This window comes from Syngnathus floridae, chromosome 10, assembly GCF_059516105.1.
Source record: "Syngnathus floridae isolate MCC-2025c chromosome 10, RoL_Sflo_1.0, whole genome shotgun sequence".
Classification (NCBI taxonomy): domain Eukaryota; kingdom Metazoa; phylum Chordata; class Actinopteri; order Syngnathiformes; family Syngnathidae; genus Syngnathus; species Syngnathus floridae.
In genome coordinates this window covers 10,294,875-10,583,232 of record NC_142422.1, presented here as the reverse complement: position 1 = coordinate 10,583,232, position 288,358 = coordinate 10,294,875, and the positions used below count along the sequence as shown (strand labels likewise).

Genomic DNA, 288,358 nt, shown 5'->3' with positions numbered 1-288,358 from the left:
CAAATATTTCACTGAGATAATTCTAATGTTTATCTTCTTCATCAATATTTGTGTCCTATTTCAAGAAGCTGATGCAAAAATGCTTCTAATGTAACCCCTGTGTGTTCTGGGTTGGTTTTCCTAAATAACTGCAGCCAAGTTTGTCTTACAGTGTCTTTATTTGACCTGAATGTACAATGTGCTGTGTTGTGATTTTTTGGCTTTAAAAATTTCTGACAATATTGTAGATATCGTGTGTTGTGAAATTGTTGGATCCTGGGCCACATTTTGTCAAAATATTGAATTGAGTTACGCATATCATCCCACCCCTACTATTGAAAGAGAGCTGCATACATGTCTTACCTTGGCCATAACAAGAACGAGAGTGGCTGGAGCTCACGCACGTACAGTGACATCACCACACAATCATCCTCTGCAGTATCCAGAGCCGGCCTAGGCAGGGCCACGAGGGGGCCTGGCCCCCTCAAATAAATGTTGTGCCCCCTCAAACTAAATCCCCCCAAATGTAGTATTATATTTTATATATTTTTATTATTTCATGCCTCTCTCCTCTACGCCACTTCTTAATGTCTCGCTTGCCCCCTCAAATATAAAATATATCAAGTATATATTCAGTTGTTTCTCATGTCATGTTTCTCACCTCCGCTTCATCTGGTTTTTCTATTAAAACAGCGGAGTCTCAGAAAAAAATTACATGACATTATCATCATTAGATCTTATTTCAATATTTATGCTACTTAATACTAAAAAATGTTGTACATGCTGATTCATCCTTCTTTCTGAAGTGATTTGTGTAGAATGAGCAGATAATCTTATCATAGTTCCCAGTTGAGCTCAGTGTGAGTCCAAGTGAGTCACAGAAGCGCACCAATTAAAATAACAATATCTTAAATATTTACTGCAAATAGTACTGAAAAGGAGTTCGGTTCTGTTCCCACTCTGTATTTGTCATCATCTGTTACAGTCATTTACTGTGTTATTTTAATCCCCCCCTCATTCATGTCATAAAGACTTTCAATAAAATGGAAAGCCCCATTCACGCTCCTTGAGTAAGAAAATCAGTAATTCAGTTGCATTTGTTTAATTGCAAATTAAATACTAAATCCCGTTAAATTAGACTTAGGCTCAACTTTATTCATCCCCTAGGATTGCTCACTCAGGAAATTCACATGAGTAACAAACAAAGAAGAGAGCAATAATACAGCGTATAACACTAGCAATAGATAAATTGTTCAGTGAGAAATAAATGACAATAACAACAATAAATAATAAATAAAATAATTGAAGGTCAATCGTTATTTCTAAATTAGTGACAGTCCTGTCCATGAAATCCACAGTGCTGTTGAAATTGCTTTGAAAATTTCAGAGCTTGAAGTGTGAATACTTACAGACGTGCATATGACTTTTGATAACGACTGGTCATAATCTTATGACGTTAAACTAGGGGTGTATCGTTTATGAAATCATTGGGAATGTTGACGATGTGTAATATTGCAATACCAATTTGTGTTTTTTAAGTTGCCAAAAATCGATAAAGTGGTCCGTGCCAGTGGTCCTCTCCTCTGTCCTTACCATGGCGCTAGCCTTCAAAAAAACAGTCCCTCCAGGATTTTGCAAAGTTGCCATCGCAACTATTAACACAAAATGAAGAAAATCCCACAAAATCACTTACGCGCAACTTTATTGGTATTCTCCCTTAGTGACTGTGAGACTGATGGATGGTGCTTGAACCACTATTTTCAGAAAAAAAAATGTCTCCATTTATATTCCTTAAAACATGGCCTTTCATAACAATCAGTTGCTTTAACATTTACAAGCAGTGCGAAGCCACAATAAATAATACAACCAAGTCAAAAATTAAACAGCATGTGGATTTTTGGCCACGTCCCAGTTGGTGATGTAATGATGACTGCTGTTTTTACCTTGAACAACTTAGGGGAGAAACCCAAAGTCTGACATTGAACTTGTCATCAGAAATCAATCTAATTTAGTGATGAATGTGATGCATAGCTGACAGTGTAGCATTGTGGCAAACATAGAGGCCAAAATCAACCAATTTGTGTCAGGCTATTTTAAATCAAATGGGTATTAAGATTTTTACTCTTAATCAATAATTTAGGATTTTTCATTATTCATTATTTAAATACATTTAAACCGACATCAAAACATATGTATTTGTATCTGTAAAGAACACTCACATTTTTATTTAATTTCATCTATAAAAAATATTTATAAAAAAAACATTCTTTCGATTTTAGTTTGAATGATTTTGTTTATTTTCAGTGACTATAATAACCTTGATGCCAAATGATCACTTGCAGGGAGGAAAATTTGTTGACAATTGAAACTGGTAGAACATTTTAAGTAAACAGAGCATCCATTTGACATCTTTAGTCATATATTGCCCATCCATCCATCCTGTACTGATTTTCAAGGAAGGTGGTGTTTAAAAAAAAAATCAAGTCATAATAAACATGGACAAAAATAATAACTGACAGTTTACAAATCAATATAGAACTTCCAACAAAAAGAAATCTGTGGGGCTTCGTGGGGACTTCAATAAACTGCATATTATTTTACTCCATACTAACCTAAAATGATCTCTCAAGAAAAAAGGCCCATTTTCCGTGAACTCCCTTTAATGAAAGCCCACCCTAGGTAATCTAAACACAGATGAATGAGCCCTCCTTTGTTAGGAGGCTCCTCACATCAGGCCTGAACAAGGCCATACATTTGGTTTGTTGGCACATGGCGCTGTTGTTGTAGAGCACTTGGGGGTTGTCTTGCAAAATCTTATTTGCTATGCCTCCTCTATGTGATGAATGTCTAAACACTTTTTGAATAGATTTCATGTTAAATTTGGAATCAGTATGTCCTCAGATGAACAGGTAACCTAATTTCAGTCTGTCTGTCTGTCTTTTTATTCGTGGTACGTAAACATTGGCGTTAACATAGAAATTAAAAATCAGCTTATGGCCTTGACCCATCTTTTACACCTTCTCTTGATGGATTCAAGACTACCTTACAATTCTTTGCTCAAGACAGGTCAATCAGGAGTCCTTAACCCTCACATGGGGTGTGTGTAAATTATAAAAGAACACACTCACATTCTCAGGGACATGTGAACACAACCATAAGTACATAAGAGAGAAGTCGGATCCCATGTTTGGTTCTGGAGAAGAGTGAAACAAAATAAACGGAGTTGGATTACTACAATTACTTTTACAGCTAAAGAGTATTTGGGGAAAATATCTTAGAATCCCATAACATAAACAGAATTTTGAGGGGGAAAAAAATTGCAATTCAATAAAAAAAAAAAAAGAACATTTTGTAAATTAATACACTTAAATGTTTGATGATCCAGCAAAACTCTCCAAAAGGAGTGCTTAAACCAGTTTGGTTCTTAAGTAACTATGTACGTGTTTCTATTGAGTGTGCCTAACAGCAATCAAACATTCATATCGATCGATCTGTCCGTCCGTCCGTCTGTCTGTAAACTAGGTAGCCAAATACGAACTAATCTGTTGGGCCTCATGCACAACTGGCCCCTCACTTCTGCAATGATGCTTGTATGAAACTAAAACCCTCAATACTAGCAGATCAGGACTGATGAAGGCTAAGATTTCAGTGTTGACCCCCTTTCTACTTTGGATTTCCCATAGGAAAAACTGAGGCATACTATGTGAAATTGTAAATTATTTCCAGCCATCAGTGTGTTTTCTATGTCATCTCAGAAGGTTTAGTTATGTGTTTCATTCAGAACTTTCGTTTTTACTTTGCCCATCACCTAGCTCGTAGAATTCATCTAACGTTGGTTTACGTGCCTTGCGACTTTACAGAGGCAAAGCCTCTGACTGACCTCCTGCAGAGCCACTCTCGGTACTGATGGGAACCATATTGTGAGAGCTATTAGTAAAGCTAGTCATTTTAACTTTCTACCACTAAGACCTATTGTATGTCATTTTACACACATACGTACGTCACTGGCAGTCAAAATCCTGAAGAAAAAAATCACAAACAAAAGTCAGTGGTGATTACCTGATTCCTCCAGGGGTGGCAGCGGTGCGCCAATAAACGTCAGAGTGTTGATGTGAATCGTAATGATTGCTGATCGCACACGTTCCCACAAGCTAGAAGTTTTTAGTGTTAATTTGCTATCCAGTGTGAAAGGGTTTATTAGTTTCTAATGAGGGGCCAGAGAGATCCTGGTCAAGATTTATTTTGATTATTGCTTACTAGGGTTCTGCAGAGCCTGGTGACTCATTATTGCTATATCACACACAAGCACAGACACACTTGCATGACTGATCACTGTCAGCTTTTAGATGGCTAATGCAGAAAGGTCGAGTAGCGATTAAGTAGAATAAAAAGGTGCTGGTTTCTTATTTCAGTATGGTCCACCACTTTATGACCACGCTCGGACATTCGCAACATGGGTCTCATTCCCCAAGAGTCCCATTTTTTTTCTTAAAGGAGAAATGTTATTACAATTGAAAACAGTTTGAAGGTGTCTTAATAACTGTGGCTGTGACACGATTTTGTCAAAATATCACATGGATCAAAGGTTATCGAAATATATTTACAGCATCTGTATTTCTTGCCGTGGTGAAATTGGCTTATTTTAGGGGTGCAGCATTGATTCTGTTGTTAGAACGTTTTCAGTTTGTTCTCATGGAAGTCTCCATCCACATATATATGTTATGAGGCTTTTTAATATATTTTCTGCATTGTCCTGTACTGATTGATGATTTTTGTTTCCTGTTTATTTTTATTACTCATTTATTTCATTCTCTGTGTGCAACTTGAGTTCAGTTTTTGTCATTTTGAGATTTTAGCTGCTTTTAGATCTCTGATTCAGGTATCACTGAGCCTTGACAGAAGTGCATGCGGTCAGGTGTGGTCAGCCAGTGAGCCAAGCAGTCAGCCATGGAGCCGTCTGTCCAGACTCAAAACATGGCCTGTTACTGTTAATCCAGTGGGTGGAGGTCAGTGGCCCAGTTTTGTAAGTGTGTGCTTCTCATGACCTTTGTCTGACTGAGCAGCAGACATCATGATGTTGTGACAGGATTCCATGTTGTCTCTGAAGATCAAGGCTCAGACTGTTAGCCTTTTATAAATAATTTCTTGAAATGAATGGGCTCTGGTCCTTGGATACTTCACACAAACGTTTGTGTACCTCCAGCCCTACGAATAGAATATATTATGCAATTACCTTTTAAACATCTTGCATAATTTGGTCTATGGATTACCTGCAATGGCTAATTTGTATGAGACAGGACTCCCCAATGATTTTGATAGGGCTCGAAAAGGAATGAATCAGCGAAAAGCAGACGTGACTTCCTATTTTGGGAGGCTATCATTTTGTTGGATGACTTCAATACTCAAATACAGTGAGGGTGTGATTGGGAGGAACACCCTCACCATGATCAGAACCTGAGTGGTGTTCTGTGACTGGACTTCTGTGCTCGTCACACATCGTCCATAATGTTGAAACATAAGGGTGCACTTGGCACCAGGAAGCCCCCGAGGGTTCAGAGTTCAATAATTGACGGAGTAGTATCATCAGATTTGCAGCTGCATGTTTTGGACACTCTGATGAAAAGAAGGGCGGAGCTGTCAACTGATCAAAATGCTAGGTGTCTTGTCTCAAATGGAGGGGGAAGATGCTGGGTCGACCCGGCAGACCCAAACGTATTGTGAGGGTTTGTCGTCTGGCAGAAAGAACTTTACCTCCCACCTCCCGGAGAATTCTGCAGAAGCGGGAAATTGATTCTGAGTGGACCATGTTCCGTGAATCAGTTGTTGAGGTGGCCGTAGGATGGTTGGTTGGTGCCTGTTGTGGCAGCAACCCTTGGACGCCATCAAGCTGAAGAAATAGTCCTATTGGGCCCTTTTGGCCTGTGGGACTATTTGAAAAAAAAAACATGTCACTGACTCCAGTACGTACTACAGTATGTTAAATTATTATGGAATTGCCCAAGATGTCTCTGAAAACACTTTTGTTTTCCTTCCATAATGTCTTTGTGAATGCATTATTACACTTCTTAAGGCCAGCTGAGAAAGTAAATAACTTGAAGCAATTTACTTGAAACGGTTATCATTTGTTATAGCAACAGCATGCACCACACCTGACACTTCACAGGCATATGTGGATTGCTGGAAGCTGATCCACATGTGTTTAGAGGCAGAGTGACTTTAAAAGTTTAGGATGCAGGTATCCTTGTAGGGCTTTGTTTTGCCTGAAGTGTTCTCACGATGAGTCAACTGAAGTGAAACATCAGTGTGGCATCTGTGAGAGCTCCAGGAGCCTAACCGAAAGCTCTTTGATGCGAAGGAACTGCACACACGTTCGCAGACATGATTTTATGTTTAGACCTTAACTCAATCTAATCCAAAGACTATATCAACGGTCCTCCTCAATGTATAGTTTATTGCCCCGTTCATTACTTTAGGGGCCATAAGAAATGAATTTTATAACCAGTCCAAACACATAAAATCCATCGAGTTACTTGGAAGTGTAATAAAATATATGATGCACACATCGTCAACAAAACAATATAATTTGGTTCAAAGGATTGCTGGTGTTAATGTGGTTTATGTATGGAGTTTGCCAAGAACAAATACAAGCGGTGTGTTCTGTTTTTGAGGGTCATGTTTTAAGGTAGTGGTTCTCAAATGGGGGTACGTGTTCCTGTGAAGCAGTTAAATAAAATTATAAATTATCTTATTTATTTATTTAGATTATAAAATAAACTTGTACTAACACTATTAATAATAATAATGATGATAATAATAATAATGCCAACACAATCATGACATTGTGTTTTTATTGGCCACTATGCTTTCTTTTCCGGTTCCAGTGAGTGCAGCAGCTGGAAGCAACAGAATTTCACAATAAAAGTAATAATACAAGGCAATTAATGTGTGACACAATAATTAATGGCATCAATAAATTAGTGAATTAATGCAAAATTAATACGTTAACTTGCACTTGTGTTGCCATCCAGTGAATCGGCTATTAAAGAGAGGCTCAACAAGTGGTTGTAGTAAAAGATCTAAGTTTTCCATGAGCTCACTGGCTGTTCTATATTATAACCTACACCCATTATATATACGACAGAGTGCACATGTATTAAACACTCACACTTAATGTATTAGTGTAATTCTTTTAGTTTCTTGCGCTCATCAGGGTAATTTACGGTACGGCGTAAAACTTCCCGTGATGAAGGCTGAGAGGCTCACATTGTAACTTATGGAGACGAAATACTGTAAGTCAATATTCCTTAAATTACAATCCATTACTTAAAGCCCAATGCAAACACACGTTTTGACAGTCTACATTTAACACAGCCTCAGGTGAGTGTTTTTGTCCCCTATCATGTTTTATAGATCTGACCAGTGAGCAGATCTAGTGAGTGTAATGTTTGTATATCTTAAACTGACATCATCTCTATTGGCCTAGTGCAGGGTGTGTGTGTTTTTTACCGTGTCCTCAGGAGGCCCAAATGTCTGCATGCATTAGCAAACTTGTACATACAACTCTATGTTTATCTGAGCATGACGGTGCGTGTGTGCGTGTGCGTGTGCGTGCATGTGTTTGAGTGTGTTTATTTGAACCTGGACAGTCTCAGACTCAGGGGTCTCAGAGAATGGGGTACAGAGGGGGAAATCATGGGAAAACAAGGGCGGTGGACTCACGCTGTTTTCCTACCCACTCTTATCTTATCTTGTTATCTTATCTTGTTATCTTATCTTATTATCGATCGTTCTATCGATCGTTCTATCGATCGATCGTTCTATCTATCTATGAATGTTTATATTTAATCGTTTTATCGGAATTCCTAGAATCATATACAGTACAATTATATATACAGTACAATTATATACATATATATATATGTATAATTATTGTTATTATACATATTATTCCCATTATTATACATAACCTAATCTACAAGTAGTAATGCTGTTGCACAAATCAGCATCTGACATTACTTATTACTGAACCAAGAAATCAAAAGAAATTGTTTTTTCAGTATTTACCCTGCGTGTTCATGAACACCATATGACTATGAAGAGGTTTTGCTGATTTTTGTCTTTTTTGCACTATTACCCACACAGCCAAGGAGTGTTTTTTTTTTTTTTAACATGGATTTGGAAGCAACAAGACTGTGACTTTTTAGTCAACAAACTGGAAACAGGCATGACTTTAAATAACCTCATAAAACAGGCTTGGGGAGTAATGGGATACATTTACCGAAATTACATACTCAGAATGCAAAAAAAAAAAAGTTTGTATTTCATTACAGTTACAGAAAAACAATATGTAATAAGATTACAGATACATTTATTGAAAACGGGGATAATTTTGCAGGATTACATTTTCCACGCGGACAGAGTTACACCGTCATTTATTTGAGCCCTCAGCGAGGCAGAGGAACTGGCCACGAGGAAAGGAGGAGAGGTCACCCCTATTCACTGCTTGGAACGTACTTGGTAAAGGGTTTAGTCAACCCAGAATGTCATAACTTCTAGTTAAATCTTAAATTGACACATTTACTCGATGATACGCATGCCTTTCCTTTATGATTTTGTGTTTCATATCGATTGTCTTTGGGGAGACCCATTGCTAACGCGGCGAGACACATTACACAAAAATATGATAGACTAGCATTGAAATCAGATATCAAGAAGATCAGTTTGTTCAATGATTGTTCCAGAGACTGTAAAATGGTCAAAAATAAAAGTGACATTTTTATTACACATGACAAATATTTTGGTACAGATTTTAGCCAGGATTATTAAATATGACAGAGATGATCTGCTTTCACAGGCCACATAAAATGATCTGGCGGGCCAGATCAGGCCCCGGCCTTGGCTTTGACACCCGTGCAGTAATCTGTCAGCCGAATGATCACTAACCTGTGGTGTGTCCGGAAAATCCCTCTGACGCTCGTGCACTACTCTGAGTGTGTGTGTTGGGAAAGCGCGAGAGAGATAAAGATCATTCTTCCATTCATTTTCAACCACATTCAGCACCGGCTTAGTAGCTACTCAGTCCTCAGTTGCAGCATTTGAGTGTGCGCAGTAGCAGTTAATTTTTATTGCACTCTGAATTTCCGAATTGAAAATTTGAGCACTGGATTTCGGAACAGCCGGGGTCAACCAGGCATGCCCCGAGAGTGCAGTAATCTCATTTATTGCGGGAGATGCGTTCCAGAACCACCCGCAATAAATGAAGATTCGCAAAATAGAAACGGTATTTGTATTTATACCATTGTATTGAAATTTCTAACGTGTAGTGTTTCTAATTGGCCTCTAGGGGACATAGGTGTCAATTGGGGAGTGGTTTTACCTGCCAAGCATTGCAAAGTGTCAACCTTCAGAATCTCCTGTTGCATTGTAGTCCAGTACACAATATTGAAACATTTTAAATCCTCCCCAATACTTTTACACTACATACTAAACCTTTCTCATTCCCTTAATAACCATTCCCACACTGTTCTGTGCATGTATTGGACCTTTACAGTGAATAAAAGAACAAACATGGAAGAGAAAATAATTGAGTAGCAATGTACTACTGGGATTTTAAAAGTATCCATATCTCCAAACAAACGCACATTTGCATGACTTTCGGAAGTCTGCGCGTACATCTCCATCGCTTCAGATGATCAAAGTCCGCTAACTTCTAGTCATGTAAACTAATGCACAACGTAGCGGCGTTTACAATGAAAAGGCGACGGAGCCCACCGCTAGTCTAGCGCATGGGATTGTGGGATATGTTACTATTTTTAGCATATAAGACTAAAATGGTGTCCAGGATGTAACCCGCCTCTTGCCCAAAGTCAGCAGAGATAGGCTCTATCACACTCTTGACTCTGGTGAGGGTATATGCTCCAGAAGATGGATGGTATGGACGTAAATATCAACTGTCTCACCAGCCATGTGTTGCGACGTCCAAGAGCAGTGTGAAAAGTGTGAGAAACAAACAAATGAAAAAAATATTGCTGATCTCCAGTGTAACCACAAACATTATTGATGTTGCAATGCCACCTGTTTCCTCAGAGTCTATTAGATGACCATAAAATTCATGACTGCCTTGGCTTATTTCGGATATGATGTAAAACATTTAATGAGTGTAGCAACATCTTCTCTATGTTTATTTTTTTGTATGATTTGGTCTCTATGCTGCTTTTTTTGTCACAGCACTATGCTATTGTGTGTTTGTGTAGAGGAGCTTCAGGGGGTTTACAAAGAAAAGGGTGGGGTTGGGGATGTTGTTGATCATGGTCATGGCATTTGATTCAAAATTTTCTTCTCATTGTGTCGCTTGCTTATCGCAGTTTGTGTGTGTGTGTGTGTGTGTGTGTGTGTGTGTGTAAGCCTCGATAAATCAAGTAGTGAGTAGATGGAGGAAATTGCAAAAAAGTAAGTTGAGAATAACAAGGAAAAAACAGAAGAATCGTGAAGAGAAGGTTGAATGGCATTGAGACAAACTGGTTTCTGAGTTACTGGGTTTGTTTCCAAGGACAGATGATTTTTATGACTTGACATGAATCTGGGCTTTCATATAGAGTAGACAGATATACATGCTCAAACTCAGGCCAAAGCAATAAACCAAGCAACTTTAATCATGCAAATCCATAATCACAGGTCACAAATGCATCTCAAGAGTCTTGACTGAGAATTCATTGTGGGAAGTTAGATTTTTCAGATATCTAGTTTGTATCGGACCTTGACCTGGCATTGCAAAAAAACATCAGAGAAGTATCCAATCTAGGACCGTATTTAAAGAATCAGATCTAGGTTGCTTATGGGCAAACAATAATAGAATTGAGCTGCAGTGTGAATGTAGCCTAAGTCTTCTGGCTGCCCTGGGAATGCCTTGGGATTCCTTTGGAAGAGCTGTATGAAGTGCCTGGGGAGAGGGAAGTTTGAGTTTCCCTTCTGAAGCTGCTGCCTTCACGACCTGACCCCGGATAAAGGGTGGATGGATGAATGTTCATTCCCTTACCATAAGCGGTCTTCATAATAAACCAAGCATGTTTCTGACAATATGGTTCATTTTGTGTTTTTTCTATAAAAAGATTCCTCCAAAATGCCATCCTCCTTTACATGATCACCAACAAGCAGTTGTGTTACGTAAGGTCAACACTGTCGAGAAAAAAGGACTCAAGCAAAATTACTGGGAAACGTTTTCTGTGAATGGGCCACTCTCAAGGACTGTGATTTGAATTTCTGAAAGGAATTATGAAACTACGCAAATTTTGTCATGCTTATCATATTGACAGGATGTTGATGTTTATGAATCTAATTACCTCCTAAAGGTTCCTCATCCCTTACACAAAGCACAACATATGTTTCTACTACATTGATTTTCCAGTTTTAAGTCAAAGGTTGGATTGAAACTAAAGCAAATGAAGTTCTGAGGTAAACTGCCCTATCGAATAAGGGTTGCCTGTAGCTTACTGTCAGCTCAGCTTGTCATTCAAGTAGTACAGTAGAATTATCCACTGCCCTATGAGGTAAGGTGAGGAATAACTATATAGATTGACAGTCAACCAGACCACACAGCAATGTTATACTGTATGTACTCCCGTATTTTCCGGACTATAAGGCGCACCGGACTATAAGGTGCACCTTCAATGAATGGCCCATTTTAAAACGTTGTCCTTATATAAGGCGCACCATGAATGCATCATGTCAGATTCTTAATCCAAATCAAATCATTCTCCATTTTATCTTTCTTATTTCAACTTCAGACGCAACAAATTACTTTATAATCACAAAATAATGATCCATAGTCTTTTTGATTCATGATTCATAGTCTTCAGCGGGCCACTTATGATTGATTTCGTGACACAATGCTTCGGGCCAGTTTAAATTTAGGAATTTGGTCCATATACAAGGCGCACCGGACTATAAGGCGCACTGTCGGCTTTTGAAACATTTTTAGGTTTTTAGGTGCGCCTTATAGTCCAGAAAATACAGTAGGTGTTGGGTGCTGGAAAGTTGCAAAAGCTTTCTGCAGAGATCTGACAGCTCGAAAAGGTTGATCAATTGTAATGAGTCAGTCACACATATTTTGACCTATGCCATTTATAAACGACATATAAGAAGACGTGGTGGTCCTGAGATTTCATTGTACTATGCCGATTTAAGACGTCCTGTGCCAGATGTAACAAAGCGGTCCCAGAACATGACAAGCGCATCCGCCTTATTTCACAGTAAGTACCGTGGGAAACTTTACATGGTTTATAATGGACAGCCCAATGAACAAGGCCGACCGCATTCATTCGTATGTGTCTTTTATTAAGAGTTGCTCGTAGCACTGATGCATTGATTTCAAAACAATGAGAAAATCCAAGCCAGTTACATTTGCCTGCAGCTAAGATTCTGTGACCTACAAACAGTGAGAACCATTATATACTTCACAAGACTACACTCCTACTAACCTCTATTGTTTTCTTTTTAACTTACATGAACAAATGGATAATATTCTGCATTTATGCCATTATACTTTTCTGTGTATTCCATACACACTAATCTTCCCCAAATCCATTCCACTGGAATCATTACTTGTAGAAAATTGAGGATTTATTGAATGAGACAGTCCAGTATATGACTCCAGACGAATCGGCCTAGCCATAGCACTTCATTACCTTACTTTATTTTGGTGGTTGGCAAATATTTATGGCCATCGGCAATAATGCACCAAAAATATTTGCCAACTGCAAAAACTCAAGACGATTTGGGAATGGGTTTTTGGGGTGCCAGTCTGAGCTCTCATTCTAATATATAAAAGTCATACCTGAATGTCAGTCACAGGACCAGTCAAACCCACAAGAGAGCAACTTACAGTCTGAAAAATACGGTACTCAAATGACGCATTATTACTGTGCACACATCCTCCCTTCTATCACTCCAAATCAGATTGCTCAACTGTTTGGGAAAGCTTTGAATCCCCCCACAGACTCAAAGAAAGACACACTGTGATAGATGGTCCCAGATCCCCCTCATATCTGCTACGTGGGTGGGTCGCACTGACTCATGCGGCGTAACCGTCACCCCGAGTTGTTGACGACGGCTGATGTGTGTGTTTCCCATCACGTGATAGGTGAGTGAATGTTGAAGGTTACACTCTGTCATGGGTAGGTTCAAACTTTACCATTTTAAAAATAAAATAAGGGAAAATTGAGCCACTATCTAAAAGGTGTAATACTGCTTCTAATGACCCACAAGGTTTTGAACATTTTCATTCAATGACACAATTCCTCCAACAACAAAGCCATTATCATACAGTGGGACATATCATCACTGTGGGATGGAAACCATGCATATCCAAATTTGGTCCATTAAATACAAATCAGTACTACTGGTCAGTCTACACCTGGATCTTTACACAAATTATTGACTAATTTAAATTGCAGCCGTAGGGGGATAATAAAGCGTAAACATTTGCCAAAATTTCTCGTGATGCGAACCCAGTCTGTTAATTCCATACCGGAGATGGAAACAGATGGTTAGCTATGGTGAACCCTGAGGGGAAAAGCCCAAAGAAAAAGTAGATTGACTAGTTTAAATTGTTAAAAAATAGCTCCCTGGCTTTTATGATGCAATGTTAATAGATCAACAAATGCCATTTTTTTTGGTCTCTTGAGAAAAGTGATGGTTTCAAAGATACTATGGCAGTGATATGGTAGGATATCTGATTTTTTGGGTTTCTTGAACAGTGATGGATTCAAAGATACGTACGATGGTAGTGATATGGTAGTGTATCTGATTACAGACAAGACTGTTATGACAGTGGGGTTGCTTGTCAGAGTACTAATTAATTTAATGTGTAATTGAATAAAGCGTCTTTATGACTGTCACTAAAGACTGACATCAGTTGAAAACACAGAAATCAATCAATTCATTTGTTTTCTGCACTGCTTACTCCGTTCAGGGTAGCCCACTTCATTTTGGGCAGAAGGCTGAATACACAAACAGACAATCACAGGGCAGATATTGAATTAGGCAAACTTTCACTTTCATATTCACATTGCCCACATTTGTTCCAATTGTGGCATTCCATTTCCCTTACTTAGACACCAGATGCAATAGTCCGCTCACATCCTCGAGGCTAGTGTCATAATCCACCTGGTCACCAGATGCGTCTAGCATTCAACTCTCAATTATTATTTTCTCATCCACCTGTTTCTTTGTTCTTATCCTCCGAAAATAAAAGTTTTGTTTTTAATCTGCAGTATTATCCAACTTGAAGAATAAACTTTGAGTCACAAAATCCACAGGCTGTACTTGCCTGTTGGTGTTGGGGAGAAAGGACATGAAGCATGTCAGTTGTATATCGGTCAGCTGTGGTCGTTGAGATAAGGGTCGATAGCCTTTCTGTGTCATCCGGTGGAACACAAGTGCTTACAATAGGCTACCATGTGGGAAGACAGGCCATGTGGGAAGACAAGCCAAGGGCAGCCGAAAAACACCTATAAACTATGTCATACTTTGTAATTGTTGCGGAATGTTGATGTTATGTCTGGGAGTGTCACTAAATGTCCCTAATTAACTACATATGATTGAAGTTTGTCCAAGGAGGTGAGATAAGAACTGATAAGAACATTAGAGATTGTTTTTTATTCTTGTTTTACTGATACCATATCTGAAACATGATGCCCTCTTGTCACCTTTCAGGCAAAAACAGGAAAACTTATTTGAGTGTGTGTAGTTATAAGGTTGGGGAATGACCAGGAAACCATCCTAGCTCCAGACACGGTGACCCTGCACCACGTTGGTGATTAGCTCAAGCGGAAACTCCGGAGATGCTGGAGTATCTTCACAAATCCACTTATGTATTCGTTCCCATCTCATGACCTCACTTTCAAATGGAAATACTTCTCCTTTATCTTTGTGATCCATCTTTAATTCTAAAGAAGAGGTAACAATTAAGAATGGGTGTATCAGGGGAGAGTGTATTTTACAACAAAGTATGTTTGTGTGAGATCATCGAGCATTTCCCGTATGACTCACCGATCACATTTTACCGGTTTGATCTCAAATAGTTTTTAATGAACATTTGAGTTGCTTCAATGCCAATACAGTAAAAACTCAGTGGACTGATAAGGTTCCTCAGTAGAGTCATGAATTAGGCTGGGAATCAGATTCACGCACACACAGACAGACACGCACAAACACACCGCCCATCTTCTTGTTCCCACTGCTTCACTGAACAGCTGGGCTCAATTTCACACTTCAAAAACAATTGGAAACAGCACATTGACAATTAGCCAACAGTTTGTGTATGTGTGCTTCCAATAGAGGGAGATTTCGCTAAGTTCCTGGTTTGTGGTACAGGACATGAATACATATCCTAAGATGCCCAAGAGACGATTTGGGGAATTAACTTTAAAGAGGTGGCCTTTTAATCATGTGTGTGTCACAGCCTAAGGGTGAGGAAGGTCTGTTGCCACCCACCAAGCTATGTGAATGAAGTCACAACCAAACTGGATTTCTGATGTATCCTTGAGAAGACGTATTTGGAGCACACACCTGGAACCTCAGTGTGACTGGCATCGTTGCTTTAGTAGGAATAGACAAACGTTTGTCTTTCTTCATGTTAATATGAAGTTTAAATCCCATCACGAGTCTAGTTTTCCGTCACAAGAATATTAGATCGACCTCAGATGGATTTTTTCTGGAATCACTGGATAAGCGATATGCAAATATTTTTTTATACATGTTCACATCCATAACATCATTATTCAAAGCCTCTTCACATCAATCCTTCCCATGATTTGCATGGTGACACTTATTATTTCTTACACTGTCAACATCGCTTTTGTTCCACATCACTGTCACCCTCACTTTTACCTTAATCGCCCTTTCAAAGTTAAAGCCTTGCTGCAATCAGCTGTGTGGCTCTGAGGGGAAATCCCCTTAAAATTGCAGGAACTTCTCCAAAAGTAATCTCTCATTGGTCACAGGCACCCCCTCCCTTCCTTTCTTCTTTCTTTCTGTTCTTGCTCCAGCCTGTAGCGGCCTGGAGCCTGGAGGTTTTCACACTAGTAATTCTTATTTGGGCCATCCTAAACTGTTTGGTTCCAATTTAATGCGTGTAAATTAGCTCATGCACACTCACACTTTTCGTACTTGCTTAAGACGGGTACGTACAACTTGAAAATTGTATAATTTAAGCATGATTTCGGTATTTTCGGTCAAAATTGATTGAGGTCAATCTATCAGGCGTCTTATAAGATTTTCCCAACGATTGTTCCGTGGTCTGGAGTGTGTTGAAAGATATTTTTTTTCCCCTCCCCATTTTGTTCAGAATTTGGTTGGGTTAATAGCTGTAAAAGTTCAGTATTATTATCAAAAATCTTTGTGATCAATCCTTACAAGTCATTCATCATGATGAACATGATAAGGAGAAGAATTTGACATTGCAATGTAGTAACCAGATGAGAAATAAGTTAGCAGAGCTTATTGTTTTTCTTCTGTTGAATTTTGTATTTGCCCTGTGCTGCCTCTCACTGGTTTTGACACTAGGATACAAATCTGGTATAAGGAAGGGAACTGCTGATTGTCAATGGAGATAAAGTATATTGATAAGGGCCGTTTCTCGTAATCTCCGGCAATGTCATCATTTGTGGCCCAAGTACGGATCCAACCGAAAGTACGAATAAACCAAGAACGCACGGAATACCTGGCTGTTGTTCTTGTCAGCAAACTTAAAGGTTGCATTGGTTGGTTACCTTTGAAGGCAAATATCCCAAGATACATTTGGTCTCGGAAATATGTTTCAGGGGGCGGGGAAGTTAAAAATACACAGCTGTTCCAATATACAAAGAGACTCAACTTCTCCAGAAGATAGTTCTTGTGTACTTTCTTAGGGAGGCAATACTTGTGTTCTCAAGCCCGTCTTCAATGTTCTTCATATTGATAGACAGCCATACTGTATGTGTGCTGTGTTGGTCATCTTGAGTATACGAAAAAGTGCTGAGATCCTGAACAGGATAAGCATGCTATAAAATGAACGACTGGATAGAATACCTGTGCCAATGTGGACATTTATAAGACGGTATTTACACATTTTAGCATATCAGCCACATCACCATATTAAGGCACATGATTTGTTATGCAGTTTTTCATTCAACGCTCTTCCTGACACATCTCCCATTTATTGGTGTTTGTGACCAGCAGTGCCTGCAGCACTGGCTTGGAATCAAACCACCACTGTTTGCATGAAAGGCAGCAGCATGTAGTTCTACAATACCAGTGCTCTGATGGCACGATGTAGACTTGTGTGAACAAAAAGAGGAGCAAGCTTGCTCACAAACAGATGTGGAAGCCGATTTACTAAGCCCGCATATCCAGGATTGCGTCTTTCCACTTCTGTAAACATATTGCACCAGCAATTCAATTTTTTATTGACTGGATGAGCTATGCACTGACATGGAGCCAGTCACCTTTGCCAAAACTTCTCTCAACTCTAGGTTTTCTATTGTCTGTGACAATTGTCCAGTGCTATCCTCCCTCAAAGTGGTTTTCTTGTTGTGCTGTCCCAAGTTGTGCAGTAAAAGGACAAGTTAATTGAAGTAAACCACGGCCTCTATTAGGTTGCTTGCTTCACTAAAATTTTCAGTGGAACAAAGGATGGATGGATGGTTGATGGATGGAATTATTTTCTGTAACTCAGTAATTGTCTTCTACTAACACTTCCAATTTTATTATTTCAAACTTCTTTCGAAAACATGCACAGTGTTGAGAGATTATGTTGTCTCAATGGCCACACCAAGAACAGACGAGACACCATTTGAGTTTCATTTGTTTCTTTATTTATCGCAGCTTCCAGTTGTCTGGTCCTTCTACGAAGAACGTGAACGTGTCTGTGTTTGGAGATCTCATAAAGCTTAACAGATTCAGCTGCCAGCCTGATGGAGAAGTGACTGCTTCCTATCTCACGCTGCACACAATGAGGTGTGCTTGTGTACAAATGTGTGCGCGTGCGTGTGTGTGTGTGCACGTTAGTGGACGTGTTGTGGTTATCAGGTGCAGTAGGTGCAAGGAACAGATGCTACGTCTTTTGCTGATACAGTACATGAATGCCAAAATTGGCCATTGTGTGTCTACATACGTGTTTGTGTGTTTGTGTGTAAGTGTGAGAAAGTGTAATGCTTCTAAAAGTTTGAACTTTCATGGCACTTTTATTACTTTAGTGATTGAATTATTTACAATCCCTCGTAAGTTTTCAATTTCATGGTTTCAAAAGATCCTTGGACAACAGCAGCACATCCTACTGATGGCGTTATGAGAAAGATAAATAAATAAATTGCAGTCCAGTGTTAAAGAAATCTCACTATTTTTTCCTTTTTATTTCAACCATATATAATGAAACAAAAAAAATCAAACTACAAGAAAAAAATAATAGAACAATAAAAATAAACATACAAAAATATAATAAAACTAATCATCAAATGAAAGTTGTTGGCGCAATAGTAAGACAGTAGTCAGTTCCATCATTGGAAGTGTTTCAGACATACTACATGTTTGAAAAGGTTCACATTAAAGCAAAATGTGTGCTACTAATTCTCAAACCAAATCAGTTAATCATGCCTGAAAAATATCCATAACTAAAATGACTGTTTATGTAACCAGAAATTATATACAAAATAATGCAACAATATTTTTTCCTAATTATTCTTATTATTTTCTTTAGTGGCTATTATTTCCAGATTTAAACTCCAAAAGTCATCAGACTGAATAATCAGGAAACAGAGTCGACTGGCTGCCTTGTCTACTGCTGGGCCAACTGAAAGGGTCCGCAGGCCTTAATACGCTTATTACCAGGTTCAAACTGGTGTAATACCAGGGTCATCTGGGAAGCAAACCCAACTAGGGGGGCTTCTAAGCGCTCTAGAAAATACAGAGGCTTTGCACAGGTCAGGTCACAAAGTGTTGACGACTTCTAAACAACTTACACAAACATGTGGAACACCACCTGTGCAAAGGTTCACCTTTGACCTAGCCTGTGTGTGGCGTAAAAGTGAGAGAGTGGGTTTTGATGCTCCAAAACTGAGGTCATCTCATTAGAGGTTCAATCATCTAAATATATAGTTTTGTTTAAGATTAATCTCAACAAGGCAAATCACCATCTACAAGTTTCCTTTTTCAATATTAGAGAAACAGCCTCTGTACAGATAATTTTCCTTCATGTGATAAATATAAGGGAAAAAAAAATTGGAAACAAGGGAAAGAAACTTAGGGCTGATAAACCGCTGAAAAAAAATATCCCCATTTTTCACAACCTAAAGTTGGCAAGTATGACAAAGGCTTAGTGAAACAACACCTCACCTCTGTTAAATAATACCACACCAATGTGTGGACCAATGTGAAATGCATGCTAGTATTGGACACATCTGTTAGTTCTCACGGATGTCTTAATCCTTCATTGCAAATCAACTGTAAGAATGAAAATGTCATTTTGTGGGCCACAAACAACAATCACATCTCTAGTCCAGATTCTGTGTTTGTAATAATGAATTCAGGCCATACAAAAGTCATTGAATCCTAATGGCAGATTAGCTCATAGTAGAGTGAAATTTGATATTTGTACGAGAAGTTTCGACACAAATCTCAATCATCAGTGCTCTGCATTGTAATTTACATGGTGCAAAGTTCAAAAGCTCAGTGAGGACCATTCCCACCTCTCCAAAAGGTTCTGTACTGAAAGCGGAAGTCAACCCTATGGTATTTTTTAAACGGTATGTGTAAGCAACAGTATAAACCTGGTATTATGCTTAACATTAGATTTTTGGAATAAGGTAAAATAGTATAAATTAGCTTCGTGACATTTCCTCAGTTTTAGCACCCTACATCTGAAGGGAGTACAATTTGTGGTCATGTATATTTTGCAACAAAGTGGCCCTCTGTGGTTAGGATGACTGTATTTTGGTTCAATGAGAATTCAGAGTTTATAACTCAGGGTGGACACATATTCAAGGAAGTCTTGAGTAGTTGCCCAGCCATACTGAGTACTGTCATACTTCCAGGAATAATACGGCCCATAGTGATTTGAATCACATATTGTCAAACTAAAAAAAAAAACTTCTGCCAAAATGTCTTTTTGCATCTAAGAACTAAACAGCAGGCGGTATACCGAACATTGTTATCTCAGTGACTCTTCAGTACTTTAAGGACACATCTTTAGGGCTCTGTGTGACCACCACATTTTATTTCTTTCTGTGTTTCCTAAGGCCAGAAAGTTGAAACAATTTTAGCTTTGAGCCATGTCTATGATCTATTTTTTTCTACAAAATAAAACAATTGATTGAAAATCCCCCAAGACTGATGATTCCGCAATTTGTGTCAGGAGTTATATGAAGGATGAGACTCAAAAGCACTGGGTTGGTTAAAATGTGTGTTTTTTAAATTTGATTTCCAAATATCTGCATAAAGTCTGAAATATATGTTACCTTTAAAAAAAAAAAAACAGACTTAGATAAAAAAGATGCCCACAAATCGATAAATTATTGCTTCAATTATGTGCAGATCATAAATTCATAGTTACATCTCACAAAGCTTGTAAATGTGTTTCTGATGTACCTATCATCAGAATCAATTTTACTGTCATTATCAGTCATTATCAGTAAAATGTACATTCACATCTAGGATTTTGTTTTTTGACACCATTGATGATGGCAGTGTCGTCTGCAAACTTGATCAGTTTTACAAGCTTATGGCTAGAAGAGTAGTTGGAGTATAGAGATAATGAGGCACATCTTTAAATTGTGCCATTTAAATTACGTATTGTAAACCCTGCCTCAACTAATATCCAACACAAACTCTCAGAGCAGACACTCTTCTGCTGGCAACAATTTCTGATTATTATATTTAAGGGGAAAAACACCGTAGAAAGTATTGTCAAGAAACTGGAGAACCATCTATGTATTGCTTCTGCTCAGTATTTTAAGGTATGTAGGTTCAACCACTGATCCTCATAATCTTCATACTTGTGTGTTTATATTATTAAAATGAAAACCAGAGAGCCATAGTAGTGTTATTTACCATTAAAGGCATTAACTCCCATGTGTTTCTCACCCCTTTACTTACTATCATCGTGTAATCCAACCATAGAGGTTTTGTGATCAGAGAAAACTCCACTGGTCTTATAGATGTCTTCCACTAAGCACCCCTTATCCTGAGAGTACCCCCAAGCCCTTTTACAACACTATTCCTTCTCAATGTGAAATGTTGACACAGACTTTATGTAACTGCATATGTTTTCTATTTCCCCTGCCCTCCACTGCTCCGACCCTCCTGTTGCCATCTTCTTTTCCAGTTCCCATTGCATCTGCCTTAATCATGGTCATGCTCTGAATAGCAAAAAGCAAATTTATATTCATGCAATACGCTGTGACACTTTAATAACATGTTATGTTGCACATATGTGCAATATAATAGTCAATATACTATAACACTCAACATGCACAACTACTCAAAGATGAATATAATCTTGTGCAATTCTAGATGGATATTTTATTGTATTGTATTGTATTGTATTGTATTGTATTGTATTGTATTGTATTGTATTGTATTGTATTGTATTGTATTGTATTGTATTGTATTGTATTGTATTCTATTCTATTCTATTCTATTCTATTCTATTCTATATGTTTTTTTGTTAAGTGAAATAAATGGGGTGTGGGAAGGGTGTGGCAGCCTTCTTCTAACCACAACTGTGTTTGGGTAAAAAGCACAGCCAATATAATGAAATTTACTCAGACATGTTGGTAAATGTCCTGACAGACCAGGGCCCACACCCTGCAACACATCTGCCAATTGTCTCTTCCCTGACCAATGAATATTTTATTTTTCTTTTTTTTTTTGCAAATAAAGTAGGACAAATACCCGGTCTTTTTTTCCCCAACCAATCCAACCTTTGAGCTATTGGCGAAGAACAGACGTTTGACCTCAGTGTGGATGAACATAACTGATAAAAAATAACAAGTTTAATAACTAATATCAGACAGCCTGGATAATGTGGATACGGGAAAAGAGTCACGTTAAAATAAACCAAACAATCTTAAGGCCAGCAGGTCATATTCATCATGAACAGGAGGAAAATTATGAATCCTGCTGGATCAAACAAACAAAACAAACAAAAAAAACTCAATGCCTTAGCCACTGCAGAGCTATCATTCCCATGCATTGTGTGAGTGAGTGAGTGAGTGAGTGAGTGAGTGAGTGAGTGAGTGAGTGAGTGAGTGAGTGAGAGCGAGAGCGAGAGCGAGAGCGAGAGCGAGAGAGAGAGAGAGAGAGAGAGAGAGAGAGAGAGAGAGAGAGAGAGAGAGAGAGAGAGACCGTGAGAGCGAGAGGAAATGAAATTAAATGTACTTCCATGGATTGTAATAGAGTATTAAATGAAAAGCCATCATTACAACTCAAAATTCCTCATCAAATCTCTGTTACACTTTATTTATTGTCCTTTTTTCTGGAATCCCTGCTTTTTGACACAAACCTGTTTTTTTTTCTACCGCCTCTAGTGCTTTTTGCATATCACTTTTTACTTTTCATTCGAGGTGACTTTGGGTGAGAGGAAAGGTACACCCTGAATTGCAGCCAAGTGTGGAAGCAATGCACTGAGTAAATAGTTACCCTTCATGCAGACTAAATATGAATCAGAAGAGTGTAATCTAACTCTTATTTTGCCACATACAATTTGCATTCTTGTCTGTATGGATAAAATAAAATACACAATATGCAAAAAAAGAGTCAACGCTACTTGACTCTGTGTGGAAAAAGCAGTTGTCTCCTTTGTTAACTCATGAATTAAAATTTGCTAATCTCATTTTTGCAAAACTGAGTTCATTTTCAATGACCACAACAAAGCTTAAATTTTGCTAGCTTGTGGGTTGTACACAACCAAGATAAGAGTCACACATAGACTAATATCAGAGCTCATTTTTTAAAATAAAATATTTTTCAGCCTCGGATAATAAATAAACCCAATGTATTTTATTTTTTTCTTCTTTCATCTGTGCCACCCGCCGTGGCCAAGTCGAAAGTGGCCTGCTGCCTCGTGATTGGGGACCACTGAGCTAAAGAACTGCAGGCCCACCTTCATGACTCAACAATAAGAAAGAGATTTGGTCAAAATTATATTTATGTTAAAGTTCCAAAGCCAAAATTACTGCTGACCAATGAGAACATAAAAACTAATTTAAAGCACACGGGAGATTTGAAAATTTTCGGTCGGCTTAGAAAGACTGAGAAAGCCCACGGGATGAGAGAAAAATCATGGGTATAACTGTCGACGTTGAATGTACCATGTGTGGTAAGCAGCCACACAGCAAGAGCAACACATGAACGGATTTAATTCATGAATTTTCCCACGTCGGATGGGAAATCTCGCAAAACCTCCCAAGATTAAACGAGACTTCAGTAAACAAATATGGCAAAGAAGCGAGTTTCTTTTTTTTAGCAGGCAAAAATTGGTTGAAGGAATGGAGACAGTGCAAGCACAGACTTTCTGTTGCGCCATGACTGTTTTGATTTTGGATTCCCCACCGCGTTTCCATGCCGCCTCGTCAGCTCACTTTCTGATTGACTGCATGTCACGATCAAAGGACTGCGTGCCTGTTCGTCCTCGGGGTACACCACAAAAAGTCTGAAGTTGGATCAAAAAAGCCCAACTTGTTGAATATCACCGATTTGAGGCCACTCTGCCTTAGGCAATGCAAGTCACAAATAAAGTAATAATTTGAAGAAACTGTGGGAATGATCTTGTATTATATTTTCCCAAAACAAATTTGTATTGAGCCATGGAAATATAGTCCCTCTCCTCTCTTCATGTTTTTTTTTTTTTTATTACTTCTGTTGGACATTAATACAGAGGAAATACTATATATCATTCTGCACACTGGAGCTTAGACTTGGATCTCTGCTTTCACGTTCAACTACTGGATGGGAGAAATTTCTCAGACCTCAATGAACATTTTGGTATAAGATGTGGTCCCACAGTCCCAAGCGCATAATTGAATGACAGTCTATGCAACTTTTCAGTTAATGTTGCCCATTTCTATGAGGACTATGCATTTTCACAGGACTTTATTGTCAAACTGACTGTGGACAGATCTGAAACAAAGCACGATGGATTTGAGCAACAAATGATTGCAGCCGTTTTGGATGGCGAGATTTATGCCTGTTAATCATCACAATGAAACAGTTCCATATTAGTGTTATGTTTGGACTGTCCAGTTTCAGGTTGAATGGGGAAAAATCTGAATATAAACAAGGCCATACGCATCTTTAAGTGCCAATAAACGTCCGCACCAGTCTGGACCGTATCTTCAAGCCTGTTCTTAGAAATATTCTCTCTGCCGTTGTACCGACTAAAATGCCCTACTGAAATCTCATTTCCTGTCCTTTTTCAATTGTTGATCCTTGTGAATAAAATATGAACACTGTCAAATTATAGGCACAGATCGTATACAGTGGAATCCAATCATCAATTTTCAGTACAGCTTGTTCTCATTAGGATCGCAAGTTTCTGGAGCCTATCCCAGTTGACCTCGGATAAGCAGGAAGTCTCAGTACAGAACAAACCGAGTATCAGTTACCTCTAAGGTCGTACAATTTGGAAATTTGGGGGGAAAATATGGGAGTTACACCGAACATTTTCGAATAGCATCATGCAAAACCTCAAATTGTTTACTTTAGTTCAGTTAACAGATCTGGGATTTTTTTTCCATTTGGCTTTTTATCTGTTTCAACAGCAACAACTTAGGCTCGACTCTCTTGTTTTGTTCCTTGTACATTTTACGCATAAATCTGTTTACACTTCGCCATTGAAGTTACGAGTCCATTATTCAGAATGAAGACAGAACAGCGAAAGATACTTCCAGAATTCCAGAACACCTCAGGGATAATCTTGCCCCTTGCCCAGTGTCATAGTATTGTAATGGGTTTATATTGTGTATTTTTGACATGGTTTATCAGATCATAAGTGATGTAAAGAGTCTATTAGCTGCAACCAGTTGGAGTGTTTCATCTAAAAAAAAATCAGATGGGATAGTCTGTCTTCTGAAAATTGCAGTGAACGAACAAGTGCTTTCCAACAAATTACCATTCAGATTTTGAATTAGGCTGTGGAAACATAGAGGTGGTGGTTATTATTATAACATAAATGGTTAGGGTAAGGATAAGCAAGGTATGCAGCACCTTGCCTGTAATGTCAAATCACAATATGACATTTGTGTCAAAGCTTGAGGCTTGGTCTATTTCTATATGCCCCCTTCCCCACCAAAAAAACTGGTCCATTGAACAGGTAACCAAAACTATCATTTTGTGTTTCTTGGCTGCTCTCGCTTTCTGTCACACATGTCTTGCACACACATTTTATAAATATTTTCAACATAGTTTCACAAAGAACCTTAGTGGACAGTTACGAAAAAGGAAGATTTTTTTTCCCCTTTTCGCATTTGTATCTGACTAATAATTCTGCCTTTTTCTTTTGTTAAATTTTTTAATGTTGAACGGTAACTAGTACATTGCTCAGTTACAATTCGGATAATCTTAGTGTTCAGTAGTCTGGCTGGTTGGCACGGTACAGACAAATTGAACTTTGACACTTTTGGTGATGTCACTGGAACCTGTGGGTAATGGACTGGCCTTTCGGGATATGTTGCTGGGATATAGAATGACTATATGGATGGGATATACAATACGTACATGTATAGTAAAGCATGAGGTCTTGTTATTAACTGTTGCCATGGTGGCACACCAGATGCAGAAAATGAACATTTGCCAAGTGCACACTGCTACAGAAAGACAGATCATTATTCATTGCTGCTACATTGCAATAATTACTCAAAATTTCTAAACAGTTAAAAATGATGCTGGGAAAGCATGTTAAAAAAATAATGCAGAAAAAGTGGGGCAACTAAGGGAAACAAGAAAGCAGTCCACAGTCAGAAGTAAGTCAGGAAGGAGCCTGAGGAGGGGTCATGGGATTACATTGTCTCATGGGCGCCTGGGCACAGTTTGTGTTTCATATCCAAATGAGAAGTTGTGCTCACACTTGACAGACTCCAGTAAGATTACTGTTAAAAGTGTAGCTCGTTTGATAAAGGAAAAAAAAATAGTTTTAAAAAAAATGTCAACATTGTACACCGACTAAATCTCGATTTTACGCAGACTTTGGGTTCCAGAATTTGCGAATCGCGTTAACCCTGAAAGCACATGAAAACAGCTTGGCTTGTCTTGAACATGGGGAGATTAATAAACAGGAACTAGATGTGACAGGGACACAGTGGACCAACAAGGACTGAAAGAAAACAGGATGCTGAAAACAAACAAACTGGCTAGACAATGAGGAGCACCTGGACAAGACCCAAAGGGTTTGGGTGCTGATTTGGTAACACATAGGACCAGGATTACATATGTTATTAATCAAAAGGAAATCAAAGACGGATCATGACAGAACAGATTATAATCATGCTAGGTGGTCTCCATTTGCCCATGTGATGCACATCATCCACAAGGGGAGAGCTTGTGCCGATGTCATGCACAGCCTCCAGTGTGACTATTTCTGTTTCCACAATGTCAATAAAATACTCAGACACCCTGATTATGATACAATGGAGAATGCCACGAGGATTGGCCGTGAGAATGGACAACTTGCATCCCACAACGGCGCAAACGCCCCCATTATGCCCCATTCTACCTTTGGTCTAACTACTTTAATCTAGCAGCAAAATAGCTGACTTGCATTCTGCATAACAATAGGGCCCTGAGATTGTACTTCCAGAAAGAGGTCCTATGCACTGAAATTTTCTTTCGGGAAAAAATGCAACATGCCCTGCTAGTGTTTAATCTCAGCCTGACCTCTCCGACCTACTTTCTCTTGTTCGCCTGACCTACATCTGCCAGTAACCTGAAGATCAATTTCAGCCACCAAGGGGTCATCATTACCTCCCCACACCATCTTCTCGCCGCATGGCATGTCCCAGAATTGTTTAAGGACGCAATTTGACGTAAAAAGGTAAACCTGCTTCATTTTGATTGTTTGCTATAATTTTATACATTATGTGAGTGTGTGTGTAACGTGTGTGCGCGTATTGGTGCCTAGCCAATACACACAGAGGTCTGGGAGAAAGATAAACATTAGGATGTTCCTCACAGATTTAGTGAAAATGCAAAAAGATGGAGCCAAAGAAACTTCTGCAATTGGGACTTACACAGTGACAGCATTTAATGTTGCCCAGAATCTGATTTACATGGGAATGTCTGTTCAAGTATACCACAAAACGGGATGTTTAGTAACTTAACTTTGGACTAACTCTTTGGTTACATAATTCCATTAACCAGCCAATATGAAACCACATAAATTCTGACAGTAGCTACTATAGACATAATGTCTCCACATGATCATGTCTTCAAATTGAAGTTGATCTTTCTTCAGATTTTATGGTGTGAAACAGTGAAACACTAGGATTCTCACGAGGGTTTGAAATATTAAGTGTACTTTTCAGAAAGAATTGCATTTTTTGCATCATAGTGAACTCAGCATAGCAGTGATTTTAGATCTGTATTAAATGCCAACTGAAATTGATTGAGTAGATGTAATCTAAAGTGAATCTGTTTTATTTCCGTGACCGCACGCATTCAACCCATCACTGTTATGAACCACCTAACACTGCAACTGACACACAATAAAGCACGAGGCAAATTATGTGGTAATACGGTACTGGTTCACTTGAACCGCAATCCCCACGGTGGCAAGTAATAATCCCAACTGCTTGGATGGTGGGAGTTATGTATTTGATGGACACAGATACTAAAAACTAGAATTACTAAAGACAAATTGGTTATCTATACAGTATATGGAGAAGAACATGGAAAATCTTGCTATTTGAATAATCACAAAGTGGACTTACAAGGTGATTTTAAAGGAAGTTATTATAGGTTATTGCGCATGTTCAATAGGTATTTTGAATGGTTATTGCGTATTTGTAGTGGATAAGTTACGCCTCACCACAGTTCTGAGTTGCAGGATTCGATTAGAAGTAGCAGATGATGTAAAGTTGGCCCAGGAAATCACATGATCTGTGAAGTGGGCAATTGGAGACCGCCTTCCACCACAGATAATAATAATTATGTGTTCATTGCATTGATTTCAACAATGACTACAACGATGCAAGTTTTTGGCATATGTATGAATAAAATATACTGACAGAACCCATCTGCCTTTTCCCTGATCAAATTCACAAAAATTAAGTTGGACTCTCTCTGCCAAAACTGTAGCCAAAAATGTGGTTTCAGCAGGCATAATGTTAAGATGACTTTCTGCCACCTGTCAGATATGCCAGGCACATGTCAAAAGAGCCACCATCTGTATCCCGGATTGCCAAACATGTCACCAAACTCCCAAACAAGCTCAATAAGGCTTTTATGCTGGACTGCAGCTGCGCCGTCTATGAAAATTGAGCCCCTAAAGTTTTATAAATCTGAACCCTTGACACTTTCATAGGAACATAACTGTCACTTTCTGAATTGCCAATTTTTTGCAATACTGTATTATTCATTTCCATTCATTGTCTTCGGTTTGAGTCATGTTGTGAGTGAGTGTTGTGACAAGAAACGTGCTGTGGCAACTCCTTGACAGAAGCTGTGGGGAAGCTTTGCAACATTACACAACACGCAGGGGAAATCTGGTAAACTCAACATCGACTTGGTCGGGACAACTAATCTTAGGTCGAGGCACGGTACTGTATGTCAGATTTCTTTGCGTATGTGGATCAACAATTCATAGTGAAGTAATACTGTACTCTAAAGCAGTGGTCCCCAACCACAACTTTGAAAAGTGACTGGATTCTTCGTTACTTTTGTCTGACTGGCACTTGATACATGTCAAGTTGTTTCAGTCGTACGACTCTAAGATTAAATCCTCAAGATAGAAAAATGAGCAGACGTTTTTGAAAAGGCCGACCGAGGATTCAAAACAAGAGCCTATGCAAAAGATGCAAAAGAAAGATGCATTTTATAGACAATACCAGAAGTCCAATTTGCGGTGAGCGGCTCTCCAATGAGTCAAATTCGCCTTCAAGATTAATTCATCAACAAATATAAGAGCCTTAAGAGTGTCATGTCATGGCTTGGTATTCAATATTTGTGAGAAAAACATGAATTCGCTTCAATTGTGGTAATATTGCGTTGCTACACGAACACCCCTGCCGCCCCATTTTTTATCTGCTGCGAGGGGGATAAAGGATTAGGACCACACCACTATTAAGTTTTCCTTTGACAGATGACCTGGCAGAGTGGTTTTACGAGCAGCGCTCCACTTTCTATCGTCAAGTTGTCTGTATGTTTTCAAAGTATTTATTAAAAAACAGAGTTTGTCGTTACCGCTGAGGCTACCACAAGTGATGATGCAAGTTTAAATTGGAAACAGGAGGGATTTTATTCATCCAAGAATCAGTTTCTATACAGCTTTTTATGTGACAAATTGTTGGCAAGCTAAATCCTAATTTGAGCCTTCGCAGAGCATAAAAGCGTAAAGGAGCGAGGTAATGAATTAAGGATTACGGAAAGACCACACAGCAAATTTCCATTAAACTGATGGATGGCACATGTGCCAAGCAAGAGAGCTGTGTAAAGAGGCTACTGCAAAGATTAAATTGAATTTCGAGTCACAATATGCACAGTATTAGAATGGAGAGAATTCATTTATGTTCTGTAAGGTTGCACTCCATTGATTGCTCATGTATTAAGTTAACCTTTACCCAAGTTGTTTTGATGAGAAACATTGGCATCATATATTTGTTAGCGCGCTTAATATTTCTCTCCGATAAATTGTATTAACCTATATGCAAGTAAATCAGCAAGCACACACACACATGTATGCACAGTCACTCACACCATTTTGAATTTGGCCTATGCTGTCACCGTCTCCAGTGTGTTCATGGAAAATACGAAGACGGAATCCCAATTTGCACAGCTGTGCTTTCATGTGTGTTCTGTGTTTGACGTCACATTGTATGCTTGGGAGTGTAATACTTCTATGCAGTATGGCAAACAGGCTCCTCCAAACCATTAGGTTGGAGAAAAGACTGTAGTTCATGCTTGTGATGAGCCAATTTCCATGAATCATTGGCTTTTTAGGGTCAAATACAATTATGCAATAATGGACAGTGATTCTTTCTTTATCTTTTCATTAGAGGTATGTCATAATGAGAGACAGACTATAATTTATTGCACTTAAGTAAATTTTGGGATAAATTATATTGTAGGGTCAAAATGTTTTAATGCAGCATACTTTTTAGTTTTTTTATGGTATTTACTCAAGTCGTTATTTGAAGGACTAGATTTTACATTTTTATTGAGTTGTTGTGATTTTGTGAGTTGTTGTGATTTAAAATTGTGATTTTAATATATAATTCAGTCTTAAAAATGGTACATTGTACAGATAGATATTTCTCAACATGCCAAGCACCAAAAGTAATGAAATAATAATCTGTATAATAATCTTTTTATTAATTTCAATTAAGACATGTATTAAAACATTTAACAAACAAACAAATAAATGCATTCACAGTTGGGGATCCCCTTTCTTGTTGATGATAGCTTCAAATGTAATTGACAGCAGCATCACGAAAACGTGAAAAGGGTACGAAAAATGGATTGGTACAATGTGTGTGTATGTATGTGTGTATATGTGTGTGTGTGTGTGTGTAATTCTTAAGAACTCAAGCTGATTACATTGATGACTATCCAAAGTGGTTGAGCTGTCCAGAATACAAGAGAGTGCTTGCCTTCAGGCGGTCCACTCAATCAACAGCATGAATTGATCAAATTGCAACTTACACAGCTTTGGTTTGATTTGTTTGACAGAGAATCTCTTTGCCAGCTGCAATCCCACCCTTACTGAGTGTAGAAGTATGCAGCCAAATTACTGTGTGAGATCTCGATCACATTTGCAACCGATCTTTACTATTGTGATGAGTGTCAAATGTGAACACGTGAAGCCTTGAGAACCTGTCGGTTCATTTCAGAAATGTCTGTGGTACTTTTAGTAGTTTTTTTTCCTTGTTATTTAGTACTCTGGCTGAGTCTCCTTCACTGTGGCGAAACAATTTCCAATATAATTTAATATCTTACAAACAATTCAAAATATTGCATTTTAACTTAAAGTATAACTTTCCTGAAAAAATCCACACACCTGTGAATGTTTGTATGGAATCTAAAGAATAATGAAGCACAGTCAAATAGAATTATGTACCCTAAAACTATGGAAATATCAAACACAGCACTCACTTAAAGGATGTGTAAATGTGGCCAAAAATATCTGATTGTGTTCATTTTGCCATGCAGGCCACATAATGAGCTTCAGTTCCCATGACTGCTGTGAGTCATGCCTGGGACAGGAGCGCACTTGCTTGTCCCACCTGTGGAGCTAGCACGAGAAGCTGGCAACAGCTGTGGATGTTGAGCAGGCCTTACGCAGTGGCTGGACGATGGCCAGTGATACATCTTCCAGTGACCACATGTTTGGCTACAGTGGGAAGAGTGAGGTGTTTGTCGTAATTTTACTGTGCCTGTTGAACAATTTGCCAGCACCAACTTGAGTAGCTAGAAGCAAGAAAACTACACCAATACATCTCATTATCAAAATACCGTATTTTCCGCACTATAAGGTGCACCTAAAAACCTCAAATTTTCTCAAAACCCTACAGTGCACCTTATAATCAGGTGCGCCTTATATATGGACCAATATTGAGCCACTACAGCAGGCCTGTCCAAAGTCCGGCCAAATGTAGTATATATCTTATATATGGACAAAGTTTTAAAATAGGCCATTCATTGAAGGTGCACCATATAATCTGGTGCGCCTTATATATGGACAAAGTTTTAAAGTGGGCCATTCATTGAAGGTGCGCCTTATAATCCGGTGCGCCTTATAGTGCGGAAAATACGGTACATACAGTGGAAACTAAGGTTTGAATGCCCAGAGGGGAAAAAATAGTTCTGATGTCAAACAAGACTTCTCCAATTGTCACTTCAACATGGTAAAATTGTCAGGATAAGCTTTACAAGTGTTTTCAGATTTCAGTGTTTTAGGCTACGTTTATATGGTGACGATCTGAACAGAAGATGCAAGTGCCGTCTTATTCCCATTATTCCGCCTTCAGAGAAGTGTTTATCAGAGAAAACCTGTACAGTTACGCAAGAGTGTATGGAATTCTATTGTATATGTATGCCAGGCAGCCAAGTAGTGCTGGGATTTTACTTCATCATGACTGTGCGCATTTGTAAAATCTCCCTTTGTCACTGAGCTGTGCAAACCCTAAATAATGGCGACTAGCGAACACTTTTCAAAAGTTTGCAAAAAATGTTAGAAGGACTCCCGAATGTTGTCAGACATGTTTGTTTCCTTTGTTGAACTGGCACCTTTGAGATGTAAACGCGAGTTTGGGGCCGTGTATATAATGGCAGAGCGTATTCAGGTTTTCCACTCTGGAGGGTGGTTTAAAAAATTTGCGTCACCGTTTAAGAAGCCATCCCATGTGCCCTGATGATCTACTGAAGAACCATTGTTGATTGAGGCTTTCATTACAACGATGATTCGCCGTGTATTTCACTATCAGCGTGTATTTAAATGTCGTTCTCCCGTCATTTATAAACCCGCGAAATAGTGAACAGGTGAAGCGCAAAGTGGCGAGGGATCGCTGTACATTCAATAAACGTCCCAAGCTACAGTATGTGGTTTTTATCAGAGACTAATAATTTTTGCTGATTTGTTCGTCTCCCAAAAGTAAATAAATGTTATGATTCTGTTTTTGCTGTTTGTTGATTCCAAAGACTAAATCATGTATATTATACGTAAAAGTAATGAAGACGTCAATGTTCCATAATATGCCTCCTTTAGTAACCCTTGTTATTTCGGAAAGTTTGTGTTTCTTTCTTCTGGCTAAGACACGAACATACACACGCATGCACACACACACTGCCATATAATGTTGACTAGCTGTCTTTTTTTAATGAGATCTCTCACTTGTACATGAATGCGGAGAATTTATCACTACAGTACATGTCAGAGTGGGCTACTTCTAACTTAAATATCCTTAAATGATGGATTGTGGCTGTGCTCCACCACCAAAATTATTTCAATGAAGCTGTTATAGTCTCATTTGGAGTTTGTCTTCACATGCAAATTATCAGTAATGACATTGATTTGAAGCATATGTTGGCTTTAACTTGTATCCATTGCACACGAGTTACAGGATTTTTTTTTTTCACTTTTAAAATAAACATTGGTTCCTTTTGCTGCAGAGCTGAGAGATGTATTCTATGAGGGGGGGATGTTTTTAAATAATATAAAAACGAAGTGATCAATGCAATATTTTAGACTGTACAAAAAGAAACACAAGGGCTTGGCAAAGCCACATAAGATGCAGGAAAGCTAACAGAGCAAACTACACGCAGGTGAAAGTCATAAGCAGACAGCTTAGAGGCATACAAGAGACTATTGTTGCACAACAAAACTGGAAAGAATCAGGGATATTACCACTGCTGTAAGTGTTGCTTGTGCATGGGTGCCTAGCAGAGCTTTAACTTTGCATTTACAGCTTGATGGTTGTTTTTGTTCATCTGTATCTGGGCAGATGTCCCACTCCCACACACAAAGTTTTGTCAGAATGATGGATATTAGCTGATGTCAATGCATGAAGAGGTGCTTGTGACAGCAGAGTTTCATTGCTGACTCAGATTCTGATGTCAATAGGTGTGTTTTGTTGTGGATTGTTGCTCAGGACCAAAATGACTTGATGTTGTAAATCAACACTTTTTGTTTTACTTCCTAAAAAGGGTGTTTATGTCGATGGTAAAACATAGAGCCAGCTGGATATAAACCACATCATTCATCACACTTTCAAATTAAGGGTGGGGTCGGTATCAAACCCAGTATTAGTAGAGAAATGAAACTTGAGATGCAATCCTTTTGAAAAGAAAAGAAAAAAAAAGATTTGGATTCCACTACTCCTATTAGTAAATGATGGCAAATGTAGTCTGCTTAGAATATGATGTATCATACATTTTGGTGAATCAATAATAAACATTAACTAAAAAATAACTGACAAATACATACAGACATATACTAGTATGTGCCTGTTTCATTTAATACGATACAATACGATACAACTTTATTTTGGGAGCTTAAGATCAGGGGATGCTTTGAGAATAATTGTCAATTTTGGCTATGTGAAGCCCTTTGAGACTGTTTGTGATTTAGGGCTATACAAATAAACTTGACTTGACTTGACTTGACTTGATTTACATAGTGCATTTCACATTGAGCAATGGGACAACCGCAAAGACAGTGAAAAGAGTAAATTGAAACACAATTAAGTCCACAGAGCACCAACTACACACACACATGCTTGCACAATTGAACCATGTTGCGCAATATATATAAACCTGCCTTGCCTTGTCTATGAGAGCTGGACTGTCTATTAAAGTTAGGCTTATTATTGTTTATTAATATTATTTATTCATATTTATATCAAGTTAAAAAAAAGGAAAAAAATCATACATGTAAACAATGCATTTCAGTTATGTTTTGATGTTATTTGAACCCCCCCCAAAAATTGCGAGAAAGTCATGTGCAGGTGCAAAGTAGCAACTTGATAGAAGATCTAGTATATTCTGCATATTTGACTATTTCTTTCTCAAAGTTATCGTGTTGGTTTATCTGCTAAAATAGGACCAAATAATTTACTTTAATGTCCACCCTTGGTGGAAGTCTGCACTCTACATCATGCTTTGGTTTATAATACTGGACTGCAATATTTATGTGGGTTGTAAGTAAGTCCTTCAAATTTGGTGGAGGACTGTTTATATGTTATTTGTATCCTCCAGCTGTCTATGACAAAATTTAACGGTCTTTCACTTTTTTTTTCTGAATTCTCTTCCCTATAACCTAGTATTGTGTTATATTGACCATACAAGACAGCAACATATAAATACTATGTCTAAGTGAGACATTGTGGTTGTGCTCCTTTACCTAAATCACTTAAATGAAGCTGCTAAAGTACAGTACAGGAAATTTTAATTTCCACATTTATATTCATGACACTAATTTGAGGATCATTTCTGCAAATTACTCAGTATATATACCCAAGATGCAAAGATTTATATTGTGAACTGAAATTATCCATCCATTATCTGAACCGTTTCTCACAAGGATCGCAGACACGCAGGAGCCTATCCCAGCTGACTTAGCAGCCAGAGGACACCCTGAATTGGTTGCCAGCCAACTGCAGGACACACAGACATTTAGAGTGGTCAATTGGCCTACTATGCATGTTTTTGGAATGTGCGGGGAAATGAGCAACAAAACCCATGTAGGCACAGGATGAACATGCAAACTTCACACAGGTAGGCTGGAGTCGGAATCAAACCCCGCACTTCTGAACTGTGAGGTGATGTGCTAACCAGTGTTTACCGTGCCGGCGTGAACTGAATTAATTTATTTCTAAAATTACTGTCTACTGGAAGATGCATTTTTATTGTGTTTTTATTTATTTATGTTCAGGGCGGTGGAGTCTATCCAAGCTGTATTTAGGCAAAAAGGAGACAGCATTCTGGACGGGTCGCAGGGCCCATTTTGAGATAGATGGGTGAGTCACACAGTGAGTGGGAATTGAATCTACGTTGCCTATACGAGCGAATGCAACACGAGTGACATATTGATAATAATGACAATAATTAGATATTCCGCCAAAACTGGTATTCACGGAAACTTTATTTACCCGACTGTAAATGGACTACTCTTATATCACGCTTTGTCTAGACCACTACTGTCAAACCTAAGGCCCGGGGCCAGATCTGGCCTGCCTCATCATTTTACGTGGCCCTTGAAAGGAAATGATGTCTGTCAACTTCCAGGTTTCTCACTAAAATCTGTACTTAAATGTTTGTCGTGTGTGATAAATAACTGATATTTTGAACATTTTTTTACCATATATTGAACAATAATTGAACAAATTGCTATCTGATTTCAAAACTAGTAATTGATCATTTTTTGTGGAATATGTGATGATATGATAAGACGATTAAACATTTATTTGGTTTCACTGTCATAACATATTGTCTAGGTTTGTTTAGATCCACTTTGGTGAAACTGGCCTTTCCACTCTGCAACTCAGCCAGGACATGCCTTACCTCCCCTTGTGTCCTGTTCAGCTGTATCTTATTTCATGATTTGTGTGTGGTTTGTTATTTTTCTCCCATCTGTGTCATGTAAACATACCATATGTTGTGTGTCCTTGTGTGCCACTTTCCTTGTCAGCTATTGCATTATGCCGCCGTCCGTCATCCTCAAATCAAAACAAAAAAAATCCATACATATTAGTATGTTTATCCATTGTATATACTGTATTTTAGTGGCTTGGATTTTACATCCCAGTAGAGTTAGGGCATGTAACAACATTGATGTGAAAGTACCGGTATTACGGAAAAACTTGATGAACTCATGAAATTCCAGCAGTATATTTTGTCCTACCCACCATCAACCTGTGTGGGGGTTTAATTTGTCACAGAAGCTGGGAAAGACCAGTTTGGGTATAAAGTGTAAGGGCATTGACATTTCCCTCTTTTCTCCTACAGGATCATCTGTGACAAGTAATGGAAAACAATGATAGGAGTCATAATAAAATTCATGAACTGGTCAAAATTGCAATGCACGCGTGTTGGACACTGTGAGGTATTGTGTGAATATGCAGTCATGTGTCTCATTTTAAGCTTTGTCGTGAGGTTTGTGGAATACGTTGAGGTCTTGCAGTTATAGGGCAGCTCGTTATTCTTGCAGAGACAGTTGAATTATTTCCATACACAATTTCGCACTTATTGTTCGTATGTCACTTTAATTTAAAGCTGCCGTTCTTTGCGCAATCCATGTAGACTGCCTTCACAGTCTATTTATGTGTGTGGTCCAACTTGAGGCCTGCATAGGCACCCTCACTGCAAGAAGTTCTTGTACTAGCCTCAGATTTTGCAGCGTGGCGGTGAGTTGATGGGTCGTTTTTCCACACTTTTGTTGCAGATCTGATAAACCACATAATTAGGATATGTAAAGCCAAGAACAAAATGTTCATAAGTCAGGCATTTTGGGTTCTGTGTTGCTAAATTATATGTCTTGATATTTATTATTTGAAACTTCTGAAATGTCAGCAGTCATTATCAATTAAAGTTCAGATGCTAAAAAAATAATAATCCAGCATCCACAATTATTATTTATTTGCTGGTTTTACTAGTGGATCAGGATGGCAGTGATGGTGAACCAACATGGTAGACCAGCATGGGAATGCTGCTGGACCAGCATCAGATTTCGGTGAAAGTTGCATAGGTCTCAAAGAAATCACGATCTGTGGAGCTGAATGACTTCGGTCCAGTCGCGCTGACTTCACACGTGATGAAGTCTCTGGAGCGATTGCTGCTTCAACACCTCAGGCCTCAGGTTCAACATGCTCTCGATCCTCTCCAATTTGCATATCAGGAGAAGGTGAGGGCATCGATCATGGACTACCTGATGGGCAGACCTCAGTATGTGCCCATAGGAGGCTGTAGGTCATGCTCAGTGAGGAACAGTGCTCTGTGACTTCCAGTACAACTCTGAGTTCTGCAATGTGCAGATGTTTGCGGACCAGACTGCGATTGTTGGCTGTATTGGGGAGATCGCAGTACAACGCAGTATTTTTTTTGGTCAGATTCAGACGAATCTGACTCGTTCTTGAAATTTTCCAGCGTCAATACTGACAGAAGGTAAATAAATGAATAAATATATCCAAGGCCTTGATGTCAAATAAGAAAGCAGGTGGGGCTGATGTACTCCGCTCTGGATCAAATCTCTAGAATATAATATTTTTGCGAACTGAGTCATTATGTCATCAATGGAACAGTCTCCCCTCTGGCTCCATCTATCTGTTCTTAATGTCATCCGTCATCTTCCAACAACCAGGAAGTACTTTTCCATCCAACAAATTGATGAGAATTGATGCCATTCTATTTTCCATATTGTCTGACCCAGACGATCTGACCTGGAAAACTGCTTTACTCTTCTGAGTATACAAGTGGATTTGAAAGGCTTCATTGTTTGCCAATTGACTCCATGTGTTGGGCTCTTGCTGCTAGGGTTTGTCTGTAGTGTTTTATATATACAATTATATATATACATAAATACATATATATATATATTTTATAATTATGAATTATTTTATTTTTATTTGTATTTATTGCACTGAGAGGGTGAGAGCAGTGTGCTATTGCGCATGTGCACAGCTTAGAGGGAACAATGCTCAGGAGAAAATCAAAACCTGGCCTGCACTGCAGGGACAAGTCAAACGGCACCGTTTGAGGAAGAGCTACAAATCGAGGTAGCAACACTGAAGCAGATGCGTCTTATCACATTTGGGGCTCCATACAAAGATAAAGATACAGTCACAAAAAGTAGTCTTTGCACAATACCGCTCTGGGGCCAAAGGGCCTTAAGAAAACAGTCACACCCATCTTTAGTGATGAGAACAAGAATCCCTGTGACAGACTGAGCCCACCCTATAAGGGCCAAAGTATTGACACAACCCAGTCAGTACTTTCGTCAATCAAGAGAGTATTTTTTTCCCCGTACCTGCATCAGTTTGCCCCAGTACACAAAGCAAGGTCTATATATGGAATTATTGGATGAATCTGACATGAAAAAACATGAAAGACTTGGCTTTAGTAACATCTGTGAATTGTGAGCCAGGCCTTTTCTTCCAATATCAGTGACCACTGACTTTACAAGTACTCTTCTGAATGAATTAATGAACGGATGAATGAACGAACGAACGAATGAATGAATGAATGACAAATTCCCACAGACACGTCCTAGAGATAGATATAATCTTGGAAAGTGAGGAGCAGTGACTCCCTAATTTGTTCCATTTTCACATTCTGTAGGTGTGGTCTGGTACACCAAAACATTTGTTCTTGATATTATCTCGTATTAATATAATATTCTGTGTTCCAGCTGTCAAAGGTAGTCTGAGTGAACTCAAATGACATAATACAAAATCACACAAACTAACAATTTTTCCAGATTTACGAACCTTGTCTGAGAATAATGGATTCTGTCTAGACAAGGCAGTGAAATAGCAACTACAGAGGCTGTTCTGTTTTATTGGCTTTGCAGCCATTTGTTCTGGTTATTTTGGCCTGAGTGTGTCTCATGGGAGGATGGATACACCTGTTCAGAGAGTGTTAATGTGCATGTGGTTAGAGAAGTGATTTTAGCACTTTGTACTTTGTCTTTCATGTGTTTTTGAGCTCACTTTATATTGTAAACAGCGAATAAGTGCCTGGGTCAGATAGCTGAGGTTTTCAGCAAGGTTTTTATTTCAGTCTCTTTGCATCAGGCTTAAGTCTTGTTCATTAGAAGTACCGTATTTTCCGCAGTATAAGGCGCACCTAAAAACCCCCAATTTTCTCAAAAGCTGACAGTGCGCCTTATAATAAGGTGCGCCTTATATATGGACCAATATTGAGCCACTGCAGTAGGCGTGTCCAAAGTCCGGCCCGCGGGCCAAATGTATATATCTTATATATGGACAAAGTTTGAAAATGAGCCATTCATTGAAGGTGCGCCTTATAATCCGGTGCGCCTTATATATGGACAAAGTTTTAAAATGGGCCATTCATTGAAGGTGCGCCTTATAATCCGGTGCGCCTTATAGTGTGGAAAATCCGGTACATAATGCCTTTACTTGTAGTTGGTGCTTTGAAGGTATCTTGCAAACTGTTTTTTTAGCTTAATTTGATCACAATGATAGGGATTTCTAGCAACACACCAAATTTGTAGTTTAAGAATAACTTGCTATCCGGGGTGCTTTGAGGGCCTTAACAGGTGGTAAAGCTCAAGTGAAAAACCATTTGCTGTCTGCTGCAGTGTGTGTCTCATAGGAGTCAGGCATTCAACTTTTAAATGTAGTATGTTAACATAGCATACATTGTGGCTGTACATGATTGACATGTTTGCATTTTCAAATCCAGATACTACGAGGCACAATTTTCTCATACTTCAGCATGGAGGGTGGCTGTTTTCTCTCTTACAACTTTCTCTTCCAAAGCTCACATTTCCAATTAGCGCTTTTTAAGATATACGTAATGGATGACAGACCAACTGTGTTTGATTAATTTTCTGTATCGCTTACCTCCACAAAATACATTCAGCTAACAATACAACAATTGTATGACGAAGTCGTATCAAAATATGAAAGAAAAGCAATTTACACACATGCTGTTATTGTAGTTGGAGTTTGCATCACTATCATAATACGCAGCGCTTAAATTTGAAAAGTAGTTTTGTTTTTGCTCATCCGTGAATACAAAAATGTTGACCGAAAAGAAATGTTGCAATTCAGATTTTCATGCCAGAGGCTTTAATTTGTTTCTTTGAGTGCTGACATGTTATAAGCAGAACACTACAGTGAACTCATGGCAACAGAGAAACCTTGACAAAGCAAAAAAATCCCCTTGACTACTGTGATGAATTCACAAATTGCAGCCTCTTACAGCAGCGGCTCGGCTCCATCGTTATAATCTTTTTCTTGTGTACGAAAAAGGGAAGATTATTCAATTGCGAAATAATAAGACATTTATAATCAGTTTTCCATTGCAGAGGCATGTTAACACATTCAGTATTTTGAATAAGGGGCTTTCAAGGTCACACACATTTTTATATTTGATGAGTAAATAACAAAGGGCACTTTTATGAAAACCATTCCAAACCCACTGGATCTCATGATCAATCCAAACTGCTTTGGAAACGTGTAGTATTTTTGTATCATAGGAGATTTTATTTTATAGTGTACTGTACTGAAGACAACTGGATTACGTTTTTGAAGGTGCCACCCGTTCAGCACATACCACGTTAAGGATACAATGATTATGTTCACATCCCAACTTCCCACACTGTGACAGTGTGAATGGTAAAAAAGTGACTTTGCCGAACCAAGACCTGTGTGACAGAACGCTCAGGTCAGGCAAATAAACTAAAACAAAAAAACAAAAAACAAAGAAATGCTGTTTTTGATTATTTTGGCTAACAAAAACTGTGATATCACTGTGGCAATAAAAAGGATTTATGTATTATTTTTGTCAGCAATGTCAAAACGAGACTAAAATATAGTGTGGCTTGCAGTCATAATAGGTGCAAAATACTGCTGAGGTGATGACAATTATACTCCATTATCTCTAAGAATCATGAGTTTCAAACCAGGGTCATTTGTTCCAGTCAGACAGTTCTGTGGGAAACAAAAGTGGGTGGCGAATGATGAAATGAGAAACTGAAACTGAGCAACAAAATTTTCTCATTGAAATTGTATTACTAACAATTTCAAGTTTATGCTCAAAATGATGTCATCAAAAGAAAAAAAAAAGAGGTCAGAGTTTAAAATCTCAGCTCCGGCCTTCTTGTGTGGAGTTGAAATGCTCTCCCTTTGCTTTAAGGGCTTTCTTCCGGTTCCTTCGACTTACTCCAACCTTCCAAACATACGCGTGCAAGATGAGTTGTGAATTTGAGTTTGAGAGCAATTCGTTGATGCCCAGTCCAGGTGGTATGTCGCCTCTTGCCCAGTGTTTGCTTAGATACTTTAGGCTGCAGCCCACCCATAACAATAGAAAGTAGAAGTGCTATAGAAAATGGATGAAGAACCTGCTAAAGCTAACAATATAAACTTTTTAAAACGTATGTCTTAAGTTGCTAGCATGGCATTGGCGTTTTCAATACTTGTTGGTTTGTTGTAAATGTGATTGAGAGACATCATTAGCAGGACTGCAGATTTTGGAAGTGTGTGTGAGTGTGTGTGTGTGCAGGGGGGGGTAAGATTGTAGATCTAATCTTTACTTTACATGACTCAGGATTGACAGAGTTCATAATAAAATTACTTTAATACTTCCAAAATGTCAACGGTGTTCTGCATTTTCACTTCACAGAGTACATACATTCAAACTATAAAAATATTCTGAACAATTACAAATAGAAAGATGACTCTTAGGAACATGACGCTTAGGAACACAGCAATGGCAATTTGAATTTAATGGCATATGTATTGTGTCATCTATTGAGCAATATGCATGGGGAATACCATTACTACATGGCTAAACACCTTTTTTTTCCTTGACATGAGTCTGTGTCTAAAGCAACACACTGGTGTGTTTCTTGGCACCATCAATGTGAATACAACTCTCTTCCTCAACTCTGGCATTTGTCCCAGAAACATATGTAGCATATGGCCGCCATAATACTGGAGCTAAGGAGCAGAGTTTACCAAAGAGAGATGGATGAAAGGGAACTTACTAAATATGAAAACATTCTAAAATATCCTGTGATCACAACAACACTTGACAGAACTGAAGATTACAGTAAAAGTGAAACTGTGTGATCCTTTTTGGCCTGTGCACATATTCAAAGTGCTGTGGATGTACATGCTCCAAATGAATGTTGAAACTGACAGTTATTGTTCCACTGAGGATAGCTAACACCACTATGTGTGAATACCTCACGTGAAATGACGCAAAGCCACAAGCTCAATGACAACATTTTAAACACACCTCTGAAGAGTGCAAAACACGTCACTTGGAAAAACCTCATTTTCTTATTTTTTCTAGAAGGTCTTATTTTGAGTTTAGAATGGTTGTAACAAATCCAGGATAAATAATGCTTGTCATTGAGCTCCGCTTGATGGATTTAAAGTCAAGTGGTGAGTCAAGATACATCTGTCATGTTTGTTAACTTCAGTGGATTAAATTTGTTCAAATAACAACTACTGTAAAACCACGGAAACCTCAAAAGTCAAACAGTTTGTTCAAGATGCTGGCTAACTTCCAATTAATTTGAATTTCTGATGCATTTCCCCCCAAAGGAAACGGTGTAGTTGTATGTAAGTAGGTAGGTATGTAAGTGTCAATTTCAATTCAATTATTTCCAAAGTTAGATGTTGTATAGTTGTTGTCACACACTTATCTTAAAACATTGTGTGCAGGTGTTGCTCATACCTTGTTGGAGATGGAGGAAGAATGTCCAACATGGAGGCAAGCATGACAGAGGTAGGGAGGCAATAGCAGGCAGGCAAGGAGAGGCAATGACAGCCAAGCAAGGAGAGAGAGGGGGGTGGCAGCCAATCCAAATTGTAAGCTTGAAACAGTAAAAAACGATATCACTACTATCTTCTTGGCTAACTGAGACTGACTGAGGCAGACTGCCATGTGGGAGGAGCCATCTTTACCTGATGAGGTGCCTGTTCAGGTGACTGACCAGGTGACCAAAGGCTGTGTCAAAATAAAAGTCCTTGGCCCAAGGCCAGCAAATTTTAACCAAAGTTCAAAATAAAAGTGCAGACAATCCTAACCAAAATTAAAGTGTAAGGAAACCAAATTGGCTCCAACATATCTGGCACTTATAAGCGACCATGTGTGGCTATAACAAAACGGCCAATTTTCAATACACAAATAATGTTTGATTTCTAAATTGTAGTTCTATGTTTTCTTCAATTATACTATAAATGTATGCAAGTATTAGTGTATGAATGTAGTACTTATGGAAACACATGCCTTGAGGAAGCACCTACCCATGCACCTCACCCGGTGCATGGGTAGGTAGATTAGTAGGTGGATGGGTGGTTAAGTAGGTAGGTAGGTAGGTAGGTAGGTAGGTAGGTAGGTAGGTAGGTAGGTAGGTAGGTAGGTAGGTAGGTAGGTAATATTTATTCAACAACACCACCTTTGTTTATGAACTCATCTAGATCAGAGAATCAAAACATCTCCCACCATCATCTCTTGATTTTCCTCCCTCTTCTTCGTGGGGGACAACTTCTTGAAATTTTGTTTCAACAAATGACCATGATGGATGTGCTTGACACCTCCTTTGAGGTTAAGTTGGAGAAAAGAGAGTTGCTCAATCATAAACATTTTCCAAACCTGACCAAGTAAGCTGATCCCATGATTTGAAGCATTTCTTATTGGGAAATGGCATTCATAAAACCACATGGTCCCTCTTGTCTATTCCTAGAAGCTTTGGATAACTGCAAAATTCTAGAGAATCCTTCAATACCAGGGCTTTTGGGAATTAATCGAGATAACATTCTACATGTGCATGGCAATTATTCCAGTCTGCAGATAAATGTTGCTGCAAACACTGTTCCATCTGTCTCATGAGAATTTTCTTCAGGCAACTGATACTATAAAACAATAGTTCGTACTGAACTGTACAAATTCTAATGCGTAACACCTTTTCTTTGTAAATATGGTATCACAGAGATTTCTTCATGTGAACTTATTTACCACTGTGAAATCTCAAAGGCCGGAAGATTTCTTCACAAAACAATAACATTTGAATATAATTAGGGTTGTGAAATCTATTCATTTGGAGGACTATGGTTTGTGATATTATTTTCCATGGAAATGGATATGAAAGTAAACTTAAAAGAAAGACAAGCCTGATGGCATAATGTTTTCATAATGTTTCAACAATGGTGTATTTATCACAGTTAATATCCTTAATACTATCCATGCATATACATATGGGTCAAACCATGACCAATGAACACATCTGGTAAACACACATTACACTAAGTGTCTGTATGTATCAAGTCGTTTAAAGCCAATTAATAATGTCATGCCTCAGCTAACATGATTGACAAACTGGTGTGTTGCTTGCAAAATTACGATGCATGTCTAAAAAATGTTGCTTCTCTTGAGACAAATCAAATATGACAGCATGAATCACACATGATTGATGATCACTGATGAATTCAAGCAGCTTAGTGACCACAGCTGTAAATGTGGTTGTAATGCATAAACTGGGATTGGTTGTTTGTCTCTATATGTACCCTGTGGCTGGCTGGCGACAAGTTCAGGGTGTAGTCTAGCTTTCACCCAATGTTAGCTGGGATAGACTCCAGCAAACCCCAGTACCCTGAACAGGATAAAAAATGTGGAAGATGGATGGATGGATGCATAAACTCATGATAAACAAAGAACTTTACTCAATAAATCATATTTTTCTATTTGTGAAATTTAGTCCATACAGTGGACAGCTATTTCTGCAGCTAAATTGAGAGATTCAAATGATCAGCTCATCTGAAGATGGTGATCATTTGGATAGGTGTCGTTCAGTATTGAACAAATATAAAAGAGACAAACAGTGTTTGAATTGTATCTCGGACCTTCTTATGTGAATTTTATCCTTGTGCTTGTGTGGGCTTTCTCTCACTTTTTCTCAGACAAAGATGTGCTTCTTAGCTAAACTGAAGACTAAATTGACCATCGATGTGGCTGTAACCTGTGAGCCAAATGATGACAAGTGGTGTACAAAATAGATGGATGGATGATATTTTGGTGTCAAAGTTATCGTCATAAAAATGTCTGGGGAATAATTTACAGCATCGCCATCACAACTGTTGTATCTATCATGAGGATTTGGGATGGGGGTACATATGACAAGAAAAAATATGATCCAAGCGTACTATGAACCCTTTCAATCATTGTAAACAATGTGGCGTCATGACTTAGCTGGAGGCAAAAAGATCCTATGTGGTCGGTTGACAATCCAGTTTATCATATTTCAAGTGTGGTCGCAAAACAACAGTTCTTTGCGCAAACTAAAGTTGTTACAGCTCCAGTTACATCCTATGGCTTGTCAAGGCTGAATTACCTTATGACCGCTAAACGAACAAGATTAGCAGAACAGCTTCTTAACAGCCAGTCATAAATAAAATTAATCTGAACTCATGTCTTAAATTAATCAGACATGAGTTCAGATTAATCTTATTTATCATTACTGGTTATCCCTCAATTACATAAACCCAATTAACTGGAGTAAATGTAGAAGAAGTAGCTAAGCTTTGAGAGATGCCTCATGGGCCTTAAAATCTGTTAACGCGATGAGAAAGCGTCTTGGAAAACGTCTACCTCAAGATCAAGCAGACCTATGATTACAAGTGATAATGGACAAGATTAATAATGTGATATGAAGTAATCATGACTCAAGGAGCTTGATTTCAGAATAATTTGTCACTCTAGAAACTTTCCTCTGTGGTTTGATTTGACATCAGATAAGAAAAAGACAAGATGGGTAGAAATGGAATAAAATTACTCTCTAATTTTGTCTGTCACTAAGAGAGATCCCACAATAAATCAAATACAATTGGTGAATTTACTTACCCTGTAGCTCCTTGTCTCCATCGTTATTACATTGAGAAACGTCAGGGCCAAACCAAACCTAACAATCCAAACCTCAAACCCTTCTTCACTGTTGAGGTTCTGGCCAGCAATTGAGCCAGTAACTACCCACATTTAGACAAGTATTGTTCCAGGACAGTTCTCAAGCCTCACTACTTTGCACTACTACTGCACGACACTCCTGGATTGATTTACAATCTCTCATCTTTAGATGCTTTTCAAGCCCAAACCTACTCAGACCTAAAGTACCTCAACCTCAGGTCTGATGACATTCTTGGACTCAAAATTTATTTTCTTTGTGTGGGTGTTTACACATAACCCTGCTTGGAGATGAATATCATGGGATTGTAAATTGGACTTTCACTTTTTCAGCGCTGCTTTTAACGCCTCACTCACACGGTGTGGTTTCTCCGCAGAACACCGGCGCACTGCAACTCACATCGGCGGCGATCAAAACTTTAAGCTCAGTATTTCTGTGTGTTAGCCCACTGTGTGACATGATGCTTGCTACTCCCAGAGCAGTTTTCCGGGTGTTTAGCATTATAGTATTAAATGTCATTGAGTCATGGACACTTCAAGTAAAGGCATGATGGACAGCCAACTGCTTGCTGAACTTAGAGCGCTAGAGCAGAAGGAGCAGCAACAACAGTCACAAACCATCACACGCACAGTCCAGAGGGCTACACAAAAATTGACAAACAGGACAAATTTGAGCGCCCCCCTAAAAATAATCTTGAGTGATTCGAGTGCGTTTTAAATGCAATGTTACGCCATTTGGGCTCATAGAGCACCTGTCTGTTAAATTGCCCCACATTCTGGAAGAGTTAAATAAAACAAAATATCATATGCAAGTTAGAGGAAACACGCAATTCAGCGCTCACTGTTTGAGGTCTTAGTAGAAATTGTCTAGTAGCTCCAACTCTTGATGAAAACAGGATTTAAACATTTTCATGTGAGTAGACTTAGGTCACAATGTTTTTATTGGTATGGTTTCTTTCGACTTCAAAATAAAGTCTGGCCCGGGCAGAATCGCCCACTGAATTTTTATAGCGGTCGTCCACACTGGGGTCACAGGTGAGCTGGAGTCTATCTCAATTGACTTTAGGTAAGAGGGTGATTACGTAGTATGTAGGTAGGTAGGTAGGTAGGTAGGTACTTTATCGATCCCATGGGGAATTTCAGTGTCCAGCAGTATCCATACCCAAAAGCGGGCACATAAAAGAGGACAACAGATATGCAGTAGATTCTTACAAAAGTGTCTTGCACCAGTAATAAATAAATAAATGAATAAATAAATAAATAAATAATTGAACATCAATCATCAGAAACATGTCACCCTAACGTTAATCCAAGACCATGTCGGTAATCGTACTCCTGAACCCTGCAGTGAGTAAAAAAGTCTCACAGCATGGGGGAGCCTTTCTGTGGTCAATTGAGATTATTTATTTAAGGTAACGTTCACGTTATTTTAATAAGGGTGGAAGCCCGCACAAGTAGCATGCAAATTGAGCAGATCTGAGATTTGCACCCAAACATCAGAGCTGTGAGGTACACGTGCTGACCACCACGCCTCTGCCGCCATCTGTTCCTTGGAGTCGCTCCATTATTCTTCACTTCATCCATCCTGGGCTCCTCTAACACTTGTCTTTCTCAGAACTGGCATATGAGAGAATTTGCGCATTAAGGAGGTTACACCCATGTTTTCTCTGGCTTCTATTCCAACTGGACATGGTGAACAGGTTTTTAACCATTTTTCCATTGAATGATTTTGATGAGGGCAATGTGGAATTTAAATATTCACAGCATCCAAAATGTAAACACATGGAGATGAACTGACAGATGAGATGTCACATTAAACATGCCAATTGTTTCCTCTGATTCGCCTCTTTGTTTATACATATTACATTGCACTTTTACAATCTTTATCAAACAATTAATATTGCATGCAATTAGTTGGATTAACAAAATGTAATTATGCTAATCTGGGCCTCCTGCATGCGTTTTTGACGCATATGATAAGACTCTATGATAAAACGTTTCACAGGTTCTGTTATTTCACAGTAGAGGCAAATTTTTACTTTTTTGTTTACAATACTCTTCAGACATTTTGGTCATCTTACACCACTTAAGTTGTAATTTTCAATCATATCACTTAGCGAGTCATATGAAAGGAACTAAGTGCCTCTTGAACCCTACATGCGCTGATTTAAAAATTCCGGTAAGCAAGAAAATATTAATGTTTTCTTTATTCAAGCACGACAGTAACTTGGCTCTGACTGAGCACAGCTGTTGCCTTGTATGTGCACAAGTGTGTGTGTGTGTTTGCAAAAATCCACACTAATGCATAAACTTATTGAAATAGTTTATAGATTTTCACAAGTATTTGAGTGCGAACCATTACGTACAATGGGACGCACATTATGCGTAATCCTCTGTGTGATGGTATTTAAAAAAAAAGAACGAAAAAAATCACTCTATAAAAACTTCATGTTTGCAAGCTCCACTACTGGGTAGGACTTTCCACCCAAATATTGTTTCCTAGAAGACTTACAGGCTGATATGATGAGTGGCTGTTGGGGCTGAGAGCAGGGAATTTTCCCTAGCAAACTAATTAGAGCCAGCGATGATGTCATAAGGCAACCTTGGGTCACTATTGTCAGAGCGATTGATAGGGTATAAACCAAGAGCCATACAGACATAAAGTTGACAAACTATGTATTTTCCAGTCAAATCGTACACTGTATGCGCAGGAGGCTCCTCCCATCCACGCGACTGACGACACAACATCACACAGACAAATACTCGGATTATGACAATTAGCCAAGAGCAGGGCTTGTTATATTTTGGTACAATGCTTGCTGTTATTACAGAGTTTAAACTTTAATAGAATGATTGCATGTCTTGAATTGTTGCATTATGCTTTTCAGGATTTTGCCTGAACTATTTTTCCTTACATTACAAGCACACACACACACACGCACGCACGCACTCACATACATATACACACACACGCACGCATGCACGCACACACACAAACACACACACACACATTTGTAAATCAGACTCGCACAAAGTGAGTGTGTTTCAAAACAATACAGTCTTTCTTTTTGCTAAAGGAAGTATAGAGACCACATGGGCCAGATGTTGTCTAGTGTGTGCAATGTTACACACATGCACAAACAAACACACATGCATGCACGCACGCACACAAACACACACATACGCATGCACACTCACACACACACACACGCACACACACACACACACACACACACACAAACCCCCCACACACACTTTTCCCCCTCAATGTGTTCTTCATTTGATCAATCAAAAAGACACATCACAGGCCCACTATCACCATTTAACAAGAAACACAGATGAATAAACCCTGTCCTTGGAAAATCATAGAGCACATAAAAACATATGTATTCAAATTAAGACACTTCCGTTCACATATGCGTATATTTATTGTTCATGCAGGCTCCTGAGAAGTATGAAAACTTCAACATACACAAAGACTGAAATGATCAATATCACTTGTCACCTTATACTATATACCAGGAAATTTTAATCAGAGCTGATTTTTTGTTTTTAAGTTTGACCTATGCAAGTTCGCATGATACGGATTTCACCATGTGATAAAATTTACAAAATAAAATTCCACCTGTTGCTTAACCCAACGCTTAATTTGTAAATATTACTAATATTACTGTAACATATTGCCGTATATTAGCGATTTTAGATGATGATTATTATTATCATGAAACCCTAATGTACTAGTGAAAAAAACAATGGCAGATTCAGAATCAGAGCAATAAAAACTAGAGAAGTTTACAAAATATCATGAGTCGTAAAATCAAGCTCTCACAATGCAGATATAAAAACAATACACAATACCTGTTTAAATGCCAGTTTGTAAAAATTAGAAAAAGTTGACAGAAATGAAACAATTTCAAAACATTTTCCACTGTTGATGTGACATACAAACTGTAAAACTAAAGTCATTTTTGATTGAAAATGATTCCCATTTTTTCAAGAGAGGAAGTAAAAAAAAGTAAAAATAAAGAACTCAAATGAAGTAGCTGCACTAACGTACACGCCCATTCAAACTCATGTTAAACACACATCTGCCTCCGGTTAAAGTGCTCTGATCAGGACCAAATAAATTTCAGTTGTTCTGGTATCCTATTCCAAACATTGTTTTGTAGTCGAGCAGAAGCTTTAAGGTTTTGTGCTAACATTGGTTGCTACTTTGGATTGTTCATAATTCTTTCCTTTTTAAGGTCCAGTTTCATGTGAAGAAAAACAATCCTAAAACATGACACTGTGATCATGCTTGACTGTTATCATTGTTTTGGTGTTGAGCAATCTTCAGTTTCATCGGAAGAAATACAATCCCAAAACATAACTCTGCCACCATGCTTCAAGGTTATTATTATTATTTTGGTGATGATCAATGTTGTGTTCATGTCAAAGCTAACTTACTTTACTGTCAAAATGTTCAACCTTGGTTTCATAACGGATCATAACAATGTCTTCCAAACATGTGAGTGTGTTAGACTTTCGGAATGCAAATGCTGTTTCGGTATTAGTCATTTTAGCACAACTTGTTCTGGTTCGAGACTATCATCGATTTACGAATGCTCAAAACACCAACCCAGGAAAACAGGCGCCATTAACGACGAAGAGAGCCCGCTAATGAGCTCTAAATGTTATTATGAATTATGAAACCTGAGCCATTGGCTTCACTCTCACGCCTTCACACATGGCAGAAAATGAAAACAGTTTGACCTACAGAAAACATCTCAGCTTCAGGATGCCGCTGATGGCCATTGGTGTGGCAGATATTTTGTACGACACCGCAATAACAGAATTTTTGATTTGTCTCTATCCTACAATGTAGAGTGGCCTTGGCCTTTTAAAATTGCAAAATAAAAAAGTGAATGCGTGGCTTTGTAAAGCTCTTTGGCAGCTGCATCATTTTTATTAAATTTGTTGGATAATGGACGGATCAATGGACAGGTGACCGAAGCTCTTTTCAATGTAGAGGATGGAAGGACAAATGGACAATTACATTATGAATGATGACTGACAATGGATGGTTGCCCAGGACAACGATTGAGGACAAAGGATGGACTAGCAATATTTGTTAAATGGCCAACCATCATTGAGCTTGCCTTTCATTCTGGTGAATTCCTGCTTGACTTTGTTTCCTTGATCCTGGCTGAGTAGGGTCAACTTCTGAGGGGCACGTTCCTGCTCAGCTCATCAGCAATCAACCGAGTTTTAGACCTCTCCTGATGTGCCAGCAGTTGCCAGATGATTCCCACAAGAGTGGTAAATCGACCGTCCTGAGTGTTTTGGAGGGTTGTATCATCTTCACCTTTTATTCTTTATACCTGCCCTACTTGAATGATGTATTAAGAAATACATTCACCGTATAGAATTAATCTCGCATCAGTTTTAAAGTAATTTACATTTGCAGAACTGTTACTGGCTGCAACTCATCGTTGGTCATTAACACTTGCTCGGATCCCTTGCATGATTGTTTGTCGCACTTCCTGGCATCTGTAATATGTCACCTAATCCGCTGCTCGGTTTTCTGTTTATGGGATGATGTAACATGCTAGTCCATGTGACATGGTAAAATTCAATTCCTTTAAATGGCACATCACATATGTTGCAACAAATTAACATTATCGAATAAGATGATGTTGCCAGAGATTCATCAGCAAAATTTCACATCAAGTACTGAATAGAATTATTCTAATGGGGAAATTAAGCAAATTAGAGCTGAAATGGGCCAGAGGAAACTCTGTGGTGGTCCAGTCTTTCTAAGCAAAATAAAGAGAGGCTGAAGAGTTTATTTTCACTCGGGCTGAATGGGGGAAGGGGGGGTCTGGAGTGAAGGGGAGACAGGAGGGGGTTGTAAGAGAGAGAAAACCAAGGGGGAAAGTAGTTTATTTTATTGTGGCAAAATGGGTTTGCTTTAACTCTGCGGTGTTTGGAGTTAGAGTTAGCCCCCGTGTGCACCATGCTCAAAGTCAGGAGAAATAGACACAAGATAAAGGAAAGTTGACATAGTGACATGAGGCTGCAATACAAGAAGGTAAATATGAAATTTGAAGAAAACTGGAGAAAAAAACAATGCTAAACTTGTGTTGGTCCTCATTGCAAAGGTTTTAGGGAACAAAATGAGAACGCAAATAAATCCCAAATAAAATCTCCTAGTGAGGCTCTCTGGGTTGAAACACACCCACTGTTTCCCGAGTGTGAATGAGTACAGCTTAAGGAGTCAAGAGTGTGAATGAGTACATCCAAAGGAGACTCCGCCGATGACGCATTTACATCTTTGTGACGTTGCTCCCCTAATTAATCCCTGCATCTGTCAAATAGCAACAAGGCTTCTTTGTGTGTTACTACAAATCACAGATCAAAGGTCTCAGATTTTTTTTATATATGTACAAATGGACTTAATTATGGAGTTGTTGCCATAGTTGTGACAAAACACACATACACATGCGTGTCCTACAGTACAGTCACATAGCCATGAAAGCTGCGGTAATTCAAACAATTTAAATATTAAGCACTCGTCATTCATAGTTTTGAAAAACATATTCCAGAAACAATGTCAAAATAATTCTTAGAATCTGAAGTTAACATGGATGCTCGTGGGAAAACACCTTCCATGAGGAGGACAAAATCAGCATCAAACTAACATCTTAAAGGATTTACTTCTTACTGACGGACCCATGAAAACATGCTAACGTGAAAATGGGTCTCAATTAGGATGAAGCACAGACAAATGTTGGTTGTTCCTAATGATCTCTCATCAACAGAGTGCAATGGTGGGTGGCTGTTGTTGCTGGAGCCTTCAGATTACCGTTCACTATTGGCACCTTAATCTGAACAGTTGAGCCTCATACCCTTTGACCTTTGGATGAAATATGCCCACAACACAACATGGCTTTGTGCTTTATCTCACCAGACCTGCGAGGAGAAGACGAAAGCAGTAAAACAGATTGACAAGCTGCAACCGAGCAGGCCTGTGAAGGTCTTCACATGAAAGCTGAAAAATCGGCGTTTGAAGTACCGTTTGTATGTGTGAATCAGTCCTGGGCAGATATACATTAGCAAGCCCATGAATGCCGTCTTATCACTAACATAACAGCCTTGGCATCCTGAAAGACGGCACTTTAGAATGACAGCACTGAGACAAACAGTTCCCTTTATAGTGTACAGAAGGAATCAGGCTTTACAAATAATGGATGTCGGTGAGATGCAGAGCAGATACTGGGTTTCTCTATTGGTGTGCTCCCGTCATCATGGTGAAAATCAGGAAGGTCCCCTGGTTGGTATGTGTCACATGTTGGAATCATAGTATGTCCTTTAATATATTTAAAATTTTGCTTTGTCAAAATGAACCCTACCTGGCAAGAAAATCTGTTGATTTGGTTGATTTTACAGTACTAAACTGGTGTAATGGACCTTTTGCATTTGCTCAGGGTGCACACCAGTCCAGTCAGCTGCAGTAGGCTCCAACTCACCCAGGACCCGACAGAGCAAGCACTATAGAAAATGAATAAATGGTTAGGTGCTGATTTAGATTAGAATTATTCAGCCATGTCTGGCATCTGTGCTGTTTAAGTGTTAAGTTCTTGTAAATGTTTCAAACAATACACCAAAGAGACAAACACCTGGAGGGTTCAGATCCTAATTCATACGAGGCTTTCCAGGTAGTTCTGTGACAGGCACCCTGAATATGTGAACTTGAAATCCCAGAGAATACATGCCACACTACACATCATCAGCCTTTAAGTGCAATTAGCTTTAGTAACTGATTATGGGGAGTCAAAGGGGAGGCAGTTATCGGGTTAATGCTTTAGTGTCTTACACAACGAATTCTGGTTGTCCAACCAACAAATCAACTAAAGACTAAAAGATGTATTGATGATGGCTGTCTTGTATGTCAGACATAAAAGAAGTCAGAGAATGTAGAGCAAGGGTGAGATGAATGGTCATAAAATTGTTCGCAATTTCTTTATTTTTTAAATCGGGCTACAATGTATTGGGACAATGTGCAAGGTTGACGCCAACCTATCATGGACAAATACCTTCAAATCTTTAAAACAGGATTATGCATAATATTGAAGATGAGAAGATTAGCTTTTTTATTACGGCCATTTCAGACCCATAATTAAGCATTAATATAAGATCATTAAAAAGTGACATGTTGGCCTATCGTGTTAGACTAACAAATTCTAATTTGATAAAGGAACGCTTACATAAATTAACAAGAGTGTGTTATAGAATGGTTCAGAGCAGATTATACAAGCTTTTGTTCTCAGGTTCATTTACAGTTCATGACCAGGTTTAGGATTGATAATGGTGTTTAACATGCTCCATATGACAAGTGAGGTAACTTTTGGTGTGAACATAGGTAAAGGTTTTGCCTGAAAAGGATGATTTTCCCCCATCAAAAACAAAAACAATAATATTGCATTGTCATTTTTAAATATTTTTGTATTTATTTATTTATTTTTTACATTGTACACTAATACAGTTGAATATGAGGCAATGTAGCATAATAAACTATAGATTTATTGGGTACAAACAAGATGGATGAATGGTATCAATATGATGTCAAACTACCACACAAATCATTGCTTCATTTATTTCTCATTTAATATGCTCCACCACTTCACCATCATGACCTCCCAGTTTAAAGCAACTGGGAACTCTGTGTGAGTAGAACCATTAACAGGCCACTCTGATAACAGAGACTCTTTGAAGCCAAGAACAGGAAGGCAAGGGTTGTAAAGAACCACGAACAGACTTCCTGTCTTTGGTGCATGCTCGTGTATGTGTTTTACTGTCATTGGCCCCTCTCAAAGCACTAGTTCAGGTCAGGAGTGTGCCAAGTGTGCACCTCAAAACTGCAAAACGTGCCCAGAGCTCAGGTGACCCAGAATTAGAGTGTAGCGTAACCATATGTTGCACATGTAAAATGGAAAGCTGGGACATAGAAACAAGTGTTCCCTAAGTAGGGGTAGAGGATCGATCCAAAGATTGATGATATCGATACCCAACTAGAGGTGGCGTATCGATCCAAATATCGACCGTATTGATATTAACTCAGCGTCAATATCAGATCGATACTAGGGTGAGAATATCGATACTGAACTTTCAGTTTCATCTTGTTTTTTTATGCACAGAGTGGCTTCTTATCAAAAATTTTGATAAAGTAGTTAAATTACTTTTTTCCCAGAATGATGGCCTAGAAGTGTTTTTTATGTAATTATTATAGTTGCTGTGTTAGCATAGGTTAGTGACAGTCTTCAGAATGTATTGACTTAAGCACACAATTTTAGGCACAGAGATCTGCTCGACAGTGATCTTTATTCACATGACATTTAAGGTTTAATTTTTGTATTAACAATTAGTAATCATGACAACTCACAATTATTTGTCTCCATCATTAACCAGGTAAATATGCTGCCAGTTGGCAAGCATATGGTACATGTTCTTGTTATTGGGGGCTTGGGGGGTGAATGCATGTGGCCCAGAAGTTGACATGACCTCAAATAACACTCAGTTGCCCAGACATCAGCCTGATGTGTTGGGGAAAGGAGGCGGGAAGCAGGGAGAAAGTTATCCTTTAAAGCTGGTTCAGTTCTGCACAGTGGACTGGTGTTAGTTGTCGCCCTGGCAACAATACCACAACAAGAAGGGTGGGGTGTATTTGTTTCTGTCTTTTAACACAGCTTACACACACTGACAATCTGCACTGAAGCATACATTCCTACAAGAGCTCCACTAATGGGAGTTAACGCTCTCAAATCAAATCAATACAAATATAATCATCATTCCTCTGCATTCATTGCATTTTTGAAAGTGGACGATGAGGATTGAGGGGTGCCGTGCAACTTGTGGAAATTCTGAAGCAGCTCCCAGAGGAACACAGAACATGGATGTGAAAGGTGTTTTCTTCTCTGGGCCAAGGGTTAAATCTATCCATTCCTGCCAAAGCTCCACCTCAGCTGGTTCTCTGTGGAAGAATGCATTCAATGATCATCATTGGTATATAGGAACTTTTTATTTGAAAACATCCTACATATTTTGGACAAGAATTAAGTTTTGAGCGATCCAAATACTTATTACCAATGCATGAAGAACGGAGACACCGCTGGGGCCCACATCTGAAGTAACCTTCTCATATTTTTTCTCTCCAACTTGCTCAAAACATTTCTTCTACTCTGGCTGATCAGTTGTAAGGTGTAATATCAATCCGAGATGGAAGACATCGCTTACTCGTGCCTCGAACCAGAAGAAGAATTTCTCCATCAGAGGAGAGAGAGCATCGTGGCATAAAGGTTCTGGTTCAGCCTTCTCCAAGTCGTGTCATTCCAAACATGTCCCCAAGCCTGTTTGTACACTGTCTTCTTTTTCACCTTGTCCTGTTCATTCTTTTTCTTGCTACTTCACCTACTTCACCTTCACCTTCCCCACATCTCTTGTGCTCTCCAACATCCAGGTGCCTTGGCAGTTGCAGGCTCCTTAGCAGAACCACGCACCGATGATGCACGTCTTGCGACTGCCCTCCGACCTTTCTCTGGCAGTGCACAATGTTGATACATGGCAAAATCCCGCTAGTCACGTGACACGTTTTTTTTCTCCCCCTACAAGAACCCTTGACAGTTCGTTTGAAGTGCACAAGGAGTGACAACATTTGTGTCTCCCAAAAGACATGGATATAATCAAAACTTGGACAAGCAGGCTATGCAGACGGCGCACCTACAACAAGCGGAATATTTTGTTAGAGGTAAGTGCCGTGAGTCAACCTTTTTGTATCAGGAACAGAAACTGACTTTTTGTGCCATTTATGAATGATTCATTCTGTCGCTATGAACAGACGTATTGAGAGGCTGAAGAAAACAATAAATCATCGCTCAGATAAACACGGTTGTCTTCATAAGATATTATTAAGGAGTAAAATGACAAATGTGTTTGACAAACACCTTGCTTGTCATTTGAAATATCTCATTATAATTCCATCCTGTTAACATTTTGGCATATTGGCTGGACTGTAACATTTCCATTTCCTCTTGTTGAAGATTAGAAAATAAAAAATGATTAACTTAGAAAGTTCCCACAGAGGCATACTGTAATCATTGATCTAAAGTTCCAATGTATTTAGGAGTATAAAACATGTTACCAATTTAACCTCAACCAGGAAAAAGAAATGGAATCTAATGAAAGTCTCATCCATGGTGTCTCAAATTGTTTTATATATGTGCGCTGTTTATAACATAATCCCACAAGCTACATGACATGGCATCATTTTTGGAGTCTGTAGATTGAATTGTTGAGGTTTACTAAACTTAAAAAGCATGCCTGAAAATGGAACAGATTTGTAATTCAACATCTGAGACATGCTGATGAATACCATCCAAGCATTGATGCATGAGAGTGTTTTACATGGCTTCACCTACATAAAATTTCTGATCAGAAGAGCCCATCAACGTCTCATATGCACACTAAGTATCTAATACAATTATGTTATATAATTTAAAAACAATCATTTACACAATTAAAAAACAAAAACTGGTTATTTTCAAGTGTCTGTAGGCCGATGGTGAACCTTACTGTGGTAGATGGAATTTGTGACCTTGACAAATAATCCCAAGACCCCTGGGAGTGGTCTTGGCTCATTACCACTTCGCAACCGGGTTTTCAGTTGCCGATGTTAAAAAAAAAAAAATGGAATAGATTACACACAATGAAAATATCGTAATGCATTCCTATATATAGCTTTTTTCCATATTTGGAAATGCTATTGGAGGTATATCATGGAAAGGTGACCTTTTAATTGCTTTTTTTTTTCTCTGGAGTGCCTGCCCACCCATGAAGTGTGAAATTAGACAAGTTGTTGACATGGTGGGGGTAGGGGCATATTTTTGTTTGGCTGTGTGTCCAGCTGTGCCAAATACCTATGTCTGCAGACTAATTGACAAGTTTAATTTGGCATTTTGCTGATAAAGTGCAAAATATTGGTGTAATTAAAATGTAATGCATTTTAGCTCTCTCTCCCTCTCTCTCTCTCTCTCTCTCTCTCTCTCTCTCTCTCTCTCTCTCTCTCTCTCTCTCTCTCTCTCTCTCTCTCTCTCTCTCTCTCTATCTATCTATCTATCTATCTATCTATCTATCTATCTATCTATCTATCTATCTATCTATCTATCTATCTATCTATCTATCTATCTATCTATCTATTTTTTTAACTGCCTCCTAAAACAGGAGCTTGTTATGACAGGAGGAACAAACAAAATGCAGAATGAAAAACATCAATAAATAAGACTAAATAGCACTAAACAGACTATATATAAAATTCTTAAACTGGAATGGATTCAAGGGTCAGACGATTAGTTTAAGGCTAGTTAAAAGGAGACAACTGGTTGGATGACACGTCTGTTGCAAATGCATCAATTTCACGGTGCTTTCAAATCATCTGACGAGAATGTGAAGAGCATCACTGCAATTTGTTTCGTGTTAAATTCTGGAACACCAAAAGTGAGTCATTGTTAGTGATTGTTTTAAAAGGGACCAACTTCAAACATGAAATTGTCAGAAATGTTGCACACTCCGGGACACGCTCGCAATAAAGGCACAAAAAATGTTGTGAAGGCGGCCCTTTGATAACACTTCAACACCCCTACACATCTGTTGCCTTTTATCCCACGACAATTGGAGGTACAAATTGTGCATTGTGGCCTGATAAAGACAGCTGAAAGTGACACAGGTGAACCCCAAGTGTATCTTTTCACACTATAGGGTTAAGAAAATGACCACTGGCACTCATGTTATTTTGAACTAATCATATCCACATGACACAGACTGCATTCATGCTTAAAAGCACGGGGTCACATGAGGTGAGCATGTTTGCAAACGTTTTTAAGTTTGTTTTTTTCACAAAGCTCATACTATAAAATATAAAAAGGAGTTTTGCGGTACATAATAGCACGTGTATGTCCAAATGCCACAATATGTCATTATATCCCCACAGTGTCAATTTCGGAAAAAAATACAATAATAAAATTGTAGAATGTATGTTAGGGAATAATGGGCACACTTGCTCTGCATCATGATTAGTGAGGATTTTTTGTTTGTTTCGATACTTTGAATTTTGTTCACTTTGCATTTCCTAGATTGAATATAATGATTGTTTATTTTCCTCATATTTGTATTGGCTTTGCCTTTTGGTTCAGGAATTCTGGACACCCTGTTGTAACAATTCTGTTTTGGAAAAATAAAATATGGAAAAGCGAAGTTTCGCAAATCCGTTCTGTGCGTGCAAGACCTGCGTGAACTGAACGTAGCGCATATTTGCTCTATGGACGTTTTTGTGAACGCGCTCATTTTGGGTCCGTTGAATGGTTTTGAACAGTCATTTACTTTCGTTCAAGGATGCCAGGTTTTCTCTTTTTAGACTTCAAAATAAAACCATGGGGACAAGCGGTACATACTATGATGGATGGATGGAACCTTGCCACCTCATGCAGTCAACTGTTTTAATGAAATTGGGGTTCTCATCTATTGGACTAGACTTTCTTTTCTTTTCTTTTTTTTACTTGGATTGATGATGGATGGAGGAACGTACCAGTGACAGAAGCCCTTTCAAATGACGAGGATGGATGGATGGATGGATGGATGGATGGATGGATGGATGGATGGATGGATGGATGGATGGATGGATGGATGGATGGATGGATGGATGGATGGATGGATGGATGGATGGATGGATGGATGGATGGATGGATGGATGGATGGATGGACGGACAAAATTACACTTTGACTTTAAGTGGGATTGATATTGATAATAATATTTTATGACACTTGTTTTTTCCCACAATACTTGAAAGCATCGTTGTCTTAAGACACCAAAACATAAGGCCATAAATGATCCCTCACCATGTGGACAAATAACCCATATCCTGGGGGGTGCAGTACTGGGAGAACGGCAGGTCGGAGACTAGAAACAAACCCAGGAGATCAAAACCTTGAAGCAGACATGCTGTGATGCAGTGCATTTTGACAGCAAAACCCTAACAACCCTAACAATAATTAATGAATTAACATTAATAATATTATTAAATGTGAAGTAATCTCATCATTATGATCAAGTTTGTCTTTTTAAATGCAGTTTTTGCCACCACCTTTGCATTGTGTTGTGTCAAATTCATTCATTTAAATCAATTTATTTTTTCTATCCCAATTCGTTATCAAATGTGTTTGACAAATATGGCAATTATATCCTCAGTGACCGACTTCCAGCTACAGTAAGTTGTATTATAACTGAGTCCTCCCATCAGATAAACGTCTTTCAGCACTGCCTGCTGATCGAACCTTGTAAGTGCACCAAAAGAACCCAATTGCAGCTGCACAACTCCAGCTGCAATTCTCACACAGATGACTGCACTATTTTCTCCTACTTCCAGCTGGTGGTCCATGCAATATTTCTGATCATTCAACAAAGTCAGACTAAAACTCAATAATCACGTTTTGGCACAACCAGAATATGTATATGTATCATTGAGGTAATTTAAAAAATAGATAAATAAAAAACTAGCCACTGCCCTGCTCTGATGGCGCTCCTCTTTCTCTAGTAATGAGCTCGAATGAGTGGGTCGCCCCACGCCCCCACCACCCCCACTTTCTTTCCTCTCCTCCTGCTCGTCACCCCCTCCAATTCCCCCCAAACTCCCCCTACTATTAAAACAACACGCCAACCTGGTGCAGCCCGGTAAAGGGGCTTTGGGACAGCTGAAACAGCACCAATGATCTCTGCTCTGCGAGGCTTGGATGCTGGGACAGACTATCCTCACACAAATGCCCCCAAAGACTGACGAATCCAACTTCGAGCCCTAGAATGATTGCTAGAAGATTTTTTTTCTCACTATTTTGAAAATGAGTGACGCTGTCAAAGCTGATGGCTGCTTTTAAAAAATATTTTTAAACCATGCATGAACACGTTGATGGAGAAAAAAAATACGGATCATTTTTGTGTATACTTTTTTACATTAATGCCGAAGTTGACTGACATGATTATTTATACAAAACATGTTGCCATGATATTGACGGACAAAAGGAAATTGGTCATTTTTGCTTGAGCATCTAAGTCAGAGGAAACGCCACTACTTTTGCCTTTTTTTCCCCCTTTCGTTTTTTTTAAATCAACATATTGAGAGGATTCATGAGAGTCACGCAAGTGTCCTGTAAAACTTTATCGAGACTTTTTCTTTTACTGGAGCAGCGGAGTTGACCGTATCTCTCCAACGAGGACCAGCGAGCTGACGACGGCTGCCTCAAAGTAGGTGGCATCATCATGACAACCAATCATTATTAATTTGTTATTTAAATATTATATTTAACCCCATACATGTAAATTATAAGTTTGGGTGGTGTGTCACGTGTTTAAAGGCGCATTTATACTTACTGAAATCAATTACTACTTTTTTCTCCAATTATGTCTTCAAATCTACAAAGCGCGATTATTATTTGGCATTTAAATTGCTTGATGCGATGCTGTCTGTGGACTGCATTAACATGGAAATGTAAACGACTCTTTTCATTCATGTAAAACCACACATGGCTAAACTAGTAATTAAAACCAGAGCCCATGCAGGATTTGGTCGCAGACGTCAGTGGCATGTACGTCATTCATTTCGTAGTGTGCACCAATGGGAAGGCTTCGTTTGGGTCCAGTGTACGTCATTGACGGGGCGCGTAATTCGACCCGTTGAGATGATCATTTCATTGAAATCGCAACGCGTTTTATAAATCATTTAACAATGCAGACATAGTTTGTTCCTCTTAAGAGAATTACTGTAAATCTGTATGTGTGTGTGTGTGTGTGTGTGTGTGTGTGTGTGTGTGTGTGTGTGTGTGTGTGTGTGTGTGTGTGTGTGTATATATATATATATATATATATATATATATATATATATATATATATATATATATATATGCCAATTGCAGGGCACACATAAAAAAACATTCACACTCACATTCACACCGAATGACAATTGTGACAGAAATGACAAAAAAGTTAACCTACCATACACGTTTTTTGCTATCATAGTAATTAAGACCCAATTTAAATCTGCTCATCATCTCTTAAAATGCCACACTTTATTGACATACATATCTTGTCTAATTATCCCCAGCACACTTTATGTTCACATCAGTAGCAAGCAAACCCAACTGAATGCATATTGTCCCTATATTGTCAGCCCTAAAGGAGTCTGCAGATAGTGGTACAGTAAGAACTTTCTCATGTAAATTTGTAGTAATGTTCTACAGATGTGTGTTTGCAAGCTGTACAAGAAAGGCGGTGCCACAAAGTGTTAGAAGTCTTGTTCACAGGCAAACACTCAGATCATCTGCGTTCCAGGATGTGCAGCCTGTGCAGGGTCCTTCATTGCATAGGCCTCAAGGCTCCCAAATTACTACTCAAGTTGGAAGGGAGTGCCTTGGATCCCTATCAAACATACATCACCATCCACCTCATCGATTTTGCGTCAAAGCAGATTTTTAATTTTTTTTTAAGATAAAGTAGCAGAAAGTCAGTGCTTCAGTCAGACAGTAATAGTGAACATTCTATGTGAGCAAAATTGTATCTGAGCTATCCACGACCTCATTATGAGTCACACAGGGAGTACTGACGACACCACTGAGGTCCAACAGTGTACTAAATGACCCAAACCTAGCCAAATACATTTGTGCATTGTAACCTTGTTCCTGTTAATCACCCATAAACTAAACATTTTAAGCTTTAAATGCTGCTATTTATAGTTTCTCTCGTAACTGATTGTGACTGTTATCTCTTGGCCTACGTGATAATACGGGACAGTATAAATAGAATTTTCAACTAAGTCGTCCACAAACAGTTGCTTTACAAGGAGATCCTGATAGCAGTATATAGGACAACTGTCAGTGAAGCCAACCCTTGGAAAAAAAATATATATATAAATTAACCCCTCTTTGGCCTCATCTTTATGCCTATGATTTTATTTTTTAATACTTGTCTTGTCATAACAAGAATAACAAGTCTGATAGCAACACTCCATCATGATTAAGCAACAGATGAAGCAGCAGTGGCTAAAAACTTGTTAATCTATTTCTTTAAACCTGAAGGAGTGAAAAACAATTCTTAGATAGGGAAACACTTGTCCTGTAATGATTTATTTTATTAGAGCACACTGCAACCAACCGCTTTATTAACGCACATTTCTGTCAGTCTAATAAATCCCAGCTCTATTGTTATGCTGCTAAAGTGCCTATTTACACTATGCAAGTTGCAGTATGAAAATGGCATTCATTCTCAGTTAATCTGCCTGCCAAAGCACATAATCGTCGACCACAGTGCACTTACTCTCGTGCTCCAACTGAAAATAAATTGAGTCAACGCTACCAGTCTTTCTTTCTAACCCCACCCTCTCCTAGGGTCTCCTATCCCTCGCTCGCTAACAAACTCCAAGACACTTTCTCACTTTTTTTTAACACTATGTAGCTCACCATTTTTATCCATCTGTCAAACACAATTAAAGTTACCATAATGTTGACTAAGAATGTGTAGCAAACTGTTTAAGAGTACCATTTAGTGATAACATTGAGAATGAATCAGTGCAATTATATATTCTAAACTCTTTTGATGCCATTTGATGTCCTTGGTTGAGAAGGGGCAAAATCAAGACAAAAATAGCCCAATTGTCTTTATAAGTGCGCCTGGCTGAAAACAGTACAGTGAAATATAACAGAAGTGGACACTTTACCAAATTTTGTTGGTTAGACTTTCGTCCACAACTTGGGCCCTTTTTCGTCCTTGTCTGTCCGTCTTTATTCATAAAATAATTGTCCATCCATCCATTTGTCCTCGTCATCCTAAAAGGGTTCTGTCACTGGTCTGTTCCTCCGTTCATTTTCAGTCTGTATAAAAAAAAAAAGTCATACAGATGAGAACCCCATCTGTCGGCTGCCAAAGAGCTTTAGATAGCCTCACATACACTTATTTTTGTTTGCAAACTGAAAACACCACCAAAAAGTTTTAGATGGCTTACTTTACCTTGGATTCCACTCTGCATTGCAGCCAATCCAAATCGTTTATTGTTCGTCCACCAAATGGACGTCTGATCATCCCGGACTGTCCTGTCCCTGGGTTGAAATGCTTAAAGACCATCCTCAAGTAGTCATGCATATTGATTTAACCAAAGGTCACAAATATGTGTATTCTGTACTGTACTTTATTTATTCAATAACAATAATTGTTAAGAATTCTCCATGTTATTTATATTATTCAGCTGTGCTTTGATTTGAGGTAGGGTGCAGTTTGGGGACACTTTGGACTTTCCAATGCACCGGGTAAGACAGAGCTGGATATGAGTACGATCGTTTGCAGAAAGTTTTGTTCTTGGCAGAGGTGCGACTCCTGAGTGTTGCAAGAACAATCATGTAAATGTATAATTTCTGCGTCATCGTTTATTCCAATCCCCCAAAAGACATATTTCCAGCAATATGCAAAAGCCTCATTTACCGTAGAGTGCAACAGAAAAAAGTAGAGAAACGACAGTCGATAAGGTTGATTCCCTCATTGCTCTTCTACATCGTTTTCTGCTCAGCATGATGTTAGACTCTCCAACATCCTCCATCTACTACCAGGAGGCCCATTTCTGCATTTAATGCCTTTAAAATACTTCCTCCAGCACAGTGTGTATGCACATATGCACACATAAGTAAGCCTACACCTCCGCGCGCACACACATGCACACACACACACGCACACGCACACACGCTCACACAAGCACAGAGCAAATTCTGGCAAAATGCACCATTGAATATCAGCCATAACCGTTAGAGGTATCTTTTTTTTTTCTCAGAGATATCTTTTGAGTTGGATGTGCATACATGGGGGACTTTTTTACATTACAGTAAAGTCTTGACATGAAGCAGGGAGTTATGCATCGGAAAAAAAACACTTGGTAATCGATCTAAACAAATCATACTGAGCGCTAATGACACACAATGTGGACTCACTCCATTTTTATACAGTATAAAGATCCGAAAGGCCGTGAATCCTCTGCCAACAGGGATTTCACCATGTCTTCCTGTGTGCACATATATATGGTATTCCACATTAACATGCTTGACACTTTACTCTTACATAACATTTGTTGGAGTTATTACAGTATGTGTTGTTCAAGTAATGCTACATCACTCCATACCGGAACTTTCCAATGTGATTCTAGATGTTTCTTTTCAAACTTCGCACTCAAATACAATCCGATATGCTCCACTCTATGAGTTTTTAAACCTGACTGTATGAATGAATCACACATTTTTATGTTTGTCAGTTTAGTATGGTTTATAAGAGTGGTCTTTGCGTCTAATGTTCTGAATATTAATACCGCTGCTATCCGGAATTTTACCTGTGCCGTCTTAAAAAGAGAGCAACCTTGATCCATGGGTCATTAACTGTAGACCAATCTTAAATTTACTATTCCTTGGAAAAATTCAAGAAAAACTTGTATATCAACAATTAAGCGAGCATCTGGTAAAAGATAAATCAATTGACTTGTATCAGTCTCATTTTAGAATCCACCACAGTAGAGAAACCCTGCTTATCCGGGTTGTCATGGATCTTAAAATGAATTCAGACAATGGAAAAGTTTGAAGACATATACAACGTAGTCCTCAGGAGGACTGGTCTAAACTGGTTTTCTTCCTATCTCAATAATAGATCATTTTCATCTTACCTTCATGACCACAAATCACAGTTTCCCCCCCTATCTCATCAATAGATCATTTTCAATTTGCCTTAGTGACCACAAATCAGACCATGTAATCTTCCCGTGTGGTGTTCCTCAGAGATCCATTCTTGGCCCTCTCCTGTTCAATTTACACATCCCCACTTGGTTCTGTTATGCAACGGCCAGTCTCTCTGTCTTACACTGGATGACACGGTATTGTCCAAATTAATAAGGTCAAAACTGAAAATGTTGTTTATAGCCTCAAAGGCTCTGAAGGATTGGGTTGCATTGCTGTTGATTTCTTGTGCTGTTAAAACCAGTAAGCACATCAGAAACAGGTGTCATTTTTTAAGGGAATCTTTACTTTTAAAAGAATATCTCCTGTATTTCCAAGACTGTGTTTTATATTTCAAGGCACATTTCTGAAATTGGATCACTTTGATCTGCAGCCCTGTATTCGACTTATTCACCTACGTTTTGGAGCTTTTTAGTTATCTCAGAGATCGGAGAATTCACCTCAGAGTTCAGACACAGAGAAAACTATCGTTGGACTTGAGGTCATATATTATCCCAACAGATTCACAACCTCCTGAGTTCAGATCAGCAGCAATGGAGATACCGGATGGTGGATCATAATTTCCTCAAAGTTATCTGGAAGTTGTTCTTTCTAATCCAAACCTCTCTACCACGAAAAAGTGATGGCTCGGGGTGCGGTACTTGAACTTTTAAACTGCAATTTAACGTTCAATTCATGGACGCGCTTAATCACTCGGTCAGCCATCTTGCGGGAGATGTCACATGTTTGTTTATGGCCCAGTCGATAAGTAACATTCTAATAAATTTCAGGGCTGGCATGGTGGCCATCTACTTAGCACGTACAGTTCTCAGGTCAGGGAAATCATATCGGGCCTTCCAGTGTGGGGTTTGCATTTCTTTCTACATTCCAATAAAATACATAGGCCTATTAGGTTAATTACAGTCACTAAATGTTCCATAGGTGCGAATGTGAGAATCAATGTTTACGTTGTTTGTTTGTATCAAAGTATCCTACGATTGGCCAGCGACTAATCAAGGGTGAACCTCGCTTTACAAACTCGCATCCTAGCAAGAATAAGCAGTATAGAAACTTGATGCGTACATTTGATGAGACCTTTCTGATCATGTAGCAAAGCTGTGTCAATAAATTCTCTTTGTAAAAGCCATGAAATTCAGCAAAGGAATGTTATCCCAACCCTTATTGGCATTTGTTTAAGTCGAAAAGCAGGAAAACACAATAAATAGAATGTTATATCAAAACACTGAAGCGATATGTTTTAAGGCTTTAAAAAGTTCAAAGTAACTCGCATGAGCATACCATCATGCTTATGCTAAATGAAATGGATAAAAGTCTCATTTTCTGTCTCGTTGGAATTCACTGCTTGATGTTTTCGCCCGCTTAGCAGGTATTCAAAGCCTCACTATGTCCCCAGTGACCAATATGCAAACGTCAAGGCTGCTGCTTGTCCAAACACACCCATCTGTCATTATGTTGCTTGGCTGGGAAATCTCAGGAGAATAGACATTGTTATCATTTTAAATATCCAGCACAGTCTTCTCTAGCCCACTTTATTCACTTATTCATGTTTTTCATTCATCTCAAACTCAAACCCATACAAAATTTGCTCTACTATGACCTTGTGTGAAATGGAGCCAAAGGGAGTTTACTCAATAAGTGACATCAGAATAACATGGCTAATACATCCATTACATTTTCAAGTGCCAAATTTAAAAAATAAACATGAAGTTGTGATGATTTCATCGACAAGTGTTAATGACCACTTCAATTTGCACGTTCTTATCCTGTATCATGGAGAGCCACATTGTGACGTTCTCTTCATGTACTGACGCACACTTACTTTATGTCACAGCAAAATGACCCAGGTTTAGAGAAACTGCAACGACTTTTTGTCCGGAACTGTAACGACTTTCTGTCTGCTGTTAGCGTTAACTTTCTCACTGGCCAACTGGTGATCTGACCTTTGGTCTACTGGATTGGACTAAAAAGGACTTTTGGCATGCTACAAAGGACAAAAGCCCCCTTACAAGTTGCAAGTTTGAAGAGCGTCATCCTCGCCATAATAGTGAATTCACACATATCCTAAAAGTTTGACACTTTGCAGTTTGCCACCCTATTTACAGCAATAGCACGGCAGCAAATTGTGAATGTCTCTGGTAACAAAATGGAATTGAACACCTTATTTTCTAAAGAAAATCATCAACAGACATTTCATGTACCATATGGAGTGCTAATGGTAAATAAACAAGAAAGACTGAAGGCAACAAAATGTGTTGACCATGGATGTTTGCATGCTGTCCATGGATTTGTGGTGGCTTTAATCAGGATCTCCTGGAGTTCAAAAACAAACTGAGGAGGGGAACTGGAACACCAAGGTGTGAATGTGTCTTTGTCAGGGTGAGAGTTCATGGTGGCATAAGAAGAATACATTTGTTTCCTGATTGATTCTAGTCATTGTGGCTTTTGTCCTATTATGATGTGTATTTAAAAAAAAAAAACTATTTTGATGAATGTTGTATTGCTCTATGCGAGCGGCTTGTTTCATTGAAAGTTGATCCAAAAGAAAAGGGCAAAGCGATTTATTCTGTTCCAATTGTCTAATAAAACATTGTGCACGAACAATAGAAGCGAACACACAAATGTTGAAGGGGGTTCAGGTTGATTTGTGTATATTTACATAAACATAGAATTTGCTCAGTTCTAATGAGCTTTTGTGTGCATTTGTCTTAAGCATGCATGAATAGAGTGTGTGTATAAAAAAGGTCTTGTATAAGAGAGTCTGACATTAATAGCCTCGACACTTGCCAGAGAAGGCCTGTTACATTGCTTGGGGCCTTTTCATCTAATAATGAAATGAACAAGGCATTATTTTAGGGCCAAAAGCTTTTTGGACTTGGTTGCTGGTTATCTGCATTCTCACTCCTTTTTTAGTGTCCAACAGCACACTTAAAAGGTTAGGGGCTTGTTGTATTTTCTTTCCCTGTCAATCAGCATTGGCTTTAGCTCTTTTGTCTCCATCATTTTATCCCTCCCTTTATCTTTCTTCGGTAGTGTGTGAAGAACTCCAAATGCCCCTACTGCACATCTTTGGGTGGTCTACTTTGGTAATTGTACTGGTCAGCGGAATAACTTTGTTGTTGGTCCAGTTAACTATATATTTTTGTGAGATGCTGCCATCATAAATATTGTGATATTGTCCATTATGATTATATGTTCTGGAAGACAAAAAAAAAAGGATGGTTAACAAATTCCAGTCTCTTAGAAAGTACTATAATTTTTTAGAGTGACTGTCAAAGGTCACAAACAGTAAATACAAGGGTCAGACTTATCCGGTCACATCTCTTCTCCCACATGTAAGTCAGATTATAGATCTTGCTTTGTACGTACACTAGGGCAAAGTCATGCTCGACCAAAAAAAAGCCTTCTTAAAAACAAACTTGATGATTAAGACAATGTAGCCCAATATGATTGATTCATTAGGACATATATGTTACAAATATTGCCCATACAATTCACATATTTTCTTTACAAACCAAATAAAACGTAAAAGTATAAACATGCAGACAATATAGCCACATTTTAGCATTCAAGTTCATTATGGAAGGATAATGCAAAATAGATGATGATAATGATAAAAATAATAATAATAATAATGATTGTCATCATCAGAGGGAGCTCATGCAAGTCAATCCGAACGTCTGGAACTCTGCCCGGGCGTGGTGCCTGGGCGTGGTGCCAGGGCTGCCTTCGGCACTTTAGGTACCAGGGCTGGCCTAGGGAGCTCTAGGGGCGGCTTTCAAAAGAGTCTCGCCGACCTCCTGGAGCTCTGCCCGGGCGTCGTTCAATGGCTGCCCTCTCAGTCACCCAATATCACCACACAGTATAACACACATTTATCATATCTCAAAAATCGGTTCAAATGTTATGAATCGGTAGGCGTTTACCCACTTTTGTGAAATAGATTCCATGCAAGTACCATGCAATAGCTTTATACACTACACAGTAGATATAATAGTTTCTTTGCAAGTATTAGAAGAGACTGAGCACATATGCAGCAGCAGAAAACCCTAAAGCGCTTGTCCTTTTCTTCCCACGGAGATATAAACAGATGACATCACAGGGTGGTCCGCACTGCGCTGAGCCACGCTGAGTGGGTCTCCGCTGATCTGCCAAACAGATGGAAGTAGCAACATAATGACTGCTGGAAAGAAGGTTGCGAGCGGAGCAATTTCATACAAGTCCGACATTTATAGTTGAGACCAATGAAAAGAGATTTGTCTTTACTAGTACCCACATAAAACGCAATTACTTTGAACGGCAAACTCCCCTAAATCAGATATTTATGTATTGGATATTTGGCTTGTCACTGATGAAAAGTGGAGAAAAAAAAACTTAAATAAGACTTGGAACCTAAACGTTTCACATTTGTTGTCAAAAGTAGGTCAGGAGGTCCTGTCATGTGTACACAATAGTGGAGTTGGAACAATTGCTGACATTCAACTGTCTATATTGTTTGGTTAATACATCCATCATATTAACTTGTTTCCGCATTTTAAAAACATGCATCTTGGGTTAATTCAAAAGTCTAAATTGTCCATAAGATAAAATGTGAATAGGAATGTCTGTGTTCCTAATACGTCACAATTTTTAGTCTCCTGATAAAAACTGAAAGTCAGTAGGAAGTTTTAAGAGTTTTGTTTAGTATATGGTGGTATTTTAATGTTTTATATTACCATATTTACCGCACTGTAAGGCGCACTTAAAAAACGTAAAATTTACTCAAAAAAACACAGTGCGCCTTATAATGCAGAGCGCCTTATATATGGATCTAAATTAATTAATTGATTAATTTGTTGATCCATACTGGTTGTACACAGCGCTCTGCCAAAATGTTTCAGTACGTTTTAGTACGACTAGTAAATTACAAGGTCGCGTCGCTTTCAGCATTACGGCAACCATGTTCAGGGGCATCACCGCGTCACCGAAGTCAATCACAGTTAACCCCCCCCCTAACCGCAGCACATAGACACCAAAGCTAAGAAGCTATGAGCAATCAATTAGCAGCCTGTTACAAAAGCAAAACAATTTCATCATTTAATATTCATCGTATATCATGCTAACCTGTTTTGGTCTGTCTTCGATATTTTGGGCATTGGCATATTTTAGAGGAGCGCTTTAATGTCATTTCCAGCTACGAGTTTGGAACAGCTGATCACGAGTCTCAGTATCCCAACCATAAGCGTCTATGTCCCCAGTGCCCTCAAACTGGCCGTTGAAGTTTTCACAGACCTCCCATGTACTAACTAAGAGGAAATGCATGTCTGCAAATCCTGTATGCTAAACGCCAATTTTAAGGAATTTCTTGTATATTTTACCCAGAAAATTTTGTATTTAGTATTTTTTTAATTGTATTGTTATTATTTCAATCATTGTTTTGATATATTAAAATGTCTGCACCCCATTAAACATATATAAATCTGAGTATTTCCACCACTATCATTAATTACTTTCCATTTCCTCCCCCAACCCAGATGAGTGGTCAACGAGTCCTCACCCATCTGCGGATATTTGGGACCACAATGTTTGGTGTTTCACTCCTGGTGGGCATCTCCACAGCATACATCATGGGCTACCAGTTCTTCACCACTGCCCACAATCATCTGTCTTTTGGACTGTACGGGGCCATCTTGGTTATCCATCTCCTTATCCAGAGCATCTTTGCACTCTTAGAACACCGAAATATGAAGCGGTCCTTAGAGACGCCAATTAAACTGAATAAATCCTTAGCCCTATGCATTGCAGCATATCAAGAAGATCCAAACTACCTGAGGAAATGCCTGGTGTCAGTAAAGAGGCTTACGTACCCTGGAATCAAAGTCATCTTGGTGGTCGATGGGAACTCAGAGGATGACTTGTATATGATGGAAATTTTCAAAGAAATCATGGGATGGGACAAAGTTGCCACATATGTATGGAGGAGTAACTTTCACAGCAGGGGGCCAGAGGAGACAGATGAGAGCTACGCTGACAGCCTTCAGCAAGTCTCTAGACTGGTCTTAAACAACAAGTGTGTGTGTGTCATGCAGAAATGGGGAGGCAAGAGAGAAGTCATGTACACAGCCTTTAAAGCGCTTGGAAGGAGCGTTGACTATGTACAGGTGAGAATGTAAGTTGTGTGAAGTATGGCTGTACGACTGGTGTCTCGGGAGTCGTATAAAGGTCAATAGTCCAAAATAACAGGAATCCCTGAAAAAGCATTTGATAAACTGAGTAATGCATTGTAATGAAGCCAGCAATCCGAAGACTCACTAAGGAACTACATGTATAAGATATGTGAACCCTAACCACAGTTCAGGTTGTAAAATAACAATTTAAAGAAGGAAATTGGCACATCTAAATACAAATAATAATAAATTATTGTTGTTGTTATCATTATTATTATTATTAGTAGTAGTATTGTTATTATTATTTTATTACTATTATCATTTACAACTTTTTGGAGAAACGAGTTATTGACACTAATCAATTACTCATTTTTGACCCGCAAACTTCACAGAAGCCACATCTTGAGTGAAGTGAAAAAAAAGGAGAGCAAAATATTTTATGCATTTTCAGCCATTTGTTGAGTGGTAAAATAAAGTCAAACACATTGTAACAGATAACATGTTTGTATAGCAAATAGTCTTTGCTCACCCAGGTTTAATAGATTGCAGCTTGAATAAATGATGAGCATTTGTGAAATCCCAGTCCTCATATGGATGTGGTTTTCTGCCTCTCATATTTTTTCAATCCGCCACACAGATTCGAAACACAAATACACAATGAAAGCACTCACTGGGATCGACAGTAAGCTACAATTCACTTCTCGGCGCTAACAAAATGATTACACACTACACAACATTACAGCTATTGTCGTTCTGACTCAGCATGTTTTAACAGACAATAAACAGCATTTACTCCCTTCTCTGGTTCACGGTTAATTCTCTGTCTTGGCAGGAGTTTTAGCGAATGTTGGACTTTTGGGCCATCATAGAACCAAAGAAAAAGAATGTACAAAAATTGTTCATCTGCGTTTTGCACGGATAATATATTATCATGTTTTTTGGTGTGTGTCTTTTTAACCCAGGTGTGTGACTCTGACACAATGCTGGATCCAGCATCGTCGGTGGAGATGGTAAAGGTTCTTGAAGAAGACCCTATGGTGGGTGGTGTTGGAGGTGATGTGCAGGTAAGGCAATCAAACTACAGTTTTCCTTTCTACCAATTATATTTTGACGATATTTTCAAACCTCTTGTTTCCTCTTGTGTTGCTCATACATCTCTGCCTAGATTCTAAACAAATACGAGTCGTGGATCTCTTTCCTGAGTAGCGTCCGGTACTGGATGGCTTTCAACATTGAGCGGGCTTGCCAGTCTTACTTTGGCTGTGTACAATGTATCAGCGGACCATTAGGAATGTATCGAAACTCACTCCTGCACGAGTTCGTTGAGGACTGGTACAATCAGACCTTCATGGGATCCCACTGCAGTTTTGGGGATGACCGGCACCTTACAAACAGAGTTCTAAGTCTTGGGTATGCAACCAAGTACACTGCACGGTCCAAGTGCCTAACAGAGACACCGATCACATACTTGCGGTGGCTCAATCAACAGACTAGGTGGAGTAAGTCCTATTTCCGGGAATGGCTCTACAATTCCATGTGGTTCCACAAACATCATCTTTGGATGACCTATGAGGCTGTGATTACTGGGTTCTTCCCATTTTTTCTCATTGCCACCGCCATCCAACTCTTCTACCAAGGAAGACTTTGGAATATTTTATTGTTTCTTCTTATTGTCCAGGCAGTGGCACTGATCAAATCGACATTTGCCAGCTGCCTCAGAGGCAACATTGTGATGGTGTTTATGTCCTTTTATTCTGTACTGTACATGTCAAGCCTGTTGCCAGCCAAAATGTTTGCAATAGCAACAATCAACAAATCTGGATGGGGCACCTCTGGGAGGAAAACAATCGTGGTGAACTTCATTGGTCTCATTCCAATATCAGTTTGGTTCACCATCCTCTTCATTGGGTTCATATACACTACAATCCTGCAGACTAAAAAACCCTTTCCTGAATCAGAAATCCTCATTCTGATCATTGGGGCGGTCGTCTATGCCAGTTATTGGGTAATACTGCTGACTTTGTATGCAGTGCTCATTAACAAGTGTGGTAAAAGGAAGAAGGAAACACACTACGATATGGTGCTGGACGTTTAACTTTGCCTTTAGTATGTACCACTCAATGCCTTAATGATGCTCTTCTTAGGGGACATTCTGATAAGATGAGCATCTCTGGAGTTTGTGTTGAGTTAAACTGCAATGGGCTGAACCAACATTTTCAAACTTGAATGACAACAATACAAAAATGACTGCCGCCATGCATTCGGGCGCACCATACGATTCATAATTATTGGACAACACTATAATTAATCGTGCCTATTTATATGTTCATGTGAATAACAACTTGTTTGCAATCAGTGCACAAGATGACCCAGTATGACAAGAGGAAGCATTTTCAGTAAGCGTGTATGGCTTTGTATGGATAGCTACCTCTTACACTTGTCATATCTCATCCAAAGAAACTGTCAATACTGCTCATTAAGGTTTTTCTTAACCATTAGGAACTCCAGAGGATAACTATGCAAGACTTTGTTTAACTCAGGGGTGTCAAACTGATTTTTTTCGCGGGCCGCATTGTAGTCACAGCTTCTTTCGAAGGGCCATTATGACTGTCAACCCAAATAAATGTATGAGCACCTCATATTAGACGTATACAGTAAAAGCTACAAAACAAACGAACAAGTAACTCGTTTTCAAATCAGATGAGTAAAAACTGGTCAAATATTAAAAAAAAAAAATGATATTAAAAGTGAAGACAATTTGCAATTCTAGTAATGACACAAACTTGATGCACAATTTGTCTTCGCGGGCCACATAAAATGATGTAGCGGGCCGTATCTGGCCCCCGGGCCTAGAGTTTGACACCTGTGGTTTACCTTAACTGAAAAAGTGAAATAACAAAGTACCAATCAGCATCTACCAGGTTGCTTTCTACAATTAGCATTGAACTTATGTTTGGCAATGTAAACAGAACTTATTGCTATCATTTGTGTGCAGCTATTGCCAAACAAAATAATTCGAAGGTGTGTGTGGAAATGTTTTGGTCATCCATTTCTACATTGTTGTTTCAGAGGCTCTATATTGCTGTACCTTGATGGTATTTTTTAATATGAAAGAATGCAAAAACAACTATGAAATGGAATGCTGCTTTCTTTCTTTTCTTGATTTCAAGTCATATGGGGACAATCCTGTAAGAAATTCAGAAAAAACTCTAATACTGTTGTTCATCAAAAATCTCTTAAAACAACGTGTGTATGCTAGTTATCATTTGTTTGTTAAATGAACCCCCAAAAATATCCTCTACAAATGACTCATGTAGAAGTAGAATGGGAATTGATAAGAATTTAGTGGTTTCATTGTTGATACTGCTCAACAATCTGATTCCGTATCCATTCACTTATCAATTCTCATTTGGTGAGGGAATGAAATAATACAAATAATCTATATCCTTAGTTACCCCATGCCTGCCGAATCCCCTCCCGTCCAACATACTCTGGCGCTGATCTTAATTATTGGCGAAGGGTGCCCATTTTAGCGGACTTGAGCATCTGTCCTCGAAAATGTCTGTGCGCGTGCCTGCTGATAACATTATTTACATACGGACAATAGAGGTGGAATCAATTAAACAAAACCAAAAACAACAAGTTTAACCATTTTGGTTCTGCACGAGTTATTCACTTAGGGTTAACCTCGGAGGCTGTTCCCCCCCCACCCCCCCCTGCTGTGTGGATTACAAGCGTCCAATGCAATATCTCTGGTTAATAATAATAATAATAATAATAATAATAATAATAACAATAATAATAATAGAAGAGAATACTATGATATATTACAACAATCTTTCTATTCCTACTTACAAGTATTGTTGAGAAACCCATATGACTTGAATTCAGTATTTTTCTGTAAGTTTACAAGGTGAAGAATCTCAAACTGATCATTGATTGGTAGGTATAATTTCTACCAAATCAAGTGAAAATGTGACCAGAAGAGAGACTGTGTATCATTGCTGCTGTGACAATTTTATCTTTTTCCAGAAACAATGAATTGTGTTTTAAGATGATTTTATATTGACAGTGGGTTAAACACTATATTGTTGCTTTAGACCAGGGGTGTCAAATTCATTTTTGCCGCGGGCTGCATCGTTATTATGACGGTCAACCCCAATAAATGTATGAATGTTTCATTTACAGTATAGGCTACACATCAGACTGATAAATAACTATTTTTGAAATCAGAGACTCGTAAAAACTGTTCAAATAATAAAAAAAAAGAATTGTAATAAGAGTTGCCAGCAACATCTCTATTTTTTAGACAATTTGCAATTTTTGTATTGACACATAAAATCGATGCACAATTTGTCTTCGGGTGACAAATATAAAGAGGGCCAAATTTAATCCGTGGGCCAGAGTTTGACACCCCTGCTTTAGACCTTTAAATTTCATGAAAATCACCCAGAAAACAACATTTTCTAATCTAATGATGTTGTGAATCATGCCTTCATGCCCTTGTTCCCTTCCTTTCATCATGTGACCTTTCGTTAAACGTGTCCACTTCAGGATGGTATTAAATCTTTTATTAGTAATAGAGGGGTGAGTGTGTGTTGGTTGTGGGATTCAGTGGGCAGTCATGTGGGATCAAACAAATGACAACCAAAGTACCTAACGAGAATAACCGATCAAATTAAAGTGAATAAGGGCACTTGCATGAAGGGAAACATAATTCTGGAATGAAATGTTTGCTGTAGTAAAGCCAGATGAAGTTTGAGTTGAACTCTTATGCACTTTTACAGTATGTCTCTCCCATCGTCCTTTGTAATGGCATAATCGAGATGAAATACCTCAGTGGTTTTCCATGCAGGATGCCATTCATAGATTAATGCATTTAAAAGGGCTTATGTAATTTATGATCTGTTTGTTAAATATAAAAGTGGCCTTTTTTACATGGAATTTAAAGATAGATTACTCTGCCTTGTTGGTCTTTTGCTGTACCTGTTGACTTATTCTTTTGCCCTGTATTTCTGTGCATTTTGTATTTAGTGTATATATAAAGCATATACTACCAGTCAAAGGTTTTGACACATTTTCTAATGAGAAACTGTCCTAGTCCTTTTGACCAGTAGTGTATATGCATTTTTTTTATTACATTTTATGCTTTTCATTCATGTTTTGTAAAAGAATATCTATTTTGTGCTTTCAACTGTTCCGGCATTGACTTGTTTATCTGACCAAACAATGTGAAAATATGAGCTGGGGATTTTGTCTGCAATAACAGCAATACAAATGCAATTTGGAGGGGTAAGTTATTGATTTCATGAGAGATGATGAACCTGTGATTGAGTATAAAGTCTTCATATTTATATTACAGCATCATGTTCCATGTTAAATGTGCTTAGTAGTAAGGTTGAAAAGGTACAACACAAAATGAGAGAATAATTTTAGATTGTATATTTTATATTGAATTTTTACACTTATTTCAAAACTATTAAAGGGTTAGACAGTGAAGGTTTGAATGCCTCCACTAGACAAAACACAACACTGATCAACAGCAAATGATAATCAGAGATGGCTTTATTTGTCCTAAACATATTTTGACGCTGATTTAAAAAGTTATATTTTTTTTTAGCATATCAGATTCTTTAGGGATAACCTAACCCATCTATTCAACCATTATCTGAACTGCTTTTCTTCATGAGGGTTGCGGGGTGAACCTAACCCTTAAATCGTAAATATTGTCAAATATATAATAATAATAATAATAATTATTATTATTATAGTTATTATTATTATTATTAAAACCGAATGTGCTAGAGAAAAATGATTTAGAATCAAAGCAAAAAAAAATCTAGAATAGTTTCCTTTCATCTCTGATTAAAAAAAATGTTGACCAGTGCAATTAGACGAATTTGTTTGCATCAGTGACAAATTTGGTGAATGCTCTGTTAAGCCAGTGCAGACAGAAACATAAGTCAACAAAGTAAAAAAAAAAAGCATTTGCACGTTAATTTCAGTACAAAAATTATGTTGTAAGGTGAATGATTCTTTACTGAACAAAAAAGAAATACACATTATTTTTACAATTATAAGGTTTGGTGTTATTCCAACTAAACACAAGTTCATTTTCATGCCTGGCTAGTCATGGGCAGGTGTTATTACTAAGCACTTTTGTGTTGTGCCAAATAAAGCATTACGATTCAATGTGCTGCTGTTTTGGTTATTTATTATTGATTCCTTACTTAGCCTTTTGGTGTAACAAATTCATCAAAGTAATTCAACTTTAGCTGAACACTGCAGTTTTTGTAAAACAGACTCAATTATAGTGCCATGGAAACGGATGGAGCAGGGAGATCAAATGCAGCTTGGACCAGGGTTTATTGAAGGGAACGCTAAAGGCAAACTGACATGAATTAACAAAAGGACATGATGACAGCAAGACAGTACAACAACAATGACCCGACCGGGAGTGAGGGGCAGTCAGGACTTAAATACACGACAGGTAACAAGAGGCAGGTGAGAATGATCACACGCATCATGGGCACACAGGAGGGGAGGGGCGAGCACACACACAGAAACCATGACAACAAACACATAGTAAAACGGCTGGGGACGAGACGTGGCATATAGTGTGTTTGGAATTTGTGCAGGGTAAGAAAAAAATCACAAGATTATCAAAATATTCTAGACTGAAATGTCCTGCCCGGTGTCTAAAAGTTTGGGAAATATTTCATCGGCATACCGATTCACATAGGAATGATTAACAAGAAAAAAAAATCAAAGGGGATGTATTCATTTATGAAGAAATTTATAGTTAAAATATACTTAAAGAGATATACTAGAAATACAATTTAGAAAGATTTACTGTACAATAACTCTATATAATGGATGGAATCGTCATTTGGGTATGTATTTATTGTTTTTTATTTTATATACATCCTTTCTGGCTTGGAGACGTATCCTATTCTGCAGTCAGAGAAGACCAATAGCTTATAACCAGGCTCTTTTTTTTTCTCAGTAACGACTGGACCTGTGATAGCGACTTGCCCTTTTGACTCCCCTAATTGACATGTCAGGGTAGAGTATTCTAAACACTGAGATGCATTCCATACACCCTCCCTAAGTGCTTTCTCACAATGGGTCAATGCTACTTCCATTTAAGTAATGTAAGTTGAACACTACCCAACCCCCTCCACCCAAAATGTCTCCAGTCAAAGTAACTTTCTCTTTTTAGGTTTCCTCTTGCCTGACCCCCCCCCACCCACCCCCACCAACAACATAATTATGCTCAGTCACCAAAGCTAATTGTTTTAAAAACTCCCATGTGTTTTCCTTTTTCCTCCAAAAGCCACAAGTGATAGTGAAGCTTTTATTTAAGTATGTGATGCACTAACTGTGCCATTTAAGTACCGTATTTTCTGCACTATAAGGCGCATCGGATCATAAGGCGCACCTTCAATGAATGGCCCATTTTAAAACTTTGTCCATATACGTATAAGGCGCACCGGATTATAAGGCGCAAAGAATAAGTAACTCAACGTTGCTCAAACGTTAATATCACACAACACACAAAATAAACACGTAAAGCTTACTTTAATAAGTTAGTCCTCATCCACGAATCCATATTGGTCCATTAATAAGGCGCACAATTTGAGGTTTTTAGGTGCGCCTTATAGTGCAAAAAATATGGTACCTATGTTTTCACGTTGTATAAAAGTAAGAAAAGAACAGTGAGCCAAATTTTAAAAAAGTGACATTTGTCTCCTGAAGGTGCCTTTTGCACTAGCAGTTTGCTCTGTCTGCCATTCACAAAGGATATTGTGCTATTGACATACCAATGCAAACACACCCACAAAGTTTGACAGCTGAATTCAGTTTTCCCAATCCCCCCCCCGGTTGCAATAAGTATAAATGTCTCCTCATTGGCAGACTATAAAATTGCTCTCGCTTTCAGGATGACAGCATTGATGACAAGCTGCAGCCAGTCAAGCTTTTTTTGAACGTGTCTGTCTTTTTCCTGGATCCTTGGTTGATTCCTTCTGTATTTCTCAACGGCATGCTCACGGCTCTCTATGTGACGTCAGTCCCACACCCTCAGTCTGCTTCTGACAGAGGTTGGCAGCGCTTCAATAACCACCTCTTTTCTGAATAGTGAGGACGTTAGAGAGCTGGTTTTAACCTCACTTTCTTGCTCCCACTTTTAAGTTGGCTATTGATGTATTAGATTGGGTTCTTAGATTCAGCATGTGGCTCCATCTTCAGAGCCTTAGGGTCAATCTTGGATACTCCTTGGATAATCATCTCAAAGGTTATTTTTGCTCAGTATATTTCATTGGTCATATTTGACAAGATTTTGGATAAATCTATTCATGACTTGTATTTGTAAAAAATTCATGAATAAACTGCATGGTTCCAAGTTTGGGGAAAAACATAACAGTTTATAATCCGCAAAATACGGCATTTGCTTAATTTTACCATATGAGAAAGAGAAGAGCAGGGAAAACATTCCATTCCAGAAAATTGTCCGTGTTGGAGGCATGTCTAGCCCAGAAACATGCACACTGTAAGTGTATGTTGAGGAGCTGTTGTTTCAAAATAAATTGTTCTACCCCATAGATTAGGTTTAGAATATTTCATATTTTACTCTTTCAATCTGGTTCACCTCAAAGAGTTGACCGCTATTTCGGCCAATCGATGCCCATTGAGAGCTCTAGTGAAAGACTCAAGGCTGACAAGTTATTCTCAGCCTGTTCCCGCAAAAAACGTTATCTTGGACCCTTATCTCCTGGATATTGATGCAGCCGGACGCTGGAGCCTCCCAATACCCATTATACCCTCAGTTTTCCTGTTCTTCACGTCACTGGTAAGGACTCAGCGAGATCGTCTGCATGGCAACTAGACGATGTGCTTTGTTGTGCTGACGGGTAATCGAGGGCACAGACTTATACACGCACACACATGTTCACACAACACAATACACAACCCTATTATCAATGCCTTTTTGTCGGTTTCCCGAAAACGCCTCTCTGTATAGTCCAGGTGTGTTGCGGAGATGTGATGTGCCTTGAAAGGCAGAAATTGGCATTTACCAAATTTTGCCAGTTCATCCATCCATCCATCCATCCATCCATCCATCCATCCATCCATCCATCCATCCATCCATCCATCCATCCATCCATCCATCCATCCATCCATCCATCCATCCATCCATCCATCCATCCATCCATCCATCCATCCATCCATCCATCCATCCATCCATCCATCCAGTCGCCACCCAGTGTGTCTGGGCTGTTATGTCTACCACCGCCCAATGACCATTTGAGGGCTGTCATCTCTATAAAATTCTTCGTCCCAAACCCTTCTTTCTTGTTGATTTTTTCCCCCAGAAATAATTAATATTGTTTTTACAAGGAAGCATTCAAAATCCAACAAACATCACTGTCCCCAGCCATTCTCTTGTTAATGCAGTTAATGATGGAAAACAATGAGGGTCAAATTGTGGGTTTTAATGCCAATATCCCAGTGGTAAAAAGAAATGAATCAAATAAGACTGGCAAAAACAACAGAGGAAGGAGGAAGCCTTGACACAATATGAATGTTTTCTTCTATCGTCGAAATCATTTTTTTTTTCAGTATCTAATCTTTAATGAGATCCAGCCTAAAAAACAATGCACTCATTTATTTTAAATAATGTTTCTGTGTCAGTTTTAAATGCTTGTCAAAAATCAAATGAAAACCAAACAAAACATTCTAGGAAACCAGGAACATGGCGTTGAGGTGTCTCTGCATGACAGGACTACTAACATCCATCTGCTTGAAATCTGGCAGATGCAATTTATTCCACAATCAGAACAAAGATTTTAGTCATGACATGTACAGACCACCCCAGAATACAGTGGAGTTATTTTCCTGAAAATTGGAATCAATTAATCCCTCTCGCGGGGTTGATTTTTTTTGCTCTCTCTTTCTCTCTCTCTCTCTCTCTCTGCAAAAGCAAACACTCCCTTTTCATGATTCTGCCCGTTGGTATTTCCCCTTATAAATTAGGAGCTTTTTCATCTTCAAAATTTATTCGGGCATTTAGCAGAACAATAGATGTTGGACAGCCAATTATAATCCAAATCAGAGTTTCAAGGATCATTTATATATAAAAAAAAAAAAATCATTGAAAGTAAACACTTATACCAAACACAGAAGTTAGAGGTATCAAGCATTTGGGCAACCGACTTCCGCATTCTTCTCAAGAAAATTTCAGTCATAAAGAAAAGGTTCGGCTAACAATGTCATTCCTAAAAAGTTGCTTTGAAAACAACACTACTGCAGTAACAAGTTCCAAAATCTCAGACTTGAGTGCAAACTGTATAAGATCAACCATTTTTTCAGGGTACCCCAAGTTAGTCCTGCAAGGCAACCTCACACAACCTCTACTCATTTCCTTCATATGTTCATTCAATTGCAGACTACACACACACAACACGCACGTACGTACGTGCAGGCACGCACACACACAAACTGCACTGAAGACAGGCAGTGGGCTGGTTGATTTAGTGTTGCCAGGGGAACAAGGGATTCAGGGATTCTGTGCTCCAGATGTTTCACAAACAAGAAGGGGACTTCCTGGTTCCTTCAGGACTGGAAGTGCACACCAGGCTTTTACTAGAATATGTTACTGAGGTTCTCAGAGGCTTGTGACTTGACAGCTGTAACTCCATCAGTATGTGCGTGACATCAGAAGAGACCTTTTTCAGACCCTTCCCTCCCAGAAGGCCCAGACATTTTATTAAAACACACCCACAGAGGACTCACACATGCCCTCACTTCCACACAATGTGACATCCCTCCCAAATTCACGAGTTTAAAGCATTCACTCAGCACTATTATAAGTTTTAAATACAGTAGCCATGGCAAATGCAATGGAACTAAATGGAGGCACGTGTAAGTGTGATTTACTTTGGGGCACATTCTCCCGGCTCAAAAAATGCGTGCTGCTGCAGATCCTTTTTTTTTTTGGGTCGTGCAGACTCTCCTATGGACTTAAGCACCTTGTATGTATTGTGTCCCATCTACATTACAGTGACAGTTGATCTAACCCTAACTATATTAAAGAAACAATAAGGCCATGATTGTAAATTTTTCACTAATAAGCTCATTGTATGTATTTACTATTTTATCCATTAATTTTGTATAAATGAATAACACCTTCAGAAATGTCCACTTCTAATGTGGAATATGGCCACGTGCAAACGGGATTAATACATGGGCAAATATATGACACCATTACATACTGACAGTAATTCAGAGTCAAGATCACAGTGACACAGCACAAACCAAACCACAGTTTAGTCTCTGCGTAGTCATTTGAAGTTTTATGTAGTCTGAGTTGACCCATATAAACGCTCTAATCCAGTTAGAATGAAATGAACTTCCGAGTGGTGCTTTTTCTTCTTTACACGCAAGATACACCTTGATTGTTGTTTCCACAAGCAGAGAGCTACAGTATGTGATGCTCCTCTGGCCGCCTTTAAAACAGCACTATTCAATAATTAGGATAAACAGTTATTGTGCAATTACTGTTCTGTTCCATGACACTTATACGTATTAGGTTTTATTTGGTCTAATTAAAGTACTCTTTGTCAGTCTTCCGCTCCGGTGCTTACTTACACTGTGCTGTAGTTACTGATATTCTTTGTATTCTTCTCTACAATCTCATCTTTGTCTCCTTCTTGTCAGGCACATAATAGATCCTGCTCCTCAATCCATTTTTGAAGGAGAGACTTTAAGAAAATTCAGAAAAAAAAGAAAAAATACTCATTCCAATGGTGCAATCGGTTTCTGAAGGATATAATTTTAGAAAATTCAGAAATAAAGAAAAAAAAAGAACAATTTTACTCATTCCAATTGTGCAATCAATTTCTGAAGGAGAGAATTTTAGAAAATTCTGAAATAAAAAAAAAAATACAATTTTACTCAATCAATTTCTGAAGGAGAACATTTTAGAAAATTCAGAAATGAAAAAAAAAAGAACAATTTTACTCATTCCAATGCTGCAATTCCATCACTAGCATGTGTCAATGACAGATTATAGAACATTGGCTGTTTAATTGCTTGTAAAGAAATAGCCAACCCACTCATCATGTGTGAAATTTAACAGCCAAGTAAATCTTTTATCCGGCCTTTTCTGAAAATGTGACCATAGTATCCTGTTTAGGTAGGAAGAGGCTCAGTCATAAACAATATTGATGAATTACATACCAAGATCTAAAGAATGAATACACTCTATATAATGCACAGTACCGTATACTCTTGACTCATTATTCTTTCAACAAGTTGACATTTAATGCAGCTCTTTGCCTACAGCCAACTCCCCACATATCAACTCGTGTCGGTCAATGGTCAGATCTAAACATACTCTCTGAGGACCCATTTCCTGCAAATCATGTGTGTGAACGTGCATATACATGTATGTGACGGAAGCAAGCAGGTTTGTGTTTGACGTGAGTGCTGTAATGCTTTAAAAAAAAAAAGCAAAAAGCATGACATCATATTCACTTAAAGACATTTGTACATGATCGACCCCCGACCCCCACTCCTCCACAATTCAATAACATTCATCACAAAAAAGTGTCCTTTGAGGCCATACTCAAGCACGTACATTGTTGGAAAGTCCAAAGTGCCGTTCAAGTTCTCCAAATGATAATGTGCTATTTCATGAATATGAATTTACTCTAGTCAAAATGGAACAGGGTATGTTTTTTTTTTTGTTTTTTGCATCTGTACCTGCATTCAATGTACCATAAATTTCGGGCTATAAGCTGCACCGGACTATAACCCGCACCAGCTAAAATTGTTTTGTTTTTTTTTGTTTTATACTTATATAAGCCGCACCAGACTATAAGCCGCACGTGCACACGTTATTTACAAAAAAAGACAGTACACAGAAAGCCTTTTTAAAATTTTAATCACATTAACATTTTGTTGTAAACATGGAAGTAAGAGCACTAGCTGGGCTAAACTTTTAATAGCATTAACATTTCGTTGTAAACACGGAAGTAACAGCACTAGCTGGGCTAAAGTTTTAATAACATTAACATTTTGTTGTAAACACGGAAGTAACAGCACTAACTAGGCGGGTAACATACCAGTCAACAAAGTCACTGAGAGCCGTCTTTGTCTTCCTCCTGTCCACTGAAACCAGCAAAATCTTCCTCCTCAGTGTCCGATTGAAATATGCATGTAAAGTCGCCGCATGATCGCGTAAGGTTTTTAATGTTTAATTTCCATTTGTAAGAGAATTTACACAAAGATGATTGTCAGGAAAGAGATGATTATTTAGGGCCACGTAACTTTTATTAACATAACAGCACAATAGCCTTTTTATGAGTGCATAAGTGTATTCGTCATGAGAAAAATCACGGAAAAAAAACTATATAAACCGCACCGGACTATAAACCGCAGGGTTCCAAATTTGAGAAAAAAGTAGCGTCTTATAGTCCGAAATTTACGGTAATGTGCTTAAAACATAGGTTTAAGATTAATTGTGAGATCAAGTTTAGAACAACAAAACTGTGGTGTGTAGAACAATAAAATCAACTCAGGAGTGAAAAGAGTCAAAAGATTAGGTCAAACTTGTGAGGCGAGCATGAAGAAAAGCAAGCGGCAGATGTAAACCACTCTCCATTTGTTTCACTTGTCTATTTGGGTGGGCTTGAAGAGTCCGTGAGATTAAACTCATTGCTGTTTGACTAATGTTATACACAGCCACTTTCATAAACCACAACCTCGAGGATGTTTACATGACTGTCAGCATCATTTGATGGCTCTACAACAACATTTTCGCTCTCCATTTAGCTTGGCTTACTATCGGCTAAAGACGTGACTGCTACATATAACTTTCTGTGATCTTACTCATATTGAGCAGCAGCACCACTCATTAGATTTATCATTCAAGGTTGAAATCGTTTTCAATAAGTTTTAATTACAATACAAAAATGAATTGGGTGTACAAGAAAAATATGAAGTTATTTTTGATTTACTGTAATCCACACCGTACATTACAAGCTCAAATGTATACACAAACCCAAACTAATAAATCAGAAATGGGCAAAGTTCAGCATGGGGGCCAAATCCAGCCTGCCCATAGTGTCTGACTGGACCTCACAATGTTGATGAAATCAAAGTGGAACAATATTGATTTTGCTTTTATTGTAGTATGGGCACACACATGGTAGATCCTAGTTCATGAGCTATGACTAATGTCTAGAGTGTTGCTGATTTAGCAACATTTTTACAATGTTGAGCGGCTTTTCTGACCCCCTTGCAACTATTTCCCCAAAAAATACACTAGCAAAAATGACAACAGTGGAACGACAAATGGAGTGGACCTGCTATGTAATTCTTTAATCTTCACCATGTGTCTCAAAGCGCTTTACAAAATCTCACATTCACCTATTTACACACATATTGATACCTGCAATAACAAACTGACCATTAAACCTTTGTCCAGAAGATATTTGGGTTCTCTACATTTTCAGCTAAAACTTTTTTGTCGAGATTGAAAGTGTTCATGTCGGAACAGGGAAAGTGATGACACATTTCTTGAACTTGAACTTGTGCTTGTGCACAATAGTTTGAACCAAAGATCTTGTCTTGATTAGAAATGGCGTCAAAAGACTTTACCAGCTCGTAAGAAATATTTCGTTATCTTTGTCAGATGAATTACTTAGACTTTCCCATTGTTCTTGGTATGAGTCAACTCGATAAGTATAGGCAGACTATTTTCTATGCTTTGCAAAGACAAACTACCAGGCGTAGTCAATCAAGACCCCTCTAAAGAAGTTAAGAGGGCTTGGCTTTGTCATCTTTAAAAATATTCGACAACTTTAATCAGCACTTATGTCAATAATAGTGTGAATATATTTACATACTATAAGGCACAGGTGTCAAACTCAAGGCCCGGAGGCTAGATACGGCCCACCACATCATTTTATGTGGCCTGCGAAGACAAATTGTGCATCAAATTCGTGTGTCATTACCAGAATTGCAAATTGTCTTCACTTTTAATAATATCTGTTATTTTAAATATTTGACCAGTCTTTACTCGTCCGATTTGAAAACGAGTTATTTGTCAGTTTGTTTTGAAGCTTTTACTGTATATAATATGAGTTGCTCATACATTTATTTGGGTTGACAGTCATAATGGCCCTCCGAAAGAAGCTATGACTACAATGCGGCCTGCGAAAAAAATGCGTTTGACACCCCTGCTATAAGGAGTGCATATAGTTTTAACTCTAAATCTTGAAGATATATAAACTTGTGAGTGCACTCATTTTATAAATATGTAGTGTAATCATTCCACCTTCGGAAAAAAAGATCACTTATTAAAAGTTCCATGTTAATCTGACAATCATGCCTATGACAAGTATATGTATTTGAACTTCTGACTACCGGGAGTTATCAGTGAAAATGTTATCTGTTCTTTTTTCCCCAGTGTTGACTTTCACGTAGACATGCAATTGATTTGTTTGTCCGCATTATATGATCACTATTTACGTTGTGTTTTGAAGTTGCTGGTGAAGCAATGTCAATACAAGAAACAGAAGAGGGAATAATTAAGTTTGTGGTGCTCCACCCACTGCTCTAAAAAATTTTCAGTAGAAATATTCAAAGAGGATTTTGTTTTGCTAATTCACCCTCATACTCTCTATTGTACTAGTAAACTCCCCAGGTGATACCTCAGGCTCTCCGTAATGTGGTCTGAGGTAATGCTTCTAGGAATGGATAAAATGGGGGGGATGAGAGTGACGAAGGATTGAGAGGGGTGGCGGGCGGGGTTGAGACAGAGAGTGACCCTTTTATAGGAGTATCCCACAGCTGTGTAGTGTGCTGTTGTGTTTGATTCCAGAAAAGTAAGGCGCTTCTCCCTTGTGTCCATCAACACATTGCTTCAACTCGGATACTCCCAACCAGCACAGACCTCAAAGAAATACTTTCAAATGTAGTCCAAACTCTTGTACATTATTCCCTCCCTTTCCAGAGGAAGTAGTCACCTCTTCTTCATCTTCTTACCTTGACATCTAGGTCAATTTCAGTTGCTTTTTTAGAAGTGGCTGAAAGTGAGCCTCACAAATTCATAGTATATTTTTCATTATTCGCTCTTTTTTCTACATTCATTCACTGATTGTAATTTCACTCATACATCTATTTCCCGAATCGCTTTTCCTCACAAAGGTTGCGGGTGTATCCTTGCTGACTTCAGGCAAATGACGGGGTGCACCCTGAACTGGTTGCTCGCCAATCGCAGGGCACACATAGATGAACAGTCATCCGCACTCACGTTCACACCTACGGGGAATTTGGAGAGGTTAATCAACCGACCATGCATGTTTTCGGATGTGGGAGGAAACCAGAGTACCTGGAAGAAACCCACGCAGGCATGGGGAGAAAAAGGCGGAATTGAACTGTCAACCTCTGCACTTTGAGGTGGACGTGTTCACCGTGTCACTTGATTGTAAGGTCAACATAATAAAAAATTCATGTCATTCATTATATCTCATTCCAAAAATTAATAGATTTCCCCTAATTCCACATTTTTTCAACCAAAAGTTCTCAAATTGTTCCCAATGGTTGTTAAACAAACTAAATTCACATTGCTACCATTAAAAATTAAAAACTTTCAACTTTGAAGAATTTTCAAAAGACAGTTACCATTTGCCAAAACCTCAAGTTTCACAATAAAAATAACCACAAAATTGTCCCTATTAATTCCCATTGAAACAGCCAACAAAACAGATTAAATTTCAACAAAGCAGATTATCATGGTTTGGATTTGAAAATCTTAATGTTCAGCTAATTCAATTGGCATGTCAAAAATTCTTCTTAACCAAAACAAAATCACCCTTATCCCCACTAAATTCATGCAAAAAAAGTCCCCATCATTCTCAATGACACATCCAACAAAGCAGATTCATGCCGTTCCCATTTCAAATTATAAATGTTCAGCTCATTCAATGAGCACCCTTAAATCTCTGACACTAGAGTCACCCCTACATTTGAAAATGAAAAAATGAAAATACAATGAAAAAATCAATTTGGTCTGATTATTGATTAGGATAAGGAGACTGTTGCTTTTTTCTGAATTGCTTTTTGCGTAATGAATGCGACAGTTAATGGAATACCCCAATCCATGTTCAGCTGTTTGTGATATTGCAAGCTGCCGAATAAATGTGTAGATACTGCTCTCTAGTGGAGAGAAAAGTCAACTAACGCTGTATTACGTTAAAATTCTCTCTCTCTCTCTCTCTCTCTCTCTCTCTCTCTCTCTCTCTCTCTCTCTCTCTCTCTCTCTCTCTCTCTCTCTCTCTCTCTCGCTCACGCACGCACGCACACAACTTGAAAATTGCACATTTCAAATTGTTTTTTTTCCTTTATATTGTTGGCTCGACCACAAACAGCACATAGATGCTTAATGTGTTGAAATCAATGGAGTTATGAATTTACATTGCGCCCTGTGACTTTAAATCGGCTTAACGATTGTAACACTTTGCGACTACAGTTTCTCCCATGACATTGAATGCATCACCGGTTTATACAGCCGAAGTCGGGGGGAAAAGGCATCCGCAAGTTCCGCCTTTATGTGACGTATCGCTCATGCTACGGTACGCCATTTGTGTCTAGCAACAAAAAGCGCGGACGACGGCGATATTGGGATAATCAAAGGTGAGTTTGTGCTATTGAACGCGTTTTTGCACTAGTGTTAGTCTTATCCTACATTGCGAAGTTCTGAGCCCACCGGATTTATGTGCTAACTTTTATGTTGTTGCAATTATTGCACAGTTTTAGGTGGCCGACGTTAGCCTACTTTTTGGGCCTCTGTGCCGCCGTCGTTTTCCGAGTTTCGACGCTTGTAACATATCTTGGACTGTGCCGTGATTGGCCTGCACGGGTAACGACGAAATTCAATTGGTCAGTTTTTCCATACTGAAGAAGAGCACGTAGCTAGCTCACAATGCTCCACGCCTGCCACATTGCATTGACAAAACAGTGCATTTCAAACCAACAACAAACACAAACAACACATTAATTACACCACAGAATTTGCAAGCGATGTTTGTTGTGATGTACTATCATGTCATGCGATATTTTTAGTAGCGATCGTAGTTAGGTCAACTCCACGGTACTTTTTAGCTAATGCTCTTGACAACAAGCTTAGCACAACTAATGTCTTAGTATAACTTGAACCAAAAAGAAAAACAACAATGTCTTGCGATGTGCTTCAATGGCTTTATCTTATTAAGTGTGTGGGCAAGCTTCACCTTCCTGTCTTAGTTTGCGTCTGTTCCAAAGGGCTCCTTTTGCACGTTTTACAAAAAGGCAACAAAGATATTAAGGTTTCGCTGAGTGTAAAAACCACGATACGAGGAGCTGATCTGGGTCTGTAATTATGCTGCAAAAAATTAAATTGCCTCGCTTTGCATCTGCAAGTAAGCTGCAAAATGCATTTGTCATTCAAATATTTTGTACATCTTGACAGACAGCCCGTTTATTCCATGCAAGGTGAATTGAGTACGTTTTGTATATGAAACAAAACATCGCTGAGCTCCATAGGGAATGTATTTTTTTTAAGTAGCTGCGTAAGTCAATGATTTTTAGACTCAGACTGTCTCATTGAGAAGCCTTATTAATATTTTGATTGGCCTCAAAGTGCCAGTTGTTTATGATGACCCCGTTCAGTACTTTGTAACTTGAAGATTTGTTTGAAAAAAAAAAAAGATTGTTGTCTAGTACGGAAGAATAAAAAGTTTACTCGATAAAGGAACGCACCCACAGTACTTTTAAAACAATGCGCTGGTTCAAACGCTAGATGGCGACTTTTGCACGTTTGTCGTTTTTGCTACTGACCAATTTGACTCCGACGTACTTGGTTTACAATATGTAATTCAATATGTATGTCTTTGATTTTGTATTAGACTAATAGAGGATGCCAAGTTGAAGTTATATGATGTCTCATTTTGTGCAGGTGATTCATCCATCATCAACATATCTCAAGTTTTGTCAGTTTTATGTAAATGGAGTAAGACATAGATGAAAACCACATACTGACCATTGAACAAAATGCCAAAAAGGGGTTGCCAAGATGTGAAAAGATGTGATGAACAACCCAACTCACCCAAAAAGATTATGAAGCCTGAAAAAGAAAATGAAGGACCCACTCAATGTCTGCAGACATCCAATGAGAATGAAGACATGAGTACTCGTTGCTCTGTTTGTGACTTCTCAGCAAAATGCCCTAGATCACTGAAGATTCACTATTCAAAGAAACATAAAAAAAGCACAGATAAAGCTGCAAAACCTGCTGAGGACAAGCAAACTAATTCCGATGATAGCCCAGGTGACGTTCATAAAGAGACGGACATGGAGACTGAAAGTTCTGCTGGGTCAAATCCAGGGCCAGGACCTGATGGTGTGAGATCTGTTCCCTCCCATGAAGATTCCAATAAAGTTACAAGACCAGACACGCAGGCAAAACAAGACCAATCTTTATCCAATCAAGAGAGAAGAGTGAGCAAAAGAACACCGAAACCCAAGATTATCTATTCATGCAACTATTGTGGACTTGAATTTCGGGACAAATCTCCTCTTGATGTTCATGTCAACCGTTACCACAGCAAAGACAGCCCGCGCACGCGTGAGTATTTCTTCTAAGCATATCTGTCATTGATAAAACATTGCTTCCCAAACAAGTACAGTGTAACTTTAATTAATTAATGAAACAGTTTATGAACAACCCAATTTACTAATAATTCAGTTTTGGACCAATTTTTTAAAGAAAAATTACCTTCGGTCACACCGTTTTTTTAATGTATAGCGGAAAACCGATAACAGAAAATATTGTGCTACGATCAACATTATTAATATACCTCAAGAATTGCATTGCCTGAAGTAGCTGTCTTTGTCTTTCAGTTGATGCTGAAGAGTACATGGAGGAAGAAGACAATGCTGAGGACACTGCAAGTCCTTTCAAGATAACCCCTGAACAAGTGGACCCAAAAGATACAGGAAACAGATTTAAAATGAAGTGTGCCAACTGCGATTTAAGGGTTTCCACACTTTCCTTTTTGGAGAGTCATGCTCGCACGAAGCATCCAGGCCTGGATTGGTACCGCTGTAAATTATGTAACTTCTTTTCTGCTACATCTGAATGGATGGACAGACACCTCATCTCAGATATTCACAAGCAACATCAGAGCACGCAGGATAGTGATTCTCATTCCTCCACTGATTGCGTTGAAAGGGTATCCAAAGGAGATTGGGGTACAGATGACATCGATGGTGTAGCTCAGGGAATTCAAGAGGAACTGGAGGCTGCTAAAGTGGTGGTGGATGAGGAAGACTTGGAATTTGAGCCTCCAAAACCTAAAAGAGGGAGACCAAAACAAGTGTCTTCGACCAAATGCGGTTATTGTGGTTTGGTCGTGTCTAATGCTACCAACCTCAGTGTCCATGTCCGCCGCAAACACAGCAAAGAGTATGTTTACAGGTGTACTCTATGCTGCTATAGCTGTGTGACCAAAGGAGACATTGATCGCCATTGTATCACTAAAAAACACAGGAAACGTGTGCAGCAGAGTGAAAATAGCAGCCTTGCTAAAATTCATGTAGACCCTTCACCACAGGAACTCGCAGATACACAGTCCCCGGAATCAAATGACGCTTCGGTGAGCAGAGACGTGCAACAGGAATCACAAGGCTCGAAAAAACACAGTGAAGAAGAGTTGTACACGTGTCCAGTAGAAGGAGAAGATGACTCTGTCGCTTGCAGTCACTGCAATTTTATAGCCCGCTCAGTCTCCTCCCTCAATCTTCACGTGAAACGAAAGCACACGAGAGACTTTGAGTATGTGTGTTTGGCATGCAGATACTATGCTGTAACAAGTGAGGAAATGTCTCGCCATGCCAGTACAGAGAGACATAAGCAGCGAAGCAAGACATTCCTGGAACTACAAGAGCGTGGTGGCCAAAAATCATTGCCGACACCTGAAGAACAGAACGAGATTATTGATCGTAGCAATGCGACGGTTCATCCTCAATCTGAACCTTTAATGCTCCCAGATAATCCAAAACTAAATTCAGAAGAAAGCCCAAAAGAAACCAAACAGGCATCTTCCGTACTTGTCGATCACGCTGACGGTGTGGTCGAGTTAGCTGGCAAAGCAAAGGAAAAGGAACCAGAGAGCATGGAATCGGCATGTGGTGATGATTGTTCAGGAGGGAAAACAGCACAGTCTGAAGATATGGTCCAAGCAGAAATTGAAGTTGAAGTGGAAAAATCTCCACCGCAAGAAATTCAAGAAAAAGATGACAAATGCATCGAAGGTACCAACCTCGAAACAAGCAGTGCTTCACTTCCAAGGATGTCCGCCTCCCGACCTTTTGATACCTGCATTATGTCCATAAAGGCCCTCGATGAACAGGGGCAGCCATTGCTGGAGGGCGTTGCTCTCGAAGGCGCGGACGCTGTTAAAGGCTTGACAGGAGAAGCACCAGTGCCCTCTGGGCTCTTGCCCCATTATGTCAAAAAGCTTCAGCACAAGCAAGCGATCGTTGAAGCCAAAGTGAGAAGCACCCGGATTCGCTGCGACGACTGCGGCTTTTTAGCGGATGGTCTCAGCGGCCTCAATGTGCATATCTCCATGAAGCACCCAACTAAGGATAAACATTTTCACTGCATGGTGTGTGGCAAGTCATTCTACACTGAGAGCAACCTGCATCAGCACCTGGCCAGCGCTTCCCACATCCGAAATGAGCAAAACAGCCTGGATGAAGGTCTCGACGGCAGAGCGTGCTTCAAGTGTGTCAAATGCACAGATCGCTTTGAAACGGAACAAGAGCTGTTCATTCACATCAAGGAGAAACATGATGAGTTGCTGAGACAAGTCAATAAGTACGTGATCGAGGACACGGAACAGATCAATCGTGAGCGGGAGGAGCACCAAGGGAACAAGTGCAAGTACTGTGGCAAGGTGTGCAAGAGCAGCAATTCCATGGCCTTCCTGGCGCACATTCGCACACATACTGGTAGGTAGAATGTTTTTATACCCTCCCTCCCTTGCTTTTACATGCACATTGATTATGGAAAGTCAACACGTTTATGTAAAACCCTTTTTTACCGCATTAAATAAGTTATGGCACGTACACTTCAAGTGAAAAAACATCTCAAGGAAACCTAAAACGACAAAGCCACTCTATTGATGTTTATTTATGTGGTCTTGGACACTAGGCACTCACATACGTACAGGAATGACCTTGACATGGGGATAAAATGGGCAAAGGTGACAGGCTTAGACATCTGGGATGCCTGTCAAAATATTTGCTATAGTAGTCACGATAAACAAAACAGAATGTGGTATTATGTGATATTTTGTCAAATGTATTCCTCAGCATTTAAAGGTCATTTCAATTTGTGTTATGTTATGCTGTATTTCCTGTGCATTTTGTCTTGGTCGTCACGGCAAGATGAGGTGTATGCTAGATATTCTGTTGCATTCAATCACAGTCTATCCGGCGTATGAGGGTTTATTAATTTGTCTGTCTTCATTCGCTACAAGACTTTTTTTCGTCTTCTTAACTGAAATCGCACATTAACATCTAACATGAAATGCTAATGCTATCTAAGTGGCATAATACATTTCTTTCAGCATACGATCATTTTCTGTTTATTTTCGATAATGTTGGCGACTGGCGGTATTCTTCTTCCACAATCATCTCTTTTCAGTTGAATCTACATACGACATGTTTGCTCAACCATTAACAACAGCAGGCCATTTTCATCACTTAGTCAGTAATTTGTAAAAATAACACCCTTACACGTGGACCAATAGGACATAGTTTTGTGAGAAAATATTAAATTAACCAAATTGTGACAGAGGAGGTGACCAACATGTCTTTGGTGCACATAGTTTTTTTTCAAAACAGGCCCTCATCAAAATGTACAATCAAAAATTCTCCTATACTCTAAAACTGACAAGTTGTTTCATGTAAGTAAAATCTTGACAATTATACAGATGGGATGAGCTTTCAGTGACAGGGCACAGCGGACCAGATTGGACCATAAAATGAACTGAAAGTGCCATGTCAAGGTAGTGTAGATTGGGCCATAAAAATGCTGGTGTGTAGTATAGACTGGGCGAAACTAATCCTAACCAAACCTAAATCTTTAATTATCACCCAATGAATCGAGATTTAGAAACAGATGAACAGTAATAATCCATTCTGATGGGATGTGATCTTTATATCAGTAGTTTAATTGATTTTATTTTTCTGCTCTCGCATACTGTAAGTCTATTTTGAATGTGTTACAACGCAATATAATTTGAATGAACCCTAGGTGTAACTAACTTCCTTTTGCCAGACAGCTCTATGGTAAAGCTAATGTCTACTATAGCCAGGTAAAAGCTGTTCAAGTACAGCTAGGTGATGGCAAAGACTGATTAGGCTTCAGATCAACGAGAGAAACACTAATGGACCGCAGATTGGGATTCCCTGAGCAACGCTTGCATGGTCAGAGACATGTGCGACTCATAATTGATGTGTCCATTACCAAGACTCAGTTGTAATTATAGTCAATAAGTCTCTGTAAATGTGTTAAAGCTCAGGCTAAAAGCATTGGAGGTCCAAAGAGAGGTGGGCTAATAATTTAAAATAATCAATGCAGACGTATTCAAAGCCTTTAATTTCCCTTGTGTCTGAACGTCCACAGTTGTGTGTATGTGTGTAAGTGGTAGAATGCTGAGTGAATGTGTGTGTGTATGTCAGCCTTCATAGGTAGTTGATTATCCCCAATCCATTAAGATTTATCCTGTCATTTATAATGCAAAGCAGAGCATCGCTCAGGGCTTTGACTGGGAAATGTTCGACAGGTTAAGAACATAGGGTGTTCCATTACATTTCCCTGACCATGTGTATTAATTGCTTTTAAAATCAACTTAATGCACGAATGAGATGTGAGGGAACCATCAATAAATGCCCCTTTCTGCCTTGAATGTTTCATTCCCACCCTCCTCTGCTCAAGCATTAATGAGCCTTCGAATCAGCAATCCATTTTCTCCGATTGTAGATGGTGTAGATTGTCATGCAGTCCGACAAATTGCAACAGTAATAAAAGATATTTCTTTGTGTTTATTCTGCCAAATCTGATCTGCAACTGCCAATATTTGATTCCTCATTGGAGCTTAAATACCAATTGTGAGCACAATTGCACAGTTATTTTGTTCTTAATGGTAGTTGGAGTGTCTATACATCATGTATGCAAAGCGTGTTTGGAGGCTTGCTTCGTTTAGGGGTGGGGCCGAAAATAATCACATCCGAACCTTCCCTGCTTGTTGTACCACGTGGATGGTTGCGAGAAAGAAAGATCGTCAGGCAAGGTTTGACAGCATGGAAGGGGCTCCATTCAAAATCTGCATGTGTGTGTTTGTGTATATGTTTTTTTGGATGGAGTTACAGCCAGCTCATGGTTTGGACAAAAATATCATACTTTGGAAAGTGCTAAAATAGTGTTTACCGTATTTTCTGGACTATAAGGCGCACCTAAAAACCTAAAATTTTCTCAAAACCCGACAGTGCGCCTCTTAGTCCGGTGCGCCTTATATATGGACCAAATTCCTAAATTTAAACTGGCCCGAAGCATTGTGTCATAAAATCAATCATAAGTGGCCCGCTGAAGACTATGAATCATGAATCAAAAAGACTATGGATCATTATTTTGTGATTAGAAAGTAATTTGTTGCGTCTGAAGTTGAAATAAAAAAGATAAAATGGAGAATGATTTGATTTGGATTAAAAATCTGACATGATGCATTAATGGTGCGCCTTATAGTCCAGTGCGCCTTATATAAGGACACCGTTTTAAAATGGGCCATTCATTGAAGGTGCGCCTTATAGTCCGGTGCGCCTTATAGTCCGGAAAATACGGTAATTTAGAGATAGTTTGGCTTTTTTTCTTCTTCACTGGCCCTAATCCTCTTCCGTAAAATACAGATGTCAAATTGTTTGTGTAAAAAAGATTGAGTATTCTTTTTGATTTAAGCCCTTCATGATTATGGAAAGCACAAATTTCTCTTCTTTTTGGCATCATTTGCAATTTGGTAGTATTGTTTATGCTCTGTCATTATTGTGAATTAATTCCTTTTTTTTATGGCATTCAGTCATTTTTGGAATTTGTTTATGGGACTGTGAAACAGCTCAATGGGGGTCTGCCACTTTTGAAGCTGGGATCATGTCCAGATCCTTTTAATTACGACCTAGTTTTTATCCCTTTGATTAATTACTGAAGGTAGTGGGAGGTTGCACAAAGATTTGTCAATTTGTCCCTTAAAGAAACGTGTGCACATTTCCATTTTTTTTTCAACGGAAGTACCTCTAGAATTTGCATCTTTAGCTAAATTGGTCACTTTTTCATCTGAATCATTTGCCTGACTTAAGACTGAACCTCAAAGTAGTTGGTCCACTTGCCCAAAGTTCCCAATGTTCACCAGAAAGTCACCAGCCATTCAACAGACATTGGCCTGTATTTTTCTTGTCGCAAGGAAATTTAGAACATGTTTATGTTAGACTTGACAGTCTTGTGGCAGAGAGACGTTATCTTCTATTAGTTTCTCAAAATTTCTCATCATTTGTCAGAAAACCAGGCTGACGTGCTTATGGATCCTCCATTACGCATTCACATTCATACTCCAAAAATGAAGCACCATAGGCGAGACTTGAGTTTTATGTCAATTAGACTGAATAATTACAGATAAAATAGAAAAACCCTACAACTCAAATGTTTGTGGGTTTTAATAATACTGTGCATGAACTCTTTCTTTTTTATTTTTCACAGGATCGAAGCCCTTTCTTTGTAAAATCTGCCATTTTGCGACGGCTCAATTGGGAGATGCCAGAAACCATGTGAAAAGGCACCTTGGCATGAGGGAGTACAGATGCGACATCTGTGGGTGAGTTTTAAGATTTGTAACTTTTCTATTTTACAGTCTACCGGGCTTGCACTATGTTGTTGTCAAATGATATGAGTTTAGAAACGGAATGTGACAAACTGTGGTCAACTCGGTCATAATTTGAACATTTCTAATTGGAAGCAAAGCTGTGTGCGATTTTTCCAATTTTAATCACAAGGTTTTTGTGTCAGACATTCCACACGCTGTTGCAGCTAGTTGGATGCAAAAGTGATTAGATAATCTGCTGAATTTTATCAACGTGTGTAGATGTTTTAAATGCTAAAAACGAACATTTGCAGAGGACTAGAAAACCTTTCTAAGTCTATACTTTGCTTGGAATTTTTGATTATCGTTGCATGCTCACAACACAGATTATGGACTATATACTATCCAATTATTTTTAAACTATCTACTCATACTAAAAATGAATTTCCAGCCCCACGGCCTTGCACTAACTTGATTTTGGAGGGATTAGTGAGAGCATATGCTTACAGTTTTGAAATTTCTATCTTCTATTTAATGCCCACAGTTTAAGTTATCGTTACTTCAACTACACTTTTTTGTGCATCCAAAATTAAAATGTGTGTATTTCACCCAAGTGCTTGGTAAAGAAGGTAAGTGTTTTTAGATTGTTGTAATTAGCATGCAGTTAGAAATTTTAGAAATGTTTTTATTATGTTATTTATTATATATATTTAAAGATATTAACTTTTCTTTCTGTGTCTTTTTCTGTCACTGACTCCACTTAGTTCATTTGCAGGCCAAAGCCGCTGAGTGAATGTTTATTTGCTTCAACGATGTTTGCAAATATATTACAGCAGGCGCAAGCAAGCTTTGGTCTAAACATTGCTTTTCCTTTAATGAGTAGAAATGCTCATGTTTCACAAGCTCTCCAGTGAAAACCCCCTCTTCTCCCAAGTGCTGCAAATGTGACACTTTACATACACACAAATACATATGGAACAGTTCTCCAATATGTCTTTAAATGGCACTACTAAATTCGGTCCCTGGTTTCACAAATCATACGCACAGAGGAGCCAAGTGCTGCCAGAGCTGGCCATTGGTGACAAATCGGCCCTGTGTGCGCTTTCATTACTGACTGATTACCGGGCCGTCCCTCATCTTGAATAAATAGGAGCAAACACAAAGAAACCCCCCAGAAACACCCTCATTAAGGACAGAACCACACACAGCCTCAACTTTTGCTGTTTGATTTTTTCCTTAATTCTAGTTTAAAATACATCACTAGTCCATGGCCACATAGTGGAGGGTTCTACACGAGGCCTTTTTTGGTGGTGGCCTTTTTGAGAACATTGGCCGTCACGCGCCCCAAAACATTTGCTGCTGGCGAGGTGGGGGGTGCGGACGACAGTCGTCATGGTGGTGAGATGGCTGACGAGCGGTTTGACCAGCCCTGATACACACCGGCTGTTCGAGAAAATTCAGTCAATTTCACAAAATTCCCGATTGCCACCATGCCCCTGCTTATAGAACCTTACGATCAAAGAAATGTGGCCATTGCAGCAAAATTATCAATGATGTTTGAACAATTTAGGTTGATAAAACTTTAATATTTAGTATTAAGAAAATTGAATATTTTTTTTCCATCGTATTTATATTTTATACTAGTACTGGCCTGGTCATGTAGTGGGCCAAGTTTACTAATATCTATAATGTATTGTAAATTCGTATGAGTTGAACAAAAAATACGTTTTTCAATTCTGCATTGTACAATGTTATTTTCAGAGAATATCTAGTTCAACCCAAAATGTTGTGTCATCGCTGATAAAGTCATTTTTTTCAGTTACTGTCATTGCTAAAAATTACAGGAGGAAGGAACTTTGTGGAATAATTTCTATTCACTGGTCAATGGATATGTTATGAATTCAATTTACCAAGACCATGTTGCGGGCTGGGTGAAGGCTCACACACTGTCCTGTGGGGGTATTTCCAAACAGAGAAAAAATCCTCTTGACTGGTGTCCTTGTAACTGGGACAGCCAAGTTCACCTTTGCACGACATGTCCAAACAGAGAAACGTGTGCATATTCTGGGCCCCTCACAGCAGCAGCTGTGTTTGAATTGTGACATATGCGTTGCAAATTTTAGTGAACCTCTGCGCGTATGGTATGAAAATTCCTTTTCTCCTTCCATTTTGATAGACAAACTCGGTTAAATTGGGACTTTAACTTTAAGCCTGTCATTTCCCTACGACTGGATCTCCTTCACAAATCTGCACATTCAAAAATAGAAGCATTTTGAAATCAGTTAAAGTGACAAACTACAGCTGAACCATTTTATGCAGACTTTGGGGTCCACAATTTGATGATTTCCTTAACCACGAAAATGGGTTTTTGAGAAAGTCTTTGACGTTTAATAAAATCAGAGCCGTGCATACAAGTGTATCGGGAAATTGCAGTAGGGAAATATGTACAAGATACACCTGTTTGTATTTGGGGAATACATTGTTCTGAGTGGAAATCAATACAATATAATTATCAAAATTATTATATGACCAATCGGGGTAGCCATCATCTAGGGACGTCCTATCCTATGAGCATAACTAGATCAAACAGCCCTTACAGATTGCCATCTCATTAAACACCTTTCAATTAGTCACGAAAATGAATTCACTAGCACTAAGGTCCAAACGCTTGTCATTTAGCTTCGTACGGTCTTTATATCATCAATTTAAGATGCGACAAAAAAAATACAGCGTTAGACAGAAAATCACGTAGAATCAAAGTACGTAAAATCGAGGTTCAGCTATAATTTCATCCAGCACACTCATCTCTCTGTGAAAGTGGCTCTGTCTTATTCCAAAACACGTGATTAGCTATTAGACACACTCCAAACATCATTACGGAGTAGAAAATCAGTGAGAATGTACAAATCCTATCATGTCATTGTGCAGTTTTTTTTCTTTGCTTTACCAAACCCTTCTCATCACCTTGCCATCAATTTTCTTGTTTCTGCTTTGTTAAATCTTAAAACCACAAGATTATCTATGACCTAAATCTCTGTGGTTGGGTCTGCTGGACCTTACCTGTCTATTGTTTTTAAGGTCTTGTCATGAGTGGGGGAAGTTGTTGATGGTTGAAGATCACATTGTCGTGGCATTTAATTAACAAATGCAAATGCGAGGCCACGACATATATAAAACTCTTGACCATGCTGCCAGAGAAGGCTGCTCTGTGTCTAACGCATCACCCTAAACACTTGCCTTGCCATCTTGCTCACTTCCTTCACTCGCTTGCTTGTCAGTGATCTTACTTATCTGCATATGGGTGTCTTCATTTCACAACAAAGAGATCTGTTTTAAATTTGCCTATAAAGAACTCCTAAGGTGCAACAACAGCAGAAAACACAAATTGGCCGTTAGCATGCGCGATAAGATTTCTCATATTTAATTGGTTTAAAAAAATTCCACCAGTACGTGAGGTGGTAAGTTCTTGTGTATTCCTCCCAGCATGTTTTGTCCACAGTGGGGCTTGGTCATTTAATGAGCCTCCTCTTCCTCTACTCCATCATCTACCAGAAAGGCCCTGCATTCAGCATTTTCACCCCCCTGCTCTCTGGTCCAGACGGACATGCAGTGTTGTTGTAGGTGTTAAATTATGCATAAACAATCTAAATGCTTTGAGGCATTGGTTTAATATCAGCCCCCTCAGCCTTGGCCTTACTAGTATTAACACTATCAAAGGCGTGGATTGTTCTCTTGTGGACTGCTTTTTTATTATTATGAGTCATAAACTGTGTGTCACTTCAGGAATTTAAGTAAAACTTTCAAAACTGTTGCTTGGAACTCAAAAGTTTGCAGAGTTTGCAACCGTCTTTTTTTCTCTCCCTGCAGCCGAGGCATCCTCCCTCCGTGCTTACAGTTCTCTTGACTAAATGTGTTGGAGAGAAAATATATAAATAGTCATGATTTCATGTCGGGTGTGTGATTTGACTGTTAACAGGACGGGGCTGGCTCATGTCAGGGTTTTTATGTCCTCCTGTCTTGTGAGATTGTCTGGTCTGTTCCCAGAATAGCCCATCAGTTCCACCCTGTATGGCTCATCCGTAGTAATGTGCGTTAATGCCCGGGCCTGTATGAGTACTGTGAGGCCTGGCAGTGACAGTAGAGGAGCATCTCAGCTTGCTACTTATCCAGAGAAAGCGTCACTTGATGCGGACCCTCTATTGTCTATTCACACCCCTCTCCTTCTCCTTTGACGTGATTCTCTGTAATCCTCAAACAGATTTTAGTTAGAACTCCCTGAGAACTATTTTTATGATCCCCCCCCCCTCCTTATTCCCTCCCAGTTGAACATTAATAATTGTCGCAGATGAAGAGAAGGATCCCTTTGAGGATGATTATAATGTCACCCCAATGATCTCCCGCCGCTTCGTAATAATTGTACATCATCGCTTCATAACGTGTCAGAGGGACACAGTGGTGGCATGCAATTTAAACTGCCGAATATAATACACAGAATTACTGCCTGTCAGGCCAATGGACAACACACACAATGTTTTGAGTAATAGTTAATCATTGCGTACTTTAACGATTTCACGAAGAGCACACGTTACCCCTCGTCATGCATAGCAAGGGTATTACCGTATTTTCCGGACTATAAGTCGCTCTGGAGTATAAGTCGCACCAGCCCTAAATACCAGAGTATAAATTGCATTTTTTTGGGGAAATTTATTTGATCAAATCCAACACCAAGAACAGACATGTCATTTTGAAAGGCAATTTAAAATTAGAATAAAATAGGCAACAATGGGCTGAACGGTATGGTATGCTAACGTTACATAAACACATAAACAAGGAACTAAAAGCGTGCCTGAGGTAACATATTAAGAATTATTCAAATAACTCTAGCATATATAACATGCTAATAAGTTTATCGAACCATCCATCTCACTCCAAATCATTAAATCAAACAAAATCTTCATCCTCAGTGTCACTTATAAACAACTCCGCTAACCTCGGAGGTAGGAGATGCGGCGCTTCCTCTACCTCTTCTACGGCGCTTACGTAAGCCTCATCATCAGTTGCATTTCCATTTAATCCACAGGCCTCGACACGGCTCTTGCGGTTTAGTGTAAAAATGACGTGAAATGATACAATGTGTTAATAATTTCCTGAGTATAAGTCGCACCCCCAGCCAAACTGCGACTTTTAGTCCGGAAAATACGGTAAATACTACACCTAATAAGCTTAGCGATTGCAAATGTTTTGAAACAATATATTCACCTGCTAGACTTTTTGGGATCTGTGGGTGTCAAGCAAGAACCATTTCTTGGATAGAGGAAAAGAATCTGCAACACTTTTTTAATACATTTGGTGAATGACTTTGTGAAACCTTTAGTGTTTTCATTTGCATACTTTTTTCCTACTAGTTTATATCAACCTTAACGGTGCTGTACTGCCTTCACGCAATTAATAGAGCTTGACTTACTGCTATTATTATATTTACCCGAAATATATTAATTTACTAAAGGTACTGATTATCTGTTCAGTTCTTTCATTTCCATTTAAAATGCTAAAAGAGCCATTAGGTCATATCACCTTCTCAAATATTAGGCCTCATCATTCACATCAGGAAAAGCTTTGAATTGAATGTTTGCCTGGGAACACAGTCCTTTTCAGTTTCTACTCTCCCCTTCACCAAAAAAACCCACACATTATGCTTTAATGCATTTAACTGAATTTAGTCCACCATTATTGGAGATGAAATGAATAACACTAAAGGTCATTTAGAAAATAATGCCGCATGGCTGGTCTGGAAAGGTTAAGTATGTGAATGAGCAGTTGTGATGATAACAAGGGCTGTGTTTGGCTCGGAGAGCTTGGTGTGCTGGTTTGACTCGATACTCTGTGATCACTCTTTATGACCGAGACAGCTTTAGAGCCCGTTACCCCCCATAACACGATAACGTGTGGCATAATGGATTAGATGTGTTTAGTAGCCTTGGGCTGATGTTTGTAAAATTAATGTTTTTTTTTTGTTTTTTTTTGGCAAAAGAGCAAAAGAAACTCATACATGTGTACATTCAGAAAAAAGGAAAAGGAGAGAAGAAATAAAACCTTTCAGAGAGAATTGCACACATCAGTATGTCAGTGTATTCTTGAATTTTTAACTGGATCATGAAATAATTATTTGCATAGGGATATATAATAGGCTTAACTTTCAGTGGTTAATACAACTATAAGATAAAGGCGATTCAAGTTCTGTGGCTGTAATATACAAATATTTGTTTTAACTCGCGCACCAAGGGTACCTTAAGGGAGATCAACGCTTCCTGCTTGGTCATTCTGTTTTTTATTTTTTATTTTTTCATTTTAAAGAAGTTTTCCAAGTGGACCCAATTCGGCATTTACCGAGTGCCAGAGACAAAGAGAGAAATATTCTTCTGTACCAGTCCTATTTTAATAACAATCCCACAAAGTGCACACATAATCGTGACCTGGGGACCTGATAATCATCACGTATCAGTTTAATAGTAATATAAAATAGAGCCAATATGGAAGAGACAAACAAACCAAAAACACTCAGCACATGCAAAAAATATGCTTTTATCACATCAAGCAGAATATATATATATATATTTTTTAGTAACAATCCATTGTTGTTTCACTGTATATATTCTGGCAGGAAAAGAAATAAGAATGTAATGAGGGATTAACAACAGCAATTAAACCATAACGCGAAAGTCAAATGAAACAAACGTATACAGTATAATCAAAATATTAGTCCTCTCATTATCCGAAGCGTGAGAGTCATCCATCGCGCACTTATTAAAAGCACGGTAGAGGGGAAGAAAAGAACGCTGGTGAATTCCAGCAAAGTGCCGGGTAATCTGCCCATGGATAGAGCTGAAAAGGCTGTAAATCATGTTTAAGTGTTGAGCCCGTGTCATTGGAGGTTCATAGTCATTTATTTTCTCTGTTGACGCCCATAGAGGCAGGGAATATTTCGCAGTCAGGAGTAATTTAACTTAATTAATGGGATACATATTTGATGGGAGAATAAAATATCCTGGCTCAGCAAAGTGACGAAAGGAAAAGATTTAGTCTGAGTTAAAGGTGGAGGGGAGAGTAATTTGTGCATTCAGTTGCCAGCTGCTTGAGAGACACGAAGAGGATAAAGATGGCAACTAAGAAGGAAGAAATAGTGATGGGGACAATGAGAGATGGATGGTTGACACAGAGTTGAGTTGATGGGCAAAGGGGAATGGGCTGCTTCACTATCGAGAGGCCATCAGACTGACAACCTGTGATTTAATTGATATCCAGACGGAAGCTCTCCCTCAGCGAACGGACACATTACTCTGGTTTGTAAACCTGAGGCTGTCTGCTGCCAGGGCCTCTTTAATATTCATGGGGGTTGGGGTCTTTAAAAGGTTTTCCAATAGCAATCTTGTCCCTCTCCCACCATCTGTTTTCTGACATGTCTTTACTATGAACAGAAACTTTTCATCACCTAAACTAACACAGTAGTCAAACGACATGCCCGTTCTCTCAGGCAAACTCACGGCCTGCCCAAAAGAAGTCGCATAACACTTCATCTCCCTTGGCCCTTTTTGATTGACTTGCTGGAGGTGTAGTATATTTATTTTCATGGAGAGTCCCTCACCAAGATATTAGCTGCTTTGTCAAAGGGATGCAACAAGTGATGGGTGAAATGGATGGCCCTGTCAACGTCATGACGTCACACGGTCGAAAGGGGATTATTTTGGCAAATACGAGACTAGACACAAAAATGGGTACACCGGATATTGACCAAACCTTGAACAATTAAATTGTCCCAGACCATCCTTCCTTCAGGCTTAATATCCCAAGGTCTCCGATTCCCATATTCATGAATCCGTATTGACCATTGTCTCAACAAAACAGATAATAAGCCATGATAAATGGGTGACATTAGTGATAAAATGAGATCAACCTAAACATGCTCGTGTATTAACACACCTAGACGATGCAGCTCACTCCTTCTGTTCATTTAATTGATTAATTGCTGACATGGATGGATGAGAGGTTGTGGGTCTTGTATCAGTGGCCGACTGCTAGTCAACCATGAACAGGAGCAGCCACAGTGGGCCCTCAAGGGCAATATTCTTAGTCCCCAACGTTATGGTGATTTCTTCTCCAACTGTGACATCAGGAAAAATATTCGGCCATGAAAGCGCTCATATCACCGGGCTGACATAAAGCCCTGCGTCCCATCGTCTCTTCGGGTACCTGAGTTGCATCGCCTTTAGTTCCCAGTTGCTCAGCACACCCGTCGGACTCTAAAATCACCCATCCTTCTTTGTGTACGTTGCTACAGCCCCTCTGGTAGCCTCTGTGCCACCCGGCTTTAAATATGAGCAAATAATGGTGCGGTGAGTGATAGTGCTTGTGTCCTTGACTAGAATCCTCTGTGTGCTCTAAGCAACATCTCACTGTCTTTGAGTATCGTGGGAGGCATAAAACCTGTTGAAAACTCTCAAGGCTTGTAGGGATGCATCCATGGATGGATAGAGTATTACAAGTGTGGTCCAAGTGTGGAGTGACTGTAGATAATGTTGACAGAAATACGTTGCTGCATTTAATAAAATGCAACTTTTTTTTTTTTTTTTTTAATGTGTGCATTTCTTATATACGGGTGTTAAGATGCATATCACATTTTTATTTCTTTGTTTGCTTGCATCCACTATGCTTCTTATAGGTGAGCCAATATATCACAATTGCCACCAAATTAGGCCAAAACCCCTGACAGGGTCACTTGGGAAGAATTAGATGAGGAGATAAAAGAATGGAGAGTGGAGAAATGAGGCTGTTGGGGCATGCTTGCAACTAGGGATGGAAATGTTTCTAAAGGGGTGGTATTAGAGTTTGAGATTTTCATAATCATTACATCTCTTTGAGAAGTAGTTGTGTTTTTGGGTGTGCACGTCGGAGAAATAGGAATACATCCATACAGTAAATAAATAGATGACATCAGCCACATTTTATAGTGCTGTACCGAACATGGTAGAAAGGAGCTCAGTAGATTGATCATTTTTCACCTACAACCCACTCTTGGAATATTTCAGTTTTTATCAGACTGATCATTATTGCGCTGCATGAGGAGAATGCGTCGCGGTAGCTGCAAAGTGTGCCAACACACCAGATTACATATTTCTGTGATCAACGGTGTCATTAATAATTATAAGAGCATTTTACGGTGTCTTGCATGCATTCAAAAGATCCTTTTTTATAATTTTGAAATTTTCAAAATGTGCAGAGTGAAGCTGGATTTGTATTTATTGAAAATAAATGTTGGTTTGCACACTTCACTTTTATTTAGCAATTTTTTATTATGAACAATAGCATGATAATCTTTGTCTCGACTTGCATTTATAATTTGGACCTTGCCTGCAGGAAAAATTAGCGGACACATGGGCAGAATTGTCAACCAGACTATCTGTGTGATCCTTTCACATTACACCATGTTAACCCCACAAACCTCGGCTTCCTAAATAAGGCAGTGTAGGTCTGCAACCCTGCATCCAACCGTAAAAACACTGACACATCAATTATCCCTGCAGGGGTTGGGGTGGGGTGGGGTTGGGGGCATTGTGTATGTGATGAGGAGGAGCACGCTGTGTGAAGCGGAAGCATTTATTCATTTATTCTGTTAGTTCAGCAAAACAAACATAGGTCAGGGTTGTGCTGAAACACTGATAGCCGGATGTCTATTACAGTTAAATTTCAAATTAGGCGGTTCACTTTCATCACTTTTATGGTTGTTTCAAAGGCTGCCTGGCCTTTCAAGCCCCCCAGCAAAATGTGATTACTGAAACGTTTACAGGCTACATAAGCTTCAAAAACACCCAAAACAAATTCCTTCCATGAAATTCACTTTTGAGGCAAACACCCATGCTGATGACTTAATTGAACGTTAGATGGCGCCATTCAACTAGCTAAAAACCTGCAAGGATTCCAGTTGCAATACTGTGTGTGACTATTGTCTGCTGGGATGTGGACACCATGTTTGAGTGATATGCAGTTAAGCCATTGAAGACTACGATTTATTAATTGCTTTGCATACATTTTGCATGTATTGCACAAAACGTGTCCGCTGCATCTGATTGTGGTAGGGGAGTGAACACAGCAAGCACTAATTACACAGTGGGTCGCTTTTCCTGCTGCAGCGTTTTGTGTGTGTGTGTGTACGTGTGTGTGTGTGTGTGTGCGTCTGTTTCTGTGTGTGTGTATGTGTGTGTAAAAAATATAAAGCATTACTTCTAATCAATTGTTTTATTCACGCATAATCATGTGTAAGTGACAACCATGTAATTTCCAAGAACTTTAACATTGTCTGGTGTAAATTTACAAATAATAATTCTCTCACAGTGCTCATGCTGAACTTTGAGATTCTTTTCGATGTTAGACGAACTTTGATGTCAACAATATCTGGTTTTTCGTATATTTAAAATAGAATGTAAAAGATTATTTTCGAAAACAAAATGCCCAATTTCAGGTCAGTTTTCTTCTTAATAACATAACATTAATGCAAACAAGATATCAAACCAAACTAACATATTTTTTTTAAATGAGATAAAATATATTAAAAAAAATAATTATAAAGAAAGTTCCCAAGCTGTAAATCTTCCTTTTCTGTTCATTTAGAATGAATGTAAACAGTAATCCTGAAAATCATTACTTCACAACAAATTCATGTGGTATTTTTTTTGCCATGAAAATAACCAAGTTCACTTTCAAAGAAGTACGCCGGCAACTAAATGTAGCTACTACATGCCGAGGCACTAAAAAGTCTCTTGTGAACGTGAGCCGCTTACTTGAGGTACCTTCTGGCGAGTTTGCTCAAGTGTGGAAAGGTGAGATGCTGCAGTAATATCTCTTGCGCTAGGAAGTTTTCTCATAAGCTGTGACGCTCTCAAAACTGTCTTTAATCTTAAAGGTTGACTGTAAATTTGCTGCTATTTTACAACTTGCTTCACGTTAGTAGTTTTGGGAGTCTTGTTACTTAGCTTATTGTGGATGTGTTGTATCTATTTTTCATCATAATTCAAACAGCAACCAGTAAACGATGAGAACTTCCTGGAGCCGGCGGTAGATTCATATTTCAGATGTGCTATTCTTTTTAGGTACAAGTTGTTCATTGTGTTCATCCTTGTTGATTTGCTCCTCTCCCGTGTCTGCCATTGCTTTTTTCTTCTGTCTGCGGCCGGTGGGCTGCTCACTGGGTGCTCAATGAGCCCACTCTAGCCGATGGGAGAGCACTATCTAGTGGGTTAGGTGACGATCCCTATTTTATGTCCCATCTGATTGGTCAGAATTAGGTAATCGCCAGCTCATAAAACAAAGCATGCAATCCATGCGAAAGTATTAATTTATCGTACGTCTTTCGTATGAGCATATTCCACGTGCCATTATCGAGATGGCGATATTTTTTTTATATATCGTACAGCCCTAATTTAAAGGGATTGCCCTATTTTTGTTACACTTCCATATTGGTGTGCTGAAACGTGCCGTTGGTTGGTCCGAAAGGTTAGTTGGCACTTGACCTGGATAGGGATGATTCTATAAACGGACGGAAAATCACTTCCCCACGTCTTCAGTCCGTCCTTTTATTTTTTTCTTGTCCCCCATCCTTCGTATGCAAAATGGGCGTCTGTTTGTGACAGACGGATGGACCATTATGTCACTGTGACAGAAGGCCCACCTCTGGAGCAGACTATATGGAATAAAAATGATGCATGCAATTGACGGAGTTACGTACCTTACCTAGAGAAGTTTTCAAACATGAATGTTAATAACATTGTTTTTCAAAATTTAACATTTCAAATCAAAACGCCTTATTTACCATACATTTGAGTTTTACGTAGTAACAGACATTTTTAGTATGTATGGAAAGAACACACTGTTGGGATTCTTATTAAATATATTTTGTGAGCTGTATGCATTGTAGTTTACGACACATTTTGGGTGGAAAGACTCGAGGCGTATGAGTTTACGTTTTTTTTTTTTAAGATAACGCGACACCATTTGGTGCTCGTGCTTTTCAAGGTGGAAATGTCATCCGAAATAGTGACTTTTTAAATAGATTTTAAAAAGAGATTTTTTTCAGATTAGCTTCAGAGCATTTTTACCATTGAAAATGCAGTGTGTAAAAAAAAAAAGTAACTTTTTCTGAAAATAAACAAAACTCTTTACTGGCTTTCACAGAGCGTGACAGGTGGGATTTTGTGAAAACACATCTCACATACATACAGTCTGTCTGTCTGTCTGGTTGGACAAAACAATTTTCAGATCCAATAAAATGAAACCATCTGTGATTAATTGAATTGGGACCTTGAAGGAAGATGGAAGGTGTGACAATGATAATAATAATGATAATAATAATAATAATCCCTATAAGTAGAAAACTACGCGATCAGATTTGTTGTAAACGAGCAGAATTGGAGGCTGGCAGGGCAGATGAAATCTTCCTAAAGGCAGTCCTGCTTTAACTAGGACAAGCCTCTCAATAACGGTGCACCTCAGGGGCCGATCAGCAGGTCTCAGGAGAGGCTCCCCACTCTGTCGTCTCACCGGGCCTGTCACGAAGGGGGCTGATGTTGGCTTGGTTGGCTTGCAGGGTGTGGGGCGGCTACAATGATGATGATGGCGGTGGTGTGGGCTGACATGCCGAGAGGGCAATTACAGCAAGGACAAAGACTCTGCAGTGATAAGTCCCCACAGCACCCTAATGAAGAGAGCAGGTTAGCCTCTTAAGAGAACCAGTGATGAGCATGGCCTCAGTGTGCAATTTTTCTGTATTTGCGTGTGTTTTTACTGTTTAACATACCCAAAGAGGATACGTTACCAGAGGTCATATAGCTACAATTCTTACGAACTCCTTGAACGATGCTTTCTCCTGCTGGTGCTTTCCCCTCCATGGAGCAAAATGCAAACAACCATCAACTCCAAATGATCATCTTAAGGGTGTGCCTCTGAGGAAAAAAGAGCCAATGACAAATTTGAACATACCCTGGAGTGTAAATGCTGCACAATAACAGATCATTTCATTTTTAACACATCACTTCTTGACTTTTTTTTTTAAGTACTATCAAACTTGCAAAAAAATAAGAAAATTTCATGTCAAATAAATTGATGCGTTTTCATGCAAGGTACCAATAAATATATATACTGGATAGAAGAAAAAAAAAAATCATATTGTGCTTTAAGGAATTGAATACAAATGCAAAAATTATTTTTCCTTGTGTAGTCATTCATGGGGCAGGGGGTGAAAAGAGGCGGGTTTTGCGCTAACGCCGGTTTGTGACTAATACTACTATGTTCACACACCCATCTGTGATCTGATAAGAGAGCCTCTTGAGCGCTGCTTATTCAAATCATCAGTTTATGTTCATAGCGAATCAGAGCAGGTAACAGGAATTGAGAGAAGAGTTTCACCACTTCAGCCATTTATTGTAGCCTGATTGATTGGCGTTTATCAATTTTTTAGAAATTTGATGGATGCATATTCATGCATATAATGATAAAAATAATAATCAGAATGGATTTTTGATAGTGGAAGGTGGCCTGCCAAAAGTCTCCTTGTAGGTGGGATTTGTAAAATGCCTTCCTCAGTGCAGTGACTGAACCAGTTGGATTTCATATTTCAAGAGCAAATTCAAATATTTTGTTTGTGTCGTCCTGTTTTTAAAGCCCCTCCAAATTATTTTGATAATTCACACTTGAATGATTTTTTTTTTAAATAACAACCTTCTTTGAAACTTTTAATCACTACACTGTAATTTTTAGTCGTAAAATATTTTTTATCAATATCATTGTGTGTAGCTAATTAAACTAGGTATTTGTCAACACATTTAATATTCTGTGTGTGCATGCAGTATGTGCCGTATATATGTGCATATCTGTTAAACTTGCAATTTGACACACTTTAATCCAGGTTTTGCTGCGCTGGGATGTGCTGTATTATATGCTGGTGTAAATGCATGAAGTGTAGCTATATATTTTTAAAATTATGCACAGGCAGCTCTTGTCGTGATCATCTATTGGTAAGTCAGTTGCTATTTTAACATTGATATATCTGACATACGGAATGATTAGCACCATCATTTCTGATGCAGTATGCTGTGTGTTCATATTGCATCTCAGTATGTAGTCTACCAAGTGAACAAGATAATAAAATGTCTCCTTTCTTCTTTGCAACGAAACACCACTAATCAAATCTATTACTCACAGTGATGTATGGGTGAGCAATTCTAAAAAGTTCCACATCATGCCGAGGTGTCAATGTGAATATGGGCAAGGATGACTCCGGACATATTTGATGGCTGCTTGCTTGTGCTGATAGGCCAAACGGTGCTGGGAACCCGCCACTTTTAATCATGTGGGTAGTGACTGCTTTCATAAGAGCATGCGGCGACTCTGACAACTCTAATAAGAAGAGGTGACAGAGAAACTTTCTGTGTTAGCGGCAAAAGAGAGGGGGGAGGTTTCTTTTCTTTTTTTTTTATGCACGTGTTGCTTTTTTGTTTTATTTTTGGTTTCACATAAGAGACAAAATTCACTATGTGGGACTGGATTTGAGGTGAAAGAATGTCACTATTAATAAATGGTTCGAGGACAAGGTCACACAAGTGGCCGTGCAGCAGAGTGCTGCAAGTCTGTTTGTAGTGCAAGAGATGGGTAAACACTCTTACAGTAAGATGTCTCTCTGTAGATAAGGCCATGGAGTTGAAAGTTGCATGACAAATTATAATAATTTATTGTTCCATAGCTATTGTCAGCTGTGTGGAAAAGGAGGCTAAAAAGAATGATGCTTTGAGGATATAATTAAAGATATCGTTCAAAGAACAACTTTTTGCATATTTGAATTATTACCGTCGTTAAAAACCACACAAAATATGGAAATACCATTGCCGGAAGCTCATAAATCAATGATCAGCAAGGCCTTAAAGCCCAATAAATATGGGGAGTTAAATACTTTAAAATGCAAATCACATCTGGAAATTTGCATGTATAAATTTAAAGGAAGGGTGCTTCCTTAAGACCCTCAGCGGTAGTATAGGTTAGAGCTAAGATGACGGATGGGAGAAGGCGGCCAGAAAAGAAGCCAGAATCGGGTTTCTTTTCCGTTTGACCATGTTGTCATTTGTCAAGTTATTGGATTGCTTTTCTTGATAACAGCTGAAGAGGGCTGAGAGATGTGGCTGCATCTCTTTTGTAGATCCAGAAAGTGCCTTAAGTGATCTGAATAATTAGGAGTTAATTATTCTTCATCCATCTAAATCAGAATTGGACAGATATGGGAATGGAATATATAATTTTAGCCCGGCATACCGTCTTGTACTAATGTGGTAAACTAAAGTGACTGTGAATAATACCTCCTGACCTTGCAGTAATTATGCTTTGCCTGGCAATTTGCTTGCTGTTACTAATTGAGGCTCTTGATTCACTGAAATTAGTATTAAAAATACATATGTTTTACGGCTTGGATTTTTTTTCCTGAAATTTCTTTAATCTATTATTAATCATTATTATTTTTAACAGTAATTATCAGACAGAATGTGCCTTGCTGGGATAATTTTATCTACAGTTGTATTCTGAACTCCACTTACAGGTAGTTAAGTTCAAAGTTCTTACAAAATTGTCTACAAACATTTTTAATGACGCGTAGAGTTGATTGTTGAGTATAAATTACAACTGGAACCCTCAGACTGCTAGGGGTGTGAGTAGAAGGGTTGCTCGTCACTTCAAGTATTTTAGAATACATGTACATGGATGGGGTCATGTGCGTGTGTTTGTCTTATTGCATACGCATGTGATGCCCCCACCCCAAAAAAATAAGTGCTTACTCATTTCATGGATATTTGATCTTTCTATCACCTCATGTTATTTCCCACTCTCAGACATTTGAAAATACTGTGGCGGCATCAATGGATCAATGGGACACAATGTCTCTTTATGCATGAACACTCAGGTTAGAGTGTTAGGTTAAAAAGCTGCCTAGCGCCTTCTTGGGGATAAAAAGACAAGCGAGAAAAAAAAAAAATCAATTATCCCTGTGGATTCAGAGGGCAGCCCATCGTGAATGCTTCCCTATACCAATAGAGTGCGCGCGCGTGTGTGTGTTGTCTGGAATAGTTGCATGTGTGAATGTGCTTGCTGTGGCGCCTGCAGGTATTGACCATGCACTACTGAGGATGACACACACATTTCTGTACAGCTTGTAATATGCCATTTTATTTTCCTAAGTCCAACCATTGTTCCAGTGGCAAATCCTAGTCATGTTTTAATCTCGATAGGGATCGATGGCACTGAATTCAGACACTTAGCCCTGCTAAAACGGGTAGACTCATTTGTCTTTCCCCATTAGGGTTCTTTGTGTTGTTTAAGAAGACACTTAAAAGAATCCCCTGAATTAAGATAATGTGACTATGTGGGATCGAGCAGACTCAGCTGAAAGGACAAGTTGCTGGAGCTCTTTTATTGGCTCTCTGGTTAAGGGGCCATACATGTTGTGACGGAGTCCGACTCCTTTTATTTTATTTCTGTCATGACGATTAGTGTGCCGGTTGAACACTTGTTCTTCTCGCACAACATCACATTCCACCCCGCCGCCCACTGCTGTGTGTGTGTCTGAGACGGAGAGGCCGTAGACAGCATGCCAGTTCGGAGTGAAATGGTCCAAAGTGAGATCTCCCTGCTGCTCCTCGTGTTCAAGCCCACGTGAATGCCTCAAAACAAATCCTTGGTGACGCACTCTGTGGATGCCATGAAATTATATTCAATTTACAACTAATGGCACAGGACTAGCTCTGCTCGGATGTTCCTCCGGGCAAGAAAATACGTCACTGGACGATGATGCACTGAATATTTATGATTTATTTTCGATGTTGTACTGCACTGCTTGATGAAAAATACAGTTTGGTGGAATTTCGATCGTGAATGTCCATTCTAATATTCAAAATACGCACTTTTTAATTTTTTTCCCCCACAAATTTAGCTGTAATATTTTCTCAATCTGTAACTTAACTATTAAATAATGTACTAACAGATCAAGATGCACAATAAGTCCTCTGCAAGCGATGCTGTTAAATATTCCATATCATTACATCTAAGATGAAATTTGTCATGCGGAGTCAGAAAAATAAAATAGGGCAGTCAAATAAACTTAAACTCTTGCACTTAATTCTTTGTTTTATTTAGCACTCCCCCCCACCCCCCCCCCCACCCACACACACACACACACACACTCCTTCAGTGCCAAAAGGCCATATCTGTTTCTTCTTTTCCCCCCTCTTACTACTCCTTGTGAATCTACAAAAGGCCATCCGTCCGCATAAGTTGATCTGCCGCGAGTGCTGCTGGTGGTAATTAGGCATTATAACACTTTGACTGGGTGTCTCACACGACAGAATGTCTCCTGATGTGACAGAGGGATGGAGGACTTTGCAGTTTCTTCTGCTCTGTTGCTCATCGTTCCTCTTTCAGGGCATCAGCCTAATCAGCCCATCTCACGCGCATGCACACTGACAAATGCACGCACACGTATTCTAACACACTTGAAGTGACCACCAACCCTTCTACTCACACCCCAGCAGTCTAAAGTGAAAAGGAATCTTGGAGAAAGAGATATCAATGGCCTGTGGGTGCGACCGGGGGGGCCTTGAGGCCGCTTAAAAAATGTTTGTATATGTAGGGGTTGGCGCTTCTTGTTAGTCAATAGTCTGCTGCATCACTATCACATCACTGCCTCACTAGCAGACAATGTAGATCAATATGGGATGAAGGCACATATATTTTACTAATTGAAAGGGCCCGTTGTGGTTCAAATCAGGTAACTGCAGATGCTGCAGGAATTCTGGTGCTCCCTTTTCATAAAACCATTTGCGAAACCAGGGTGTTGTTTTTCCTTGGTAGGTAATAAAGAGACCAAGAGCCACAATTAATTTCAGAATCGCTATAAAAACATAGTGATCACCAAAATGTCTTCGTCAGATCAGTAATTTTTGGTGTGTATAGGTCGAATAATCCCTTATTTTCTTTTGAATTTTTATTAATCAATTCACTTTATTCCCATATATGGGAATCCCTATAACAAAAGGTTTGAGTGAATTATGAAGAAAGCAGGACTGGGGGCAGGAAGAAATGTGCTGTGGCAGTAAATATAGAGTTTGTGTGGCGTGCCTTGCACATCGCCTGGCTACAGAAGGGAGAGACATGCTGCTTTCATTTCCCTAAGCCATATTCACGTCCACCGAAGACTTTTGTTTTTACACAGGTAGGCAGTTTGGGGACTATCTCACAGAGGAAGAAGGCATAAAAAAATAAGACAAGGGAAAAATCAAAGGATGTACCCCCCTTTTAATAATGTAACAAATATTCAAATCTCTAAAAATAAAATCTATTCATCCTTCCTGCTAATCTGAGCAGTAATATATTCAAACCCAAGGCCATATTAGTATGCCAGCCCAGGGCTCAATGGTTAGAACATAGACCAAGCTGGCTCAAAAACTTAAGAGGATAGACATACAAATAAAACCAACTGATCAGGCTGCAACTTGTAGACATCGTCTGAATGTATAAATTCTTTTTAGCTGCCAGTGGATTATGCATTTAGCATGTGCATTTATATATTTGTCAAAACAATTTCTTTTTTTTCCTGAAAATTATGCTGTTGCTAATTATTGGCATTAGAGTGTCTGTCGTTTTGTAAAAAATAACAGTTTGGGAGGTAAAATAATTGAAGCACAAAGCAATGCTTTGCTCCGTTCATGAATTTCTGAGTAATTGCCACTGAAGTATGTCTTGTGTTTGTGTCCACATAAATCAATGCCATTTTATGAAAAGCAATTGAGTGCTGATAGTTTGTATCAAGGAATCAAATCGGCAGTTCATTATGGATGCGGAGATAACACATTTTGTAATATAATGATGCCAGTGGCTCATATTGTTCATTATACATGCGGGTGTCACAATATACTTGAAATTTGTGTGCATCTGTTTACATCATTTTACAACATCAGCAACTTAATGCATAACCAACTCGGAAGTAAAATGTACCACTATTTGCCAACAGTGACAAATAATATGTATTCGAAATAACAATTTCATCCATTGGCTTGTGTGTTTGTAAATGTTAGGCAATGAAATTCCTTTTGTGTGCAATGAAAGCAAACGGGCACTTTGTCACTATACTTGAATAGACCTTCCAGTTGTACGACTGATTCCCATTGCCTAAAATGTACGATAGCATTACTTTCATTTTAGGAACACCTTCCCATTGAAATGTAATTTGTAATTTCTTGTTCATAGGCATTGATAATCTCTCATAAAAAGACCGGCATCTTGATCTGTAACCATGCTGGTTTTGAGCATGCTCGCTGACTTCACAGTTGTGAGCTGGTTGAAGGTTTGGGGGTGTTGGAGTGGAGTCAATGCTTGTCACACACATCCTGATTTTCTTCCTTGACAACCCCTGCAGTTACACAATCAACATTATTATTGCTTGGAATCAGTAAAACAATGACAGTTACGCTTGATTCATGGTGCATGGCAAGGTTTAATTAATCTGAAAATGCATATTGCCCCGTGTCTTAATTATTAGCTAATTAATCACTGGGTACTTGTTCAGTCATTCAGTCATGGCATATTTCTATGTATGTCTGTCACTGGAATTTCCTCCTTGGGTCGTTTTTATGTCAGGTCATTTTTTTTCTTGAGTGGCTGTTGATATGAGGAACATGTACTATAAGGTTTTTATAAGACTTGCAGATTTGATGAGAGTACACTTAGTCGTGTGCGGTTTGCAGGGACAGCGGGTCATAGGGGGATTTAAAAAACGGCAGCTTCATGACTCGTCGTTGTCAGGGAAAAACAAAGCAAAAGACGGTTGTTGACGAATGTTGCAATGGTTAAATCTATGTATAAATGTTTCTATCTCGCCGGCACACCACAGAGTTGGCTAGAATAGAGGTTCCTTTGTCTTTTAAAAGTGACATTTCCCACGCAAAGACAATTTTAAAGAATGAGGTTATTTTTCCTCCAGATGCTGGTAGCTTGGAATAAATGCAAACCGATAGCTCATGTCCACCGGAAATATGTCATGAGTCCATAAATCCCCTAAAAATAAGTAAATGAAATAAAAAGTTAGAATGCCAAGAGTATTTTCTTTCCATACATACTAAATGTGTCAAACGTATGGAACTAAGGGGTTTTACGTTTAGGTATGAAATCAAATTTCTAAAATCCAGAAAAGTGGCAATCCAGGCATAATGGAGGGGAGTCTCGATTATCTGAAAAGTACCTAGTTTGTGGCTGACGCCTGATTTCTTGGGCCCGATTTGTTTTGGTATTTTTCTGACTTTTTTGGAAAAAAAAATATCAATAAGCAGTACTGTTAGAGTAGAAGTGTCGTTCAAATCTTTACAATACCCTTCCCTATTGAAGAGCATTTTTGATAATTGTGAAAGATGATACTCTGGTCACAAATATTGATTGAATGTCTTGGACCTCTGTGGTTTTCTGTCACAGATAGAAATGGTAATGTACATGCCAGATGTTAAACAGAAGGTTCTCATTGGAAGATCAAGAATTTTGTCTCAAGCAATCTTCCCCTGACATCTTATTTTAGCAAATGATACAAGATGAAAGCAATTGATTGCAACAAAAGAGTAGTAGGTTTCGCTGAAACCAGTCACCTGACACCTGTCTTGCCATCTTACCACCTTTAAACTTTTTTTCTTCTGCCTTTCCTCAATCCAGCCCCCTTGTGTCTGTGCTTGGTATTGGTAAGCGTTTCAAACTATTAGAGCTGCTGTGAAAAAGGCCTGTTTGAGTGCAGAGCTGTCAGTCTGCAATGAGGCAATTGGGGGTGGGGGCTGTCATGGCTGTCACTCAATGGGAGGATGAGAAGTGTTTGGTCCTAATGGATTCCTCCAGGCGGACGGCTTACACGGCAGCTAGAAGTAAAATCGATGTGTTGTCATGAGCAAGTGAGGCTTCATCAAACGGCCAGGTGGACGAGAGGCAAAGGAGGGAGCTCTGGCTGAGTAGTTATGTCTATATCTCACCGTGTGTGTGTGTCTGTGTGTGTGTGTGTGTGTGTGTCTGTGTGTGTGTGTGGGTGGGTGAGTGAGAGTTAAAAAAGACAGACAGATGCCTGGTCCAGCTTTACACGCCCAGTGGGGCTTCTGCTATGATTGTGAGCATAAAAGGGGCTCTGACCTCCGTCATCTCTCTTGCTCTTACATTCGTTGCGTCCGTCACAGATACACATGTCGATAACTGTGTATTTATAAAAAGGCTTCATGTCCTTCCACATTAATCTGTTGGAAAGAACATCACAGACTTTTCTTCAAACTGCAATAGTTTGTCACAACTCAAAACAATGTCCACAGTGATGGTGAGGGAAGCAGATAAAAATATCCTGCAACCCTGAGGAATATTACTTAAAATTCTACACAGTGGTATGATTTTACCTTAAAAATAATAGTAGATATGATTACAAAAATTTAGTATCGCTATCTAAGGTTTGACTGGAATTTTTTTTTAGGTAAATTTAAAAATATTTAATGTGTGAAATTTGTGTATCCCAATGTAGATTTTTCCTTGTAATTACAAAAATTATATATATATATATATATATATATATATATATATATATATATATATATATATATATATATATATATATATATATATATATAATATAATATATATATATATCCTATTATCTTTTTTTCCCCAATTGAATGTCTTAGTGCTTCAAGTAAAATTGCGGAATACCTTCCCTTTAACCAGTTTTAGCAAGACAAGTTTTGACATTTACTGTAAAAGGATCATTTGATCTAACTCTGGCACTATTGTACAAGCTAACAGCAGGTATAATATTTTAAAGCGATATCTGACGGTGACACGATGCCAACATGCGAGAAGGCCAACTTCAAACTTTAGTTTAGAGACTATACTAGGCATCAACACGCTTTTATTTTGAAATTATTCTCGGCAGTGACGATAAGTACTTTCCTCAAAACAACATATGAATAGCAAAACATCATGGTTTCCCTGGAAAAGCCATTTCCTTTCTCAATAATGAATATTTGTGTCACTGAACATTTCAGTGCCATCAGAACGACAAGCTTTATGTCATTTTTGGGAAATGACACTCAAATTATGAAACCATGATGTCATTATAACTACAATATACTCTGAAGGGATATTTAAAGTGCTTACAATTCACTTTGGCTGTTTGCAGTGTAATTTGTTGACAAATTGTGATACAGAAAGGAAAAGACCATCCTCAAAGAAATAAACTCCTAAATAGATGCAGATAAGTCAACATAGGACATGAGAAGTGGTGCAGCATATACATACAGTAGAAAGCACTACTTTTGTCTAAATGAAGTTCCCCAATTGGCTTCAACATGGCAACAAGATGCTAAAACGTGACCATTGACCTCACACCCTAGACCACGTTCTCAGGACCACCCAGATATGTACAAAATTGTCTTATATTGGAGGTATATCGATATAACTTTAGAAAGAAATGGCACATTCGCAGCATTGACAAGTTCATTCAAATGTATATATGCAAATATTGTATTCCTAAATCCGCTATCGCAATTATGCGGGGGTTCGTTGTATTCTCCAAACATACGTTCGTTCTATATCGTATGAAATATTACCCAACACAAGTTTCCGTCCAACCTTCAGTTCAAAAGTTGAGTTTACTCAATGAAAGCATTGCTGATGATTAAGTTGGTCTTTTAACCTTGTGCTGTTCATAATATCCCCATTTTCTTTATTAGCTGAAACTTTTCAAGTCTGTGGAGGTTGTTTAAATTGACATTTCAAAAGGTGAAACTTCTGAGATCATGCCACAGAAACAGACTAGAGCTGTTATTCTCTGTTAATGTTTGGATCTTCAGTAATTATGCCAGAATCACTTTTTCCTCTGCTCTGATTTCACTGTCATCTGCTTCTACATTTTGTTGCCGGTTAAACATGTTCCTGCTCAAGTGTTAAGGCATATTGTTTCATGAACTTATTTATTTCCATAGTTTTTTTTTTTTGCTTTGTCATCACAAACAGAGTTGAAACATTAGTGATGCACTATGGGTGTATGTTAAAAGTATTTTGTGGCGCCTCAGGTCTTCATTCTCTCTCATCTATTCCATCGCTCGTATTTATTTTGTCGGTAATGTGGGTCACCTTTGTATGGCAGTCATCAGCAAGGCACAGTCAAGTAACTGTTTCTGAAGTCTACCTTTGCCATGATTTATGGGCTGGTGTGATCCACAGCTCTCAGAAGGACCACCATTGTCCTGCTACAGTTCTCAACTTTCGACGTAGGGGCGCTTTGTCTGCGTTGAGGCAAACCAGACCCCATCTTTAAAAAGAATCAAATTATTTCATCATGTTTGAAATGAAAAGGCTGTAATTACTCCTAATTAGACTGACGGTTTTCTTTTCTTCTTTTTCTGCTCAACTCCATCTCATGCCTCCTCCTCTTTTCTCACTTAAAAGAGGTGAAATCTTTTTTTCAGAGGTTTCAAGATCGGTCCAAATCAGAGCTGTTAGTGTGTAGAGTAGGGAACAATTTTCTGTTCAGTTTGAAATTGATTAATATAGGCTTTTGACATCTCATCTGGCTTTGATATTCCACTGGAAGGGAGGTCTAAATTGCATAAAGACACTGTAATGTTTGCTTTAATGTCATACCTTAATGGAGCTGACACACAATGTCATGGATGTTTCACAAACTTGAAGAAAATAAGACGCAATATACACCGTTTGTGGGGAGGAGGCTTACATGTGTTTGTGTGTCTGAGTTCCCACATGTTGAAACCTGAGTAGACCAGCTACCTCACTGGACCAGTTAGAAAGAGTCTGTGTAAAGCTGTGTAACATTTTTTTTCTTCAACTAGCCCGCTGCTTGTTGGAAAGAATAAGCAAAATGGTTTTCAATCATAGATTATTTTCTTACATTCAAATACTTGCTAAACACGTAAAGGTTAAAAAGAAAAAAAAAAAATCTCTATCCAATGTGCTTGTGTGTGTGTGTGTGTGTGTGTGTGTGTGTGCGCGTGCATATATGTACGTACATATATACATATGGAAAAAAAGATAAATAAATGTATATATATAAAATAGATGTCCGTGCAGCTTCTTGGAGCGCAGTGGTTTTTAGGGGATGAGGGGGAGCATTGAGACAAGCAAATATTTTCTCTGGCTTGCAAGAGCACAGTGAAAACACACTCCTGATGCTGATGTGTATTAGAAGTGAACTAGGTAAATATTAAGACTGCCTTACAGTGGTGGCGTGTTGGCATCAAGATGTTGATAAAGGGACACGATGAAAGCGGTACATTTGATGAATTGCTGTGAAATAAAACTGAACATTCTCAAGTTAACATCGTGTGTGTTTATGGTTAACATGATCGATTTGAATAATTTATTTGCAGACTACCCTTTCAACTTATGGTCAACCCAACACTATTAACAGGAAAAAAAGGGAGCGTGTTTAGGTGTGAAGTAGTGAAATACTATAAGGTCCAGGAATTTATGATAAATGCCTGAATTAAAAGTGAAACCACTTAATACCGAATATTTTGATCAACAAATCTCTTAATATCAATCAAAATAGATCTTACACCATAAATAGCCTGGAATTGCTTCTATAGTTCTCATTTATCATTCGTGGCCATATCAGTGAATGGCTTTCAAGTCGATTTGTCATATCAAGGGGTGTGGGAGTGTGTGTGTGTGTGTGTGTGTGTGGGGGGGGGGGGGTACGTATTTACCTGAACATGAATAATATTATTCCTAAATACTGATTGCAGAAGACCTACATAGTGCTTTATCTAAGTACATCATAAATTGCTCAAAATGTTTTAGTAAGCCAATTATTCATTTATTTGAAAAAAAATAAATACCATGGATTTTTTTTCTGTAGAATGTTTGAAAGTTATAAGAACAAATAAAAATTACATTTGCCAAAGCTGATGTAAATTTAGGGAGGGAACATTTTAAAATAAAATATCTGAAGGTTGAATTTTAAATTATACAGTTCCACAATAGATGAAAGTCATCAGATATATCTTCTAAAGCAGTCCAACCCTCATAGATTCAATTTCCAGAAGCAGCAAATCACATTTGCAAAACTAACCATCAATGTGGCTGGATGCTTATTAGCTTAAAATATTTATCCAGCCATTAACAGGAATTTGGCTAAGGATAGTGGACAATTTACACACAGGTATTAGTTTCTCCCCTCTCTCACACACACACGCACGCACGCACGCACACGCACACACTCACGCTAACCACTAGCCCACCCAGTGCTCCAAAACAAGTCGTGCATTAACTTTTTCAGGTTGGCACGGATGCTCAAGGGCACAACATGAACAATTACCTCCACCCACATTTCCTGCGTAAGTCAACTACTGGTGTGAGCGACAGAAGGCGCAACCCCCCAAAAAAATCTAAATGCTGCAAGAGTACAAAGGAATGTCACATAGGCCTTTTCCAAATCAACTTTTTCCTTCTTTTTCTGTACTGCTCCTCACGTCTATGCAAGGTGTAGATTTTATTGCTAGTGACTACATTGGATTTGTTGTTTTCCCATCTACTTTCCCCTAATGTTTTCTTTCTTCTTTTTCATGCTTTTTATGAAACTGAGTAAACGGCTTTGGTTCATTATCATAAAAAACAAACTTCAATGGGCATATTTTTCCATAAAAAATTGTCTCATACTTAATAGGCAACAGTTTGTGGCCTGCAATTGACCTCAAAACTTGTACCACTGTAGCTCGAAAGTCATTCATTGCACATTTACTGTACATATTGGTCAATGAAGTACAAAATACATATATGTATATATTTTTGTTGGCTCCAAAATGAAGTTTTCAAAACTGTTTGGGGTGCACTGTTGTGTGGCCTGTTCTGAAGAGGATGCTTGAAGCGGTGTGTCACTTCAGGTGTGTCAGGATAGCCATTGGCTACCCGATGCTGACCGGAGCCGTCCTAGCCAATCAGCTTTTGTCTTGCTGACCTTTTTGCTGGCGCTCTGACCCTGATGAGAGGTGAAGTGTGTGGCTGGTAGCAGTCAGCTCTGGCACAGCGGGGTGAAGAGGAGGAGAAAGAAAAAGGACTGGGCTGGAGGGCTTAGAGATTTTATTGGACAGTCTTTTCTACTCATGTCCTTCGCCCGACTGTTGTTTCTCGTGCAAATAATTTCTGGCTTGTCCTTGAGTAGTACAGTACAGGTACCGGAATGTACTACATGCAATTCTTCCACTTTTGTTATTTGCTGTGCCTTTATATATGTAATATTTTTGTAATTTATTTGTTCATTGTGTCTAATGAGGAATGTCCCCATTTCCTACGAGCCTCTCCGGTTGTCTCAGAAGTGCTTAGCAACAATCTGTCCCCCCGAACGAGAAAACAAAAATCAGCGGATGCTTCAAAATACTTTCAAATGTAGTAATGAATATTTTAGACATAAAGGGCCACTCTCCCAGCCTCCATTTGCCTGGCTCAGTCCTCCAAACAGCCCTTTTAAAGTCAAGTGATGGGGGTTAAGTTAATTATGCACATTAGGGCCAGCCATCCACCCTTGCTTGCTGAGTTGTTGTGTAAGTGTGTGTTTGTGTGTGTAGTGGTGGCTTGGGAAGGCAAAACACTGCTCTTAATTAAACACAGATGCATGCAAAGCAGACACCATCAGACATACTTTTAACAGCAGCTGCATACATGAAAGATGTTTGATTTGTAGCTTCATAAACAACCACACGCACATATATATTGCTTTGCACAAAAATTAGTTCATACTTTTTTTCCAATTCTGTTACTTTTCAATTCTTGTTCATTATTCCTCTTGCTTCAACTTCAATTTCTTAAACGTCTTAATTGACGGGGATTGATCTCCCCTATCATACCTTTTGAGTGATTACTATTTACAGAAATTTTACTTTTTTGGGCAGTGTTTTTTTTTGGTCGTGGTTTTGTTGCATGATGAAGCATTGGTTTGGATGCATTTTTCTTTAAAATGGTTTTGTAGGCTTCGGAATTAATTCTATTTTGACAATCATAATACATAAATAATAAGACGTACAAATAAATAATTAAATTTGCATAGTACTGCAAATGTGCTATACAATAAATAATACAGTGCTGCGTCGCGACATTGCGGCTTACCGTTCGTGGCCTCGCTGTTTTGCGGAAAAAGTAAAACATATAATTGCTAGTTCTAAAAATGTCACTGAGTTGAAGAAAAATAACTCAGTTTGCAGTCTTCAAAAAAGGAGGATGGCAACCACAGCAGACCGAGGCTACTGATGCTTAACTATGAATTAAAGATAAATAAATATATAATAGCCACAACATATCTTCATCTGGGTGATTCATATATTATTTCAAAACCGTACCTCCATTGGTCACATATTTCAGTGCAGAATAATAGAAAATGTAAAGATATGGCCAGTGAAATATGATTCAGTTTGGGGAGGTAAGAATGAGAAAAGATTAGTTTGAGATTAGAATAAGAAAGATGAAGGAGGAAGAAAAGTGTGTGGGTGGGGGGTCACCGTATGCTTTCAGTGTGTGGTGTGCGAGTCAGTTTGTGTGCGCGATCGAGAAGAATAATGATAGGACACAATTGTACCCCCCCCCCCCCCCCCCAAGTCAGGAGGGGTTGGACATTAATTGAAGATACTCACACCTTTCTATATCTGTTCGCCGTTTCACAAAAGTGATTCCTTTTTGTCAGGGAATTCACACATTTCCATTTTTTAGCAAACCCAATGTGTGATATTAGCATTGTTGTTTTTGCATTGCTACATACGTGTTTGCGTCTCATTGGGCACATGTTTAGCCTCTTGCTATTGTTGATGTGTTGATGTTGTATTTCTTGATTTTCCTGCAATAATTAATTGATCGAAAGATGTCCAGTAGAATCTCTCAGTGGCCCTGGCTGTTTTACTATACACATTCACTTCAAATGAGGTTTTTGCAGCACTGAGAGTCATTAAGTGGTGAGGGAGGCCCAACTCAGTATTAGCATTTCCAGCTTGAGTGACAGAAGGAGACCAAGGTTTGTAGAAACTTCTAGATCTGAGTTAGCACCAGACTACAGTTGTGGCTAACACCTGTAAAGACAAGTAATCCAGTGGATTTCTCGCCAGGCCTAAACAAAAAGAACATGTACGGCTATTATTGTTAATCAATGTGTAGACTTTGTGACGTAATTGTTATTTGCAGAGCATGACAAGCAACACTATAGGGAAAACATACTATGTGTACCAATGATGAAACACAGAAGCTTAGTTAGAGTAGAGCCACTGCACCTCTCCAGTGAGGTGTTCCAGGTCTTTGCCACTGGGAGGAAACCCAAGGGATGACTCAAAACATGCTGACTAAGTCCCCTGGTTGGCCTGGCAAAGCCTTGTAATCCTCCCCGAGGAGCTGGATGAAGAGGCTGAGAAGAAGGAAGTTCAGGCTTCCTTGATAAATCTTTTGTACACGCAACCTGCTCCCAAGATGAATAACCTCACTTTCACAAAATCATTTTCTTAACTTTGTCCAAAGTCGATGGGAAAAAGCTGCAATCACTGGATGGGATGATTTAGTTGTCATCATTGTTATCAAAAGTGATTGTAAGAAATTTAGAATGCTGATTTTGCGTTACATTCCATTCATAGCACAATCATCTGTCATCTATTGTGTATTATCCGATGAAACTACGATACGTAGATGGACTTTCTTAAGATTTAAAACTAACTGTACTTTGCAAACTTGCGCCGCAATTTTCACACTCGCAGCATTTTCACAACTTGAGAGTTTCAGACACCGTGGGGCGATTCAAAATATAATTTGTCGTTGCATAATGTGGCAACGTCCCATAGAACAGCGTGTTGTGTTCCGAAGGGCAGAATGAGCTCGGACCATATTTCCGAAAGCACCCGAGAGTGTGGCCACAGGTCTATTGCCATCTTCTGGTGAAATATAAAATAGCTATTTGTACATGTATATTTTGTACTCTGATCAATTTGCTGACAGGCCACACATTGTTAATTTACTGGCAGACGCTACGGGACGCTACATGCCTGATTTAGAGGAAAAATCTATTTCCAAGTTTAAGACAGCCGCCGGGCGCCATCCTGACAAAAAGTATTTTCAGCACACGTTTTGTTGTCTCATAACAATATTGAACTACGTTTTCAATTTCATATATGATGATAGGATGAAATAGTGAGATAGTGGTTTCACAATCGGTATGCAAAGCTTGCTGCCAGCGCTCATTCATTTTGAATGGAGCGCTCACTCTCATTCATTTGGTTCAGTGGCTAGTCATCCTCACTCTGTAGCGTCCGAATCCCATCCCGATGCCGCCATTCCCTAGGCGGAGGCCACGATCAGTCAGGCCGAGGGAACGGCGACCCTCTGCTGTAGACATGTCATTCAAGTAAATGAAACCCAGCAACCAAGATTTTGACCATTAATCAACAAAAATGCATTTATGAGTACATACAAAGTCATAATTTTTCTTCAGCATTGTTGTCAACCACTTCAAATACATTAAGTGTGTTTCAAATGACCTGCTTTGTTATTCCCACAGTCTTTGCAGATGTTGAACAATTGTTTATCTTGTTAACGCGTGTCGGAAGATGCTCGAAAGAAAAAAGCTTCAGTCTAAAAGGAGACACTGTCATCATAATGAAGTCTGCTGGTTTCTTTGTTTGATATTCTATTGTGTGTACAATTGAACCATTTCTAGTTTTCATATTTTAAGGAGAATCTTTGAACATGGTTGATTGCTTTTTTTATTGCATGGAATAGCAAGGAAAAACAGCAACACACCTTGTTGCTCTTTGACTGGGTGACTGGCTGGGTAGCAGACTGGCTTGTCTCTTGTGAAATATGATTTATATTGAGAGCATGTTGTTGCAAACCCAAACCTCCATATTCTTCTTACCCCCCCTATTGTTTGTGACAGTTGCTTGTACGGGCGCTGAAATGAAGAGCGCCAAAGTAGGCATTCCACTTTACATATCAGTGACTGAGCTCAGGGTCAGGAGCACATCTGGTTGACTGGGAGTTGTACGTTTGTGTGTGTGTGTCGGTGTGTGTGTGTTGTAGATACCATTGCTCTTGCACATACACATCCGCTTGCTCACTTGTTGCTGTGCTGCATGTGCATGTAAAGCACACATACATTATACCTAACACACTCCTACACGTGTAGACAAAACCTTATGCTCCTGGCAAGATGTTTTGACAATCAGCTGAAGAAGGGAAGGCAAACAAAATGGTTTAATTTACATGAAGCTCGCCAGTGTTACATACAAGCTCTGCTGGAGACTGCTGGAACTTAACGAAAAGTTATGGTCTTATTTTGGGTGTATAGAAAGCACTAGAATAGAAAGTTTGATCAGTCCGAGTTAAAATACGACACTGGTGTTTTAACAATTTACTTAGTTTAACGAACACCACTTCTTGCCATGTCTGAAAAACACCCATTTAATCATTTCAGGGCTTCCCTGCTGAAGCATGTGGCCCCCACAGCCTGACTACGGATACGCGGTAGATAACAGATGGATCGATATGTAAATGTGTATTTGTACAGTTTAGGTGTAGATAAAGATAGATATATTGGCAATATAGATTTACACATTTTACAGATTTAGCAAGCTGTTTTGCCACAGTTAATAATCATTAAGAATTGGAGATGAATAATTGGAGAATTTTTATATCGGTATGTTTTAGTCCTGCAAAAGAATTTTTTGTCTAAGTTCGCGTGTGGGTTTGCAAATATTTCATGTGTATCTTTGTAGATGATAGCACATTCTCACTGTTTTGTGTGTGCGTGCGTGTGTGACGACTGGCTCCAGTGATCTGCACGCTATGTAACGAGATAGCATCTTCCCACAACAAATCAATAACATAATATTTCTAGAATCCCAGTGCCTGTCTCAGATTCAACCAAACAAGATGAGTGCGTGCATACGTGCCGTGTCACGATAAGAGTTACAACCAGTTTGATACCTTGTGGTTGTATTTAACTTGGCCTATTACGGAATCTTTTTCACATAATCACAATTAGTGGATCTTAAGTTTTTGTATGTCCTATAAGAGGTGTCAGAAATGTTTCATGACTGGTCTCAGAAAAGGTATGCCCAACATTACACTGCATTTTCTCCTTCAGAAAAAAAATATTTTGTAGTTTAATAATCAAAATGGGTCCACTTAATGACACTCTTGAACTAGGGAAAGGTGTGGGAGGCATGCAGAACCTGTTTGAGTTGGCTCCTCCAACATGGTGATGCTCTTTTAAACCAGGAACTGTCAGATGCTCACGGGATTCATTGTAGGTGCGTTGTCATTGTGAAGCTGGTGCACTGTGAAGCTAGTCTTGCCACAACTCTTCTCATGCACTGTATGAAGCCCGCATCATAAGAGCTCTTTGTTGATATAATGGTAGGTCGTCTTGCCTTGTGACAAGAACTTGGAAGTGGGTAAATCCCCTTACATCGAAGCATGCAATTAACAGTGTGTGTGTGTGTGTGTGTACGCACAAACTGAGCTTTCCCATATCGGCCCCATAGTTATCTTGCATTCCTAATCTGAATGATAGACATCAATTTTCTCAAATTTCACAAACTTTTTAAGTTTTCTTAAACAGAGAAGTCTGGAAATTAGAGTCTGGGAAGAAGTAGTGAATTTAGAAATATCAAAAGTGTAGGAACCCTGGAATTCCATCTGAGATTTGCTTCCAGAGCCTCTTGACTGTGGCGCAGATTTGCTAACAACCTGGCTGCCTTTTTATCATGAAGAAAAAAGACAAACATTACAGATTTGGATTTGATGACTGATATGTAAGATACATCTCTCGGTCTGTCTTTCTCTCTGTCTTTCTCTCTGTCTGTCTCGCTGTCTTTCTCTACGTCTCTGTCTTTGTTTCTGTCTCACTGTCTCTGTCTGTCTCTCTCTCTCTGTCTGTCTCTCACTCTGTCTTTGTCTCTGTCTCACTGTCTCTGTCTGTCTCTCTCTCTCTGTCTGTCTCTCACTCTCTCTCTGTCTCTCTTTCTCTCTCTCTCTCTCTCTGTCTTCCTGCCCCCCTCTCTCTCCCTGTCTCCCTCTTGCCTCTGCCCTTCTCTCTTTCATTTTCAGCCAACTCCGTCGTCTGCCTTGACTGCCACAGCAGAGTATCATTGCTTGTGTGCTTCCCTCTTAAGCTCCTTTCATAGTGCACTGAAGCTATGTTGCGATTTCTCAGAGAGTTTTGATGCCTGAATGTCTCCTGTCCGAGTTCATCTCGTCTGCGCGGCAGCGGTAGCTGTATGTGAACTGAACTGCACTTTCTTGCTGCAGGTCAGCCTTCACGGCCGATTAGTGTCGAAGCGCCACTTTGGTCACAAGTTGTCGAGAGCGCTTATCGTGAAGATCAACAGCGATCAGTCTCACAACTGCACTCTCTCACAGTCTTTTATGTCTCCGCCCTCTTTTCCTCTCCTTTCTGTCTTCTTCACTTTCCCCCACGGGCAATCTCCCCAGTCCTGTTTTTTTTCCTGTTCACAACATATTTCCATCTGTATTTTACCATTGTCAGCTTTCTTGTCTTCTACTTCCTCCCCACAATCTACTTTCTTGTTTGATCCAAATGTTTTAAAAATGTGTTCTTTGCCCACCCAATACCTACTTAAAGGTATAAAGTCAACACTCCTTCAGTTACATTTTACATTTTGATTCATCTCCTATTTTGTCTTAAGTGACAAGACAATAGATTTTCACTTATCATTCACTGCTCAGATACAGTTTTCAGCAAGTCGGTAGCTTTACAGTTTTAGAAAAATACTAAACACAAGAAGGTGACATTCACAACTCTAGTTTGTGCATATACGGTTAAAGACAATCGTTTCTCAAACTTCTCTCATCTTTTCAAGAAGAAAGCCAATATTATCAGTTTTTCTAAGTCACAACTGATGTACTTTCCGTTTTAGACATTGTTTGGAAACCTTGCTCTTTTTGTCCATTTATGGGAGACATCAATGTGCTGTAGTCCTCCCCCCATCCTCTTGCTCCAGCCCCGTGTGTCTGTGCGCCGTCAGGCCTTGTCTTTGGCTAGAGTGGAGACGAGTCATGTTTGGCCTGTCAGTATGGCTGGTAGTGTCACTATCTGGAGCTGCTGGTTCCTCTGACAGCGCTAGAGGGGCTACTGGTCCTAGCAGAGTGCAGCCGTCACCCTGTGACACGCTCAGTGTCACCGATCCCCTCCGTCTAGTGACATGGCATCCCCTCCTCCATGTTCTCGTGTCCCATTCCTACCCCCACCCAGCCAGTGGCCTTTTCACTTCTACTCTGGAGTCAGTCATTCAGTCAGTCACTAATGTCTGCAGGAGCTCACATACAGTATATTTACTTTTGAAGGCTGAGACATGTTTTTTTTTCTTCCACAAACTATTCACACTTACCTTGTTAGTTCTGATATTGGCTAGATAGAAAAGCGAATAGATTGATAGATGAGTTGATAGATCCTCTGCATGCAGCAGGGCTGTGTGAGCAATTTAATCTGGCCTTGGCAAGTGTGCAGCAGTGACAAATGGATGCTCACTATGAAGCCCCCTCATCCAAGAGACAGTATTAGTTTTTGCTTTAATTACCAGCAGCAGTAATGTTTCCTATCCATAACTGTCGGCCTGCTAGAATGCAGCCTGGCAGAGGGGTGAGGGCCTTGTCTCTTCTCTCAGTGGGTCTCCTGTCTCATCTAGCGCCCCCCACCCCATCTATCGTCTCTTCCTGTCTCTGTCTTATGCCTTTCTCCCTCCATATACCCCAAACACACATACATGCACACACAAACATTACCCCCACTCCCTCTGCGTCTGCCGCATCTTTCATTTTAATATTTCAATATTTATGCCTCATCCGAGGAAGTTCAAAGTCATAGTAAGGAAGGATAACTTCGGCCCGCCACAGGACCCCGCCTGGTGGACGTTATGACGCCCCCCCTCCCATTGGTCACTAGTGACAGAATGGAAAAGAAGAGGTGAAGGCTTTTTTATATTTAGCACAAACATACCATTTAGGAGCTTGTATGATATTTCACGTCATATAATTTGGTTGTTATTTGATTTGGATTTAATTAGCAGTTACCATTTCAGATGCAGTCATGGTGACTGAAAACGCATCTTTTCAATTTTAAGATAAACATACCTGTTTTAAAATGAAACTTGCCTTTACTACAATGTTGTGTTTGTGCATGTACGTAGCCTTTGTATTGTCCAATTTTATCATCCAATGGTGATGTTCCCCATGACTGAGCTCATGTCACCATGTTGCTACATTCTGTGACTGTAACTGACCACTTCCACACTTTGAATAAATAAAGTATCTGGAAAAGCCTGTCCTTTGCTATAAAGATCTCTGACAGCTACCGTCTTTTAATAGATTAGTATAATTACAGAGTCTGTGAGTTTAGATCACGTCACATACTCAGCCTGTGCTCTAACAGCCATTACAGCCTCTATTTTCCACTCTCTTCCTCTTAATGTAAAGTTGTAAAATTGTGATGTGGGGAAAAAAAGAAAAGCCAATAGGAAAAGGTCGTTCTGATTTGCATGCAAGCCTTCATTATAATATGCGAATATGCTAAGGACCGTAGACAGCGCTTTGCATGTGCAGGTGATGAATGGTGGGGGCATTGTAGAACAGGTCGAGATGGAGACTTTGTCACCCTCATCTGCATAACATACTTTATTTGCTTACACTATTTATTCATTTAGTGGTTGGTCTGAGTGATTTGTGTGCCTGTAGATGGTGACTGAGGAGGACTCATCTCAACCCTGCCATTGTGCACAAAATGATCGGACACATTTGTAGGTTTAATAAAATGCAAATAAATTAAAGAAACAAAAAAGTATATATTTTTTTAATTTTCAAAAAGTATATACATATATGCCATTTTGTTTAGTTTCATTTCATTTTCGTTTCGTTTTTGAATAATGTTATTTTGGTTTTACCGCTGCCATATTTTCTGGAGTTCTGGCGGTGCGAGGTCGGCCAGTTGATTTTCGTTTCAATGCTGATCAACTGGCTCTGAAGTTAGTAACCCATAACAAGATCGTGTTTTGAGCGTGGTACGGGATCATGTCTACCAAGTCTGAAGCGCTAACGGAACGCTCATTGTGTTGCATTTACAGTTCTTGATAAATGTTCTTGATAAATGTTTTCTCAATGAAAGTGTGATGCTCACGTCCAATTCATGTTAGCAACTGAAACGAAACAAAATAACATTATTCGAAAACTAAACGAAAATGAAATGAAACAAAACGCATTTTATTAAACCTACAAATGTGTCCGATCATTTTGCCGGACCCTGTATGTTTAGGATGTGACTTTTCAAAATAATCAGGAAAAATAAAAAGGGCTTAAAGAGAAGTGTTAAAACTTGCACAAGTATCTGAGTATCTGAGTAGCAGTGGGAGGGAGGTCTGCACTCTTATGACTAAACCCTTACACAGTGTGCGTTTGGGGGTGGGGATCAGGCAGACAGTTTCCTGTTAAAACCCCTCTTCACTCTTCTCTGTTACTGGGGTGGCAGATGGTAGGTGTCAAGACAACAGCAGCGATAGCTAAACAAAGACATCTTTTGTGACTTTGTGAGTGAGCGTGCTCTTTTCAAAGAGATGTATGTTCAATTTGAGTGGGAGGCAACAACAGTTATAATAACACTTTACAGTGCATTGTGTATTCCTAAACTGTATTGCTCAATATCCTCAAAGTACATTGTTTTTTAACGCCTAAGCCCTCACTAAACAAGAAACCCAAGAAGCTTACGCTAGGATTTAAAGACCGTGCACACCCGTGACCCTTCTGAGGATGGATGGATGGATGGATGGATGGATGGATGGATGGATGGATGGATGGATGGATGGATGGATGGATGGATGGATGGATGGATGGATGGATGGATGGATGGATGTCAATCGTGTGACAAATTTTTCACAATTGGAAGGATTCCTCGCACATAGACTGCTCTCTGTTTTTCATGATTTCGGTGCACATCTAACTTGTTCAAATTTAGTCCTTAGAGACAAAACAGAAATCTGAAACAGAGTGTAGACATTCATTGTTGAATAATCAATGTAAAATGGCTCACCTGCATAACAGATATAAAAATGTAGTTGTCTACGGCCATTACAGTTTTTCTTTTAGAACAACAGGCATCCAAGCAACTTGTACCATCAATAAGCCTAAGCCTCTATATTCAAGGAATTTCATTTTAGTTATATTTTGATATATTTCCCTTTCTTTTCTCTCATCCATCATTTTAGCCTTCTTTTTTCACTCTCTTTTTCATACATTTAATTTGATCTCAGAGGATAGGCAGATAGTGTACAGTAAACAGACTGAATAAATCATGGGTCTCTTTCCCCCCCCCTCTATTTTAAGTGGGGGTGTCTTAAGGCTAGTGTTGGTTTTTATCCTCAGGAGGAATAAGAAGGGGGGGGGGGCTTGCTGGTATAAAAGGACCCAAGTGTAGTTTAATCTGCCCAGTGGGGGGCAATGAAAGGTTGGAGGTGGAGTTTGGGGTGATAGTGACCTCACCAGGCACTGATATGTAAGAAATTCTTTTGGGTGACTAATTCATTTGAATATCTTAGTCTTTTGGTAAAAGATTATCTAAAGATTATCATTGTAATCATTCATAAACCTCCTCCATCCTCCTCCATACCGTTAGTCCCCATGGGGGTCGCAAGCGTGCTGGAGCCTATCCCAGCAGTCATCACACAGAGACAAAACAACCATCCTCACTGGCATTCACACCTACGGGCAATTTGGAGCGCTCAGTCAACCTACCATGCATGTTTTTGTACGGTGTGAGGAAACCGGAGTTCCCGGAGAAATCCCACGCAGGCACGGGGAGAACATGCAAACTCCACACAGGGAGGGCTGAAGGTGGAATCAAACCTGCATCGTCTGAACTGTGAGGTGGATGTGTTAACCAGTGCGCCAGCATGCCACCCCTCATTTATAAACCTCTGAAACAAAAGTACAAATTTATGACATATAACACAGCCAGCCATGTGCGATCATGAATCATCATCTGTTTCAGATATTTTAACTTTTAAAAACCCCAAAAAGTAAACATGCTGTGCAGTAAGGATGAAGAAGAATGTCACATCTTCAACATGCGATCCAAAAAATAAGACAATTTAAGTGTGGTCTAATAAATTAATTAGTTATCTTACTTTCTGATTAAATGTTAATTTTTTTGGGGGGGGTCTGAAAAAGATTGCATGGTTAAATATTTTTTTTGCAACTGATCTAGTGCAGGTGTTTCGCCGTTTCCACTGCACAACATGTTGTTTCAGAATTTATACACCTGGAAAGACTGCTATAAACACAAGGAAACGTGAATTACAAATTACTTCACATCATAGAAATTGTGCTGCAAGCTTTTTAAAATACCAATGCTGCCAGAGCGGCGCTTTGTAATTTATCCCTTCACGGCTGTTAGCCGTGCTGCCCAACTGTGATTTATTTGGTATAAGAGGAGTTTTGTTTAGAGAGATAATGAGCAGGACTTCTCTTTTAATGATTTAACATGGCACAGTGGAGAGGAGAGGGAGAAAAGCGCATGTATTTTTCATACCTTTAACTGCTCTGCAGAGAGTTTAGAAAGGAAGGAAAACTGGAGATACATTAGCAATAGTGGCTAACCCCCTTTAACAACCAGCTTCTTAAAATCATTTCCCTAAAAAAAAAAAAAGAAAAAATGTGGATTTTCACATACCAACAACACAAGGAATTGTAAGGGTACAATTACCATCCTACTGTGGCAAAATAAAAAACAACGAGTTGTATTTAGAGAGATGCTCGTGTGAATTCTGGCTATTGCCATGATGCCCCTTTTACCTGAGCTATGAATGTGCTAATCTCAACGCATCCCTAATAATAAACATAATACATTAACATTAAAATATGTCTCTACCTTGTTCATTATACAGCTCCCCTTTCATCTGAGACAAAGGACAGCAATATTCAGCATATTTCAAGATTAGAATACCAAATGAAAACTGTTAATTAGGAAATATAATGAAGTTGAGTAGCCTAATATTCACTATTACTACGACTCTTTGAGCTTTAGGCTTCGCAACCCTCAAACTGCCATCGGCGCATCATCATTTCTTTAATAATAAATAATTAATCAATCGCTATTCTCGTGAAAAATACAATGCGCTGTTGGGAGGGAACATGGTTTTTATTCGATTTCACTGTTATATATTTTTTGCCCCCCCATAGCTTGGAAATATCTTGTTTCATCTCACATTAGGGTCTGCACTGCACACATACAGGTGGAACTTGCTCTGCCTCTAAATGATCCTTTAATGGAACAGTGTGCACTGGAGCTGTCAACTCGATGGGGCGCTGCCACCGCCAATGAGAACTTTGCCTCAATCAATCCGTCAAGCCCCATCACCTGCCTCAGCAGATCATCCAAACACCCCTTTGGTGAAGCAAAGTGAGCTTTTAATGTACCTCATCTTAGAGTAGTAGGACACATACACACGTGTGCATGCACACGGCTACACACTCAAAAATGGAGCGTCAGAAATGGTGTCTGTTTCATTCAGATACTTGACATTGATCAGTCATCAAGGAAACACTCCCTTTTATTTTTTATGAAGATCACGTTAGAGTAGATCAAGTGCTTCCTTCCCAACAGCGCTGGGGGGGAAAAAAAACAAAATCAATTTGACTGTTTTATTTATTTATTTCCTCCCCCTATATCTGTTACATGATTGGGATGTCTCTGTTAGCGGAGCTCTTAAGGGCCGAGTGATATTGATGCAAAGTCACCTCTTGCTTCTGTTAAGCTAAATGACATTGCTCTTCTTGTCAATTTGCATTTGATGCAACTTGTCCATCAATTTCATCCTGGTGTTTTATGAGATTATTCAAGTTTTATTCTCATTGAACAGGATTAGGGATGTTTGGTGGAACTGTACTACACTCATGACATTATACTATTTATTCCATTACAGGATTATTTTTTTTCGTCATGTGACTTTTCTTTCTTTCTTTTTAATCGTCTTTTTATCACTTCAACTGTATTTGAAAATATGATACTGCACTTTCTTCTCATTCTGTGCTACTAGAACCCAGCTATCAAACATTTGAAAGTCGAAACTTGGTAGAATCCGTACTTTCTCAGTCCTGGTTCTTGAGTTCTACTTCCATGAGACACTGACTGTCTATCAACAAATGTCTTATCTTTCGTCTTCTTGTTCCTGTCTGTTTATATGTTTGTCTGACATCTCAGTGCTGCAGGCTTGCTGTCAGCCAAGTGTCACTTTCTGTTCTTCTGTCAAATCACTTGCCTGTCAAAGCTACTCAGATGAGACATGTCTTCGTACTGTAGCTTCGATGTTTCTACTTTTAGATGATGGATTGTAAAAGAAAGGAGCAATCATTTGCTTTCATTTATTCGGGAAATGGGCATTTGAGCAATAAATAATAATTCAAAAATAATAATTTCGTAAATAATAATTCATTTACAAGTACAACTATTTAGATGTTCATACTTCAAGTCAGAACAGGTTGGCAGCTCCATATGTCAAGTGCATTGATATAACTTGTGGTTTGATCATAATCTTTGACAAACTCATTAGCTTAACTAACACAAATGGAAATCCACAGCATGTTCCTCTGTTTGATATGTTTTATGAAGAGCCCTCGTAACCCTGGCCATATTGGGTTACTGGCATGTTTGAGGTACTTGCACAGAAGACAATAAATTAAATTTTGCCAAGGTTCACACCCTGAAAAACACTGCAACCATGTCCGACAAAATAAAGAGCTTTCAATAACTTCATCCTAAATATGTTTACATGAAACATCCAAAGTTTGAAAACAATCAGATAAAATCTCGAGGCGGAGTTTGTCAAAATATGACCTCAATAAATGTGCAGAAATGGGCCAAAATTGTACTTTGAAGTACTCATAACTCACTTCCTGAACAGCATTTGCTATTTTTGTAATTGTAAAATTGTAAAATGGATTCTTAGCATTAAAAAAAAGAGTTCTATAAATGTAGTTTTTTTCCAAAATGCCCTCATGGCTAAATAAGTCGGTGATGTGCGTTGAAGCACCTCTATCCATTTTTTTCTATATCCTCGTTAATTACTGTATTTTTTATTTTTTTTTGACTTGATAACATTTTTAAAAGATTTATTGTCTAGATGAGATCTGCCAGATAGAATGCTTCCAGGCTCATTTAATGAAGACCATATTTTTCTTTCGTAAAGACCCCTGCTCTTCATAAACAACTAGTAACCGGGCAGCTGAAGACGGTAAGGTGAGCTTACATGAACGCATGCAGAATTGATGATAAAGTATGTCAGCGATAAAAAAAAAAAAAAAAAGACAATATATCAACATAAATGGGAGTAACAGTTTAATGTGAATGCAAAGTCTTATGGGGCAGTAAAACAGCAATGCAGATCAAGATAGTTTGCCATGTCAGAAAAAGATGGACGTCAAGGTATTTTTGAAGTGAGGGAGGAGTGCACTGAGGATGCTGATAGCAGTCTGAGTCAGTGAGGGATGGAGGGCGATCCAGCTGTGACATTAACGCAGCAGGTGGAGGCCATCATTAGGGCAGGCACAGGGGGCCGTGGCGTAGTAGACCATTTCACAATTTGTCCGTGGGTTTCGTGCATCTCCTCAAAATTCGCTGCAGAACTCTTTTTGGCCCCGTATTTCATTTCTCCCATCGTGACGCGTCTGTAGTTTTAAGCCAAGGTTCGACATCTTCACTGGAAAGGGAATGAGTCGTTGCTCCAACTGGCAGCTCTCGCATACATTACCAGTGTCTTTAAACCAAAGGATTTAATAAAATTTGTCTTGCATACCAAAACAAGGTCACAGGCCTAATGTACATGTAAGTATATCAACTGGTATTTATTATGGGCAGAATAGCTTGGGAATTATCAAGGAAGTTTTTTTTATCTTTATTTTTGCTCCTCTTGGGGAGACATTGGGTCTGAGGCAACTGATAAGCATTTTCAGTTTTTCATTCCAAGTGTTTAGATCTGAATCTGAGGTACAACTTAGCAGAAGAAGTACCTAAAGTTTCAATGCATCTGGTTTTCATTTGAGTAAAAATTTTTAAACGTGTGTTGTATTTTGCTGCCCTGGTCTGTTTTACATTGATTAACAAAAGACAATCTACTATGAGCTTCAGCTTTTCCCCGTGAAGGCTGCATGAGTATTATCTTGAGGTGTAACCAACTCAAAACTAGGTGTCAGTGGGCGGAAAAAAAAGTAATTGGAAGGATGAGAGCAGGTGGAAGTCTATCAGAGCAACCATTTGGAATAGCCTGAAGAGGAAAGAAGACACTGATTTATTAATTAAAGTCTAACATGTAGACCACTGAGTTTTGGAACTTAAAAAAAATCCCTGAAGTCAAGTCATATGTCCACCAATGAAAGGAAGTTACTATTATCTGACCGATTTCTGAACTTCTGCTCCAAGTCATCAAACGAGTTGGTGTATTATTCTTCTGTGTCTGATCGAGCACTATTGCGGCATGCCTTGTGCAGAGAGTTTACGCCAATTGGGGGCGAGACAATATGTCTAAGCCAAGTGTTCCTTGGGGCCTTTTCTTAGATCTTACATGGCTTCCAGACCTGTAGATGGGCCTATCGAGGAACACCATTAGTCAAATGAAGTTGTTTGTATCAAATATTGACACGTTATCTCTTCATCGTTAGCCGGTGGGAGGGAAAAGAGAGAGAAAGATTGTAAGTGTGGGTAATTGAGCCGTGTCTCCCAAGCTTATCGGTAAAGCTCCGGCACGTCACGGACCTAACGAGCTGTGGCGCGGCGATTAGTCTGAAGGGAAAGTCGAACGTGAAACACCACGGCCTCTGTCTTCCTTTTTCTTTTCTTTTTTCCGTATCTGCAATGGATATTATGAGCCTCCCTGGAGGGCATAGGCACAGCCTTATTAGCTCATTTCACGGGGAGGGGGGGAGAATTGATACGAATGAAAGGCGTTTTAAAGTATCCCTTTGTTACAATAACCATCAAGGCTGATGGTTCAGGTTGATGATGCACCCCAAGGCATCGGCACAACAAGCTGAGGCCTTGACCTGGATGCCAGAGAAACCTGACATATATAAAGCAGGGGGACTGATTGACGAAGAAATGAAAAACCTATTTCCCTTTAAACACGTGTATTATGGGATCAATGATATAACTTGCAGTGATGTTTGTAATTGTGTGTAATTGGATGCTTAGGATAAAATTGTTTGTATATTGATTAGTTTATTTATTATTCATTATTATTATTGTGATTATTGTTAATTATTAACCATTTCAGTTTTCAAACAGCATCTGACTGTGTGTAGTTTGAGTGAGGAGCATCCTCAGGCCATTACCCGTCTTACGCACAGTATTCTGAGATCAATCTAGTAGAAAAAATGCCAGTTTGATTTGTACCCCTCGCTATCAAGGACTGCTAATTAAAATCATATTTTGCGTATAACTTGTCTTTCATGCACATATGTAAATTGCCCCTGTTGCCTTTCAGCGCTCTGTAATTAGGTTTATGAAGGACAGCTGTAATACATAATTAACAGAGATGTTTGCAAATATCTTTTTTTCTCCACTTCTAAACACGACGACTTAAACAAGCACATTACATGCAAACACAAACAACATTAAGCTTTCTCAAGGCCTTGCTTTTCTCTCAATTTTTATTGATGCATCAACAGCACCTGCTCTCAAAAACATTAATTATGCTTAATTATGCTTATGTTTGTGTCGTTATTTTAAGTGGCTATAAAATCATCTACAGACACCTGCTCCTGTTCCATTTTTTTGTTAAATGAAAAAAGGAGACAAAGATATATCAATTTTAAACTTTTTCCCCTCATCTAATAATGCTTTCTGGAGAACTCAGTTGAAATATATATATATATATATATATATATATATATATATATATATATATATATATATATATATATATATATATATATATACGTATATATATATATACGTATATATAAGGGGGGAGTAAACATAAAAAACTGACAACTGTCCATTTTTATTACTGTATTTTCCGCACAATAAGGCGCACTGGATTATAAAGCGCACCTTCAATGAATGGCCCATTTTAAAACTTTGTCCATATATAAGGCGCACCGGCTTATAAGGCGCATAGAATAAATAACTCAACGTTACTCAAACGTTAATGCAATCACAATATAGTAACACTCAAAATAGTAACAACAATAACAGTATATCATTAACTCAACGTTGCTCAAACGTTAATATCACACAACACACAAAAATAAACACGTCAAGCTTACTTTAATAAGTTAGCCCTCATCCACGCATCCATATTAGTCCATATATAAAGCGCACCGGATTATAAGGCACACTGTCAGCTTTTGAGAAAATTGGAGGTTTTCAGGTGCGCCTTATAGTGTGGAAAATACGGTATCTGTTACAATCTGTTCTTCCTAATTCTTTTTCTGTGTTTTGTATTGAACATTTCATCAATTGTATTTTCTATTCATATTGACCATGTGTCTATTACATTACATATTGATATGTTGCTGTTGCTCAGCCCTGAATGAAAACATTATTATCATCATTTCTTTATATATTTTTACTATGTGAAGGTTGTCACACACAAGCACAAATTATCTAGGTGAAAGGTGTTTTCCATTTACCCGCTTCACAGCAGGGATCTGTGATCTCCCTGGCCGACGTTACATCATCCTTCTTGCAGTTCCTTTAAAACATACTTGGTACCTTTTGATCTTCTGCATGGACTTCAGCCTCTCCTACTCTGAGTGTATTACGAGACGAGTCACTTTCATTGGCAGGAAAGCAAGTCGGCTGTCTTCACGCCCACAATGGTACAAGCGCCAGTTCCTAACTGTGCACGTCTGTGAGAATACCAAAAGAAAGAAAATTCCACCAATGTGCACTCTAAAGTTAGACCGTGTTTTGCTTGAGACTTATTAGGATCCTTGGGATTCTTAAATTTCCCTGTAGGGAGTATGCAAGACTAAGTCAGAGTCACTCTCCCAGATTGACTTTGAGGCAACATTCTAAGTAGATTGAGTGAGAAAAAGATTGAGAAAATGTAGCGTCATTATCGTGAAGGAACACAGTGGAACATTTTGAATATTTATAGTGGTGTTAGCATTTGCCTCAAGGGCATCGAGGATGGTCCATGTTGGCGGGGACATAGCTTTGTGTGTGTTGGTGTGTGTAATACTCGTTAGTCTTCTCAATCTGACATAGTGACATAAATGGTGAAATAACTATGCTTTTTTTCTTTGATAGACGCGTTCCCAGTGGCAAAACACACTAATTTGCTGTGGGGGAAAAAATTAGAATGATGAACATCAAGTTAGAAAAGTGGGAAGTGAAAAGAATTGTACAGAAGGGGACCTGAGTTTTCGCAGCGACAGTCGTGACCACATGACTTGGTTTCTTTTAGCGCTCCATCCTCCATTGTTAGATGTGGCTATTGTCTATTTGTTCCACAATAATTGGAAATGATGAGTGCTAAATGAAAAGGCCATAGGATGAATCATTGTGGGAGCAGCTTGAATGTTTGAGTATTTAAGTCTTGACATCTATTCATTATATTTCCATGTGCTGTTTTAGAGACACAATAAATCCAGGAAAGTAAGAACAAGCTGCTTGTTTTTGGAAATTCCAGCACTCCATGATTATTTTCCTTTTCATCCCGTTTTTTTTTTTTTTACTTTTTGCTCTTTGGTTGTACTCCACGTACACAAGTATTTGGGTATGTTTTATTTGTGCACAGTTCTTTAACATTTCAATGCACAAGATGTGATACCATTTGTTAAAAAAGAAACTTTGTTTGGAAAAAAAGACTGATCATTATAATTTCACTTATGCGCTCAGGTATAAAATAATCCATTGAGATTGCTATGTGGTTGACTCCTGCTCTCTTTGTTTGTTAATACAGATGGGCTTTTGTGATGAAGAAACACCTCAGCACCCACCTACTTGGCAAACATGGAATTGGCCAACGTAAAGAGAGGTAAAGTCCGCAACTTCTTATATTTCCACAGTGATTTGATTGAATATTTTGCATTGTATCGTGAAATTTGTTTTGGGAGCCTTAAAAACATGCAGTTGCCCAATTACAAACAGCATTATTTTAAGGTTGATTTAGGGGGGCGTATTATACTCGAGATTTTACAGAAGTTTGCATTTTCTCATAGTCTTGCCCTGTTTTCACTCTTTTGTGCACAGCATATGTAGAGAATAAGCATGGGTGCCTTTCGTGTGCAGGTGAACAACAATCATGAGGGCTCTTTAAACCTATCAGGCACAAGTTGTCACCATTTTTCCAACAATCCTGCAGATGTTTTATCTCTCCTCATTAATTAACTATCACATTTTCAACAGCTTAATTAGAAGAAAATCACTGGGGAGGGCTTATTGAGTGGAACAAATTTGGTAAATGTAAGAGAATAAATGTATGAAGGAGGATGACAATTACAAATGAAAAATTGGGATGTATGACAAAAAAGAAAGACAGAAAGAAAGTGTAGGTGTGTGTGTTTTGTGGGGGGAAGCAAATGGCGGATATCCTTTATGCTGGTTGGCAGTGGAGAGATGGAATGGGACAGTGTTAGAGAGGTAGTTTCATCACTACCTCTGGTGACCTGATATTTTTAGAATGCTGGGGAGAGCTGTTACTTAAAGAATAAGTCGTACAGCAGGAAGACACCAGGTTTGCCATCGGGTGACTTTACAGTCAGTTTGTTGAAGTAGCATATTATTATGAATGTGAATAAAAATGATGAGTAGTTTTCAGCATTATCAGCAAACAGAATAATATAATAGTAAAAAAGTGTAGTGTGCACAGACAGAGAAGTAGTAAAGTAAATACAGGATAATTCAGGAAGAAAACCTGTCTGATGCTGCAAAAGGGTAGTAGATTGATTTTCCAAGAAGGCAATGACCCTAAACATTAAACCGAAGCTACTACGGAATGGTTTGAGCAAAAGAGTTTTAGAATGGGCCAGTCCAGCCCAGACCTTAATCTCATTAAGGATCTGTGGTAAGACTAGAAAATCGTAGCGCACCTCCATCCAATTTTGAATGTTCCAAAAATTTCCCAATTATATGGTGCTTTGTATTGATCTGTCATTTTACATCTCAGTAGAAACCCTTTGAGGTTCTAAGGTGGGAAAATGTGAATAAGTCCAAGTGTTATGAATACGGTTTCAACACACTATTTACCGGAGCCATTTGAAGAATCCAATAAAATGATTTAGTATACTTTGAGTAGTGTACAGTCCTGACAAAGAAAAGAACAGGAGGGAATCAAATGGGAGGTCGAGTGTAATGGCCGACCAAGACAGACCTGAACATGACAAATTCAAAACTTGTTAACAGATTGGTATTACTTAACCTCTTGACACATTTAGCTTTTTTTTAATAAAAAATATAGCCAAAGGGGTCCTCTGTTACGTTAATTTAGGTCGGGCATGTTGTTGGCCCAAGGGGTTTGTTTGCCCAAGGGGTCCGTTTGCTCCACACACATTTCACTTACTCAAACCTGCAAGAACCCTGGTATTATTTTTTACAAATTATTGACTAGTCTAAAGTGTTAAAAATGCCCCAATCTTTTTCTCGATGCAATGATGACTTTTGAATGAACTTTTAATATTTTGCTCTACAAAAAAGTGATGATTTTGGAGATATGAGAATTCCGCCCAACACCACCGATTTGAACATATATTTTCTGTAGCGGAGCATCTATGCCCCAAATGTAATGGGAAGGGGAGGGTCTATCGTGAGCAGAGAGCAAATTAATCAAATAATGAATGTATGTAAACACTGCGGGTGGCTGCCTGCGACAAATTAATAAGTACTCCGGATTTTTTTTTTTTTTCTCTGTCTTCTTCCCACTTCGGCCGCACCGGCAGTGTGATGCCTCGTCCGCACCCAATACTAGGGCACAGCTCATTAACTGGGGCATGTGCCCAGTAAAAAAAAAAGTCTGGCGATGCTTTTGTTTAGCGTCCAAGATCATTTAAATATTAGTCATATGTTTGAACTGTTCGGAAGTGACACAACTGGGTCTTCATTTCTGTCATACCACCACTCCTCACTGCAGGCACTGAGCCGAGATAAGGGCTTTTTGTCCTTTTGCATGTATTAACTGTATGTGCACTCTTCTCATGGGAAACATTCCAAGTGTTTGTGTTTTGATGACTTGTGACAGGATGTATCTTGATTTCATTTCAAAGAGAGAATTACTGTACAGTTTTACTGTTGAAATTGCTTAGAACAATGAAGTAGGTGACTACTTCATTTAGCATCTTTTTCATATTGGCAGTGATGCAATTCATATTTAGGATATGTAGTCAATTACCGTATTTTCTGGACTATAAGGCACACCTAAAACCCTAAAATGTTCTCAAAAGCCGACAGTGCGCCTTATAGTCGGGTGCGCCTTATATATGGACCAAATTTCTAAATTCAAACTGGCCCGAAGCATTGTGTCATGAAATCAATCATAAGTGGCCCGCTGAAAACTATGAATCATGAATCAAAAAGACTATGTATCATTATTTTGTGATTATAAAGTAATTTGTTGCGTCTGAATTTGAAATAAAAAAGAGAAAATGGATAATGATTTGATTTGGATTAAAAATCTGACATGGCACATTAATGGTGTGCCTTATAGTCCGGTGCGCCATATATAAGGACAATGTTTTAAAATGGGCCATTCATTGAAGGTGCGCCTTATAGTCCGGTGCGCCTTATAGTCTGGAAAATACGGTGAATTGAAAAACCTAATGATTTACTGGTAGGGGCATTAAATGGCACACCTGCATGCGTGCATCTAACCGGATGCACATTTGTGTGAAAGCAAAGGCACGTGTAAGTGAGTCCTCGTTTGAAAAAAGTGAGGGGAGTGGCTCATGGGAGAATGACTGACAGCAGCAACCTTGACTCAATTGCTTGTAATTAGTCTTTCAAAACAGGGTGCCTAAAGACAACTGGCCTGTCTCGCATACTTGTTTTCACAGGTAATTGTTAAAACGCCAGTAATTTTCATGCTTGTTATAATAAACCGCTTAAACTAATACACTCATCATTTTTAAAACAGGGGCTGCTGACAGCCCAAAAGAAAGAAATATTTATTTAACTTTTTTTCCTGGGCAATAATGATTCCACAGTTTTAGAGATGTGTAATTGCTACAGCCTGCAAAGTTTGGTTAGCATTTGACGCTGCTGTAGTTTACAGTTATCTTAACAGCTAGTCATGGTGGGAAAATAATGATTACACAACTTGGTTATAGCGAAAAGAAAATGGCTTAATACAAAATCAGGGGTTCATATAACAATTTTGGACTGGTTCTCAAATTATCAACAGAGGGTGTTGCTTGGTGCTTCTTTTGTTTCTTTTCCACCCACTGACCTCCCTAGATGATTTTTTTTTTTTAAGACTCAGTATTGGACCAAGTGATCAGCTGATTTGGCAAAGTTCTAGTAGTAGTGTCGTGGTCCCCAAATCTCTTTTTACACCACGGACTATTTTTACGTCTACGTTAAGAAGAAGTTATATATATGGGAGTGAGTGTGGGGTGGAATCCGACCAAGATTTTTTTTCCATATCAGTTAAAATCTAGTTTGTAATTTTTGCACGACTGTGTCAATGTATGCAGACTACTGTTCATGTTGTCAGACATTTTTAAATTTGGTTGTCTATTAGTCAAGAATTTTAGTCTTTATTTTGGTCCAAGAAAGCATCATTTTATTCACCTAGTTCTAGTCTAGTTTTAGTAAAGAGGAAACGTATAAAAGCATAGTTGACTGACCAGTATAACATATCTCATTTAAATAATTTTCTGCATTTTCATCTTGTCTTCATCAATCAACAAAAATGCATACTGATTTCATCCCAATTATTGTTTAGGAATTTTTTTTTTTTTTTGTCTCATTTAGTCTAATGTTTGTCCGGTGAAAGGTATGTGATGGCAAAAACATTTTCATCCAGTTTTCACCAAGAAAATTAACAGTAATGCAACCCATCCTACTTAGTGGGGTCAAGTGGTTGTGCCAGGCCACAATTTGGCTTTGAGCTTGCAGCCACATCCCAGCATGCTTCACAGTACAGCCTATGCTGTGTTCCAGACGATGCTGGCCAGATGGGGACACTGGGCAGGAGAATCTTGCCTGGTGTCAGTATGATGATAGCATAGACTAAATAGAGCAGGCCCCACACCAAAAAGTATACATACCCAGAAGTGTATGCAACATTTCTATTTGTGCTGGCTAAGGAAGGGTCTTCGCTGTGTGGTAGGGAGATAAGAGTTGATAAAACAGACTCTAATTTATTATAATAAAGCCTTTCGCTTAATTATTGATAATGAATCTGCTCTTTCATCTTCCTCTTTCTTCCTTCCCTTATCTGCTTGTGTCAGCACTTTGTCTCTCTGTCTTGATGTTGGGTGGTAAGGCGTAGTTACTAGCCACCCAAGGGCAGCAGTCAGTAACATCCCATGCTGCTGGGACCATAAGCAAGTGATTAGTACCACGAAACACTGGCAAGGCAGCAAAAAAATGTTAACTTCAAAGTAACTCACTACGGGATATTAAGCATCGTTAAAGTCTGTTCTTGTTTGTCTCAGCTTCGGCATCCAACGCTTATGAAAAGAGAACAGTGTACAGTGAGGGTCATAACAAAACACCATTGCTAACAGCACTATTTTCTTTTGCTGTATGTCTTAGTTTGTGTGTTGGAAATCATGAAGATCAGTTTCCAGAGGTTTCCGCAGCCGCCCCACTGTGGCACTGGCCACGTCTCAGCGACCCCTACCAGACCTTTAGCGTTGTGGGTTGCACGGACAGCGGCTCACTGTTTACCCTACTCAATATTTCATGAAGAATGAGCACTCGCAGAATGAAGGATTGCGCTAATATTGCTGTTAAAATTAAGCGATAATTACAATTTGTTAGTTTAAAAGCCATCGCAGTCTATAAAAGTTTGATTACTAGAAAATTAGATGCATTAAGTTTTTATGGCTTGGCTTGTGCCATCACTTGGGAGCGATTTTTATGCACTTGTCATGGGCATATAGTGCAGAATTGTGCAAGATATGTGTGTTTTTGTGGGTACAGTGCGTGAGGGAAGTATACTGCTGACACTCTGTAAAACATAAATTCCCACCCCTGTGGTTAAGATCATCATTAGTTAAATAAAACACAGTGCTATCAGTGTTTTAGAACAGCAACAGTGAGAAAAGTACAAAAAATAGCCTGTGTAATTTGAAGTAAAGCCGTCAGAGAATACTGTCATCATTTAGCCAATGTTGTCACATGCATTGATTTAAATCAAAATATAATCCAGCACCTTGTTACAGGGTGCAGCAGGGCCCTACTGGATCTTATTACGAACAATAATATAAGTTAGTATTGGACAGCTTGTGCCAGAATTGGAAGCCACTTGTCATGTCAAAGTGACATGACCTTGACTCGTGAAATAACCCTACAACAGTAGTTTATCTTCTCACAACAGTGTCTACCTCATCTTCATGGCAGCGGTAAGAACCATCCGTCGGTCCCTTTAACTTTTGAAGCTGTTCTTGCCTAAATAATTATGGCACCCCTTCCTATAATCCAAGTAACATTACTCAACCAGACAGGAAAAAAAATGCACATAGTTCACCGTATCCCGTGGCACAAACCCACGGAGTTCGACTGCACGATGACACAATTGTGAGGTTCACCGGTGATGGTGGTCAGACATTACGCACAGTGGGACTGTGCCAAAACTGGCCTGTTGCCAGCCTGTTTTTCTTCTCGATTGAAACATTAGACTGTCATGGTAGAAATGGATGTTGCCAGGCATCACTAATGAACCAATTAATCAATGAATTAGCCGGGCAGCGATTAAATTAATGCGAACTGGACAGGCAAGTGGCATTCGTGGATATATCCTGGGGAAGGTGATTAACACAAGCATAACAGGCAGCGATTAACAAGCCACTATTAGGTTTGAAGGCTCCTGTCTAGCTATCTACATTATGTATCTAGCCATCATGTTCTATGTAGATTTTGTAGTAGGCTATATAATGGAAAATAACATATAATAATGTCGGATAACAATTCAACAGTATACATATGTATACATATTTATTTTAATCTGCATATATTACATCTTTCTTTGTATTTAAAAATAATCAAATATTTGCCACCCTTTGCTAAATGACATTGCGTTTAATAATTTTTGGCCCTAATTTACTGTATACATATTGTCATATTATCGGATAAAAAGACTACATGAATCGAGGCTGTAGAATGTCCTCGCTAAAGATGAAATGATTATAGTGGTCTAAATTATCCCAGATAGCAGGATAATCAAAATATTGCCAAAATAAATGTAAGCTATAAAACAGAACAGTGTGGAAAATACGGTAGTAACAATTACAGCGGCATTATGTTGTACATCGGTGGATGAATGTGTGTGTGAATGGGTGAACTTGAGACATTGTAAAGCGCTTTGGGCACCATGTGGTGTAGATAAAGCGCTATATAAGTGCAGTCCATTTACCGTTTACATGATTTTAAGCAGATTTTTGCTATTGTCCGCTCCCTATCCCCTGTGAATAGTGGAGGTTTATTGTATTCTTTCAATTGTTTATTATTACTTGCTTTTTGGTATACGTATCACACCAGTGACACCATGGCACTACCTCTTCTTCTTCTGTTCCCCTGCCTTGTAAATAACAGTACCACCCAGTGTCAAAACACATACAGAAGTTTGACTCTGGACAGATTTTTTTTTAATGCTGCCCCGTAACTAACAGGTTGCAGTCCGGACATGGCTTGCAGCTATGCTTTGTATATGCCAGATCTTGATGCTATACGTTTCTTGGTAGTCCCCTCACCACGCTTGAATCAAGGCATAATGACGAGAGTGGGGTGAGGGTTTTTTTGAGGCTCCCCTGATTATGTGACATCCTCCGGAAGAAGGCTGTAGTAGTTTCCTCCATTACTTATAGGGGGTGGCGAGGCCTTTTCACTATTGAGATTGTCACTCTCAATTTGGACGAACAGTAAGCATGCACCAGGCCTCCTGGATATTCCACCCCACCTGCTTTCACCCTACTTCTCCTCACCTTCCACTGATACACACGCACCCAGACTCCCCTCCCCTAAAGCAGATTGCTGTGGTGACAGTTTGATTAGATCATCAATCGTTGCTGTTAACAGCGGTTTTCCTGAGCACCTGGACGCCAGGTCACAGCTGGCTCTGAGCTGCCGCTGTCCTTCTGAACTGCAGACACGTTTGTGCGGATATGTTAACATAACATATAGGCGCTGTGCATTTGATAGTATATTAAGCAACATGCAAATGTGTATGCATGTGTGTGTTTCATACACCCACGTACAGGTCAAAAAATAGTTCATTGATAAGCTTCAGTATGCCTCTGTGTATCTATTTCTATGTACTGTGCAATACGTTGTGAATAATTTTGTCCTAGGAATATTTTTTTGTGTTTATTTTACCTTCGTCTTGATCTTTGTCTTTTGAATGATTTTTGGCTTGACATTTTTCATGATGTCACTGAACAATCATAAACTTGCCTTCCACTAGATGCTCACTCGGCAGTGTTGATTTCCGAACGCGCCCATAGAATGGACTACAATATGCCCCTCGTGGCTGAAGCCGATGGGCCTCCATCTTAGGTCGCCATTGTTATTATATTCTCCCTGAAAACACTGTTCTAGGTTCACATTACAGGCTAGACTCCCTGAATGGAGTAATGAGAGCCTCTCAAAGCACCAGAGAGAGAGAGAGAGTGAGGTAGAAAGAGAATAAATGAAAGCATCGACATTCAGACAAATTGTTTGGGAAGTCAATTTTAATATATTGGCAGCTCTGGTAGAATGACATTATTCATTCATTCCAGGCAAATCTCTATAACAGACTTGGGCAAACTACAGCCCGTGGGCCTCATCCGGCCCACGGGGCCGTTTAATCCGGCCCGCCAAACCTGTATAAATTGTATTATTGAACTTTTTTTTGGGTCATTTTCCCTGCAATTAATATGTTTCCCCAATAGATGGGGAAGTGCCCGCCCGGAAGCTTACTCCCGGAAGCCGTGTCAGAAAGCTCGGTGAACACTCACAAGTGCGTGTACGTACTAAGTCAGAGCTGGGCAAAATACGGCCCGCGGGCCACATCCGGCCATTTGTGCGTCGCTGTCCGGCCCGCATGAGGCCAATTGTAAATTATATTTGATTACAACTTAATCTAAAAAAATAAAATAAATCAGTGTCGTGCGTGCAATACAACTGTTTTGCTTTTATTTTGAAAGGCGTCACAATTCCATGTAGCGTACGTGTATGTGAGCTGTGCGTGAAGGTGAACAGTGCGAAGTAATGCTGCCCTAGAAATGTGTGCTGACCCTCAGAAAAGAAAAGTTGACAAGGAGTGCCGTGTTTTCAACAAGACATGGACTGCCAAGTATTTCTTTACAGAAATGAAAGGTAAAGCCGTGTGCCTGATTTGTGGTACACTGCTGTGTTTAAAGAATATAATTTGAATCGTCACGACACGACCAAGCATGAGAAAAAAATACATCTGTCTTATAAACAGCGCGCAACAGAGGCTGATGCATTGCTAGCAAAACTGCAAGCCCAACAAGGACTTTTTATCAAACTTCACACCCAGAGATGAAGTTTTGTCATTTGAGGCAAAGTTAAAGAAGTTAAGAATAAATTGTACTGATTAATGATTGTTTTTTATATGACCTATACACCACAATTTCACATAGCTTAATATAAATATAAATAGAATAATTGTATTCTTTTAATTACCAGTACCAGCTATTTAAAATAAATCATTTAGTGCATTTTACAATGGAAGAAAATTGAGCAAGTTTAAGTTATCGTAAGTGTAGCCCGCTGTAAAAATTAATTGCCCACCCCTGCTCTATACAATAGATTTGTTTATATTGAACTGTATGCATGTAATAGTGGGACGCTGACTATAATGCAAATCCACCAAAATAAATTTACTTCTCCAACATGCTGTAAACACAACGCTAAATGTAGATACCATTGAGGTCTCACATTACCTCAATTCCTCCAATGAACTCAACAATATGCCAAATCACAAAGATGATGATGTCTCTTCTGTCCAGCAACCTCTGCAGCTGCTATTCTACTATCTCCCAACACAATGACCAAGATTAATGAAACCTCTGCCATTTTTAATTAGCACGGCCACAGTCATCAATTATGTCTGCCCTACCCCAAATACAAATATTATTATATTTGTGGGAAAATATCTTGATTTATTTCATTGTGGTCTCAAATAGAGAGAGATGAATAGCCTCCCATTATTGTTGTTTGCAAGGAAGAGAAAAGGAGTGGAAAATGATTAGTGTAGTGGTATTGAGAAGTTCTTTAGGAAGAACTTGTGTCACTCTTTGCAGGACATGACAAGGGGTCTGGACGATTAAAAATAGAGGGAAAGGCCATTCTTCGTCATAGTGTTACTACTCACGACTTTAAATCAACCAAAAATAAAGCCAAAATAAAATTACACAGGAAAATTCAGAACCAGCCCAACATTTAGAAGTCTATATGAAACATAGTGCACACTGCACATGTTCATTATTGTCATTCATTTAGAAAGTCGAAACATGAAATTAAAAGTAGCTCTGCAGACACTTGGAAACTGGGGAAAAAAACCTTCCATTGCAATAAGCTTTGCACAAAATGTTGCACAAAATCTTTTGCTGTGGATTTGACGTAATTTTCTTGATCAAATAATCCAGACAATTAAGAAAGCCATTCAACACACAACCTGATGCACTTTTTCCAGGAAGACAATTTGTATGTACTTATTTAGCAGCATTTTGTCAGAGTTGCTGTACAATCTTCTTTTTTTTTTTTTTTTTTTTTAATGGCTGACATTGCCGTCCAGCAGTTTACAGTCCAAGTTGGCAGGAAGGTTTGGGTTTCTGGCTCCATGTTCGACTTCACATCCTTCAATATAGCTAATGCACTAAGGAAAGGCACTTAATCCATATGAATGGGTGTTGAAACAAGCATAAACAAGCATTAGTGCATTAATTAATGTGTTTGTGCATGTTTGTGCATGTGTAATAGAAAGGAAACCACTACTGGATCCTTTTCTGTCACACACCAAGATAAATAGATTATGAAAAGGTAAAAAATAAATCCAACAAAACAATTCATAAATAATTGAGCTTAGAACAGTGTAGTTTGTTTAGCTTTTATGTGTCCTTTTTTTTAAGATGTGCATATCTGACTGAGATGGATTATAATCGCTTCATAACTTGAAGATGTGCATGTTTCAGTTATTCATCATTTAACTCCTGCTCAGACACACTCTGTCAAACACACATGCACACACACAGTTGCTCACGCACGCACGCACACACAGTTGCTCACGCACGCACGCACGCATGCAAACACACACACACACACACACACACACAAATATTTATACCCTAACTGCCACAGCTACTATATGCCCATTGACTCCAGAGAGAAGTGGAAGAAACATCTTGAATATTTTATGAAACCAGGGGACCCCACCTCTGTCTTCCCCACCCAACAATCTGACACTGCCGCAATGTCCAGTATACACACACACACACACACACACACACATGCACGTGCACGCACACACACACGGACACACAGAAATAATGTTTTAAATGCAATCATTGTCAAACCCAAACAATGTCATTTATCAAGGGAGCATTTGGGACCGTATAATAAGTTTCACATTATTAATACAATTTTTCATCCTCTGTCATGCCTATCTGATTTATGGCACGCATGTGATCTAAGGTGATCATTGAATTACAATTCCAGTAATAATAGAGAATGGACCTGCTCTTTCACTTGTACCTACTGAAGCACACACAGACCCACACTTAACACACACAAACACACACTTAATTCTGGATAAACGGCCTATTGTTGCAATGTATCGGTGTTACATATGAGATAGCACTACAGCCATCTTGTAGCAGTCAGGCCAAAGAGCTAATTTGCTGTTACTGCTATCTGCGAGCTAAATGATTTACCCAATTTCCGAAAAGGAAGAAAAGAGGAGAAAAGAAAAAACAAATATGAATGTAACTCGCCCCCATGTAATTGGATTAGGGCCAGTGCTCATTCATCTAAAATCATTTCGGAGAGTAAATATGAGTAGCCTGTTTGACGCTCGGCTTTGAGCATTGTCGTTGTAGACCTAATGATTTATTGCTTCATGTTGTTTGACATCTTTTCTGCACTTTCTATGACGTGACAGCCATCCCAGTCATTGACAGTGTCTAATCAAACTCCCCTTTGTGATTATGATCCGGACCTATGAAGTGTTATCCCACAGGAAGATGATCCTAATAGGCCCACAAATATAATCCAATAAACAAATTGAAAGTGAATTTTTTGACGATGATTAGATAATAAAGACAGACTCCTTCTCATAACATTTCAATCCTGTTAAAATAGGTATTTGCCCTATTAGGAGTTTTGTGTTTGCCTTATCATATTAGCCTGTTTATGAGGGCCCGCTCAATCAACATATCGTCCTGTTCTATTTTGAGCAAATTTAGGGACGAGATAACCGCTAAAGCAGCTCCCCTCGTCCTCACAGGTTTCCAAAACGCCTGCTTGCTTCATGAGTTCCGCAATTTACAGCATGCTTTCTCTGTATTTTGAAAAGATAATTAGGTTTATACCCAATTTTCACACTTTCACAGCCCCACCCCTCCCCATCTCTTTGTATACCTGAAAGCGCTGATTTGCAGCATGGAAACATAAATATTTCTGTTGCACCGCAGCACTGGCAGGTGACCCAAATGAAATTCTCTGAGTGTAATTTGATTTACGACGTGCTAATGCAGCTTGATATTAGAGAGAAAAAGCTCTGATATGGCTGCCTTGTGCTGTATTTAAGGCCTATCAGGAGTCTGATAAAGAGCATCCTGTCCTTAGCTGCAGGGCTGAGTTATTGTTGCAGATACTCATATTGATAGTAATTCTTCCTGACGCAATTTAGTGCTCGCAATATATAAATATGGAGATAATGGTTAAGTTAGGTGGCTACACAGATTGCAAAGCCTTAAATTAAAGAATTATAATGAAGCTTTGAACGACCCATTCGCACCCCTTTTAAGCGGTCCGTGAAAGATGGGTGAAGATGAATATTTGAGCGTGAGCCAAAGTGTATCATGCAAATCAATATGTTTGCTATGTTTGAAGAGAATACCCCGTGGTATATTTTTGGACAGTAGCTTGTGGTGAAACATCACGGCAAACTTGGTTGAGCACACGATAGAAAAGCAACACCTGGGGTATGTTTTGTTATTCTTTTAGGTTCATAATTGTGTGTGTGTGTGTGCGCGCGCAATGTGTTAAGATTTAGGACTGCATGTTTCCAAGTGTGTTTGGGACTCTTGAACTATGGCTAATAATAAAAATAGGCAATAACAGGGCCACCACAGAGGGACATGGCCTTTGTACCTCACTGCCCATCCCCTCACTCCCCTCTGCCGTCATGCCACCTCATTTTCCTCTCTCCGTCCTTAAGTTATGGGCTGAATAACAGCACAACAATATTAAGATAACATTTCCTGATTGTTTGTCAGACGGGAGGCTCCTTCACCCCGCTTTCGTCACGTCTGCCGTGTTCATTAAATTGACAATTTGTATTTGCCCTACAGCAGGATAAACAGGAGCTTATCTGATGGGCTCGGCCTTTTATTATTTATTTCATTATCTTTTCTTTCCACTCCTCCTCCTCCTCTTGGGATAGAAGGTAAACATAAATCAGCCACACCATCTCTGTTGTGTGCCGTTGTTTATATTGCAGTCATCTGCAGCGGTCCTCTATAGGAGGTTCATCCACAATTGTGTGGAGACACACGCAGCCCCTTCACTGTGGTTTTATGTATTTATTTGTTTTTCCTGTGATGAGTATGCAGGCTGTATACTTTAAAACGGCCCTCTGTTAGGGTAATTCTTGGCCTTTCCCAGGAGAGAGAATTGTCTTTCCCTAGTTTATGCTGAAGCCAGCAATAGAGAGCTTTCTTTATTTATTTGAATGTTTGACTCACACCAAGCAGAAAACTTATTTTAATAACTACAAATCTCATAGAATTATCCTGATCACCCTGAGCAGTGTTTGATAGCTTAGTCCAGATTGGCTTCGCCCGTGACAAATAACAAAGCCAGCATCCGTGTTGAAGAAAGATAAATGTAATTTGTTCTGCTTTTTTTTTTTTTTTACCCTATACCACAATCAAATTGGGTTTCCATTGATCCCTGTTTAAAGAGGATCATCTCTTTAGACACATATTTAGGTCCGAAATCAGTCAGCTAGCATATAAGTCTTACTCACTCTTTCTCCCAATATCTAGAAAGAGCTCGTGGCCAATGATTTAATCCTCATTCAGCTAATTTAGTCTGGATCTAAAGCTTGTCGAAGTGCAGAGTGATGAAGTCTGAAAACAGGATGAGAGGGAAAATACTGGGGAAGGGAAAATGGTAGGAAGAAGTGAGGGAAGCTGAGAGATAAAGATGGATGGAGAAAAAGAGAGATGATGCAGTAGGGGGCTGAAGATGATGATCCATCCTGACCCTAGTGAATGCTGTCATGTTCCTCCCTCTAGGTAATCTCTCTCACTCACTCGCTATTTTGCATGTGAAAATGCTCTCCTGACAGTTGCATATCAGATAAATTTTCTCCCCCCTTTCCCGTTGCCCAATAAACAACAGTCTTCACTTTGAAGTTGTCTGTTTGTGTCAGTTTGGCTTCAGGCGAGAGTCGGCCCCTCTCTTTTTCTGTCTTTGTGTTGCCATGAGAGAGCGTTGGAGATTAGTTCCGCACACCAACTGGCCAACAACCTTGACAAATAAATATTGTTGAGCGGTCCATCAAAAATGTCTTTCTTTGAAAGAAAAACATTTGCCCGTCATTGATTGGTGTGACGTTCACCAGGAATAGAGATTTCTGGTGAATATCTTTTTATTCAGTCTTATTTTTTCCCCTGTTACAATTAACCTAAAGAATCAAAATAATTGCCAGCAATTGTGTCACTTAAATGCTCACGTTTACACCTTACCACTTGGAGGCAGCAGTGAGTCTATGGTAAGAAACCAGGTCTCGTTTTTTTTTTTTTTAATCTATATAATACAACTACTGATAACGATACAAATTTGCACCTCCAGTATATCACAATTAAGGCCAGTGTGCCCTGTGATGTTTTGCCAGTATTTTATTCCTGAACTCATGACAAGATCACACCACGGTATATGGTAATGAGTGACGGTATACTCGTGGAAGCCGCCAGCTTTCAGAAAGTACAGGCAACAAGCCCACCTGGGTCTTTGAATAAATCTCCACCGCATGCCAGTCATATCATCTCATTGCTTGACCTGGGGATACAGCGGTGGAAGAAAAGGAGAGTTATAAAGACTCGAAAGGGAACGAGTTCCAAGTCACAAAAACATATTTATCGTGTGATCTTCTAGTCAGGATTCAGGTCGAATACCTGAAAGTGATGCTGATTTGTTTGGTCTGTGCATTGTTAATATACGTATATCACTTTAAAAAAAAAAAAAAAAACATACAGGTGCCATGGGCACAAATTTGATTCTCAATCCTTTCCACTTACTTTGCATTTTTGTGAATATGGTGACCTCAAGCCAATCAATGTTATTCAGTAATAAAATGTATTTTTTTCAAGTCATGCATTAGGCAAATATATCAAAATAACAGCATGAGTTTAAAATAAGTAAAAATAATGGTATAATGCTTTAAAATTTTAAATAATAAATTATTACAAACTAAAGCGTGAGCTACGTTGTTTACATTACATTGCACAAGGAACGACGATATGTTGTAATTGTGTATTAGTGTTTGTCTTCATTCTACGAAACACAATATATTTGTATAATGTAAATTATTTACTGAAGTGAGATCTCACTCGCTTCAAACCAGGAAAGGTATTTTTAGCGTGAGCGAGTAACATAATTACGCCTGAGTGCGTGCTCTGTTGTGTTTGTGTGCCATGAAAAATCACCAACTCTCAACATGGTTACCGTTTGATTATGAATCAGTACTCAGTAGTCCAGTCAATACCAAAATAAAACACAGACTTCAGCATCCATACCTATTATTATGACCCTTTAAATGTTTGATGTTCAGAAACAACCTAAAAAACTACCATGCAAACTAAACAAAAATACATAAAAAGAGTCCAAAGGGTTTAAATGTCCTTTGCTTGCGAATGCATTTAAACAATTTCAGACCTTAAATTGTTCTTTGTTCTTTGCAATGTGCAATTCCACATTAACAGCAAGGAAATGATCCTTCAATGAATTTTGCAAGGTGCCATGCTATTTAGAGGCGATATGCATATGGATTTGTGAGACAGTAAATCGTGACGGAATCTGACATGCGGGGGACAAGATCAAAGATCCCATAAAAAACAGACCCAAGCTCTTCTCTCATCCTTACAAACCACCGACTGATAGTCAGTGCTGGTAGCGCACGCACCTTCCTCCATGTTCTCTGCTTTGCATTGGTTCTCCTTTTTCTCCATCGCGGCATTGTCAAGGCCTGCCTGACTTTGTGATTAGGCCGCATAATAAACAATGGTCTGTTTAGCTCATAAAGCAGGACTGTTGCTCATATTGCTTACAATAAAAGATAGCATTTCTTCACTCACCTTATTTATCTCTCCCATGGTGGCACGAGCAATGAGTTGTTCTATAAATACCGCAGGGAATGAAGAAAAACAGATGCAAATGTACATCTATTGGTCAAATTATGTTTGTCCTAAGTCATGTGATGAAAGAAATAAGGCTGTTTAATAAAGCATTGGCGGTTACTGGCGGCATTTTACAGCTTCTCCTTCCTTTCTCGTAAGCGTGCTTGAAACATCTATTGCATATCTGATCCAAAGTCAAATTCATTGAACTTATAGATTGTTATTGTAGCCATGAGAAGCCATTTTGCTCTTAATACGCCCCCCCCCACCTTTAATTCCTGGCTTTTTGGTTTTACGTCTCTCTACTATTATCCGTTGCCCCCCCCCCCCCCCCCCCCCCTTCTTCCAGGAAGGAAGATGTATGAGTATGAATTATTGATTCAGACACATGCTACATGCTGCGTGGAGTCATTATTTGTTCAGGTGAGTGTCATGCGGCTCGCTATGAAACAGATACCACGGGGATTAAACGACACAATCAGGACTTAAAGACAGCCACCCTCCCTAAAATAACACGGGCCTCACTGCAAGACAAATGTTCCCCAAAACCTGACATCATTTGTTTATGACTTGCACATTAGTCATTCTGCGTCTAAATTATAGAGTGGGGTAAAGATTAATTCCAGCCCAAGTTTTTCTATTGTGTTTACTTTCTGTTCGTTTCTTGAAGTCCAATAGCACAGCAGATGAATATAGGTGCAGACATCCCACACGAGACAAAAAAGACCACAGTGTGTCAAATAATGTAGGCGTCAGCATGAGGAACAGACACATGTCGAGTTAGTAAAAACAAGATGCGTTTTCACACTCCTGACACCTACTATCCTGATGCATTACAAACATGGAATAAAAAACAACAGCCTTTGTAAAGAACATAAGAGCCAATTTTAATTGCCACTAAAAAAGATATTTTATTTTACAATTGTTTTTTTTTTTTCCAAGTAAGTACAAGTTACACTGTCGTAAAATTGCACTGCATTGTATAGGAGAGGTGTTTCTAATGTGTACTGTACATGTTTTATACTGTATGATCATATTATATTGTATGATCATATTTTATTGTTATACAGTATCTATTATAATACAGTCAATTTGTAGTTTGATAATTAAACATTTTATAATGTGGATTCCATTTGCAAATGTATTGACTCATGCATATCAATTGTGAAGCATTCCCAAATCATTTTGGCAAAGCAAGCAACGGTGGACAGTATTCACACGTTCACGTTTATGAGATTAATACTGTCTATTTAATGCAAAGGACTGTGTTCATGATAAAAACACAGATGAGCAAGTGTTTGAAAGGAGTTTTTAGGAGGTGGAGAAGCTATGATCCAGGGGGCTCAAGAGATGGTGGCTAAAATGTTGATAACTGTTCATTTAACCCTGGCTAAGTGGTCAGGGATGCTGGACAGGTGAACTTTATTCTCCCCGCAGGCCTCCAATATCCCCACCCACCCCATGTGTGTGCGCATGTGTGTGTGTGTGCACGCGTGTGTTTGTGTGTGTGCGTGTGTGTGTGTGGTCTGTAACAGAATTTCTGTAGTCCTCTGGGCCCTGGTGCAAAGCAGAGAATAAATGGTAGAGGTGGCAGGCCAGGACAGAAAAATCAATGCCTGCTTATACAGACATGACATACCAGTAGCCAACTACACTCCTGTGTTTGCCCCTGTGTGTGTGTGTGTGTGTGTATATGTGTGTGTGTGCGTGTGTGTGCGTGCCATCCAGTGTAGACATACAGCTTACAATCAAATGCTCCCGTGCACTGTGACTAGGACTGCAACTACCCAGCAACCTCCATTTTCTTTCTCGTGGCATAAACTTACCAGTATTTTATGTTCGTGCTAGGATCTCGATAAATAACAGTTTCCCCCCTGCTGACTTCCTGTCCCTGCCTCCCTTCTTTCTTCCTTACCTCCTATATTCTACAGGAAGTTCGAGTGCAAGTTGTGTGAGCGCTCCTTCAGTGAAAAATGGGCACTAAACAACCACCTGAAACTGCACAGTGGGGAGAAACCTTATAAGTGTTCCTGGCCGTCCTGCCACTACGCCTTCCTCAACCTGTCAGCAATGAAAGACCATTACCGTACACACACTGGTAAGAAATCGAGTGACTTCTACTTTAAATCCAGTAATTATTTACAATGACGTGCACGCATAAATAAACACCACAGTTAGTTTATGAAACACCATTCTTATGTTTGAAAAAAAAAGATGGACAATAGGTGGAGAAACTAAAAAGCTGAAATGTGTGTGTAAACTGTGAAAATGTCATCTCACATAAAAAAAACTTCACAGATTTGTTTCGAAAATCACACATTTTTGCCTGACTATTGGCCATCTGTATTCATTTTCAACACCCAGAGATAGTTGAGCAGTCATTGAAACTAGAAACGCTTAAACTTCCAGATTCAATCACTGCCATCAAATTTATATAAAATACTGTAACCAACAATTTTGATTCAAACGGATAAGAAAAGACAATGTTTTTATTTTTTACTTTAATTTAGATATTTGGACCAGGTTCCGCCGGTTAGTATGGTGTTCCTTATCCTTATTTTTTCACCAACCACAAATAAATTTAATATAATCAGAACATCCATCCATTTTCTATACCGCTTGTCCCCACAGGGGTTGCGCGCGTGCTGGAGCTTATCCCAGCAGTTAACGGGCGGGGGACACCCTGAACAGGTTGCCAGCCAATCACAGGGCACACAGAAACGAACAACCCTTGATGGGTGGACATTCACTCTCGAGACCCAAATATTTATATACAATTAATTAAAAAGTCAATTTTCCACTGTTAACCCCCCCCCCCTCTAAATAATACCTCAACGGTAGTCCAGGTCAACCCAAATGTGTCTTTGTTGCAGCCAAGCAGTTTCCCCTCAGCTTTAATAATGTCCCATACGTGGCCGTTTAAGTCAGTGACAGACGCAGCAGCAGCCAGCGGCCTGACAGCCTGACTGAATGCTTGCAGGAGAGCTTTCCATCCGTCATGGGTGCCTGCTGTGTGAGAGCGAGATTTGCTGGATGTTATTTTAAATGTGTTTCAACAGTGATATAATGTCAAGGCACCTCTGACACAATTAGACATTTCATTTTTATTTGTATCAAGCACTCATCATTGCCCATCAGGTTGCTGACATCGCTGTCACCCAGTTGTCACCAGAAGAGCCGTGTGCAGTTGTCGTTGTGCGTGTATGTTTTTGTCTTGGATAGAAAAGAAACACCAATTTGAAACGACTGAATTAAGTGAGATGGAAAAGGCAAAGTTTTGAAAAGAGAATGAATGAGAATGAATAATGCACTCACAGGACAGTGACTGTGCTGTGCGGTTATGAGCCCAAAGTTATTGTAATATTGTCATTCACTAAGAACGGCCCCGTACTCAAAAATTGCTTTATATCACAATATTTCAGTAATTTCAGACAAATAGAAAAACAAGCATTTTAAAATAACCTTGTGCAGTTGTTGAAGCTCTGATCAGAACCACAACCTTCAGGCAAACAAGAATCTACAAAAATAAATGAATATAAAGAATAAACCGGCATTATTCTACAATTTGAATCACATTACATTACTGTAATAATCACATTGTAAGGTAACTTTTCTTAACAAACTTAAACTTCTTGCTATGCCTAAGATGTGACCTTTTCTATTGAATTGTTTTATTTAATTAAGTAATGGCATCTAATAATACAAGTAATAATAAATAAACATCAACATGTTTCAATATTAACAATTAATAACATCCCCGTGGGATTTTTATATATAATTGCTATAGTAACAATATTTAAAGTTATTCACCAAATCTGATATTTTTTCAACTTTTTGGGGGATGCCATTCACAAATTACTTCCGGTGAGAAATCATAATAATGCTAACAATATTTGATTTTAATAAATCAGATTTATACAGTATTGTTTTGTTTCCCAGGTCATTTTGCATTGATTATTTAAACATTAAAAAGCACTGATTGTTGAGATTTGAGTTTTATTCATGGAAAAAAAGCCACAGTTAACCAATATAAAAACCACAGAACTATCTATGTGTCGAAAAACAATCTATTGTGAAGCAATCAATTGGCGCCCTTACACATAGCCTTTACAACCTTTGGGAATGTCCTGAAGAAGAAAGAACCCAGTGGTGTGTACGAAGTTGCAGATGTTGATTGACAGACCAAAAACAAACATCAGGCCACTTCAGTCTCCAGACACAAAGTCTGTAGAGCATGCATTTTTTTCCCATGCTAAAGAGACTGGAGTAAAAGTAGATGTGGTGAAATCCTGGAACAGCATCACTGAAGAATTTGAATGTTTCTTACTGTCAGTAGGTTACAGGCTTGGTACAGTTGTTGCAAGCAAAAAGTTTACAATTAAATCTTAACTCCTGTTCACCTAAATTTATGGTATTTTATATCTCTGTGTTCGTATATTTTTGCTCACCAGATGTGATTACCTGGAAATATAGAATAAATGTTGATATCTTGTCTTTTAAGAACAACCAAATGACTTTTGGGGTAATCATTCATTTTGAATGGCAAATATATATATATATATATTTGGGGGGGGGTGATATCCAGTGCAATCCATATTAACTGTGATTCCTAAACGGTGGTCCCCTTGTTGTTATTGTTTAAAGAGAAAAACGTTAGCACCTCCAGCTCTCCTTTACTGCCCTGAACTGCATGCGTTGTTCCTTTCTGATTTGTGTGCTTTTGTTATTAATCACTTTTCCTCACACGGCAGTCGTCTGAGCGATTGGGAGGGGGGGTGTGGGGGGTGCAGCGAGGGGAGTTCTGTGGTCTTCAGCCGCCAGGGTCATTTGTAACCGCTGATGAATGAACGACACAAATAAATAAATAAGTGTGCTGCATCTTACCCACCCAGCTTTTTTTTTCCCCCCCATGCTCTTGGGCATTGCAAGGAAAGGGGGGCTGCGGTGAGGGGGAGCGATGCGTTGGGGGCTGAACACAGCGACAGGGCTACAATTGATTTCCTCATTGCCTCAGTTTGTCGCTTAATCTGGCGATATGCTGATAAATCTTCGTACTTTGTCAATTAATTTCTCTGAAAAATGAGAGCCAAAATGGCGAGCACATCAATACAGCAGCGGATTCCGTGTCAAAAATTAAGCGGTAAAATTAATTGCCCTCCCGTCCTCTCCTGTTAAAACATAACTAATGAGGGTGGCAATTATAGCATGCAGACTCCTTCAGGCTTGAAACATACACACATATCATGGAATATATATGAACACACACACTGTAGTCAGGGTTGTACTGTTTAGATTTAAAGATACTTATTTGATTGTTTTGCATTAAAGAACTTTAAGAATATAATAAGATGACTACTACTCTTAGAGGTTAGTGGTAATACTGCAAATATGTTACATGTGAAAATATTCAGGTAAATCCTAGTGTTGTTAGTTGTAGATTAGATACAGTAGGTGATCTATCAGTACTTACTCGGAACTGCACAATTTAAATTTTTCTTTTACGTGTCGAATCGATGCCCTCTAGTTGTTGATGATGTTGTGAATACTTTTTCAGTACTGTAAATGAAACAATCACAGGAAGAGGTCAAATAAACATCCTCTTGCTCAGTATGCTTTCTATTGGAACGACCAGATAATGTTTGCACAAACTTGGCCTTTTCTCTTTCCGGGCCCATCACAGCAGCAGGTTCTGCATGGTGGGCATTTGCGGTGTTTGCAAATAATGGGGGACATCTTTGTGTGGGATGAAGTAATTTCCGCCTTCCACTTTTATAGTTATTTCCCCTTCACTGGTTCATTGGGATGGATGTATTTCATTCAGTGTACTCATCTGTTGCTGCAAGTCTTTACAAAACTGTGTGATTAGTGACTGGTTGACGTCAGGCCCTACATGTCATTGTGGGTTAGTAAAGTCACTACAATCCTTAGTTTTGACAACTATGTATCACTCTTCCGCTGCACCACCTTGCCTTTTTGGTCAGCCAAGAGTGTTCCACCACATATCAGCAGATGAAAAGCACGCAAGTAATTTATTGCCAATGTTTTCTCCTCAAGAATGCTCAAGAATAATTGTGGCGACCGCAGCTCGGCATAAGGATCGATGGTTATGGATTTTTTCTGTGGTGAGGTCTTGGAGCGCTGGGTGTAATGAGAGATGGAGAGAGGGAAAGGGCGAGAGTGACCAGCATCGTATTTTCTCATATAAAGTCAAGGTCTAAGCAGATAGGGTTTACAGGCTCGAGACAACGGACCTCGTTTATGCTGGGTATCTGTTCAAAACACTATTGTGATCATTGTCACATTGCAGACCACAAAATAGGTGCACTTTTAATTATCATCTTGACTGGAGTATTTGAAGTATATATACATATATATAACTACATGCTGAATGTGTAATAAATTGAATAAAGGTTAAAAACAAATCTTAAAATTTAAATTCATAAAATCTCATATTATTTATCTTGTCAGTTTTACCCTGTGGGCCGCTATTATTAGATTTTTAACGTGTTGGAAAACAGATTTCTTTTTTGAAGGGAGACTAATATGTTTTCATTGAAAAAAGTGAATCTATTCATGTAGCTTGACAAATGTTGCTTTTTAAGACTGTTTTCTCTTATTTAAATGGTGCTGCATTAAAGCTATTTTCACAGTTGAGCGGTTTTAAACAGATAGGTTCGAGGAAACTTGATGCAAGTTTGTCTCTCTGGGCTCTCACTGAAAGTTGCTATCTGCGTTTGAGAAAAGCGTGTGGCGTACCACAGAGGCCCAACTGCGAGAGTAACCTACTTCCTTGATCAGAAAATGCAGTTCAATATTTGAATTCATATGAATATTTAATGGCTTGGCTTGCTAAAATACTATGTGCAAGTGTGCGTGAGTTCAGTTTTTACTGAACTGTATTTGAATCATCATGCATGGAAAAATACACCACAATACATGAAGTACGATGTGTGTTGGACATAGTACATATTATTTGGCTAGACATCTGTGTCAACTCTGTAAAAGGCCTCCATTATTATCAAAAAAAGTGTTGTTGTGTGTGTATGTGTAGGTGCAGGTGTGTGTATGTGTCTGACTGTGCGTGAAGTTCTGCACAAATGGGAGGGAGAAAGAGAGAGGAAGCTCATCATGCTGTTAATGACAAGGCCAGATGCAGAGAAGGGAGGAGGAGTGTGAAAAAGCTCTCCACGCTCCCCATCTGGAAGGCATCGCCCCCAAATGAAGTTGTAGAAAACCATCCCATTGATAATAAAGCTAATTTTTATGGCTCTGACAAGTATGTAATTATGTTCAGCGGTGCTTTTCAGATTTTATCACAGTCAATAAACCACACTGGCAATTTCCCGTCCCCCATTTGACATATTTACATGGATCCATCTGATTGGAGGAATTAGTCAGCTCCGAGAGCTCTGATGGATATACACTACTGATCTGTGACTTTTGCATGGCTCATCTGTGAGCCAACTCAACCTGTTTCTCATATATTTACTCTACTTGTTCTATTCTCTTTTTATAATACTTTAAATCACCCTTCTAACACATTTCCCTTTTGGTCTTAACATTGGCTTTTTTAAAATTATTTTCTTTAGTGGTACCATACCCGTGACTTTTTTTCGACCTAGTTTTTAAATAAGAAATAAGTTTGATACTGTCGACTTAAAATTGTTGCAGTTTTTTTTTTTTTTTTTTTAACCCAGTGTCAAAATAACAATGGTCAAAAAGCACAATAACACAAGCTGGTGACATTCACATTCAACTTTGTTTTGTATGCTAATTATATAATGTTCCTGCATATAGAATTATGTGTGTACTTCCTGTTTTGCTAAATAGACAATAATCTGAATAAATGAGTTTTTTTTCCCATCTTGTACAGGTGAAAAGACTTACCTATGTGACCTGTGCGGTTTTGCTGGAGGCACACGACACGCTCTCACCAAACACAGACGCCAGCACACAGGTAGGAAATACACACCGGCAGCAATGTGTGAACTCAATAATCTCGGACTGAGAGTGACACTTTAAGATAAAAAAAGTAGTATTTTCACCCTGTACATAATTTTACCAACTATCATACAAACAAGACTCCCATCGGTGTGACACGCCGCTGTCAGTGATAGGCATGTGTACCAGCATGGCTGAGATTTTTAATTTTAGTTATCATTCCACCATGTCAGTCTGTTGCTTAGGGAAATTGCATGTTTTTAGATGGGCTGTCAATAATAGTGTTTTTTTTTTGGGGGGGGAATGAGGAAATGAAACAACATAACTGCTGTCAAGAAAGGGCCAAAGGATCAATAATCACATTATGAGTTCAAATAATTTTTTTTCTAATTTAGTTTGTGTGCAACTCAGTTTGTTTTCCACTTCCTTGGATGTGTTAATTCAATCAATTGTTTTTTTTCTTTCTGCTGTCTGTTTTATTGTCAAATCTCTATTTAAATCTCTACCCCATAGGAGAGAGACCCTTCAAATGTAAACTTTGCAGCTTCGCTTCTACCACGCAGTCCCACCTGTCAAGACACAGTCGGGTTCACACTGGGGAGAAACCCTACCGTTGCCCCTGGTGCGAATACAGGTTGGTATCAGCTCATTGACCTCCCCACACTTGGTGGTGCTGATGGCCAATGATGATCAGCGCGGGTGTATGGTACTTGGGGGAATACGTAATTTGCCAAGCAGGTGGCACAGTTTCTGCGCGTGCATGCATGTGTGTTGGTATAAAATCTGGATGTAGGAGGTGAAGCGGAGACTGCTCTAATCTCCAACACTGCTCCATCTCATTATCAACAATCTCAGTAAAATCGCCCACTCAGACACAATGTTGCCGACATTGGCAGGTCCATGTCATTATAACCCCATCATACCACATCATTAATTAAACGAGAAATTGTGAGTGAAATAAAAAATTGTTTTACTTGTTCCGAAAAAATGTAAATGATGTAATTGGAAACACTCCTATTACTCCGTGCTCTCAGTATTTTTATTACTTGAAACCCATTAAGACCATTGTCAAAGCTCGAATATTAAATTTTTTAATCAAATTTTATCGAGCACTTTGTTTAGAGCATACATACAAGATGTTCGTAGGTGAGAGGAGCAAAATTATACTGCAGGTGAACAAACATGGCTGCCGATTAATTCTATCGATGGCACTATTTTTCAGCATTTTCTGCAAATTGCGAAACATGCTATTTGATAGTAATTTACCTATTAGTTTTGTTTATATTCTTAAAGTCAAAGTTGCAAATTGAATTGTCGTATTGTTAGTAGCCTCTGACTCCTGCCAGCAACTAATGATATGTATCGGTGCTACATACATTTTATTATATATACCTTTCATGAAAATCCTGCCTCAGTTTGAAAAATGGCGGCTTTGAGGATGACACGCCTCTTGACAGCGGCAGAAATGTATGCAACCTTGTAAAGTGAAAGCAGGTATGTGGAGGCTGGTAATGATTATTAGTGGGATTTTCTTGGCAGTAAAAGGTCCAAAAAACACCACTGATCTAAATAAGCCCCTCATGCACCTCTTAACAAACTCAAACACATTTGACTGTCCTCTACACAAGTGCCTCTCAATTACACTTTTCCAATTACCATACGCTTGCTGCAAGGAGAAATATGGAAATTATTAAAATAAAGGAGGGCAGAAGAGCAGGAGAGACAGAATTAGACAGAAAGGGTGATGAACGCGCTCAGCATCAGTATGGCTGATTCCCATGGTGAGTGCATTGATGGGGGAGGAAGTTGAAACAGTGTTGGGCTAATTAATACAGTGTATAGTAGGAGGGCTGGTGTGGGCTTTCACTAACTGTGGCACCTGCTGACTTCTAAATGCTCGCTGTGTTGTTTTAATATGACAATTACACCATTACCATATCTGAGGGATAGTATACCCCCTAGGAATCCACCTACGCTCCCTGCAGAAGTTTTTAAGTGTCACCTTAAATCCACATTTTACTCTCACTTTTGCAAAATAAGTCACTCTTTGTAATATATGCATATTTCGCTACAGTTTCTGTCTTAATCAACATCTGATACAGTATTCATATGTCTGTTAGTTTCACAGTTTAATATAATTATATGGCCACCGCAGATGTATGAGGAGTCTAATGTTTATACATACAGTATTCATACGCTATGTGTAGAATTTAATAACTGATCCCTTGGATTCATGAATGAATAATTGTGAGGACTGTCAGTATTTGGTGACTCTACACTGATCAGTTAGTTATGATGAATCGGTTATGAAGGCAACTGGTTAGGAGTCACTACTTCAATGACACACTCGGTACATAATACAGACAGTGACTTACGAGGGCATAGAACGTGACAAACTAATTTTACTACACAAAATGTTTCTGTTGTCATTCATTCATTCATTCATTCATGCATTTATTTATTTATTTATTTATATGGGTTGTTTATTTTGTGACCAATAGCAGTTGGTTGACCTTGACTAAATAAATGACACAAATGATGACAAAGGAAATGACGGCTATTGCTATGCTCACATGTGAAGTGTTTGTGGTCTTACCTGAAAACCTGACATGATAGTTTTACTGTATATGTGCAATGCATTCATCAGGAATCCAATGCCAAATAGAATATATCTAAATGTAGCTTTTATGAACAGTTTATATTCGGGCTAACACGGCATTACACACTGGCCTTCATCCTTGTGACCTGCTCTCAAGGTTGATCAATGGCTAGTGTTCATGGATTTTATACAGCGTGAGCAGAACATATAGGTTATTTTTTTGGGGAGCTCCAGTGGACTGTGGCCCGTGATGGAGATCGGTGTCTCTGCAAAAGTGAAAACAAATTTTCTCTTCAGCTTGTGTGAGCTATGGCACAGTAAGGCTTTATTGGCCTGGCCAAGGTGATAAGGGAGAGTAATTGTGCACTGTACTGTCCAGAATGTCAGGTCCAAACCGAGCATGGATATCCCATCCATCATCGCATGATGGTGTGTGTTTGTGTCTGCGGAGAAAAAAAAGGTTTCTACCTATACATTCTTGCTTAAATGATGTCTTACTACAAGCATGTGCAGTTCATGCAGAATCACATCTACCGTGGATTAAAGAAAAACTCTCCATACCACTGTTAAAATGCCACTTTTTATATAGAAAATGAGACCATGCTCACCTATCACCTATATACAGGACTGTCTCAGAAAATTAGAATATTGTGATCAAGTTTTTTATTTTCTGTAATGCAATTAAAAAAAGCAAAAATGTCATACATTCTGGTTTCATTACAAATCAACTGAAATATTGCAAGCCTTTTATTAATGTAATTTTTGTTTTTTAATTGCATTAAAGAAAATAAAGAACTTTATCGCAATATTTTAATTTTCTGAGACAGTCCTGTAATTCAATTGAGCAAAAAAAAAATTCTAAAAGGGAAAAGAACAAACAAATGAGATAATGTGGTGGCGCACACACTCTTATGTTACTGAACTGTCTCGCACTGTGTGGGGTTTAATCTCTCATTTTTAGAAGTGGTCTACTGTTGGACACTACGGTTGCTTTATCCACACACACTAACCTTTTTTGTATTATTTAAGCTACAGTGGCCAGGGAAATCTTCCTTGACAAGCTCACCATCGTGTTTGTGGTCAGATTGAGAAAATAGAGTATCTGCAACACCTCCAAACATTGTTTAAAGAGGCCTTTAGGCGACTTCCATTGTTCAGTGTGTGTGGTGGGCCTTAAATATTATTTTTTTTATTTGCCTTCACCAACTTCTACTCTTGCCAGATCCAACTGTGCTGAAAACATTCGAAAGCACATCCTCCATACGGGAAAACATGAGGGGGTGAAGATGTACAACTGTCCAAAATGTGACTATGGCACCAACTCTCCGACAGAGTTCCGCAATCACCTAAAGGAAAGCCACCCCGATATTGAGAATCCAGACCTTGCTTACCTCCATGCAGGTATGTCATATTTATGTTATTGCCTATCAAAACACAACACATTTAATACACAAATACATATTTTATGTCAGCTTCATACACCAATCTATGTTACACACTGACTGTCCTCCACCATTATTTTTTTTAACTTTCAAGGAATAGATAATCAATGTTTTTAATGGGTTTTGTATAAATCCAACTAAAGACATCTAAGGTAATTAAGGTCAACCAAACCAAGCTCTTTGACAATTGTAGAGGTCAGGTCTTCTCATCTCACTGAATGTTCTTTTTGTCTGGAGATCAAGTCTTGCTATTCACAGTCACAAAGACACTGCTCTCAAAGATTGCTGGTCTAGTCTTTGCTGTCAGTCACTCAGACCACAGAGACAGATGAAATCATGATCTTCCTCGGTTGGGTTCTTTGGATCCCATTGGTCTTCATTTGTCCTTGGAGGGCCACCAAATCCAATTGACAGAGTGCTTGTCCTTCATAGGAACAGAGGAGGTAGCCTTTATCCTGTTATCCTTCTGACCTCTTCAAACTGTAGCACTACAATGCATTTTTTGCGGCATTGTTCTTCATTTCTTATTGAAACTTAACAGGGGCGATATTGCCCTTGTGTTGTTTCTGATTTTTTATTCCCAAACAGTTATGAAGTTATAATAATTTTTCAGATGCAAGGACGTGTTCTTTCTTAAAACTCTAGTTGAACCTAAATCGTATCCTCTCACCTTGCACCCAGTGCTTCCTGAAAACCTTTCACCCCATAATTTCCCTCACCTCTGTTTCACTGCTTACACGGATGACTTTGCTGCAAAGACTCTTTTGCTTTTTATTAGATTTTTGTTCCCTTTCATTTTTAATTGTCATTTATAAGAAAACACAATACTTATTCCAAAATCCTGTTGAGGAAATTTCAAGGTCATATTTATGGGCATCATGCTATGACCACAATTCATTCTAACCATATAAAGCATTGTAAACATATAGTTCATGGTCAGGGTTGCAGATTGAAGGTCGACTCCTGTATGGAATATGTATCCTGTGAAGGAACAATAGTATTCTCCTCTTTTATTCAATTTTCACATGACAAATACAAAATATTACACAGTAAACAAGCAAACATGGTTTCACTTGTGTTGACAATAAATTATGACGATCATCTTAAGTGATGTGATGATCTTGCCTCTGTCAAATGGCATGGTAATATATCATTGCATAAGTGGAAAAAAAAAAATTCCCACATCAATGCATTCAAGCTATAGGTGGTTGGTAGGAGGTTGGACTCACTGAAATTGCGCTTGTGATCTTTCCGGCTTTTTAAAAAAAAGGTGAGATGGTGACCCCCCCCCCCCCAAAAAAAAAAAAAAAAACTGTTTCATCTAACTAGGCAGAACAAGACCAAAAGAAAGAGACAGAAGAAAAAAGATTAAGAAGGTGGATGTTGAATTAACCTGCATGTGATTGCTCTCTGTCAGAGTGGCACCAGGGCCAGCAGCGAGAGGCAAATCATCTGTGATGGCCCTTCATGCTTTTTCCCCTTTGAAAGACACAGATCAAACGCACCCTACTCACGATTCCTTGCAGCCCCATCGCATCGGATTGATTGACACCCAAATATCTTGGCTGCTGCTCTGTCTTCCCAAATAATTCTCTTCACCCACGTCTCTCTCCATCTTGCCCTTCTTTATTCAGTGTTGCAACTTGAATTAAAACCATTCTCAGGGATGAAAGCAGAGGGATTTTCCAAGTGAAAGAAAGAAGGGAATTAGACTCTGCAAGTAATGCTTGGGAATGATGATTGGAATTTGAGAAGAAAATGAGGAAAAGGGAGGGTTTGGTGTAATCAAATGGTAATGGCAATTGTCTTTCTTTTGCGATCTGCAGTCAGATATGCCAGACAAATTCAGTACGCTCTGCACAGGACAGTATGTCAGGATGAGCTGCAGTTTTGCTACACACTTGGGTCGAGTTAATTAAAACAAAACATGGCTTTTATGCAGTTGCTGGCTTCCCCCAAATTGTCAATTTATTTTCTGTATCTCAGTAATATGTTTATTTCCTGTCTTTTAAATACGGGAAACCACAGCAAATCACGGCTCACATTGTGAATGTCACATGATGAAATTTAGAAAACAGGTGAGCCATGAGTTGCGTGTTACATCACTACTCAGAGTGCATTATGACAAACTACAATGGCGCGACATGTGCAAATAAAGTTTCTACAAAACATTAAATTGGAAATTATTTTTGAAACTCGTGTCTTACAATTATGGTACTAACAACCAAACAAAACTCATAGAGCAAACATGTCATTAAAGTCGGGGTTCCTTTTAAATCAACTCTCAATCAAGATGGTTGAAATCCAAACAAAGAAAACAATACAATAGGTGGTTAAAACTGCTTGACACTTCCTGACACAAAAATAAATAAATACAATGGACACTTTGCTGTTGATGTTTTGAGTGATATATTGGGATAATTATATGCCACTGAGCAGTCTATGAAGACTGACAGAGGGATAGAGACAGAGACAGCTTTCATGAGCCTTTACATAAAAAAAATACTGAATTGCATGAGCTATATATCATTAATCTTCTAGAAAATATTTAGTGACATAATGGCATATAAATAATTAAAATGATACACATCTATTTACTCACGTCACATATTTGATTTTTTTTTTTTTTTTTTTTACAAGAAGCCTGGAAATCATGGTCTGGGAGAAATAAGGAATTTCAAAATGAAAATGTGTAGATATTGTGTGGAATTATTTACCAATATTTTCTGGATGACGAGAAAGGCAAAAAGGTAGTGAGTCACACAACATTGAGAAAGGCATCGTGCACGTTCATGCATTGCAAAAGCCGTCATTTATCCAATGACTGATCCACTTAAATGGTGATAGCAGCTGCTGTGATAAACTACACACAATCTGTACTATATCTCATCCAAATGCTTTACATACATACTGCACTTTATTCCCATCAAGTCACAGTATATCACTTTTAGCTAACTACTACTTGAGATGGTCGACATTCATAGTAAGACAAATAAACATACAAACATCTTGACTGCATCTATATGAAACGTTTGGTTGATTACTGTAACATCATGTTATCTATAGATGTCATATGCCTACATCCACCTAATGGCTGAAACAAAATATTAACTGTTGTCAAAACTTAGACTTGGCGTCATTTCTTCGACCACTGACAGCAACACTTGTTTGTGTGCAGGAATACTTTGAGCAATACTAGTGTGTGCGGTTTAATATCTGTGTATTATACATAAGCTGAAACAGTCAAACACACACGAGGTCCTTTCCTGTGAGTGATGTATGGAAGGAATACTCGAGTGCAGCACTGTTCCTCCATGGGATAGTGACTAAAACCAGGCAGGCAGGCCGTCGTCCTATAAATCCTAATCCATTATTCAATCCACCTTCTCCCTCAATTCAGACACACACTACTTACCCAGATACATCTGAGCTGTCCAAGGTGAGAGATATACAGACGGGGGGAGTGCTGACTAAATGAAAGAATTGGACTAGAACTTTTGGAGAGCATATTGAGACAAGACTGCAGCTTTTTAGTTTCAGCCAAATCTTGACCTTTACTGAGCCAACACAACCCTTTGTCTCGATGTCTTCCCTCATCTACACCCTCTTTGGCTCAAGTGTTCTTTTTATGAACTCTGACGTGACCTTTGCCCTCGGTTACTGTACCAAGCACCCTTTGTCTTCTTCATTTGCCTCTCGTCGTCTGTTTGGTGACTCCAGACACAGCAGAAGCATCGCTAATTACCAGCAGGCTCAACTTTTCCAACTAAACAACCAATTATCAGCGCTTTAGCTAAAGCCGAGTCCCATGTTTTCTGATACAGTGGCCTATTAAGGACCCTTATTTCTCCCCCAGCATAATTGAATCCCCTGGCTGCTAATCAGTGGGCTATTTTAAGGCAATGTGCAGTTGGTAATCAGAGGTCCTGCCTATTAGACTATCAGATCCCAATTAAGTGCCCTCTTATTTCCAACATAACAAGTCGCTACTGCCACTGGTGTTATTGTAGTTCTCTTTTTTAGCGGCCAGTTTCTGTTTAGAGTGCAAAAATAAAAGGGCAAAGGTTAATTTCAGTGTTAAGAGCTTTTTGGGTTTTTCTTTTGTTCTTTTTTTTCCCCACACACATAATGAGGAACTACTGAAACGAGGGGTGGTGTAGATACAAAGCTCTCAATCGTTGCGTTGACGTGGCTCACTGCTTTGTTTATTCCTGTTTTCTACACAAAATAGTCTTTTACAGTACAAGCTGTATCAAAGGAGTTTAGTCCATTTCTTTCGAGATTAAATTTTATGGTCTGCTTCCATTTGCAGAGTAAGTTTAATGTCAACATAAATCTGTGCTGTGCCTGAAACACTGATTTCATGATGAAACTGATGGATGTAATTCAAGTGCCTCTGTAACATCGGGGAGTGCTCAACCTAATCTATTGCAAATGTTTTTTCAACCACTTTTATTTAGGTTTAATGAGTGCACATATCACAAACCTCTCATTAGCAAATAGATAGGCACTGAAGCTGCTAAACTACAAATGCAAACATCTATCTCCTGCTGCCTCATGGGCCTCTCTGGCAAAATTGGATGCGTCTTATTGCAGATTTTAGATTTGAGAAGAAAAAAAGTTTGGAATTAAACACTTTCCGCAACAGGACCTGTTTTGTCTTTTAGGATGTACTGAACATATCCCTGCTTTTGTCTTGGTCGCATCTTGGTGACTGCTAAAGTTGAGTGGGGCCAGTGTGAAAGAGGCCCACAGAGAGTAGCTTTTGAATTTATATGAGAATTCAGAATGGGTACGTGTGTGTGTACATGCGCACGTGCATGCGTGTCCGTGTGTTACAAAAAGAAAGTGTGCACGTCTTAAAGTCTGTGTGTTTAGTGTCGGTGTCGACTCCCCACAGCCTAATTAAAGGGCAAGAGAAGCCACTCACAGAGAGTTTAAATCTAAAAGGGTAAATTAGCACTCAAAAGGGGTGTGGCAAATTCAAATTCCACGCAGGCCATGAAATCTCTTTTGGCACCTTTGGTAAAAAGGCAAAAAAAGGAACAAGGAGGATGAAAAAAGGGGAAATGTCTTAATGAGATCTCAAGGAATATTGTCTTTTTTTTTTTATATATATGAGATGAATGGGCTCTTACAAAATGACACCTCACAGTTTCACAGCAATATTTAGTCAGTCAATATTGGTGCGTCACTGGCAATCCCGGGTGTGGGCCGTAAGTCGCTCATTCATTCATTCATTCATTCATTCATTCATTCATTCATTCATTCATTCATTCATTCATTCATTCATTTATTTAAAGTGTTCGTCGTATTCGCTCTTTATTTTTCTGTATCCTGACTTCTTCCTAAAATTAGTTTCCTAAAGTGTTTGATCCAATAGACTGACTAAGCTGTTGAGTCCTCTTTTATTAATTACCATTTGGAAGTAGGCCACAATTTTCACAAGGTAGCATATGGCTCTGCATATGAGCTTTGTATTTTTTGGTTTTATGGGGCTTTTTGTAGCTCTTTTTTTTCTGAAAAGAAGTTAGCAATCAAAGAAGTACAATCACAAAAAGCAGAGTCACGTTCTAATCAGAAAAAAAATGTTAGGTACTTCTGTTCCAACATTACATTTCAGTGTCATGATGGTTGGAAGATGAAGGCTTCTGTTGTTCCGTTGTGCCTATCCAGTATAAAGTATTTTTTTTATGAACATTTTTTATGAAATGTTACCTTTTATTTGGATCTTCTAAGAAAGTTGCCCCTCAATTGTGTTTTGATAAGTACTGGTTATAATAAATTAGCAGTTTGCTTTACAGTATATTCTTTTGATCGCTTCCCCCCCAAGTAAGATAGATAAGAAAATACAGCAAAGCCTCAAAATTAAAATTCTTCTCATGTTTTCACCCAACCAACATAACTTAAATGCCACACAAAAATGTGTTCTTTAAAGGCTCGCCATCATGTGTGGTGTTAACGTGAGGCAACGGCAAAGTGATTCACTTATTTTTACAAACGTGTCGCCAGTTTCATCATTTCCCGTTTATGTGCTGGTCAGTGGCTTTCAACGTCCATCCATAATGTCTGTTGTCTAACTGTTGTATTGTTGCCTTTTTGGTGTTTTATCTCCTCCATTTGACTGCTCTCAAGCGTGATGTTGGAGTATGCGAACATCTCCGTACGTTTCCCTAGAGTGAAACGGTTAATAGAGATTCTCGGTATGCAATACACAACCTGTACGGATACAAAAACAGACACCGAATTTCATTTACGACCTCATAGATCTTTGCCCAAGGACTAAGTGTGTATGTTTGTGCATATTGGAGATTTCATGTGAACATGGAGTCTCATATGTCACTCTACTACATTCATTCCTGGAAAATAGATCTTAGTTCTGTCAAATCTCAACCTGCGGGCATAAGAGACCTTAACGGATTTCTCTCGCAGTGAAGCACACAAACAAAACCTTTCCCTTACTCACACACATACAAGCGAGTCTCAAACTCACCCTTCTGGACTCACAGTGAAGAATACAGATTCAGGTCCCCCTGTAGATAGTGATCAGCCTGGCTGTGGCTTCAGAAATGTTATCTTCACCCGGCTGCTGAATTGATAATACTCACCCGTATGCATTTTATTACAGAGGCCCAGTTTGTAAAAAGGTAATCATTTACTGTTGCTACTATCTACCCTAAGCCATACATCTTCTGTCCTCACAGGACAAAGTTATGCCGCTGCTTCTCACTTTTTTAAAACTGTGTTTTACTTTTCATTGCTTTTATAAAATAACAGCTACTTTAAAGGTTTTCACCTTCCGCTTTATGGTAAATGGTATGGGTTGTCACTTGTTTTGCGCTTTTCTATTCTTTGTACTCAAAGCCCTTCACGTTGCTTCTTCATTCACATACTGATGACAAACCAATAAGAGCAACTGAACAATTCGGTGTCTAGCTCAAAGACACTTTGACATCGTCGCAACGGTTGGGAATCAAACCTCATTCCCTGGGTTGGGAGTTGACCACTCTACTTTTGAGCCACCCCAGCTTTATATCTATAGAAAGCATCAATAATGTATTTTTCTGGGGCATTTATACATGGCCACAGTATTTGTGTGTAGAGATGGGACGTAAGGGCTAAAAATGACAGTGAGTGAAGGGCTAATCCGTTTGGGTGTATTCAATACCAGGCCCCCCAATTTCAATTATCATATTTATTCATTCTGTCCTGCTTAATGCTGTCTCTCTTCCTCACACTTGCTCTCTCACAGATCCTTCTTCTGTACATTAATATATTTTTCCCTCCATTGCTCTCTTCTCTGGTGACATGTAAGCCTGCCAGTCAAATTGATTGACAGCACTCAAGTGGCCCACGGTAAAGTGTCTCGTTTTTTCTTTTCATTTTTTCTTCTTGGTCAGACACTGTAATGGGGTCTTATCAGGAAACCCAATTTATTGTTTGGTTTGTTTGTTTTTTTTCTTCGCGCCAAAGCGAGTTGCCACTCAAAGTGATTGACAGCTCTCAGCCTTGCAGACTGTAGAGCTGGGATTTCCTTTAAGTTGTCATGTTTATTTTTGCTTTTTTAAGATCGCACATGTGCTTGTGTATTAGCTGCTGTTTTGTTTTGGTCTGACCTTGGCAGTGATTTCAGCTGACAGATGGCAATCTGTAGTCTGCTCAGCACGTTGCAGGTTGCATTTAGCTTAGTGAACATCTTTGTTTAGGCATGGGTTTTATCCAAAGAATCAGTATTGAAATCAATTAAATTTGGCCTGAACTCACAAAGGGGGGGGGGGGGGGGGGGGATATTTCTATATTATAGTTGTTTTGTATGCAACATATTTCTTTTGTTGTAGATGTGTGAAACTAAATTTATATTTTCATTTTTATCTGGGTGCGTCTTTCCTTCCTTCATGAGTTAAACGTCAATGTGTGCGTTTTTATTTGATATGCATTTCAAAGCACATCTCTGTGTGTCATCTTGTGTGTGTGTGTTTTTTGTAAATGTCCTTTCCTGTGTATGCATGTAATGCTTGTTTATGTCTATCAGCTCCCATGTGTAAGCGATTGTGTGTGTATGACCTCCGAATACCGAGGCTTATCGTGGCAGTGTTCCACATTATTGATAGCGAGCAAAGATATCGACAGGCCAAGCACAAGGCAGCTTCCAGCAACGCCGGCAAATGGGATGGGGCTTTGATATGACATATTGTGCGTCTCAGCACAAGCCATAAATAATTCTGACACGTTTTTGTATGCATGGGAAAGTCCTTGATTCAGCCTCCCATAAAAATAAACTTCTATTATGGAAGGTATTTGTCAAGTGGGTGCGTGATGGATGGCGCGGCGTTTACCCTGTGGCAGGACGATGGGTTATGGATGCCCGCCGCCCCTTGCTGGGGGAGGAGTTGTACCTAGCAACACTGACACCAGAGTAATTACTTACCTCCTCACCACCGCAACACTGAGAGGAGGGAGTGGAAGTGGGCTGAGGGCATAGTGGTCTGTGTCTAGGTGTATCTATTGGGCCGGATAGCAGTTCTATACAAACACCCCAACCACCCTCTGGAACCACACACCCACCCCTACCCATCCACAATTTCCTGCAACACCCAATGCACAAACCCAAGGCTACATGGGACGTTTTAGTATAAATCAATTGCGATGGGTAGACATAGACATATGTTTTGATTTTGTATCATTTTTGTATCTATGTCATCAGACATGACATAATTAATATTCCCTCTGACTCTCCAGCCATGGTTTAGCTCCAGTGAGTTGTCCTCGAGAAAGCGATTGAACCCCACCACTCACATTTATAACTGTACTTTTTAGCAATGATGAATAACGTAGATTCAAGAGAGGTAGTTGGTGGGTACATGCTGCTTCCTTTCATGCTGAAAGTGCGGGTTCCATGCCCGATCAGAATCAGTCATTACATGTAGTCCTGAAAGTGCATCAATGACCGAAATACAGAAAATCACTATGGTCCTCTGGCTCACCACAGTCTTTCTTACACCGACCTGACGCCTTGAAAAACGCATCGTCCCTCAAGACCTGTACCATATTCTTATGTTTCCCTGCCGAAAAATGGGTTTGAAAGCCTTCCAGATCACCCTCGCTACGTGCACTCACGCATGTGCGTGTGAATGTACCCCACAAGTTTTGCTGCTTATCTTTTGTAGTGATTGTCCATCTGTACTTTCAAGCTGAGCGTGTAATCACTGGACTAATGTCAGATGTCTTTACATCCGTTGTAAAACTGATGTCCCGCGCTTTGTGCCGTAACAAAATTGTACTGTTCTGGTAAAACACATTTCTGCAAAGTAGTGTTGGCTTGGAATAAAGTAAAAGTTAAAAAAATCACACTCGTGACGGTGATGAGTGATGGCCGTGCCACATCATGTAACAGAGGCTTTGCGCTAGCTTTTAAACGTGACGGCCTCTTGTTGTCAGTCCAGATTTGTTGATATTGGTCTGATATTTTTATTTTTTTTTCACCAAAACCAGTCTGATACATTTGCACAGATATCAGTATCTATCATTCACTCCTACTTATCATTCACTCCTACTATTTTACATTCAGGAATGTTTGCAATGCCCCAAGAAAGATAAGTAGAAGAAAAAAACAAGTACTAAATATATAAAACATTATTCATTACCAAATGAGTTGAACTTACGTACCAGTTCAGGGTGAAGTCTGCCTCTCGCACATAGTGAGCTGGGATGGGCTCCTGCACCCACGGCGACCCTGAACAGAATAAGTGGTGTTGAGAATGGATGGATGAGTACTGTCTCATATTTTTTATATTTTATATTTATTAATTCTAGAATTTTAGTCTATATTTTCTTTCTGCACCAAAAATACTCTAAAAGAATCACACGGTTTCAGTAGTTTAGGAATGGCTGGTGCACGATTCTTAAGTGAACTGGAATACTAATTTTGTGTTTTTGATACCAATGTGTAGTGTCCACAGGATAAAAGAAGTTCATTTACCATTGAAGTTTCTTGAATCGTGCCATTTTTTTTTTATTAATTAAATGTTACCAATTTAGCAAAAACAGTTAGGTGCCACCTCCACTTTTGTGCAACCCATTTAGTTTTCGTCAAAATGAAAGCTGTGATGATTGACTGGAACTATCACTTTGTGAGATTATACATGTTAAAGAACTAAATCCTAACAAAGGTCTCTGTTTTAATTTGTTTGCATGCATTTGCAATTTTATGCCCATTGCATATACTTATGAATATGTACAGACATTTGTGTTGGCTAATTAGGGCATATGTGCATGTTTGTATGTCAGTCTGTCAGCAAAACAGCCAGATTGAGGGGCCTTGAATGCCGACTGAGGATAAGGAAGGGTAGGCGTTGGGTAAGGAGCGTGTTCTCCACTTACTGCTACACACCTCCCCTGCGTGGGTGTGCACGAGGTAGCCTGGGTCATGGTGGGGCAAAGCGGCAGCCTGTCAGTGGGAGTGACACCTGTTCACCACTGCTCACCACTTCATCTTTACAGCTGCTCTCGTCCCACTGCCTCAGCCTTTTTCTCACTTCCTTGTTCGCTGCCCTCCTTCGTCCCCTCCTCCCACTAATGCAACACAGAGGCGAGGCTCGTCAGGTGAGGTAGCGGTTAATAAAACAGGTCCGGATGTTCTTTTATGCGAGAAAGGAGTCGGATTCTTGTCAAGACACTGACAACTAACATCAACATGTTGCCTCAGTGTCTACGTTGACAAGGAAAAAAAATCTTGAGTAAAGTAATGACAGGGTTTAGACATAGGATAGGTTTTCAAGACAATCAGATCATTAGGGACACAGCAACATTCAAGAGTGGAGACTCTGTCACTCACTGGATCCACTTTTGACCTAAATTTATTGCATCTCAGCACAAAAATGCAGATTGAGGCAGAAGGTCTTGATAAATGCTTTCTTAGTATGGATTGGGTCTTGGTTAACCTTGTAACCCTCTCTCATGATCTAGAAAGGTGGACTTAAACTGCTGTCGGCTGCTACAGATGGGGGTCAGACAGAGGAACGGTTCTCAGTCAATAAGCTTAGAAGACCATCAGGGACTATCGATTGGAGTGGACAGTGAAGCTAGCGCTGCACTAATTGTTTCTTTACTAGGCTGTGGCAAAGACAACAGACATGGGCTGGAAGTCATGAATCTTACATCTGTTTTGTTGTGAAAGCATCAGGAGTTAATAGCCTTTGATTACCAGATTCTCCCGCGTGCATTCGTGCGTGTTTATGTGTGTGTGTGTGTGTACTTAAGAATATGAAACAATGTGATACATTCACTGAACAAATGTTTGTACTGTCATTTAGTTATCTCCTGAGTGGTTGGAGGAAGCTTTAGCTCCATAGTCCGCTAAGTTTTGTCTTAAATTTCTGATGCTGCTTCAGCCGTAAAACTCACACAAGCACTGTTGTGTCTCAGGTATGAAAATGACTCCGTTTTAGGAGAAATTGGCCATTTGGAAAAAAACCTCCATAAATTGTAGGGCTCCACCGAGAAATTAATTCAGGCAGTTTTGAGTGTATTTTGGTAGAGATAATCCCTTTACCCTCATGCTGATCATCTGGTTACAATATGTCAAAATAACTACAAGTTGAACCAGTACTGACTGAACATTAAGTGCCTTGTATGGAACTCTTAGTATTTCTTCCCATCAGGGTCCTATTTGACGAGTTACAGTATTCTTCATGGTTCAGTATGCTGTTTCATGTCCCTTTTTTCTCAATGATACAAATCGGCACTGTGATCACCTGCACAGGTGCTTCCTTCCCTGTCAGGATTTTTTTATTTTTTCATTTGTTTGTTTTTTTTGTTTTCCTTTGTTTGTGTCTGTCAGGATTTTTTTTTTCCATTTGTTTGATTTTTGTTTTTCTTTTTTGTGTCTGAAAGGAGGGGGTTCATAGGTCGAGGTCTTTCTGAAGTCATATCTATTCTGACCCCACTGCAGCAGGCATGTGCGCGTGTGTGCGTATGTGTGTGTGTGTGTGTGTGTGTGTGTGTGTGTGTGTGTGTGTGTGTGTGTGTGTGTGTGTGTGTGTGTGTGTGTGTGCGCCCCCGCGTGTTTACACATGCTGTGTACGTGCATGTGTTTTGTTTATTGCGCACAGCAGCAGAGTTTGTTTGTGACCGACTGTCAGAGCAGCCAGCCAGTTGTGATGAAAGACATTTGGACCTTCCCATCCATTTCACATTTGCTCCAATCAATTATTCAACAGGACACCCAATTAAAAATGAGGGAGAGCGGTCAGGGCCTTGCCCCCCAAAGGCCGCCACTCGACAACTCTTTCTGTGAATAATTGGTGCAATTAATTTAGCATTGAGCAATAGAGTACTTCTCACTCTCCTCTGTCTTTGTAATTCTATGTCCGAATTTAATGCAAAACCTCTCAACCCCAGCATTCATTACAGACACATAGCAAAAACAGTGTTGTAGTGATGTCACTAGAACATGATCATGAACTATCCTTGAACATGCAGGTGAGGGTGAAGGTTTTTATGCAAATAGTCTTTTCTTGACCGCATGGTAGGATTTTTTTGGAAAATATGCACTATTTATATGTATTAAGAAAAACGGTCGCATTAGTATTTATTATTTTTAGCAGAATATACAATTGCTTTAAACTCCAAAGGGATTCTAAATATTGGCAGAGTATGTCTTTCTTTTGAAAATAGTAATGCGCGTTGTTGGTGGTGTGTCTCACTTTAGGGTTTGAAAACCTCGTTTACACAGAACTCAGCAAAGCAAGAAAACCTGACTCTGCACAATCACACAGTAAACCTGCATCCTGCAATCAGCTTCTTTCATGATGTCCGTGTAAAGTAGTTGTTGTAAAGCGACCGTTGAGGTCAACGTGAGAGCTCAAAAATAGGCTTTACTTACACTTAAATTCTACCTGTATTATACCATCATCTGGAGGTCCACATAGCCTCTTAAATGAAATAAAATAAAAAATAAAAAAAGTAACGCACAACACAGCTGTGCCATCTGAGACTTGGACATTTCGTCAGGAAGAGAAATTTGTCCAGGTCACCCCAACAGTACACATTGCCATACAACAACATTATTTCTTGCTCCTTTTTCCTTTATTGGCAATTCTGGTTAATGTGCCACTGCCCTCACAACCTTCTATCAGCTTATGGCACCAATACCATGAAAAAACACACCCATAATTAGAACATTCTCCAGCAGTGGCAATAAATGGCACAAGAGCTTCAATTTATTCAATCAGACAAACAGAAGAAAAATGACGGACTGAACGCCCCCCCCCCCCCCTTCCCTCCCCCAACGTCTTCCCTTTACCAGCCTCTCCCGTCACCCTATCTTTATTGATCATTCTCTTCCTCCTTTTATACCCCTTCTTGCCTTCCCACCTTCCTCCGCAAACCACCTCCACCAACGTCTTTTGATTGCCAGATTGACAGATGAGTAATTCCACTGTCAGTGCTGACTGACACATGGTAATGGGAAGACGTTTCAGAGCAGCAGTACAACACAAAATAATTTCCAATTTACTGCTCATCAAAAGCACTCATACAAAAAAGAGAGAGAAAGCGAGGGAGCTTAGAGAAAGAGAGGAAAGGGGGGTGAGGCGGAGGTGAGGAGGGAAACACAAAAGTGGATTTATGGCTTCAATTACTGATATTTCACATTTAGTTTAAAGCGACATGTTTTTGTAATGTGACAGGCTTCAGTGGATTTGAAAACCTCTTCAGACCTCTCCGCTCTTCCTCGAGCCCCCCACACTCGCTGTAGAGATAATGAAAAGGGGAATCAAGAAGGTGGATGATGGGTGGAGGAGGGGGTTGGGGGGAGAGAGAGTGATAGCTGTGGCTCCTGAGCTTCTTTGAAAAGGCCAACTGTGAGAAAGATGAGGCCTTCACGTTTATTTGTAGAAGGACTTGCAACTCACCACATTTACTGGGCGGGCTCAACCTCTGCTCCATCCGGCTTGGGTGAAATTTATTTAAAATCGTCACCTTCAGACTACCAAAGGATGATTTTCTGTGCTGTTTACAAGAAAGAGATCATCTCCAATGTGAACGCGACTTCATTTGCCCCTAAAAGTGATGCCTTGACTGTAAAACCAGTTTTCATCAATACTTATGTAAACAGGTAAGAGTCACCTCCCACAACACCACGCAGGCGGCCCATACATTGTGTACCCAAGCATCTTCCTTAAGTGTGTTTTCTGTACTTGTTCTCACCTCACAGCCTGTCGGCCCCCCACGCAACCATTTTGGATGTCAAAGTAGAGAGTGATACAGCATGTTGGCAAAAAAGCCTCTTTGTTTGGGTAGCCTTCTGGAGTGAGAGAAAAAATACCACCTACTTGCCACAGCAACATGAGAAGACAGATAAAGTATACTAAACAGTACATGGAAATGGAATCTACTGCACTTATGTTACCCATTAGACCACTGCAGGCAACAGTCAGAAATATGCATTAAGAAAGTAAAAAAAAAAAAAAACTCCCTGTTTTAGAATCAGAATCAAAATTCACTTTATTACCACTGTCAGTGAAGGAGTTCACAAAACTAGGATTTTTTGCAGTACAATTGTGCAACATGAAAAATGACAAATAATACAAATATCTTCAAAAGTTACCTTCACTTTGATCTAGCTGAAAGGCGGAATGAGGACATTTGCGTTGCACATGTCCTAACGCTCTACACTCACATGCACCCGCATACGGAAACGACACTGAATGCGATTGAATCACATCGCCAGAAACACTGGGAACATATTTGGTGTGAATGCATTACTGTGGACTGAAAAGAGTGCTTGATGATCAGTTACAAGACCGCCGACTGTGCCTGTCAGTCTGTCCATCTGCCTGCTCATTCACGTGTGCATGCTTGTTTGGTTCCTCATCTCAACTGCACTTTATTTTGGAGTCAGCCAGTCCTACCTCAAGTGTCTTCAATTGGTCTTAAAAGCTGGTGCTCGCCTCCTAACCGGAGCTCGTATGAGGGAGCTCATAACTCCCCTTTGCCTCCTTTCACTAGTTCCCTGTACATTTTAGAGTTCATTTTAAGATTCTTTCATTTGTACTCAAGTCTTAAATTGTCTTGCCCCCCTGAGCTCGTCCACCCCTAAGCATGTGCCCAGTGCCTCAGTTCAGCGGACCAGATGCTACTAGAGGTAGCGAGGTTCTTCTGTTGCAGGTCCATCTCTTTGGAATAACTTCCCAGTAAATGCTAAGCAGGCCCACTCTCAGTTCAGTTTTAAAACTCGCCTTAAAACACATTCTTAGTCTGTTTTTTAACTCAGCATGAGACTTGCCATTGTTTTGTCACGGGTATCCAAATCCGGTCCTAGCGTGCCACTACATTTTTGTATGTTTTAGATGTTGCCCTCCTCCACCACTCCTGATTCAAATTATCAACTCATCAGCAAGCGCTATAGAAGCCTGATAGAGATCAGGATAATTTAAATTAGGTCTGTTGGATGAGGGAAATATTTAAAACAGTCAGGATAGTGGCCCTTGAGGGTTAGATGTGGACATCAGTTTTTCTTTTATTCATTCATTGTTTTCTTGTCTTTGTTTGTATGTCTGATTTTTACTCACTGTACAGCGATGGTTGTTTTTACAGTGCTCTATATAAAGTTGAGCTGAATTGAGTATTGAGGACGTGACTAATGATTATAAAACAGCACCATTTAAGTCATGATTACCAGCGCCAAAACATTATGGGAAAATAATCTGACGACAAACTCGCCACTACTCAGTCACCTTCGATGTCATTCATTTGAGCGTTGTATTACTGGGGAAACATGTATTTGTCATCGGTTCGTAACTAGAAAAACAAGAAAAGTGTTGTAAGGTTTTATGTATGCATGTGTGATCCCATGTGGGTTTTCTAGTTCTGGACCGTGACACTTTATCCGTCCTCTATTAAAATCCCTGAATCCAAACTTGTGGTATTCAATCATTTTGATTAAAAGCCACGGTCTCTAAGAGAAGTGTTGAGAGTGGAGCTGCACGGTGGCCCACCACGTTTGAGAATTCATATATTTTCATAAACTTTTAACAATGTCAATGAGACACGTCTTCAATCTTTGGCTGTGCAACGGCAGGGCATTCAATCTTTCTTTAGCTTTTCGACAGAAAATTTGAATACGAGTGCAGTGTTATTAATGTGACAGTTCATATGGAGAGTTTCATGGGGGATTTGTGCAGCTTTTTTTTATTAGTTTTGGAGACACGTGGCAGAGAGAAACGGAATGAAAAGAAACATGCTCTGTTAGGTCAAACACATCTAGAAGGCCCTTCTGCATTTCTAGCGGTGACTTTTAACATATTAATTTTGCATGCCCAATTAACAACACTAACTAACCGGCAACATTTATTTCTCCTGCTTTAGTATACGAGAGCAAATGCATTCGTTCATTTATCATTCTGTATTTCCTTTCCTCTATCACTCTCTCCCTCTCTCTCAGTATCAGTCATCAATTGTCGCTCATTCATTTTTACTTGAATCTTTTTAATAGGTTGGGATTTACTAAACCCCTTCTTAGATGGGCAGGATAACTTGAATCACATTTGTATTGATAGGTTAAATTTAGCTTGATCCGGTATCGTTGGGCTGATTGTCCTTGATGCTGTAAAGAGCAAACCCTGGCTAATATGAACTGGTTTGTCAATGCCAAATCAATGTGTATCTTACATGAATGCTTACCGGCTACATAATCCATAACAGTTGGTAGAGTAGCACTATATTGAGTGTCTGATGCCTTTGACGCATCTTTGGTGTCACGGGTGGTGCCGTACAGGCGCCTTAGACTGGGGCGGGTTGCCATTCCTACAGTAGAGCTTTCATTACCATTCTCCAGTTACATGCCATAATAACGTAGAGTATTTTATTACCATTAACTTCACTACTACAGCTATCCGTCTATCAATATGCAAACGATGTCTTACAGAATGTTTATGCAATATTGGAATTTCCACCATGTGTTGTTTTTTATTAGACACTATGAACAAAGATTTTCAGACAAAGAACTTAATCAGTCAGCTACTTTACGATGTGATAATTAGAGTAAAGTCTAAATTCAATCCACTTGTTTTTGCAGGCCAATTATTTTACAGCAAACTGCATAAATATCAAAATTAAAGCATGTCACAGACTCATTTTGACCTGTTATGCGTGAAACAATCAATTGGATAATTTCACACAATTTTATTTGCATTAAAGTGTATTAAATTTTTCTTTGATTACTGTTTATTAACCAATTGTACTTGTGTTGATATTATTCAGTGATTAATAATTAGTATACAGAATTTGGTGCCCATTGTTTTCCCTAGTAAAATCAGAGAATTTTTATTTTGGAGGGCCTTACATTAAAAGATTTGGACAAACTTTTTTTTTTAAATGGCTCTGAAAGATTACTTGCTCATTAAAATACAAAGTGTTTAATGTGATCGTGGATTTGTTGTCAATTAATCGAGTATTTTTGACACTTCAGGCAAATGATTACCACACGGTGGCCATAGATATGGATTTGGGTTTGAATGGTTCTGTTGCTATGTGCCATGCAATTAACGGGTAAAATATCCACGCTAACATCAGTTTTTTGCCTGCAGTGAGCTGGGCTAGGTGCACGCTTTCCTGTGACCATTAACAGGATACGCAGTAGCGTGAATTGATGTTGGGAAGGCCCTTGCACATTGCGCAAAGCAAGATCTATAAAGTACTGGTTGAGTTTCTTCCTGGCATCAAGCACTACTAACTAAAGAACAGGCTCTTTTGTCCTTTATCGGGGACCTCTGACCTTACCAGTGTTCTCCTGAATGATTTGCGCAAAAGACACCCTGTAAAACCTTGAAGGAAAACCTATATGTAAAAGGTAGACAAGCTCTACATTTTCTCCCATTTTCCATATCTGTAGGGATAGCAAGGTTTCCCAATAGTTTGCCCGTGTTTATTCATTCAGAGATGGTTGACTTTGGGACCCTCCCATGTTCTGACTCGAGTTTATTCCACCCTCTGCTGTGTATCACAGCCTTGTTGTCAAGAGGATGGATGGAGTCTGTCCCACCCAGTGAAAACATGGCCAGGCATCCAATGGTCACCCGCTGGATAACAGATAGATACACACACCCAGCATACCCTTTGGAGGATTTAAAAAGGGGGCTTTGAGTCTGTCTTTGTCCGCTTTGTGAGCGTGCATGCGTGTGTGTGTTTTGCAAGTACAATTGTATGGGCCATTGTAGCCATGGCACTGTTATGGTACCTGCTGGCAGCCCAGTAATGATGCAGACTGATGATGTTAATAAGATGAGCCCCCCTCCCCTTGGCTACAGGACAGACACCAATGCCTTGTCCTCATACACAGATATCCATGCACAAATATGCATTCATACAAATAGCGACATTTTGTCGTCACACAATTTGCTGACAGTATTGCACTTAAGGCTTTTCATTTGTTCAAAAAGAGAAGGCAGTGGAAATGAGAAACGACACCCTGTTCTTTACCAAGATACAGAAATAATAATAGAAGTACAAATGCAATTGTGGATGCAGTAAAAATCTGCTGGAAGGGGGAATTACCACATGTGGTATCGCAAGGTCTTCATGCATGTCACGGTATTCTTCCTCTTTTTATTTAACAGATAAAAATCAGTAATTGGTGGTTGATGTATGAGTTTGGCTACAGGTGCACACATGTACTTACCCATATATTGCTTTACGCGGCTATTCTGTTTGAGCTCCGTGGCTTCACAGGAATCTTGTTTGTTAGCAGCCTCGCTGCTTCATCTGGCCTTTCCGTCACAATGTTCCTTTTATTCAGGCACGGCAGTTTATCACCTTATTTCTCCTTCAATGTTGTTGCTAAAATGAAACGGTATGAAAATGTGACAAAAATTAACAAGCTTTTCGCTATCATCACAATATTACCAAAATGTAGACATGCACCGAATGAAACTGTAGACATATTTTGCAGAAATTATAAAAGTCACCCAAAGAATATACTTAAAAGTACAAGCTATAATTACAATTAAATGACAGTGATTTGATGAACTAAAAAAAAATATTTTTGGGGTGAAGATCACAGAGACAACTCAAAGATACAACCATGTTTCATGGCATCTTAACATGTGTCGGACATATTCACCTCGGCCTGTATGCTGTGCTCTACTTCTAATCTGACAATTCACATCTTCTTCCTTCTCTTTTTCTTTGCTTTTGTGGTTTGCACCGAATGAGAGAAGTTGAAAATCAACTTTTACTTTCAGAGACACAACACGGTAGTCAACGTAATTATAATTTGAAACTGTAAAACCAATCATTTGGAATATTATCACTATAAGTAAGCTATAAAACAGTTAACCCTTGTTGCTTTTGACAAGCACAGTTCTGTCAGCGCAGCGCGCATGCAGTTTTCCTTCCTCTCTGTGCGTCTCTCTCAAGATGTAAACATTTGCAGAAAAGCTGACAGAGAGCTTGTTTTAACAACCTCAAGGTCAGCAAGTCAAAGCCTGCAGTCGTCACGCCAACCGTGTCAGTGGCCTCTGTGTATGAGTTTGTATATTCACTTTGCGTGTGTGTGTCTGTGTGTGTGTGCGCGTGCTACACCATGGTGGATTTATACCTCACTGTGCACCTTCAATAATTCAATAACAGTGGCTGTGTCTCCTCCCCAGCTCTCAGTGTCATTAGAGAGGAGGGCTAAATGCCACCAGGCGTGGTTCATCTCTCTCAGTGAACAATGTCAAATGCACACAAAAAACACATAACAATACCAAGGCATTAATTCTATGCTGTAATTTTGCTGTCGTTTTATAGTTTATTTTATGTTTCAGACATTGCATGAATCACTCTTCAATAATCCCTTCTTCAAAATCCTGGTAATTAGACCGTTTCTTTCAACCGTGATGAAAATCAAAATTTGTCATTTTACCTTACATCTTTGGTGGCTTGTTGTTGCCTCCTACCTGTGGTGCAAAACTGTTTAAGCTGCCTGCTTACTCTGCTTGGCGGTATTCTGGACATCCATGATTCTGGTCCTCTAGTCTCTCCTATTGATCCAGCTTTCTATGTATTGCTATGTGCTTCACCCTCTCTCTGACCCATTCTCTACTTCCTCATAGTCTTGTGTACGAATATGACCTACACAATGGCCTGCTTCTGAATGTGTGCATATGTGTACGTGAGTATGCTCACTGTTGACCTGAGTGATGAGCAGTGACCCTCCGGCTGGCGCCTGGCGTCCTCCTCACCGCTATTGATTAGATCTGAGGTTTCATACAGTAGCCGCCTCACGTGACACTGTCATTTACTGTCTCTCCACTGTCTCTGACCTGTCTTGCATGCATATACGTTCATCACGACACTTAAGGAGTATGCATGTTCGTGATGAGCTTCATCTCATTTGCACTAATGAATGAATCAAGGGTTAAAGGGCTGGATAACACTCTGCATGTTTAATCATACCAAAAGAAGAGTTTAATTTCAAGACGATTGATTCAAATTATAACTGTAACATTTAGCCTATTACAACAGAGTGAAGTGCGAGAGATGGATGCGAGAAAACCAGGATACAGCTGTCAGGGTGCATGTTTTTACACATCTTGCAATCGGATCGCATTTGACGGAGTATAATTTGTGACTCCTTCATTTCTCTGCATGCCAAGTTATTTCCCGGCCTCACAGCCTTTGGTAAATAGCCTCTAGAAAACAGGTTCTTTATGAGGATACGTGTTTGTCCGTGCCTCTCGGTCAGTATTTACCACAGTAATGGTCATGCTAAGTGTAGTTGCAGGCTATTATACATCATTAGGGTGAGTACGGCTTAAAAGAAATGAATTATTTCACATGCTTCATTCCTCACTGGCCATAGCTGTTACACACACACACACACGCACATACTCTCACAAATTCACTGAAAGAGCCAGCCACTTATCAAGTCAGTCAGTCACAAATCACCATGTCAGTCAGGTAGTTTATTGGATCTAAAGTCTCCTGATCACTGCTAGTCAGCCCCAGCTGCCACTCTTCTGCCATAGCAGAAATTAAATGGCTACTAATGGCTGAATATAAATTATTGTGTTTTAGCCTTTTATGATACATGTTAACATCAGACATTTAGAAGGTGGTCATTGTTTTGAAGAATAGCAATACGAAAAAACTCTGGATCGTACAAATTATCGTCCCAGCTGTCAGTAACATATATTTGATGTTATGAAGACTTTGAATGGCCCTTGGGTGGGAATATGATTGCGATTGGTTGTTTAGCTTTATGGCTGACTGATGATTATTCATTCTTTTTAACCCCAGTGTTCTGAGATATACTCCCATATTTTCATTCTGAAAAGAATTTAGCACTTTAGCTAATTAATATACTAATATATCTTTCATCTGAAAAAAAATAAAAGCACAAATAACATAACTGCAGCAAAATGTTTTTGCGGTGTGGTTGCCCTTACTCTTTTTTTGAAACCTTCCACTGACCACTTTAAAATTTACCGTAATACTAAATTAAATCTTTTCTCTCAACATGTCTTCTACCATTTCACGCTTAACCCAACCATAATTCCAGTTGACTTTTTGACCATCAGGCTACTGAACTCATTTGAAACCCGTTGTTTTGCAGTTACGACAGTAGAAGTTAAGTCAATGGCTTTCAGTTATTGGAGATACAACATTTTGGGGAGGATATGACACCAAGACCTCATTGTAATAGTTTTGCTCATTGCTTTGAAAAGTGTAACAAGTATCCCCTACAGTGTTTGACGATGACTATAATAACCTGATCAAGAAGCACATAGGGTGCGACGTCTGACCTGCTTCCACAAGATTATAGTCATACTTTTTTTGCCATTGTCAGAAAAACAATTCTCTGTTATTGCTCTTCTCTGGTGTCCTCATCTCTGTGTTTTTCTTTTCTTCTTTTGTGCTGTCTGCCAAAAGAAAGGACTACCAGCTGGGTTTTAAAGACAGGGATGGGCTAGGTGGCACAATAACATGTAGATGATAGATGGAGGCCTAGTAAAAGACTAATTGTTCTCATTTTGGAACAAATACAAATCAATGCTTTGTCAATGGGTGGCAGAAGTGCACTTGAAGTGTACTATAGTTTCTGAATTGGAGTAGATTTTGTTGGAATTACAAGCAGTGGCAAAGTCACTCAGGGGGGCTGATCACGGTTGAAATATATTACCACTAATGCACAGTTAGATTCAGATTGATATGATAAATGAAAATGAGCACAAACGCAAGGTGAAAGTGCAAACAACTAATTTATCCAAATGAAACAATAAATGTTCATTACTAGCTAAATTTATTGATGACAAATATGTTATTAATAGATGTACAAATGCAGTATATACTATGCATAATATATTTCCGTTACATTTTTGTCCTCGGTTTGGAAGGTATGAAACCCAGAAGCAACACATAAATAACCGCACTGACTTAGACTTTTCCTCACTGGATCCCGAATTTTAAACAGTGACCCTCAAGTCGATATGGTCAGCGAAAGCATAGTTTGGTTTGGTTTTGGCAAAAGAGAAGACAAATATATTTACTTAACTGAATGTTGTGTGAATCATGTTCTGCTTCTGTGTGGGCGAAGAGATTTTGTTTGGGTGGTATGTATGTGTCAACTGACCCAGTGTTCACTCTTGATATATTATGTGAGGAAGAGCATAGCAATCACAACCACAAACCTCTGAGTTTATGTCTACATAACAATCTTGATCTTGTGTAAATCTAAAAGTTTACTGAGACATTTGACCTGAGAATTGACTTTCCCAAAGTCACTATCCTATAGACATTTGCCTCGCTTATACTGTCAAACAATGTTTGACTCATTCATTAATTTTCTACTGCTTGCTCACATTATTGTGAGCTGTTGCCTAGCCCATCTGACTGCACGTGAGACGGATTCCAGTTGCTGATCACCAGTTGCTAATCACACCTTGGAGCAATGCAGTCTTCAATGAAACTGACATGCATGTTTTGGGCATGTGGTAGAACAAGCTGAACTTCTGACTGTGAGGCAGACGTGCGAGCATTGGGCCATTTAATCCTAAAGATATTTTTTTATTTAAAATGAACTTTACCATGTTGACATGGCACTCATCTGCTCAAACCTTCCTTGTCAGGTTGTTTGCTTTGTTTTAACCATAGCGATGCCACAATGTATGATAGAAATTCAACAATGAAGCCAATTGGCAGTGCCACAGAGGGCAGACCGACAGTGAGAAGACAAGCTGGGAAGGAGGCGGAGAGCAGAGGAGGCAGTGTGAAACATGGAGAGAAAGTGAGCTGGATACGACGGTGTTAGAGGGAAAGATGTGGTTTATATAACTCCGGCATTTTCATTGGCATGCGTCAGGGTTGAGGCATCAATCACTCCATCTGTGTAAAATCACGAGCTGACTCCAATATTGCTAAATATTTATACTGTCACATACACACAGGCGTGCAGATGAAAAGATCCATTCATTAGGCCCTTTTCAAGCCTGTCAGTCTGGAGATGGAGATTAGAGGAACAACCTCCCACCGCGCCTGCCTCTGCTCTCGCAAGCTCATTGGGCCTATAATGCCATCAGAACGATAAATATTTTGAGTATCCCTCTGTTAAGTGAATAAATACACAATAAATATGGCATGGTGGGTCGAAGAACAGATATAGCTTGACAATGATTGTGAAGCACCTCACTTGTAACAATAATTGAACTGATACTTTAATCGCAAATCCAATATTTAATTGCAAACGGCACCTAGTGTGTGACCCACCCACTGGCATTACCAACTGCTGTTCTAGATCTACCTGTTCAATGCTAAAAACAAGTGGTTTCTTTCTTCTTCAGGACATTAGAAATGGTTGTATTGGCTAAAGCCAATACTTTTGCAATGGCGCGGATTGATTTTCTGTCTTCATTCAGCTTTACAATTGCTTGTTTTTCACCCACAGAAAGCTTTCTGGTTTTCATTTATTTTTGTTGACAAAAGCCAAATTTGAACCTGAGCATAGACATTCAGCACTATTTATTGTTAGAATAATGAATATCAATAAGACACGCATGGGCAACAAAAAAACCTATCAGTAACATATTCCAAAGCTTTTGCTCACTTGAAAAGTGGCTGGGACCAAACAAAAGCAGCAAAATAAATGCTAAAATGTTGATTTCTTTTCTCATATTTGTGTTTTGCTCTCAAGCTCGAATGTTGTTAGTGTACCGCAAAATTAAAGGAAAAATCGTCATTGTTGTTGGTGCGGACTGGATATACGGTAGATCTGAGTTACTGAATGGGTCTTGTTCCAAACTGTTTACTTTGATGACAGTCCGTAAAAAATAACTTATCAAATGAAATAATTATGTTAAAGTGTTTTCCCCAGCAAGTAGCAAAAAAAGACGTGCCTAATTCCGTAATACAATCCAATGCGTTTTGTTGGATGCAAATAAGACTCCAAGGGTTAGTGGTGTCCTTTTGAGGAAAATAATACACATTTGCCCATTCATCCAGAAACATTCTGTTTTTGAATTTAATCTTACTTGTTGTCTTGCCCCTGATTTCCACAGTTCTCTTCATATATGTACAGAAACAACAAATTTGATTGGCTTGAATAAAATATGTTGATGCATAGGTTAACCAAAACAATTCAATCTTCTTTGCTCTGGAAGAGACTCTACAACATTCCTTAGCTGCTGCCCAAAAGCTCTTATTGGTGGTCGCTATCGTTGGCACCACGAGCAAGTGCTGAAAGCAATTGCTGAGATCTTCGCCTCAGCCCCCAACATCAGCAAACGGTGCTCCAAAGAAAGCAGTCCTTGTCATCAAAGATAGAGATAAACCATGTCACCATCTAAAAAAAAAGGCCTTCCTCCACATGGCATCTGACTAGCAGTTGCATGATGATATGGGAAAGCAGCTGTAGATTTCTCCACAACTCTGTCCGGATGTGATCATTACGTGTGAAGCTATAAAACACCTGATCAAACTGGAACTTATGGTGTCCTGGGAAGATTGTATTGAGATAGCCAATAAGAGGAAACGTACCAAGTACCAGGAATTAATGGAGGAGTGCAGAAAAGGAGCCCATAGAAATCGGCTGCAGGGGTTTTTCGGGACCCCAGCTGTGCAAAGTCCTAAATCGCTTGTGCATTATAGGGACGGCAAAAAAGACGGCCATCATAGCTGCTATCAAAGCAATGGGAGGTAAGTTGAGACTTGATCAAGCCCGGCTGGGTCGCCTGGGTGAGCGTGTATGATGTTGAGAGGATGCATCGCAGTGCATCCATTAAATGTGTCTTGAATAGAAAACCTGCATGCCAATTTAAGATGTACGGACAGCTGCTCTGAGAAACCAAGCTTGTGTTTAGTCTGCGGTGGTGGTAGTGCTTCCTCACTTGGTGATGTCACAAAGTGAGGACCCAGTCATTATCTTGGCAGTGCTGATGCTTGGAAAAGAGTAGGAAATGTTCCAAGATGAGTAAACTGAAGAAAACATTTGAACATGTCCAAAAGCTCAGAGCGGGCCGTAAATATTCTTCCACATTCGTAGTCCTTTAGTGAGCTTTAGCGAGTGTAATGATATTTTTTCTACATTGGTGTATTTTGAATGATGGGCATTCTGACAAACTAAATTGACATCGGCAATTGCAGATGTGAGCCCTAGTAAAAACGCATCAAGTGTGACCGTAGCATTTGTCTTTGGTTTTGAAACTTTCTATCACCAGCTGTGCTAACTTTGGTTAGCCATTCTAGGCATCTAGACATTAGATTGGAGCATTTGTTCTGCATTCTATGTTATTTCTACTGTAGTTATTCGTTGTTTATTCTCTCTTACAAATCAATCCCCTTTTTTGGGGGGGGAAATTCAGTTGCGTTCTGAAGTCGTTACGTTACGATTATTCATTTAATTTGCCTTGATGGACTGCTGATCACAGTGAAGTCCAGGCTTTTGCCACAAAGAGACTTCTCACGCTGTAATTACAAGAATGAGGGACATTTCATTTTGATTAGCAAAAAAAGCTTTTATTCACAAACTCCCATCCATAATTAATCATTAAATCATAGGAGAGTGAGTGAGACTGATAGATAGGGAGGCCAAGTGAAAGGAAGATGGGGGATGGATGGTGGGGGGGGTGAATGCAATAGCAATAGACAGAAAAGGAAAAGCCACATAATTATCTGCACAAGTTCAACATCCCTAGTAAATCCACTGAGCCGTCTGACATGGCTAATTAAAGGAGCAATCAAAGGTCCACCTCTCGAGATTTTGAAAGGGAAAAAATGAAGAGAGGATACGTGCTGAAGAAATAGAAAGAATGCTTATTAGGGAGAAGCGAGAAAGTGATCGTTGTTATCATTTCTTATGTCAAATGTCATATTCTTTCCGAGATGAGGTTTTTATATTCAATCTGTTTTGGTTTTTTTTTTCTCAATGCTTGTATCTGGCCCTATCACACTGATCATTTCTGACCTTCATCTGTAAAGAGCGAATCGCAACGATTTACAGCATCAAGGAAATAACCAGCATGTCAACCAATGGTATTACATTACTCATATCTGATTGGCTAAAAAGATGGCTTGTCTGATGGGTTTCAAGGCCAATATCAATGGCCAATATCAGCTGATATAACCAGCAGTCAGCAGTTGTCCTCTCACTGAATTAGATTTGAGGTTTCTCTTCATCAAGTGCCCAAAAAATCAAACACATTTTTTTCCCGCCACTCTGAGACAAAGTTTGCCTTTCGTCATCATATTTTGAGTGTCATATATTACATTTTACCAAGCCTCTCCAGCACGCCCGCAACCCTCGTGAGGATAAGCATTTCGGAGAATGAATGAATATACATTTTTTAAATGATGTGCTCTTCTGAAAGTCAACATACTTCATGGTGTTGTTACATCATTTCATGTTGAATGCGAGAACATGTCTTCCTCCGTACCACCTACCTTAGTTCAAGGTTACGGGTGTATCTTCATTTACCTTACCAAGCTCTCTTGCTGTTCCATGTTACATTCACATTTGACGCAATCAAAATAACCTAGGCCAGAAATTTTAGATTTGAAAGATTTAGAAGCTTTAGTGCTCATATAGGTTGTCCAGGTAATTTGCCAGATACAGTATATAGGGAAGACTTTGTAGGGTGGTTATGTACTACTCACCAGATCTACTCTATACCACATTACACTCCTCCCAGGTTGTTGTATTTATTTGTAGTTGTTTCCTTTCTTCTAGACCGCTGACTTGACCCCGAGGGGGATAGAGTTCAAGTTATTGTGGACTAGATTATACTGGGTCATCCACTGTCAGCAGAAAAAAAGCTGAGAGCAGGACACTGACCCCCCCTGGCCCACGCTTATTTCGTGTTTGTGTTTTTCCAACCCCCTCTGAGTTGTGTGCACCTCAATCGGCAAACTGCAATATTTATTGTTATTACCTTTTCTTTTCTTTTCACTTTCATAGTTTAGAGTAAACTTGAAATACCAGTAACGTGGATTTCCATCACCAGTTAATGTGATGTTACCTTAGCTATGTTCTGTAAACTTAACTTGGTTGTTTGTCTATATGTGCCCCGTGATTGACTGGCAATAGGTTCAGGGTGAACCCCACTTTTTACCCAAAGTTAGCTGAGAATTCACCCGTGACCCTGAGCAATATAAGTAGTAAGAAATGTGACATAAAAGAATGGACTTTTAAACGTATACCATTTTCTCGACATTAGCTTTTGATTGCTCTTGTTAATTAGCGAGAAGCTGACAAAACGTCATCCCCTGTCTTTCAATTCACCATTTGAGCAAATACCTGAATGTATATATATTTGAATAATACAACATCAATAACAATCAAATCAATATTAGGAGATTGAAGCCATAAGGGACTTTTAAACACACTCGTGTCATTGAATCAAAGTGAAAGCAGAAGGCCCTCTGTCAGCCTGTGCCCTCCTTGTCTTCTGTTTGTTCGTCCTTTGGGGTTGAGTGAGTCGCCATCTCGCTGCCCTGTCCACTTGGTGTCAATCTGGCTTCTGTATAATTGCTTGTTTTTTGGTCGACCGGACTGTCCTCAGTGGTTGATTCATGGCGTTTGTAAAGGGGACAGTAGCGGTTATCCCTACCAGACAAAGTACAGCCTTCACTAGCTGGACCTCAGCTGACCCTCTACATTTTACACCGCCCCACACACACACCAATACATAAAAAAAAGAAAACACATGCAGGTCTTGTGGGTGTGGAGAGGTAAATCTGTTAAGGTCACCAAATACACTGCTTGACCAAAGAATCATAATAAAGACATGCATGACTGAGGAGTTGTTCTGTTCATGCAGTCAGCACACGCAAAAATTGTATACATTAATAAGAGCTCTATCAAATATACTTCCTTTACAAAAAATAATGCAGAATTTTCACTTCTAAAAGGGTATAGATACTAGATAGGTGGATAGTCGATGGATAGATGTCACAATACTATTGTTCTTTGGTGACCTAGATGCACCAACAACTGACAGTTAATCAGCTTAACAGTTTCACCTTCAAAATAACCTGCACCAGTGACACGCATTTACACCCCTTCTCTCTAACCCTCCCACCTATCCACCCAAATAACAGCCATATGTGTGTAAGGTTCAAAGGTCTCCATCTTGCTCTTTTTAACCACGCTGCCTTTATATCTATAATTGAAGGTAATCGCTTGATAAACTGATTGAGTTCTGTGTCACTCCACTCTGGCCTTTCATGGTGCTGCTGCTATTGACCTTGTAACAGATTTTGATCATGTTTTGTTGTCCTCTTGTGTGTTATAGTTTGATACAGTATGCTTGTGTTTATTACGAAAATTGACTATTTAGCTTTATTTATTCATTTATTTATTTTTCTGCGTGTTTTGGACGTGCTCAAGACCAGGGTGGATTAACCTCAACTTTGCTCTGAGTGTGTGTGTGTATGTGTGTGTGTGTGCGTGTGTGTGTGTCACAGCAAGTGTAATTGGTTGTGTTTGCATGCACTGGTGTCTTAGTGTTAAGGTTAATTTCTGTAACTGCTGGTAAGTGCTGTCTGACCACTCCCTTGGTAGCCTCTCTGAGCTTAAGTAATGCCACTTAGAGGCCTCGGGCCCTCGCTTCTGGCCAACCCATTGATCCAGTGATCAATAGTTGCATCTGGAGCATACACCGAACAAGGATGCTAACACACCAACTGCTGTTAGACTCGGCACTCTGCGTAACGCACGCATGGAAAAAAAAACAACATACATTACCACTTGAAGGGTACCAGAAGCAAGCAATTAATGTTCCCCGTAGGTACCGTGTTTTCGTCAACAATGACGATGACAAAATGATTTTGTTGACGCCCGTTTTTGTCGATGACAACTAAACAGTGACAGACCAAATATGGCTCATTGATGACAAAATTATGATGAGTTTTTAAGCTCGATTTAAAAGTATTTATTTTTTATTGGTATGTTTTGAATCTAATCCCCCATTCATAGTCACTCTGATACCACTGGTCAACAAATATTTTAGTGCCAAGAGAATTTTTACAGTTTTGATAATGCTGAATCCAAAAATGACAGTTTTATCTCAATTGGATCTATCTAAATTTTGAGATTTTTTTTTGTTTAAAAAATGGCTAAAATTAGCATATTTTGGCATTTGTTTTCCCTTTAATCCATAACTTTGAAGCCAAAGTATGTTTCTTTTCACGCAATACAGTACCCTTTCATTTTTTATCCAATATCATGAAAGACAGCAAGCATTATCCCAGAGAGCCTTTTCATGCAAATTGTGTGAAAATCATGTAAAAATTCTGAAAATCTGTCAGAAGAAGCATTAGAGAATAAACAAGAAGCATTTCTGATGTCCCCAAATGAATTATAAATCAATTAGTTGACAAATATCAAAATTATAAAAAATAGAGCACATTCAAATAAATGGATGCCATCTCTAGACTTAGGAGCCCAGAATTACTTAAAATCCATTAAACTATATCTCTGCCACTCGAAAAAAAAAAAAAAAACGATTAACCAGTAAAACAAAGAATGCCAACAAATCAGAGAACTATGTTGTACATAAGTACAGAGGAAGAGAAAACAACTTTTTAAGAGTGATTTTGGAAGTGGGGCAGACTGAGAAAAAATAAATTGGCTCCCAAAAACAACACTGCACATCGGTTGTAAAAAAAAAAAAAAGTATCGCCATTGAGCCAAAAATCTTAACAATGTTATAACGATTCTAATTATTGATCCCAGTGCCCCAGTAACACTTACCCTAGATATTTTTGTTATCAAACCTCTAAATGACATCACAATCTCAGCTTCTGCTTTTCTTCTTGTTTATTTCACTCCTCTCAGCAATCCTCCATCTTATTTCACATCTCAGTAAATGAAGTAGCCTTCTTGACTTTCTCTCTCATCCCTTCTAGTACTTCCTTTTAAAGAAATGAGTCACGTAGAACACTCAGAACACATATTAAACAGGCATCAACCTCTCGCCAGGGCCAAATCACGCTGCTCAAATGTTGTTCTTCCACCGGGAGTGCAGGACAGCACAAGAGATGGGATGTGCAACATTAACTTGATTCACGGCTGCGACGACTGAGTGACACTCCATAAACCTCAGCAGGCCGCCACTGGGACCTGCCAACAGCACCCCATGGCTAATGTGACACACACTAGCAACGCATAGCCTCACCACCCCCATGGCACAACATAAGTACGCCCACAACCACATACAGGGACATCTTGTACTAATAGAAACGGGAATGGACTAATATCCATCTGTCTGAACATTTTGCAGTTTGTGGATAGTAATGTGAGATTGATAGTCATAAACAAATGAAATACTGGAGAGAGAAAAAAAAATGAGCATGGCTATATATTGAAAGGTCTCTGTTGGGTATGGCGATCGTTCTGGGGTATCCTCATCAAACAATCCATTTGCAGATAGCGCATTGACATTGGCAAGTCAGACTCTTACATGGCATTCTGTACAGTCCATGAAAGTATATAGGTACAGATGCCGAAAATGCAAAAATAAACAAATATGCATTTAAACGCACATAACATGACAAAAGAAAATTAAATACGTTTCTGTTCAAGCTCACCTAAAATAAGACAATTACGTTTTCGGGAGCAGTCGTGCTGGAAAAGAGAAGAGCATAGAGTTCAAAATGCCTTCAACTCAGATGAAGAATTAAGAGTCACAGCGATGGATGAAAAAAATTGAGGGAAATAGGAGAGAGAAATTGTTTCCAGTTTTGGGGTTGTATTGGGTTTTATCTTAAATTGATCCTATCACACACCCCTTGCCAAAAAACAATGGAAAGCACTTCCACATCAGGTGGTGCTGGTAGCTTGCAATGACTACAAGCATGTACTCCTATTTTACAGGCAGTGCTTTGTTGTTGTCAATGGTAACACTTGTTCCTCTTTGTTTTTCTGTTTGGAATCATACACTTATTACTGCCAAACAGCTTCTTAGGCTCTTTCTGGTATCGGTAACCTCCTTCAGATACATACCACCGTCTATAATCTGAGACAGAGTTTTATGTAAAAGGGCAAACAAATCATTGAAAATGTCAACCAAATCGTCCACTCTTCAGCATGTAAGTAGGTCTCTTGATCAGATTTATAAATAGTATGACACGGTATATAACGCTCTCCAGACATTTGCCAAGAGTCTTAATATTTTTTCTTGTCGCAAGGAATATATTCAAAATTCCTTTGCCAGAAGAAAAGTTCTGGCAACTGTTTGGAGAGCTTTTGCAACCCTGGACAAAACCTGACAAAAACGCAACATTTACGAGCTTTACAAATGTTCGACTCACTCGGGATACAAGCTATCCAACTGAAACGCTCAACAGACTACTTTTCTTGTTGTTCAAAATGTCTTTACAACAAGAACGGACCACTGCTAATCTCTTTGCCAACACACAAACGTTCACCCACGTTTTTGTTAGTCAATAGACTTCATGTTCCTGTCATCAAGGTGTCTCTATTATTCAGAGGAAAAAAAATGCCTCCAATAATGCGACGTAACAAAAATTTAGATAAGAAACATGAAATTAAATTACCAACTGCTAATCTATTACACTCAGTTATATAGTCAGTATTGTGTCTTCATTGAACAAACAAACATGCGAAACATGCAAACACAAAGATGATTATGTGTTCATTGAAGTCAGATTGTCTTTCCGTTCTAGAAGATTATTCCAATTAGTTATTGTTTTGTCATGATGCAGCATTTTAGTCATTGCATTCCAAAGCAAAGGCGCATTTGCAGAAACAAATCTGACTTTGTGATCACATTGTCACCTTTGGTGCTGGACATGAAATGTCTGGGAGAGATAAGTTATATCAGTGATGGATGATTTTTTCCCTCCATACACTCTGAGATCTTTGTGATGTCATCTGAGCATTAAATCCTGGACCTCTAAAATGTCAACGTCACCTAAGCCATACATAAAAATACATGAAAACTATATCTTTTTCCTTTAAAAAAAAAAGTCTTCCAAGCTTTTTTCTTTCATTTTTCCTCAGAGTCTGTAATAACAACAGGTAAAATGTGCATTTCAAATAAGTAAATTAGAAGTTTTACCACCATTCACACTTCAGTACGATTAGTCCTACTAGTTACCGTTTTTTCATGGAAAACATTAGTCTTTGTGTCATAGCCAGACGTTGCTCATTGTTCAAACAATGGCATTTTAGCACTATTCCTATCACCTTGGTTACACCATGGCAACCTGTGATCCAAGAGGGCACCACGTGGCTCAATTAGTACCAGATGTCTCTTTCTGCATTTTTCTGGCAGCCTTCTATCTCTCCATTCTGTGTCATATCAAGCAAAAAGTCACACAAATATGTAAAAGTGACATGTCACTATTTGAAACTGCCCCTCCCCTCTGGACTGTATGCTGATCATTCATTTCTACTTGCTCCCTTTGTTTGTTTTGTTTTGTTTTAGACATGCAATGAAGTTCCGCCACGCTAATATCCCCCTCTGCTATCGATTGAAATTGAGGTCAAACTGCCTTCAGGCTCGCATTGTGGCCATCACTGTTAAGCAGTTTGTTAGTTTGATTTGGTCATGTGACATATGCAATGAGAGCCGTAGGGCAGTTTCACGTCAATTTTAGTCGGCCTCAGAGGGCTAGCCCCCTGAGATGGATTGAAAAATCTGCTTAATTCTTCTTCCACAAACACATATAGAGTAGTGGGAGAACATGCAACATATACTTGCTTGTTTGACTTATTTTGATCGGGGAACGAAGTAAATGTCACAAGGCAACGTGGTGCTAATGTGTGCCTCCCTTTTTGTCCTCAGGTATCGTGTCCAAAGCTTTTGAGTGCCGTCTTAAAGGCCAGGGAGCATCTTTTGTGGAGACAGAGATTGTGGAGACTTCTGTAGAGAGGAAGCTCAGTGATGAAGGAGCTGTCCAGCAGGTCATCATCATCCAAGGCTACGGCGATGGAGATGTGGGCGTCGAGCAAACCCTGGAGGAGTCTGCTGCCGCCACCCTGCAGACTCTGGCTATGGCAGGCCAGGTGACAGAGGTGCTCCACATTACAGAAGATGGAGAAGTGATCGCTTCAGGCAGTGAGGTGACGTCCTCAGGGGCCCAGCTTGCCAGAGGGAGCGCCCAATATGTGGTGCTGTCAGCAGGGGAGGCTGTGAATGAGCTGCAGGACGCAGCTCAAAAAGCAGACGAAGCCTGTGCAGCTGCAGGAAAAGGTCACGTCCTGTCCGAGTCGTCCACTGCTCTGGATGCCCTGCTCAGCGTTGTGAGCGAGATGGGCCAACAGGAGAAAATGCAGGAAGAGGCGTCAGCCGTTCACGAGGCCGTGTCCTCGGAGACGGCCGAGCCGGCGCAAGGTGAAGCGCAGCCTGTGATCAAGCAGGAGGAGGAGGTGCACATCATTAACCAGACGGGCCAGGAAGAGATGCAGAATCTGCTGCAGCTAGCAGCCTCGAGGATGATAAAAGAAGGTCTCACCCAGGTCATTGTCAACGATGAGGGCACCCACTACATCGTTACGGAGCTGGACAACTGCACCCTACAGGTGGAGGGAGGTGTGTATGAAGAGGCTGCAGCAGGCGAAACCGAAGAGCAGCAGGCCGAGGGCCGTCACAATGACGCCCCGTAATTGGAGAAGCATTATTTTGTCTTGGCCAGCAAATAAAATTTAGTTTTTCATCACCACGACTCAACCTATCATTGAGTAAACAACAAAGGAAAGAGGATTTTTTGTATACCGTAATTTTCGGACTATAAGTCGCGTTTTTTTTTTTTTTCATGGTTTGGGTGGAGGGGCGACTTATAATGAGGAGCGACTTATGTGAATTTTTTCAAAAATTAAAAAAAAAAAAAAATGAAACCGCGATAAACAAACCGCGATGTAGCAAGGGATTACTGTAATTTGAATTTCAAGTGACGTCAGCAGCGCGTCGCAGCGCGGCGCAGCGCGGCGCAGCGCGGCGTGGCGCGGTGGTTGTTTACAAAAAGGACAAAGATTGATCACGGGATGACGAAGGGCCCCACGCACTACCGGCATCATTAGCGGCTTTGTTTCTAAGTGACACGGAGGACGAAGAGTTTGAAGGATTTAAGGATTTGGAGTGACACAGAAGGTTTGAAAAACTATTATGGCTTTTACGCACGCCCGGTCCTACTCTACGGAGCTCTCTTTCACCTCCGTGGATAGAAGTCAGGGGCCGGCGCTCGGCCGGGTGGCTGTCCGGGGACGATGGATGGGGCTCGGTCATGGCTTTTACGCACGCCCGGTCCTATCCTATGGATCTCTCTTCCACCTCCGTGGCTGGAAGTCCACGCTGCCACATGCCTGGAAGTTTGTTTTGTTAAATAAAGAGCCGTTTACCAAACTCACATCTTTCCTTGTACTTTGTTAACGCTACAGTATAGTTATATCCTAGATCTGTTGAATAACGACGAGGCTGACGTCAGGGCGCACGCACGGCGTTGTTGACAAAGGACGAGGAATCTGATCGATGGACTTAATGATTTAGAGTGACACAGATGGTTTGATAATATTATTGCTTGTATAATAGTTATTTGATATCTAATTTATATATCGTTATATGGGCCTGTGGAATGGTTTGAAGTGCAAGCGCCGTCAGCGGCGCGCACCCATTGTTGACAAAGGACGATCGATGGATTTAATGAATTGGAGTGACACAAATGGTTTTATAAACGTGTTATTTATGTAATAGTTTTTTTTAATAACTTTGAATGTTACGTCAGGCCCGTTCTCAGCTCTTCATTTGTGTTTATGTCACGTTAGCATACCTATCGTTTAGCCTGTTGTTGCTGGTTCATGTCTGTTCTTGGTGTTGGATTTTGTCGAGTAAATTTCCCCCCAAAATGCGACTTATACTCCGGAGCGACTTATATAGGTTTTTTTTTCACGTTATTGTGCATTTTATGGCTAATGTGACCTATATTCCGGAGCGACTTATAGTCCGAAAGTTACGGTAATTGGGTGAATTTAAATTTTTCGCCGCCACCCATACAAAGCTTAATGTCATGCCACATTTCTGAAAATTGCTTTTGCATTTATTATCACATATTGTATTTGGTCATCAGCGGGGTGTCCATATGTAATCTGCTTGTTAGTGTTGCAGTGCATTGTTGTTTCCCTCCATTATCCTTTTGTATAACATAACTTCAAGCCTTTGTCTTTTTTTTCTTCTCCTTTTTATACTTATCAGCATACAATTAGCGACGAACCACTGTTTTGCATAGTTAAAACCTTATTGTCGGTTTATGCATTGCTGAGGCTCTATGTTGGCTACATTATGCAGACGGTTGGAAGGCCGCTGCTTATTTGTGATCTCTCTGTGTTCTAAATTCATTTTAATTTTTAACAATAAACATTCGAGCCACTTTGAACAAGTGCATCCATAGGATTTCATTGTTGCCCTGACACTTTATTGTAGCGTGCGCTGTGATTGTCATGTCATTTCAGCATCAATACGGCAATTACGTTCACAGCACTGCGCCGTCCAGTGAGAAACCTCCATGCACATACATGCATTTACTGATAGCTCCCATCATGCTTTGTGATCACTAACACAGTCATTATCATCACCATTATCATTATCACCACAATGATCACCCTAATCGCCATCCTCTCTTCCTTTCCCCCCATCAGGCCTATTCCCTTCATTGCGTGTAATACACTCATCGTTTCCCCCCTCGATGCAGTATTTGGCACTGGAGGGAGAATCAATATTCATTTAGGCCGCTACACAGGCCTGTAGTTTCTGATGGAGTGAGTGGGAGAGCAGTATGACGGCTGTGAGCACAATGGCTGACCGCTAAAAGTAGAGGGAGAAAGCACTCAAACACTACGAGGGCATCAAAAGATCATCCCTTTAACACCAACACACACACACACTGAGCGAATGAGGAGGTGGGCAGAGAGAAAGTGGTGGACGAGTGGGCAGGAGAAATGAGAGGATTTCAGATGGATGTTGAGAGAGGTGAAGCCACAGAGAAGTGGAAGAGCAGTAAAGCCCACAAACACACACGCGGAGCCTGCAATTTCACAAAACACCTGTCTGCTTTTTCAACCTGTCTCCTGTTCTCACGCTCATACAGCATTTCATAAAGTCATACTTTATATTATTTTTTTCCCCTCGCCCTCCTCTTTCAGCAAAGACCCTGCGCATTTAACAGAGGTCATGCACATCCAATGTTTTAACAGCCACTGAGTGGAGGAATCACATTTGAATGCTCAACATTTACACAATGTTGGATTGGTATAAAGCACTCAAGTTTGTGACTTTTAGTCCGCAAAGGTTGACCATATACATAAGATCTGAATTGAAAAGGATTGCAAGTTCAAAACAGATAAGTCAGTTCAATTTTATTTTTAAAGTATTTTAGCAACTCGCTGAGGTTCAGATGACAAAAAAATCAGTTGAGAAATATGATTATTGATAATATTCCTGAGAAAGTGTACGAGCATTATTATTATGTAAAGGGGAATATTATCAGTACATACCGTACTTTACGGAGCACTTCTTCCCATGTTTGGAGTTTGAACCCTGCAGCCTTTAATGCGATGTGGTTAATGTATGAATTTTTATTGACAAGCATCATCTTGCCAGTAAATTTAGCATTTCTGTGTGGCAATCAAAGCAGAACTTAGTAAAACAGGTTTTATGCCCTCCGCTGCAAACTTTGCTGATGATCTTGCTCTAAATATGGACGCCTGTCTGTTCATCTACACAGTTATTATTCTCCACGTCTGACTGAGTGATTGTGTGCTGTATTGTATGCATATCCACCTTCTCTCCCTGTCTATATCTCCGTAATCAGTGCAGGATGTCTCGTTATTAACTGCAGCAGACCACTTGTGTGACATGGAGGAGGGAGAAATTAGCAGCTGTCACCCAGTGATGAGTTAATTTCCTGACAGGCTTTCGGCTGCAAATGACCAGACGGCTGATGGAAACCTGCCGCTGAAGTTTAATTGGAGAGCAGGAAAGGGCAGCGGGGGACAAGGGGGGTCGGGGAATGAGAGACGAGCGTGACAAAGTACAGACGATGCTGCAAATGATGCACGGTAAAAGTATTTTGTTCAAGGATGACTAATCAGGAAGCGACTCTTTTGTTGGAACGTACTTTGCTGTTCTCTGCAAATGTAAGCCACAAAAACACTGTTGTGAAAGATGTTGAAGTGTAAAAGCTTTTTTTTCTCAATGAGTTCCACATCCAGAAGATCCAGTCATGCAATTCCCACAATGCCCGAGAACATTTTTGTTTCCTTACCCTGCTTCTGTACGATGGGCATTACAACCAATTGTTTGATCTACCTGGTCTCATCCATAATCTTATCTTTAATACTCTTATTTTTAAAACCTTGGGTTGGGTAGTACTATGGTAATTATGGAGTATTTTTTCTCAACTTTTTTGGGGGAAGTTTTATTCAGCTTATCTTGAGCAAGATACAAGAGCTTTGCTGTTCAGTTGAAGTTTTCTGTTCTGTTTTTTACATAGGATGAACAATACAGCAATCCCTCGTTTATTGCAGGAGGTGCGGTCGAGATCTACCCGCAATGAACGAAGACTCGCAAAATCGAAACAATATTTCTATTTATACACCGATGTCATGAAACGTCCATCAAAGTGTTTCTTGTTGGCCGCTAGGGGACATGGGTGTATTGCAAGTCAATTGGGGAGTGGTTTTATTGCCTAGCTTTGCAAAGTGTGCACCTTCAGAATTACCACGCTACACTAACCCAGGGGACATCATGCACAGCGAAACCAAAATGAGTCACGCATGAATCTCCTGTTGCATTGTGGTCCAGTACACAATATTAAAGCCTTTTAAATCCTCCCCAATAATTTTACACTGAATAAACCTTTCCCATTCCCTTAATTACCATTCCCACACTGTATTGTACCTTTACAGTAAATAAAAGAACAATCGCGTGATATTGTTACGTGTACCGACTCCTTCTGCACCAATTGGTGCACTTGAACTCAGTTAGGTCCACAGTGACGCACATTGCTCAGAGGCACGCCCCGCCCAATCAGGGCTCATTGCCATTGTCCCAACTCCTATCCGCATGTATTTGAATGCCGCTCTCCCGTCATTTATAAACTCGCATAAGTAGCACATTCGTGAAAGGTGAAGCACGAAGTGGTGAGGGATCACTGTATTGTTGTTGTTTTTTTTAATACTTTACTTTGAGACTCATCTTTTAAGCATTTGCCTTGCTTTCTTACAGTGTATATAAGTCAAAATGACACAATTTTGGGAAAATAAGTTATTTTAGTTCAACATGTCAATGGGGCCCCGAGTAGCAACAAGAGAAAAGTAAATTGCTGTGGTTGCATTTTTATCCTGATTTTAATCCCCTGACTTGTAACCTCCCTCCCACATTTTGACTGGAATCAATTATATTGTTTTTTCCCATAACCCATATAAATCATCATTTCTGTCAGTGTGATATAAAATGACCACTTATGTGTGGAAAAAACTAGAATTGTCCTTCTGAAATTAAATCTAATTTGAACTGGTATACAAGCACAAGCAAAACCAAAGAGCTAATTTTCGACTTCAAGAGAAGCAGGACCACCTCTAAGCCAGTTTCACAAAGTCATCAAAGTGATACATTGACAATTCATGGTTAAGGTCTAATTCAGCCTCCCAATTTGGAGCCGGGCAGCAGAGGGACATAGTGGTTAGCACATCTGCCTAATAGTCAAGACATTGTGGGTTTGAATTCTTCCTGTGTTTCATCTGCATCATTTCTCCATTTTTGTTATTTTTGAATACATTTTCAAAGTAGACTTTATTTCTATTTAGAATACGTATCTGTATCCAGATGATTTTATTTTGTGCAACCACTATTGAAATAAAGTGAGTCAATAAAACACCTTTTTTTTTCCCAATGTACTTGGGCTTTTTCCCATGGGGCACGGAGGACTGACATACAAACATTTACTGTTGCTCCTCTTGACGCGTGTGTTTGAAGAAAGCTTTTTGTTTTAAATAAATAAATAAAAAAAACTTTTATCTTGAGGAATAATACTTTTTTTGAGACTTGTTTGTATTTATTACTTACAGACGCAAGAACAGTAACCATACCAAAATAAACTACAGAAAAAAACAATAACCACAGTATAAAGTTTCAATTTCAAACAAATATGTAATGGGAAGAAAGGAAAGGTATGAATAATGAAAACATGATTATGGTTTCAGGCCAATGTCCCTCTCATATTTAAATTGAGAGGGGGAGCCTCACCTAGCACTGGTCCAAAGACCTCTCCCAACCTCCCCTGGATTCACCCGCCTCTCCTCATCACCACAGGTCCCGTGTCACATACCTCACCTGCTCAATTCATTATTTGTAAAATAGATATACATAACTGTTGAAATGGGAATTCTTTATTTCACTGAAATATGTAGATTTAAGTGTGTATGTGATACATGAAAAACATTTTGTTGTTTTGTTTGTCTTTTGACTTTTTTCTTCCCTGAACTAGTATGACCTTGAACAAGAACAAGCAACCAGTCAAGGCCGCACATTGGGGTGTAAACAGGCCTCGGAGCAAGGTTAGTAACGTTCATGAAAATTAACCAACTAAGTAAAACTAAAACATTTTCGTTGACAAAAATAAAATAATAACAAAAATGCTTAAAGCAACAACAACGTAAACTAACTTACATATTACCTTTATAAAATGAATTGGAATCATCAGAAAAATGTCCCTTGTTTTTATCTTTTTCAATTAACATCACACATGAGTTTTTGGGATTCATTTTAAATGTGAGAATTATAGTTTTATTTACTCTATTACACAAAACTAAATGACTTTTTTATTCTGCAATCATAATACAGTCAATATATTTAAAAATGATAATACTTAACTAATAAAAGCAAAACTAAAATGAAGCATTTTGGAGGAGGGCAAATGAAAACAAATTAAAACTAACAAACCCATTCTAAAAACTAATCAAAAGAAACTCAAAATGAAATTAAAACAGTAACTATAATGAAATATCCAAAACAATTATGAACCACCAGCAACCGTCATGAAGATGGACTATGACTGAAGATAGGTTCGGAATATGACTGAATAATATTGAGCCGGACCGAAGCCTGACTGATTGAACATGAGCACAACAGCTTTCTCAGTTTTTGCCTAATTACATTATTGAACTAATAAAACTGTATGATGTACATGGCAGCCCCAAAAAAGCAGGCCCAGTGCACAATTTGGGCGAAATTTCCTGAAGGAAAGGTGATGTCAAAGACAAATGTCATCTGGGAAACCTGCAGGCCCAACAAAGTAGCCACCAAACCTCAAGACTATCTTAAGTGCACAGCGTAGGCTGCAATCTCGGCCAGAGGCATCATCGCATCAATGTTCCTTGAAGAATTGAGCGCAATAGCGACAGTCACCACAGAAAGATAGACTGCCGCGCCTCAAGAAATTCTGAATGGTGGTCATCTCAAGCGCATGCTTTAAAATGAAGAAGGAAAAGCCAATGACTATTTTTTTTAATACGATGTTCTCAGCACAAAGTATTTATAACTACAGTCGCTACCAAATAAAATAAATAAATAATCCCTATCAAAAGTTGGGGCCCATTTTTTTTTAGTGGAGGGGAAAGGGTCAATTACGAGTTTATGAGGAGATTAAAGTGAGCTAATAGAATTTGTAAACTGTTACGAAAAGACAACAAAGAGTGTTCCGGAACTTTCCATCACACGATCCACGAACATATCCACCTTGCCTGACACCGTTCTCCTTTCTCAGCTTCTATTCTTTTTTTAGGCATCCTGCTGTTTCAGCTTCCGTTCCCTGTTGGTGCAAAGTTAGCTCTCTGCAGGTAGGAGCAGGTAGCCTGAAGCATTGTATAGAAATCAATGTTGACAAATCTTATGCAAGCAAATGCACTTGGTGTTACCTACCACTGGTGCATTGTATATAAAAGTTAGTTTATTACTGACTGTCATATTGTTGTGCCGGTATTTTAATCCCTGTCAATTATGGGCCTCAATAATTATCCTTCTCATTCTCCCATTTTCAGTGCCACTGGGTGGAATACTATAAATCCAATCTGGCCATGGTGGAAATGTTCCATGTCATGACAATGAGGCACTCTAAAGTGGCCATGCCAGTGAACTATCCAAACAAGCGGGATATTGACCCACCGAGACCGGACACCTATCGTTTGACAGGATTTCCACGAGTGAGTACGACATAGTCCTTTTCACTGGTTCGCAATTGTTAGCACGTCCGCCTCACAGTTCAGAGGGTGCAGGTTCGATGATGTGGAGTTTGCATGTTTTCCACATGGATGGATGGAACTTTCAATTGGCCGCCAACCAGTTCAAGGTGCACCTTTCTGCCCATGACCATCTTGAGGATAAAGTCCTTCAGATAATTGATGGATGGCTTTTCAAAAACCTAGAATATATTCAGAAACAAATCTATAATTTCACTTTACAGGAACTAGAAATTTACTCTGAGTTGTCCGTCAAGCTGTGTTTATGTCTGTATGCCCTGCAACTGTCCACCCGTGCAGTGTTCCACATCGTTTTAAAAAGGTGTAAAGGTAGAATGTAGCAAGAGAGATTGAATATACAAGTGTACAAAATGTCTTCTGTTTTCTCAATATAGTTTAAAGAATGTCCTTTTCATAGCTTGGTTGTAGGAATATGCATATTCCCAGTCAAACAAGTGCAGTGAAAACATCTGTATAGCTTATTTCTGTTTCGAGAGTGCAGTACAATGATGGGTGACATACACACATACTCACACACACACACACACACACACACACACACGTACACACATACTCACACACACACACATACACACGAAACACTAAGTTGCTCTCCCTCCTGCAGGCAACTCTCATCACTCTCCCGGGGACAAGTGAGAGGGACGGCAGTGAGAATGGTGTGGTGGTGTGGGGTTCTCTTTCGCTCTGTTTCTCGGAGTATGATAAATATAGCAATTGTGTTTAGTCGCCATCAATAGAAAACACATCAGCCTGGGGATCATTTCCTTAATGTCTCCGCTATTAGTTTTTGGCTTCCCTTTGGCAGTATTAGCATGCCAGCTATGATATGCTCTACTTGCGTGCGTGCATATGTGTGTGTTTGTGTGCATGTGTGTGTGTGTGCATGAGTGTGTGTGTCCAAGTGTGCATGTGTGCATGTCCTGGAGGCTTCAGGTACAACTCTATTAAACTCCATTTGCTTGTTTATTTGCTGTCCGATACGGCACATGCCAGCACATGATTTCAAAATGATGTGTACAAACTAATGCCAGATACAAGAAAAAATGCTTTTTGTATTTGAGGGCTTGAGAGCAGTTGAAGCCAAGGTTCACTTCTAGTTCTCTGCTTCCCTGGGAGTTATTATGGGAAAGGACTAAGAGGGGGTGATGTTGTATGGGCCCTGCATGGCTCTTCTGGCTCTCTTATTTCTTCTATGTGGTTCTGCATTTGTTTCTTTGATCATGTTAATCCCTGTCTAGAGCCCCCTCCCCCATCGTTGGTCTGCATAGCATACACACAAATTGACAGCCCACTCTACCAACCGCCACTACCCACCACCTTCTAAACTGGCAAACATCCTCTGCTCCTTCATAGGGAAGCTTTCTTTTACACCCCAAAAAGAATTTAAAGCCACAGAGGAAGTAACTTGTGTCCCATTCAAAGTCGGCAGTATTAAATTAAATACAAAGTCTGATTGGAAATGGGCCTGATTAGCTCACATTCCTAAAACAGTTACGTAAGTTTCAGTTAAAGCGCTGTGGAAAGAGAAGATGGTTCGCCAAATTCACTAATACACTAAACGAGAGGTGAAAATGAAAATTCACGCATTTTCTACTCCAAACGCAGTCCATGTTCTGTCGCCAAATTGCCAGGTGCGCCGGAACACCCAGCGAGGCACAACACGGTCTCAAACATGGTAAACTGGACAGAAATGAAGCTGCGCCTGTTTTTACAACGAGCGCAAGGGCACCAGTCTATGAAAATAGGGCCCTGAGTGTTGAATGAAGGGAATGTAAATGATAAAGAAATGAATGAATAATTCATCTCTTGCTAATGACTCCTCTTCGTTGTCAAACACTGGCACAATGGCACCTCATCCCAAACTTAATTCTTTCTGAGACTGTTTGCAAATTGATATGTTCACAAACCAAAACAATTGTTCCTATTAATTATCTGCTTAACCAGATCAAAAACATTCTCCTAATTCTTATCTTTAGCTATTATTTCCTTCTTTTTTTTAATTTTGGGCAGTTTGATGTTCTTCAAATCTTTTCTCTGACAGACTAAAAAAAAAAATTGTTATTCTTTGTTGTAAGTTGATCGGCGTTTTTGTTTGCTTTTATGTTAGTAAAAGTAAAACAGTATGTAGGGGTTTACTATACAAATAATACTATTTATGGAGCATTGGTCATGTGCGATTTCTTCTTCCTAGGGACAACTGCCCCAAAACAAAATCAGTACAAAATCAGATACAGTGCAAGGTCTGTACTTCAAAACATATAGATTCTATCTATCGGCAACTACAAGTCCAGCACTGACACATCTAAAAATATATTGTGTTTTGGCATAACAAATTTTGCTTTGGTTCCTGACCCTAAGTTTGGAAAAGGCTACTTGAAACTAATTTGAAACAGAGTGCTCTGAAAGCAATCATAGTGTACTTCGAAATCGAAATAGTCATTGTTTGATGTTCTAAAGATGTCAGCTAACGTCACGTCCTAGTTGACTTGCCTGAGTTCCATGCAGCCAGGTCCCACTCAGAGAAAGTATGAATGGTGATCTGTCTCTATACATCTTGTGATTGAGTAGTAACTTTTTTTCCCCTCAAAGTTAGCTGAGATAGGCTCAAGTTCCCTTAAGAAGAATAAACAACAGAGCAAATAGATTGATGGAATTTCAAGTTTAAATCTAACTCCTGCCATTAGAGAAGCTCATGTTTTATCACACAGTGGCAATACTGCATATAGACTGAGAGAAGGTGGCACTTTACCTTATGCCAACACTCCGCCCCTCTTGTTTCAATAGCAGATCTTCACTGTCAGCCTGCGATAACACCTTCTACACGGCTGCTGCAGCCATCTGCTTTATGTCAGCACTGCCGCATAGGGCTTGATTCTGTTGCTGTTTTCATCTTGGAAAAATAAACAGTGTGACGGATGAAGTCAAATGAAATGTTTTAATTTGGGTTGTTGATTTGTTTTTTTTAATTCACACCTTGGAATAATGTTTAATGACGTGGATAGTTTACGTGGCAAAAATGGGTCATGCAGTGCAGTCATCCAGTCAAGTACAGTGCAAAGTTGTAAATGCAGTTCATAGTTTGGTGTATGAATTTTGGTTACCTACACTCATCAGTCTGTCACATCAAAAAAAAAAATATTATCATTATAATAATGATATTAAACATTGCCATTATTATTATTATTAGTTTTGTTGTTAAAAATCTAGGGTGTTTTGGATTTGTAGTTTGCAATGCTGCCTCACTGTCAAGTGGTCCTCCGACCCTTCCTGTGTGGAGTTTGCATGTTCTCCCCATTCCTCCATGGGTTTTCTCTAGGCACCCCGGTTTCCTCCCACATCCCAAAAACATGCATAGTAGGCTGAGTGAGCAACCCAAATTGCCCATAGGTGTGAGCGAGTGCGAATGGTTGTTTGTTTCTGCGATTGGCTGGCAACGGGTTCAGGGTGTCCCCCGTCGACTGCCCGATGACTGCTGGGATAGGTTCCAGCACACCCATGGCCCCTGTGGGGACAAGCGGTACAGAAGATGGATGGATGGATGGATGGATGGATGGATGGATGGATGGATGGATGGATGGATGGATGGATGGATGGATGGATGGATGGATGGATGGATGGATGGATGCTGTTGTATTGGGTTGTGCCTATGTTGTGCTGAAAGTTACCTCACCATGTCTTAATTCTCGCATGGATTGCCTTGCACTACAGCGATTGTTTACAATTTGTTGCGCAGCAGTAATGTACAGATGGGAATTTGATGTTCAAGTTTGTGTGGGTCTTTGACATTGAGTCAGTACAATGTGTGATGTTTAGTATAGTTAACATTGTTGTGCTGCTGTTTAGACGTGTAAATTGTTTAGCTCGCACTGTTTCCCATCTACGCTTCAATTGTATAGCTCTAGTTACTAAAATTGACACTTACTATTTGGCAGCAGGCCTTTATTATTTTGGTTTATTTTCGACAGTGTTTGTTGGTGTGAACACCTGGGGGCAGTATTGGGAGAAAAAAGGTAGAATAAATAATTAGGTTCTGTTTGTTTATGTGGAATAAAAAACAGAAATGTAATTTCTCACAGTCTGTAAGAATAACCAAATGTAGCAACGTAAAGTGTAAACAGCTTACATGATTGCTTAGAGTGTTGTGGGTGCTTGCCTGTGCCTCTGCCACTTGCTACTCTTAGCTAAACAAATACGTAGGAGGAAATGTAACTGATATAACTGGTGTAGGTAGATAAGACTATTATTTGGATTTAATTTAATTCACCAAATACTGAACAGTGTAAGGAAACACCTTTGTGTGGCCAGAATTTGATGCATCAGAAGAGACGCTGAAATACTGGGCTTTCTCAAGCTCTGGTGACAAACGTTGACTAAATGGTGCCAACGCGTTTTCAACTAAAGCCTTGGTTTTTGTGCAACCACATGACATATTTTTTGCAATCTCACTGTCACTGAATATTTTTGCAGTCATCTTGTTTCCACAGTGGAGAGATACTAACTGTGACCATGATGCACACTGTGTTAAGTGCTTGTTAGTTCAGCCACCGTCACTTTGTTCTGTGATGATTTGGTTACCATAAAGGACATTTTGTTTTTTATCGCTGGATCCTTTCCTTTCTGCCCCTCCTCATCCTACACTCTCCGTTTCCACCTCACCATTCCGAATGAGCCGCCAGTGACTGAGTAGTTACGTAAGACATTCGAGATTTGGTCACCTTTCTTAGAAGTGAATGTATTTCGTACACATATGTTTTCTCCTGCTACGTCCCACATTCCAAAAACCTATTAGGTTAACTAAAGTCAGTTGTCCATTGGTGTGAATGTGAATATAATGTTTCTTTGTCTATATGTGCCTGCAATTCCTTGGTGACCAATCCAAGTTGAACCACTCCTCTCTCCCAAAAAGTCAGTTCCACCTCAGCCGTAACCCTAATAAGGGCAAGTGGTATAGATGGATTGATTCAAACCCTAGTTAAAAGCTGGGGTTTGTTATTAGTTTTCTGTCGACCTTTTATTGACCAATTCGGCTATTTCAGGGTCATGGGTAAGGGGAAGATACCTTGTACAATATGCACTGGTTGCCAGTCAATCTCATGACATGTTAGGCATGCATAATGAATAGTTTTGACATCAATAATCCAAATATCAAAAATCAGAGTAATTTTCTGTTAAATAAATGAATTATTTCAACAATTAAAAGAACATTCAATCCTAAACCAGTTACTTAATTATATTGGATATGATAACATACAGTACAGTCTGTAGATTATATTTTACTGTTGGATTCCAGTGCTTGTCACAAGATTGATGTCATCAATTTTATATTCATTTATGTTGTGCAAACTTGACCGAGTGGCAAGAATAGGAGCATTACAAATACCCTTAGTGAAGATGAATCAACATCTCTTGGTTTCCATTCATACCACTACAATGCAATTGTCCGCCCTCATCTCAGTGTCAAATGTGTATAAATGAGTACAAAGACAAAATGTGACTTTTTTTTCCTTTTCTGTTACTCTCCCTTCTAATTTAAAGTGAGGAAGTGACACCACCACTCTCAGCATGATCTCATTTGCTGTATTGAGTTTTTTTTTCCTCTTCAGTGCTATTGAATGTGATGCTACGCCTGTCCTTTGGAAAAGTGCAGTTCCAAATTTATGGTGCTGCCAATGGAAGGTGTCAGTGTCATTGAGCTGGATGCATATTATTGGCCAATTCCCTCATCCCTAGTGATCTGCTTGACATTTCAGTCCCCTAAAATTCCCTACATGGGACTCACTCGGCCTATTGAGTGTAATGTTCTCAGAGAATAAGACTACGTCATTGTGAGGATTTATTCCCAAATTGATTTTAAACGTATCTGAGTTTATGATAATTTCCCGGCTTCTGTTCTAATAGAATGCTTTAAAGCAGGTCATAATTGTGGTGAGCTTCCTTCCCATCCAAGCTGACTTTTAACCAGCTTGCTCGGTGAACTTAAGTTGAGCCTCACATTTGTGAAGCGTAGCCCAAGGAGTCCCCTTGTGGCCCCCGCCTTGCGTAACAAGCATTGGGCGGGGAGCCCTGTGGCAAGTTCTCTCCAGGGACTGTGGCTGCGATCTGACCATCCCCGGGGTCCTGTTAATTTCTTCTTCTCTCACAAAGCCTCAGCGCTCCACCTCTGTTCACTTCCTAATTTTCCCCACACTGCTCTCATCCACTACTTCATTCAGCCACTGTTCCCTTCTCTTCCTGCTCTTTATGTAAGGTATGCTGTCGACAGGGACCTCAGCAGTCTCATTAGAAGCTGGTAGAGGGTGTGAGTATTTGACGGTGACATACAGTAGATGTGCAGATCAGTGTCATGGTTGGTGAAACAGTCCATTAACCAAACTAGGCTCTATTCCACCCCCATTCTTCCAACCACTATACACAAAAATATTCTTTATGATCCCATAAGCACTTACTTGTACATTCAACGCCAAAATAGGAAGTAATGTGTCTATAAATAGCAAAGCGGAAGGTGAATTGGACATTCACGCAGGACTTCACCATTCATCACAGACCCGCAACTTACATTTACATTTTTATTTTGCATAACCAATCAAATCAAACAGATGTGTTGCTATAGATGAAAATGTATGGCATCCCTAGGTCAAATGAAAGTTGAGTTGATGTTCTAACGATGCTCAAAAGTTGCACAGTTTCTGACCTCTTAAAGATCTATCCAAAGGACGTTGCTCTCAACTGACAGTTTTCAGCGACAAGCAGTTGAGGACTGAGACAGTAATGACGACGAGACAAAAGGGCTTGAGTGGGAATCAACCCGATGGCCGCACAATTACAGGAACATCCAGCCACTGAACCATCAAGATGGACACGTGGGCCAAAACGGGGCTAAACACGACTGCCCCCAAGTGCCTCCGACAAAACATCGAGGCGCCTTCAAGATAAGATCATCTTCTACTGAGTAGCTCCTCCATGCCCTTTGCCACATTGCTTTCCACACTTGCCCTGTGGTTGATCTAACAAGGGACTGAAACATCAAGAGGGGTGGGGCTGCTTTTAGGGGATCTTGGTAGGTTAAATTTGGGAAGCCGATGAATAGAAGCGAAGTGGCCATATCAAGCGAGGCGACTATGCCGAAATGATAAGCGCAAATGTGCTGTCAGTGTGGGCCTCGAATGAGCCTTATTGTTCATATTTAGATGGAGCAACAATAGTGAGGTGTCAAGTAACTGTAGTTCATAATGTGCTGATGCTGACCACATGTCAGTGTGATCCATGAGTGCTGGGCCTCCTGCATTCTTAAGCATTCCCTTGCAGGAATGTCATGAGGGACAGCATCTGTCGCACGATAGATGCACTAGAATAGACATCAGGTTAGAGGAGTCATTGTAAAAATAAACAAGGGAATGAGAATAAGGATAAGACACATGTAAAAAGATCAAAATATCCACAAAAGGTACCGTATACAACAAAACAAAGTTGACGCTGAAAATGATGTTGATGTTGACATGTATTTGTTAAGAAACGACAAGATTGAGTACGCCAGAACCATTGGAAGATCTCAATACATCATTTTTAACTTTTGAGATTTGATAGCAGGCTGCAATGTCAACTCTTGTTCACCCACTGCAGGGGTGTCAACCTTATTTTTGTCACGGGCCGCATCATAGTCATAGTTTGCCTCAAAGGACCATTAAAATTGTCAACCCAAATAAATGTATGACCGTCTCATATTGTATATATAGTATAGGCTACACAACAAACTGATGAATAACTAGTTTTCAAAACAGAGACTAATAAAAACTGTTCAAATATTTAAAAATGAAATACATATAATAATTGCAAAAAAATAAAGGTCACTGTTTTGCCTATCACGGTTTCTTTTTGGAAAGTAACCCCAGCGAAAAATGAGAGTTCACTGTATCGAAACTATCTTCCCCCTTCTGCGTAGCGTCCTGTACTTATTTATTGTGTTATTTCTTTATTTATTATTCATTCATCACTCTTATTTATTCATTGATTGTGCCTTCTTGTTTTATTATACTTGTGTTGTGTACTTGTATGTACGTACATTGTGAACTGTCTTGTCACCGTGGGATAGTTGGAACGTAATTTCGATCTCTTTGTGTGTCTTGGCATGTGAAGAAATTGACAATAAAGCAGACTTTGACTTTGAAAAGAAAAAAAAAAAAGAAATATTTAAAAATAAGAATTATTTTAAAAAATGAACGGTAATAAGAATTGCTATCAATATCTCTATTTTTTAAAAGTGAAAACAATTTGAAATTTTGGAATTGAATTGGAATTTGATGCACAATTTGTCTTTGCGGGCCACCTAAAATGATGTGGCGGGCCGTATCTGGCCCCTGGGCCTTGTCTTTGACACCTGTGATTTACTGGAATGGAATAGGAACAAACTGAACATGTTAAAGGCACTTTATCTTACACATTATGTATTCTTTTATTAAAGTGAAGTGATTGTGAGAGCTCCAATTAGATGATGCAGAGAACAAGATTGTGGTCAGCTGTGAACACCAACAATAGCGACCTAATTGTGAGATGCCAGGTCTATCTTGCTGCTATCAAGCCATCCATCCTTTAAAAAAAAAAAAAAAATAGTAATAATACGAATAAAAAAATATGCATCTTGATGGAAATATAACCGCTTCATCCTAGCCTCAACACAGTGGTGACAGATGACAACTAATGGTGGATCTTTGATGGAGAATTTGAACAGATCTTATCAAGCTTTCAGTGTGTGTGTTTGTGATTTGTGACAGCACTTTGAAGTGTCGCAAAGAGGCTCACTGGCGCTCACAGATGCACACACGCACATCATGCTTGCTAGCGTTCTCAAACGTGTCACAATGAAAATGCCCCCCCAGGCATTCTTCATTTACTGTCACAGCCATTAGACATGGAAGGGGAGAAAAATAAGAGATTGTATCAGTAACGCATGAGCTCCAGTAATTAGCCTCCTGATGCAAGTATGTGTACATGCAGATGTGTGTGTGTGTGTGTGTGGGGAGGGGGGGTGTTTACACAACAAACACATTCTAGGCTATCCCAATATAGGCATGTGATCTCATCACCTAAGCGGTGTAAACCGGAATCATAATTTCCTGGGATGAGTAGCAGGTTCTTTAACACACTTTTAATTGTCTTTCTATGATTTGAAACCACAAGATAAAGCTTGCATTCGTTTAAATGAGCCGACAGGAGCCGTAATACCTTATTGGAGTCATACCGTGCTGATTCCACTAAACGCCTCCGATATTCATCCCCCTCTCACCATAGTCCGCAAGCCACAGCCTGAGCATCTCAACATATTTTATAGATGTAAAATATCAAGAAGTGTGTTTAACTTTAATGTCATTTTGGCCGTCGTACTTCACTTTTGTAGTCTTTTATCATGAGAGCGAAGGACAAACTCACATTTAAATAACAACCACGTGCATTTTTTTATTTGTGTTCATTCATGAATTTGAAAAAATCCGATTTGCAACATTCACTAACATCTCAAACCTGCATACACTTACATTAGGTAAGAATTATCATGATAAATGTGCTTTGCAAAAAAAATAAAAGTATGCCGTTTCAAATGTTCGCTCACTTTTAAATTAAAACATCTCTGAGGGAAGCGAATGGCTTCTTCAACAGTAGATTGAAAGGGCTGCAGTAAATTAGTGAATGGGGACAGTTTTATATTTGGATTAACAAGAAACATTTTGAGTACCACTGAGGTGTACCATGTGAAATTGTGTTCCATTCTCTTATTACATAATAACCATAATTAAATTAAAAAAAAACATTCCTCTTGCAGTTAACTCGGTTTTTTTTTCAAATGTTCTCCTCTGTTATATGTCATAGGCTCCTTGCTACTAGAGGATGGAAAAAAAACAGCATTACAATTATATACCTATTTAAAAAAAATAAACAGTCCCTTAACTAAGTCCATAAAGTATGGCAGGTTGCCATGATCTTGCTGGATCCCCTTACCCAAAATACTCATAGTTCCTCTGCATGTTCCTCCTTTGTCTGTGTTGGCCCATGTCTGAGTGCTGCTCAGCATCAAGTGTTGTGAGCTGACGCTAACGCAAACACACTGCGGTCACAATGAGCGACAGCAGTGAGGCTTTTTGGTCTCTGCTAAATGCTGCTGACATGGCACAGAGCTTAGCCAGTCCTCTACTCTGTTCCCACAGAGGAGAACCACCCTCAGTCATCAGTGGGCAGCTCCCTTATGACAGACTGACACACTCAGAAGAGGAATTTCAAGTGAAACTGATTTTGTTTACATTTTAACAAAGAATTTTGAGAATTGCCATTTAAATTAAAATAATCAAGGAATCACAAAGACTATTTATTTTAAGTCCCGCTGCGTTTACTATCCACCCGCCTATTTTCATACGATGTCACTGTAGCAAAACTCCATCGAAAAAGTATACACATCTGTGAATCCTTGGTTAAAATTAGTTAATGCTCAATCCACACGCAGTCGATGTGCATGGAAGCCAATTGAGTTGCTTCCTAATATGGCAGAGTGAGAATAATTTCTAGGTTGAAGCATCAAGGAACGAGAAACTAGAAAATGTTGCAATTAAGAGACATGAGAGCCGCCTCCCAGTTTTCAAAGTGACTCATTAATATGAAGCCTGGTAGAGGCAATGGTCTGCAACTTATAGTCAGAAGAGTCAGAAGACCCCTGGCCTCACACTCAACTTGTGTTAACCTTAAATACGACGAAAAAAATCTGCTGTTAGTCAGCTCTGCCTAGTAAGCCAGTTGATCCTGATTTAAAACTGTTTTTTGTGGCTAAATTTGGACTCATTCCTTGTTGGTGTAATATTGCTGGACAATTTCTGAGGTTGAAAACTTCTATTTTATATTTCAACTCTTTGACTATTTCATACTCTGATTTGTGAGAACTGTCTCGTTTTCGGCAATTTTCATGAGGCCATTTTTGTGTAATTATCTCGCGCAGGTTTGTTTTGCACTCCTCTCCAATAAAATAGCTCTTGCTTGTTAAAAATATGTTACCCTCATGTATTTCATGTGCCTTAGGTTTTTACTGTCATCTTGTTTTAAACATGATAATTTTCATGCAGTATTTTAGTAAGCTCTCACGCATGGCCGAATAACTTAGTATCTTAGTAAGCTTGCAGGAACATTTATAATATCAACATAATTTGAGCTATTTGGGGGTATACAGACAACTTGATTTTTTTACATTGTGGAAGAAAATTATAGACACCAATTTGTGTCGCCAAAAGTTGAATGGGGGGAGAGGCAAGTGAGCTGTCCACTGGGATAAGTCAGCAGACCATTGCCAGTGATGGTGTGGCCTCACCAGTTACTCAACACTTTGGAAGTGTTGGAACTACTTTTTATCTTTAGTAACAATACTCTTACTTGAGTCAAATTTTTGGCTAGACCACCCACTTCTGATGATGTTTAATTTTGGGTGAACGTAAATCCCAGCTGTCTTTGGGAGGTAGGCGGGTTACACTCTGAACCCGTCGTGAGCCAACCGCAGGGCAATGTAACAAACTAAATTATTCTATTAAAATAAAAATTAAATGTCTCTAACTTCCATCTGCAATACGTCCACCGTACCCCTGGTTGAAAAACACTGATGTATAATAATACTACATTTTTCTAGAATTAAAATGTGGAATTTCAAATGTACGTAATGCTCGCTTTGTAAGTTTGAGCAACTGCAATCAAACGCACCAGAATTTGAGAACATATTCTAAAATAGAAGTGAATGAAAACTTTGTCCAGGGTAATAGATGAGGATTGTGCACTGTATTATCCACTGTTGGATTATGACCAGTGAAAATGACTCTTCCCAGATGATCAGCAGTCATGTAAGACTGTGCTTCTTTATGACACCTGTGCTGACTCCTTTCCAGCGAACGGTGTATGTACATACTTTATCTCTGGCATTTTTAATACTGACATATCTCAGTTTGTAGAGGAGCCTTACCCCTTTTGAGAGGCGTGGTGAGGGCTTCAGGCATCAGTGCATAGACGGGTGAGTGTTGCTGAGAAGGGGGCCCTGGAGAGCTCCTAGTGGAAAAGCAGTGAGGTGAGCGGCGACAGCGCAACTTTAGTATGGCGACTTTGCATCCACTGTAGTGTACAAGGCAGTGTGGGACGAGGCTAACTGCCTCAGGTTCGACTTTAGGGCTCTGACTGCAGGCCAACATTTGCATCAGACCACATTTCTTTTCCAGCACTCAGGTCTCCAGTTGCCACCACAACTGGCCTGCATTTGAGGAGCTGGCAATATTTGCTTGAGAGCATAAATCCCACCGTGCTAATATAGCTTTTTTTATACTTCTGTAGTGTAGGGCACAAACAGACGTCGCAGCTTGCTGACACTCCTGAGAAGGAACATTACCGAGACAAGTAGGTGAGCACATAAATACTGGGGGGACACTTTCATTACTCCCCGTAATGTTGCACAGTTCTCCCTTTTCATGATTTTAAATCCACCATATTTTAGGAAGTAAAAAGACAGCTGGAGAAGTTTATGGAAAGTATTCATATTTGTATTTACATTCGAATAAGTACTTTAACGCTTTGTCGTCCATCATTTTTACAGCTATTCTAATCGGTTCATCTATTCCCAGTCCATCCATTTTCTTTGATTATTATTTTTGTTATTGAGGAAAACATCCTCAGGAATTCATTTTTTAAGTGTGATTCCGTATTTCATCAAAAGATTGGCGATATATTTTTAAGACAGCAAAGTCTCTTTCAATGTATTTACATAAAGTGTTGCATATTCACTCGCAGGTGAGTTTTTGCAGAACTATATTATGATGAAGAAGTTTAAATGAGTTCAAAGTTTCAATGAGGAACTTTTTTTTTTGCCTTGCATAACTTTCTTAGCAATTTAACTAGAGTGTGGTGGCATCAGTGTGGTAGAGAGTCATTGCAAAGAACATGTTTTATGACTTAATTGAGTAGAGTTCCAGCCGGCCCTGTAAATGAGGAGTGACAGTAGGCGTTATCGCAGTGAAACCTGGCTAATTATGTTTGTCGCTTGGCGTAGGTGACGCTCTAACTATGCTTCTGAACAACAGTTTGGTGGGTTGAAATTGTTTTATTTCCACTACAGGAGCCCAGTTTGTGAGCAGTCTTATTTTACTGACTGCTATCAACTTCGACTTCCGTATCCAAGCTCGCTCCAACTGGTTTGCATGGCGCAATTAACGTGCGTAATAACAAGGCAATCGAAAACAAAAACAAGCATGTTTGAAGCACTCATCCTGGTGAGAGGTGTAATCATTCTCAAGGCAATTAGAAAGGTTTGTTGTTCTCTACAGCCATGTTAGGTACCTGTGGGATGCTGATTGACTCAACAATCTAATTAGGTTTTGTGATGTCGGCTCCACAACATGTTGCAATTGGTGTCGAGGTGTGCATGGTGCACAGGGCAACAAGGTCACAGTCACGAGTGGCTGCTCTTGACAGTCTCACGTCTTGTTGTTCTTCAGACATCGAACATTCGCCTGGACAAAACAAGAAGTGGTCAACATAGCCTTATGTTCGAAGCTGTCATGGTAATTATCTGGTTGAATTGAACGGAATGGCAGAGCATGTTGCTGGCACGTCTGTCTCACCGTCAGAGGTTTATTTTTACATAACATACTTCACTGTTGATTCTATAATGGTCAAACTTATTAATGTACATCAAAATAAAAAATTCAACAACCTCCTGCATTAGTCGCAGCTCTACTTCACACAAGCTGGGACTTTGAAAGCGTGAACATACCATGCTGCGACTCCAAATGTTTCAAATTTGATGTCTTTTTTTTTTCGATACAATTTGTCGACAGTGTGGAGTGTTGAAACAGCTTTAATATTTTCGTCATCAGTTGACACAAAACCAACATAGGGACTGTATTTCCAGCTTAAAAATGTGAAGGTCTCTACTTCCTTCATTGGTATGTACATGTGAGGCGCCAACGTGCAGAAAACGTGACTTGGCGCATATGTGACATGACTTCCACAGACAATAGGGCGTAGATAATCTCATCTCATAATGCTTCACAGTTGAAGATGGAAATTGTTTGCCTTTATTACTTGTATGTTCCACAATATAAAATTGCTGTGATTGTTGGTCAGTAAGAGGGTGTGTTTTACCTCCTTTAGTTCTTATTATTTGTTGACTAAATTGTGCAAGTCCGTGCATGATTCTAGTCATGGCTGAAGTTGTGCTGAATCTCATTCCTCCCTCTTACCCCTAAACTTTTGTCTGTCCTCTTCCCCAAAGTCTTCTTTGAAGAGGCAAAAACAATGGGTTAATGTGACAGACAGACAGACAGACAGTTTTGCAATAAAACTGAGCAAAAGACCCCCACCTCCACTGCAGTGGCAGTTGTGCACTGGCGATGATGAAGCAAAGCAATCTTTGCAAGATTATCAACTCAATGATCACTTGAAAATGGGAAAAATCCTCTATAGTGATCTTCCATGCACTCGATGACTAAGAATAACGAGCTGACCCTGAGCAGTGTATGATGGAGCGTCACTGATGTTTCAGAGGAAGGGGCAGACGATGACTGTGTCACACGTTAACTCTGAAAATGGGTGAAGAAAGAAGAACAGAGGATCAACACAGTCTCCGTAGACTAATTATTCCTGTGACAAAGTGGAAAGTGTGCCACCAGTGTCCCACCCAGTCACACATGTGGCGCTCATCTGAGAAAGTCAGCGAAAGCTACATTTTCTTCTGTGTAACTAAGGTGAAAAGAGAGGAGAAGCCCTGATTAAAGTGGTGCACAGTGAGGAGAATCCACTGTGTTGTCCACCTTTGGGACCCTCCTTAAGTGGCTTTAAATAAGATAATAAGGGCGATGTACAGAGAAAAAGAGGACTATGTCTTCTGGCATTAGTGCGACAGCTTTGTCAGTGGCGATATCTTTTTTTTGGGGGGGTGAGGGGGGTAGGACATGGTGGGGTAGTCTGCCAGTAATGAGACAGGGCTGCCTTCCCTTGCCGGCCTAATTAATCCTATATTTTTATAGCGTAAAATCAGTGCAGCCTTCCACCGGCCAGAGAAGAGAGATGTCAAAGGAGTTGCTATCTGTTACCCCATCTCTTGCTTGCTTCTGACCGCCTCTTTCCTTCTCTCCTCCTTCTTTCTTTCTGCAATTTATTACACTGGTACCAGGAGTGAAGTGAAACCTCCCAGTACAGAGCTATCTGTCATCTCTACATTATCAGGAAAACACACTGCCTTCCATATTGTGCTACAAGGGGTTCCAGCAAATTACTGTTTTTTATGGGACATGATAAAGGAAATGCTGCCTTATGTTCAAATGTTTTACTGTCTAAGAACAAGAGGGAAGGACTGAGTGGTGTAGATTGCTATGTGTGTTTTGTGTTCTGATCCGTGTGTGTGTCCGTGCGCATGTGAATGCGTGTGGTTTTGTATATTGTCTATACTGTTGGAGCTGACAGATAGTGTGATGATTGGTTAGAGTCACATAAAAATGTGTTTCTAAGGGGTTAAAATGCAATAAACAAGTAATACACTGCCACATGATATAATAACTCTGAGGAAGATGGGAAGACAAAGAGCGAGCACCCTTAATTACCACCCTGCGGGTAAATCTAACTTCAGTTTGTTGTGTTTGTTTGTTGTTACATTCAGATATGCACATGTATGGGACACTGATGTTTATACCAGAATGTGTGTGTATGTATGTATGTGTGTGTGTATGTGTGCGTGCGTGTGTGTGTTCGATTGTATACATTGCTTTCATATCATATCATATCATATCATCATAGACATTGCTTTAATATCATATTATTATCTTATGTTGGATATAAATCAATTAGAGATCCAGCAAAATCAAAGGTGAACAACATATTTTAGTTCTTTTCAAATATGCTCATAAACATAGTTCTGTATAAGTAAAATTCCTTCAAACAGAGGTGATATATCAAATAAGTCAGATGTCCATGAGCTGTTCCCCACCGGTGACGCCGTGTGACATGAATTGTTTTTATGTCGACGCCAGCTCGGAGAAGGCGAATGCATGGAGGGCTGCAGTGCTCCGCTGCTCAGTGGCATTGTGAAGCTTTGCTGCAGAAGCATCCCTGAGATGATAAAGAGAGGAAAGTGAACAGTCACATCCTGTCACGTCTCATGATCTGCAGGCTGAAATTCGAGGCCTTCAGGGCCTTGAGGGCGACACGCCACAACGTACAGAGGATGAAAGAGGCAGAGATGTGGATGGGTTGGATGCAATGGTATGGAGGTGGAGTCAAAGGAGAGATGGAAGGTTCAAAGATAAATAAGAACATGTTATATCAACTGATCATGTCTCTCCCCATCACTACAAAAAAAACCCTCCATTTCTTGTTTTCTATCTCTCCCTCTCAATTGCTGTCGCTATGAGACAGATATCCCACCTCAAAGTGACAGGCCCTCAAACGACTTGGCGAGGAAACCAAGCATTAATTAAGTCATTGCCGGACTGTAATTTCCTTGAGAAGTGAAAAAAAAATGCACGAGAAAAGGTTACTGAGACCTTTTCTGTGTCAAAATTACCATTTGTCATGAATATTAATGCACCTAATGAAGACAACCTTTGCTTCATCAAGAATGTTCTGGAGCAGGGTGCCACACTGATAGACTCTCCCTGGCTGTTTTTCTCCTTCAGTCAGAAGGAGAAAGTGGCACACGCACATACACACAGATACACACAGACACACACGCGCTGTGGTTTACACATATGTCACACATATACATCGTTTTCCTGATGTGCTGTACCGTAGCCTTCAAATGTAAGGCGTTGCATTTGATCAGATAAAAACCACGGAAGATGCTGTTTTAATCCAACTGCAAACCTGAAACACATACTATTTGAAAAAAAATTATAAGTGATAACCAATAACAAAAATATACATTTTATTCAATATGAACTGTTCATTAATTTTAGCTGCAATAGTATATTCTAATATTATAATATATTCTTTTTTTTTAAGTCATCACATGTAACTGAGCTGTAACTGCTTCATAAATCTGTGGGGAAAAGGCTATCCTTGTAGAAGTTTAAAATGAAGTTCATTTGCTCTATTAGTATGTGTTTTTATGTAAAAATATAAACTCAAGTTTCTGACATCTGATGTCTTTGATTCTTGATCTTTTATTACTCTTGACTATCATGATTGACGACGTTATAAATCCAGCACCACGTATTTGTCTCGGTGACCATCCACCATCATGTGCTCTAATGCATTTTCATTTCCAGTGAGCTCTCGACATTTTACCATTTGAGCAAGTCAAGTCATTTTCAATTATTTAGCGCCAATTCACAACATGATCTCGAGGCACTTAACATAGGGAACAGATTGAGAAGCCCACTCCTCAGCATTAAAGAAAAACCAACTAGACACACTATAAGAAAGTACTTCAGTGGCAAAGGAAAGAAAAATAATAGCTCTAACGAAGAATCCTTGAACAGAACAGAGACTCGGTGCGGGGCAGCCGTCTGCTTGACTGGTTGGGTTGAGAAGGATGGGAACAAATGGTTCAGTGAAAGAAAGAGACATAAGGGTGGATGGGATCAAACCTCCTGTAACAATAATTACAAGGTTTAAAAAAATCACCCTACCGTTGGTGGGATTACAAAATATTCATTGCTAACTGATGGTGTTGCTGCTGTTGCGTGCTCCTCTGAAAGTTACTAGACTAGAGCATACGAATATCTGTCACTGTCATGTTATTAAAAGCAATTTAAGGTTTTGGCAACAGGTCTATTGCTGACTATTTCAACCAACTACTAAAAATATTAACTAGTAACATTGTTGTCTGTGGCACTCACTACTAATTTTGTATTGTGTGTGCACTGGATCAGTACTCACTAAAGAATATCAGAATATTATTTATTATCAATCTTCATGAACTTTGTTCGGAATCATGGGCTGTAAAACAAAAGCCACTCACAACAAGTACTAGTATGAATTGTGTCCCAGGAGATGATCCTTTTTTGTTCAAACTGGGAGTTTCTCATGCAATTTCTCAAATGTTTATGAGGAAACGTGTGAGCTTATAATATAGCAAAACATGTTACAATTAATGCTTAACTCAAACTAATCATTTGATATTCGGAACTGTGTAAGTTTTGGAGTTTGTATGAAGATGGAAAAGATGCAGTCATCAATTCCTTTTAGAACTTGAAGGTACATGATAACACTCTAATTTACCAGCCAAGCTCTGAGAAAGTGTGAGTTTTATCAACACACGACAAATACCAAACTTCCTTATGCCTTCTGTTATGTGTGATATTTCTTTAAACGCAGAGGTGAGAAATTTGCCGGTCTGTCATTCGCCCTTCATTGGTGACCTGGGCACCCGTCCATAATCATCCGTATTTCTTCATAATATATATTTTCCCTCTGAGTCCATTTAATATAATAATGTTTGCATGTGAATCCAATCTTTCTGTCTAAAGTATGAGAAAAGAATCCAGCTTAGTGCAAAGAATCTCCCTAATGGAATTCATAAAGTACAATAAATATTATTGAAGTATTCCAAGCAGATTTGAGCTGCACTTTGGAGCACTTGGCAACATTAGTAAAGAGGACTTAGCGTAAAATGAACATCATGAAATATATATATCTAATTAAACATGTATTAGTTGCTGCAAATTATTAGGATTTATTCCAGGCCAAGACAAAACTTTCAAATACCTGATCATACATTCTTTAATTTGGGTACTGGCATACTATAGGCTACATGAACTCCTATCTGCAGACCAGAGATGGTATGCAGATGAAGATCATGACAGCAATCTCATAGAAATGCCACTAACAGTGATTGGATGGCCGATCGATAAACCCACATATCAAGAAGTCTCCTGTTTGAGAAGAGTGTTTGTGTTTTACTCAGCTGTTTCATGTTAGCGTCAGAAAAAACAAATTTTTTAATATCCAATTTTTTATAAATTGGGAATATTCTCGCTTCTAATTACAATATATCCACAACTGTAATAGACACAATTTTAATTCAAATGTCTTTATTTTTGGACCCTTTGTGTTCCTTTTGTTGCTTTTAGATGAGTCTAAAGCATTTAGGTTCTCTGGCCTCCCTCAAGTGAAGAAAATTTGATTTTCCAAGTAAATGTTGCACCAAGAACTCTCTTTGCTTGAGTGTGAGCATCTCAAGACAGATAGGCAAATGAAATGCTCAATCAAACATCAAAAAACACTGACTGACTTTTTATTTCATCCATTCGTAGTTGGTGCAAGATTAAAAAATAATTGGTCATATTGAGGTGCAAAAAGATAAGAAATCCTTTGTTATGAATCTGCATACGGGTTACGGCCATACATTAACATGAATAATACATCCATAACTCATTCATAGCCACGGGTGGTAGGGATTAGATAACATAAATAAGCTTCAAAGCTCACTGTATGCCATTTTGTTGCACCTCACCATGGCGGCTTTGCTTTAATCACAAACTTAGCCTTAGTTGGTGCGACCCTTTTGTTGTGATTGCTGGTCTCGCCATTAGTGCTGGGTGGCACCGTTTGTACACACACCGTCATTTACCCAATTAACACGGAACTCACACTGGGAGTCAACAGAGAACAAAGCTTAGGGAAGCAGGCTTGCTTCTTCCTAATGCCTGCCATCAGAATGACTCAGAACAAAAGTAAAGACATTAGCATTGGCCTTTGGCAGCCTTTTCTTAAGACCTCCATGATGAATTGACATCAGTCAAATAGAAGCAGCTGCTTTGTCTTTGTCGTCTGTTAGAGTGACTGATATTTCTGTTAAGAATTCCCACGTATTATTATTTTTTCTTTTACAGAAACAGACAGGTTTTGCTGTGGTCTCTGATGTCAGGACCTAAGCAGTTTCTGAAAAAAGAAAGATCTTTACATTGACTGGTGTTTACATGAAATAAGCAGTTTTGCAAAAATGACATGTTGGAAGGATATAATTGCAACAGCAACACTGACTTCTCCTTGTAAACTTGATTGCTGTGCCTGAAATGTGGCATATCTCTCACTGCTTCCATTTCATGTGCTTTTATTGTATTTCAGGATAGACAGCTGACAAAATATTTCCACACGGCCGTGCTGAGACAAGTGTTATGGCACGGTATGTTAAGGCCACTCAAGTGTTGTGATGTTATGAATAATAACATTTCAAGACCAACAGCTATCAGAATAGCTGAACTAGTTTTTTGTACTCTCATAACAGCATAGACTATGATGACTGTCACCTTGTTGCCCAGACATTTTTTTGCTCCACAGTGTTCGAGTCCATATATTTGCCAGCAAGGGTGAGTCATAAGTCCACTGTAAATTGGCAGATCGGACGTCAATATGCCAAAATGCCGATGAGTCAACTTTAAGTTTTAGATTTTGAAGCTGAGTATTCAAATCAAATTATTTTTTTTAAATATATTCCTATAAATTTGCTATGATTGACACGTCAGGTTATAGTCTTTGTTTTTACCAAATCTGGCTGGGATAGGCAACAGCTCCCCACAACCCTGAACAGTATGAAAGGTAAAGAAAACAAGATGGTTGCCTATAAAAATTAGTCTGGTTTAGTAAAAATGTACAAATATTTCACAAATACTGTCTCTTTATATTATTCGAACAGTTATTTGTGATTTGTTGGCACTGATGTATTCCATGATAGAGGACATTTCATCAATTTAAATGCCGTTTCACTTTACACTGCCACCCCTCTACACAAACTAGTTTTGACAAACAAAACACCAGGGTCAGTAATGAGGTAAAGTGATACATTTTGTGTATTACATCATCTACATAGAAATGAGCATATGCTATTTACTGTATGTTACAACACACACACACTCACACACACACTTTAATTACATTTGGTTGTATGTTGCATCAGCAGCCAATTATCACCTGAGGAGAGTCAGTTAGCCTCAGTTGGCCAGAAGCCTTCCACTTTTTATTCTTTGCACACATCCCCCAAAACGCATCGACTTCAAGCAAATTGGATGAGGGACAGGGAAACATATTACCACCTAAACACAGTGACAACAAATAGACAATGACAGTAATAATCGAAGTAATTTAGTGGGAAGAATGAAGGATGCACCCTGGCCAGAGAGTTGTAGAACATCCAGAGGTGAAAAGCGTGGTGAGAGTAAAATGCTTGAGCGATGATGAGTTCATCTTCATTTGTCCGTCAAAATGACAAATAATCTTGTATTAGTCTGTGACGCTTGTAGTGTTTTCAATTACTACTACGTGACGAGGAAAAAAATACAACAACCATTATGTCCTCATTCTGCAGTAATAATTTGTGTTGGTCTGTTTGAAGCGCCTCCCCTGTGCGTTGTGTTAGGGGGCGAGGGGGTGACTTCCTTCCTTTCAGGGCACAGGTGTTAGCAATTAACTGCTCCTTGGGTGAGGCTAAATATGTCATGAAGCAAGTTTATACAGGAATTAAAACATGTCTTAGCATAATTTATTATAAATCTGCAGGTTTCTTGGTTTTAGTAATGCAATATTGTTTTCTCATGCACACTTAATTGTGTTACTTTATGCTCAAACTAATCAGAAATCGTATGTTCTACCGATATTTTGCTGTCAACGTGTTTGGGTGAGGGCCAATAGTGGGGAAATAGAGGGAAATAGTGAAACTCCGGGTATAATTGCCCATGCAAATGCATGGTGGAGGTGGTTTAGGTGAGCGTTAAAAAAAAAAAAAGAAAAGCTAAAGAACTTAAAACTAAATAAAAAAAAATAATCTTCACAAAACACTGACAAACATTTACAGTAAAACATATATATAAAAAAATTAATCCGTGAGTATACGACTATGCGAACAGTGGCACCTGGTCAAGACAGGGTCCGCCCCACGATGCATGGTCCCCACCTCATTACTTTCCTTGAAGACCAAAAAAGAAATGAAAATATTCACTGTGAAATACAAATATTTTGAAATTTGGTTATGCCTCTTTTTAGATGAGCATGGTTGGTGTAGTATATACATATGTCTAAATGGTCAAAGATATTTTACCTTTAAAAATTTGACATACACAGTATGCAAGTGATAGTCTGGGCATGATACTCTGACGGCCAAATGTTTTTTGACATCAGATACGATTGGCAGCTCAATATCCATAGATGTCTTTTACAAGAATCTTATCAATAATGTAAAACAGACTTAGATGCCATGTTGGTTATAGAGGGCTGTTGCAGTTAATCTGGTGTCAATAATTGGACCTGACAGTAAAGACACTTCCAAGGCTAAACTCAGCAAACATGAGCAACAATGGAGGATATGTTTATGTAATTTCAGTGAAACTGCATTTGTTAGTGTCCTGACCCCACTCTTACATGGATGATCTTTGTTGCCTTGGTGGCTGACAAAAAAAATCTGAGACTATTTTGGATTTTCTTGTGTAACTGACAAAATGTATGCATCTCCCAGGATCAATAGAAAGTCTGGCTACAAATCTATATTCTTCATATTTATGCTGCGTTTGGTCCATTTAGATGAGAACGAGAGTTTGTCTGTGTGTGCATATATGCACCTTCATGATGTGTTTGAAGAGGAAGAGAAAGATGTATTGAACAAAAGCTAGTCACAGTGTTTGAACTGCTCTATTAAAACAATCTTTATTTTTGATATACAGAAAACGAGCAAGGCTGACAGATCACAGGCTGGATGTCAATCTAAGAGAGTTTTGTTGTTTGATTTTGGTTTTTCTTGAAATTTTGTTTCTCATTACTGTGCAAGGCCTCAAAGAGGGGAGAAAACTGAAGCAAAGCAACAGTGCCTGAGCCCAGGGGCCCCAGGAACCACAGGGGTCCCTACTTTGATGGAGGCCTGAGCATCATTAGAACAGATAGCATGATGGGGTCAAAAAATATGTAAACCCCAAGCAACTAAAGTTTCATGCCGCTTTTATTGTGACTTTATGTGACTGATATAGGCAACATTCTTAACTTGCGGATGGAAATATACACTGAAATGAATTGTACCATCTGAAAAGACAAAAAGATGGATTAGCAACAAGAAAGTGCAGAATTGGAGAATATCTCAAATTAATTAAGAAAGACATGGAAATAATGTAAATCACTGAGCTTCTCTCGCAAAGTTAACTCTTCCATGAAAAAAACGTGACTACGAGTGCCTCTGTTATGGGGTCAATCAAAAAAATTAATGGCGTTACATTTAAATTTTTTAATAAAGTGACTGGGAGCATTGAAGGAAACTAGCACATCTTAATAAGTCCAAGAGGAGCAGGCTGTCCAAACAGCAAAGAGAAGGAACAATTGTGCTCTAAACCATCCCGAGTCCTCAAAGGTCAACCATATTTTTGGCGTATCAGTGTGATGGCCGACACTAAATCCAAAGAATAGGGAGGCTACCAATGAGAAAGTGTGGGCGATAAAATTTGGCGCCTGCCTTATTATCACACTATATACGTATATAAGTGGGAGGACTCTGCAGGATTTTTTTGTTTCATAGCGTGGCCTTATGTAAGGTTCTTTCAAGATAGAACATTCGTGAGGAAAATATTTAACATTATATAAACTGGTCACAAGAAGACTGCAATTCAAGATTCACCTGTAGGAAAATAATCTAACAATTTGGAAAACAGATCTGATTATTCCAACTGACCTTAGTAACATTCTAACACAATGGAGAGGACTGCCGCAAAAAAAATTATCCAAAAAATTGTTAACCATTATATTTGCGTTTTGTTTATCGGTTTATTCATTATTACACTTCTTCCTGGTTCACGATAAATGATAAGCTGTCACGAATGCCATTGACCTATTATTCTACAGGGTGGAATGCTCATTTGATACTCCTGTGACTCAATTGTTAAAAGTAAATTCTTGTATTTGTAACTTCGTTCAGATCCTCGCCAAAATACAATGACAATTCTTTGCTGAATCTGCTTTTGTAATTCCTGTGGAATCCTTGTCCTATGAGTTACTGTGTCAAAATTCTATGGGTAATGGGACTTAAAAAAAATGAGTGTGGGTAAAGACAGTACTATATCTACTCAGTTCTTGAAACGACAAGCTACAAGTATGCAACCTAATCATCAAATTAATCTGTTAGACAAAGAAACGTTTCATTGAATTTCAATTCGCCTTATGTAACAGGTCCTTAAAATTGAGTGAGTGCACAGATTTTAATTCCAATTTGTGAAATACATTAAAATTTAGTTTTAAGTGAACATCAATGGAAACTTTATTTTGTGTTATTTCCTTTGTGTATGAGTGTGTGTGTGTGCATGTTGGGTAGCTCTGAAGACTTCCCTTTTTCTTTTTCTTGCTCGCTGCGTGTGTCTATGCGTGTGTTCCCAGTCAGTGATGAGCCCCTGTCTCTGACACGATGCTGCTCTGTTAAGGTCAAGCCCTACAGAATGTCAGGGATGATGACACGCATTGAAAGGTTTCATCTAATCCTTCCATTTCCTCTTCCCTTGTATCCCTCCAACCGGACCCCTGCCCCCTCCATCGCCCCTCCATCATAAGACAGACATACAGCATCCTTCACCAACTGTCTGCGTCAAGACTCGTTGTGAGTGTTTGTCGGCCTGTGTATAAATAGTGTCAAGGCAGACCATCCCACACAAATCAGAAATGCTTGCAGCCCCTTTCTATTAGTCAGCATGTTTGAGCCAGTCTCATAACGATGCTGCCCAATACTTTTGACGCATATCTTTCTCATTATATTCACTATATATTATGCTAAGCAGAACTTTGAAAGCATTTAAATATTCCTTAGCATACATAGATTATTCTAGGAAGGTTGATTTATTATTCAAAGTTTTTCCTCCAACCATTGAAAGGTATGGTAGCATTTCCTAAATTAGCAATCACGTCGAGTCCAACAGCAAACTCCATTGGCATCTGAAAGATGGCCACAGCACAGTCTCAAACATCTGTCATCTACTTTGGTCCAGTATCTGGATGTTGCTTTGTACTGTGGTCAAAGTAAAGAAATATTGCTAGCAGCTCAAGATGTCTGGTTTCCTCTGCACTTGCTCAAGCTGTCATTTATCCTCTCACCTCTGTGGATTGCGTCTGGAACAGTGGAAGGCTGGTGGAGATGGCAAGAGCAGAGGGAAAGGGGGGAAATGAAGGATTATATGAAGAAGCAGCAGCACTTGACGGTAACTGGTTGAGATTAGTGCCTTAGGGGTACAGCAGTGGCTGTGATTTTGATACTGCGCCCCCAGCTAAACGCTGAAGGCCGCCTTGCCTGGAGGAGTCTGCCTTCACCCATAGGCAGTCAAAGACTGTTTTCTTACCATCTCCTCCTCCTCCGCACCCCCACAGACACCTGTCATCTCCAATGTCAAAATTCCACTCGGAAAGGAAAAGACAATGCAAAAAATAAACAAAAGAACCATGCTTTTTGTTTTAAATGGCACACTGCATACAGATGTGTGAGACAGAAGCTCACAGGAGCTTGAATCAATTCAAGTCACCACAAACACTGCTCTGATGGGCGAAAAAGGCTTATTCTAATGTGAAGATGAAACGGTGAGAGCATTTACCTTTACAATTTTAAATTAGCACCCTTCTAATAATCATTGTTATGGCGGTAACACAAAATAAGCCATCAATATACAGTGCACACACAGAAAGCATTAGGATTTATTTTGAATATCATATCAATATTTATTTGCACACTAAAAGCGATTAACCTCCAAAACTAATTTTCAAGGTATTTTATTGTCTTTGAATGTGAAAAATATTGCTGTTACCTCAGCGATCATCAGTTGTTTTGTAGCACAGTAACATATACAACACGTCGGACGTCTTCTTCGTCTTAAAAAGACCGATGTTGAGAACTACAACACTACATCAAGTTTCGATTCGCAATTGAACTGATTTCCAAAATTTAATGGTTTGGTCCCATCGTTTTAGCGACAAACAAAGCAGGTGTTTCCCATTTTTTTCCCTTTTTAGTCAACGCCTCATTCACCCTGAGTTCAGACAGTTAATCCTTTGATTCCGGCAGAACAGAGGTCTCGTGAGGCCTGCTGATGTCTTACGCTGAACAAATTAAAAGACCTCAGGGGTGTTCAACCTAAAGGCTTGTAAACTCTTCTGTTGTAAAATAACCATAATGATCTGCTATTTTGGTCTCCTCACAGTTCCTAGTAAAAATGGAACAGACTTTTGGTGAGTGAGCTAAACTAGATAGTAAATCAAGATTTAAAGCCACCTTGAGCAAAGGCAAAAACGGAAAGAAACAATTTTATGATCACGGAGGTGAAATCTTCCTCGCGAATGCTCGAGTTGACGTGACATTGGCAACCTTGCCAGGCGGTGTTGTAGTAGCCAATGGGGGGCAGAGGACACAACTGAGAGTAATGGCCGCTCCATGTCATCAACCTCACACTGGTTACAACACACTGCCATGTTTGCTCTTTTTCTCCGGTTTAATTCCTTCTGTTTGTTTGTTTGTTTGTTGACCTTGCTATGTCAGCTGACCTCCCTCCATCCAGGGCCATGAAGAGAGGAGGGGGACGCTGACATTTCTGCATGGAGAAGAAACAAAACAGCATATACAAAATGGCCCCCACCCCCTCCCCTTCGATACTTTTAGCTCCAAAATATGTGCGTGCCTTGGATGTCTATGGCTGTCCTGACGGTTCTCTCCCGCCACTGCCAAAAAAGTGTCACAGCATTGTGACAACTTCAGCGACTACAGAGGCAATGGGTGACCCATGGCCGATGGAGGGGGAGGGGGGTGCCGAATCCCCCACCTACCCTGGAACCTGACAGATGTCATATACCTCCTCCATGGGCACCTTCTGTTTCCTGTTCACCTTTCTCCATCCTGCAGCGTTAGGGCTCCTGTCTCTCCCTCGTCAAAGTGCACACACATACTATAAACAGGCAAAAAGCAAGGAGGGACACCATCTTAAACCACCGTGGGGTTTTAGTTGTTGGTATGTTTGGATTGACATTATTCGCAATGAATATTTCCCACTTAAATTAACATCTTGAGTGCACAGCTGCACCACCATATCCTTCCAGGCAGTGTGTTTTTGATAAAAGCCTAACATTGGCTTGATGCTTCCATTTTATTCAGTTCATCTGTTTGCACGGAATCGTTTTATTTATTTATGTGTTTAAATACTTGTTTTAATAGACAGTCTTGCGTCTGTGCTCTCTGGCATTCATAGCGCCTTCTCAAGGGTCGTTTCCTGTTATTTACTAAAGGATTTTTTACTGAGAACAGTTGGTATTTTAGTCTTAGCACACCCCACTCAAAACCTGTTTGCACAGATTTTCCCATCATCTTTCAGAGCAGTTTGACAGAAACACTTCAAAAATATGAGATTCTGCCTCGTTCCATTGTCTTATATCAAACATGTCGCCTGCCCACTCTTTGAATAACAAGTCCAACATAGCAAAAAAGCTCTCATGGTATTAGATTTCCATAAAGCTTCTGCTGGCTGCCTCCTTGCAGACATTGTGCATCATCCACTCCAAAAGCTCTCCTCGATGGAAATGTGCAGACTAAATCAGATCATGGCGCTAGATAATGTTCACTTCTCACTCTGAAACATTGACACGGGTACAAGGCAAAGGGGATCCTGTGACTAAACCATCAGTCATGCTGACATTTGGCACGGGTGATGGATATTCTAATTTCCATTTTCTATACAGGTACAAAGGATGGATGACGATTACTCGTTGGCAAGGTTATTTCAACTAAACAAAGGAGGAGGCCTCCAGCATCACTGCAAACCAAGCAAAGTCATTTGACTGGTGAAGCTCACATTTGGGACTTGTACCGACAAAGTAAACATCAGCAATTGGAAAAAGGTGTTGCTAACACAACAATCTTCTTGGTTCCGAGGGGACCTGTAACAGGTTCGACAGTCGCTCGCTTCTATGACGGGCCTGACACCCTCACCTCATTTTCACACAACCTGTTTCTCACATTTTGTCATTGTCGCCACCTCCATAATTATTTCTTTAGCGTACTTTCAGTGTGCTTCAAACTGCATAGACCACAATTTATTTACAACAGCATCCTCCTCAGGCAGACTCCTCCAACGCTTATCCGTCAAATTCTTCAAAGACCCAGTCGTGCCAGTGATGTGTTTGATGAAATCCTTTGACATATCAGTGCTGTAGGCTTGTTTTGCTCTCCACAAGTTGAACTTTTTTTTTTCTTTCTCTGCTTGGAACAAGTTTCATTATGCTGAGCTCAACTCTTGCCAGCGCCGCATATTATATATACACTAATTGGAGGATAAAGTACATATAGTATTGCTACTACACTAAGTAGCTAAATGTATTGTAGTGAAAATATTTACGGTCCATCTCTTTTGTGAACAAGTCTCTTTCTTTACACTGAGCAGTCACAACATTAAGCTTATCTGAATGAAGTCCAGCTGTTCAGCTGTGTCAAACAATTGCCAATTTAATGCTGAGTTATGATCAAGTCAAATTGAAAGTGAGAGTATATTTGTAAACAACATAATAATAATAATGTTCATCAACGTGAACATTAAATATCTTTTGTATTTGTAGTGTATTCAATTGAATATGGAGGTTGTAGCAACATGAGAGTAAAAATGTTAGACATAACTCTTGCTATAATGCAATGCAGTGAACTGATGCAAACGTAAGAATAGTTAAATTAATACCACACTGAAAAAGTCAATTATAACTAAACATTTTTCTTTTGATAGAGCTACGGATTTGTCTGTGGTGTGTTTGTGCATGATTAATAGTAAAGTGGTGAAGGTTTGCTAGTGTTAGCGAACGTGGGAAATGTTGCTTTTTTTGGCAGCATTTATTTAGGGTCACAAAATGTTGCAAAGACATTCGCTAGACATATCCAAATATTTTTAAAAGTGGAATTTTTTCTTGTCGCCATGTTTCAAAATTTGTTTGCAACAAGAAACACTGTTTGCGACTTTTCAAATTGTTTGCAAAAGGCGAACATGTCTTGCAACCTTGAATGAACCCTGATAAAACAACAACAACAACAACAACCTGTGTGCAAGCCTTCACCACTCAGTGAGATACGGGCTTAGAACAGATTTGTGATTTGGTGTAACATTGTATCCTGATTTATAGGTGCTAACTGCACTTCGCTCCTCTGCAGGACAATGGACACAAAGCATTTCTTTTGTGATTTTCAGTTCATCCTTTCACAGCTGACACTGGACAAGAGCATTCATAAAGCATCCAGCACTTGAGACTTTTCATAGAACTGAGATCTCTCTTCCACCTCTGTCCTTCTGCCTCTCTCTCACTATCACACTTTATCTCTCACTCTCCATCCACCCCCCACCTCCTGTGTCCAAAGCTGTCCACCCTGCCATCTGTCATGTAATGTTTATGAGCCTTTTTGCTTTTGTGTCTTGATGACCACTGTCACAGAGAGATACCCATTACCGATGCAGCCCTGATGAACGATGTTACCCAGACGCGTAGCTGACACCCTTGTGTCCTTGGCCGCAGAGAACGCTGTCTGGCTAGCCTTCTCGGCCAGTAAAGAATGAGGACAGGGGGACCTAGGGGAACGACTGAGGACCTGTCCGTTATCCTGTCGACAGGATGCTCATATTTCTCTTTTCTTCCCAGCGCCGTCTCTCATTTCCTCTTATCCGGCCAATGAAACTCCAGGGCTGGTCAGCAAGGCAACAGCGATGATGCCGTCATTAATCGTAAAAGTGTTGAATAGTGTCCTTACCGCTCACCTGAATACATATCTACATCTCCACAGATGCAGTTGGGGAGCCAGACCCCCTCTAGAGGCTGCCACAAGGGTTAATATAGGTGAGAAAATGATGAATGTGCTGTGTGATTTCATCTGTTGAATTGAATTGTTTGTTTGTATGTATCTTTTTGCAGGCTGCGCAGCCACTAAAGGCAAGTTTTTATCACACTGTATTGTGTAAAATGATTCATTTACCGTGCGGTTATATATGCTATTGTTAAAACAGTGTTGTGAAAATGCTTTCGGACTTGGCCACAACCATCCTTACATCCTTGGTCTTATTTTTAGAGATTAAGAGATTTTAACACACACTTTTTAAGTCTATTATCACATTTATTTTACCATACAGGATTTGCATAGGCTCTCTTGCCTATAAAGTTCTGGTTAAATATTTGCCAATCAGAATACCATATTTCACAAATACAAAAAGATAATAATCCACTTATGTATTTCATTTCTGTACCATTTTTCCTCATTCGAGTTGTGGTTGATCTGGAGCCTGTCCCAGCAAATTTTGGGTGAGAAGCTGGAACTGGTTGCCAGCTACTTGCAGGACACAGAGACAAACAAACATTCACACTCAAATTCATTGTCACATGTTTATTTTAGAACAGGTGAACTCAAATACATAATTTTTAAAAGGCCACTGGCAATTTTAATGAGTCACAGATCTGTTAGGCCACATGCAATAGATAATATTGTAAAATTACAAATCAAACGTCATTCATTCAAAACCACAAAATAAAATGTCATTTCCATTTTGATATATATTGGACTGAATACTTGACTAAAACTGAGAGATTTGCCTCATCTTAAGCATCATTTCCTGTTTTTGTTTGCCTTCAAATAATGTGTCCATCAGTTTAGTCATTGATTCTTTTCTTCTTTCTGATTGTGAGAATAGCTTCCAAAATCTCTGAGCACACTGCACCCCCAATCCCAAGCAACACCTGTTAGCCCCCACTTTTTCCTATCCAACACCCCAATTACGGACAAACTCTGCCGCCGTTAACTACTCAATCAAGTTTATAGATGACACCTTCATTACAATTAATCAGAGGGACTTGATGAATAACATTATTTTGCCCCTTCATTAAGACTTACACAAGTGGTGCTGCCACATATCGTAATTTATATCCCACTGCATTCTGGCGCTGATGATGGACAGAGGAACAGACATATTGCCATTTGCTCATATGCAAGTGCATGCACAAGAAGGATAAATGAGTGGGCATGAGAGTGTGGAGTACAAAAATGGCCTCAATAAACACATTCCCAATCACTCTGTCATGCACAACTCAACAGCTTCTGCAGAGTTTAATAAATGACTTTAATTGGCTGTAGAGACAGGCTAGCGAAAGGAGGCTCAAATATTCCATTTTGTCTCCCTTCTTGTCTCTGTCACACACGTGCACGCACATGCAGGCACACTCTTGAATGAAGCCATCTCTTTACCTTTACTCACAGTTCCTGGGTCTGCTGTGGCTAATTAGTTGAGTGGGGTTTTAGGTTTGGTAATTAGACAGAGGCAGGAGTGACGGGGGCTGTGGGAGTTGGGGAGTTGAGGGTGTCTGACTGACTTGCAGGGAAAGAAACTGGACTGTCTGGCAGCGCCAACAGCCAGCCCAATAATGTCCCTTAGGCATCTGGCGGCCCGCATAACAGCGATGATGTCTTTGTTTCGTGCCACATGTTACAGCCGGCAAAAACCTGAATAAAAAAAGATAATAATAATAATAATGAAGAGAGACAGAACATCTTGTTTTTGAATTGGACACTATCACCTGGAATGGTAAATTTTAAAATAATTGATTTATCTGTCTTGTATAACGGTACCAGACTAGTTTTGATACAACTAGGATGTTGTTTCTATTACTATATAAACGTTACACAATGAGTAAATCGTTATGTATATTCTTATTACAAGAGATATATGTATATCCAAAGTTTCCTGTTTTAACTGACCCCAAGAATTAGAACAACATTTATGTTAGTGTGATTGGACTTGTGCAGTGTTTCTAATAGTGTTGCCTTGTTTTTTAATACAGCTGTTAAGCAAATTATAAAACTTACAGTATTGCAGCATGATGCAGTGAATTACTACAAAACTTATCTATATTTAATATTTATTAGCATTTTGGGTAGAATTCTTGCAGTTTAAGTGTTATTATTTTTTCCCAATGTGTTTCAATAGTCAATACCTTTATGTAAAATTTGGCAAGCCGTGGGCCAGGCTGGTCCTTGACCCTGCTAATAGATCCCGTCTACTGTATAGTAACTTGAAAGCTGTTTAAAAAGATTGGATGGATTGATCCAGGATGCAAAAGACATATTTACTAAAAAATATATATTATAGTCAAAGAGAGCAAGCTATTTTCAACAATTTAGACTGATCAGTCATCTGTAAAAATAAAAAAACACGCACACGCACGCACGCACGCACGCACACACACACACACACACACCAAGTATTTGTCAAGTGCAAAATAAATGTAAAAAATGTCACTAAATGTTGCGTAATAAACTATAAGGACATTTTCACTATAATAATATTTGTTTTAAAAAAATTAATGTTAGCTATATTTTTTAAACGCGTATTTTATTCTAAAGACTCTTTCAATTAGTGTTTTTGTGAATTTTCATTAGCTATAATAAACTTAATTCTTCTATGGGTAGTACAAAATTTATAAGTGAGACAACTCATGGAATCAATGAACACAGCTTCACCATTGTACCAAAACTCTCTTAAAAAGATTATTGCAGTCTTTAATGTCTTGTTTACTCCCAGCAGTTCCAGGTTACTTCCCGATGTAGCCAGTAAGAAACCTCTTTCTGCAACACAATCCAATTAAATAAAGAGTGTTGTCTCTCCAGGTTCCTGTGTTCTCTAATTGGGGCTGTGACTGCTCACTAATCAGCCGAGGTACAGGTGGGCCCTGGAGGACGCAAAGACAAGGCTTCTCCTGTTAATTGAAGAGTTGCTAAACCTGGCCTCCTCATTGCCATGCAACATAGATGCAAACAGCAGCCAAGCATGCTAAATTTATCTAAACATCCATGTGCATCGCCATCATCTCCCCTCTCACCTTTTGTCGCTGTTTTTTTTTTCTATTCCATAATGCTGAAACAACAGGTGTGTTGCTGAGGTGAGTGTGATAATTAAACGATCACCCGCTTGTGTTTTTGATCAACTTATTCGGTTTCACTTGCACCTTAATTATACACTTTACCCCAGTAAGAAGAGATCAACTTTGAATTGATAATTATGCATGTACCTGTAAATGGTCTTAGAGTTCCAGGAAGCAACAATTGCAATGCCTAATTTGAATGTTTCCCCCCGATTTACTCCACAGAGTTTGGCTGGGTGTTTGTGATTTCCTGTTCCATCTGGTGAAGTTAGCCACCGTGCGTGCTGGGTCACACCTGTATAGTATGTCACACTGGGTTGGACTGTGAGCGGCCACCTGGATGAGGAAATAACATGTCGGTGGTATATTAAGGCTACAGCTATCTTATGTCGTTTCATTTCCTTTTATTTTTAAATTCTTTAGAAAAAGGCTCTAAAACTTTTTAAAAGTCTCCAAGTGTGACCTAACTACATTTGAAAATAGGTAGGCAGAATTAGCACCCTGAATGTTTGCTTTATTGCCATAAAGAATACAAATGACAAATATCAAAGGGGGGGCAGGTATTTTTGCAGTACAAACAGCAATCTCAAGTTTGACTACTAGTTAAATTGACACTTTTTTATTATTACGTGCAGCTTTGGGGCATGTGAAGGCAAAGATTGATTGTTTGGATTGTGTTTCTGTCAGCTACACGGGCAATAAAATATCAGGCACACCTGGAGCAGTATTCACTTTTGACATATCCACGTAAGCCCCTAAAAGACAAACAATGAAGTCTATAAAACATTTATGGTGGATGAAGTGCTGGAGAGTGCTAAAAGGTAGCGGAGTGAAGGCATCTGGTCTGAAATGAGTGAAAGCGGCTTTGAACATTAAACACTGGGATCATTTTGCAGCGGCACCTGGAATAGAAGTTAGATTTATAGGTTTAGGCAAGATTTTTAAATGCAAATTAATTTCTTTTTTTTCTGATGTTGGATTCTGATTGTGCAAAGTTATATCTTGCAACTGACCAAACACTTCAAATTGCAATAAGTTTTTTTATTTGGCATTACAAAATTATGCATACATATGTATCACAGGTGTTTTGCATAGCTGATTTATTAATTTGGCAAAAAAGCCATTGCCGGTTTTGCTCATTACAGGCCATATTTGCATTGTGGATGATTTTAAAGTGAAAGTAGAATTTTTCTGGCAAAAAACATTTACAGTTTACTATTTGAATTACAGGGAGGTGCCACTTCGACCACCACCTTCCCGAGGTTCTTTCCTGCATACATGTAGTCCACTGCTCGGAAGACTGACTCCAGGCCGACAAACCTCCCTTCTTGGGCCAAATCCCCATAATCCACCTCGCACGTGAGCTTGCCCATAGCAAACATCTGCATCATACGAGTCAGAGCCTCCCTGTAGTCGCTGATGAAATGAGGAAGGAAGAATCCTCGAATGCTTGCTGACTTCTGGAGAAGCTTGACGGGTAGAGTTGACCCTCTGAATTGGGGAATTCCTGACGCAGACTGGTAACCTGAGATGAAGCCAATGACTATTAGTCGCCCTTTTTTAGCCAAACAGTTAATTGCCAGTTCAAAAGTGCTGCCCCCGACTGATTCATAAACCACGTCAATGCCTTGTGGGTACTCTGTCTTCAAGGTCTTGGCCAAATCCTCCGCTTTGTAGTTAATTGGCCTGTCGCACCCAATAGACCTAAGGAAACCTGCTTTCTCATTGGACGAGCAGGTCCCGATCACATGACAGCCGGCCTGTTTGGCAAACTGCACCGCAAACTGTCCCGTTCCTCCCGCAGCCGCAGTGACGAGAACTGTCTCGCCCTTGGCCAGGTCCCCTAGACGCTTCAAGGCAATGTAGGCGGTAGCGCCGCTGACGAGCAGGGTGAGGAACTCGGGCTTTGCCGAAGGGACAGGCACGCTTTCCTTGGCGGGAACCACGGTGTACTCAGCGAAGGCGCCGCTGCTGAAGTAGGCCACTGTGTCCCCGACAGTGCAGCGGGAGCTGGCGCTGAGACCGAGGCCGACAACCTCGCCGATACCCTCAAATCCGGCATCGAAGGGAGGTTGCACAGTCGGGTCATAACGGCCTGCTGAATAATTAATATCAGAGGCGTTGATCCCCACAAATCTGAAAGACAATGGGGGGGAAAAAAATAACACATTTAGGATGAAAGATGAGACAAAACGGTAAATACGTTGATCCGTCTGGATACTTCTGCACTTGGATTTGTTCTAGAAACAATCTTTTGAAAAGAGCTGCAATCTCCACCGACAGGAAATTCTTGTATGACACAACACAATGCTTGAATCATTGCCTTCAGACACCCATAACAGACTGTATTTTCAAAACCATACATAGTTGGGTCAACACAAAGATGACTCTTCATCATCAGCAACATGATGGAAAGAAACATGTGAGATGGAGGAGTTGAATAAATAAACGGTCTTACTGTCTTTCAGATCAGCATTTAGGTCTCATTACAGTGCATAGAAAGTATGCTGATACTACTTCCTCAGGCTAGGGATGGGTCAAAGTGATTGAATAACTTGATTGCAAATTCAAAATAAAACTAGTACCACAGACAAAAAGGAAAATACAGAGGGGGCACGGGGTCAAATACGTGTGGTACTGATTTTCTAATCTATTTAAAAGTAAGATCAATTGTACAGCCTTAATCATGTCTCTCACGGCTAGATTTTCACCTATACTTGGATAGTCCTTCTTAAAATACTTCACTTTAAAAGTGAAATTAAACATCTTGTTTTGATTTCATACGAAATTGTAGGCAATCATCCTGATAAAGGTGGAAATGTAAAAAGGAAATCTGAGAAATAATACACTTCCATTATTGCCTCAGATCGCTGCTATGCAAGTTTTTATTTGTGTGCAAATATTCTCAATGTGTATTACATAGTAATTATTGGACAAGTCGTATTTCTGCCAGATTCATATTTGTGGCGGCTAAGACCAGTGTATTAATATTTGCTGAAAAAGCCTTGATGTGCTTTTTACTCCGTTTGCTGACATTAAAACATCTGCGATACAGAACTGTAATGCCGATGTGATCAACAACCGCAAAGTATCTGATGGTCAAAGGTCTTAGTTTACAAGCAAATAATCACAATCCTGTAGGCTATAATATGATCTTCACTCAGACTGGTGCAAAACTACAATTTACTGGGCCGTAAATGCCACAATATAAAACCTAAGCGGACTATGAAAGGTGTGTTTAACATAAAACCTCTGGTCAAGCATGCATATCGAATAAAAAGCATATTGTATTTTAAAATATTGCTTTCAGTAGGATTTATAGTAACTTAAAACTCTTACGTTTAATCCTAACCCCTTAATAACCAGATAGTTAGGAATTGCGATTAAATCGCCTAGAAGTACAGTGGCCCGTATTCTGCTCCTTTGAATAGTTGAAAAGACAGTGCTGCACGTCTCCTCTATCATCACATGTGCTGGTACCAGTGGACCCCCATGACTTTGTATTCGCAGGTTGGTGACGTAGACAAACATGAAGACAGAGAGGGAGGGAGAGGGAGAAAGAGAGGGGGAGATGCCGAGATGGATTGATAGACAAATGCAGAGAGGGCGGAACTTGGAATTACAGTACAGCTCTTATTCCTCACGTATTTTGCCATTTTATGATGTGGATGATTGCTGCTTCTGGTGGACATGGCTGCATGAAATGAGGCAAGTAGGGCTAAAGCCGATTCTTTTATTTACAACTTGCAAACACATCAGAATAACACACACATAGTGAGAGAACACGATTGTGGTCTGGTTTGAAAACGTTCAGAAAATGACAACTTACCGATTTCTGACGAGCAAGTCTGCGTCTGCGGGTGTCGGAACCGGAACAGTTTGCACCGAGGCGGCCTCTCTAAAATTTGGGCTCAGCTTGTTTACGACCACCTTTTTCATACTGCTCGCTATGGAGGATCCTTTAAAATCAATGAAGTGAGCCGAGTAGGACATATCGATGATGGGGCGCCTCGGAACCGGAAGAAGTCCAGAAAGTAAGTCGTTGCCTCTTCTTCTCGAACCGACGAGTGAAAACAAAAACGCCTTCCGAGCACTTTTCGTCCACATCGGGATGGACATTGCCCCCTAAATGTGACAAAGTTCACGGGCAACTTGAGGTGGCGTTAGCCTGCTAAAAGCTCGCCCTACCCGCGTACAACACAGAGGCCCAGCCCCGCTCAAACGAGCCCATTCTGTTGCTTTGAACCGTGCACAAACATAACGGTACCGCGTAGCGCGACTCTCGTTTGCTTACGCAAAGCGTCTCCGTCCATATGTGGAGTATTTAACACAAAACGTTTGGCTGAGGCGAAGCCTCGGAGAAGAGAAGCACAGCAGCGACCCACACACGCTAGTCGGCGTCGCTGGAGTCCCTCCCCTTTCCTCTTCTTCCCGGACGCGACACTCACTTCCTAGTAAGGTGAAACAAATCAGTCCCCGGTTCCCAACACATCCTAACCTCCGTTTCCGCAGTAAAAATAATAACAGCGTGACTCCCGTGTTCACATTCAACACTCGAATAATATTAAAAATAGAACATAGCGCGTTTATAGGTCAAGCGTTGAAAAAGACGTGGTTGCATGCAGAGTAGTACACCTGTAACCTTAGCTTGGACAGCTAATTGAATAGGCAGATGTTTGGGGATTTTTTTTGGGGGGGGGTCGGGGGGTAAATCTGTTTTGATGACACATTTCAGGCACTGAATTGCCAGCTCAGTCTGCGTCGCTTTTGTACTTTAATTTTCTTTAAGTATGACGTGGACGTAGTTTTAATATTTCAATGTGCTTCAAGGTTCTTGTTTGTGTGCTTTCCATGGCTTCATGAGAATCTGATGGGTTGCTATTGTCGGGTTTCCTTTTTACAGCAAAGCGGACAGGGAGGGCGAGCGAGAGAAAAAGAAAGGGAGAGAGAGAGAGAGAGCGAGAGAGAGAGAGCGAGTTGGTTGGGTAAGGGGACAAGACAATTAAAAAGATTGACAGGTAGCCTCCTCTGTCAGGGGTGACGCTTGTGGAGAAGGGGAGGAGTAAAAATGTAGCAGGAAAAGCCACTCGATGCGTCTGTCTATCAGTTGAGAATGTCTGAAACAGCTTCTGGATCCGTCGTGTTTCAATTTTGACTTTTTTAAGAGGGGAAAAGAGCTCGGATCTGTCGCTGGAGTAGCCCCCTCCCTCGTATGTCCCCTCGTTCTTTTAAGAGACAAACGTGTTAGTAGTCCATGTCGATCTGATGTGTTGTTGGCGAAAGCTTTGGATGCGTCTTGTTCGCCTCTCAAGTGATTCTTTCCTTCTCGCCGCATCAAACAGCCGCCCCCCAAAATGCGACTCTGTCCTCGAGATGCAACGAGCGATCGTTTGCGCCACTCCTAGAGTGTAGGTAAGAGCGCAAGACAATCGGTGTTTTCTTTTTTTTCCCCTCTCCTCACGCCGAAAGAAAGTGGTTTGAACGAGAGGGAGGAAAAGTCTCCGCCGGACGCGTGAGGCTGGATCCGGGCGGGCTGAACTGGCGTAGTGGTGACGGAACTGACATTAACCCATCTAATGCCTGTGTGTCTTTTATCTCCCTCTTTTTTAGGGTTCTGGCTTCGGACGAAACTGCAGGGGTTCGTTTTGTTATCAAGAAGTGTGCGTGACTTTCACGTCGGATTTATTTGTTTTGTTTATTTATTATTTTAGTTTTGTCGTGTGTAAAAAGTGCAGCAAACTCGCTCCATTCAAAGACATTGAAGATTGTGGATTTTTTTTTTTTTTTTTTTTTCAAATCAAGCCGAAGCCAACTGCAAACTTTGGCTTTCGAGCTCTTTCCGACCCAGCCACGAAGGAGATGAAGGAAGATGATATTTGATGGACATGAAGGTCTTCCGAGCTGCTCCGATCCGTTCGTAATTTTTGAGCTCCACGTCGCTGGAGCCGATCCAGCTATTACGTCTAAAAATATCTGCCAGTGTGAAAAAGAAGACTGACATTTTCAGCTCCGAGATCAAAACGCTCTCCCACCAAAAAGGGATGATTCTTCACCACTGACAGTCTCGAGTTCTTTGTAATTTCTGCATGAGAAACATCGTGGAGGCTGACGGTCACTATGCCGAGGAGAAAGCAGCAAGAGCCGCGCCGATCAGCAGGTATCACCCGCCCCTTTCTCCCCCCTAGCGAAATACTGTACTTCTTTTATATTCACTCATGTAGTCTATTTAACATTGCATTATTTTAATTTTGCTGCATGCTAAAATCACACGATTTAACTCTTTATTTACATTTATTTTCATAATGTCCCTACCCCTCTCCAGACCCCTACTTTTGTTATTTGTGTATAATTTCAGAGATGACACGCGTTTCTTTCTGTACCTTAATCCATTTCGATTATTCATTGACAGGGACGTTTTAGAGATGGAAAATTGAACAAAATGTCCCTGTTTTGGGGGAATAAAAGGAAGCTTTTGAGGTCCGAGAGTGAGTAATGATGAGTGGGAATGAAAGGGGGAAACTGGCAAGTGACGTTTCTTTTCTTTGTTGTTGTTTTTTTTTTTTTTAATTTATTAGAGGATTGCCATCCTTCATTTGACTGGTGATTGATCGCCTGTCACATGGCTCTCTCTGATCTGTTCATACCTGATAAACTTCAACAAATTCCTCTGTAAAGACAGGCACACTGTCAGGTTTAACGTTCAACCCCTCTCTCAGCAAGGATCAGAAAAAGTTTTGATTCACCCTGGGAAAATTGAGGGAGCGAAGTCAAATGAAAAGGATGTCTGGTGTGCGTGCAGCATGGTTAATTGTAAAAATGCACGTAAACAAAAACATTTGTGTCACATCAAGCAGTCTTTTTGTCACTAAGAAATGTTGTGGGTTTTTTTTGTTTTTTTTTTTAATTCCCATCCAAATTCACCTTACCTCCTCGCCAAGACTCAGTGTGGTATCGGAATCGATATCCAGCGCTGAAGGGGAGTCTAATATTTACTGTGTGGCCAGCTGATAGACCCAGGTGTTGGCAGAGGGCTGACACCATTGACTTCTAGTGGTTTGGATCTGGACTCCCCCCTTTTCCCCTCTCGTCTCCCTGCAGCCTTTAAACAAATGTAAATGAGTGACAGGGGTTTCTACCTCTGTGCTAATGAGGCTGACTCTTTGAAGTTAGGCATTAACAACTGGAGTGAACAAAAGACAGTTACAGAATTTTAAAGAGATTTTGAAATATGAGGTGCAAAGCGGGTCGAAGAGGAGGGCCAGCCGCCGAAGACTTTGAACTCGGCAGGTTTTATCTTTTTAAGCGTAGAGCTGCTGCTGGTGGTGATGTTGAGGAGGAGGATGTGGAGGAGTCGAGAACGTGCAACCGGTGCTCATAGTCGACTTATTTCTCTCTGCCTTTCGAGCAAAGCCGCGTTCGCGTGAATTCAAGCCCAGACTGTGTGGAAAATACTCAGATCAAGATTTTCAGGCAGACTTTTTCTCTCTCGAGTGCACGTGCGTGTGTCGGAGGTTTGGTTATTTCAATAAAATACCCCCTCTGGAAAAGGTCACCCTTGTTGGAATCAGAGTGACTCTCATTAGCCCTCTGCATGAAAACATGACATCTCTTTGACCCCTCCATTCCCCGCGCTCCCTCCCGCTCATATCACACACCCCATTGATCCATCACATTGTCCACTGAGTGCCATCATCTGTTGTAATGGTCCATCACAACTTGGCATATAGGATGTTTTCTATTCTCCCATCAACTCTACAGTCGTACAAAATAGCACCCGCTCACTCTGCCATGATCCAAATCGCATCATATAACTAATATACGATACACACACACGAACGCACGCATACACGCACACGCACACACACGCACACTCATGCAGACGCACACACACACATCACACACACCACACTAATGTGAGGCCAAATAGTGGCCTATGGCTACCACTTAGTACAACAAGGAGAGCGCTCAAATTTAGACATAAATCAGAGCCAAAAAAGTTAAAAACAAATATCAGTGTATATATTACAATGTAAGAACTCTCAAATGTGTTTTCTTGAAGTTTTTAATATGTTTATTATCAGCATTTTGTTTTTTATGATAGTTCCCAAGGTGATCAAATTATTATTGCAGAATATTATTGTGACACTCTAGTAAAACTTGGTGTTTTATAGACTCTATTAATATTCATCCTATTTCACAGTTAATATTTTTTGTTGCCTTCTAAAAATTCTTATGAAACACATTTGTTAAAATTTAAAATACCGGATACATACTTTTTTAAACTGGGTCATTTTTGTAAATCCACTCAAACTGGCCATAAATAGGCGATACTACGCTCTCAGTATTATTTCTGTTTTATTTGAAAATAACTCATATACAAAGAATATTTTTCCCATTAAAAAGTCTGGCGACAATAATAATTTCCTTACTTCTGTGTGCGCTCTTATCAAATTTATAGACCTGTATCATTGAGCGACTTTACTGAAAGGAAAGAAAGTAGGATAACAAAAAAGATTGATGCTGTCTTTTACAAAGGGTAACATTCAGCTTAAAAGGGTGCCGATGAGTAAGAGAAATAGATTTTTTAATTTTTTTATTTATGTGGCTTCTGATGGTAATTATAAACGTGTGTGTGTGTGTGTGTGTGTGTGTGTGTGTGCACATTCAGAGGGGGGAAAGGTTGCTATACCCGTCGGCTTCATTAGAGAGAGCCCTAATTATCTGTGCTGCTGATGGATTTGTGACAGGCCCTAACGATTAATGCTGACAAATTCAGTAAGGTGTCAAGTCCGCAGCTGCCTTGATGTAATCAAGCTGATATTATACAGTCCCCATAGCCCCTAGTGCAGCACCAACTCAATTTGCCTGTGCAGGTGACAAATGGACTTTGCTACCTGACTAATCACGTCAGGAGACAATGCCAGTTAATGACCTTTAGTAAGCCCTCGCCACCCTCACCGCCAACCCCTCTTATAACCTAGTAATAAGCATGTTGCAGCAGCGACGGCGTACCACATTTTCTTTCTACTTCTTTTCCTTAACATTATTTCACTTCAAATGCATTTTCTGTAATTAAAAGTGGAATGAAACGTTTTTCTTAAAAAAAAAAAAAAAGTGAGCGGATGGAGCATTCCCAACTGTTGCAGAAGTTTTCATTTTTGTATTAATGACCACTTCCAGCATCTTCATGTATAAGCCTCTTGTGAACCCTCTTAAAATAAGGTAGACGTGTTTACACTTTAGCGCATGTTGCGCTCCTCGGATTAAATCACAGCCACATCATAATATTTTGGCTGTGTGAAAGTTGGAGGGGGAAAAAAAAACAAAAAACCCCGGCGTCCCGCCTCAGTTCTGTCGCTGCCTCGCTGAAGGCCTCCAGTTTATTCCCAGCTGGAGGCTTGCTGTGCCCAGGGATTAATGATTTTGCATGCTCGGGGTAGCTAAGATTACACAGCAACCTTTGTGCTCTTACTTGATGATACTGTTATGCGATATTCTCCCCCTGAAATCAACAGTATGCCCGGATTTATGTGCCCCACCGCCTTTCTGTCTAAACCGCTGTCCCACGGAGTGTGTCATCTCGAGGTGTGCTCGTTCCCCAGTTTTTTAAAAAAAAATGTGTTTAAGCAAAAGAACTGGCATTTTTTTTCACCCCACCTCCAAAATTGTCAAATGTTGTTCTAATGATGACTCCGCATTTTAAAAAACAATTGTGTCAAAATCAAAGATAAAAATTACTTGTATGTGAAAACGAATCCATTTCAAGAGTGTAACAGTGTTAGAGAGAGTGTATCTGAGCACGTACCGGTGTTAGTTTTCCTGGAATGAATAACTTGAACGAGTGTAATTGTAACCATACCATGTTAGTCATCCTCTGCAGGAGGACCCATTTTCAAAGACACTACACACACCTCATCTCTTTTTTTTTTTTTTTTCCCTTTTTATTCGTTTCCCTACTGGAGCACAAAAACAACCTTAGAAAAGTAGCTCTCACATTTAACACCTCAGTCTGTCAAATCTGTTCACTCCCCACAATCAAAAGGGGACCTGGAAAACACATTGATCCACAGCAACCCCTTCTATTTCCCAGTTTTAGTTTTACTCTGTGTGTTTGAGGCATTCCCTCGTAGTCAGCGTGTGCGTATGTGCGTGTGTGTGTGTATGTGTGTGTGTGTGTGTGTGACTCCGCTCAAGGTTACTATAGTTAGGGCAGAATTTCTGTTAGCATGTGGCATTGATTGGATGTATCAATAGCAATTCTTCCTCCTGCGCCATCTCACAAATTGTTTAATTTGGTCCATTTAAAGGCTACTTTCATGTCACTAAGACTCTGTTGGTTTGTGTCTCATCTGTGCTCGCAACTGTGCACTGTTAGAGATGAGTGGCCTCAATACCTGCTGCAACAGTATGGTATTGATTACGAGTGACTAATAGCCGCTATTAGGGAAGTTTAAACATTGTGCACTTTCATAGATAAGGAAGTAAAAAAGACCAGATATGCAGAAACCACCTTGTTTCAGGGCATCCTTAACCAGACATGCCCCGAAGGCACTCTCCCATCAGAACGGGTGGTTGTGTTGTCCTTGCTGCACTTTACGCACACAGAAATAGATGCATGCGCACAGACCCGCACGCACACTTACACATCTAACTTTAACCTAATGGTTAAAGTGAAGCTAGCTCCATGGGAGGTCACCATGCAGGTGGCTTAGTATGATGGGAAATCATATCATTAAAGTAGCCAGATGTGCTTTGTTGCGTGCCTCGCAGTGCATAAAAACAGCAACAAGTCATGGGATCCGAAAAATAACTTTAAAACAGATAGAAAGCTGCCTTCCGGGACTGAGCTGACATGAAGTCTTTTTCCTGATTTCCGTGGAATTTTTTTAAATTTCTGAATAATTATTATTGATTGGTAATTTTATAATGTCGCAGCAGAAAGCAGTAGCAGTGGTATTTTTGTTTCGTGACATTAAGATTGGATCAAAACTTCTGATAAATGCACGCATGCTGTTATCAGCGCTTTGAGGGTGACTTCTTAAAATTTCTTTTAGTAGAGGAAATGTGAGATTTAAGGGCAGGTTTATTGAAACATTGTGGCGCATTATTCAAAGACATGAGGCAGGGAATCGCTGGAAGGAAGTAGTCATGCAAGATTTAAGGCGCAAAAATTGACATCTAAAATTTTCTTAACTAAAGTGTTACATTTTTGTAGGCAGGGTACATTTGCTCTCTTGATCAGTGCCTTGGCTGCTCAAGAGGCAATGCGTAAGACTGCTCGAGCCAAATTTAACATGTTGCTTCTATCAATAAAAGATGAGCAATTACAGAATATTTTGTCTAATAAGTATTTGAATTCCTCAGTGCAAGCAAAAAACAACAACAACATGGAGCTTACCCACTCATTACATCAGTAAGCAGGGGGAGTGAGAGAGGCACAGCTTTGATGCCAACAAACAAACAAGACAAACAAGATGGGCCCACTTCACAAGAGTCCTATCCAGGGACACCCAAACCCGGCATGCTCCTCTGCATCATGTAATACCCCCCCCCCCCTCTCTCTCTCTCTCTCTCTCTCTCTCTCTCTCTCTCGCTCGCTCTCGCGCTCCCCCACCTCTTTTAAGGACCTCTCATCTCGCCTTTTACCCCTGCACTTCCTATTTCCTTTTTTATCATTGCACTTACAGTAAGTTTCCCCGTTTTCTTGTCGTAAGGAAATTTCTTGGCACAAAAAAGTGCAGGCCGTTGTTGGTGAACATTTGCGACCTTGAACGAACCCTGACGAGAACGCTGCCTTCAAAAAAACTCGCAATTGTTCGCTGCACAGTGAGATAGGGGCTTAAGGTCGGCAGGCAGGGAAAAGGGTGGACGTGCCGCTTTTAGGATGTGTATTAGAGCTGACAGAAGAATGAGACGATGGACAAATTCTCCCCCAACAGCTGTGCCCGCCGCCATTATCCTGACAGGTGTCAATTAAGAATTATTGCAGGCCAAATGCCCCCACCCCCACCATTTTCTTCCACACACACATTTAGTTGTATTCTTCCCAGCTCCTCCCCTGACATACGGGTGCGCACACAAACACACACACACACACACACACACACACACACACACACACACACACACACACACATCCAGCTGTCGATATAGGTGCGAGAAAAGTAACATTTTACCCTTGTCAGTCGTCATAGATGTTGCAGCCTCACTCCTCTTCCTCTTCGAGGCAGCAGCCAGCAGCAGATGCTTGCTGATCAATAACTCGGCGTGCTTGATCGTGCTTGATCATGATGATCGCTGTCTGTCACTGAAGGTGTGAGAGTGGCCTTTCTTTTTGCCACGTGCCCTCTCCTGCTTATTTATCCAAAAACAATGTAAAAATGCAGGCATGGCAGTGACATAAGATGAACACAACAACATAATGACCTGCAATATACAGAGTTGCTAACTGTTTCGGATTGTTCGTTATTTTATTGTGGAAATCATTGAATGCTAGCTCATTAGGACCGTAACACAGATTATGATTATTTAAATATTTGAAAAAAATAATCCTGAAAATACTTGGTAAATAGTTGCAAGATAAATGTTTGACAACAAACCCATTTTAGATTATCATTGTTCCACTAAAAGTAGTGCTCGCAGTGAACGCTACGTGCCAGACACATTTGGTGATAGCCAAAAGCGAATGACTTGAGGCTAACCCCGTTTGGTGCTCGCGATGAGAAACAAGGGCAGTGATACAACTGAACTTCATCATCATCTTAGTAAATATTTTACTCTGTGTATGATTAATTTATGTTCCTGACATTCAGATGAAATGTTCCGGAAGGGAATTTCCATAGGTTGGCAGCTCAGACTATTTGATGAGGTACAACACGAGAATAGTATAAACAAATGCTTTTGCTGATTTCATAATGTTCTGTTTTATTGACTGTCTCAGGGAGAAATTCAAGTAACAATTATATGGTTGTAATTTGCTGTGGCTTTAGAACTGCATTGCATCATACTGAGAGCTTAATTTCTATCAGCGGTAGTACTGTTGTCATGTGTTGAATACTTCCGAATTGCAGCTTCAGAGTATCTAACATGTTTCTCACCAGTTATCCACTATGTTGGTTTAACACGTAGCTGCCAATATTCTACATTCTTCATTATGCCATTCTACATTTTCCAATGTTATTTCTGCTGTGGCACAAGGTTTTATGATGTGATGTTTCGTCCAAGTGCAGTGAGTAAAACACCGGCAGACGGTTAGCAGTTTCGGCATGTGTGAAACAGATACAAATTGGTTTAAGTAACCTTTTCTAATTATAGAGCATATCACATGTGTTTGGTGTATTTCAAAATTTTATTGACCTTTTGGCACACTGCTCACACTGTTTTCAGTTCCCATACAGAATAAGCACGAGGCTGCTTTGTAGGAGCAGGAAGCAAAAACGACAGCACAAAAATAAATGCTAGTAAAGAAGGTTGCCCAGAAATACAAAAATATTTATTTGTATGTTCATGTTGTGAGTTTTGGATTTACTCACACAGATATTGCTGTTATTTTGCTACTCCCACTCTAATTGCATCTCGTGTTTTATAGTAAAAGAAGCCCTCTGAGTGAATCCAGGATGTTTTTAGAGTTACATTATTATGCATCATTTTTTAAAATTATTTATTTATTTTTATTTCTTCCGGCCTATATCTTCTCTTTCGCCTGAAACTGGCAATGGCCTGTTTCGGAGTGATTATCAGACCTGAAAATATTCCCATCCCCATGCAAATCACTTAGCATGCATGCTCTCTTATCATTCTTACTTTGCCCCCGCTCACCCTAAACGCTTGTGTGTAATCAAAGTAAACGGCAGCTAAAGCTAAAAGGGAAATGCTCTTTGTGGAGATAGATGGAGGGATTAAATATTAACCGGATGCGGCTGACTTAAGGCAAGTGTTTTACATAGCTGCTCTTGCCGCAGATGCCGTGCATTGATTCCATCTCCTTGGCGCCTTCACCCATTTGGCTGCCTGTTGTTAATTTTTCACTATCATGGTGCTGGCGAGGCCTTTAGAAAACAGAAAGGGAGAGCAATGAGCGGATCACTCATCCACCTCGAACCCCCTTCCTCATTCTGTAGGGGCAGGTGAGATGGATGATAGCAATTTGAAATTTTGTTTGTGCCTGTGATCATCAAGATTGTTTTTGGTATTACCATGGTGTAACGATTGCAGTGATTAATTGAGGTGCATGCACGCAACTGGGAGCACAGGAATGGGGCAGACTCGATGTAGCAAGTTCTTCGCCTTCTCGCCACTTTGGCTTGTGAATGTGTTGTTAATCAGCTGACCTTGAGGTCCTACACGGCTCCCTTTGGCTTTGCAAACAACAGCGTACTGCCCCTCTTGTCAAGTCACTTCCCTCATTTACTTATATCACTTTCTTCTTTTTTTGCTGTGATTATCAAAGAAATCAAAACATTCAGCAAAAAAAAAAAAAGTTGATTCACAATGTAATATTTTTCTTGTGACAATGCACAAATTCATTGTTTGTTGTTTCCTTGGGTATGTCACTGCCCCATGGATCGCAGAGGCAGCTTGTTAACGGGGTGCATACCAGTCGTGGTGACCCCCCCCCTCCCCCCCAAGTAAGCAAGCATGTGCACAGACAAACACACACTGCTGTTTACAGTGTTGTGAGGGCCTTCTGGCACGTATAAATGCAGTGGTAGTACTGCTCTACAGTCGTCTGACATTTGCACCACTCATCATTCAGTCCTAACGATGCCTCCCCCCCCCTCCCTTGACCTACCCCCCAACCAGAGAAGACATCTGATGGGGTCGTGAACAGGTCATGACCTCTAGGTAGCCGCAGTACGGCCAATCTGTGAATTCCCTTCAATGTTTTGTTTGCTCTCTTTCTCCTTTTGTCTCAGTTTCATCCTTCTCCTCAGCTCAGTTTACCGTATATGTACTATGACACAAAAATACTATGAGGTGATTTTATTCTTTATTTCCTTGACTATGCCTTCATCCTGTAATTAAAGTAATTATTTATTTCAGTTACTTAAGCCCACCCATTGCGTGGGCGGTGCTTGGAGAGGAGGGGTCAGTTGTTTGCTGTGATAGGCTGTCTGCCATGAGGGCGGCTGAGGGTTGGCCTCATGGGAACGGTTCATTGGCTGGATCCTTTTGCACTACAAAATAACATCTCTACATCATAAGTGTTTTCACCGTTTGAAGATTGATGGTGCAGGCTCCTTGCTTTTTCTTGCTTTTCAAGGGCTTATGTTTATACTTGCATGTGTGTGTGCGTGGCTTACTTTTCAAAGTTCATTCCCAGTTCCTGTGGGACTGCATGTGTGTGCATGCGTGCGTGTGTTTGTGTGTGTGTGTACAGTTAAGCTGCATGTGCTCATCCTCCAGTCAAACACATGGATGACAGATGACCCAGTGGGAGACACCAGTCATCCTGCTTAACTGGAATTCTGTGCCCCCCACCCCTCACACACACACACAAACATACACGCACGCACGCACACACACGGGAAGAAAGAAAGAAACTGTGTACTCCTGCGTTCAACTCCAATACAGTGTCCTTTCCTGAAGTTTCAGCCTTGCACAAGATGATAATAACACAGTGTGTGCATGCGTGGCTTTGAGAATGAACTAACCTCAACCTGGCTTTGCGTATGCCTCTCTATTGCAGTAGGAAGAAAGAGGAGGTGGGAGCTCACTAGACCAGGGGAAACCTAAATCCTCATATAAAAAGGCCATGCACTCAGCCCAGGCTGAGGGGAGGAGGGAGAGAGCAGAGGGAGAAGGGACGAGAGAGGCAGACAGACATTGGGATAAGGAGAGAGCGAGAGGGGGAAAAAAGTTGATTTCCTTTTTCAGCAGAGCCATACATCACAGGGCCTCCCAGCTGCAGTGTCACAAGCTGACAGAATGACATGTGTCATTTATCAAAGGGGCCAGGCAGGGGCCTTGGGAAACGCGCACCACAAAGCCTGAGAGAGTTCATTCCAACACTCAACCCTCCCTCTCTCCCTTGTTCCCTTCCTCCCTCATCTCTACACCCTCAGCCCACCCCCGCCGTTCACTCTCCTCATTTTCTCCCCCCTTCCCACCGACTACCTCAACCCTTCCCTGTTCACTTTGACTGGTGCTAAAAAAAGGCCCTGTTATGGTTCCGTCCGCTCTGTATTCATTACAACCGGGTGTACCTGATTGACTACAGTGTGAGTCCGCAATTATATAAGAAATCGCCTGTCAGTCCAAACCCAAAAACATTGAGGATAATTTAACTTTGGAAAACCAGTTTAGATTTTTCGGCAACAATTTGAGAATTTACTCCCAATAACATACATCACTTTATTGTTGGAGTTAAATCAAGGAGTCGGCTTGAAGACATTTTTATTGGCTGCCTTCTGGTTACACTCTCCCTCTAACATTCTTCGCTTACATTGACATTCTGCATAGCTGCCACAAAAGTGTCGTTTGACAAGGAGATTTCTGCTTTCCTGCCTGGTCGGACCTCCGTCGGAGGTCTAAAGGGGTCTGAAAGCAAGAGTTATAATAGCAAGTTAGTTCTGTAAAGTCACGGCATGCTCTCTACAACTTTTTGAGTTAATGTCTCAGCACCGTGCATTTGCACTTTTTCGAACTTCCTCCCATCCATCACCGGCTCACCTTTCATCCGCACCCTTCATCCATCCACATTGTCATTCCTTGCCAGGGTAAACTTCATCGGAGCCAGTTCCAGAACCATTAAAGCATCTCACTTTAATGTTGGAATTTTGAGTTTTGGAATATCGGGCATTCCCCTTTCAAAACTGCTGTAGTTTCACAATATTCTTGGAATATCCCTTGTGAATCACTCTCATGATACAGTATCTTAATCACGTTGATATCAGGACTCTGGTTTCCCAAAAAGGTGTTATTTTCTTCTGCTGAAGCCATTTTCCTGTTAATTTAATTTTGTCCTTTGGATTGTTGTCTTGTTGCATCAGCCATCCTCTTTGAGCTACAATTGTCAAAAAGATGCTGCAAAATGTCTTGGAATTCATTTTACCAATGATGAATGCAATTCAGTTCCACACCACTGGAAACTCCAGCAACAAGAATTAGCATTGTTTTTTTTAATTTAATCTCACAATATCAAAACTGAACCAAATGTGTGTGTTAAGACATGTTTTGGATCTCATGAGATTATTCAAGTATAGCGTGAATATAAAAAGCCAAGTCAAATGGTATTTTTTGATCATATAAAAATGAGATCTAGGTGAATCATTTCAACACTGTCACCACCATTATTATGAACAATAAACTTTGCAACTCAATTGGGAAGAAATATTTCTAGAGAAGAAGTAAAAGAAGTGTGGAAAAATAATTTCAAAGGCATTAACTAGGTCACTAATTGGTAAAAAAGAACATCCACACGTGTTTAATTTTAAGTTGTACAGGTTTAGCCCGTATTTCTTTTAGATTTAAATTTAGTTTGGACTCATTTTTAAATCACAAAAACCTGCTATTTGAACAGTGGTGTGTAGACTTTTTATATCCGCTGTACCTGATATTACTTCACTCTTCCGGGTTCTTCGTGCCACTTGGGTCAGAATTCACACATTACTTATAGTAAGTTTAGATCAAAATCATAAAACAACAAAACTACATAACATTAGAATGCAACAGTAACTCTTCTATCGATTGATACTTGGCAGACAGGACAGAAAGCCTGAAGAGCGTCTGCAGAAATTCTGTGAGAGTCTTTGTTCAATAATTAAAAATCCAACTTTCGGCAGCATGAGGTGAAGAAGAAAAGGAGCCAGTGAAGGGAAGCAAAACCCCAAAAGAAGAAAACAGAAGGGAGCCTTCCTGACAGTCTAAATGTTTCCTTTCTTTGTCTAAGAGGGTTAAAAGCCGTTATATGTCACTGTGGCCAATATTCAGTGGCGGTATCACAGAGTGGTGACCCTTCCTGGAGGTCATGAATAGTTCATCCCTTTCAACTCTCCCATCTCAGTCTACTAAATCCTTCCCACCCCCTCCTCTGTACACACAGCCCAAGGTAGTGTGTCGTGTGGGAGTTTCAATGCTGAGTGTTTCAGTCGTACAATGGCCAAGAAAAGCTTTTGGTCCAGAGCAGAAGAAAGTGTTGCGTTTACCAGTGAAACGAGAGACTTAAAGTATTTGACATTGTATCACTGGTCGTTGGTCAATCCTCATGTGTGGATGGTCTTTTTACCAATTATTGACCAATCTAAACATTTTTTGGGGGCCTCCTGACAAGTGATGGTTTTGAAGCTGCAAGGATTCCACCAAGCGCCAGCAATTTGCAAAACTCAATGTACTGTACTGTGCTCAACTTATATGTACGTAGCTATTATGGGAACTTGCCATAACAATTATGGGAGCTAACAGTATTTGCAATTATACTAGCTTGCGCTTTTCTATGAAGATTTTTACTTTTTATTACTTTTTGTATGTTGGTGGAACGGTTTGGGTTTTGGAAGATACTGTTGTCATTTATTTTCATGAGCCTTATTCTTGAAGGCAAATGTGAGCTGACAGATATCACTCAGTGGATCCCACATGACCTATAAAGACCCCAAAACCCAAAGCAATGAGGTCAGAGCAGCACACCTTTTCCCCCTGCTTCTCCTCCTCCTATCCCTCCCCACACCATCAGCATTCCTCAAGATGGATGTGTCTTTAAAGCAGAGATTGATTGTGGCTATCAGAGTTATGGCACCATATATCACAGCCGATGTGATTTCGACGAGCTGGATTGAACAAAAAAGGTGGGACTCCTCAACCCATGGGTGGGTTCTAGTGGGACAGCATGGACACAGTTTAATAGCTTGGAGATGACAGCGTGTGCTTTGGTCTCCGTGCGTTTATGCACACGTACTCGCTTGTACGTCCGTAAGTCGGCCTCGCTAGGGAATTCTGGCATGTGTTTGCGTCTGGCTGCTTCTCATCTTCATCCTGGTGTGTGTGTGTTTGTGCGTGCGTGCGTGCATGTGCGTGCGGCTGTCTGCATTGATCTCCAGTGATGTGATCTCCCTTCAGAGTCTGTTCTCATCGGACTCTGATTTACGGCTTCATTAGGATCCTTGCACTACTGCCCCTACTTTTGTCTCCCTTCTCTCGGCTGACTGACGCACGCACGCACGGACGCACACGCACACACACACACTCGCACGCAGTTGTAGAAAAAAACTGCTACTAAAGGGCATTTGTGTAGTTTGTTTCTGTTCTGTTTGTCATCTTTATGAGTAATCTCTTATTATTCAGAAAGGCTTAGCACCTCATTGCGACGCAAGTTAAAGCACCGTGGCAGTTTTGGAGGTGCTTGCCTACCCCCAGGCAGCCCCACTCGACTCAAAGGAGCCCTCATTGTGTGTGTCTTCTTTTATGGTGCTGTCTGAAAGAGAGGGATGCACTCCAGTCCGCATTCAAATGCACGTGGTAAAGGAGCCAGCAGAACAGGACAAACACCACAGGTTGTAAATGCTCTCAAAAGGTGTGTGTGTGCGCTGTGTGTTGGCGCTTGCACACAAATACGCTCGTGTTTTGTGAATGTAAATATGCACTCGCGTGATTGTGTGTGCAGACTCCAGCAGGTTTATACTCAGTGGATAGCCAGCTACTTGATTCCCTTTTCCTCAATCTACCTGTTTTTATAGTTGCCTGGAATGACTTTCTTCCCACCTCCACTAAGAGATGAAGTTTTGCGTCTTATATTTTGTCACACCTCCACCATTATCAGAAGTCAAGTCATGCAGAAATGTAAAAGAAGAAGAAGCAGAAGAAGAAGGTAATCACACTGTGCTGGTGCTTTTGTCGTCAGTCCGTGATGGAAACGGGTCTAAATATGAGATTAGAACCTGCCGCTGACTGATGCTATTAGGCAGATATGCCATAGACTTTACTATCTCCCATGAAGGATTAGTGCAAATTATACCGGGAGACAGGCCTGATTTCTCCTCTGCCTTTCTCAGTGTGGGCATTTGAGGCACTCTAAGTTGACAGCGTCTGTCTCTGCTTAGTTTTCCGAGACAGGTTGCGTGACAGCTGATGCCAAGCGAGGGCTTAAAAAGTGCGTATTTGTGGGTGTCTGTGTGTTTGGTCCGTGTGTGTGTGCCCGCGTGCAGGTTTGTGCACATATGTGTGGCTATTGGAGTTATTAAATGACGGCAAAGTGTGTTTGAATACCATCGGTGACATTTTTTACTTTTTTTTTCTGATGGCAAGTTCACTTTGAGAACAGTGACAATCGGGGAAGGCTCATTTTAAGCTCGGTGGCTTCCTCTTTAATTCTACACACTTTTATCTGGATTTCTTTTTAATAATTAAAGTGTCTGTAAGACTGTCCATGTGATGCAACTTTTATGTAACTGTGAATAAGAAAGAGAGCTGCTCAGGTGCTGGATTTCAACAGTAAATCCATTTGTGGTTATGCAGATTCAAAGGAAAATGTCGATAGATAAAATCTTCATTTATATACAAACTCCCACTTAACTTTAGAAGAGTCTTTTATGACAGCGAGTCCACGGCATCCATCGCGTTGAGTGTAATCAACATTCTTCATCAATCTGAAGTGTTTGAACTATAATGTTGATATAACTGCTTACTCGTTCACCTCTCAGGAATGCTTGAAGAAACATGCAAATGCTTCCCATTTTAACCATGGCGTCTCCTCTGGCCTTCTGATTTAGGAGGGTGACTGGCCCTTTAGTGCTAGTTGTAAAGCGAGAGATGGATTTATAGGCCCAAGAGTTGTTGTTTTTATTCTACTGTCTCTGCACTTTTGACAGCAGAACAAGCGCCGCCTTTACTGTCTTCACGATACGTATATTCATGCTACAGTGGTTAGTTAGATATTTTACTTGTAATTAAAGCAAACTTAAATACAGAGCAGCAAAGTTGAAGGAAATTACTCTTTGGAAAGACATTTTTCCCTTGCTTGACCTTTTCAATGCCATCTATCCTTCCCTTTCTTTTTTTGTCAGAAATCTGCTCTCACTATATTGTCTTCTGTACTCCACCTGCATGCTTAGTTGGTGAGCTATGACACTAAGCAATGCAGAGTCAGCAGGACCGAAACAGGTCAGATGTAGAGGGGGCTCCGACTGAGACAACACTTGATTATGTACAGCTGCACAATCGCTCGAGATCCAATACAAGAGCTGTACGCAAAAAATTGTTTGAGATAATTTCAAAGAGAAGAATGCTGATTTTTGGTTCATGTCTGCCATTCTCTCAGAACTATAAAAACATCAGATGACAATTATATACCTTTCCACGGAAATTATCTGTTCGTGATCACTGGCTAATCGATCAAAGCACCATTACTACATATAACAACTACACAATATTAAAAGATGAAAATGAATGTCAACTTGCTGACCTCAGTTGCACATTTGTGTGTTCAGGGATTGAGTTATTGGAGCGAAACATGGATTCTTGCCTTTCATATTGCATTGGTCATTTCTTCTACAATATTAGGCACAACGGATGTTTTTTTTTTTTCATCCAACCAATTTAAAAAAAAAGTTTCCTCTGCACTGGATGCTACAAATCAGTCTCTCCTTGAAGCGGTCTGAATGAACCAGTTGAAGTCCTACTTTCCCTCTGCCATGGGACTCAGTGCTCATTTATCTATTTATTTCCACATCGCTGTTCTTTTTTTCCCTTCATATAAAGACAGTCCATGTCCGAGCGTGTCATTGTGTGATGGATTGCATAGTCCTCTTTGCTCACGAAGAGAAAGGGGGATGGCGAAAGGGAGGAGAAAGCAGGAAAAGAGAGGAAGAATTCAGTAAGTGAGCAAGGAAGAAGAGTGGCGCGTGAGGTGTAGCAGTGAAGGACATGGCAGCTTAGCGCTGGCCAAAAAGACTGTGCTGAACACCTGCTCCTGTCTCTGTCGCTCCTTCAACCTCCTCATTACCTGTCAATCTATCACAAGGCAGCCAGATCAAATGTCTGCAGAAGCCAGGACTCGTACAGGGAGGGAGGGGGAGGAAAGAAGAGGACAAGACAAACTGTGACAAAGCAATGAGGCAAAGTGCGATAATGATGTAAACAACACGTGCATTTTTTATCAAAGTTTGCAACTTTAGAGTAACACTATTTACAAGAAAAGGCATGATCTAGTTTAGAAAATATAAATACCGTTACATTAAAGCAAACTATCAAATGTATCAAGTAAATAATTTTATTAAAAGTAGACCAATTACACAAATAAAAGAAAAAAATATGTTTTTGTGGTAATTTATTTTTTATCAATGCAGCTGTTTCTCTTGTCATCACAAGCCACCCTCCAGCACCGTCTGCCTTTTTGAATGGCGCCTGCTTATGAAAGAGCTGAATCGTCCGACTGAGCTTCAGTAGGAGGCGTGGCCTACAGTTTCAGATTACAGTGATAATGCCCTTAGAGCAGCGGCAGGTGGACCTTTTTTTTCCTCCCCATTTTGCTCAGTATTGATGTGTTTTCAGTAGTGGTCATGCATGGATTTATTTTGTGTGGCCCTTTGCTGGAGTGTGTGTTAAAACTGTATATGACGGAGTGCATTAGCACACCAAAGACAGAATGAATGTGTTCTTCAAAAAGCAAATGAATTTGAGCTATTCAAGATGCATTAGTGCACACACGACCAGTCTGGACCCACTCTTTCTGATCTCCCCCCCTGCCCGTTTGCTCTCCTCCCTCCCTCCTATGTCCTTGTTTTCCATTCTTTCCCCAGCTCTCCTACCTCTAGCTCCCTGTTAGTGTGTGAGCTGTGGTGATTTACGGTAATTATCCATCATTGGGTCATGTATCAGGCTGGCCGTTGCTAGGAGATGGAAGCAGCTGCTGCTGGCTGTTGTCTTGTCATGGATTGCGTGTGTGTGCGTGTGTGCGTGCGTGCGTACTTAGCGAATGTGTTTGTACTATGTCCTGTTTGGTTTCTTGTCCGTGTGTGTAATCAGGTGATGCAGGATTTCAAAAGATGCAGGTGGTAGTGAGAAAGGACTGCATAGACAAAGATTATTGACTTTGGTGCTGATAGAGGTCAGAGGTTGAAGGGGGGAAAGTGTGTATATTTTGTGGGGCAGCTTAAAATACACGTCTTTGCATGTGCACTGCATATGTGAGAGTGATATCAATCAATCAACCAACCAATCAGTCAATCCTTTTATCCATTCATTTTTTGAACTGCTTCTCATGAGGGTCACGGGCGTGCTGGAGCCTATCCCAGCTGACTTCGGGCATTAGGCAGGGGGACACCCTGAATAGGGTTGCCAGCCAATCACAGGGCACGCATAGACAAACCATTCACACACACCTATGAGCAATTTGGAGTGCTCAATCGGCCTACCATGCATGTTTTTGGGATGTTGGAGGAAGCTGGAGTTCCTGGGGAAACTCCACGCCGGAAGGCTGGAGCTGCAATCGAACCCACAACCTCCACACTGTGAGGCAGATGTGCTAACCAGCCGACCACCGAGAGAGAGAAAGAAAGTGAGTCAGAAAGAGAGCGAGACAGAGTGTGTGTGTTGGGGGGGTTAAAGCAGTGTGTATTTCCCACTGGCAGTCATCACACAGATGGGTGCTGGATCAGGTCCCCTGAGGGACCTATTGGCTTCCATTTGCTGCGGAAATCTGCCATAGCCCATTGTGTTGAGGCTGTTTCAGATTTCATGACCTATACAAGGAAGTAGACATGAACTCAGGAATATTGGACACCAAAAGGTCACCGGCACACCTTCGTGAGCAAGGAAGTTTTGGGGTTGTGTTACTGTATTACCCTTATTTCCTGACTGAAGGTAATAAGTTACTCTATGAAATATCATAAATTATTCTATATTTGACACAATTTATTCGATATGTGAAAGTCGTGGGTTTAAATCCGGGCTCTGGGTTTGTGTGTGGGGTTTGCATGTTCTCCCCCTTGTCTGCATGGGTTTTCTCCAGGTAACATTTGTGGTCGGTTAATTGAACACTACAAATTGACGTAGTTGTGAATGGCTGTTTGTCTAATTGTGACCTGCGATTGGCTGCTGACCAGTTTAGGGTGTTCACTGCCTCAGGCCTCCTAATCAGCTGGGGTAGGCTGCAAGACCCTTGACCTTAGTCACAGATGGAAGATGGATGAATGGATTTGAAAGGTATCTGTATTAAAGCTACAAGTCGTATGAGTCACTGCAACTGTAAATACAACATCCACTCTTCCATACCGACCTAATTAGCACCAGTTAGCATTTGTCATTGTGTTTAGGGGGGGAGAGATTAGGAACACCTCTCAATTAATCTGCAATCAGTCTGTTTGTTAATTAGCTAACCTGTTCTAAGTGGCCTTCGGGGCTCTTGTGTAATTAGCTGAGCTGCTGGGAAGCAGGCCTGCATGTTGACATTGACCTGAAATGTGCCTTTGTGCACGCACACACACACGCAAATCCATCCATTCATCCACCTCACACAAATACATTATACTACTAACGGTATTATCCGTAAGAGAGATGAATACACACATTTAAACATTCTCCCACCCTCTCCATGCAGATATACAGATTTGCGCTTAGGCATGCGCTCAGTGATAAGATTTCACTGGTTATTCTTCCTTTCACTTTGCAGAAAGCCTGCATTACTCAAAAGCTGTCTTGGAATAAGAAGGAGGACATACATATCATGCTCCTTTTACACATACAGTAGAGTCAATTCATTCTTTTCAAGTGCAACAACAAGCCCACCGAATCGAATATCTCCATTGGTCTGTCGTCGTGTTTTTTTTTTTTCTTTCTTAGTTCACTTCAACGCCATTTGTTTACTCTGCTGCCTCCTGACATTGTCTGTGGTAATTAAAGGAGCACCCTTAAATTTATGGTTTAATTATACAAGCCTTGTTATGCAGAGACCAGGATGGGCTGATATGCTCAATAAAAATAAATAAATTCCTCCCGGATTTATTGAACCTGCGTTTGCATAGAGACTGCAATCGTTTCAGACGTTCAGGTGTGTGTTACTGCGTTTCTGTGGTTATGGGTATGCCGGTGTGTTTATTTATGTATTGCGCTTCTGTGGCTCTGTACATGGTGAGTGTGAGTGAGAATGAACATGTAAAAAAAAGCTAGATGAATTACTATTGATTGCTGCTGGTTCACAGTATTGATCCCCAGCATGTTAAACCCTCCCGTACTCCGTGAAGAACACTCAGTCAGTGTGGGCTGAAGAAAAAAAACAACAACTCTTGCACAACTGACATACAGCTGTTTAGTATATGTATTGCCAATATCTGAATGTGTTGTCAGGGTATGCTTGTAAAAAAAGACCACCCAATGTTTCTTGCAGCCATACCTGTGTGTGCGTGTGTGTTTGTCTGCGTATTTGTGTGTGTGTCTGTGTGTTTTAGTAGTTGAACCGATTAGTCAACCTTTACTACTCCATGTTAAAAGCTTGAATTTAACTTACCAACGATCATGCGTTTTGGCATCTTGTCTTCTAATTGAGCAGGATTTTTAAGTTTTCCGTCTTCTGTCGATCTTATCCTATACATCTATGATCTACAAACGTCAGCGTCAAGAGTACAAAAAAAAGATGGTTGTGAATGAGACTACAATAATAGTTGGCCTCGCACACTTCGGTCATTCCAATCGCCGCTTGTTATGTTATAGTATTTGTACAACAAATGTGTGTTCACAAGAACTTACACACAACTTACAAAAACATCACTACACATTATGGCTGTATGGTACAAGTGTGTGGAAGTATTTGAGCAAAAATAAGACTGGTAGCACAGCCACGTACAAACTATTTCAATGCTTAATTTTATTTTTGAGGAAAATATGGCTGCAGACTGGATATCAATAACGTTAATCAACTTTTATCACAAACTTTAAAAAAAAAAAAAAACATCTTACCTCATTCAACTCCTAGCAATGAATGTGTGTTGGTGTGCACGCACCCTCTGTAATTGAGAGCCGCTTCTCTAAACCGATCTTTTAGTTAGGTATAAATAGTGCTTACTCTATAAATAAAACAGCAGTACCTTTCACACTTCTTTTTTCTTAACTCCCTCTCTCTCACACACATGCACATAAACACACATGCTAACCAGGCTCACACGGATTCTACACACACAATCATATGTAGAAAGACAGAGCTACCGTTAATCCATAGCGCACTTTTTAGAGGTCAGGTGGAAGGGCGTCTGTGGGGCATATTGATGTATTTACATGAGAGTGTGACCTCTACAAGCTTAGCACTGACTACCTGTCTAACCTCTGACCTCTTCTGCATGACCTACAGTCATGTATTCCCGACATTAAGCTCCAATGGATACATTTAGGCATGATGCGTTTATTCAAGGTGAGCAAGTAGCTGATGGAGGACTTTCTCATAGCACTATTATGGCAGCTGGTGAAGACATTGAACCTGAGCCACCCAGGGAGATTTTTTCATTGAAGCTTTTTTTTGTCGCTTTCTGAAAGAGACTTTCACGCAGTTCTATTAGCAAACTGTTGTTACCGGTGCAAACTGTTGTTACCGGTGCTTGACTAAATATCTGCAAGTAATGCAGAATTTCTGCAGTCATCCTGTTTGTACAGCGCTTATTCGCATTCACCCACCACTTTCTGCTTAGGTCCATTATGCAGCCCTATGTATCTGCAGAATAACATGTCCCATCTGCTACTATCTGCTGAGCTCAACTCAGGCTAGAGGTGTTTTGAAATGGGCTGGAGAGAGGGGTGAGAGATAAATTGGTACATCGAGTTGGAATGCTGCAGCAGTTATTTAAGGCCCTGTAGGTGCTGCCTAGACCATATGCTCCTATTATTCCACTTGGGGGGAGGCTCATGTGAGCATGTGAGCACGTCTGGGGGAGCGGAAGAGCTTGATGGTATTAAACAAGAAAGGAGGGGGGTGTTGAGAGTCAAAGGGGAAATGTACCAGAGGTGTTACTTGAAGGTGAGCCCCCCTATGGCACACTGGAGGCATGGGATACACGGAGAAGCCTACAATCAGATGAGAACGAATCAGTAAATGATCGTCTTCATCCTTAATATCCGGCTCTTTCGCTGTCATCTTTGCATAATTCAACCCATCAGATGTTCAGGTGAACTTTTAGCTGGAAAGCTGCTTTGATGTTGGTGTAGCTACGTATATCATATCCATATCACCAAAGTGCACATCATTGATTCTTTTCACGATACAATTTTTGTATGGTATGCATAGCAGTTAACACCATTTTGGAAATTATTTAAAATTCTGCATTCTTACACTGAGTATAATTTTATAATATTGGTCACTTTAGGGGAGCTTTTTTCATTATTTTAAATAAAAACAAAAATAATAATGATTGATAATCATGTTTGACTCAATTTACTAACTCAACGTGAAATCTTTCTGGTATACAAATGACGAGTGGGTGTACTTGTGAAGTGTATCTTCTGCTAAAGAAAGCGTTTTGCCCGTCAACTACATGTCACTGGCATAGATAAGTAAACAAAGCTATATAATTTGGGGTACATTTTCGACCAGATTATATATGAAATTGAATACACCTGATCATCTGTCATACCACACAGTGGTTGAGAATCATACAAAAGTTTAGGTTCAGGCTTTGTTATGTTCTCCATATCCCGGTCCCCTTGTCTTTCTGTCCTCTGCCGGTTCTTTGCAATCGCCTGTCAAAATTAGTCCTGTGTTCTTCAAGCAGGCCATGGCTCTCATGTTAGCCGCTTCACGGGAAGCACATCCCAACATTCCCTCTGACACGCCCGCAGCAGCATTACCATAATTGGCTTTTCTACATGACGGGACAGAGGAAATAATAATGTCATTTTATTTACAGCCCTCTTGTCCAGGTCCGAGAGCAATCACCCCTCCCCTCCAACCCTCCCCACCGCTGCACTCTCCCTTCTATCTACCATACAAAACTCCTCCTCTTTTTTTTTTTTTTTATATCTCATCCCATCTCCCCCTCTCCCCCTACTCTCTCCGCGCTGTGTGCGTCTCATTCTGCCACAGCGTGTAGGTCAAGCGATGGCATTTTGATCAGCTCCTGTCCAAAGCCATCAGTGTTGAGAGGCACGTAATGGAGAGCAGGGTGACAAACAGAATCTGGGGAAGGAATAAGACTGCCAGTTTCCTATTAGGGGCCAGCCTAAACGGCCCTGGCCTGCACCCCCGCCCCCCCATGCCGCCACACAACAAACCACCTCCGCCAGCCTTGTTCTCCGCAAACCCACTCTTGCACTGCCTAAATCACATGAGTGAAGGGGCCTGTGATTGGACATTAGTGCTGCAAATGACTGCTGTGATTGCCCCCTCTTCCCAAACGCACATCAAATAAATAAAGAAATGTGTGCAAATAAATAGAAGAAGGGGTGTTGGAGAAAAGGGGCCAGTGAGGAGAAGCTGACTGGTTTCATCTCTTTCTTTTCACTCTTGTTTCACTCTTTCTGCCTTTCTTATCTGGTTTGTTTGGCTTTGACAGCGGCCAAATGGTGAAGCTCTGCGAGCCTGACAGAGAGTGTTATTGATTTAACAACCAAGCCGACTCGCTGCAAAGAAGAGAAAAAGCAGAGGGGAAAAAAAACAGATGGGTGGGAAAGAGATAGAAAAGTTTTGAAAAGGAGTGATGTGTTGCCGCTCCACTCCTTGCCAAATTGCAGACGTGTACTCTGCTTGCATTCAATCTGGTATCGTTTACAGAAATCAAGTTATAAAAAAAAAAAGTCGCTGTGTATGGAGAAGAATGTTTTAAAGATGATCTCTTCTTTGGTCAACCATGTTGTCACACTGAAGCCCAATTTCGTATTGACACGAGATGAAGGGCGTTCACTGCCAAAAATAATCAACTGTGTGTCTCTGTCCTCTCTGTGCGGCTGGACCGCATCTCCTCTGGTCTGCTCTTTAAGAAATAAGAATAACTTTTTTTTTTTTTTACACAGCAGAGCACATAGTTCAAGGGCACATTTAATTTTGATACATCATATTGTAACATATAAGGGAAGAATTTTCTTCCATTTTAGTTCAAGTAACAATTTATGAGGTAGTTGAGGAAAGTCACACTCTTGTAGCCTCTTACTCATGTTTAACCTTTTGTCCAATATTTTGTAGTGTGAGATGGGAGAACCTATTTAAAGCTTCATAAAGTGTCAATCTATTTTTTTTGCACCTTTATAATATCTAAAGGTGCTACTCAACCTTTCTTAGAATCTACCATCTTTGATATTGCACTTTTACACTTATTAGCCACGTACTACCCACTGTAGATGAGTGATACACTGAGATGCTAATATATTGCCGTTGTTGCGAGAGTGGCTGGTGGCGGGGCTTGACGGCGGCAGTTTGTGACAGTGAGTCGTGGCACTCTCCTGGCCACGCTGCCGCCTGTCTCCTTGAATGCGGCGCGTTCCCAAGCAAAAGTGACAAGCGCTTTGGTGCCCGTGCAGATGGCCCTGCTCACAGCTATCACCCTCTCTGCAACCTAAACCGCAAGGGATGCCAGCCCTAGCCCACCCGTAGCCCGCCCTTTCCTACTGCTGTGACATCACGCATGTGCGTCCAGGACACAAACTCACGGTGATGGTGTTGCGGGCAAAGGAAGGAGGTTAATATGATCTCATGTTACATTCACACATCTTCAAGTAGCGGTGATTGATGTGTACATGTTTGATGTGTAGCTCTTAATATTTTTACCTCCTCATTGCCAATTCAGATTTCAGCATCCTGCCAGATGAGCATTTCAAAGGCGTGGCAGAGATCATTTATTTCAGGCTAACTTTAACTGTGTTTCATCACTAATGTACATTTATGGTTTGCAAAACAATCTGGATACTGCCTATGATTTTTACAGATGTCTCTCTCTGCCACCCTTTTGTCTCTGTGCTTTTGATAGCTCCCTCTTTGTTGTTTCCATGACAACATGGCAGGACAGAAATTGATTGACAGGGATCGTCAAAGGGTTCCCTGGCGACCTGCTCATCGCTCGAAGCCCCTCCTTGCTGCAGTCTGTGTTTTGTCACTCATCCACATATTTTTCTCTTTCTCTTTCCTACAATGTGATTTCTATATCTCCAACTATTGGGGTTTTAGCTATTTTTGGACTGCAGCTGACGTAAGTGACTCAGCTAGGTTATTCCTACTGTACAATGGGGCTGGTGATGAATGGCTAGCCATTCTGCAGGATGCATTGTATATTAAATGGCTGATATGCATTGACATCCTTATGCTCTGGAAGCAGGTTGGTGCGGGAAGTCACCCTAACCGGAGACACTCTGCAGATGTGTTGTAGAGAGTACATCACATAATGCTAATCTGCTGTGTTAGGGATTTTCAGGAGTTTTAGAAACTGTCTCGGTCTCAGTCTGTCAGTGGGATTGAAGCGCAGCCAGGTTCTCCTGTAGTGCTCTCATTTCACTGAAATCCTGTCAGGCATTGGGGTGGGGAGAGGGGGGGGGAGGTAAGTTGCTCATTTGGAGAAGGGTGTATCAGCAGCACGCAGCACACTCTCGATTTATAGACAATATAATGGTTAGACGGAGTCGCGTTTGCACTGTAAGAGCAGCTAAGTGTGCGCTGCATTGTGAAGGTGAGCGTGCGGGCTAACGTGCATTCCCAAACCGATGCGCTCAAATGCACATCATCACATAGTCACAGTGCACGGTGCAGCTGCTCACTTCCCCCACCTCATCCACCCATCTCCTCTCAGGCAGCAGTAAATGGTGCCAGTGTATATATATCAGGTATTATGTCCACTTAGATTATGATATGACAGGTTAGCGTGCCGTTTGAAGCTGACAGCACATCTGTTTCATCAGGAAAGATTGATACTGGCATCTAGGACACACATCTCACCATGCAGGAAGGAGATAAAGGAAGAAGCTAGGGGGCTGTCTTTCCTGTCACCCTGCCTCTCTCACTCTCTCTATTTTTTTTCCTCACGTTTCTACTTACTCCCCCCTTCTCGCCGAGAAAACCCAACATCTCATCCTTACTTGTTCTTCATTCCCCGTGTCGACTTTTCATTCACGTTGTTCTATAACCACCTAATGTCTTTCTTGCGTATGCTTGCTTGGAGTGTGTTCTCTACCCAGTGTGTATGCGCATACGCGTACGGACACACACAAACACACACACACTTACACACACTTGCCCATGCCCTCGAGCTTCGATATTTGTTCATTTTTACAATGCATTGTCTATCTACCCCATACTCGTCTTCTTAACAATCACGAGCAGTTTGATTCCAAATAACAATGTTTTGTCAGTTTCTGTGCTTATTATCTCAAATGGGAGTGACCTTTAGCTTGGTTGACTTGGTTAGGAAAAGCTGCAAACCTTTCCAATTAGTGTTTTTTTTTTTCCCTCACCAGATCAGTTGCATAATCTTAACATTTGAGGAGTTGAACTTCAAGCACGGGATGATTGAGAGGCAATAAAGCTTAGAGAATAGAAAAACAAAGAGTAAAAAAGGGAGTTGGACATTCAAGCATGCAGCTGACTAACAAGGCCAAACAGCCAGTCATTTCCCGGGAAACATGAGGCATGTGTGAAGGAATAGGGAGTTGGGTAGGAAAAGGACAACTGTCAGAAGCGCAGTGATTTATATTTCCCTTGGAGGCTTATTCCACCACACGCTTTCACAACCACATGTGTGTAAAATATAAAGTCACGCATGCATATATATATATATAGATACAGATGTACAATTCCAGAATAGAAAGGCTACATTTTTCAATGTGTTAGATTTGTGTAATTTTATTTTCACTGTTAGTGTTAATGGACTGTGAATGGTTTATACTGTATATCAATGATATAATTGATTTATATAATTAATTTTCTCCCATTTTTGTCTTCTGCCGGTGCTACAGCGTACATGCCCGAAGATGAACTTAAGGCGCCCACTCAAGAGGAGGAAGAGCACCTCCAGGATGACGGCCTCTCATTAGACGGCCAGGACACTGAATTTTTGTGCAACGAGGAAGAGGAAGATGTGGAAGGAGGCCAACCACCTAGTTATAGAGACTCTCCCCTCAGCAATGGCACCAACCCTGATGCTGGCTATGGGTCCCCGCTGAGTGACGCCAGTGACAGACTAACAGATTTCAAAAGTACCTCCTCTCGGGATGGTCACGAGAAAGAAAGTACAACCTTGCCCTTCTCGCCCAGCAATGGCCTATCTTTCCAAGATAGTTTGGCTCAGATGAAAGCCGTCTATGCAAACCTCATTTCAGATGCCTCTTGGTCTAGCATTACAATGGATTTAATGAAATCCAAGTCTGCCGCAGCTGGCAGTGTAAACAGCACCCTCAACAATTCAGAAGCTGCCTCTTCTGCCCCGGTTTCTACAGCAACAACAACAACGACCACAAACAAGAGCAATGGGGTCAACTTAGTCACCAGTCCTCACAACGGCAGGGGGTCCAGCACCACTGTTAGCCACACAAGCACCACAACCGTTAACACGAATGGCACAGCAGCTAGCTCGGTTAGCATCCACAATGCAACCAGCAGCAGCGGGAGCAGCGGTGGCGGGACTAATAATGGCAGTGGTGTGGCCTATGACTGGCACCAAGCAGCACTTGCCAAGACTCTTCAGCAGACCCCCTACCATCTTTTACCCGAACCTAGCCTTTTCAGCACAGTGCAGCTATACCGTCAAAACAATAAGCTGTACGGCTCTGTCTTCACTGGTGCAAGCAAATTCCGCTGTAAAGATTGCAGCGCGGCCTACGACACCCTGGTTGGTTTGACAGTCCACATGAATGAGACTGGCCACTATCGAGATGACAACAAGGACAAAGAGGAGGATCAGGGAAAGCGCTGGTCCAAACCCCGCAAACGCTCCCTGATGGAAATGGAAGGCAAAGAGGATGCTCAGAAGGTACTGAAATGCATGTACTGCGGCCACTCCTTTGAATCTCTGCAGGACCTCAGCGTTCATATGATCAAGACCAAGCATTACCAAAAAGTGCCTCTCAAAGAACCAGTGCCAGCCTTGGCCACTAAACTGGTTCCCGCCTCCACTAAAAAACGAGCAATGCAAGATACGATAATTTCCCCTTGCTCTCCAGAGTCTGTCCATGCCGGTAGTGGGGGAGGAGGTTTATCACTTGGTGACATTAGCAAAGATGCAAAATCAGTAGCCAATCCTTATGTAACAGCAAACAACCGATACGGCTACCAGAATGGGGCCAGCTATACGTGGCAGTTTGAAGCACGAAAAGCTCAGATCCTGAAATGCATGGAGTGCGGTAGCTCGCATGATACACTGCAACAGCTTACTGCTCACATGATGGTCACAGGTCACTTTTTGAAGGTCACAAATTCTGCATCCAAGAAAGGCAAACAGCTGGTGTTTGATCCTGTGGTTGAAGAGAAGATTCAGTCCATCCCACTGCCGCCTACTACCACCAGACTCCCTGTACCTGGTAGTATTAAGTCTCAGCCGGTTTCTCCTGCCCTCTCCTCGGGCTCAGAGGAAAAGAAGGAAGTGAGCGAGGACGAGAAATTTGAAAGTGGGGAGCCAGTTGAGAAAAAAATCAAGGAGGAGAGAGATGACTCGGGTGAGAAAGTTGAGACTGACACCACATCATATAAATATCTTAGAGAAGAAGATCTGGAGGAAACTCCGAAAGAAGGTCTAGATATTCTCAAATCCCTTGAAAACACGGTGTCAAGTGCTATTAGCAAGGCTCAGACAGGCACTCCCACTTGGGGTGGATATCCGAGCATTCATGCAGCTTATCAGTTGCAAGGTGCCATGAAGAGCTCGACTACTGTTCTGCCCCCCACCATCCAGAGTGTCCAGATGCAGCCAATGTTTAACAGTGGACTTCGAGGGCTCGCCAGTGACCCCAATTCAGTCATCCACTCGCCACGGAGCCCTACTTCTCCTACTCTACTCAGGAGCAACGTCACTGCCATGGAGGAGCTGGTGGAGAAAGTGACAGGGAAAGCTGCTGCTGTAAAGAAAGAAAAGGAGGAGAAGATGGTCAGCGCGGAGCGAGCTCGACCTCCTTCGTTGGTTAAGTCCCCCTCTCCCGCACTGAGGGAGCAGAGAGAGCAACTGGCCTCTCCAAATGACCTAGTTGCAGGTAAAGCATCTGGTGTGAGGAGTACCAGCCCAGGCAGTGTAGAATCCGAGCTTATCTGCAAAAAGGAGCCTAAAGAAAGCCTTGTGGATGTCTACAACAACTCAAAGAACGGCCTCGAGGCATGCCAGTCGCCGGTCACTAACGGCAACAGTCTCGGCATCATTACCGATCACTCACCAGAAAGTCCTTTTGTCAATCCTCTCAGTGCACTCCAGTCAATCATGAACACACACCTGGGTAAGGCCTCCAAAGCAGTAAGCCCAGCGGCAGACCCACTGTCCATGCTTTACAAAATCAGTAACAGCATGATGGATAAAAAGCCAGCCTTCAACCCAACACCTCAGGGCAAAACCGCTGAGCCCATCAACCACTTTGCTTTGTATGAAAACAACGACCAACCCATAGACCTGAGTCGAAGCAAGTCAGGCACTAACAGTAACAGTAATACTAACAATAACAACAGCAGTAGTGCGGTCAACAATGTTGTAAATGGTAACAAACCTATTATTAGCATGCCGGAAACAGTTTCCTCTCCTTTGAGAGAGAACGCTCTCATGGACATCTCTGATATGGTAAAGAACCTCACCGGGAGATTGACTCCCAAATCGTCAACACCCTCCTCCATCTCAGAGAAATCAGATGCCGACGGCAGTGCATTTGAGGATGCTCTGGAGGATCTCTCCCCAGTGCAGAAGAGAAAAGGGAGGCAGTCCAACTGGAATCCCCAGCACCTCCTTATCCTGCAGGCACAGTTTGCCTCCAGCTTGCGGGAGACCCCAGAAGGCCGCTACGCTATGACTGACTTGGGCCCTCAGGAAAGGGTCCACATCTGTAAGTTCACAGGCCTCTCGATGACGACCATATCCCACTGGCTAGCCAATGTCAAGTACCAGCTGAGACGGACCGGTGGCACCAAGTTTCTCAAAAACATGGACTCTTGCCAGCCGGTGTTCCTCTGTGGTGACTGCGCTTCCCAGTTCAGAACTCCCTCCTCCTATATCAGCCACCTGGAGTCTCACTTGGGATTCAGCTTGAAGGACCTGTCCAAACTGTCAACTGAACACCTACGGGAGCAGCAGGCTGCCTCGAAGGTGATCACGGACAAAATGACATTCGGCAGTTCCCTGTCAGCCTTGACTACGCCAGAGGACGACACTGGCTCCGTGTACCAGTGCAGACTTTGTAATCGGACATTCGTCAGCAAACACGCAGTCAAGTTGCACCTCAGTAAAACCCATGGCAAGTCTCCCGAGGACCACCTGGTGTTTGTTACAGCTTTGGATAAACTAGAGAAACTAGACAAAATGGAGTCAGTTTAAGAAGGGTGTCAATGACAAGAAACATTGACAGCTATAGAACTGACCAGAATTTCATTGCACTAAAACAACATTGTTCACAGTTAACTGCACTGGGCCGAAATGAGCCAACAGAAAAAAAAAAAAAAAAAAGTCTTATTTTCTGTTGTAATGATTGCCTGACTGGACCATGTTGATTTGTTTTTGTTTTGCCAAACTTTACTTTTTTTTAAACACTTATTTCATAAGATATTTATATGCTGTTTGTCTGATCTGTGCATGTACTTTAGTGAATCAAGGTTAAACAAAATGATTTTAATATTCTTATGGCAAAAATACAACTACTGTGTCAATGGTGAAAAGTAAAAATGCATTGGAAGAATGGAAATCTGTACTATACTTGACATGAAGATGAAAATTAATTGTATACACCAAAAATAATTAAGGACACCCCGAAAGACTGAAGTAGCACCTTAGACGTTTGAATTTTGCGTTTGTAAAAAAGAAAAGTAATTATGGTTTCCTGTTATTGAAATGTTTTGAAGATGGCCTGCTTTATTGTATTAAAAAAGATTATATGAACACTTGGAACAACTGAAATGCTGCTTCCAGTGAGTCAAAGGTTGCCATTTTATGCAAGTTTGCTAAAATAAAAAAAAGTCCTTATTGTGAAGTATCACTAATTGTTAAATTTTCTCACTATGTTTGTTTTTGTTTTGTTGTTTTGATTTTATTTCCAATTTGCCTCTTTTTACCGGTGTTGCTTTCAGCTGTAAAGAAAACAGTTGTAAATGATTACCAGTGAAATGTCAGTACTCCCATAAGACATCATTTGAAATGACCCTGCAGTCTTTGTATCTTACAGTGTGTGCATTCTCTAACTTTTATATTGTCATTTTATACTAAAATGATAAAAAAAAAAAAAAAAAACAAGCAAAAAACGAATTGTGTATATAGATATATGCTGTAGAGTTACAAAGTGTCTTTTTTTTTAAATACAAATTCAGCTTCTTTGGCTTGGTTTACAGAAATGATTTTAATTCTACTTGCATCCGATTTGATGCATGAAATAATGTGGAAAATAAATACGCGATGCACAATGACTATACATTTCAATGTTTTATCAACAATATTGTAAAAACAACAAAGAAATGTTTTTAGCACCGGTTAGATTGTTTCTTTTCTTTCTCAATTGTAAAATAAACCCCAAAGCAGTTGTTAACAGTCATACATTTGTGGTTGTGTATTCATTCGTCATAATGGTGCATCAAATGTATATTAAAATGCTCTGTAGCATCCTTTTTGCTGCACATTAAAGCGATCACAGCAAAATCCATTCCCAGCCCAGTGTAATACATTTTTTCACCCCATTTTGAACAATTCTTCACAAATGCTCTTTTCAACATTTAAGAGAAAAATAACTGATGGCAAAGCCACATCATACCACCACCGACTATAGTAATGATGAAGATGACAAGAATGATAAGCTAGTAAGAGTGCCGATTGTGCTGCAGAAACTCATGCTCGGCTTGTGACTGGCCTTCGGGAGGCCCTGCTCTGAAGACCCACTGTTACATTTATTAATGACAGCAGTGTATTTTAGCCTGTGATCTGATCAGATGGGTGTCTTTTCATTGCTTTAGCTTGACATTATCAACATCTTGACTGGTGACGCGAAACCAAAAAAAAAAAACAACTATTTTATAACATACAGGTTTTTTTTTTATTCAAACAAAATTTGCTCTGCTCCCTTTAATGTGGTTTTGTGGCAGGCATGAAAGTATTAAGACGTACTAAAAAGTGTCCTGAAGAAACATTGGAGAAAAATTATTCCTGATAGAGTCACCACTAAACACTTACTCTTGGTGTTTTAATTTGTATTGTGCAACCTAATTCATATGTTTTTGTTTTTTTTGATATATCAACCCCAAGTCTGCATAAGTAGGTATTCTTAGGGATATACGTATTTTAATCAAATAAAGTAACATTGTGCATTTGGCAGCAGATTTGCAATTAACCTAAATTAAATTTCCATTTACCGTTAATATGTTCAGGTGCTTATCTCATTTTACGCATAGTTATTAGCAGGTCTAGCTTAACAAGGTTAACTAACATTAAAAACTACTCTCACTTATAACAGCAGTTGTATGCCACAGAAAATTGATATATTGTCAAATTAATAACTCCCTGAAGGTGTCTTTATAAAGACTAAAAACACACATACGTAGTATATTATATACTGTATATTATATATGGCGCATGTACAATATGTAGTATCAAGTCTGCTTTTTAAATAAATGAGTTTTTAGACAAAGTCTAAAATTTGCACCACTGTCAAAAGAAAAGATTTCTCAAGCCTTCACCTTCATACAGAGAACTTCTACAATCTGTCATTTACAAGAGGGATCGGCAACTTGTGGGCCGCGTACGGTCCCCACTGACACTCCTGAGTGCTCTGTTGATGAATACAGTAATAAAAACAGAAATGAAAACAACAATACATTTTCGAGGGGGGTTAAACATGTTTCCTCCACAACAGTGAACCCTGCATACTCACGGTTCAGCGCACTCTGGTTCACCTATTTGCGGATATATATGGGATATTTTTCTATTATTTTATTGATGTTTTTTGAGGGGTAGAAGCAACTACTGTTTTTTTGTTGAAGATGCATGTTAGTGTTTTATAAGAATTTTTGGGGGCTCCAAAAAAATTGCAATGCATTTCAATGAGCGTCAATTATATCCAGGTTTGAGCTATTTGTGGGCCTTCACCCCCTGCAAGTAGTCCATTTTATATTATATATTTAAAATGTGAATACACCTAATAATTTTTCCACATATTTAGTTCACATTTTAAAATGGCATTTTTCTCATATTTCTGGTTTGGAAGTGTGTGATCCCATGTGAGATGCCCAGTAGCACTTGGCCCCTCTCCATCCCTGACTGAGAATAATTCTCTTAAATCAGCATTTACTGTATTTTGCATTTACATTTCAATGTGGCAGTGACTTTCATATTCAGCTTTAGAGAGAGTGAAAAATTAATTTTAGGAACACTGACCTTCCAATGACTCCAAAGATAATGTAAGTTCGTAGCTTTTTTTCTTCCTGCCTGCCTGAAATTTGATATCTCGTCTCACTGTCACGTCTCTGTTTCTGCTCGTGCTTATAGTGGCAGTCTTTATACGTATGATTGAAAGCAACCTGCAATGTTATGATTTCTATTTCTCACATTCACAACTTGTCTTACGTTTGCTCAGTCACACACATAACACTCTAAATACTCCAGCTGTTTTAGCATGAGCGTCTTTGTTCAATTACACACCTCCCTGATCTGGCTTCACCTCACTGTGTTGATACAGGGATTCGGTGACAAAGGAAACAGGCAGAGGGCAGATTAGCCTGGCTGAAGGATTCAGCTTCCTAAAAAAGTGCCGCTTGAGTTGGGTTTTAAAACAAATAAGACAGATAAACAAGCAACATTTGTAGGTGATAGAAAAAACACCTTTGTAGGTTTAATGCACCGCAGCTAAACCTATAATTTTGCTGTAGCGTCAGATAGCTCCTGAGTAGATACTCTTCTTTGCTTTGTTAGAAATCAGTGCAGTGTTTCCTGTGCGCATTCTATGTAAATTACATGCGATAATCGCCGTGCATGGCACAATGCAGGTTCCCGTGGTGCTAGCGGAAACCGAGAGTAGATAACGCAGCCAGTGAAGATTTGCATAGCCTTTGTGTTTTGGGGCGCTGCTGAATGTGAGCCCTGAGGATTGGTAGGGCTTTCCTCAAGGTTTTGTTCAAGTAAATGCCTGCCTCCTCACAGGGACACAAGCATTATGAACAGCAGACAGCACTGGGTGGGGACAGAGGGCACAAACAGAATAACAAAACTACCTAGTCGGTTGGGAACATGAGGCGGGAGTTGTAGTCCCTTTAATCAGGTCTGACTCTTTCTAGAAAAAAAAAACAAAAAAAAAACAGGTACACTCAGCTGGATACAATGCTACTGATTCCAGCTCCGGCCTTCCTGTGTCACTCAGACGTTGAGGTTAATCCGTGTTGGGTCTTTTATCTGCGGCTCTGAAGCTTCAAGGTGTGCATTATCACCAATGTACGTTTGCTCTGAGAAACAGACGTATACCCTTCTATTTTTTAAAGTCTTTTTCTTTGGTTTCATATGCTCTTGCTTCTGGCCTGTATACGATAGCAGCATGATGATCATTGTTACCATGAAACAAAGACAAAGCTTCCACTGAGCATCTCACTGTGTGTGTGCAGTCTATAAAACCTCCAAGTTTGCGCAGAACCCTGTTGCAGTTTAATACCCTTCCAAAATGCTTCAAACCAAACAAACAATGTCTGACAGAGAATCAACAAAGAAAGCAACAACGGGTAAGAGACTTTGTTCTGGATCGGAAACTAAAGTCTGGGAAATCTGTTTGGCTCGTGATATGCTTCATTGCGGAAATTGCATTCAGAGAGAAGTTATCAGTATTCACATGTTCTACCTGCCTTAGTCTATTTTTATGTTGATTCAACTCAGCTTGTGGACTTCATTCAATTATGTTGCCGAACCTCAGTCTGTAAAATGTGCAAGATTTGTGCACACTAGAAAGGGTCGTTTGTATGTTTTCGAGGCAAAAAAAAGTTCTTGTCCCATCTACCACACTTGTTTTTAGTGTTTGAATTCGCTTGAATACTTTTTTGTCATTGTAATAAATGCTTCCAAAACAACTCACTTTAAACGTTGAAATTGGGATACAAGCTTTCCCTGAAGTTAAAGTCAAACAGGTCATAATTCAAGAGTTAACATCCAATACCGCAAGAAGGTACAGAGATATTATTAACTACAGAATTTTCAAAAACTTGAGATTCTTATTGAGATTATTCACATTTAAAATATTTACATTAATATCAATAAACCCATGTCTATTTTACATTGCCCTCACGTGCCAAGACGCATACACCAGAATAGGCAGCACACTGGTCCACTAGGAGGTCCAAAAGTGAAGAAAATCGGGACCAAAAAATAAACCATACTTGAGCAAAAAACTTGGTCGACAAGCTGCTTTTTCATTCAGCCATTTAAGAGATTAAGGAAAGCAATGCTTCTATATTAAAGGGTGCCAGGTGTTTGAACTCTCATTTATTATGAATTTGGGTGTGATTGGTAAATTCTCAACAGTCGTATCCCAGTTATTTTTACCTTCCCTTTCTGAGTTTCTTTTTTCTTTCTGTTAATGCCGATTGTGTTCATCGATGAGTCACATTAATGGCAGAGAAAGTTCTGAAATTATTCATCTTAGTTTCCTTTTTTACATCACAAAAATGTGACATTTAAACTGGGGTGAGTAGACTTTTTATTTCCACTGTTAAATTGCCTTGTTCCTGTTTTTGTAATATCTGGTTGGTGAGCCAATAGTGCTGTTTAAGAAATGGAAATAAAATCGTTGAATACAATTTCTCAAGGCTGAATTTGCCTTAAGTTATTTCATAAAAAATTTACTTATCGTTCCTTTTCTTTAAGCGTTTCTTTCTTTCTTTTCTTTTTCTTTAAAATGTCTAAAATTGTGCACGATCATATTTTGTTTATTCATTTTTATTTAACATTCATGCTGATTTCAGAGTCAATCAGAAATCACTCCCCTCTGATAGACGTCCTTAACCAGTTGTTTTCAGTGAGTACCTCGGTCCATTCTGCTCCTTTGTCTTTCTCCATGTCACTGTTCTGCTGCCACTCATCCATTGCAAGATCTAAGTAATTTGATTAATACTGAACCGTTTATTTTAATAACAACCATCAGCCAATAATATGATGCTAAGGCTGATGTAACAATAACAGCAGCCTGTGTGATGAAAAATGTTTTCTTTTCTTTGATGGACAGGTTGCAGTTTTTGTCGATGGTGTGTTATTTGAGTGGGAGGGCTGTTTTGACAGACTTGTCCAAGGAGACTAATTTGTTTGAACAGCGTCAGGCTTATGGGTGTCGGAGATCATTTAAGGTGCATTACTTCTGATCATTTGTGGGTGAGAATTAAGGTGCGTATTGCCATCCAAGCATGGAAAAACATGGTGTTAAGTGAATGAAGGGTTTCTTTTTCACTCGTGTATTGAAATAGATGTCTATAGCTAGAATTGCTTATTTTGAAAATTCTTTGTATTATTCAGCGTGTATACTGTATATGCTACTCCATCAGTGACCGCTCAGGATTCTATTTGAATATGAGAACGAGCATTTCCTTGTCATTTCCTATTTCAAATCAAAGAGGTCAACATGGAAAATGTCTCCAAACCAATTTGTGTTTCAAAAAGGCCCTAGAGAAATAGTGGCTCGTGTTGTGTTTGATATGCACAAAGACACTTCTCCCTTATCTATCTTTTCAGAGCAAAAGAGAAGGAGATGGAGGGTGAAGTGCTCCAGGAATCAGTGCTGTCTCTATGAGATATGACACAGCTTGATTTTGATCATTGACATTTGCTTTTTCATGCATTCAGAAAAACAAAGCCTGCCTTCCATTAAGGAATTATTCAAATGACCTTCAACAGTGCATGTTTTCCTACAGTTTTGTTGCGGGAATATGAGAACACATACTGACATCTCAATTACTTATGCAAGGCTCAGAGTAGGCCCAGTGGATGCAATCACCGTGTGTGCAATCCTCAGTCACTCCGAATCACAGAGGCTCCCGGACAGACACACATAATTCAGACAAGTCAGACAGGATTTGCATACAAAGACCACATGGAAAATAAATAAAGAAATGAATAAAACACACCATCTTGAGGGGCGAGACGCGAGATTTTTAAGAGCAGGAGATGGTGATGGAAGGACGGGGAGCCAAGTAAATTGTTTTAAAAAGGCTCTCGAATGGGATCTTCTATGTGCTACGCAGAGGTTATAATTTGCAGATATTAAAGATACTGGAAACTGCTTGGTATATTTGTAGTGAAAAAAAAAATCTGTGACATTACTGGATTCGCTATTATTGTTGTCCGTCTTGATTTCTATAAAACATTTTTTCCCCTTCCGACCTCTCTGGAGGTGACACGCTGTCTTGTCGACGGGTGATGGGTAGAGGGTGTGCGGAGTGGGCGATGGGGTTGTTGGGGCAGGCGGGAAGATGGGGTGGGGTGCATAGGAGGCTAACCCAGCATCACGTCATTAGCGTTGTGCGACAGAGATGCAGGGGCACCCTGACACATGTCACGGACAGCCAGCCGAGAGCCCACGTATGAGGCTGACACACTGCGCATAATTTATCTGTGACATGATCTGCATGC

General features: G+C 39.7%; 5 protein-coding genes and 3 long non-coding RNA genes across 14 annotated transcripts in view; 5 read left to right on the top strand and 3 right to left on the bottom strand.

The window, feature by feature from the left end:
- zhx2a (zinc fingers and homeoboxes 2a) overlaps positions 1-43,295 on the bottom strand; it is an 83,905-nt gene extending 40,610 nt beyond the window's left edge. Inside the window, exon 1 of the mRNA XM_088387161.1 lies at positions 43,084-43,295. The gene's annotated coding sequence lies outside the window, so the exon portion shown is untranslated. The remainder of the gene's footprint in view (positions 1-43,083) is intronic.
- An 8,922-nt stretch (positions 43,296-52,217) lies between these two features.
- LOC148392322 (uncharacterized) lies at positions 52,218-54,148 on the bottom strand. 3 transcript variants are annotated; one of them, XR_015861116.1, is made up of 5 exons: positions 53,964-54,147; positions 53,697-53,835; positions 53,526-53,614; positions 53,360-53,447; positions 52,218-53,256 (listed from the first exon to the last, which is right to left on the bottom strand). It is a non-coding gene; the product is annotated as an uncharacterized LOC148392322 (long non-coding RNA). The 3 variants fall into 3 exon arrangements; XR_015861115.1 differs by having other exon boundaries at positions 53,360-53,614; positions 53,964-54,148; XR_015861114.1 differs by having other exon boundaries at positions 52,218-53,614; positions 53,964-54,140.
- Positions 54,149-55,905: 1,757 nt separating this feature from the next.
- Positions 55,906-75,993, top strand: has2 (hyaluronan synthase 2). Of its 2 annotated transcripts, none has more exons than XM_088388161.1 (4): positions 55,906-57,088; positions 71,652-72,278; positions 73,247-73,348; positions 73,450-75,993. In XM_088388161.1, the coding sequence occupies exons 1-4, from the start codon at positions 57,014-57,016 to the stop codon at positions 74,377-74,379; spliced, it is 1,734 nt and encodes a 577-aa protein (XP_088244287.1). In that variant the 5' UTR covers positions 55,906-57,013; the 3' UTR covers positions 74,380-75,993. The 2 variants fall into 2 exon arrangements, with proteins under 2 accessions (XP_088244287.1, XP_088244288.1); XM_088388162.1 differs by lacking the exon at positions 55,906-57,088 and adding an exon at positions 61,132-61,630.
- A 13,849-nt stretch (positions 75,994-89,842) lies between these two features.
- Positions 89,843-206,965, top strand: LOC148392320 (zinc finger protein 407-like). The gene is made up of 10 exons (XM_088387686.1): positions 89,843-89,987; positions 91,288-91,956; positions 92,232-94,346; positions 98,149-98,263; positions 143,287-143,361; positions 161,044-161,210; positions 166,986-167,069; positions 167,567-167,687; positions 170,875-171,053; positions 204,379-206,965. Exons 2-10 carry the CDS (start codon positions 91,383-91,385, stop codon positions 205,197-205,199), a joined length of 4,251 nt encoding a protein of 1,416 aa, XP_088243812.1. The 5' UTR covers positions 89,843-89,987; positions 91,288-91,382; the 3' UTR covers positions 205,200-206,965.
- A 4,124-nt stretch (positions 206,966-211,089) lies between these two features.
- On the top strand, positions 211,090-212,875 carry LOC148392319 (uncharacterized). Its single transcript, XR_015860715.1, has 3 exons — positions 211,090-211,142; positions 212,369-212,423; positions 212,625-212,875. It is a non-coding gene; the product is annotated as an uncharacterized LOC148392319 (long non-coding RNA).
- Positions 212,876-232,383: 19,508 nt separating this feature from the next.
- Positions 232,384-248,176, top strand: LOC148392318 (uncharacterized). Its single transcript, XR_015860825.1, has 5 exons — positions 232,384-232,516; positions 232,911-232,968; positions 242,590-242,642; positions 245,458-245,729; positions 245,937-248,176. It is a non-coding gene; the product is annotated as an uncharacterized LOC148392318 (long non-coding RNA).
- LOC148392317 (prostaglandin reductase 3-like) lies at positions 246,738-250,218 on the bottom strand. The gene is made up of 2 exons (XM_088386937.1): positions 249,541-250,218; positions 246,738-247,847 (listed from the first exon to the last, which is right to left on the bottom strand). The coding sequence occupies exons 1-2, from the start codon at positions 249,828-249,830 to the stop codon at positions 246,917-246,919; spliced, it is 1,221 nt and encodes a 406-aa protein (XP_088243063.1). The 5' UTR covers positions 249,831-250,218; the 3' UTR covers positions 246,738-246,916.
- On the top strand, positions 249,244-282,413 carry tshz1 (teashirt zinc finger homeobox 1). 4 transcript variants are annotated; one of them, XM_088386934.1, is made up of 3 exons: positions 249,244-249,419; positions 251,322-251,868; positions 277,557-282,413. In XM_088386934.1, the coding sequence occupies exons 2-3, from the start codon at positions 251,829-251,831 to the stop codon at positions 281,099-281,101; spliced, it is 3,585 nt and encodes a 1,194-aa protein (XP_088243060.1). In that variant the 5' UTR covers positions 249,244-249,419; positions 251,322-251,828; the 3' UTR covers positions 281,102-282,413. The 4 variants fall into 4 exon arrangements, with proteins under 4 accessions (XP_088243060.1, XP_088243061.1, XP_088243059.1 ...); XM_088386935.1 differs by lacking the exon at positions 249,244-249,419 and adding an exon at positions 249,977-250,170; XM_088386933.1 differs by lacking the exon at positions 249,244-249,419 and adding an exon at positions 250,446-251,123.
- The last annotated feature ends 5,945 nt before the right edge of the window (positions 282,414-288,358 follow it).

What these genes read in the sequence shown, in the direction of transcription:
- has2 (XM_088388161.1), top strand. Translation starts at nt 57,014, where the DNA reads ATGGATATAATCAAAACTTGGACAAGCAGGCTATGCAGACGGCGCACC. An exon ending in AGCGGAATATTTTGTTAGAG is followed by an intron (nt 57,089 to 71,651) that starts GTAAGTGCCGTG and finishes CCCCCAACCCAG; the next exon opens with ATGAGTGGTCAACGAGTCCT. An exon ending in GTGTTGGAGGTGATGTGCAG is followed by an intron (nt 73,349 to 73,449) that starts GTAAGGCAATCA and finishes ATCTCTGCCTAG; the next exon opens with ATTCTAAACAAATACGAGTC.
- LOC148392320 (XM_088387686.1), top strand. Translation starts at nt 91,383, where the DNA reads ATGCCAAAAAGGGGTTGCCAAGATGTGAAAAGATGTGATGAACAACCC. An exon ending in GCACATTCGCACACATACTG is followed by an intron (nt 94,347 to 98,148) that starts GTAGGTAGAATG and finishes TATTTTTCACAG; the next exon opens with GATCGAAGCCCTTTCTTTGT. An exon ending in TGCCCCTGGTGCGAATACAG is followed by an intron (nt 167,688 to 170,874) that starts GTTGGTATCAGC and finishes TACTCTTGCCAG; the next exon opens with ATCCAACTGTGCTGAAAACA.
- LOC148392317 (XM_088386937.1), bottom strand. Translation starts at nt 249,830, where the DNA reads ATGTCCATCCCGATGTGGACGAAAAGTGCTCGGAAGGCGTTTTTGTTT. An exon ending in GACTTGCTCGTCAGAAATCG is followed by an intron (nt 247,848 to 249,540) that starts GTAAGTTGTCAT and finishes ATTGTCTTTCAG; the next exon opens with ATTTGTGGGGATCAACGCCT.
- tshz1 (XM_088386934.1), top strand. Translation starts at nt 251,829, where the DNA reads ATGCCGAGGAGAAAGCAGCAAGAGCCGCGCCGATCAGCAG. An exon ending in AGAGCCGCGCCGATCAGCAG is followed by an intron (nt 251,869 to 277,556) that starts GTATCACCCGCC and finishes CCGGTGCTACAG; the next exon opens with CGTACATGCCCGAAGATGAA.